This window comes from Cricetulus griseus (genome assembly GCF_003668045.3).
Source record: "Cricetulus griseus strain 17A/GY chromosome 1 unlocalized genomic scaffold, alternate assembly CriGri-PICRH-1.0 chr1_1, whole genome shotgun sequence".
Taxonomy (NCBI): domain Eukaryota; kingdom Metazoa; phylum Chordata; class Mammalia; order Rodentia; family Cricetidae; genus Cricetulus; species Cricetulus griseus.
The window spans coordinates 57,549,582-57,779,843 of record NW_023276807.1 but is presented as its reverse complement, the minus strand read 5'-3'; the positions used below and the strand labels follow the sequence as shown (position 1 = coordinate 57,779,843).

The 230,262-nt window shown below is 39.5% G+C and overlaps 3 protein-coding genes and 1 long non-coding RNA gene across 12 annotated transcripts; 2 read left to right on the top strand and 2 right to left on the bottom strand.

Moving 5' to 3' along the window:
* Positions 1–7,182: 7,182 nt before the first annotated feature.
* On the bottom strand, positions 7,183–85,793 carry Hook3 (hook microtubule tethering protein 3). The gene is made up of 22 exons (XM_027395373.2): positions 85,737–85,793; positions 76,860–76,945; positions 65,826–65,898; positions 62,009–62,059; positions 58,053–58,185; positions 52,224–52,291; positions 47,451–47,513; positions 46,042–46,125; positions 44,697–44,860; positions 41,097–41,237; positions 39,713–39,914; positions 36,867–36,977; positions 36,142–36,229; positions 32,773–32,842; positions 30,788–30,928; positions 27,606–27,693; positions 23,553–23,587; positions 19,558–19,640; positions 17,917–18,017; positions 14,632–14,736; positions 14,415–14,486; positions 7,183–10,400 (listed from the first exon to the last, which is right to left on the bottom strand). The coding sequence occupies exons 1-22, from the start codon at positions 85,791–85,793 to the stop codon at positions 10,260–10,262; spliced, it is 2,157 nt and encodes a 718-aa protein (XP_027251174.1). The 3' UTR covers positions 7,183–10,259.
* Positions 85,794–86,236: 443 nt separating this feature from the next.
* Rnf170 (ring finger protein 170) lies at positions 86,237–110,105 on the top strand. 7 transcript variants are annotated; one of them, XM_035452337.1, is made up of 9 exons: positions 86,237–86,376; positions 87,174–87,345; positions 90,784–90,863; positions 91,656–91,796; positions 93,588–93,663; positions 96,337–96,445; positions 102,538–102,611; positions 105,549–105,659; positions 107,496–110,105. In XM_035452337.1, exons 4-9 carry the CDS (start codon positions 91,663–91,665, stop codon positions 107,763–107,765), a joined length of 774 nt encoding a protein of 257 aa, XP_035308228.1. In that variant the 5' UTR covers positions 86,237–86,376; positions 87,174–87,345; positions 90,784–90,863; positions 91,656–91,662; the 3' UTR covers positions 107,766–110,105. The 7 variants fall into 7 exon arrangements, with proteins under 7 accessions (XP_035308228.1, XP_035308229.1, XP_035308222.1 ...); XM_035452338.1 differs by lacking the exon at positions 90,784–90,863 and having other exon boundaries at positions 91,656–91,722; XM_035452331.1 differs by lacking the exon at positions 90,784–90,863.
* A 7,566-nt stretch (positions 110,106–117,671) lies between these two features.
* Positions 117,672–119,269, bottom strand: LOC113833460. The gene is made up of 2 exons (XR_003481151.2): positions 119,132–119,269; positions 117,672–118,851 (listed from the first exon to the last, which is right to left on the bottom strand). It is a non-coding gene; the product is annotated as an uncharacterized LOC113833460 (long non-coding RNA).
* An 84-nt stretch (positions 119,270–119,353) lies between these two features.
* On the top strand, positions 119,354–125,199 carry Thap1 (THAP domain containing 1). Of its 3 annotated transcripts, none has more exons than XM_027395374.2 (3): positions 119,354–119,491; positions 121,455–121,650; positions 123,467–125,199. In XM_027395374.2, the coding sequence occupies exons 1-3, from the start codon at positions 119,421–119,423 to the stop codon at positions 123,833–123,835; spliced, it is 636 nt and encodes a 211-aa protein (XP_027251175.1). In that variant the 5' UTR covers positions 119,354–119,420; the 3' UTR covers positions 123,836–125,199. The 3 variants fall into 3 exon arrangements, with proteins under 3 accessions (XP_027251175.1, XP_035308230.1, XP_027251176.1); XM_027395375.2 differs by lacking the exon at positions 119,354–119,491 and adding an exon at positions 119,671–120,072; XM_035452339.1 differs by lacking the exon at positions 121,455–121,650 and having other exon boundaries at positions 119,403–119,491; positions 123,467–123,692.
* The last annotated feature ends 105,063 nt before the right edge of the window (positions 125,200–230,262 follow it).

The following is a 230,262-nucleotide window of genomic DNA, read 5'->3' as shown; positions in this document are numbered from 1 at the left end:
TAAAAGATGGGTGTTATAAACAGTAGGCATCTCTCAAAATGAGAGATCTGCAACAAATCTGGAAATTATTTTTCAGAATACAAAGTATTATGAGTTACAGAATCTATAAATGTCAAAATTAGGGATGACAATATTTTAGTGTATTTGAATTGTAACTAAAGCTGTTAAAAAACAAAGTAAATTGTTATGAAAATTAAGTGCCATATTACTGATTAGCATCTGTGTACAGTCATTTCCTACATTTGTACTAAAATGTTACTTACTTAGAGCATACTGAAAATTATCCTTAACCAATGAGTACTTGTAGAATACATACGCTCCCAAGAAAACAATAAAGCAAACACACACATATCATTTGCTTATCTGTTTCCGAAACACAGTAATAATTTCATAACTTGTTTGGAAACTGACAATACTGTTCTGATTCTGTTGCCTGATTATGAAAGTTTAAAAAGGTGAGCATCGTGACCTCTTAGCAGGAAAAGGTGTCACCAAGTGTTAGTCTGCCTCCAAAGAATTACAACTAATGTTAGGAGTGGTGGTGAACCTTTAATCCTAGCACTCAGGAGGTGAGGCAGGTGGATCTCTGTGAGTCCCAGGCCAGCCAAGGCTAAAAAGTGAAACCCTGTCTCGAGGAAGAAAGAAAGAAAGAAAGAAAGAAAGAAAGAAAGAAAGAAAGAAAGAAAGAAAGAAAGAAAGAAAGAAAAGAAAGAGAGAAGAGAAAAGAAAAGAAAGTGAGATTACTGAAGTAATCTACTATGCAAGGCCTTAGGTTGGGTCACCATTACCAACTCCAGAAAAAATGAAAAGCAAATAAAAACCAACCAACACAACCACATAAATTAAAATAACTCCCTTAGTTTGATGTGAAAAATTCAGATATATCAACACAATCCTTTAAGCTAGATTAGGAACTTTAGTATAGTGAAGAAAAACCAGCATGTATTTCCAACTAGGTCTTCATCACCTAGACACAGTCTGTAAAAGCAAATGTTTGGTTCATGCAGAAAAAAACTGATTGAATTCATCTTCCAAGCAAGTAAGAGCAGGGAACCATGAAGAAAACCAGATTATTTGGCCTTACTTGTACCTTTGAAGTGGAAGACAGTCAAATATGAATTTAATGCAGAAAGAAAAGGTGACTTTCATGAGATACTGAGACATAAACAGGTTTAAATAATATAAGGTTATGATGCTTGCTAATTTTGAGAAGAAGTTAAACATTTATTATCAGTTTCTGATTGATGATGACTAATATAATCAGTTTTAAAAAGTATAAAAGGAAGAAATGCCTGAAGATACTAAGAAATGATTCATAAAATGCTTTAATTATATCAGCTGATAAAGCATTGATAATTTGTGTTGGAAAAAATATATTAAAAAAACTCACAATATGGGGTTTTGATTTTTCCAAGGCCCAAAGGATGGTACAAAATTTTTCTAAGAAAGAAACACTTTTCAATTGTTAAGCCCTTTAGCAACGGCTCCTTAGTTGACTTTTAAGTTGACTGACTGCCTCTGTTTTTTTTTTTTTTCCTGTTCTGTCTACTGCACATGTGTGAATACTGAACAACTGAAACATTACTAGAGTACTAAAGTTGACACAGAATCTCACCGAGTAACCATGAATGGTCCTAACCTTGTGGAAATCCTCTTAGCTCAGCTTTTCAAGTGCCAGAATTACAGCTATAAGCTACTTGGGAATTAAAATTGCCACACATGACAGGTGGTATTGCCTTGATCTATAATCTACTCTTATGTACATTAAGAAGCTAGTAGATGTTAGGACACTTAGAAATTTAATCCACTAAACACTTACATAGAATATATTTAAAACACTGTATATTGCTTTTTTTTTTTTTTTGAGATAGACTGGTTTTGAATTTTCTGTTGCTTCATCTGATGTCAAACTTGTGATCCTGCTGCCTTAGCCTGGTGTTGGGATTATGCCTGTGTGCCACCATCCTGGCTTTCTAAGCTTTTACTCTGGAAAGGAAAAAGAAAATGTACCTATTTCCCTAAAGCTGAATGTAGACGTCTCTATTTCAGAGTTGCTTTCTTCTAGGTGATAAACTTAGGCAAACTTCATCAGTAGAAACTACTATGGCAACCTGCTACTGGAGCTAGGTCCCCTAGCCCCAAATGCACAATTTTTTTTTTTACAATATTAAAACAAATCTATCCTTTAAAACAAGGCAAAACCAAAAGAAGTACATGTTTTAATGAGCCAAATTCCCCATTCACTGGCAGTAATCAGGATTAACTGTCAAGAGCCTCGATATTTTGGTGTTTAACATTCATGTTACAAATGGGAGAGTTCTGGGTCTAAAAAACTCATTCACCAGCACAAGATGAAACCTTTGCAAGACAAATTTACAAAAAAAGAAAGCCATGATTTAAAAAAAAAAAAAAAAACCTCTCACAGTACAACTAATATTTCTGTAGCATCTGGCATCGAGAGAGAGAGAGAGAGAGAGAGAGAGAGAGAGAGAGAGAGAGAGAGAGAGAGAGAGAGTTTCCCTTGCAATGGGGGGAAAATTTAGGAACAGTCTACAGGTTTTTATTTTAAGAGACAACCCCTCAAAAGGTAAGAAAATCTCATTAAACAGAAAGTTGTTGTTTTATTAATGAGAACGCAGTTTCAAACATGTTTGTACCCGAGGACTTGGTTTACCTGGCATGGAATTCAGTGGCAGAGCACTGGCCCTCGAGTACATGGGGCCCAGCACAAAAACCAAAAGCCAGCTTCACAGTGTTGTTATAAAATAGTGTGACCAGTTGCCCAACCCAGGTATAAGTGTATTTCCAGATTTTGATTCATACCACTGAGGTGTTAACAGGAAATGCCAAAGTAAAGCAGAAGAGGAAAGGAAGAATTATTTAGTATTAGTAAAGTGCTGGAGATTTTGGAGTGAAGTATAAACAACCTAGACTGATGAGGATGAGAGATAACAGTAAGATGCCTGTCTCTAATAAAACAGACTATAAAAAGGACATACAGTAATCACTGTCTACAGGCTCCTGAGTGCATCAAGAACAAACATGGGTTCTTTCCACTGCTCTGACAACACAGCTGCTAAACTCATCCCTGTCAGGTGAGTCTGATAGACAGTCTGTCATTGTGCTCGCTGTCCTCAGCATGGGTTAGGATTTGCCGTTTTTCTCATTCGCTTGTTCTTCTCACCATATGTAATTCTTTTAAGCTGATATAATTCAGGTTTTAACAGCCCTATGATAGAGAAGTTTTGAGATAACAGGCACCGACAATTTCATCTTCAGACCTAAACACCTGCCTGTGAATCTGTGGTAAATGTATCAGATTCATAAAGGCTTACTTTGAATAAGTTTTTAAAAATCCACTTTGTCTTCATTTACAGATTTTGTGAAGGTACAATGTATAATTAAGGGGGACATAAAATTAAGACAATGGTTTGTAAACTATATAAAGTATGATATGGATGCCTGTTGGGAAGGTGGTGATAATTTTATCAAAGATTTTTTTTCTCATCTCATCAGATGAAAGTTCCTTTAACATCCTAAATTCACTGTGTCAGACTTAATAATAACTTAATAGTTATCAAAATCCCTTCCACTAACATGCAGATTATGAGCTTAGTTAATAGTCACCTAAAGACAATTAGAAATTAGTTTTGGTCTACTGTTTTATCAGATAAATGTGTAATAGTGATAGAATATTTTGTTGACTATAACTTAAGGGACATCTAATAAGATACTGTTGGAGTATGTATCTTTCCCTAAATATTTGTTAATTGGGCTCCTTCTTATGCCAATATTCACCCTACTCTTTAAAATGGATTTCTCTTAATAGACAGCTGTTACTTTCTTCAATTTCTATTTTCACTTATACACTACATTCAGACTTAACCTTATAGTACACTACTAAAACTATAAGAAAATAGAATACTGAAAAGAGACATATAAAGCAAATCTTGGTATGTCTAGTTTTAAATAAGCATGTATATATACACACAGAGAGAAATATATACATATGTAAGATTTATATACACATATATAAATCATATGTATTTATGGACCCCCACAATTTCTAAACTTCATATACAAGCCTCTCATTTCTCAAACCAATGTCCCTGTTGTAATTGGAAGAATCCACATATTTTCATATTTTAAAACATTAGAGAATTTATGGTTTCCTACTCATGATAACGTCAGACTGATGAAAAGCTCTCTCTCTCTCTCTCTCTCTCTCTCTCTCTCTCTCTCTCTCTCTCTCTCCCCTTTCTCTTTTTTAAGACAGGGTTTCTCTGTGTAGTTCTGGCTGTCCTGGAACTCACTTTGTAGACTAATTTGAGGCTGGCCTCAAATTCAGAGAGCCTCCTGTCTCTGCCTCCCAAGTGCTGGGATTAATGGCGTGCGCCACTAAACCTGACTTGAAAAGCTATTTAAAAATAATCAGTATACACTTTCCATGACATAATTAATGACTTAAAAGCAAGAAATGCCATTACATTTGGGTTGTCTTTCATTTTATAAACATGACACTAAAAAAAATTGTGTGAGATGCATTGAGACTAGCCTTCTTCTTACCCGCCCCCCAAAGAAATACATAGGATATTCAAATCAGCTTAAAAGAATAAGTTCTGAAACCTTTCTCTAAATAAACATAATAAAATTGGGTTGACAAAAGAAACAAAAAAGCCAGGCATATGTTACACACCTTTAATCCCAGCACTCAGGAGGCAGAGGCAGGCAGATCTGTGAGTTCAAGGCCAGCCTGGTCTACAATAATGAGTCTCAGGACAGTCAGGACTATGTAGAAAGACCCTGTCTCAAAATACAAAACAAAAAAATAAACAAAAAAGGGTTGGATCACTTTTAATTCTGACAGCACTATAGTTAACAAAGTTACCTTTACTGGCTAGAAAACCCCTTTAAGTTATGAAAAGGAAAACAGAGCATGATAATTTTTATAGATTCAGATATCCCACTTTATTTATGCATTTATGTATTTATTCATTCATTAAGCAGTAATAGGGACTGAATGTAGGGTCTTGAGTATGATAGGTAACAGGCCTGGATTCCCATTCTATTTTGTTTGGCACAGACTTTGTTTTGTGAAACAAGGTCTCATTGTATATCCCAGGCTAGCTTCCAACTTGCTTTTTTTTTTTCCCCCAGCCTCAGGTTCCCAAGTTCTGGTATTACCGTAGATAGCACACAGGTTTCACTGCTAAATACAAAGTTGAGTCAGGCTGATGGCTATCTAAAGGGGGAAAAGTATCTTCATTATATGAAGATAAAAAGTCCAAACAACTGGAGCTGGAGAGATGGCTCAGTGACTAAGAATGTGGGCTGCTCTTGCAGAAGACCCAAGTTCCACACAGGACAGCTCACAACCACCTATAACTCCAGTTCCAAGGGAACTGATGTTCTCTTCTGGCCTCCATGAGCACTTGCACATATCCTGCCCAAATCCCTCTCCCCCAATTAAAAAAAAAAACATTAAATCTAAAAACAATGGTTCAACTATTCTTCCATGGTTTAATGAACAGAAAACCAAAGGCATTTAGTACTAACGTGATTCCACCTTAGCAAAAAAGATGCTACATATGTCTCTCACTGTGGGGTCAAATTATGTTCTTAACTCAAGTGGATGGAAACTAGCTAGGTTTCTATGAGATACAGACTGTGGATATTCAGGTACCATACTTCCCAACTGGACATAACATTTGTGTACTATGATGAGATCTGAACAAATGAAGATTAAATGTGGAGAGTAAAGAAGATACTTTAAAATTTGTTTTTGATTAAAGATAACTCATACTGAAAGATTTTAAAGCTTAAAATATGGTTACTATTAGAATAGATCAATGCTTATATGAGAGCAAGAGATTCTATAAAAGAACTATATACATTTTTTTCTTTGAAGACAGAATCTCATGTAGCCCAAACTGGCCTCACACTCTCTACAGGTATAAACATCCAGCTTCAATTATGCTAGAGATTGAATCCAGTACTTTAAGTATATTAAGCAAGTACTATACCAACTAAGCTACATCTTAGTCCTCAAAAACAGTTCCCCTTTACTTAAAAAGACTAAAAGAACTTCTGTTGAAAAGGTGGGTAAAATTGCTCACTGAGCACATCTTTCTTTTCATTAAGACCTAACTTGTCTTAGACTTAATCCCTCACTTTCATATATTTGTATAGCATGAGTCTGTAACAACTAATGAAATTAGATTGGTAGTTTTGACTGATAACATTTTTTAGCTTGACTTGTCAGGCAGTGGTGTAGACGCCTTTAATCCCAGCACTCAGGAGGCAGAGGTAGGTGGATCTCTGAGTTTGAGGCCAGCCTGGTCTATATAGTGAGTTCCAGGACAGCAGGGGCTACAAAGAGAAACCCTGTCTCAAAAAACAAAACAAAACATAACCATTTATCTTGACTTTGTACAACTGGGCTCTAATTATATTAACTGAACTACTTCCAAGAAAATTGAACAATATTACCCATATTATAATATAATCATCACATTAAGCTAATTTTACATGGGTAACAAAAAATAATTCAATCCTGATCAAGTTTGAATATGAATCAATTATTTAGGGACTTATTTTTATTATTGTTAGGTAATTAAACAAAAGAAAACTATGACCCAATTTAAATTTTCTTTTTAGAGCTGGGTGGTGGTGGCATACACCTTCAATCCCAGCACTCAAGAGGTAGAGGCAGGCGGGTCTCTTGTGAGTTTGAGGCCAGCCTGTTCTACAGAGTGGGTTCCAGGACAACCAAGGGTACATAGAGAAACCCTGTCTCGAAAACCCTTTTTCTTTTCATAGATTTGCTTTATGTGTATGAGGTTTTGCCTGCATGCAGGCATGTACACACATATGTGCCTGTGGAGGTCAGAAGATGGTGTAAGATTCCCTGGAACTAGAGGCAGAGATGGCTGGTTATGAGCTTCTGTGTCAACTGTGGGAACTGAACTAGTGTTCTCTGGAAGAACAATAATTGCTCTTAAATGCTGAGTCAATTCTTCAGCCCCAGTTTTTAAAAATTATTTTAAGGTATGTGCAAGTATATTAGTTATTTTCATTTCAGATGCAATAAACTATTATATTTACTGGGTTGTTTTCCCATTTTAATCTTAAATGTGTAATGTGGAACATACATGGTCATTGTTTTTAGTAGTTTGCTTTTGCTTTTTTTTTTTTTTTTTTGGTAAACCCTGGTTAGACCACATAGAAAATAAGCTGGTCAGAAGCTAGTGACGGCTTCTCTCAACCTGACACAATGACACTGTCCCACTGTCCTCATTCTCTTGCTAATGCCAGGGAAAGCTACACTGAATAAGCCTAGGAGGTTTCAGGAAAGGATCATAAAAGAGTATGAAGACACAGCCCAGCATTACTGATCTCTTAATTTCCAGGGAGACCACACATCATCATCAGAGTACCTGAAACATTCCTGATCACTACAGGAGAAACTGTAATCCCCTAAATCCTGACCTAAACCACACAATGGAAAAGCTGCCACTGCTATATTTAGGTTCATTCCTGGTTTTATGATGCCTAAAGTATATGTTCTGATGCTGTTTCTTACGGAAAGCATGCTTTATTTTATTTTGAAATACCATGAGATATTTCCTCCATTTACTGAATGAATCCACCAAACATTAAAGATACAGCAAACAACAGTGAAAGTTATAAACACTGAAATTAGCACACAGCAGATGCTGAAGAAAATCAGAAGCTAAACTTCCTTCTAAAAGCTTGAGGCATTTCCAAAACACCTAGAGAAAGTGTCTGGGTAGGTGGGTGTGCACAGAGAGGGCAGATAAATAGAAAATGAAAATCAAAACATTGAGATGTTTTACTTCATAGGTAAAATCTAATTGAAGAGTAGCTTCCAGAGTGTCTTGTTTTCACATTCACTTTATTCTACAAATAGAACTTCTCAACAATCAATATTTTATTACGAGTGGGGATCATAGACTAATTTGTTTTAAAAAATGCTTGAACCTTAAATATTCTGTGATCTAAAGGTGAAGTTAGAACTACTTTAAGCTGTGTGAGATTGGAGGTAAGAGAACAATCTTTGGGAGTAGCTTGTTCCCTTATCATCTGGGCCCCAGGAATCTCATGAGCTGAGGTCGTCAGGCTTGGCATTGGCAGCAAGTACTCTTCCAGCTGAGCCATTTTGCTGGCCTCAATTTTAAATTTTTATTTTCAAACTTGATATATCATGTAGGTGTGGTGGCACACACCATAATCTAAGCCTCTTGGAAGGCAGAGGCAGGAGGATGGTTCTGAGTCAAAGGATTTGAGGCAACTCTGGGTAACATACCTAGATTGTCTTGAAATAAAAACAAAAGCAGAACTGAAAGATCAGGTTTGTTTGCCCTGAAACCCCACAGTGCACTGTCCTCACACAGCTCTCTCCATTATTTCTAAACTCTTACCGCTTTATGGTCTTGCTAGGCCAATGCCTCATACGATGCTTAGACATTTGCATGAATAGTTTGTAAAGAAATGTTGCACAATGCGTGATGTCATTTCTCTATGTTCTAATACCTTTCTTCAACAATGGTTTCTCAAGAAAAACAAAAACATTCTAAAAGCTGAGTATGGTGGTTCATGCCTATAATCCAAGAGGATCATATGCTCAAGGCAGGCTGGGTTACATAAAGACTTTGTCTGACAAACACAAAACAAAACATACAGGACAAATTTCTAGGTCCACTTTCTTATAAAAGAGGAGGGAGTTAAAATGAAGCACTTGTATATAGTTTCTGAAAGTTCTTAATCACATCAAACTTGAATTAAAGTTATTTGTTTTGTATACAGAACTAAATAATACCAGCACTTCCAAATAGCAAGTATATAAATAAACATCTTCTACTTAGATGACTTACCTAAAAACAAAATAACCTTCTGAACTAATTTCAAATTTATTTTTTTTTTATGAAAAATGTGGTTTGGAACAAGAAAAAGGCTGGAGAAAACCTTAAATATAATTTGGGATCAAATACATAAATCAATATGGAAAAAGACAAAAGGTATGTCATTTTCAAATAAATGATAGTTTAAAATTATATAATACCTTATATAGACAAAGTGCTTCACAGTGATTGCTTAACAGGCATTCATCTATGTAAATAAATGTGGCATACAATGTAAGCAATTTGAACAGTCAAATATCCAAGAAAAATCTCTCCAGTTACCAATTCCTGGACATGTAGGGAGAGTTAAGAAACACTGTAAATAGATCTGTCATAACATTACACACAGAAAGGCATGTACTGATCTTAACGAATGTTATTAAGACATTAGCTATAAAGATTAATTGAGAAAAGGAAAGGCTCACAGAATATATAAAACATATGAGGCATAAGTTAAAGAACTACCCCCAAAGATAAGGCTACCTATATGAAAAATAAATCTTTTACATGTGGAGAGCAATTAAAAGTGCGTGGCTAGAATCTGATTCTTCTAACTACTAAGACATTCCAAAGGAAGAAAAAAAATCCTGTCAAATTTTTATCCTCCATAATGTCTACCCAAACATCTTTACCAATTTCATTTCTGCCATCAAACATGACAGCAGGAAATAATGACATTCCACATACTTATGCTTTTAAAATGGATTCCAAATCTTAGAATAAGTTTAATTTCTAGGAAAATAACATGAAAACTCTTGTCTTCCCTCCGAGCCATCTTGCCAGGTGCCAAATGATTTGACTAGTGCCTCTGCCAACATATTTGTCTTTGCAAAAGCGCACTAGATACCACTTTGTATAGTACAGTAAATATTTAAGTTATCTGAAGTGCATTTGAAAAACAATTGAAAACACAGATTAATACACCATAAAAAGATTAATTCCCTTTAAACAAAGACATTCTTATAAAGTATGGTAACACAGTAGGCACGATAAAGAATATAAATTGTGTATCAATTATTGGCAGAAAATCGATTCTTTACAAAGCCCACACAAATGGGGAAGAAGACATTTTCATACAAAGAAAAGTATTACACTATTATACAACACTTTTAATTGTACATTTACAAATTTTTGGCACATTAAAAGAAACTGAAAAGACCATAAAGTAAAGGACAAAGAAACTGAAAGATACAAGAGAGACAGAGAGAGAAATCCTCATGTGAGAAACACTAAGTATTAACATAGGAGAGAAATAAAATAAGCTGGCTGAATTTCCTGAAATGTTGTTATATGTAACAGAAGTATGTTTTTTAAAAATCCCTAATGGGTGAGACCTCTCTACCTTGCTGTGGCTGGTTGGACATGGCCTGGATAGGATCTTCTTGTGCTGGTTGCTTGTCTTTGCCTTGCTAGAAAGGACTGCCCTGAACCTGTGCTAGCTAGTCTATCTTCAGCCGCCTTTTTATGTAGAGTCATTCCCTGTAACATTAAAAGAGAAACAAAAGTAGTCAGTGAAAACATGGGATATTCTTACAAAAATAAATGTCATCATGCAGAATTTACTATATTAAATAGCAAAGTACAATTTATTAAGAAGATTAATTCTACTCATTATGGCTAAAATTTTATGAAATCCTTTTCATTCCAATAATTAAGTACAGATCTTCCTTTGGAAAAATTGAGGCTTAATTTTACAAAGTTACAAGAATTAAAATAAGAGATAATAAAGAACAATTTTTAGAATATGCCACCCATACTTTCCTTTCAAATCAAACAGCGATTTTTTCAAGAAAAGTGCAAACGATTGGTAGCAGTTGATTCACACACATTGTGGAAATCAGAGAACTAATCAGAAAGGAAAAACTCAAATGTACTTATTTCTTACGACAGAAAGCCATACTAGGTATAATACATACCACAACGTTGTTTTTCTTTACTTCAAGGCAGACTTGTATCCTCAAACAAACTAAGAAAAGTTTCTGACAACCCACAACAGAGGACACAACAAGAAGGGGATCTCCCCTTAAAAGCAAAAAAGTCACTTATTACCTCTGAAGAGGGGCAAAAGTCACCAGGCTACACCTAAACAGGGAGGAAACCTGTAGGGTACTTTCAGAATTTGGAAAAATAGTGAGTGACAGTATCAGCACCACTTTACTAAAATCAGAAGACTACATAAAGAGACTGGGATGGGCCAGTTTTAGTATTCTTTTAATAAGACAATGACCTAATCTAGTAAGAGGAACTGAGACTGCTGGTTAATCATACCAGTAACAGGGTAAACTGATGTGGAGAGGTAGAGGCTGACTAAGAAGAAATAAGGAACAGAAGACAGGAGAGGGGAAAGTCAATCTTCCTACTACCAATAAGCATCTAGAAAAACATTGGCTACAGCTTTGCATTCTGATATAGCCTCAGTCTTTCTTATGCACCTAAGAACACAACCCATTTTCCTCAATGGGAAATCCTAGAATATGTTTCTTTTCTGTGTGTTTGTTTAGACAGGGTTTCTCTGTGTAACAGTCCTGGATGTTCTAAAACTCTCTTTGTAGACCATGCTGGCCTCAAACTCATGGAGATCCACCTGCCTTTTTCCTGAGTGCTGGGATAAAAGGCCTGTGCCTCCATCACCCAGCTGTTTTATTTTCTTTAAGGCAGAGTCTTACTATGTAGCTCTGCTAGCCTAGAACTAGGTCATCCAAGCAGACCTTGAACTGGGATTACTTACTTTCTAGTCTCAGGTATGTCCTCAGGGGGTGGGGTGACAGTGTGTGTGTGTGTGTGTGTGTGTGTGTGTGTGTGTACATGAAATATATAGATGGGATGCCTATATCACAATTTTTGTGGTGGTCAGAGTACAACTTCATGAAGTTGGCTCTCTCCTTCAATTTTACATAGGTTCTAAGGATTGAATTCAGAGCGCCAGGCTTGAGCAGCATGCACAATTACCTGCTAAGTCATCTTGCCAACGCTTAGAGTATTTTTTTTTTTTAACTCACCTTTAACTTAACAGAAACATTTGAAGGTTTGAATAAAACTAGCAAATATCCACTGAAAAACTTTAATATATATAAAATGAAATTACATTTTATTTAAACAATTCTAATTTTTCAAGCAGTTGACTGTGCTGTGTTCTAGGGCTTTACCACTGAGCTACACTTTTCAAGTACTTTTAAGATGTCAGTGGCCAGCACAAAACTATTTCTTGACTCCCATTTAAGATGTCTGAGATGCTAAACTTTCTGAATAGAAGCATGATGGTCCTATTAGTTACCTTTTGAGTGTAGAACTTTCGTGTGTCTATTTTGAATGACCCTTTCACTCCGAAAAATTAAAAATTAGTACTGTCCTCTAGTTCCATGTCACAGAATAAATAAATCTGGTTCCATAAGAAGCAATATGTGAAATTGCTAACAGAGACCAAAGTATAGGTGGAGACTGGGAACATTGAGCTTCCAGGAAGACAGAACAGTGGGGTTAGGGTTAATGCCCAGAGAAATCCCTTAGTGGAATTTGTTTTCTCTACTTTTAAATTTAATTTTCAAGAAAATTTTATTTGTTAATAATACTCTCATTTTAGAGTCCATGAGCTCCTACAAATTCGGGTCAACTGTCTGTGCGGGTTTCCCCATCATGATCTTGACGTCCCCTTGTTCATTTAATCCCTCTTCCTTCTCTTCAGCTGGACTCCCATAGCTGGTGCTTGGCTATGGGTCTGTGCATCTGCTTTTCTATGATGACAGTTAGGGTAGTCACCAATCTGATTACAGGGGAAGGCCATTTAGGCACCCTCTCTATTATTGCTAGGGGACTTAACAGCCTGGAAATGGCTCCCTCTATTGAGATATCTCACAGACTCTAGACTGACAGCTGGGGAGCCTGCATGGGACAGAACTAGGCCCTCTGCATGTGGGCGATAGTTTTGTAGCCTGGTCTGTTTGTGGGACCCCTGACAGTGGGACCAGGATCTATTCCTGTAGCATGAGCTGGCTTTTTGAAATCTATTCCATATGGGCTTTGCTTAGTCTTGATGTGGGCTGGAGGGTGGGGGACTTTGGTCCTGCCTCAACTGAATGTGTCAGGCTTGTTGACTCCCCTTACCCTTTCTGAGGAGTAGATGAGTAGGGGTGGGTGAGAGGAGGGGAGGGAGAACTGTGGTTGGTATGTAAAATGAAATTAAAAATTCTTATTCAAGATCATTTCCCTTTTAAAAGAAAAATTACAGTAAGTTCTTAAACTTTAACCAGCACACTGGTGTACTGTAGACACAAAACATCATCAAACAAACAAACAAACAAACATACATACATACATACATACATACATTTTTATTTTTTTATAGTTTTTCGAGACAGGGTTTCTCTGTGGCTTTGGAGGCTGTCCTGGAACTAGCTCTTGTAGACCAGGCTGGTCTTGAACACAGAGAGATCCACCTGCCTCTGCTCCCAGTGCTGGGATTAAAGGCGTGCGCCACCATAGCCCGGCAAAACATGTATTTTTAGTAAAGATCAAATCACATTTTAAGGTTGGAGAACTAACCTTTAAGAGATAGTACCAACTGTAACACTAAAACAAAAACAATTTTTTTTTTTTTTTCCTGAGACAGGGTTTCTCTCTGTGTAGCTTTGTAGACCAGGCTGGCCTCAAACTCAAAGATCCACCTGCGTCTGCCTCCCGAGTGCTGGGATTAAAGGTGTGGGCCACCATTGCCTGGCTCAAAAACAGTATTTTTATGCCAACAGGAGAGCTATAAGACAAAAGGGAAAAACTGAAAGAACAGCCCAATTTCCTATATCAAAAACTAACATTTGAGCTGGTGAGATGGCTCTGTAAGTAAAGCAAGCCTAGTGACTTGTGTTCAATCCCTGGAATCCACACAGCTTCCCATCATGTATACACATGCACAATAAATAATTTTTTAAAACCCTAAAATTTCAAAGCAGTAGAAATGGTTTCATTGGAATGAACACAAAGAAAAGAACAAAGGTTCTAGAAGAGCTTCATCCAGTATAATTCACAACTGTGCATGAGCCAACGAGCAGTTAGCTCCTTCTCTTACAGATATCTAGTTTCTTTGCATGTGTACTGAAATATTTCATTTCAAAACTTTCAGTGGTCCAAGTCTGAAACTGAACATTTCCAAATCCCATGAGACAAACTACCTATAAAGAAAATCTCATCGTGCAAAGGTACCAAAACAACCCACAAAGTTAAGAGCTACTGCATCTGGTTAGGCATTACCATGTCTGCTTTCCCTACAACAAATGACTCCAAGGAATAAAACTAAACTGTTTTTCCTATCTTTTGAGGATGACGGTTTCACAATACTTTAGCCTTGTGTATGGTGCTTTTCAGTTTTAAGATCAACATAGAGGCTTTGTTAGTATATGTTAGGAGAGAAATTACTTCAGATTCTTTTGGCAGAATTACTTCTACAGTAAAGGCAATATGACATATAACTTTGCATTATATTCTGGAAGACTTTTCTCTTACCATATTGTACCAGGCACTAACAATGTATTTCTCCTCCATGTCTCTTTGACTCTTCGTTTTCTCATATTCTTTCTGAAGCAAAACCACATGTAAAGATTCCAATGAATTCAATGTAAGGAAATATTTACAATTAACTGTCGAACCCTTGTATAATATAGCAAGGTTTTCTGAAAAACCTAAAAACCTCAGTATTTTATTGCACAGTGTACTAACTGACCTCTAATGAGTGGAACAGTCGATCCCGTTCCTGCAGTTGGTTTTTAAGAGCTTGTATTTCTGGTGCAGCTCCTTGATTCTGTTTAGGGTCTAATGTACGAATAACCTGCAAAAGTAAAAGAAAAACTTAAGCATACATATAAGTTCACACATATAACCTAAACAACAACAACAACAACAACAACAAAAGTCCAAAAAACTCAAATCTCAATCCCTCATACTTAAAGACTGTAGCATCCAAGAAAGCAGTCTTACAATGAAAATCAAGCTGAGGATACAACCCAGTGGTACAATGCATACCTAACATGTATGGGGCCCTAGGTTCAGTCCCCAGTACTGCAGGAGAGGGTCAGGGAATACAGTGGCTGAACAACACATGCAGCTATAGCTATTGCTATCTTAGCATGCATAAAGCTGTGTCTGATTCCTAGCGACCCCTACCCCAATCAAATAAACCAGAAAAGGGAAATAACACTCAAAAGCTATTAAGGACATTTACAAAAGGTAAATATATGAAGTAAATTCACCTAACTTTTCCATGATATAGACAGAAGAATCAATTCAGGATTAGTGAGCATTGCTAAACACATGCTATTCACAGCTCTTTTCTGTTTTATTTCAGTTAGCCCTGGACACGTAAACAGAAAAGCACATAAGGGTGAATCCTAATAGGCTGTCTCTTCTTCTGTTAGTAGCATGGTTGAAGCATACACATGGGATGCATTTCTACATGACTTCCCAAGTGCTGGATTAAAGGTGTGCGCCACCAACGCCCGGCTTTGTGTCACCAATGCCCAGCTTCCTACATCCTTCTTTTATTCTTTTCTCTCTTGTATGTATGTATGTATACATAATGCTGAACAGAGAGACCAATTGGTCTAAAGCTACTGTCCACATGAGCTAGGTGGAAGAGGAACAGAAAAGCTTTCCTAAGGGGTATCCAAGTATGAGTGTGTATAAATGACTGATCGGTGTGTGCAAAGACTAGCAACTGTGGCTCCCTCCTTCCAGATATTTACAATCTGAGACTGCTCACCTCCAGAGATCTCCTACCAAGACTAGCTAACCCTCCTCCTGGGCTGAAGTAAAAGTGATGAGGTTCTGGGTTGCAGCAGTTATAAATTCCCACCTGATCTCAACTTCACTGTGTGTGTCTGTGATTCTCTTGCCAACCCTAGCCAGGGTTCCAGGACCCAAGGAGCACATGATGCAATGGTGCAGCCAGGGGTAACTCTCAGGGGTCTTTCATCACTCTCCACCTTATTTTTTGAGATAGTGTCCCTTACTGAACCTGGAATTTACCATGTTGGCTAGACTGACTGGCTAGTAAGCCTGAGATTGTCCTGTCTCTCATCTACCCACCTGCTGGGTTATAGATGTGTGCAGCCATGCCCAGTTTTATGTGACTGCTGGGGATCTGAAATGAGATAGATCCTCATGCTTGTACATCAAGCACTTTATCCACTGAGATATCTGCTCAGCTCTCATAACACTGACTTTTACCCCCAATTCTGCATTATCCAATTTGCTTTTAAAAAAGATTAATTTTATGTATATAGGTGTTTTGTTTATGTATGTAGAAACATCAGGGAAGGGAATCAGATACAATGAGACTATGGATCCGATGGGACCCCAGTTATAGATAGTTGCTGCTGTGCCATCTCTCCAGCCCCCTCCAACCCCAATGTGATAGGGGATGTCCTTCTGTATGCTGTCAATATATGTTTCTCTTACTAGTTGATGAATAAATGCTGATTGGCCAGTAGCCAGGCAGGGTTACCAGACTGGGAGAATGCTAGGAAGAGGAAGGCAGAGAGGAGCCACCAGAGGGACACCAAGTAGCTGCTGAGGGAGCAAGAGGACCAGGCATCACCACTAAGCCAAGATAAAGTGGAGACACATAGTTTAATAGAAATGGGTTAATAATTAAGAGAAATCTAGCCAATAAGAAGACTGAGCCATCAGCCAAACAGTTTATAATTAATATAAGCCTCAGTGTGTTTATTTGGGACTGAAGGGCATCAGGACCAGCCAGGCAGAAACTCCCATCATCACCAATCCATTATTTAACTTTTCAAACAACTTCATATTGTTCCCCACAAAGTGTGAGGAAAGATCTAGAGGACACTTTGATTCAGGTTAATTACTGATAACAGTAATATTCCATCAGGAGGCATCAAGTCTTGGCTGTAGCATTGTGCATTGTTAATATCTTTTTTTTTAATTAAAGTTTATTTTAAAGATTTATTTATTTATTTTGGCCAGGTATGGTGGAGCTCGTCTTTAATTGCAGCACCTGGGAGGCTCAGGCAGGCCAATCTCTGTGAGTTCTGAGACCAGCTTGGTCTCCACAGTGAATTCTAGGACAGCCAGAGGTATTACAGAGAAATGCTGTCTTGAAAAACAAAAACAAAATAAGATTTATTTATTTTGAGTGGTTTGATTCTCAGCAGGCTGTGTACTATGTGACTGTATGCATCATATGACCATGAAGATGAGAAGATAACTAGGAAGTAGAGTTACAGACAATTGTGAGCCACCATGTGGGCTGTCTGTAGTAACGTGCTCTGAACCACTCAGGCATCTCTCTAGCCCCTTAACTTTTTGTAAAATTAAAGATTTATTCATTTATATGAGTATGTGGGTTTCTCCAGCATATATGCATGTGAATCACTTGCATGCCTGGTGCCCACTGGAGCTAGAGATGCCACTACAGCCCCTGAAACTGGAGTTACTGATGGCTGTAATCTGCTATGTGGGTGCTGAGAACTGAACCTGGGTTCTGCACAAGTACCAAATGCTTTCAATTGCTGAGCCATCTCTCTAACTTCTTAAAAACTTTTAAAATCATTCTATAATTTAGTGGGTTTTATCATTACATTTTCATACATATATGTCATTCATCATACTCTGTTCTTGGTCAATTGAGATTGTTAAATTGTTGCTGCCAGGTCTGACGAGTGCCACCCCCAGAACCCTAATGTTCCTGTCTGTTCATTCAGATATCTCATTATGTCTTTTCTTCTTTCATGTGTTGTTAACTCTAATTACTGGCTACACAGTGGTGGCTGCCACTTATTTCTTATATAAGATACATTTTCTTCTTGCTAATCAATTTCTGGAGTGACCTATTTTGATTATTACTTACTAGAGATCTCTTTCTGCTTAGGAGATTTCTTTGCTAATTCTCTGTGTAAGAACATAATTTTATGTGGATATTCGACTTTCAGGCTAGAGAAAAACATCTCTGGAAAATACAGTGAGATAGTTACAAGTTCATACTCACACTTTTGGCTTTCTCTAAGTATTTTTTATAGCGTTCTTCCATTTGCTTCATTTCTTCTTCTTTCTTCCGTAAAGCTTCTTGTAATTCTTCAATCCTTAAAGCTGCAAAAAGATGTTAATAAAAAAAATTAGATTTTCGGGGTGAGGGGAGGGGGCAGGAGGAAGAACTGTGGTTGGTATATAAAGTGAAATAAAAAAATTTAAAAATTATATTTTAATAACATTATATTTTAAATTATTTATTAAGAAATAAATGGTAGTCCTGAGATATTGTTTGGTCTATTCTTATATATAATTTTTTATTTAAAAATAATTTGTATTTTTATTTTACTAAAAGTTTCTCTTAATAAGCAAACAAAGATGCTGCTATTAAACCACATAAAGTAAAATGCATATATTGATGGTTGAATGAATAAATAAACACACTCATACCATATACTCTTTTAAAGTCTAAATTCTAATATATGTCACAGTATTGAGACTTAATGTTAAATGAAAAGAAAGACATTATGCTTAGTGAAATAAACTAGACAGGAAAGTACAAATATGATTCTATTTGTATGAGTTTCCTAGCACAGGGAAGCTCAGAGACAGAGGGTAAAGTAGAGTGGGGGGGATATTAGTAGTTGAGAGGGATGAGAAGATTTTACAGGTGAGTAGTAGTGAGGTTGCACAATAATGTATTTATTTCTACTGTACTGTATTCTTAAAATGGTTACCTGTTGCTGTGAGTATTTTGCTATGACTTAAAATTCATCTTACTTCCATAAAAACAAAGACAACTGCATGTACAAATAGATAGAGGTATTTGTCTAGGACTAACTTATGAGCAATTACATTGAAAGTATCTAGCATATAATGTCTATTACAATCCACAGTTAAAGATTTCATAAATAAAATTAGTACTTTAAGGAAAAAGGCAAATTATTTAAAAATTATTATCACAAAATGTGTGTGTGTGTGTGTGTGTGTGTGTGTGTGTGTGTGTGTGTGTGTGTGTGTGTGTGTGTATCTGTTTGTCTCTGTGTATGTGCACTTGAGTGCAGGTCCCACAGGACCAGAGGCATGGTGATCTCCTAATGCTAAAATTATAGGCAGTTCTAAACCAAACTTTGGTCCCCTGCACGAGCAGCAAGAGCTCTTAGCTGTAGAGCCATCTCTCCAACATCTGACATTTTTTTTTTTTCCTTTTGGTTTTTCAAGACAGGGTTTCTCTGTGGCTTTGGAGGCTGTCCTGGAACTAGCTCTTGTAGACCAGGCTGGTCTCTTCTGGCCTCCATGGGCACCTACACACATTTGGCATATACTTACATAGCCACATACATGTGTACATAACTAAAAAATATATAAAAATAAGTTGTTGTTTTAAGAATTTGTTGGGGCCAGGTGGTGGTAGCGCATGCCTTTAATCCCAGCACTCAGGAGGCAGAGACAGGTGGATATCTGTGACTTTGAGGCCAGCTGGTCTACAGAGAGAGTTCCAGGACAGCCAAGGCTGTTTCACGGAGAAACCCTGTCTTGAAAAACCAACAAAGCAACCAACCAACCAACCAAACAAACAAACAAACAAAAAAAACAAGTTACAAAAATTAATTATCTATAGAACAGTGTACAGCTAATGATATTGTTAGGAAAAACTCACAGCTGTTGTTAAATCTTGGCTCAAGATCTTCAATAATGGCTCTCTTTTTCTGTAATTCGTTGTTGGCTTCATGCAGCTTCTCTCTGCCAACAAAATAGATGACTGTATCATCACTTCTGCTTTTCTTTCCTGTGCTGGATATCCAATTTAGTGCCTCATACATGCTACACAAGTTCTCCACCTCTGAGTACATGCTCAGCCCTTGTTTCTGTATTCTTTTTTTCATTTTGAACTAAAAATTAATTATATTTGGAATACACTTGCACACACAAGTACTATGAAACAAAGGTAAATGGATTACAATTTTAAAAAGGCAAAACCCATTTGTTTTGGTTTGAAATAAAAATTTCTTTTACATAAAATATATATGAGGATCTTCATGTTTTATAGAATATGGACATTGTAGAAATTAAGCTTCAATCTCTGAAAAGCTTTTTCAATGCAAAATCTTGTCACCAAAGGCAAATTGATAAAAACAAAGACTAGCAGAAAGAGCATTACAGATCATACAGATACATGCAACCATATGAATAGACCTCACAAAATAATGCATAACAAAGAAGTCAGGAGTTTATGATTTTGTTTATGACAAATACAGCATTGAAACTAACAAAAGGTGATGAAGATTGCACTGTGGCTAATATAGAAATGTATTCAATCAACTGGGAGGAGGAAGGATGAATTCTATTAAATGTTGACTAAGATTACCTATATATGGAGGTAAGTATTCACAACCTATATTAAGAACTTAGGATATGTACATTACTATATAAAAGTTATATTCCAATATAAAAAAGAATAAATAGAAACAAGTTTTTCTCTTGTGAAAGTTTTGTAATAATGTGATGTATAATTCTTACTTTAAATTATTCAGTGTGGAATTATGTAATATGTGTAAGACAGATGGCTAAAAACATACCAATAATAACTGAGCATTTTGTTATGTCTACTTCTGATTTTTTTTTCAAAGCATTATACTGTAATAGGTTCCTCCTTGCCTTTTTTGGACACAGGGTCCTACTGTGTAACTCTGGTAGACCTGGACCTCACTCTGTAGACGAAGCTGGCCTTGAACTCAGAGACCCACCTATCTCTGCCTCCCAAGTGCTGGGAATAAACGTGTGTACTACCACTCCTGGATCTTTTTCTCTTTCGGTAAATTATTTTTGAAGGTCTATCACGTATACAGTAAACAAAATAACTAGGCACAGTGACCTGTCAAAAGGTTAAAAACCAAAAATCATTCCAAAACCATAGAAGTCACACATTTTCCCGGGGTAATCAATGTTCAAATTTTTAAGTGTTCTCCTGATTCATATGGTGGTTGCTGCCTTTGTCTTATTCCTAAGCAACACATTACCATGTCTAGCATTTTACTTACTACATTAATCATTAAATATAGGTCTCCTAAGGTTTATAATTATACATTGACAGTATTATCTCTGGAAATTTCAGATATACACAGTAAAATTAATATATTACAGAGTATATATTTGTACTTTGTTTGATATGAAGAGGTTACTGAGAAATACTGTCAACAGTCAGTGAGGATTACTATTGCTTAACAACTTAAGCAATATTTCTTATTACTGTTTTAATTTTTAAACCTAATTTGATGTGTTTAAAAATGGTCTCTAGTGCAGTTTTAAATCTGTATGTGAGGCTGAGAAGAGTAGCGGTTCTGTGGTGAGTTGGACTGTCTTCCAAAAGGAAAGTTCTAACCTCTAGTACTATGATTGTGACACTATTTAGAAACTGGATCTTTGTAGATACAGTTAACAAGAGACTCTACTGGACCAGGGTACTTGCTGAGCCCATTACTGTTGTCCTCAAATGGAGGCTCACATTCCTCCTTAATTGTGGTTTTGCTTCCTGTGGCTCCAGTTGCTTTTGCTCAATTGGAGTCAACCATTACATGAAAATACCAGACAGAAGTTTGAAGCCAAACAATGTACCAAGGTGTGTGATAATACTTCATGTGGTCCTGTTGTGTCCTGACTAACATGTGAATTATCCCTCTGTCCTGCATATCCATGCTGTGTAGGTTATCTACCACTTGCCACTTACTAACCAGTTTGTTATTAGAACAACTGCTTTAGGATAGTGTTATAATTATTCTATTTTATTATTGATTTTTTTTTTCTGGTTTTTCGAGACAGGGTTTCTCTGTGGCTTTGGAGGCTGTCCTGGAACTAGCTCTTGTAGACCAGACTGGTCTCAAACTCACAGAGAACTACCTGCCTCTGCCTCCCGAGTGCTGGGATTAAATGCATGCGCCACCAACACCCAGCTTATTATTGAACTATTATCAGAGGAATTTGTCTATAGAAAAAACCCAGAAAATGTAGAGTTCAGAACTATTAGTGATTTGATTTCAGGCATTTACTGAGCATCTTGGAAGAAGTCCCTTGAAGATGACAGAAGTACTATACAGAAATAATGCCAAGTGGAAACAGGCTACCAAAGGAACACCAGGGATTGCCAACAGCTGGAACATGCTTCTGCTCCTCCTCTAGGAAACAAATTTGTGAAGAACTGGACTTCAAATTTGTTGGCTCTATAACTGTGAGAGAATAAATTTTTCTGTTCTCTTCCCCAATTATTTTGCGCTACATTGATTATAACAGACAGAAGAACCATCTTCACTAAAAGATCCTATCTAATGAAGATTTTTAGCATGTAAACAACTGAACACTTAACAATGGTTAAAGAGTAGATTTATGAATCTAAAGTATTCAGTTTTTGTCAGAGAGGAAAATACAAAAGTACAAGACTTGGTACTACGATTTCATTCTGGGTAACCTTACAAAGGTTGGAAAGTAGCATTGTTCTAGAACACTAAGAATCTGTCTTATTAGACTTTCTAGAAATCTCAGTGGCTGGGAGTCTATCACATCTAACATATTAGAAAAATTCAATTAACTTGTCAAACTTTCAAAAAGATACTTGGAGTATCTTTCCAATATAGGAGGAAAAGTTAAATTTGTCTCTGGTGCTCAGAATGCTTATTTTAAGATGACATTTCAGCAGCAACTAATTCATACCCACCCCACACTTAATGCCAGCAAGTATGAGAAATATCACTACATATCCCAACATAGTTAACTTCAGCTAAATATGGAGGATTTTTTCAGGAGAAATCAAAGTTAATGTTTAAGGTTTTTATTTCATCTTTTAAGTTAAAAAGTCTTACTAAGATGACTGTAATTCAAATGCTTATTTGAAAATATGCTATGGACAAGCACTCCACTTTAATAAAACATTTACTTGTTGATATAGCTATCAACATACACCTAAGGCTCAGAGAACATGGAGAAATGAGGGTGCAAAGATTGTAAGAGCCAGAGGACAAGGACATCTGCTTTAAGATAGTGTCGTCTTAAAAATAAACAACAACAACAACAAAAAAGACATGAAGTAGTGGGGTAAGGAGAAGGTGTTAGGGGAAAGAGTGGGGTTTGTGAATACAATTAAAATACATCATATGAAATTCTCAAAGAACTAATAAAACTATGTATTTTTAAAAAAGTTTATTTATAGAAGAATGGCTGCCTGGCAAACTGCAGCCTGTCAGGGGCAGGCAGTGGAGTACCTATTCGCATTTGTTAAGCTCTACTGCAGCACAGTCCAAACTAGTTTTAATATTGTCTACAGCTGCTTTTGGAGCTGAGTGGCTGCAACAGAGGCTGTGGTTTTTGATGCAGCATCTCATACTCCTTTCTAAGAAGGAGTCTCATGCTATTGTCCAAATTGGTCTGAAACGAAGAGAAATTCTCTTGCCTCAGTCTCTGGGTTGCAGGTATGAGTCATCATGCCCTGCTCACAATCACTGAATTGATGTGCGGGATTTGGGTAGAAATGGCCCTGAAGACAGAACAAGTGGTACTTTGCTGTTTCTTCAAAGACCACTTATGCCACTGCCTGCACCTTTGTACTCACAACATAAAGTGCTTTTGTTTTGTAATGTGAAGAGCCTCAACAAGTTGTCTACTTACAGATGTTCTTCAAGCTTCTTTTTTAGAAGAACTGACTGAAATGGAAAATAAAAAATTAGCTCATTCAACATTTTAACTAACAGATTATTTTGTAAAAATGAAAGAATATATAGTAAATAACTTGGGGTAAGCTCTCAGTAATTTCTTTGGTCACAGAGCTCAAAACCGAATATACTTCAGTTTATTCCTCTTCAATAAGAGAAGAGAACAGCCCAGAAGTGAGAGCACTCATTAAGAAACACACAGAAACTATATAAATTCTCAATTTAAACACAGGGAAATGAATTTCAAAGCTCCTTATATAGAAACCCAAATACCCCTAAAGTTAGTATCTAATTAGTACCTTAACAATAACAGATTTTTCTTACACTGCTTTCTTTGCATATAAAGTCCCAGATTCATTGCCCTATTTAGCTGATGACAAGTAATATATTTGATGGCATGGAAAATGTAAAGAGTAAAATGTTAAGATGCTGAGAATGAAGTTGAACTGGGTAATTTTTTAAAGGTTTTAGCCTCCTGAAAAGCAGGAAGTTAAAACTTATGTAAAATAAGTAGTAAAGACACTTAACAAAGGGCCACCAAGTTTCAGTTTAACACTTACATGGGTAAAAACTAATAATGGATTTTGAATTATGTGATAAATGACACTCAAAATCAATTAATGTAGGCTTATAAAACAAATTACTTGATAGCTTAACAATAGCAACGAAGAGAGGGAAAATCTCTCCATTTTTTAGCTGCCCTGTTTAATGATGATCACCATATATATTAACTCATGTCTACCTACTTCCTGACATTTAGAAATAGCCTGGAACTCACCATGTATAGAGCCCAGTCTGCCCTTGAACTCACGACCCTCCTCCTAACTGCAGAAGGTCTGGGATTTCAGGTGTGTACTCCAAGGCTGTGTTATAATTGTTTGAATAAACTCAAGCCTGATGATACACACCTGAAGCCCAAGCACATTTAGTGCCTTAAGAAACACACTAAAGCCGGGCGTTGGTGGCGCACGCCTTTAATCCCAGCACTCGGGAGGCAGTGGCAGGTGGGTCTCTGTGAGTTCAAGGCCAGCCTGGTCTCCAGAGCAAGTGCCAGGACAGGCTCCAAAGCTACACAGAGAAACCCTGTCACGAAAAACAAAAACAAAACAAAACAAAACAACAACAATAAAAATAACCACACTAAAAATTATTAAGTCCAGTATGGCAGAGACCCCAACCTCTGAACAGCCTCCCTTTCCATATGTTCTATGGTGCAGTGCCTCTCCAAATAGAAGACTAAAATGATAAAAATATGTGGCTGGAGGAGACTAGATTATGAAAGGAAGCTTGTATTAAAGCCAATTATAATCAATGAACTAATTATAAGTGACAGAGCAGAAGTGAGACAAAGGGAGAGCACATCTCCATTAAGATTTGGATATACTTTAAGAATTTTAATTGTAAAGAGCATATACTTACAAAGCAAGTATTAGAATATTCAGTTTTCACATGAGTCCTACTTTAAAATTTCAGTATCACTGACTATAGTATCAGATAAAGTATACAATTTAAAAACTGCTAAGTATGTGGAAATGAATAGGAAACCATACTTACAATAGCCTTGAGCAGAAACCATGCCAAGAGACAGAGAGGACATATTAGTATGAAGCAAACACAGCAGCCAAGAGAAGGAACGATTTAGTAATTCATGAACAGAAGTAAAAGATATGCAATTTTTTTCAGAACTGTACATTTTTTCTTTCTTCTATGGCCTCCTCATCCTGTCTCGTTCTCTGATGTTTTATATACTGTGGCTAGCTCAAATTATCCATATGACTGGATATAACAATGCATTTCTGCTTCCATGCTAAAAACAAATGACATAAAAATAATAATAAAAATGTGCAAACCATCATGCTCTGACTTAAGGTTATAAGAAAAGACTGTTTTGATAACAGAAAAGTTAGCAATTAAGTGTTCTTCTGCAGAGAGGATGAATCCAGTCTAGAGGTTGCTCTATGCATCACACTCCTGAGATACCACATTATAGATTATTGAGGAGAAAAATAAAGGAAAAACATCAAAAATCTGATGGGGTAAAAGAACTATATATCCTAAACTAAACTAATTATTTCCTCTAAGGAATCTGGAGTCTTCAAAACAGAAAAATTTCCACCTGAATCTTGTCTGCAGAGAAGAACACGGAAGGAAATTTTTCTTAGATTAGAGCTAGACATCTTATTACTACTTAGGCGGTTAAAAGGTGACCAGTTTATCCAAGTATTTGATAGGGCTGGCATCTTACCTCTGACATAAAATCCCCTACAAAGCAATTGCCCATAATATGTTTAATTAGATTTATCACAGTGATAACTAAATAGGCTGTCCAAATCAGTTTTAAAAAACAACTCCTTAATGTTTTAATTAAGCAAGAGAACCACACACAATGATCCTTATTGCATTACTACATTTAGTTAGCTGGACCACTCACCATGCTTACCTATTGTGTACCACCCCCTCTTTCCCTTTCTACCAAAACAATCCACAACAGTCACCTCAAAGTTTTTAAGACCCAAATGAACGTTATATTTATTTTGGTTAAAGGAATCTAGAGATGTCAATGAGTTAAGAAATACTACATCCTATGGCTCATCTCTAAGACACTGTTAAGGAGACTATTATTTCAGTGTGCTAATTTCATTTCTTTGAGAGTTACCATTTACATATGTTTTGTTTGATTGTTTTTAAATCATGGCATTGGGCTAAGGGTATGGCTCAGTGGTAGAACACTTGATTTGAAACCCAGAGCCACAAAATTTTTAAAAAGAAAAATAAAAAAGAAAGACTTGGCATTTTAACTAGCTCCATCTTAATAAAGGTGCATGGTTGTTAAAAATGACAGTAGTTGTAAACTGAGCTGGGAAACTAAAACAATTACCAACTCACTAAGAAATAAAGTAAACCATGAATTAGAAGGACACACTGGCAATCTAAACAAGATATATGTGTAGAGAAATTTCTAAAACTAAGTTTGAGGCCTCAAGGGCTTTTATATTTAATATTCTCAAGATTTAAAAATAATTTACCTAACTCTCTGTCCTTTTCACCTTTCCTATGTTAATAAGGCTGGAGGAGATTTTTCCAATTGACTGCATCAATGAAAGCAATCAAGAAAGTTTACCCGAAATGTCTGAGATTATAGAAAACTGCACTGGTGACAGAAAACAAAAGACTTATTAACATTTAATTTCCCTATTCTTTACACTGTTCTTAGGCATTTTTGCGTTTTAGTTTTATTGTGTATGCTTTATTCAAAATAAAGGATTTGCCAATTATAACTTGTTTAATTACTGTTGCCAGAGATGTCTAGTAGGCATTCTAAGTACTGTGAAAGGTCGTTAGTGGACTGACATAATTTAAGTCATTATCCTAAGCTCAGCACAGGCACCATCTTCTAGTGAAAATGTGCTAATAGCAGAGGAGAGCTGTGACAGAGATATGCAGAATGCTAAAAGAATATGCAAAAGTCAGTGTGGATTCAGAAACTCAGAGATGATAGGATACTAGAGATGGCATTATTTTCTTAAATACCAACTTTATATTAAAATTTTCTTCTTGGCAATGTCTTTACATGTTTTGGTTTGGCCTGAGGGGGGAAATCTTTTACTTCACTATGACTTGAACACATTTAAGATGTAGAGCTTCTTGTAATATGTTGCCTGATAAACACAAGTAAACTTGGCAAATCAATTAAAACAGGGCTTTTAAATAAGGAATGTTAGTGAAAAGGAAAACAGTATTTCTTCTCTATAACCAGTATAATGCTAAACTACTAAATATCCTCAAATAAAAAAATTGAAGATGTGCTGGAGAGATGGTTCACTGGTCGACATTTATCACCAGGTCTAATGAATCCAGGCCTCTTTAACCTCTATAACTGTGTAGTACATATGCACACAAGCATGAGCCTCCACAACTCACACATAAATTTGTTTTAGAAAGTATCAAAAGTATAGGTTTTCTTAATTGTGAACCTTTCAGAGCATGGTTAGTACATATCAAAACTTACATCTTCTGCTTTTGAGCCTTGATCCTGCAAAGATTTCTGCAGTTCTTCTACTTGTGACTGTACTTCTAGAAGTCTTTGATTCACCAGCCTGCAAAGCAAATGCACATTAATTCTCCACATATACCTCTTCCCCTTGGCTGATTTCACCGAAAGCATTAGTGGTAAACTCAGAACTCAGGTTGTAGTAGGGTTGCGTAATTGCAATAGCACATTCACAGTTTCATAAGTAAAGATTACTTTGCATATTACTTTTTATATTTAAATTTTCACTTTGGGGCTGGACATGTAGCTCAGTTGGTAGAGCGCATGCCTAAATGCATCAAGCACTAGGCTCCCTCCCCAATACTGTATAAGCCAGATATAGTGGCACATGCCTGCAATTCCCTACACTTGGGGGTGGAGGTAAGAAAGTCAGAAACTTAAGATCATCCTTAGTCACACAGCTTGAGATCAGCATGGTATACATTATGAGCCTGTGTCAAAACAAAATAAAACAACAGCACAACCTCACTTTTGCTTTCCCTCTCTCCTTCCCTACTTTTCAAAAATCTACAATACCACTGTACACTTTGAGAGCCAAAAGACCTGGGATTAATTTTTAAATCTTCTAACTGAAAATTATTAAATATTCTTTGGCTTCAGCTTCCTCAGTTTTAAGATAGAGCTAGTATTACTGTTATAAGGGTTACAAAAGGCAATTTTAATAGACTGGCTGGCAGATTAACATACTAATTATTTGCTACATAATATCTCAGAGTTCCAAATATCTTTGCTAGGAAGGAAGAAAACAAATTATTTCTGTAGATAACATGATGGGGAGGTCCTTCTGTGTATATGTTTGTCTTATTGGTTTATAAATACTGTTGGCCAATAGGGAAGCAAGTTAGGCGGGACTAGGAGTCGAGGAGGACTCCTAGTGATCCAGGCAGAAAGTGACATAGTAGGCTCAAAATATAAGCAGGGACAAGCAGGAAATCGCATGCTTCTCTGGAGCTGCCATGTGAGCCCTACAAGAAAGGATGCATGCCGCTGGCATCCTCGATCACATAAGTCTTATAAAATATATAGACTAGTAGTTATGGTTAATAATTAAGACAGAGATAGCAGATAAGAAATCCTAGTAATTGACCAGAAGCACTGTAATTAATATAAAACTCTGTGTGTTATTTCGGGTGCCCATGTGGCGGCGGGGCTTGGGCGGCTTGGCAGTAAGATTTATTGTTACAATACTATACAAAGAAAATTCTAAAGATTCTATCAAAAAAAAAAACCTTTTAAAACTGATTTTAAAAAATCAGCTAGCTAGCAGGATACAAAATCAATATACAAAAAAATAGTAGTCCCCCCTTTTTTTCCCTAGACAGGGTCTCACTATGCTGGCCTGGAACTCTTCCTGTATATCAAGCTGGTTTGAACTCTCAGAGAGCTGCCTGCCTCTGCCTTCCGATGAAAGGGATTAAAGCAGTGAACCACGGAGCCCTGCCAGTAGTAGCTACTCTATATACCAATAGTGAACTTTCTCAGAAAGAACCCAGATAAGCAATTCCAACAACCACTGCCACAAAACCCCCACAAACCAAAAACCAAACAACAACAATAAACTCAAACCAAAACCAAAAAATTTCTAGGAATAAACCTAGCCAAAAATGTGGCAGACCTCTAGTGTGAAATTACTAGACAGAAACTGGAGAGGATTAACAGAGGACAGAAAGAGCTTCCATTTGATGGGCTGGGGGAATTAATGTTGCTAAAGTTTCCAAACTGCAGACTCAATGGCATTCCCATCAAAATTCCGATGACATTCATTATCCATACAAATAAAAAGACTTATGCTGGTGGCATCACTCGCTTGATTTTAAAACCATTGGAGAGTCCTAACAACAAAAATATAGTATTGAGGTAAAACTAGACCTAGCTAACGATGGGTAAGAGGTTTCAGAAATGCATGTTCAGTCAATCAATTCTTCACAAAACTTCAAAATACCTAGGAACAAAGACAACTTTTTAAACTAATGGTTCCAGAAAAATAAGTATGTGCATGTGGAAGAATGAAACTAGATTCATACCTTTTACCTTGTGTGTGCATAAATCAATTCAAAAAGACCTTAAGATGTAAAACTTTGAAGATATTATAAGATAACATGATGAGATCATTAGCATAGGCAATAATTTCCTCAACAGGAATCCAACAGTTCAGGAAACAAAAATAAAGGACTGACAAGTTCAAGTGTATCAAATAAAAAAATAGTGAATAGAGAGCCTACAGAATGAGATACTGTCAGCTATTCTTCATACAGCAAGAATTAATGTGAAGTGATTATAAAGAAATAAAAAAAGAACGAAAATCAAGTAACCAAATCATTAAAAACCAGAAAGTCCCTAAATAACAAATGTAGGCAAATAGTTTATTTTAAAAGGTAATTATTCATTCATTTTATTTTTATGGGTGTTCTGTCTGAATGTATGTCTGTGCATCACATGTATACAGTGCCTGCAGAGGTCCAAAGAGGGTATGAGCCACCATGTGGGTTCTGAAATCAAACCCAGATCCTCTGGAATGACAGTCAGTGCTCTTAACTACTCTGTCATCTTTCCGGCCCAAATACTGGCAAAGATATAAAAAAACATAATGGATATAAACTAGCAAAACAGCTATGTAAATCAGTAAAATAAAAATAGAAAAGATAATCTTTATTCAACCCTTCCATGCCATTCCTATATACATACACAAGAGTCAAAGTCAGTATACAACTAACACACTTGAATATGTATGTTTATCATAGCACTATTTACAAAGCTAAGTAGTGCTAACAGCATAGGTGCCCACTGATAGATGAATGGATAAAGAAAATGTTGAATAAATACACATTTTATTCAATCATGAAAAATAATGAAATTTTGTCATCTGTTGGATGGAATTGGTGAACATCATGCTAAATTTTTGAAAAAAGGTATCCATAGAAAAAAAGTATGTTTTCTCTCATATTTGGAACTAAGGAGAGTGGGAAGGAGAGGATTTGGAGGGAGGAAAAAGAAATGTTGTAATTATAATTTTTAAAAAAAATGAAAAAATACACTAGCATATAATCATTTTCAAATAAATCTCAAGCCTTTCTTTAAAAATATCAAAATCAAGGCACAGAGGGAGAAGCTGCAGCTGCCACTCCACCTATGCACACTACCTGTTCTCTGTCTCCAGTTCATTCTTGCGTAGGTTTGCATCATCTAGAAGGCTCTGCAATAAGGCAATTTTCTCGTTGTCTGAACCCTCTTGATTGATTTTTAACATCTTATTTTCATGCTGAAGACGAATAAGTTTCTCCCTGAATGAGAGAAATAAAAGCTGGTTATCTAGTTAAGATACCACATGAATCATGACCCAACTATATAAAGTTGGAGTATCAATACACAGGATACAAATGAAAGACTATGAGTCTACTAGTTCAGCACCTTTATAAGTGCAAATGATATCACCTTTAGGAACTTAACTCCTAGAATGTACAGTCTGAAGAAACAGTTTCTGTGTTTCATAACAAAGGATGAAGAAAATTCCAAACACTGTCTTCCTTCTTATTTAAACTATGAACATGACTCTGTAACTGTATAGTGAAAAGTGACTGTTGTTGAAACACAATCTTCTAATTCTGTATATATATACATACAGACAAATATTTGTTTTTCAAAAGAAAAGAATCAAACAGTACATTTTGTACTGGTACTTGCTAGCTACACTTAGAATTAATTACACAATAAATTCTATCTCAAAAATTTAAATGTATAGTACTAAAAGATATGAATCAATCATTACTTATTTAGATGACACATTTCAAGCTTTTAATATTTTGACAATGAGTAGTTTCATAAAATGCCTTTGTGAGTGTTGTTGGCTGTTTCCTTAAGGTCATTTATCAGAAAAGCAAATTTTCAGTTAAAAGATGGGCACATTTCTACACAGAAGACATATTTTCCAATTTGTTCTAAAGACATTTTTCCTCCACTTTTTACCTTGTTTGAGGCTTCTAGTTCCTCCAAAATCCTAACATGAGTGAAAAATATCAAATATTAACTCACTGTCTCTGACATATGCTGTAAAGTTTTCATCACTGTTCATAACTTCATTTTCTTATTAGTTCTTTAGGATATAGAGCAGATTTAAGTTGTATCTAATCACATGCAGAAAAACCATAGGTGTGGGTTATTCTTGCTCCTTTTCTGCTTAAAAAAACCTTTACCAACAGGCTTCCTTAACTGCTTTTGGGGTAAAGGATATAGTCATTTATAATAATCATAAAGAGTAAGTATGCATTCATTCAACTAATTTCATTTGTTCCTAGATGGTGAAAAGTAAAAGGTACATAAGGAGCTGGCGGGATGGCTGACAGCCCAAGTCTGATTCCAGGGTTCCAAAGTGGAGAGAACCAACTCCCAAGTTGTCCACTAACCTCTACACATGAGCTGTGGCTGGGGTGAGTGCTCGTGCATACATACATATACACAAAACAGACAGACAGACAGACAGACAGACAGACAGACAGACAGACACACACACACACACACACACACACACACACAGTGATGAGATGGGATATGATGGACAACACAGATAAAGACAATGACAAATAGTCCCAAAAGGTAAAAGCAATGTTTAAGATTAATCATTACCTTCCCAATACGTTCCCCTCCTCTCATTTTCATTCATATACATAATGCTAAGCAATGTACTGAAGGAAATGAAATCTCTATGATGCTGTCTCCATAGACAGGTGAGGAATACTGAGGGAAGAGTAGTTACAGACGAGAAGAGTTCCTCCATTTGTATCACTGTTCCTTTATCAGACCATTCCAAGTGGTTAATAGATAAATCTTAGTAATTAACTATTTATTAGATTGAGTACAACCTTTGTCTTGGGTATTTTCATGCTGTCTGCTAAGCCTCCAAAATGGGATATGTGAGTTTGCTTTTGTATGAAAGACAGTATGAAAAACTGTCTCCCTCAAGTGAAAATAATTTGACCTCTGGCTTCTAAAATGCTGAAAACATGGAAATGTAATACCAAGTTCAGAATGAAATGTCCATCAAAAAGTGGAGCTAGTTCTTTTTTACATGGGGGAGTAAGTTCTTTACAAGGACATTATGTGGAGTGACTGTCACTATCACCCTCCTTACCTGATTTCAGGTGTAATAATCTCTGCTGCGAGGCTGTCTGAGGACTCCTGGCTTCCCAAAGGCATTAACCCTACAAGTACACAGAGAAGTATACAAAGTTAAGGAAGGACAATTACCTCCTTTACTTAAAAGATACAGTTTCAGCAGGAAAGCACTGCCCTGAGTATGAATTGTAACAGCTAAAGAATTCACTAGTTCTTTTTTATTTTATTTTGGTGGTGGTTGTTTGTTTTGTGGTATTGGTACTTGAACCTGGCTCTGTGGATGCTAGGTAAAAATCACCAATTTTCTCAAGTAAAAGTTACAGTAGCCTTACAAAATTAATTTTTCATTCAAACAATTGCGAGTGTCTGACCTCATACCATTAAGCACATTTCAATGTTGTCTAACCATTACCACTATCTGTTTTCAACTATTTAATACCCAGTCAGAAATTCTATAACTATTAGACTATTCCACTCTTCCTGGCCCTAACTTTGGTAATCTCAGTTCTATTTTTCAAGTCTGTGTCAATCAGTTGTTTGTCTAGACATGTAAGCAGAATCATGTATTGGTCTTTTTTACTTAGTCAACACAATAGTTTGATGATTTGTCCACATCACAGCACTCTGCAGAACTTTCTTCCCTTTACTGCTAAATAATATTCCATTTTGTGCATTTATTGAATCTAATCTGTAGATGGATGTGCATTATTTCTACTTTTTGGTGACTGTGACTAATGCTATGTACATATAATGTGTATACACAGTAATGTTATACAATGATCTCATTGTATCCACTTTCAGTTCTTTTAGTGATGTACTTATGAGTGGAACTGATGAATCACGTTATTTTATGCTTAAACATTTTAAAAAGCCATCAAATTTATTTCCACAGCATTGCCCCAGCCCACCAGTAATGCATAATGGTTTCAATTTCTCCCAACTAATTCTAACCAATATCTATTTTCCTTTCTTTGGGGTCTTGGTGGTAGTGGGAAGAGCACTGGCCTCACTAATTAGTTTGTGGTAACTCTGATGTGCCTTTTTCTAGTGATCACTGAATAATATCACTATTTCATATATTTATTGACCAACTGTTTATCTTCTTTGGAGATGCATAGTTCTTTCTATTCAAATCCTTTATTCATGTGTGAAATGGGTTTTGTTTTTATTATTGTTCAATTTTATGAATTTTTCAGATAGCCTGATAATCTCTCTGTGTATATCATGTATTCATGTACATGTGTGTGAGCATATGCAGAAGACAGAAACTGACCTCGACTGTTTTCCTCAATCATCCTGCACTTTAGATATAGAATGTTTGTGTATCATGTGTGTTCCTGACACCCTAAGTGGCTAGAAGAGGGCACTGGATCCTCTGAAACTGGAGTTACAGATGGTTATGAGCAGTCCTGTGGTTAATGGAAATTGAACCCAAGTCCTCTGTACCAGCAGCCTGTGTTCTTAACCACTGAGTGGATCTCTCACTGAGTGGCAAGTCAACTCAGATACTCATACTTCCACATCAAGCACTTTTACCACTGAGCCATCTTCCTAGCCCCTGGATATTAATTCATTTCAGATATTTGCGAATACTTTCTTCCATTTTGTAGATTAACTCTACTCTACCTCTACTCTAGTGTTTCATTAACATTTTCAATGTTGATAAAGCACTCTTCATCTTTTATTTTGTTGCCTGTGTCTTTGGTACCAATTGCAGGGGATCATTGTCAAATTCAATGTCATCAAAATGTAAATTTTAAGATTAGGTCTTTGGGTCAGTTTCATTCTTCTGCATTTGGATGAAAAATATGCAATCCCTCCCACCCCACATTCCTACCTGCTCTAGCTAGAAATTTTAATACTATCCTGAAGAAAAGTGATGATAACAAATTCCTTTATTTTCTTCCTGGTCTTGGAGGGATGACTTTTAGTCTTTGACCACTGAGGTTTTTCCAAATGTTTCTTTATCGTGTTGAAGAAATCTTCTATTTCTGGCATACTGAGCTTTTAAAATTATGAGTAGGTGTTGGAATTTGTCAAATGCCTTTTTTTCTGTACAAACGGAAATGATGCTATTTTCCCTTCATTTTGTTCACATGGCTGACACTGAGCTCTGTGCCTATTCCTGAAGGAGTTCTACAATAGAATTCTTTTTTTTTTTTTTTTTTTTTTTTTTTTTTTGAGAAAGGGTTTCTGTGTAGCTTTTAGAGCCTATCCTGGCAATCCCTCTGGAGACCAGGCTGGCCTGGAACTCGAGATCCACCTGCCTCTGCCTCCCAAGTGCTGGGATTAAAGGCGTGTGCCACCAACTCCCGGCTTTACAGTAGAGTTCTTAACAGAAAAGGTATGCACCTTCCCCACTCTTGTTCAATACACTACAGCAAGTCTTAGCTAGTGAACTAAGATTCAGGAAGAAATAAAAGGAATACACATAGGAAGGGAACAAGTCCAAGTAACTGAAAAATCAATATTTGTTTAAGTGTGAAACTTGTATCAGCCATTATCAGTCACCTACTATGATTAAAGAATGAAGAGGGCAAATGATAAGCTAAGCATTAATCCCCTCATGTGAGAAAGAAGCCATATTATGTGTGTCATTTTTTTCCTTAAAGGTTTTCTTCTAAGAATTCCTAAATCTTTTTTGAAAGATTTATTTTTCTATTGTGTATATGACTGTTTTGCTTTCACATAAGTTAAGTGCACCATGTGCTGGCAGTGCAGAAGCCAGAAGGGGACGGTGGATTCCCTGGGACTTGGAGTTGCATGAACTGCAATATGGGTGCTGGGAACTGAACCGAGGTCTTCAGTAAGAGTAGCCAGTGCTCTGAACCAAGGAGCCTCTCCAGCCCCGGATTAAGTTTCTTTTTTCTTTTTAGTTTGGCTTTTTGAGACAGGGTTTCTCTGTGTAGCTCTGAAGCTTGTCCTGGAATTCACTTTGAAGACCAGGCTGGCCTCAAAATCATAGAGATCCACCTGCCTCTCCCTCCCAAGTGCTGGGATTAAAGTCCTACACTACCACAGCCCAGCTATAAGTTTCTGAATGATTTAAAATCCATTCTACTTTTTGCAGAAATCACCAACTTGCAAAGTTTGATATACTTTTAAAGAAATAATGAGCAATTTTTCAGAATAAAAGTGTCCAGGTTAACAGATGATTTTTGACTTATAAAACTCAAGAGATTACAAAATTGCTTTAAAGTTGCTAAGTAAACCCAACCCCTCAACCATAACCTGTTAAAATCTTGGTTAACAGTTCAAAAATTTCATTCAGTTTATTTTGTTTGGCCCATTTTTCACTTCCATCTGTTGGTGCAATCATCTTAAAGTGAAGCCAACACCTTTACTGGTATTTGAGCTAGACTCCTGGAGCTACAGGAATTTTTACCTTGAGTGGTGAGCTGCCCCTCCTGAGCCTGGACACAGCGAAGCTCTTCAATGGTTTCCTTCAGAGAATCCCTTTCTGTTCTTAACCTCTAAAGTAACATAAAAACAAAGGTTAGATCCACAGATTTACTAGGCAGTAGTTGAGGCCTTATCCAGGAAGAAGATAAAACAATAAACTTAGGCTTATTTCCAGTTTTGATTTTCTATAGAGCAGAAACAGATGAAGATGATTGTCTTTTTTTATTTTCTATTTTTACAATACCAAGTATTTATTATTATATGCCAATTCATGCTTAAGCATGAGACACAAAGCCATTTAGTCTATCCTTAACTATTTTCTTAACATTGTTTTCATTAAACAAAGATTCAGGATGAAGACTAAATTCAGGATGAAGACTCAAACTGTGAAAAGCAAAAATATGCTCAACAAAACAATGCAGCAGTGTCCTCCATACTAGTCACACAGAAAACAGAGGGCTACACACATAGGAAGTGAACAGTAATGACAAGTGAGACTAATGACAACAAATATATGTATGTTAACGAAATGAGAACTGAAATAAAACTAGTCCTATCTTTTATTTATTTATGAGAAACAAGGGAAAAATTGTGACTTAAAAGTAGAACAATTAAAAAAAAAAGAAGGAATTAATGCAGTCAAAACAAGTTAAATTCCCGTCTTAATGTTAGCACATCTGGAAAACAAAATGCTCAATACATACTCACATCTTTTTCTTTCTGAAGACCATCAACCTTTTCTTTTAGCCGCTTATATTCAAAATCTAACTTATCTGCTTTCTTTGATTCATCAGATAATCTATTTTGCAGTTCTACAACCTGAAACAAAATATAAAAATGATATAAAAATCTCAATTTTTATAATTTGAAAACAACTGATCATCAAGGTGGTGGGATATAACTCAATGGCAGAACACATGCTTATTAGCGTGCACAAAGCCCTAAATTCAGTCCCCAGCATGCCCCTCAAACTAAACAAAATTGAAAAAAAAAACATCATTTTCTTCTATGGGTTTATGAAAACTCTATTCCTACCATACTTAACTAAATGTTATACAACCCATCAGTCTAATAGAAAGGAGAAAACTAGGAGTTAAAATCTGTATAGGACTCCTAAACTGGAGTCATCTAGAACAGTGATGTCAATTATTGGAGAATCTATAGGAGCTTTCATTTCTAGCAAAAATATTGAGAGGGAAAGAAGCAGGAAGGAAAGAAAGGAAGGAATGCTAGTGAGGGTAAAACTCACTTACATAGCTAATCTTCTAAGAGGCTAAAAACCCCAGGGAGAAGTGCATGCAGAATCTGTGGGTCATGTGAGGTGACAATTTCCAATAACAGGAACCTAGAGCTTTGAGTTTAACAGGAATCAAGTGGTTATTAAATAGTCCTGGTTGTCAAGAGTGAGGAGAAAAAACAACCAGTCTGGGAATAGAGGTGCACACTTTTAATCCCAGCACTCAAGAGGCAGCATTAGGCAGATCTCTGTGAGTTCCAGACACCAGGGCTACAAAGTGAAACTCTATCTCAGGAGAAAGGGAGAGAGGGAGGGAAGAAGGAAGGAAGATCCATCATCAGGCAAGATAAATGAGTGCTCTGAGTTTAAAAAGAAATACCTTGGAAATGTGTAAACCTGGCCAGTTGATATATAGATATGTGTTTTAATTTTCACTACTTGTTTTGTCTGGGGAATGCAAACACAGGCAACGGAAATGGTTCTGCTTGCTAATGCTGGAAAACATGGCTTGAGGAAACATATACTGACTTAAAAAACAAACAAACAAACACTCCAAATCAGGACCACCACAATTCCCAAAGGAACTAATGAATATGCAAGATTGAAATTATGAAGACAATGAGAAAAAGCTGTACTTAATCAGACAATATTACTAGTAATTATAGTCTTATAAATTCACCAAGAACTTCAGATTGAAATTGTGAAATAAAAAACATATTCTAGATTTTTCAAAAGAAAAAAAAAAAAGGAGTACATGCCTTTGATCCCAATACTCATTAGACACTGGCAGAAGGACTGCAAGTTCAAGTACAGGCTGTGTTGCATGGCAAGTCTAGTCAAGGTACACAGTAAGACCCTGTCTCAAAAATACCAAAGATGAGGAATATAGTTCAGTAGGAGAATGCTTGCCCAGTGTACACATGGTCCTGAGGTCCTTCTTTAGCACAGGAGAAGCAGGGGAAGAAGTACACATTTTATGAACGTGAGACCATGGCACACACAGAGAACTTGTAGAAAGAAAAATGTCATAAAAAAAAGAGCATTACGAATCTGATCATGAGCGTGGCGGTGGTGGCACATGCATTTAATTCCAGCACTCAGGAGGCAAAGGCAGGTGGATTTCTGTGAATTCAAGGCCAGCCTGGTTTACAAAGTGAGTTCCACATCAACAAAAAACAAACAAACAAAAGAATCTGATCATAAATAGGCACAGAGAATTGGGGTTCTATGCAGTTTATTATTATATTTATAGGCATAAATTTTCTCTTAATTCTAAATTAGGTATGCTAAAAATGTTCAGTGATTTTTTTCTTTAAATAATATTCTCCATTTCTTTCTGCTTTTTCCTCTAAATATATTACCACTCATTTCATATTGCATATGTTTTAAGAACAAGTATAAGTTTTTTGGCTATACTTATTTTGAGTAATTTCAATCCATGGTGAAGTTCAATATTTCAGGAATTTCCTTAAGTTCGCCATATAGTTGAAACTTTTATAATAGATTACTGAGAAGAGAATATATCCACCAAAGAGACTTGGAAGCCACTTATGATGTACAGGATTAAGACATTTGCTGAAGAGCCTGATGATCTGAGCTCATTACCCTGAACCCACATGGTGAAAGGAGAGAGCAGATTCTTGCAGGTTGTCCTAGAACCTCCATATGCATGTTGAGGCATACCTATATCCCCTGCAACCAAATAAATAAAATGTAATAAAAAATAAATATAAAAACAGCTAAGAATAGAAGGATTAAGAGGTGGCTTGTTGGAGGTGTGGACTTGTAGGATAAAGTGTGTCACTGGGGGTGGGTTTGGGGGTTTCAGAAGCTCAAGCCAGGCCCAGGGGCTCACTATCTCTTCATGCTGCCTGCAGATCTCAGCTACTTCTCTAGCACCATGTCTGCCTGTATGCCACCATGCTCCTCACCATGATGATAATGGACTAAACTTCTGAAACTGCAGGCAACACCCCAATTAAATGCTTTCTTTTACAAGAGTTGCCTTGGTAATGGTGTCTCTTCACAGTGATTAAGACAAATCACAAAAACAAAAGTTGATTTTGGCCAAAAAGCTTAGAAGTTATTGACGTTGGTGGCGCATGTCTTTAATCCCAGCACTTGGGAGACAGAGGCAGGCGGATCTCTGTGAGTTCGAGACCAGCCTGGTCTACAAGAGCTACTTCCAGGACAGCCTCCAAAGCCACAGAGAAACCCTGTCTTGAAAAACCAAAAAAAAAAAAAAAAAAAAAGCTGTGTGTTGTGATATGGCCCCTGCAGGGCAGTACCAAGAAGAATTCTGCTTGTGTACTCTTACCTGTCTCTTGTACGTCTCAAGCTGACCTCGGGCTGCATTAGCCTTTCTTAATTCTTCCTCCAGACTGACAGTGTTCTGCATGTACATAGTATTCTTTTCTTCTAAGAGTTTAACCTGTCGCCTCAAATCCCCAAGGTCTTCCAGCTTCTTTTTATAAGATTCGACTTGACCTTCTAGTTTAGATACTTTATCAGATGAGTGTCTAGAATGAGATGAGAAATTAGGCACAAACAACCCACAGATGTAAAGCTGTTTCAGACAATGTTAAAATAGGAGACAGATCAGGACTTAGCATGTATTAAATCATAAAACCTAAAGTGAATCCAGGTTTTGTTACAATAAGAAAAAAAAACATAACCTAAATTACAGAAAAATATGTCATTAAAAATGTCTAATAAAACGTTAAGGTCAAAAGGAGGGTAACCAGCAAAATCACACTTAGCAAAAAAGTAAAATAAATTGCGGAATGTCCAAATGATTTGGCAACTACTCTGTTAACAGTGAATCCCAGTTAAGGTTTCAGTAGAGAAATGGAGATAGAGAGTGGCAAATTTTAGAGGGCTGAGAAAAGCGTATGTTGTCTTTAAAAAAATATTACAGATACTTGTGTGGATGTGTAGGATTCAAGAGAAATGAATACTTGGTACAACACAGTCACTCTATAGGCAAGAATGCTTGAGAACATCAGAGTGAAGGTCTTAGTGCAGGAAGAAACAGAAGAAAGATGGGTGTGAATGCAGGGGGACATCGAGAGTTAATAGTGTACAGTTGCTTCCTCTTGGTAGGGATGGGGTGTGGTGGGTAGCAGACAGATGAGAAGAGTTATAAAAACATTTAACAGCTATGAGAGAAATGGGAGACAGGGCTATGTACTAGTGAGTAGTAGGCCAGGGGTAAGAGAAAAACATCTCTAATATGTGATAGGACTAAATTACAGAACTATATAATTTTCTCTCTACACTTTTAGTATTCTAAAAAACAAAAGAGGGAATATCAAAGAGGATGAGATTGTGAAAGAAATAGAATGGTGAGTAAGGCACCTACACAGAGAATACTTGACAGGAAGGAGAAAATGGCCAGCAAAGAAATAAAGCCAGAATTGAAGACAAAGACCAAGGGCATGGAGGGCTCAGAATTAAGTAAGAGCAGTAAGAAGTAAAAACTAGTGCTGGATAAGTGTGAAGGGATGGCCTAGGGTATTTAACATTTATCTGATACTTATTTGTCATATCAATTTATGTGTTATAAAGCCACTTACTTATTTACTTATTCACTGAAACTTTGAACACTTGTGTGCTCAGAGAAGTCAGAGTTTGTAACATCTGAGATGGACCTGTTCTGGGTAGCAATGAGTCTGATATTCCAGAGAAGGGAAACGGTTTACCTGAGAACGTCTATTTCATCCTTGAGAGATTGAGCTTCATCTGCCAAAGTGGTTAGTTCATCATTCTGCTGTCGAAGCTCAGAAATTTCCTTTTCTAACTCCTCACAGCGTATTCGATAATCATCTTTCGCTGCTTCTAGTCTGTAACCAAAACAAAATAGATAGAAGCACTATTCAGTGTGTTGTAATTCTACTTAGAAGAATAAAGAAAACAAAAAGACAAAGCATGTGAATGCACTCTTCTTGCCACACCCCTCACCTGTGTAGCCACAAGCTACCCTGTCACACCTGTCATGAAGACGGGTTTAATTGATTGCGTAAAGTATTCACAGCAGGGAACTAGAGGAAAGGTTCCCAAATTTTTAACTGAGAATATGTATCAAGAAAAGAAAAGCCATACTTAGGTCAATGTAAACTAATGTCAACATTTGTGGTGCCTATCACCCAGTCTTATTTCTGTTCAGACTACTCCCCAAACATGATTTAATACTATCCCCATATAATTAAACAGATTTGTTTAGTTGGCATACAACCTTCCTTTGATTACAAGGTCCTTCCTGTCTCCTGTTCAAAGTATTTCATGATATTGATTACTTACTTTCAATTTATAAATTTTATATAGTTCAACCGTATCTCATACGTTGTAGTTATTTCTTTTAGTGAACATTTTGGTATTTCTTTCTTTTAATCTTACATTTTCTTTCTTAAAGATTTATTTATTTATTATGTGTACAACATTCTGCCTCCATGTATTCCTGCATACCAGAAGAGGGCACCAAATCTCATTACAGATGGTTGTGAGCCACCATGTGGTTGCTGGAAATTGAACTCAACATCTCTGGAAGATCAGTCAGTGCTGTTAACCTTTGAGCCATCTCTCCAGCCCCTAATATTACATTTTCTAATTGCTGCTTGGGGGGCCAGCCTCCAAGCACAGGGTGGCACAGGACTCAAAGGGAAATCCACAGAGTAGGCATGTACTACTTTTCTATCTGAGGAAGTTAGGGAAAAAGAAACTTGTATTTTCTCTTGATGGTTTCCCTCTTTATTCTCTACTCCTTAGCGTTCCTACTGTGTTCTTTCATTGGCGGTTGATGAAAAAAAGGTACTCCAAGATGAAATTTTAAGGCCTATGTGACAAAAAGAAGGTCCAGCCTCTTCTGATAGGCTTAACTGGACTAGACTGGACCCTGAACAGCCATACAAAGACATATTTATTGATTGTTACATAAAATATTTCCTCATACCAAGGTCCCTAATCTTAACTTGCATGTCTTACTGAAGAGACCATCACATGCCTTCACCACTCTAGTCCCTAGTCATGTACAATACACAATATAACAGAAGAGCCGCAGGTATGACTGAGGCATCTTGTGACAAAAATCACTGGATGGCTGCAAAGCCCCTTCAGCAAAACAGTGATCCTGCTATATTCCTACAGAGCACAATTAAAATCATGTTTTTCATCTCCCTTACATGCTTAAAAACAAAATCACCCCAATAACCCATATACATTTACATCTAAGTAACTTGTTAAAGATTAACAGAACATGAACAAGCTGCATATAGTGGTTACAAAGAAAGAATCAATCATTTTACTACTGATCTTGAAAGTTAATCTTATAAAGAATCTTAAAGGAATCACAAACCTAAACTTCTATCCATAAAAAACAATCAGTCAGCTGTACTTTAGATATTTAGGATGCATACCCATTCATCAATGGTTTCTTCTATCAGAAGATTGAGGGTACAAGGAATTAATCATCACCTTTGATGATCTGCCAACCCTAGCAAGAAAATACTTCAAGTAGTAACAGTTGGACTGCTTAGTATTTTTGACCTCAGCTATGTGTCCTTGTGAACTTTAGATTGTTTCCTGGGGTTTTTCATCTTAAAGCTATTATCAAAACATCTGATCTAACCTGAAGTTATTACAAGGCTTTGTTTCTGCTAATGATGCACACCGAAACCTGTGATTTCGGCTTTCAGTGTTAAGATTAAAGAATTAGAGCCAGCCTAGCTCCTGAGATTAAATTGTTTCTCTTAATCATTAACTTGAGCTATGATCTATGATCTATGTAGCTCCTTAAGTCCTAACTGTGTAACAATTCTTTGTATTTACTTTTATTCATCAAAACTCTGTATAAGCTAACATCATTATTATGAATTAGATAGTACATCTTAGGGATGAATCATTATCATAATCCACAAGTAAAAATGCCCCAAATGAGATGTTTCCATGAGATAAACACATTATATTACAGGCAGTGGGGAATCTCCCCCATATCCATTCAGCCATGCCAGACACCAGAGAAAGACAGCAGCAGGCAACATGTAACGGCACAGCAGAAACAAAAGACATTCTGGGGTCTATGGTCTTGGGGCTTTGCCTAACCAAGACTGACCCATCAGGGAGTCTCCCCCTGGTAGGCTGACACCTTGAACTTCAACTGCTACCTGCTGCCCCTCTGAAATAGCCACTGGCATTTTCTGACAGATTATTAATGGTTTAAAATTTAACATTAAAGTTTTTTACTTCCCCTGACCCCATTTGGTACATGACAAAATATTGAAACTTAAACCCAATTTTATCTGCTATAATAATTTGTTTTACTAAGAATGATTTTAGATTTAGGAGTCAATTTCATATTTTCTTTTTTTTCAAATGTAATTTTTTTTGGGGGGGGGGTTTGAGACAGGGTTTCTCTGTGGCTTTGGAGGCTGTCCTGGAACTAGCCCTTGTAGACCAGGCTGGTCTCGAACTCACAGAGATCCACCTGCCTCTGCCTCCCTTGAGTGCTGGGATTAAAGGCGTGCGCCACCAATGCCCAGCTCAAATGTAAAATTAAAAATAATTTTATGTGTATAGATGCTTTGCCTGCATGTATGCCTGTATACCACTTGTTTAGCTGGTGCCTGTGGAGGCAAGAGGGCATTGAACCCTCTAGGTCTGAAGTTATAGATGGTTGTGGAGCAACATGTGGATGCTGGGAATCAAACACAGGTCCTCTGTTAAAAACTGAAAGTATTCTGGAGTGCTAAGCCATCTCTCCAGACCCTTCATTTCATATTTTCTGATTATTTCAACTTACCTTCATGCTTTACTAGCACTCTTCCTGCCTGTCTATCAATGCTGTGCTTGCCTTTGCTTCCCATAGAGTTCCTAGGCAGGCACTGGTAGGGTAGCTTTGGGGATGCAAGCTTGTGCTTGGTTTCTTCCCTTCACTCACTGTTATTTTGCAGCTGAAGCATCTGTGCCTTCAGAGTATATAGCATTGATGGAATTTTCCTAGGTGTGAAGGAATTTCATGATGTGTGTGAAGACTCTGAGAAGCTGTTTCATTATACAGCCACCTGGGTCTGCAGTTACCCACAAGTCCTAAAACTCTTAACTACGGGTGTGCATGTGTGTGTGATAGAGGATAACTTTTGGTCAGATTTGGTTCCCTTCTTTCACCATGTGGGTTCTTCAGCGTGAACTCAGGCAGTAAGGCTTTGGAAACAAGCACCTTTACTGGCTGAGTCATCCAGGCTCCTTCTATTTGCTTTAAAAGACTGTTTAAAATTTTAAAAAATAGATTGTAATGAGTGATCTTTTACCTGAATGTTTCCTCTTGAAGTTGCTCTAACTGAGTCTGAAGTTGCAAATGTCTTCTTCCTGCTGGACTATTGGGATCTTCTATAGAATCAGACTGATTGAGTCTTTCCATTAATATCTGATTTTCTGCCAGTAAACTACTTTTCTCCTCTTGTAGTGCTGCAACCTGTTGGAATTGGAAGGGCAATGATTATTCAACTCAAACTCTTGTGAATTATCATTATTAATTAAAGCATCTGCCTGATTATTTTTGCGATAGGTTCTTACTATGTATCCCTAGCTGACCTAGAACTCACTATATAGACCATTCTGGCCTCTGTCTGCTGAGTGCCACCTCACTTGGACAATCAATCTCCATTGAAAACATCTATATTATTTTTAATGTTATGCACACAAAGCAGCACGTAAGAGTAAGAATTTTAAAATTTCTATTTATTGTGAGATAGGATCTTGCTACATTGCTCAGGTATTTCAAATTCTTGGGCTCAAGTGATCCCTCTGCATCAGCCTCCCAGGCAGCTGGGATTATAGGTCTAGGCCACCACACCTGGCTTTACTTGATATTTGAAAAGAGACTTCACCAAGGATATACAGATGGTAAATAAGCACAAAGAAAGATACTAATCAATAGTCACCAAGTAAACGCAAACTGAAACCACAAAATTATCAATTCAACTCTCATGACAATGGATACAGTTTAAAAAGACTGAACCAACTATTGGCAAAGATGAAAACAAAGTCCCCTTGTGATCAGAATACAAACTATGAGGGCAGCCTGGTATATAAAGTAAGTTCTAGGACAGCCAGGACTACACAAAGAATACAAAATTCTTCAAACACTTTGGAAGAAATCGACCTCCTGGACCCACAGAAATAGCCAGATGTTGCCATGCATGCTTATAGCTCCAGTGCTGAGGGGCTGTGACAGGTAAATCCTGGAGCTTGCTGGCCAGTCAGAGAGCAGAGCAGCAGGACACTCAGAATTTTCGCCTAGCTTCTACAGGCACAGGTAAAGTACCACAGTGCCCTGTAATACACAAAAGGAAAAGGATGCCCACCCACTGAAAGTATGGAAGTGAGAGTTTACTGACACATGAAGAGTCAAGCACTCACATCACGTCTCTTCTTTTTCTTCTGGAAGTTTAATATTCATTTATAATGAGTTTAATTAAATTACAAAAAAGGGCAGGTAACATCTTTATATGCCATACTCTTCTAAATCAGAACCCTATTTGCTTGTTTTTCTTTGTTGTCTTATTAGGCTATATTATATTGAAACTGTACCATGTGACAATCCCGAGTACATTTGATGGTATTTGTGGTAGTATACACATAGAACCTCTTTACCTGCATATCCAATTCATGGCATCTTTGAGCAATTTCTTCCTTTGCTGACAAAGCTTCGTTTAGTTCTTCTGTAGTTTTCTTCAACTAGTTAGAAACAACAACAAAGCATAAGAAAGTTTCAATATAAAATGAAGACATTACATAGAGGTAACACAGAATTAAAACATTTTTACTTCTTGGGAGGTAGTATAGGGGAAATCAATACCCTCTCTGGTAAAGAAGAAAGTAAGCCAATTTTTTGTTTTGGGATTTATGCTGAGACAGGGTCTCACTATGCAGTTCTGGCTGGCCTTAAATTCCCTACATATTCCAGAAAGAATGGCCTCAAAATCAGGAGAGATCTGTCTGGCTCTGCCTCATGAGTACAGGGATTAAAAGTATGCCACCACACCTGGATTATTCTGATTCTTAACAAACATTTCCATGTCTGTTTCCTTATTATTATAAATTCTAAGTTAGCAAATTATGAAAACACTAATTAAAATAAAATTTTGTCTCCTTATTTCATATATATAAACCTCAGTCTAATAAAGATACAAAACCAAAAATGTAACCACAACAGCAAGGAAACAATATCACAAAGAGAAAGGTAAATTATAGCTTGGGTTAAAATTATATCATGTCCAAAGACTTTCTTATATAACACTTAGAAACCCTGAGCCAAAAATAAGAGAAAGCAAAAGATACGAAGTTCTGCTCATGCAGAATACTGTAAACCAAAAACTGACTATAACAGCATTTCATGCTTAAAAATACATTGCCAAGTTATTTTCTCAGCCAAGTGTGGCAGCTCACTCCTTTAATCCCAACACTTTAGGAGTCAGAGGCAGGTTGATCTCTTCGAGATTGACTCCAGCCTGGTCGATACAGCAAGTTATGAAACAAGAAGAAAATAATGGCTAGAAAACAGGGATTATTGCAAATTAAGGGAATTTGTTTTAAAATGAGATATGCAACGCTACTATATTTTTTCTGTACCACATTAATTCATTTCTCTGTGTGTGTGCATGTGTGCACACACATGCTCACCAGGGTGTGCATACCAAAATCAGGACAATCTAATGTATTGTGTTCTCTCCTTTTACCAAGTAGGTCCTGGAGGTTGAACTTATCACACTTGCCAGCAAGTGCCCTTCCCTGATGAGACAACTCACTGGCCCATGCAGTACTACTTTTACTACAAAGTCTAAGCTTAATTATAATTTGTAATATCAATTAGCAAAATAGCTTAAGTTCTTAAATGTAGGCAAAATATGAAATTTTTATCAATGTATTCTATAAGCAATTTCAACTGCATTCTTCACACTAATACCCAAAATTTATCTGCCTCAACTGTTTCATGAATACACAATTTTATATATATGTATATATATGTATATATATATATATATATATATGTATATATATACCTGGCGATCCAGATCAACATAGGCATCATTTCCAGCAGAGACAGGAGACTCTTTACTCATTAGCTGAAATTAAGATTAAAATGATTATGAGGCAAAAAGGCATTCTAGGTAATACAACAAAAAGAACACCCAGAAACTACTAAAACAACAACAAATTAAAACAAAAAGCAAGCAACTGTTTTCTGTAATTAATTCTTCTGACTGTTTTTCACTTCAAGTAATGTTTACACTTAAAATTAAACATGTGAAATCTGGTGCTCATTTTCTTTGAGAGCCCCAGCTGTAAGAATCAAGCATAAATTTAATCGTATCACTATGCTAGGAGCATGGATAGACATTCAAAAACAGTGACTTTTCAGTAAGAAGAGCAACAGCAAGTACGTCTTTCATTGTAAATAATAAATGTGGAAAGGGAGAGTTGTGTTCTTCAGTGGTGCGCCCACTGTTAAGCTGGCCATGCTCCACCCACACTCCTGCAAGCAATCCTAATTAACACAGTGGATCACAAAACAACAGCGGCAACAAAAACCCCCAAGTTTTGAAAACTGAAAAGGTTATTATTGGGAAGGAGTTCAGTAGGAGGAGAATGAGAGAGTGTAATGGTGGTAGGGTATCAAAAGGACCAAAATGTATTCATGTATAAAACCATCAAAGGATAAGACTGAGAGAAACTGTGAGGCTAGACATGTCTCTCAGTGGTACAGTGCTTGCTTAGCCTGTGCAAGGCCTGGAGCCACATGCACAGAATTCTATCAACAGCAGCAAAACAAAACTGGAAAATGAAATGCCCTTTTATGAAAATGCCATAATGAATCTCATTACTTTGTATGTCAACTTTTAAAAAGGAATAAATATGGGCATCAGTGTTACCCCAAATTAATGACAGTACATGTACCCCTCCCTGGGTATCTTAGACTCAAAGAGTGTTAGAGAGGCTGAGAGGCAAGAGCACAGAATTCTCATCATGATACTGTCAGAGCAGCCTCACATGCCCCAGGTCCTTATGCTCTGTGTGGAGGACAGAGGGAGAGGACAATTAGAAATAAACAGATATAATATTGTGAGATCTTTTGGTTTCAGCCTTTACCTTTACTCTTTTGAAAATACTAAAATTTACAGATTTTTTGAATAATAAAGAAAACTAGTACCCATGTAGAAGAAAAATACCCAAATAAAATAATAAATGTTATCTTATTGCCAAGAAACAATCACTTTGAAAAATTTGAGATACGTGGGAATTGGCTGCCTGTACTAGCCAGGCCCAAGCAGAGTTAAAAAAAAAAAAAAAAAAAAAAAGGCAAATACAGTAACATATGATAAAATCTGCAACAGAGGATGGGAGAGGGGGACTGTCTCGGTTTTCTTCCCCCTTCTTCTTTTTCTCCTATTTTCATTCTTATCCAACACAGCAGCTACTGCTCTAGGGAAAGCTAAACATCCCATTCTAAACATACCCTTCTCTTACTGCAGGTATTTTATCTGATTTTATGCAGACCTGCTCCTCAGCTTCACTGAGCTCCTGGTGCTGTCCTGCTTTACTCTTGCCAGATTTCTTGCTTATTATTCCTAGACTTCATAGTTTACAGGTTAATTCTCTTTCTCGTGCTAACATCATCATCTTTGGTGCCTTTCCATCCTTATATTAGGATTCATAGCTCTTGTTTTGTGAATATGTGTTTGTTTCTCCCTCTTTTTGTTAAGACATGGTTTCTTACGAACCCGATTGGCCTTGAATTCCGTATATAACTGAGGATGACTTTAGCTTCTTTTTAAAAGAATTATTTTATTTATTTTAAAAAAAGACTATATTATTTATGGTATACAGCATGTTTTGGTATACATACCGTGGAATAGTTAAATCAAGCTAATTAACATACCCATTTCCTAAAAAATTTTTTTGACAGAACACATTTAAATTGTTGACACATTAATTGTACAGCTGGGCTTCACTGTGCTATTTCCATACATGCATAAACTGTACATTGATAATTTCTATCTTTCTTGTATATTGCTCTCTTCCCTTCCTTCTCTTGACACCCTTCTCAGACTGTTAACTCTTCTACTCACAAGTTGTTAGGTTTTGGTTAAGATAGGATTTCATGTAGCCCAAGTTAGCCTTAAATTCAATATGCAGCCAAGGGTGACCTTGAACTCCTGCTCCTTCTGCCCTATCTCCTAAGGGCAGGGATTACAGGTGTGTGCCATCATGCCTGGCTTCTTTTTAGTTTCCACCCAGGGGAGAGAATATGTGATATTTGTCTTTAGCTTATTTTGCTTAACATGATGTCCTCAAGAACTGTTCAAGTTACCTTCTAACTCTTCTGTCTCCGCTCCCTGACTTTGGACATGTATGTATGTCCATCAATCTAACCAGAGCTGGGCGGTGGTGGCACACTCAAGGCAGAGGCAAGCAGATCTCTGTGAGTTCAAGACCAGCCTGGTCTACAAGAGCTAGTTCCAGGACAGGGTTCAAAGTTACACAGGGAAACCCTGTCTTGAAAAACCAAAAAACCAAACCAAACAAAAGAAAAAACAAAAACCAACCAAACAAAAAGATCAACCCAACCAAAGATCAATCTAACTACCTATTTTCTGCCCATATTCTGACTAGTTAAGTACTGAAAGAGAGGAAGCAAAATAAACAAACAAAAAACCCAAAACAAACAGAAAACAACCAAACCAAAACCAACAAAAGTAATATTATTGTAAATGTTTCTATAATCTCCACCAAACTTCAAATTTGCTTGAAAGTAATGCTTCCTAGCCAGGAAACTGTGTATCCTCTTTAGATTCTTTTAACTTTTTTGTCCCTACTACTTATTACTTGATACAAATGAGTGTTTGTCTGCATGTATATCTATGTACCACATGCATTACTGGTACTTAGGGAGACCAGGAGAAAAGGCTGTTGGACCCCATGGAACTAGAGTTACAGTTTTGAGCCACAATAGTAATGCTGGGAATCAAACTCAGGACCTGTGGAAGAGCAGTCAGTGCTCTTAACCACTGTGCTCTCCAGCCCCTTTCAATCCCTTTCTATTTCTCATTCTGATTAACTCTGTGATTCCATAAAATCCCATTTCCAGGTAAGAATTTTTCTATGGCCCAATCTACAAAACCAACAGCACCTCCTCCCCTTCTTCTTCACTGTTAACACACATAGGAAATTCTTCCCTTCCAAAGCTACTCTTGCTACCTGTGGTCTTCATTTAGTTTCTTAAAAGCTCCCCCAAAACCCTGTTCAATTTATTACCAGTCTTCTTGCTTATAAAAACCTTAGCCAGGCAGTGGTGGCACACACCTTTAATCCGAGTATTCAGGAAGCAGAGGCAGTTGGATCTCTGAGTTTGAGGCCAGCCTGGTCTACAGAGTGAGTTCCAGGACAGCTAGTGCCACACAGAGAAATCCTGTCTCATAAAACAAACAAACACACAAACAAACACCATTAACTTTGGTCTCCTTTTCCTGTGTGTACTTCCTACTAACATCTAAGTAATAAAAAAAACTTGAATAGATTGGTATCTCTTGGGGCTGAGATATAGTTCACTGACAGAGCATACTTGGCACCTGGGTTTGATCTCTGCTACCATATGCTACCACCACTCCCAACCCCCTAAATCACTAAAGTTCAAGTGATGCTTCTCTAAAAGAAATAACAGAAATGGCCAACAAAGGCATAAAAGGATGCTCATTATCACCAGTCACTATAGAAATAAACAAACAAACACAGTAACTATAAAGTGCTACTTTATATTTACCAGGAAAGTTATTCCAGAATTCCATTTCTGAATACTGATGCTCAACTCACAATGGGGTCACATGCCCAACCCCCCAGTTTCACAAGTTAAAAATGCACTGAACACACCTAGCCTCCTGAATAAACAGATCTGCAACATGGCCCACTCTAGAATATTAACTTTATGACCATGTAGCTGGATTTGGAAAAATGCAGCACACTGCTGCTGCTACAAAACATCATGTAGGTCTTTTTTTCTCTCCCTGGACTTCCTTCCCTCTCTCCAGGGTCTCATTTAGGCTGACCTTGAATTCCTGATCATTTTATCTCTATCTCCTGAGTGCTACAATTATAGACTTTCACCACAAACAAACTTTCAAACATGACCAGCAGGTCTTGTTTTCCATTTGCTTGTTGGATTCTACAATATTTTATACCTTCCTTAACTCTACTTTCCAATCACCTCACCTCATCCCTGAGTGACCTTATTTAATGTTCCCTTCAGATGGTTCTGCATTTCCCCCTTATAGTACTTTTGAAACTGTATGAATTCTTTTTGACCATTATCTCTCTAAAACTCAGAGAGTAAGACACATACTATATCAGAGAGAGTATCTTTTCACAACTGTATCCTTATTAGCTGCTACAGTCTCTGATGTACACTGGGTTTGAACTAAGTGTTTGCTAAATGAATAAAATCAATATGCACAAAATAGACACAAGGTACTTCAAAACTTAATTAGGATATAGGGTACACACTATAAAAATAGAAGTTTTCTGTTTGTTTGTTTTGTTTTCCAAGTCAAGGGTTTCTCTGTGTAGCCTTGGCTGTCCTGGAACTCATTCTGTAGGCCATGCTGGCCTCAAACTCACAGAGATCTGCCTGCTTCTGCCTCCCAAGTGCTGGGATTAAACACGTGCACCACCACTACCGGGCAAAAATAGAATTATTTTGTAAAATTGCTATTTCTCTTGTTTGAACTATTGTTTTTTCCTTTAGTTTGTCACAAACAAGTGCAAAGCTCTAATCAACGTACCTCTTGAATGGCTGTCATGACAACATGCTGAACAGATTCCTCCATCATCATAATGGCTTGAATGTACTCTGAAAACAAGAATAACCTGGAATGTCACTGTTCAAGTTAAGAGATGGTCAAGAGGTTGAAAGCTAATATTCTATAAACCCTTATAAGCAGTTTTCTGTGTTTTGATTCTCCCTCAGAATCCCCTATTCATGTCTACTCTGCTCAAAATATGTGCCACAGAGAAGCAAAGACTGAACACCAAAATGTTAACTTTTCCCAAAGATATTTTGTTCTTGCTTCACATATATTTGGTTGACACTGGGTCTTGTTAGCTGCCCTCCACTCACTTTGAATCCTAGGTTGGACTTGAACTTGTGATCTTCCTGCCTTAGTCTTTTAGAGTACTGGGATTATTGGGATATACTACTGTACTTGGCTCCTTTTACCATTACCTATAAAGCTGATGCTGTAGGTAAAGGTCAGGGAATGCAGCTTCAGCATGAGTGCACATCAGAATAAATCAGTGAAATAGCGAGACTCTAAGTCAGGGAGAAAAAGAACCACATCACTTTTTCTACATACACTCTGAAAGTTATCTTTTCTATTATTCGTTGTTATATGATAAAAGCACTCTGATTTTATTCTTATGTGACATCAAAACACTAAGTTATATAAATTCTTACCTTAATTTTATTTACTATACAAAGAAATAACTAAACTGAATTTAAGATAGACACTACTATATAATCCTGGGCTTTAAAATATTATCCTGCACCTTTATTTGCAAAGCAGAAATCATTCTCATTTTCACCCAGGCCAATACCAGAAGGGTCTCAGTAAAGTCACTCTAGAAGTAATATCTCTTTCCTTTGACAAAACCCTGTTAATAGTTTTCATTACTTCCAGATTCAACAGTGGATGACAGAAGAGGCTTAAGCATTAAAATAAATGAACATGACAGGCACCCTCAGAGTTGTAGTACAGAGGCTCTTACAAAATGTACAAACACTGTCATTAGACAAGTCTACTGGAATGCTGAGCATAACCCTCTCCCCAGCAGGTAACTTGGCTTTTGTTTTAAGTATTTTAAAAAACATCATGTGATATTATGACATCAAACACAAGAACTAGCACATCTAGGATGACTGTCAGCTCCTCAAAATTAAAGACTATGAATGAACATGGAAGAGAAGACAGTGGCATTGGTATGGGGGAGGGAAGCTTAATGGCAACTACTGGAGGTGAAGGAAGTAACAGTAAAAAGAGGTCAGGACATTAGTAGGTATGAGAGGGGAAGCGTTAGTTAAGAAGCGGTGTTGCCACGTCAAGGCCCTTCCCCGCGAACACCGTAAAGTGCTAAATGATAAAATGGTGATGACAGCTAAATTAATATGCACTACTTTAAAATTAAAAATACAATTATGTATGATTATTTGGTACATACCCATGAGGCAATGCTGGAGAATGAGGCAAACAATGTAAGGGAGCTTACCCTCAATTTTATCTGTTTAAAATTTTTTAGTATGATTTAATACAAATAGAAAGTTTAAAGGCAGAAGAAATATGTGTGCTTTTTTTTTCTTCTAGCACATTCACTACAAGTAAGAAATTTGGGGAATCTTGTAATATTTATAAGTCCCAACCTTCTAATCTATAAAAAGTATTTTTTTGTTGTTGTTGTTTTGTTATTGCATAGTAGAGTAGCAGAATGAAGGCAGATACCATGGGCTGGCAAGAAGGCTCAGTAAGGAAAGGTGCTGCTTGCTACCAAGTCTGGTTACTAGACTCTGATCCCAGGATCCAGAATGGATAGAAAGAACTGACTTTCACAACATATTTATTGACCTCCACACGCACATACTGTACCCCCCATAAATAAATGTTAAAAAAATCCTACTACCCACCCCAACAAACCCAAAACACAAGGTCAATGTTATTATCAATGTGCCTTCTACTACTAATCTGTCTTTTAAATTTATCATTATTTTATTTGCCCCAACTAGAGGTCAGCAAAGACAAATACAGTCATGCTCTCACCAACTGCTTTTAACTTTTCCAAACTGAAACAATGGCTAAACACAAAGCAAATACAGACACAGTTTCATTCAGTCTTCATAGCTAAGAGATTTTTGTGGATAAGGGCACAGGCAGAGAATATCTCATCTACAGGTAGATAGTAAGTTGCTGAAGCACTTCTGAGAGCCTCCTATTCTATCTTTCCACATTATACATTCAGTGACAATTAATGATTAACAATGAAAAAACTCACTTACATGATTCTTAGCTCTCTACTGTATTCCTGAAACCAGAGAATATCATAAATCTGGGTAGGTGAGAGATTAAAAATCTTGTTCAAATGGAACCTTCCTCCTTCCTGACTGGGTAGCTTATATAATGTTGGAATGTACTGTACAGAGCACTAAGGGATTTAAGTCACCAACTATTTTAACCAGTTGTGTGAACTCTGCTAATAATATCACTTGCCAGACAGAATGTGACCACTAGTGCAATAGTGGCCTGAGTGTTATGGGAGTAATCAACCAAGTTCTACTTGGATTTTGGGCCTGCTCCACAGGAGGAAATCATATTTGGTATGTGATTCTGGTCAAAAGCACATGGTTGGGAAGGTCCATAGTCCCTGGATGGGGTGAACTTACTTACTGTTGTTTTGCTATATGGAACTGATGTCAGACAGTCATCTAAATATTTATGCTTATACACACAGATTGGTGCTGTTCTCACTCTTGGTCAGAAAAGCTTCTGTTTTCAGTGGGCAATGATTAATACAGAGAGACTCATAACTGAATAAGTGCTAATGCGTGCTCAGTCCTAGAATGAGACCTCTGTCTCATGCCTCCAAGGCTCCAGGGGCACTGTGGAGGGGAGGGGGGGAAGAATGTACACACTAGAGGACAGGGAAGAGTGCTGTGAACTGCTAGTGCACCCATGAACCCATAACATTAATGGCTACCTGCACTAGATTGGGGCTATCAATGTTCCACCATTTAAAAAAGACTTTTAAAAGAAATACAGTTTAAGAAAAGAAAAGCAATTCTAAGAACGGGAGTGAGTTAGTGAGCTGAGGGAAAAGCCCCAAAGTCTATGATGACTATTAAACTACTAGAATATAGTATTCATTACTAGAATACAAAACCAGTACAAACTTGATTTGCATTATCAGATGTGGAGGAAATAAAAGTGAACAAGACAGGGTAGCTTTGAACAAAAACCCAAAAATAAACCCAACAACAACAACAAAACAAAGCCTCAGCTTCAATTTGAAATAATTACAAAATACTACTTATTATTCTGAAAAGCCCTTGACCCCTGTTCTCCAGCAAGACTTCTTTCAATTCTTTCTTTACTATGCAATTATAGTTTTGTGGGTTTCTAAGGTTCTGAAAGATAACTTGAGTTATGTATTACTTTGAGTTATTCTTAACCAGCTATCCTTCAGAGCTTTACTTAAATAACTTTCCTAACACCATGTCTAGACTCTCCCATTACATCTTACCTTCAGAGCATTTATCATTACTCTGTAAATACTTGTGCTATGTTTTTTTTCCCCTCCATTCAAGCTCTATGAAGGCAAACTTTATGTCTATTTTGCTTGGTACCCCAGTCCTCCTCCATAATATCAGTTCAAGAAATATTTGTGACATAAATATAATCTTCTTTGGACCTGGGAAGATGACCCACTGAGTAGGAGTGCTATGCCAGCATTAGGACCCAAGTTAAAATCTCTAGCACCCAAATAAAAGATGGGGATAACTGTACATGCCTGTAACCCCAGAACTGGGGGCAGACGGACAGAGTTTAAGACCTCTCTAGCCAGCCAGCCTAGCCAAAAGGGGGACTTAAGTTTGTAGGACACCTTGTCATAAAGAGTAAAGTGGAAGATGATAGAAGATGAAATCCAATATCCTTGTATGGCCTCTGTATGCAAATGCATGAGAGGCACACACATATGTACACACACACACACACACACACACACACACACACACACACACACACACACACAGAAAAACCCTCCCAAAGCAAAAGCAATGCATTCACTTTATGTATAGTAAATATGAATGAATTTTAAATAAGTGATCTTCATACAAATAAGTCACATTTTACAAAGGGATTTTAAAAACCCTACAAACAAAAAAAATCACATCATTACTTATGTATCAAAGCTGGTCTTACAAACTGGAATTGCTATACACATAAAAATACTGTACTTTTTCTAATATCTGCAATCTGAAGTTAACTTATTAAAAACTTGCTAACTTCTGTAAGTCTAATTAGTGTTTACTAGTTTACAGTTCATTTATTTATAGCATGAATATGACTCATCCCATAAATGCCACCTAGTAAGTGACATTTAAAAATTCACTTGCAATGGAAAATTAGTTTTCTCCAATGGCTCTCACTGGGTATAATAAACCACACTGAAGGACAAGTTCCATGCCTAGCACTATATGGTCAACATAAAACGAACTTAATGGTTCCTTTTGCCTCTCACTCCTTTGGTTGAACAAAATATTTTTTTCTCACTCCTCTTTTGTCTGTATATTATGGTTGATCATCTTGTGTTTTTATGGATTTCAGTTGTGTTTGTTTTATTTTTTATTTTATTTTTTTTCCTTTAAAGAGAGAGAGAAAGGAAGAGTTGTATGAATGGGGAGATGGGAAAGATATAGGAGGAGTTGGGAAGGGGAAATCATGATCAGAATATATTCTATGGAAAAGTTTTCCAATAAAATACATGGTGGCTTTGGCAGGTATGGTGGCACACGCCTATAATCCCAGCACTCAGCATTCGGAGGCAGGCAGATTTCTATGGGTATGAGGCCAACACGGCTTACATAGCAAGTTCCCGGCAAGACAGGGCCACACAGTGAAGATACTGTCTCAAAAAAATTGTGGCTATAAGAATTTATAATATATAAATGAAATGCAATGATTGTTTCAAAACGCTATATATAATATATATTTTAAAAATCACATTTCCATGAAATTAACATTGTTTGAAACATTACTATGTACAAGAGACTGTGTTATTTTACATTTTTGTTACTTAGACCCCTAATAATCTTGTGAGGTAGGTACTAAATGTTCATTTCCAAAGAAAATAAAATAAAGATTAGATTTGCCCAGTATATGTCTCCATAGGCTGTACGAATGCAACTATATTTGAACACAGAGTGACCGAACATTATAGCCTGTACTCTTATTCTGAAGCACAAAAATATTTCCTAAGCTATCATTTTGCAAACTAAATTAATAAATATTTTAATAATAATAAATACCACCATATCCAATGTAGTTAAAATGCATTAAGAAGAATGTATTCAGCTGGGTGGTGCTGGTACAGGCCTTAAATACCAGCACTCAGGAGGCAGAAGCAGGTGGATCTCTGTGAGTTTGAGGCCAGCCTGGTTTACAGAGCAAGTTCCAGAACAGGTGCCAAAGTTACAGAGAAACACTGTCTTGAAAAACAAACAAACAAACAAAAAACAAAAAGCAAATAAACAAACAAAAGAATATATTCAGGCTGGGGATGTAGCTCAATAGTATAGTAAATGCTTAGTATGAACAAAGCACCACTTCCACAGCCATCATAAAAAATGAACATAACAACATAAAAACTATTCAATTAGATAGTCAATTAGATACAGAAAGGGAAGGAATATGACCGTAATCAAAATTAGACTACCTTTTAGAACTCATTTAAGCTTGAAGGCAAATTACCAGCAAAGCTGTAGAACATGGGTAGCCATAGAAAGATGCCATTGATCTTGGTGCTTTATATATTAAATATATGTAATATATATTACTTTCATTAGTTACCTTGCTTCTGTTCACAGTTCACGGCACAGCCTAGAATGAGTTGGAGCATCCTTCCGAGCTCTGCTGCATCAGCATGCTCCCCAATAAGGTTCACATCAGGAAGGGTAAAATCATTAATCTGCTGTCCTAAAATCTGAATGGAGACAAAGAGATTATAATTGCATTCATATTTATAGCACCAAATAAAATATTTAATAGAGATCCATTTATTATCATCTGAATTCACTGTCAAGGCTCGAGTTGTTTTGCCAACTTCACTCCCAACCTCTATTCTTATTTCTCACACCTCAATTACAGCTATCATGTGATGGGGGAAGTGCTTCTGTGTATGTGTTTGTCTTACTGGATGATAAATAAAGTACTGTTTGGCCAATGAGGCAGCAAGTTAGGCAGGACTAGGAGTCGAAGAGAATTCTGGGAAATGTAGTAGAGAAGTAGTGATCCAGGCAGGAAGTGACATAGCAGGGAGACTCATATTTAAGGAAGGACAACCAGGAAGTACGCCTCTTTTCCCCTTGGTTCCTGCTCCAGTGGTGCTATGTGGATCCACCGGCAAGAGAGGGCACCAGCGGAAGGCATCCTCTATAAGATAAGTCTTATAAAATATGATAATTAAGACTGAGCTAACAGACGAGAAATCCTAGTCATTGGCCAAGCAGCATTGTACCTAATATAAGTCTCTGTATTATTTTGTCCATCCACGCAGCAGGCAGAACTCAAGCGGTTTACCGCCCACGTGGCGATAGGGCTTGAGGGGCTTTTGGCGGAAAGATTTATGGTAACAATCATGTATCCTGGCAATTTAGTACTTAACCTGATATATGGTATGTACGCTGAACAAAAATCCATATACTATTGATCCTCTGCTGATCTAAGAAAGTTTGGATGTTTGCTCTCTGATGAATTATAACCAGAATGGTCTAAACTAAAGAACATCCAAGACAGTTGTGATTAAAGAGGAATTCACACTACCACAAATGAGATTCCCCCTTTTACTTTGTCTCTAAAACTGTTGGTAGTGAGACATTTACAGGAATGGGAATGGAAGACCCCTTTAGTGGAGAATGTGTAAAGAAATGAGAATCTCTCTGTTGGATAGCCTGCCAGCGAAATCCCCTTAGAGGCAGGAGAAATAGACAAGTTGGGAAAGAACCAGCCTACTTCCATCCTTAGCACTACATAAACCAGGCATGGTGGTCATGGGTATCATCCCCGAATTTAGAAGAGGCAGAGAATCATAAGTTCAAGGCTACCCTTGGCTCTACAGGAATATACCATCAATTCAATTAAATTTAATTCTTCCCTGCACTCTCCAGCAGTAATTAAAAACAAGAAGGAGAAACTGTTCTGCAGTTCACGGAGACCTCAAAAACCAGAAGTTCTGTTTCTTGTCCTTGAGCCAGGGATGTACTTGGAGCCATCATAATTCTGTCCTGACCAGAGGCCCAAAATGTCAAAAAACATTCAGAGGCGCTGGTTTTTGTTCTGGTTCCTTGTTATCATTCTTCTAGGTTTATAAAGCAAACCAATGAGTACAGCTGCCTGGAAGCTATGAATGATCAGGTGCTTCTCTGATCCTTGAAGGTGTGCCAAAATTCCAGTCTAGCCACCAGGATGTGAAGGTGTTAATAAATACCTTGTGTGTGGGACAACTGGCCTGACAAGCTCACCTCCCATGCCTCAACCCAGTAAAGCCTTATTAATTCCTAATAAGACTGTCAGTTGTAATCCTTTCTTGCTTCCTTTCTCTTAAGTTATCTTCTCTAAAATGCCTTTCTAAAACTTAACCTGTTGTTTATGAAATTCATCTGTGAGTTCACACACAAAGGACACAGAAGCCACTAACCTGGGGTAGCTTTAGTGACCAGGCACAAAGATGTGCTCTTGGGAATAAAAAAAATATAATAGAAATTTCAATGGGCAAGCAAGAAAGGTATGCAGTTGTCTCAGGAGTAGATAAAACACATAAGCAGTCAAAAGAAAATTTGATTAAATAATTAAAGAAATCGGAGTAATTAAAGGATCAATCCAGGAGGCTCAAAGGCTCACTGGGACTTCTACAGAATAAACATTAAAAATGAAGTGGAAAAAACTTCCTAAAACTAAAACTAGTAGGTGTTCAGTTTTTAAGGATTTGCTAAGTGTTGGCCAAGCATAACAAAACAAAACCCATACTCAAAATGCACCTCAAATTGAAGCACATTTTCATGAACCTTTAGAAATAAATAAAAGAAAATCAACCCTAAATAAAGAAATTGACAAAAGGCAATGGGAATCCACATGAGAGATTTCAACAGCAAATCTAGAGGAAGCTCATGAACAATGCTACAATGGCTTCCAGTCACAGCCAAAAAAACTCTCAAGGAAGAAATAAATGTCAAGGCCTGAACTTTGGCACATACTTTTCTGAAGACCACACTGTTAAAACATGCTCATCAGTATAAAAGTAAACCAGGAGCTGGGCATTGTGGGCATGCCTTTAACACCAGCACTTAGAAGGCAGAGGCAGGTGATCTCTGTGAGTTTGATGTCAGCCTGGTCTACACAGCACATGACACCTTGTCTCAAAAGCAAAGTAAACCAGAAAAGAGAAATGTAAGCACACAGAGTCAGTAAAAGGAATGTGATAGAACAGAGGAAGAGGAATTCCCAGACTGAGTATGAAAGGCAATGACAGAACTGTTCTTGTTGATTCTAATTAAGAATGAAAACACTTATGCTTTATTGCAGAAATCTTAATACAGCAGGCACTAAGCCAGAACCCTCTGGGAATATTCGCAAAACAGAGGATATAGGTAACATGTTACTCTTCTAGAGTTTGAAAAAACCCTGAATTTTAAAATGGACCTCATCTAAAGATCTGAGTCAGACTATGGACCTTCATAAATGTTTCTGGAGGTACATTTATGTAGATGTCTACAAAAGTGTAGACTATATTGCATACACAGTCCTAATAAAAACATTTTTATGATTGAATACTATTTGCCTAATAAATATTTCATAACTTCCTTGTTGCAAGACATGTGGCTTATTTTCAATTTTGCATCCTATAAAATAACATGAAGGTGAACAGCTCTAAGTAGTTTTATTTTATTCTACTTTTTTTTTTTGAGACATGGGTCACTATGTTGCCCAGGATGGCTTCAAACTCCTGAGTAGCTAAGCCAAATAGTTTAAATTTTTTTTTTTCTGAATATAGAGTTACTGTGTCAGGGTTGGAGTGGCTCAGCCTCAGGAAGTTCAATGGCTACATACAGAGATAGAGGCCAGCCTGTCTACAGGGAATCCTGGTTTTTGTTTTTGTTTTTTAAATACTGTTACAAAACTTTTATAATAAACAAGTATTCTACCTTCATGAGGTATATGGAGCAAGGAAAAGACATATAAGGCAAATAAAGTAACTGCAGAAAAAAATACATAATTACAAACTACAGCCAGTGATAAAAAAGGAAAGAACACTCAATGATTAGGTTAAAGGGGGAACTTGGCAGTGAATATGTAGTAGGGACTCACTATGTGTAGTTGCAAAACAAATACCAATGCTGAATACTTCAGCCCTAGGTATATAATGTCTGTGTTCTGAAATATCTGAAGGATGAGGTGAGTTCACCTAGGGTCCAGGAGCTTGCTGATGAATAAAACCCAAGCAACAGGGCCAACCACAATAGTCCAAATGAGCTCTGAACTACCTTTACAAGCACAAAAAAGAGAAGAGAGTATAGTATAAAACAAAACTTAACATACTGTAATAGCCATGCACAAGTTACTCATAACAATGAGGATTACTGATGTTTTCACGCCGAAAAGATGACTGGTTATTTGAACTGACAACCTCAAAGCTACACAGGGGAAGATAGTTACTATTAATTTTGAAGTGTTTTTTCTTTACCTTGAGACTATAAAAAATTTAAACTATTCTGCAATATTTCCAAGTAGAATGAGAAAAAAGATCTTACCTCATGATTGTAATCCAAGATTCCTTTTAAAATTTTCTTTAAATTACTAATCTGTTTGAGAGAGAAAAAACTGGGTGAAAGGTAAGCACAGACCATAGTACAGAGTGACACTAAAAACTCAAGTGACTCACAGAAGTTCTCATCTGCCTTTGACCTTCCTCAGACAGTTAAATTTGCATTGGATTAAATATGCCATATTCTGCCAATCACCCTTGTGACCTGGCTGAATTTGTTCAATGTTAGTACTCAGTACGTTAGTTATGACTCTTCCATATAATGAAATACCTGGGATCAGATATGTTTTGGATTTAGGGTTGATGATGCTCAACCCAAAGCTAGAACAATATATCCTAGAACAAAAGACAATACAGCCTGAGATTATTGAATGAAAGAGACTGAATTTTTTAGTTACTACCTTCTGGTTTAAAACATTTTTAAAAGATATACTTGATGTGTATGAGTGTTTTGCTTGCATGCATGCATGTATGTATGCATGTATGTATGTATGTATGTATGTATGTATGCATGCATGCATGTATGTGCACCATGTGCATGCCTGTTGTTCTTCAAAGTCAGAAAAGGATACTGGATCTTAGAATGGGAGTTACAGATGGTTTTGAGCCATCATGAGGATTGCTGGTTCCCTAACCTAGGTCCTTGCAAAGTAACAAGTGTAATGAGTGCTCTTAACTGCTGAGCAATCTCTCCAGCTCCTGAAAACATTTATTTTTATGAGAGAAATAAACTGAAAAGTTGCTTATTTATTAAAAACAACAAAACAAGCAAGGTGTGCTTGCCTATGCTTGTTAATTCAAGAGATAAGGGCAGGAAACTGAATTTAAGGCAGATCTAGGCTATATAGTAAACTATCTAAAAAACAAAACCAAGCAAAACAAACAAACAAACAAACAAAAAACTAGTATCATAAATAAAATTAACATTTTCTATTTCTGGAAAAAATTGTATTTGGAAAATACATATTTCCTTTTTTGCTCTTCTAAGCTGTCATACAACACCTGAAAGTGGAACACTTTAAAACTGATACAGTATTAAAATAGTGGTTTTCCCCATGGCAAAATGCTACATTATCTTATTTTAACTAATGGCATCATACAGTTGAAGAATCAGTCCATAGCAAGGTTATAGTACCTGCCATAGAGAATAAGTGGTAGAGCTACAGTGTGAGCACAGGTTTCCTGATTCCAAAATCCAGCCATTAATAGGTTTTACTGACTTACAGTACAGCATATCGTGGTCAAGCAGTATGTCAAGTTACTACTAATCTTCAATTCCAAAGTATTTTGCTATAGACTTCCTAAATAACCCTTAATCTCACTGGAAATAGTAGATAAAAAAACAAACAACAATAAAAAACAAGTATTACATATCTGGTGGTTTGAAAGAAAATGGCCCTAATAGGGAGTGGCACTATTAGGAGGTATGGTTTTGTTGAAGAAGTGTGTCACTGTGGGGGTGGGCTTTGAGGTCTCCTTTGCTCAAGCTATAGGTAGCACACAGTTGCTGTTAGCATTTAGTACTAGCCTGTCCTTGTGATCCTGGATACAGGATATACCCTCAGCTGTAGCCACTAAGAGCACCACCTGTGCATATTCATGATGTTCCCTTTTAAAAGGGCCCGGCCCATCTCTCATCCTCTCTCTTTCCCTGTCTGTTCTTCTCTCTCCACTCCCTTCCCCCTCTACTCTCTCCTGCTGCTCCTGTCTCCAGAAGTCGGGCTCTCCCCTTCCCTTTCCCCTTTTTATGACCCCCCCCCAAAAAAAGCCCGCTGTTTGAACCCTGTTACATGGCTTCTTTAGGCTCTCCTGGCATCTCCTCCTGCCTGCAGGCAGTTTGAGGCAAGCCAGGACCCTGAAACCTCACTTCTAATGGATTGCTGGGTCCTTCCATCCAAAATAGTCATGATTGGTGAGCCATTCCACTTTAGGCTATTCCTACGGAGTGAGGACTCATCTCTTCTTGAGCAGGGTTTCTCACCTTTTGGCCTCCTTAAGTCCTGGTATCAGGCAACCATGGCTTCCCAGGTTCTGAGCCCTTGGCCCCCACCCTTTGCACGATGACTCACTGGGTGGCCTGTGCCAGTCTCTTTCTCAGACCCTCTGGTCCTTCAGCCCCAGCCCCTTGATTGACACATCACTGAGGCAGCTTGTGCTTTTCTCGCTCGATCCTTGCTTGATAAAAGCCATTGGGTCTTGTTCTGCCTTACTCATGTGGAATAAGCCTACCAAAAATCCACTTCCCAGCACTTTGTAATCACTTCATGCTGGGACCCTACCCACCTGCTTCACCTTCAATAGATCTGTTCTCTTCCACCTGCAACAAATCTGCTTTTTCATTTGCTGATGGCTTTGCCTTCCATTTAATACCAACAGTTGGGTCTCTGGTGGGGTTATCCACTACTGACCATTCCCCTGGATGTGAGGCTTCCTTTCTCTAGCACAGTTCTTTCTTTACCTTCTGGCTTTTCTCAAAGTCCTGGTACCAGGCAACTGTGTCTCTCTTGGATTCAGAGCCTTTGGCCCCCACCCTTTGAATGACAACTCACTGGATGGCCTGTGCCTGAATTCCTGGGACAATAGGAATTGCAGACCCATGGATCTTACTTCTCCCTCACTCATGGGAACTGTGTCATCATCTATACTTCCTTGCTCCCATTGGGATGTTTTTTGGAGACCCACTGACCATTCCTAATCAGCTATTGTTGCAGCTGTTGGCAATAGAGCCGGAAGGGCAAGACTACCAAACATGTCTGGGTGATGTTGTAATGATGGGAAAAGATCAGGTGCTTTAAGCCCTAGGGAGCTGGTTTGGATCCGCCAAGAACAGCATTTTGCCAGTCCAGGAGACACCTGATGGTCAGAAGAGCCTGAACAGTGAAGTGAAATAGCCAGCTACTCCAGGACATGGCTAGCACCCCAGCTTTCCCAGGTACCCCAAAGATGAGCAATGTCCCCCAGGTCAGCAGGAAGCAATCCTGAGAACACAGTGTCCTCATCCCTGCCTCACCCGATACCCCTTTCTAACTCACCTTTTTATAATAAAAGGGAGGAATGTTAATATTCAGGCATCTGTACTGGTCTGTCCTTGGGTTCTGACAGGATACACCCTCAGCTGCCGCCACTAAGAGCACCACCTGTGCATACTCACGATGTTCCCTTTTAAAAGGGCCATGCCCACCTCCCATCCTTCTCTTTCTGTCCCTCTCTCTACTCCCCCTCTATCCTAACTCTTCTCTGATGCTGATCTATCTCCAGAGGCTGGTCTCCCCTCTTCCCTTTCCCTTTTTATGGTCCCTCTGCTTGAGTGCCGCTTTTCCTAGATTATAACAGTTGCTTCCTGTTGCCTGTGCATCAAGATGAAGAACTGTCAGCCACCTATCTAGCACCATGTCTGCCTGCATGCTGCCTTGCTTCCCAACATGGACTAAACCTCTGAAACTGTAAGCCAGCCCCAATAATAGAGTTGCTGTGGTGGGGAAGGGCCCAGGCCCAGCACAGGAAGATTTGGTGGACTTTGCAGAGCCCCCCTTGAGGGCCCTACCCTGCCTGGGGAGTGGTGGGTGGATGGGGTGGGGGGTAGATTGGGGTGGGGAGGAGGGATGGGGGGGGGAGGGAGAGGGAGAAGGGACTTACATGTGAAACAAGCCTGTTCCCTAACTTGAACTAATAAAAAAAAATTAAAAAAAAAAAAAAGTTGCTGTGGTCATGGTGTCTCTTCACAGCAATAGAAACCCTAAGTAAGAAAATACACAACACAAATATTTAAAAGATTTAACAGGTGTAAATACAAAAAAAAATACCTTTAACCTCCAATTGTCTCCCACTTCAGTTTTGATTCTGTTTAGCCAATTATCATCAAAATATACAGGATCTCTGCAAGTAAAGAAAAACTGGATTAAGATCATGTAGCTACAGCCAGAGCTGTTACAGAGAAACCTTGTCTTGAAAAAAACAACAAAACAAACAAACAAAAGATCATGGAGGTATCATGCTTACTAAAATACCCAATTCCATCATATGTCATCATTTAAGTGAGCCATAAAAATATGTATATGCCACATGCCAGTCATTAAATAATCCATGAGACAAGGGGTAACAGCACATTTTCTAAAATCAGTTTGATTAGTTTTGGTAATAAATTAGTTATATAAAACATTAAAACATGGATATTTTATTTTAAACCAAAATGCACAATGTTAATATATTCTAAGAGTGATTTATAGTTGAATAAACAAAACTAGAATTGTTGATAGCATAAAACTAGCCAAAACCATTAAAAAGCAATGACATTATTTAAAAAAGACACACTATCTCAAAAAAGTCAAATGAGTCAAACAGGGTAGACCCTAAATATACACATCCTTATTTTTCCTAGGAAATCCTCCTATACTTTTATTTGGAAGAAAAACCAACCAACTAACCAACAACAACAACAAAAAGCAAAAAAACCTACCCAAACTTCTCAAAACTTACAAGTTTTTCAAACTGAAGCTATAAGAAATGATTTGTCCAAGACCTCATGGAACATCTGTTTGTCCTGGTTTAGCAAGTATTAAGTCCAAGATCTTCCCATACCACAACTGTATCTATTCAACCAAAATACAGAAAAGCGCTGGGACAGGGATGTTAGTGGGGGAGGGGAGTAATCTACATTTCAATTTTTACTGTAATTGAAATTGAATCAGTGATTTTATTCCAGTTAATTTTAAAACAAGTAACTGGCTACTTAGGATTAAAATTTTGTTACAAAACTAAATGCACTTATTTAGGTAATAAGCATATATAAAAGTTATAAATTCTAGCTATCAAAATAATTTTGAACCTACATTTAATCACTATATAACATTAACTTATCTATTTATCTTTCTAAAAATTCATTTTTATTATTTTAATAATGGGCATATATATGTTAATGAGTGTGCACAAAGAGGTAAGAAGAAGGTAGTAGATCCCCTGGAGCTAGAGTTATAGGCAATTGTGAACCATCTGATATGGTGCTGGGAACTGCACTTGGTCCTCTGGAAGAGTAGGAAGCACACTTAACTGCTGAGGTATCTCTCCAGCCTCCTAATTCATCCACTTTTTTTTTTCTTTAAACAGTGTTTCACTGTATAGCCTTGGCTGGCCTGGAAATTGCTATGCAGACCAGTCTATCCTCTAACTTAGAGAGATCCACCTGCCTCTTCCTCCTGGGTGCTGGAATTAAAGCCATGTACCACTACACCCAGCCATTTATCCACTTCAAAAAACTGATTAAGATATAGTTCACGTATCATATTATTCATTTAGAATATACAAATCACTTCAGAATACAATACTGACAGAGTTGCACAACCAACGGCATCATGTTAAAGTTTGTGTCTTCACAGGTGATGCAGATGACTCAGTGGTAAAAGCGTATGTTGGATAGCAGTGACAGCCTGAGCTTGGATCCCTAATACCCACATAAAAGCCAGGAACAGACACATGTGTCTAAACCAAGCATCAAGGGAGCAGGGTCCATGGGGGAAGGGGCTTGGGGGGGAGGGTGGAGACAGGTGGATCCCTTGGTTGAAACAGTAAGATCAAACAGAATAAAAAGTTATGAGAGTCCCTGTCTCAACCAAAGTATGAAAGCTATCAAGGTCAGACATCCAATGTCAACCTTTGCGTGACATCTACATGTTCATTCATGGAGCATGAGCACCCTCGCATTCAAGAGAGAGGGGGAGGAGAAAATAAGGTAAGCATTGTATCTACTAGCATCTTATTTTTTCCCACCTCTGGAAACTACTAATCTACTTTCTTTCTTTGTTCTTTGCCCTGAACATTTTAATGAACAAAACAGTAAACTATATCATCATTTATGTCTATTTCTCTGTTAGTATAATTCTAAGATTTTCCTGTAATGTTGCATGTATCAGAACTTGACTTCTTCTTGGATATATGGCCAAGCACCACATAGCATGTCCATCCATGATCAACCACAGTGAACCCACAATACTGTATGGTCTACTTTGTGTTAGCACAAAATGCATTTCTCATAAACTATCTCTATGATAAGTGACTACTACATTATGCTTATCCATTCACCAGCTTACAGATATTTGGGTAGTTTTACTTTTGAGCCATGTACCAGTTTTTATATGGACATGGTTCATTTGAGATGGAGTTGTTGAGTCACATAATTCTGTTTAATATAAAACTTGTCTGTGGTAGTTCATGCCTTCTTTTCACTTTAAAAACTGTGTGTGTGTGTGTGTGTGTGTGTGAGAGAGAGAGAGAGAGAGAGAGAGAGAGAGAGAGAGAGAGAGAGTAGGCAGGTAGGTAGGTAGATGTGCAGGTGACCATGGAAACCAGAAGAGGGAACTGAATCCTCAGGTGTTGGATATAGGTAGTAGTTTTACACTGCCTAACATGGGTTTTAGGAACTGAACCCTGGTCCTCCACAAGAACAGCAAGCACTGTTAACCAGTGAGCCATCCCACTAGTCATCCTTTGACTTTCCTTTTAATTTAATTTTTTTATTTTATTATGTGGGTCCTCTTTCCCTCTCAGCCTGTTGACCACTAGGTGGAGAGACAAGAGGCAGTAGTGGCCACAGAAAGCTTTGTAGGCAGCCCATGAGCATAAATGGAGGGAGACCTTTGGGAGACAGATTTCGGTGAATCAGCTCAAATTTATTCCAAAGTATAAGAAATATATAGGACTGGGGATCCTGGAGACAAACCATAATTTGCATTAAATGGAATGTTCCTATCATAGGCTCCTAGCACAAGTCTTAGTTATCATATGTGCAGCAAGGGAGCCTTCCAGGAGGCATCTATGTCAGGGTTCAAGCTAAAGATAAGTTAGGCATCTGGTTTAGAGACAGGCATCTAGTTTAAATAAAGTCAGAACTCCAGGCCTAGGGACATTCTCCAGAAAGGGCAGGTAGAGGCAGGAGGCTCTGCTGGAGGGAGGGAGCCCCATGTTGTTGAGCTATTGAGATAAGCTGCCACGCTATGGGGAGATTGAGACTTCTACCAGTCAGCATAAATCTTCCAACACTTTATGTGTGTGAATATTTGCTTCAATGTATGTAAGTACACCATGTGGATACCTGGAGCCTCAACAAGCTAGAAGAGGGTATTCAATCCCCCTGGGACTGCGGTTACAGATGGTTCTGAGCCATCATGTAGGTTCTGGGAACTGAAGCAGCTCCCCCCCTCCAAGATGGAGCCCATCTCTCCAGCCCCTCCTTTTCATTTTCTTGATTGCATATTGTATATACAAAGGCTTTTAAGTTTGATGAAGTTCAACTTATCTACATTGTACTTGTGATATTTTTATCTATGACACTTCTGCCAAGGTCACAAGATTTATTCCTTTAAATTTTTTTTCCATTTTGTAGTTTTAGCTCTTATATTTGGGTCTCTGATCCATTTATATGCAATAGAAGAGAGCTAACTTCATTAACTGGCATGTGGACATCCATACTCATCTATTTTTATTTTATATTTCATTTGGTGTTTCTACGCAAGGTTTTGCACACCAAGAGAAAACAGTTTAGGAGGGAAGAAGGAGAAGAAAGAAGAGGAGGAGGAGGAGGAGGAGGAGGAGGAGGAGGAGGAGGAGGAGGAGGAGGAGGAGGAGGAGGAAGAGGAGAGGCTAGAGAGATGGGCTTGATCTGGGGGGGGGCTGCTTCAGTTCCCAGAATCATCTGTAACCCCAGTTAGTACTTAAAAGATGGCTGAGCCTCTCAAATACTGGAATAAAAATCTACAATTCTTTCTTCTACTTTTCCCCCCACATCTACACACAATTTTGTCTCTGTGGACCAGCCTCTTCCTGTTTGTCCCAAAACAAAACTGTAAATGGCTATAGATATGTTCTAAGTCTTTTCAATTTCTAATTAAGACTGGCTGTTATTGGCTCATTATAAAACTCCAGCAAGCTTCAGCCAAAGTCTATTTTCATCCATGATCCTATTACATGTGGTTAAAAAGAGGATGGCTGTAAGTAGGACACATACATCACTTAGGGAAAGAAGCACTGCACCTGTCAGGGAGAGGTGAGCTCTCAGAGAAGTGGACTTCCAAGAACTGTGTAGACATGTCCCCCCTACAAGCATCCTCTTTGTTTAATATCTCTTAGAAAACAAAGGGATTCTACTATTACAGCAAAAAAATATTATATAGATCAATTCAGATGTTAGAAAAATTTAAATGTTATTTTTGACAGTTAAATCATCTGAAAGGTACAATTACTGGCAGTAAAGTAAATCTTTCATAGTCTGGTGTATGTGGTTGATTGCTAAAAGCCATAGGCACTGAACCAGAAAGTCCCTTTAAAAATGTTTTAATCTGGGCTGGAGAGATGGCTCAGATGTTAAGAGCACTGACTGTTCTTCCAGAAGTCCTGAGTTCAATTCCCAGCAACCACATGGTGGCTCACAACCATCCGTTATGGGATCTGGTGCCCTCTTCCGGTGTGCAGATATACATGGAAGCAGAATGTTGTATACTAATAAATAAATAAATAAAATCTTTAAAAAAATGCTTTAATCTACCGACTTTGCAAAAAAAAAAAAAAAGAAAGAAAGAAAAAGCTTTAAAACACTGTTTTGGTTTAGATAAAGTAGTTTCCAAAAAGGTTTGTGTGACCGTTTGGCCCCCAGGTTGTGGTACTATAAATAGGTAATTATATCATCAGGGTGCTGAGTTCATCAATTAATTATGGGGTATTAGGAGGACTGATTAAAGAATGAAGATAACTGGTTGCAAGTCTTTGAAGAGTATATTTCCTCTCTGGCTCTTCTGACTTTCTGCTTCCTGTGAAGTCAGCAACTTTGATCACCCATATCCTCCTGCAGCCACAATATTTTTCCTTACCACAGGTTTATAGCAGAAAAAGCAGACCATGAACTAAAACCTCTGGAAATGTGAACCAAAATAAGTCTTTCTCCTTTTATTTTACTTATTCATTGATTCAGGTTTTCCTTATGATTCAGGGTCTCATGTAGCCCAAGATGGCTTCAAACTCACTTATTTTAGAGCTTGAGGCCAGACTTGAACTTCTAATCCTCTCATTTCTGCCTCCTTAATACTGCAACCATGCAGGGACTAAATGTCCTAACCCCTGTCTATGCTGGAGGTCAAACCCAGTGCCTTGTGCATGCTGGGCAAGTACTTTACCAAGGAACTGTATTATATCTCAACCCTTCCTCCATTAAAATTGTTTCTTTCAGGTATCTGTCACAACAACTAACAGAAATCTAACTTAAAAATGTTACAGGTAAGAACTATCAGACTAAGAAAGGAAGCAATGTGCCCAAGTTCAATTGCAGTTAAGTAGCAGAGTAGAGAACACACACTTTTTGTTAAAACAAATAAGCAGAATTCAACACAAATGATTCTAGCAAACACTAACATTCAGTGGCTAGCTATTCATCTCAGTAAACTGTTACAAGTTGAAAAAAGAAAAACATCATTCATGGCACCCTCTATTTAGTTAGATCCTGACACTGTTATTCCACCCAATACCTCAAGTCTGACACACGGAATTTCCCAATACATTTTAGCAAAGTAGTTAGCACATATTTAGTAAGCTTCTAATCTATTACCTCAGCAAAACATACCAAGAATAGCAGTCTGAACATCAGGCATGGTGTCACAAAGCTATAATCCTAGCATTTAGGAGGCAGAAGGAAGGTGAGTTTGAGGCCAATCTGGGCTACATAGAGTAAATTTCAGGTAAATCTGAGCCATGTAGCAAGACTCTCAAAACACAATACTCACCTGCAACTTTCTTTCCTACTGTTTTTCCCTAAAGGGGCTCATAAATAGCAATAAACTTTGACTCTATATGCAATCCTCTGCAAGAGCCAGAGTTACATTTTACATTTTAAATACTATGCCATAGAGATCCATGAAAGAAATATGCCTCTGATCTGCAAGCCCCTTGCCCAAGGACAGATAGTTCCTGAAATGCTGAAGGCTGTTGTTTTTGGGGGATAACAGGCCACATGTTTCTCATTTCCCTAAACAAGCTTGTTTGACCCATCTGCACCAGATGTGCTTGATCACTTGTGGCCAGGATGTCCACTTGCCCCTGACTGGATGTAGGCTGGAACTTGCCCCAATTGAACCTAATGGGAAATACTTAAAACTGCTATAAAACCTGATTCGGGGACATTTCCTGGGAACCTGGGTATGGACCTGGCCAGAGCCCACCTGGCCAGTATGAATGTATTTGCTCTTTACAGCTTTCTAGAACTTTTTTTGTTTTGTTTTGTTTTTTTGTTTTTCGAGACAGGGTTTCTCTGTGTAGCTTTGGAGCCTGTCCTGGCACTTGCTCTGGAGACCAGGCTGGCCTCGAACTCACAGAGATCCTCCTGCTTCTGCCTCCCAAGTGCTGGGATTAAAGAAGGTGTGTGCCACCACTGCCTGGCTAATTTTACTTTTTGAAGTACTGTAAAACAGTAGAGCTAGCTAGCAGTGATACTTTGCATTTTATTTTAACTCTGCTTATGGGTTTCCTTTTCTAAATCTCAGAATATTCATTTCTTTTAAATGGTTTAATGTATACAAAGGAGGAATGTTACAGTAATAGCCCATAACTATTACTTAATGCTGAGGTTTTGAAAAAACAAAAAACTAGAATGCTTGCATGTAATTAAGATGCTTCAGATTACATAAAATACTGGGCTTAACATTTAAGGATCACAGAATTAAAAGAAAAAGCAAATCACTCCTTTGTATTCCATTACCTTAATAGGGTGCCATTGGGAGATGAAGTACTGGAGCTTCATCTTTCTTGCATAATGCTGATCATATTCATTAAAAGTGACTCACGTCTGGCCGATCGATGAATGATATGCTAAATCCATGTTTGTGGAAAGGGCTTTGTAGGGGTTCTTTCTTAAGTAATCCAGCACAACAGGCATGGAATGGAATAATTAAGATTCTGGCCTTTCTTAGGGAGAGTTCCTAGTCATAAGTCTCCAATGTGGAAATTAAAAAAAAAAAAATGTCCTTGTGATGGTTTGAATGAGAATGGTCCCCATAAGGCTTATTTGTTTGAGTGCTTGGTACCAATTGGTGAATGGTTTGGGAAGGACTAAGAGGTATGGCCTTGTTGGAGGACAGTGTCACTGAGGGTGAGCTTTGAGGTTTCAAAAGCCTACATCAGAGGCAGTCTCTGCCTCCAACTAGCAGCCAAGACTTAAACTCTCAGCTACTTCTCCAGAGCCATGTCTGCCTGCCTGCTGCCATGATCCCCACCATGATGGTCATTGATTCATCCTGTGAAATTGTTGCAAGCTCCCAATTAAGAGTTTTCTTTTATAAATTGCTTTGGCAATAACTAAGGTAGTCTTATGCAAATTATTACACAGCAAATTATTAGTATTCAAAAGTAACTGGGCTGGTGGAATGGCTCAAAGGGTAAAGACACTGCTGTGAAAACCTGATGCCCTAAACTTGATCCTAAGAACTCAGTCTATTTCTTTTCTTTCTTTTAAAGATTTATTTATTTGTTATGTGTACAGTGTTCCCCTGCATGTATCCCTGCAGGCCAGAAGAGGGCATCAGACTACATTACAGATGGTTGTGAGCCACCATGTGGTTGCTGGGAGTTGAACTCAGGACCTCTGGAAGAACAAGCAGTGCTCTTAACCCCTGAGCCATCTCTTCAGGCCATTAAGAAGAAAAGAACTGACTTCTAAAACTGTCCCCTGACTTCACATGCACATTGTGGCATGTATGCACCCACAAAACACATACAAACAGTAATAAATAAAACAATTTTAAAATATTTTTAAAAGGTAACCAATTTTTATCAGTTTTTTTCCTGGTGACCTCAATAAGCAACATCTCCAAGACTTTATATAAAAGTTGTTAGAATGATATCTGCTATTTTGGTGACATGCAGATCACAAACAATAACTCATCAGAGTATGCCAGTGCCAATTCAACATAACAATTAAGGTATCTATATAATTATTCTTTGCTATCTTGTCTAACTAAATACTCATCAGCCAGTAAGACAAGCCTTCCAACAGATGTTTTGGCAAGACTTGAGGACTCCTTCAAGGAGCACAAGTCAGAAAACCTACACTAGAAAATACAGACATATTTTATTTTGTTTAATTTAAATTAAGTCTACAAATTTTCTGAGGCTATCTTTACTGGAATCTGTAAAATAACTCATGATTCTAATAGAAACTGAAAAACTATTTTGTTCTTTAAATAATCCCTTAGGTAGGCTGGGCAGAGCTACGAATTCTGAACTTTGTGGTTTAGTTCTATATGTCTGGAGTTGGTGTGAAAACAGTTATTACAACAAGATGGAAAGAATGTCTCCTTGCCAAGCTAGTTCTTAGAATGTCAAACAACACAACAGTTTCCACTTTGGCGATCATAGGGTAGCATTAAAGACATTTATAAGGAAGATGTGGGTGTGTGATGTGCCAAAGAAAACAGTATGTTACTAATGTACCAGAGGCCGAAGACAGGTAAGACTTTGTTTTGTCTTTATACAAACCAATGTAAACACTAAGTTCAAAAGTTGCATTTTCAGTTTGATCATTTAATATACTCATACTTAAATTATTACACTAGAAGTAGTTTCTTATTATGTTATAAAGGTTAAATTTTACTTAAGGAGGTTTTTATATTTTTAACCCTTTAAAAAGAGCCAGTGAGTTGGCTCAATGAGTAAAAGTATTTGCTATAAAAACCTGACAACCAGAGTTCAATTCCCAGGCCCCATGGTGGAAGGAGAGAACAGAATCCCCAGAATTGCCCTCTGACCTCCACATGTGCTCTATGTCATGTATGTGGCACTCTACATGTGTGTGTGTGGGGGGGGTTGTGCGCACGTGATACGCTAAGTTATAGAACCAACCATGGGTAAAGAAAATGTGCTGTACATAAATTGATTATCCAGTATCAAATGGTCAGCCCTGAAAATATATATACAAGTAACATTATACAGACTGGACAAGTTATATTTATTAATATAGGTGGGAGTGTGCACATGCACGCGTGATACGCAGGAGCAAATGTAACAAAATTAATGAAAAAGATCAGGGAGACATATATGAGAAGGTTTGGAGGGAGAAAATGGAAGAGAAAAACGATGCCATTATATTATGACCTCAAACAAAAAAGAAAAAATTATACTTGTAACATCTGGAAAGAAGAAAATGTGATAATATATACACAATGGAATTGTTTTTCAGCATAAAGAATAATGAAGCCATATCATTTATAACAAAACGGATGCAACTACAGAAAATGAATTGAGTCAACATCAGAGAGGCAAATATGTCTCCTTTGCTTGGGTCCTAAACTTTACATTGGTAAAGTCATGTACATAGTGACATGGAAGAAAAGTAAAACTGTCTAGAGAATTAATGGAAAGGTGAGCAGTGACAGATTATAGGACAGAAAGATATGAGGGGAGAAAAATGTTCAGTATGTATGTAACATAGTACTACATTCAAGGAATATGCACAGTGAAAATTACAGGTAAAAATAGATAAATGGCAAATTCAGATTAGCAATTTATTTACTGCTCCTAAGCATTTGTACATAGTCACATCCAGAATCACAGATTTTGCCAGGTGTGGTGGCATAGATTTTAATCCCAGCACCCAGGGTAGAGGCAGATGGATCTCTGGAATTCAAGGCTAGCCTGGTTTACAGAGCCAGTTCCAGGATAGCCAGGGCTACACAGAGACACCCTGTCTTGAAAAGCAAAACAAAACAAACATAAAAAGAAACGGCAAGGAATGGTAATTCATACAGTTCAATAAAAATTATGTATCTTCTTAGTTGCTAAGATGCAAGAAAGAAAACAAGCTTCCTGGCTCTTCATAAACCGTCAAATACACACAAGATATATAGTTCAGAGAATAATACAAAAAGTTAAGGGAACAGAAAATTGCTATATCACACTGGTGATCAGGGAAGATCTCAGTGCTAAGACTGGAGTGGTATTCTACAAGAGACAGCATTCTCAGGTTGTCCTATAATGACAAATCTCGTTATCAACCAAAGTTGGAATAACAACCACTGCTCCAACTAAACTTGTAAGCAGTCTATACCTAAGTATATACCATCAAAATCTCATTGCTGCTTACTGTTCTCATTCCACACGCAACCCAAGTTCACACAAACATTCTGCTATAATTTAGATCTCAAATGATCCCCAAAGGTGCATGTAAAATTTTGGTTCCTGGCTTGTGACTGCTGAGATGGTGGATGGACCCTTTATGAAGTAAGGCCTACTTAAGAGGAAGCCAGATTACTGAGGAGTCACCCTTGAAGGAATTTCATAGGGCCTCTACAACATCCTGTTTTGCTGCTGCTGCTTTTAAAATATACTTTATTTCATCATATAAATGTTTCGTTAAATTTATGTATATGTACCATATTCATGCCTGGTACCAGAAGGCCAGAAGGCGGCACTGGATTCTCTGGAACTGGAGTTACCAATGGCTGTGAGCCACCATGTGGGAGCCAGGAACCAAAGCTGAGTCCTAGGCAAGAGCAAAAAGTGCTCTTAACCACTAAGCCGTCTCTCCAGTCCCTGATTTGCTTATTGACTGCTGTGAGGGAAGTTGCTTCTTCTGCCAATGGTCCCACAATAGTGCTGCCAATTCAGAGGCCCAAGAGCAATAGGACAATTGATCCAGGGCTGAAATACCCCACTATAAACCAAAAACAAAACTTTCATATGAATTGATCATCTTAGGTATTTTGTCAGTGATAGAAAACCAATTCTCACACTTAAAATTTTTTAATCCTTTTCAATCTAAGAAAGGATTATAATAAGACCATACATAAAGACAAGTAATTTATCCTTACATCTTTTGAAGAACCTGGGACATCACAACCCCACTTGTTAAATCTTCCACGGTCTGGCATGGTGTATCCACATTGAAGGTCTGGATCTGAAAGGAAAAAAGATCCAAAGGTTAACTACATTAAGATTTCTTAGGGTTTGTTTGTTTGTTTTGTTTTGTTGGTGTGTGTGTGTGTGTGTGTGTGTGTGTGTGCATGTTTATCTAATATTGGGGACTGAAATAAAAATTTTAATAGATAATCATCAATTTCTTCCCATATAGGCAAAAGACAAATTGTGGTAGATAGCAGCTGACTTCTCATCATACTACTCACAGATGGATAGTCTAGGATGATGATGACTGACTCAAGAATAATAAGGGCAAAATCAGTATGGAACAAAGAGATACTTGTTGGAGAGCAGAGTCAATTTCTTATTAATGTGAACTTTTGTGTTGCATCAATTACTGTAGCAATCATAACTACTTAGTGGAATAATTTCTTTAAATTTTTATTATTATGTATGTATGTGCATGTATGAGCACATACATACAATATACCCGTGGTGTTCACAGGACAACTTGTGGAAGCTAGTTCTTTTCCTTCTACCAGGTGGGTCCAAGGGAGTGAATGCAGATCAGGAGGCTTGGTGACAGTCACCTTTATCAACTGAGTTATCTCATCATTCAGAAATAAGTCTTAAGGGCTATGTAATGGACAATGGTAGAGAGGAAGGATACAAAGAACTAAGTCTTTGAGATAAACTTTAACCACTAACTTGAAGATGTGGAATCTCTTATTATGTAGAATAAATTTATTATTTAAGACTAGCCAGGTTGAGATTTCTGGCACTCAAAGGCAAAAATTTTTTAATATGGATATAAAATTCATGTTTATCATCATTAGGTTGGATACTCAATTCATTTCAATTTCAAATAAATACTGGACCACAACTAACTTTGTATTGGTTATGAGAAACTTAAGAAATGAACCCAAGAAGGGTCTAAGGGCACACAACTATAATCCCAGGATTTGAAAAGTAGTGGCAGAAGTTCAGGGGGTTCAAGGTTATCTGAGACCAAAAACGAAGTACAGCCAAGAGTTATCAACCAGCGGATAACCAGCAGTCCAACCCCGATTTAAAAGGAAGTAAATCACTGATGACAAACAGAAGAAAGGTGTCCTGATACAAACCTTTAAATTTGGTGGAAATATTGTGGTATGTATAGACAAAGATTTCCATCAAGAAGATGGTATGTTGTAGGAATGAAAAGAAGCCTGGTATGGATAGGTGGAAATTATAGGAAGAAATGGAACAGAGGGATATAAAATACGTGAAAGAACTAAAGAAAGAAGCATCATTAGGCAAGCCTTAGTAAGCCACATTGGGAATTACCTTAAGAGTAATGGTAGTTTGTAAGAAAAGGATTTCAAGCAAGAAAGTGAGATCTGAAGGAAATATTGGGAGAAAGGAGGCAAATAAGCCTGCTGTGGCAGTCTGTAACACTGCCGAGGCTAAACTAGATAGCAACAATGGAAATACTTCCAGAACACTCAGGTGACATTTCTTTTTGATTTACTGGTTTAGGAAAAAAATTGCCACGTTAAATGTATGCCCATTTTTAAGTTTTTTTAAAAATAAACATTGCCAAATAAACCATGAAGCAATAAACTGCTGCTAAAAATAGGTGAATATCTGCTTCTCTGTACCATACTATCTATAAAAGTCAGGGTCTCGTGTAGCCTAGGTTGCCCTCCAACTCATTATTTATCAGGAGTCATGGTGACCTTGAGCTCCTGATTCTTCTGCCTCTACTCCCAAGTGCTGAGAGAACTATTAACAGTATAGTTACAACTTCCTATGTTGTGTAGGGCAGGAGTCTTTCAGGTAATGATGGCTATGGTAGCAGAAGCTGAGGGATTTATGTCACAGGATCTCACAGAAAGTAGTTTTTAGTCAGACAAGAATCTGGGAGATAAGAAGGTCCTAACTTGAATACATACAGAATTTTGATTTTTAAAAAGTTAGCAAATAAGCCTGGCATGGTAGCATACACTTTTAGTTCTGGTTACTAAGAAGGCTGAGGCAAGAGGATTGATTCTAAATTCAATGTCAGTCCTTAAATACAGTGAGACATCATGAGGTTTGGGTAGGGACCAGAAAATGAATAAAAGGCATAAATGGAACAAATAAATATCATCTCAGGTCTGATTTTAAACTTTATTCTATTTACAACTGCCTCCACACTGGTAAGTTAAAAAAAAAAAAAAAAAAACAACTGTTTCCATTTTATAGGTGCTAAATTAATGGCCCATTTAAAAGCAATCTCTTTTTGTAGGTTTATACATAGAAAAAAAAAGAGATGAAACAGTGACAATCACAAATTACATCTTAATCACTTGGTACAACTGATTATGCTCAGTGAACACTGCTTTGGAATGTAATGAATCAATTCTAATCCTTAGTTTTACTACTAACTTATCATATAACCTGAATATTTTTACCTCATCTCTTTCTTTTAATATAACCTTTTTCCATATAAAGTTTGGGGGTATTGAGGTGTTCAGGCTTAGACACCTCTTTCAGACGACTTTAGGCTTTAGTTATATAGATACAGTTAGGATGGATGTGACAGCAGATTGTTGTATCTTCTTGTATTTCACCTTTATGATTGTTAATCATAGATACTTAATACTGTTAAGTTTTAATCCTCTTTTAGACTAAAAGGGGAATTGTAGGGGTCCTCCTGCCCATGTCCTAGTGGGTGTGGCCAGGTATATCTGGCGATGTGTTCAGGGTGACCCCTACAGGGTATTACTAATATTAACAGTCTGCAAAACTAGGTGTGTATGATTGTCATCTGGAAGTTTTCATTTTATAAACATTTCTTAGCTCCACCAAATGAATCATAACCCTGTATGATGTGTTTAGGAAGCTAGAATCCACCCCCCCCAAAGAATGTGTGGGTGTGTGGGTGTGCTCGTGTACTCAAACATGTGCACATGTTGCTGGAGGATTGAACCCAGAGTCTTGCACACGCTAGGTAAATACTACTGATCTATATCTCTACCTCTTTTAAAATTCTTAGATCTCTATGTGTGGAAGTGTTTTGCACACATGTATGTCTATGCACTCTGCCCACACAGTGCCCTCAGAGGCTATCATATCTCCTTAGAACTGGAGTTACAGACAGCTGTAAGCTGCTATGTAGGTGCTGGAAATTGAAGCTGGGTCCTCTAGAAGCACAGCCAGTACTCTTAAATGGTGAGCCATCTCTCCTGCCCTCTTTTAAATTTCCAAAATAGAATCTTGCTAATAGCCTTGAATTCACTCTGTAGTTTCTACCAACTTTCAACTTGCAATCCTTCTGTCTCAGCTTCCTGAGTAACTGAGATAATAGATTTGTGCAAATAAGCTAATCTCTGTTAATCTATTTTAACAAATGCATCAAATAATCCTTATGTACCTGGGCACTAGTTTTAGCATCTGGAACCCTCTAAGGTACTGCCAAAGTTAAGGAATGCAAGCTCTTCTCCCTCCTACCTCAAGCTGGGGATGGAACTCAGTCTTGTCAGTGCAAGGCAAGTGTTCTAATATTGAGTTGCATTCCTACTCAGGGTTACAAAATTGCTCCTGGTCAATCAGAAGAAACAACTCAACAAAACAAGTGGTTTCCTTTCCTTTTCCTTTTTTTTTTTTTTTTTTTTTTTTTTTTAACAGAGTTTCATGCATTTGAGTCTGGCTTGGAACTCACTATCAAAGACAAAGATGACCTTAAACTCCTCAATTCTCCTGCTTCCACCTCCTGATTGAGAGAATTAGAGATGGACTTCTGAGATTATGGGTATGCACCACCACATCTGGTTACACATTGCTAACCCAGGCTTTGTGCAAGCACTCTACAAACTGGGCTACATGCTCAGCCCAAAGGAAGGAATTTTAAAGAAGGAGTAATTTAACACAGTATGTGCCCCAGGACTCACAGCTAAATTTTCACTTTGATTTTTAAGATGGAGCTTCTAAACAACTGTTTTCTGTTTTAGCCCTTCAGGTGCATAGGTACTTAGGAGAGCTTGAGAATGTTCACCTCTGCTTTCAGAACTGACAGGGATCTCATCTCAATTATGAAATAAACTTATCATCCTATCAGGTCTGAGTTGTGACATTTCAGGATAGTAATACAGTAAAACAGAAAGATAACTGCATTGAATTATGTTAAAGCACAAATTCTACCTGGAAGGTCACAACCTTTCTTGTAATTTCAAGAAGCTTAGAACACATTCCAAGCCCCATCCCCACCCCCTGCAAAAGCATCAGAAGAGTAAAGCATGAGATCAGGTGAAATCAGCAATGTTAGGGAAGTGGTTCGACACCAGGAGTGATGTTTTTTCTTTTTGCCTTTTTTCTTTTTTTTGCTTCCTAGGAGAGTCTGGAATAGCAAGGTAAGTGCTATTATTTTGTAAACAGCAATGTTTCTATTAAATATCCTAAAATGCACACACCAGTGCCCCTAACAATTATTCAGTCCAAAATATCAAACAGCAGTAAGTTTAAAACCTGCTCTAGAGCAATGGTTCTCATATGTTGTCTTGAGGTTACTAACTACACATCACCTGGGAACATGACAGAAATGCAAATCTCAGATCCCGTCTCAGACCTAGAAATTCTAGCCCCACAGCCTCGTAAACTGGTTTGATAAAAGTTACAGGTGATGCTGATCAATGATAATGTATGAGAACCACTGCTGGAGGCTACTTAGACTTTTTTTTTTTTTTTTTGCCCCCAAGGGCTTTAAACCTTTGTACATTAGAAATGTCTTTATTCTAGAATCAGAGGATCAAATTTGTTCATAGGATAGAGTTAGGCAAAGGAGGGAAAACAGAATGGGAGGGATTCTAAATGCTAGTTCCATTTCATAGGCTCCCAAATAAGTAATATGAAAATAAGGACACATAAAGATTGGGGAATAAAGATTGGGGAATTTCACAGGCGTGAACCACAACTATGATTCTTTTCTCATTAGTTTCATGTCATTATCTGATAGCATTCTGGATTCTTTCTTTTAAAATATGTTTTAAGACTATAAGTGTGTGATTGTTTTGCCTGAATGTATGAATGTGTACCACAAGCATGCCTGGTGCCTGTGGAGGTCAGCAAAGGTCATCAGATCCCGTGAACTGGGGCTTTGGATGGTTGTGAACCACCGTGTGGGTGCTAGGAACCAAATCAGGGTCCTCTGTGAGTGCAACAAATGCTCTTAACTGTGAAGCTATCTCTCCAGCCCCTCTTGATTGTTTCTTGTGTTCCAATTTCTTGGGTAACTGGCTGGAATTATATAACTCAGTTGTACAGTACACAAACAAGGCCCCAGGTTTAATCCTCAGCATCATACAACAAATTAATTAAGACCTAGGAAAGTGCAATATTTTCATCATGATTCATGCAGAGTTCAAGAAGTTGGGCTTGGGTAGTGCCAAATTTGGTTACCCCTCTTTAAGCTGCTAGTCATGGGGGATCCTATGGATTTGTAAAACAATATAGGCTGTTGTCACTGCTCTTGGATACCCACCAAAACTTGGAAGTAAGACCCTATTACTAAAGACACTACATTCTTGAGCCATAGGACATAGAGAAATAAACTGGTATTGACCTTGAAGCTTAATCCCTACTGGATAGCTTTCATAGTGCTGCATGGTACTATGCAATCTGCTGGAAGAGAAAAATAATCAACAGTCTTACTCAGTTGTGAACTCTGCAAGCTACAAAGACAAATGGACTGGCAAAAATATGTCCACTGGTGCAATAGTGGCATCAGTGTTATGGGAGTAAGCAATTGCTTTCTGGTTGGATATAAGGCTCACTTCACAAACCAGAATCCATGCTTTGCATTGCTAACTGGGCCAAGAACAAATGGCTGGGTAGGTCATAGACTCTAGGAGAGAACTTGCTTTTATTTTGCCAAATTGACATAGTATCAAACTGCCCTCAAATACTTATCTTTATACTCACTGATTAGTGCAGCTCCCAACCCTCATCAGAGAGCTTATTTCTGTAGTAGAGGACAATTAATATGGAGACTCAACAACTGATCAGAGTGCAGAGAATAAGAAACTGTGGAGTGCTCAACCCTAAATGGGACATCTAAATCACTGCCCCTCCTAAGACTCAAGAGATCACTGCAGAAGAGGGGGCAGAAAGACTCTAAGGCCAGAAATTATGGAGAACTGCTGCAAAAAGGTGTTTTCTGGATATGAAAGGGATGGTGCACCTAAGAATCCACAATGGCTGTGCTGTGGCAATATGCCAAAGATCTGCACAAGATCAAGTTAGCCAAAATTCTAGAATGAATGGAGAAGAGGTCATGCTGCTGAGAAGCTTCTAGAGAAGGAAGAGTCAGTCTGTTTTCTTCATGGTGCAGTCCCTAGGTTATCCATGCTGCAGTCAATGGTCCTATACCCACATATATTCTGGCAACACTAAATGTATTCAATAGGTTAAAAAAAGAAAAAAAGAGTATATGAACTTGGGAAGGACAAGTAGTGGTGCAATACAGAGTTGAGGGGAGGAGTAAATCTGATCAAAACACAGTTATACATATATAAAATTCTCAAACAAAAGAAGAACCCAAATAATAGGAGAAATGACACCTCTAAATTATTCAATGCCTTCCATGAAAGGCTGTGATACAAGTGAGTATGCACACACCCACATACATATATAGTAAAAATTAAAAAAAAATAATTGTTAAAAAATAACAAGCTATTGAAGTGGCTCAGTGAGTAGGTGAGGGTGCTTACCACAGCAGTCTGGTGACTTGCAACCCCAGTTTGTTGCTTGAAAAAAACATGGAAGGTCACCAACTCCAAAAAGTTGATTCCTGACCTCCATATGCATATGGTAGCAATTGTGCCTATATGTGCACATCACAATCATATACAGGGTAGTAACTTTTAAAAAGAGACTGACAGACGTAATAGCACTTTTTTTTTTTTTTTTTTTTTCCCTATCAGGCAGGGATACATTTTGCTTCACGGGGTAGGAAGAGGAGATAAGGGGTAAGTTTTAAGCACACTATCCTTGCTATATATACTGACTGGTTTAAACCATTTTCCCATCTTTTTCATGCTGGGTGGTGTGGTGGTACAAGCCTTTATTCCCAGCATTCAGGAGGCAAAAGCAGGCAGATCTTTGTGAGTTCGAAACCAGTCTGGTTTACAAGTTCTTGGACAGCCAGGGCTACAAAGAGAAACCCTGTCTCAAACCCAACCAAACCAAAAACAAACATTTTCCATCTTTTAGAATCTTCCTGGTTTAAATAATAATTTGAAAGGTGGCTGAGGCTTAGCTACATTATAAAACCTATCACCATCTTCTACTTGTAAAGTTTATCTTTTTTCGCTTGAACTATGCATTATTTCAAACAACCTGACATTACAAGAATGATCTAATACAAAACCAAACCATAGAGCTCTGCATTGTATAAAGTTCATGTTTCAAAAGACAAAATCAGATTCATTACATACCAAGATTACAAAAAAATTCAAGCTGGGTGTAGTGATGCAAGTTTATAGTCCTAATACTCAGGAAGCTGAGGCAGGAAGATTGCTACAAATTCAAGATCATGTAGTTTAAGGCAATTTGGGCTACATAGTAAGATCCTACCTCAAACACACATACATCTTTAGGGTCTACCTTTATTACATTTAGTACAACCAACTCAACAGTTCTCAAACTTCTCAGAAGTGTCCCCGCACAAAACAGAGATGACTATCTTCCAGCGATTGGAACCTCTAACACAACACACTGTTCAAAAGAATTCCTTTTGGTATTTGCATTTTACCTTGAAAGTGAATAATAGGAGAAGTGAAGAGCTTAGTGGTAGAGCTTTCACTTAGCATGCAGGAGGTCCAATCACCACTTTCTCCCCCCCCAAAAAAAATAACACTCGTCATAGTAATACGTGTTCTTCTAAAAAGGGCAGTTAACAATTTTTAGCCATAAGTAATACGAATGTCCTCAGTGGGATACTGGATTTATCCCATGGCTCTGTATCCACTTCCAACCAGCGTATGGAAAAACAAACACAGGTTAACTACCCAGCTATTGGAAAGGGCTGTTTAAGCCATGACTATTGACATTAAAAATCCAACGTACTTTAAAATTCAATAACCTTAACCCTTATCGATTCCAAATTAATCTCACGTTGCTTTTAAAAAAATGTTTCAGTTCCACTACTAATTATTCCCTAAATCCCCCCTGCTTAATTTTTGTTTATCCTTGATTCCTTTTATAAGTACCATCGGATCGTTTACAACAGTCAAAAAAATGCATCTCGCATTTCAAATGTTTTGCCTCTGGGTGATTCTTCATGTTTTGTCTACCCCACTCTCCAATGTATTATTTTCCAATGGGTAGGGCTTCATCCCTCAAGGGGCTACCCTCCATCCTGGCTGAACGCTACAACAAAGGCGAGCAGCATCGTAACCAGGGGTCCCGAGTGCCTCTACCGGGCGCCCAGGCAGAACCGACGCTTTGGATGGCTGGGAGCTCGGGAACGAAGCGCCAGCGCCTCATCACTGCAAACAGTCCTAATTACAGTGTCGCCTGCACCCCATCATTAGCCCCCACCGGGCAGGTTTCCTCTCGGACAGCAGCCAACATCTCAGGCTGGACAAGTTCCTCCTGGACCCTGGGCCCAGCCTGCCTGAGCCCGGCCGCTCCCTGCTGACCCTGATCCGGCCGCGGGTGTAGACGCGGCCCGCACCGGCTCCTCAGCTCCGCCCGTCCCAAGCCCCGGATGTGACGGCAGGTCGCCCCGGGCGCTCGCCCCTCGGGACGAGCACCGGTGTCCGGGGAAAGGTTGCGGAGTTTTTCCACCGGCCCGCTGCCCCACCACGTACCCAAGTGAGCAGGCTCTCGCACAGCTCCACCCGCTCCACAGATTCCACGTTAAACATGTTCCTGAGGTGGCCGCAGCGCCTCCGCGACCAACCAGAAGCCGCGGCCGTTCAGCTCGGGGTTGAGTCCGAAGGCTCGGGCAGCCGACCGGCGTCAGGCGAACCTTCTCTTCCGTCCGGCCGCTCCCGAAGCGCGGACGCTGGCAGCGGCTCCGCACTGTCACCAGCCCCTCCTTCCCGTGCTCCGGGCCGCGCGCTTCCTGCGCGCACCCGGCGCCGCCCGCCCACGCCCTCCTGCGCCAGCCTAGCCTAGCGAGAGCCGAGGCCCAGGCGACACTGCGCACGCTCGCGCTCGCTCCGCCCCGCCCCTGGAGGCGCGCTCCCGACGCCCGACTCCTCCCGCCCCCTGCGCGTGGGCGCGCGCCCCAGCCCGGCCCTGCGGCGGCGGCGGCGGCGCGGCGGCAGCTGGTTTCTCTCCCGTCGGCTCCGTCTCCCTGGAGCTCCGCACTGCGCGTGCGCCGACGCCGGCGCTCTGGCTCTAGAAGCCCCTGGTGGCTGCCAGAGAGGAGTAGCTAGGCAGTCCCCGGATATGAACTCTGTTCTGTCACACGGACTGGCGCGGTAGTTCCCCTGCCGCCGAGAGGTACGCGCGCCCCCCCTCCCCGGCCGCGAGCCTTGCCAGGCCACGCCCCCGCAGAGGCCGGCGGAGGGCGCGCACGGCGGGACTCGGCACGGTGGGACTGCGGGGCAGCGCTCCTCGGCGCGAGGGTGGGCTCCGCGCGCCGCCTTCCTCCGGAAGCCTGCGCTCAGCCCCGAATCGCCGGAGCCGGCCCCGAGTCGCAGGGAGAAGGTGGAGCGGCTGACGTGGGCGCGTCTCGGTGGCTGGGGGCGGATTTGGCCGGGCTGAGGAGAGCCAGCGGTTCCTCCTCGGAGCCCCCCTCTCCCCCAAAACTTCACTTGAAGTGGGAGAGGGTGGACGCCAGTTCACCAGTGCGTAAGGACCCCGACTGTTCCTAAGGCCTGTTTCTTGTCGCGTTGGGAATTGGCTCCATTGTCCGGCTTTCGTCTTTTTTAGACAGACATTGTAGGTTTTCATCTACGTTTTTAAGTGGTGCGCAGAACAGTGCATAGGACGTAACATGTTTGAGGAGTGTTAATAAAATGAATTGCCAGGTTCTCAAGAGTTCCTCCGCCCGCACCATCTCTGCCTGGTTTTTGTGACAGGCACTTTATTGCTTTCCCCTTTATTTTTACCAAATGAGTATGCATGTAGTGTAGTCTTCCTTTGTCTGAGATTGAACTTTTATGAATGGACCCTTGTGGGTTTTGGCTTTTAATTAATAATATTACATTATTTGCAAATTCCCATGGTTGTCTAGCATTCCATTGTGTGAATACAACCTTATATCCATTCTACTTTTGATGTGCACTTTGTTCCAGTTTAGGGCGTCTCAGAAACAATGCTATAATAAACATTCTTCTACCTGGACCTTAATGCAAAGCTTTTGGCGTTTTCAAGACACCAAGATACAAGATACATGCTTTGGAGTCGTAGGACACCAAGATACAAGATACATGCTTTGGAGTCGTAGGAGAATTGTGGATTCAAAAGGTATGCTTGACTACCAGGTCATGTACATTTTGATTTGGAGTGCTTCAAAACTTAGCTTCCCAGGACACACTTCGCTTTGCTTTGCAGTTCCTGGAGCCTTCCCCATGCCCCATTAGAAGTTGGTTTTTCTCGAGGAGTGCTTAAAACTTCCAAACAACGTTGAATTTTTTAAATGATACTTTTATCGACTATTGCTTGAGGATCACATGGAATCGATCATTTTATAGATGGGAAAAATCTTGGGCTGAGGATGTAGTTAGTTTGTTACACTAGCAAACATCAGGGCTGTAGTTCAGTCGTTGGTACCAACAATAAACAAATCATAAATCTTAGCTGAAGTCTTCTCAAAGGTTTTCCTTGTAAGCTTCTTCCTACAGAAGCAGAAATACCTATAGGAATTCCAACTTTGAGTCTCCTCTGCTTATGGCTCTATCTGGGTGCCCCGGATCTTTTGTCAGACTAGAGTTCCCACATTCCATACTAAACTGTTTCTGTAGAACCTGTGTCACCTCTCTGATTACATCTTGTTGGGTAAGTAAATAGTCAGTGTATGTTACATTGACTTGGAACTTGTCTTTGCTTTGGAGACCGCAGGTGTTAGCCTTGAGGAAGGGACTATGGTATCTATAAAGTAACCGCAGGCGTTAGCCTTGCTGAAGGGACTGTGGTTAAGCTATACAGTAACCACCTTTACTCTAGCTGCTCAAGCTGTCAAGGCTTTGATAAGATTGATTTAGAGTATGTCTTTTCAAGTCTTTGTGTCCAAGGTGTTTTTATGCCTCATATATCGTTCCTACTTTATTATGTGCTTCTAATTACTTTTCAGGACAGGAATTGCATTAAAAGTTCCTTGAAAGTAATTACAGAAGACACGTGACCATCAAGTTGCTACATGAACCTGGGGGGTGGGGAATAACCAAACAATGTTAGGAAAAGACCCAAAATAGGTGTGTTGGTACTTTTTTGAGCTGTCCTTGTAGGCCTTACTCGGGTGGAGGCTAGTTCTCAACTATAGCAGTCTGAACTCAGGAAGGTGGTGTCATTCCATATGACAAATTTTGGATTTGATGGTGAGCACACATGTCAGAAACAGATGAACATGTTTGTGACTTTCCACAGTTAGACTGTGGAATCACAATAAATACACAAGGTTCAGTGACATCAGTTTGTCATACAATCCCACCTACCTTGATAATCTGGCTGAGGCAAAAGTGGGTTGTTTTATTCCAGTCTTAATTAGTAATAATTACTCTCAAATCACATATCACAAGGCACAAGTAACTATATGGTTTACAGTTAAAGAGGCTGCATCAGAGTTCAAAAAATTTCAAAAAATGGCTGAGAAAAACTGCACTGAACAGGCTGGGCAGCCAAGCTGAAACCCCAGGGACAATTAGGGAGTCCTGTGCTTCTTTGTCTTTGATGCTCACATCAATATCAGACCATAGGTAGTTGTAGGGCTATGTCATCCCAGTGTTAGGTATTGGATTGGCTTGTTTTTGTGTATCAACTTGACACAAGCTAGAGTCATCAGGGGAAGGAGCCTCAGCTGAGGGAATGCCTACTTGAGATCCAGCTATAAGGCATGTTCTTTAGTGATCAGTAGGGGAGGGCCCAGCCTTGGTAGGTGGTGCCATCCCTGGGCTGTTAGTTCTGGGTTCTGTAAGAAGGTGGGTTGAGCAAGCCATTGGGAGCAAGCCAGTAAGCAGCACTCCTCCATGGCCTCTGCATCAGCTCCTGCCTCCAGGATCCTTCCCTGTTTGAATTCCTGTCCTGACTTCCTTCAGTGATGAACAGAATGTTGAAATATAAGCCAAATAAACCCTTTCTTCCCCAAATTGCTTTTGGGTCATGGTGTTTTGTCTCATCAATAGAAACCCTAAGACAGTTGTCTATTTATTGGGTCCAGGTGAGAGGTACACTCTCCGTAGTCTATCATGTTGGATAAGTTCTTGTTCCTGGTTCCCAATATGATTTTAATAGGCCCTTGTGCCCTTACACTTTAAATTTATTCCAATATACTAATAGTATGTCTCCATCCTTTCTACTTCCAGGAATAAGTCATTTATTAGTCTGTGGTGGGTGGGTGGTACTTGTCAGATGGTTTATGGGTCCACCCAATGGCTTCAGTTATACAGTTTTCTCAAAATGGACTACTTAAATTATAGCATAGGAAAAATGTGAATAATGATAATAACTGTAATGCCTCAACTGATGTGCTTCGCTTGTGAGGCACTGCTTTCTCTCTCTCTCTCTCTCTCTCTCTCTCTCTCTCTCTCTCTCTCTCTCTCTCTCTCTCACACACACACACACACACACACACACACACACACACACACACACACACACATATATTTTTAAACAGGGTTTCTCTATATATTCTTGTCCTGGCACTCACTATTTAGACCAGACTGGCCCCTAAATCACAGAGTACTACTTGTCTCTACCTCCTGAGTGCTGGGATTAAAGGCGTGTGCCACCACACCTAACCTAAAATACATGATTTTTGAGATAGGTCTCATGTAGCCAAAGCTGCCCTCCAACTTCCTATGAAGCTAAGGATAACCTTGAACTTCTGAAGCTCTTGACTGTTCCTCCCCAGTGTGTTTATACAGTGTTAGTATTGGAACCCAGAGGTTTATGCATGCAGAACAACCATTCTACCAACTAAACTGCAATCCCAGTCTTCAGGACTTGAATCACAGCCACAGCTTGTCTAATTTAAAAAGAGAATACCTAGAAAAACTCTTAACTGTCTACCTGACACATTCTTAGATTATTTCAAATGCCCTCCTCCTCTAGCTTCAGCCAGAAGTTCATTTGGCTGTTTTTAAATGAAAATATTAAAAGTAGAGCGCACATCTTCCCTCTGTCTCCCCAACCCCCACCTTATAGCTTCACAGTGGGAATTTGAAACCTGTCCTTAAAAAGTTTCTGGTATATGTGGTATCAGGCTGGTACACTGTGTAAAGTTGATGAAGCCTACCCTTGATGCATTTCTTTGCTTAGGTTTCTTCCCCAAGAGGTAATTTACTGGCAGCTAATTTGGATCCATTTTCAAGGATGTGGGTTTTTCCACACTTAATATTTTCTTTTTAAGAGAGATTCACCAGATTAATGATTTTGGATAAAACTTTTTTTGAGACAGGGGTTTATGTATCCTAAGCTAATATCAGTCGTGTCTTGCTATGTTATCAAATAGGACTTTGAACTTTTTGATCTTCCCACCTCTGTGCTGGGGATCCTCCCCAGGTGCTGGGATTTCAGGTGAGAGTCAGTTTTTTTTAAGGTAGGCATTGAAACTGGTTTTATGAGTGCTAGGCAAGCACTCCATCCTCAGCCCTGGGTAAAACTTTTCAGTGCAATATTTTATATAAATGCAGAATTTTATTTATACTATTACATATCTAATTGAATATTTCCATTGTTTCCCTTTAGTTGTCATATAAGGCTTTGAGCATTACAGTTTTGTTCACTGGGGTGTCAGGAGAATTACCTGTGATTGACCTACAGTATAGGTGGGTTGTCTCCCATCTTATTTGTGTTGGGTGCTATCATTTTTCTCTACAATGGGAAGGAGTCTGATGTAAACTGGTCAGTTCCTTTCCTAACTTATGTGTGTGGAGCATGTGCTGGGTAATGCAGTACTGTAGAGGACCATGTTTGCTCTCCATGTGCTATGACAGAGGGATAAGGTCTACATGAAGACTTTAGTTGATATGCAGGAGTTAGAAGGAGCAACTGGGATAGGAGAATATCATTTCCTTTAAGGAACTAAGCCTGAACAGAGAAAGTGTTTTAATTTAATTTTAGTTTTGTTTCCATTTTTTTTTCTACCTTTGAGACTGAGGCTTTACCTTGTGGCCCAGGCTGTCCTGGAACTCATCATATAATCCAAACCGACTTTGAACTTGCAGTGATCCTCCAGCCTCTGTCTATTACACTCCATTTTATAAAGTCCTGGAGATCAAACCCAGAACTTTATGAATGGTAGTCGTGTATTTTACCAACTGAACTGCTTCTTCAACCCTCCAGGAAAGACATTTCTAAAAGTTTTACTTTAAATATATATATGGGTGGTAAAAAAAAAAAAGAGTAGTTTCCTTAAAGAAAATAGTATTTTTGTCTCCCCCAAATAGTAATTCTGGAAAGTTAAAAAAAAAAAATCATTAGCAAGGGAACCTTAACTGGAGTTGTACTAAATGGAACCTATGTTAAAGAGCATGCTGCAAGTATTAGATGTGTTGGAAGTAAGCCATACTTACATTGTTTTTATTGATGTATGTCACTGTCACTTCTTCATATTGTAGACCTGTAATGGCCAAATACTACAGTGAAGTTCCAAGTCTGCAACAGGATGATTCAGTTATAGAAGGAGTAAGTGATCAAGTGCTTGTGGCAGTGGTGGTCAGTTTTGCTTTGATTGCTACTCTCCTATATGCACTTTTCAGGTGAGACTAAAGGATAAATGATTTGAGGTACTACTCGGTAGCTCTCATTCTTCCAAGTAATAGCTGGTTTTGGTGACTAAAGTATGTTTATTTTCCATTAAGCTGTGAATGCTGCCATGTTTTTTTCCTGACTTACCTGGGAATATTAAATTCATAGTTTCCATTTTGATTAAATATTAATATTTCCTATGAGTCTGGTTTAAAAAATTTTATGCTTGAATCTACCAGCTAGTCAGTAGTATGGATAATACATGCAAAATAATTAGATAGAAAACGTGAACCAAAAAAAAAAAACCTACCTCATTACTAACACCAGTGCTCTCCTGGTCTAATCCCATTCTTTTATATTAGCTGCCAACTTCTTGCTTCTGATTTCCCATTGTATTTGTTAAGAAGTTAGTGGTATATGCCTGTCTTAGTTTGCTTTCTGTTGCTGTGCTAAAGACCATTACTAAAAGCAAATTGCGCGGGAAGAGATGGTCTCTTTCTTCTTGGAGCTCTCAGGTCACATGTCATTACTGAGAGAAATAAGGGTAGGATCTTGGCAGGAACTGAAGCAGAGTCCATGGAGGAGTACTGTGTATTGACTTGATCCTCATGGCTTTCTTAGCTGGTTTTCTTATACCAACCAGGACCATCTGCCCAGGGTTGGCTCAACCTCCAGTGAGTTGAACATCAATCATTTTATTTTCTCTGTTAAGATTCTCTCTTCCCAGATATATCTAGGTTTGTGTCAAGTTGACAAAACCAACCAGCACAGTTAGTTTTGGCATTTTTGCATTATATAATTTTAATTTCTGCTGTCTTCCCTTCTCCTTAAACATGAAAAATTAAGAGAAAGACCTAGTTAGATGTGGAAAAGTGTTCAGATGTATAATATGTAGAACTATCTAACTACTTATTTCAAAGGATCTTCACAAAAGAAATGTGTCAGTTGTTCTTTACATTATTAGGTTACAATAAATTCCCAAGATAATAGGCATCTGGATTTTATCATTTACTATTTAAACCTGAAATCAGCTGATGATCGTAGATTTGGGAGGAATCTTTAAGTCACAGAGTAACCTAGAATGCATAATCCTGGAATTGGAGTATAGTTGTATATCATTATGTTACACTTGTTACATTAAGTTACCAGTTCTTTTTCTAAGATTTTTTTAAGAAAAAATTATGTATTTATGTATATGAGTGCTCTATCTATATGTCTTCATGCCAGAAGAAGGTATCAGGTTCATTATAGATGGTTGTGAACCACCATGTGATTGTTGAGAATTGAACTCAGGGCCTCTGGAAGAGCAGCCAGTGCTCTTAACCACAACCATCTCTTCAGCCCTCATGTAGTTCTTTTTCTAAAATTAAAAGAAAAATATTTATTGGGCCAGGATGATGGGTCAGTGGGCAAATACATTTGCCATGCCTGATGACTTGAGTTCAGTTCCAGAACTTACATGGTAAAAGAGAAGTAACTCCTGTAAGTTATACTCTAGTCTTCACATGTGTGCCATAGCACACACCCATACACATAGACATGCATGTACACCTCACACAAAACAAATGAGTTTTAAAATGGTTAATTATTATTTATGGGGTTGGGGGATGCTTGCTATGGTGTGCATGTCAGAGAACAACTCTGTAGAGTTAGTTCTCTGCTTTCACCTTGACATGGGTTCTGGAGCTTGTTAGGTCTGCACAGCAAGTGCCTGTATCCACTTGTGGTCAAAAATTAATACTAACAACACAGATGGGTTAATCTGATAGTTTTTTCAGAATTTACTGCATTCTGTCCAACAGAAATGTACAGCAGAACATTCATCCAGAAAACCAAGAACTAGTCAGGGTGCTTCGAGAACAACTTCAAACAGAACAGGTATGGTTATGTAGTATATGTATTTATGTAAGGGAATGTTATAACTTCCTTTTATATGTAGTGGTGGTGAGACATTAGAAAATAACTTTTGAGAAACATCAACTTTTTTGTTTGTTTTTTTGTTTTCGAGACAGGGTTTCTCTGTGTAGTTTTAGAGCCTATCCTGGCACTCCCTTTGTAGACCAGGCTGGCCTCCAACAGAGAGATCCACCTGCCTCTGCCTCCTGAGTTCTGGGATTAAGGGTGTGTACCACCACCGCCTGCTCTGAGAAACGTCAACTTCTTTACTCCTTATATTACATTAATTGTTCTTCAGATTATATATTTTTAGATTAAGCACGTTTTGTCCCCCCCACCACCCCCAATAGGGTTTCTCTGTATAGCTGAGCCTGTCCTGGAACTCACTCTGTTGACCAGGCTGGTCTAGAACTCACAGAGATCCACCTGCCTCTGCCTTCTGAGTGCTGAGACTAAAGGCATGTGCTACCACTGTCCAGCTAACATTTTCTTCTTTTGTGGGGGTTGGAGGAACATTAAGACAGTTTCATGTATTCCTGTCTGGCCTGGAACTTACTGGGTAGCTGAGGATGATCTTAAACTCCTAATCTTCCTGTGTCCACCTCTGTCTTAGTTACTTTTCTATTATAATGAGACCAAGGCAATTTATAAAAAAAAAAAAAAAAGCATCTAATTGGGGGCTTGCTTACTGTTTCAGAAGGTTAGTTCATTATACCATGGTGGAGAGCATGGTGGCAGGCAGGCAGACAGTCATAACTCTGGAGCAGTAGCTGAGAGCTTACATCTTCTCCATAAATTGGAGGCAGAGTTCCACCTATCACTGCCTCCCAAGTGCTGGGATTAAAGGCATGCACCACCACCTAATTTATTTAAGTTTGTATTTACTAAATTTGACTTTTTGTGATAATTATTTTATTTAAAAAATTTAATACCTATTTATTGTAGGTGTATGTATTTTATGTGCACCATGCGTGTGCCTGGTGCCATGGAATTCAAAAGGGGGTGTTAGATCCCCTGGAACTTGATTGTAGATGGTTGTGAGCCATCATGTGGGTTCTGGAACTGAACATACAAACTGTAAGAATAGTTCATGTCCTTAACTCCTGAGCTAGCTCTCCAGTCCCTCGATGAAGCTGTACATTTTGTATTAGTGCTAGATAGTTTTCCAGGTCCTTGGGAACTACAGGGACTCCAGTAAGTTGAGCTTTTGCCCTCATGACTCTTTTATTTCAAAATGGTATTTGATGTGTGTTTCTTGTACTAGTAATCTCAACACTGACGTTGATCACAACAGTGATACAATCAAGGAATATGCATTGGTGTATTTGATTGACTTTGGGTTTTTGAGGCAAGGTCTCATGTACTCCACGCCTGGAACTTGTTAGGTCACCAAGGGTAACTTGGACTCCTTGTCTTCCTTCCTTCCTCCTACTTACAAACATGTACACTGAAAAGCATATTAACATTTGCTAGCATGACTTTGTGAAGGACCAAGTTCAGGTTACCAATAGTGTTAACATTAGCAAATCTGGAAGTTTAATTCTGTTCTTGTACAAGGTAGAACAGATATGCAACACTTATCAGAGGACAGCTGTTAAAAGAAAAGGATGTAAGAATTGAAGCCAGACACATACCTGCAATCCTAGCATTTGAGGACCTGGGGTAGACTGCTGTAAATTCCAGGTCTGCCAAGGCTACATAGCAAGACCCTGGCTCAAACAACCCAAAAAAGTTTTTTAAAGAGTTAAAAATTTTTAAATGAATAATAGTTTGATATTTCTTTTTCCTCTTTTGATGGTATTGAGGATCAAACCCAGTGTCTCATGCATGCTGAGTTACACTGAAGTCTGGTATTTCTTTTTATTTTTTTAATTTCTTTTTATTTTTTTATTCTTCTTCATATATTACATCCCAGCTGTAGTTTCCCTCCCTCTTCTACCCCAGTCTTCCCCCAGATCTGTTTCCCACCCCATCTGTACCTCCCCTTGAGAAAAGCAGGCCTCCCAGGGACATCAACCAAATGGCATAATAAGCTACAGTAAGACCAGGCTGGAGGAGGCAACCCAGTAGGAGGAAAAGAGTCAGAGACAACCCCTTGCTCTCACTGTTAGACACCCAACAAGACCACCAAGACACTCAGCTATAACATACATGCAGAGGACATACATCAGACCTCTATAGGCTCCTTGGTCTTTTCGAGTCTCCATGAGTCCTGGCCAGTTGATTCTGTGTGCCATGTTTTCATGGTGATCCTGACCCCTCTGGTTCATCCTATTCTTCCTTCTCCTCCTCAGGACTCCCTGAGCTCTACCTAATGTTTGGCGGTGGGATTCTGTATCTGTTTCCTATCAGTTGCTGGATGAAGTCTCTCTAGTTTCTTGATGACAGTTCTGCTATGAAGCCTGGTGTTCCTTATTCTCTAGTTTATATATTAGCTTGTGGAACTCAAAATAATGTATGCATTGCAATAAAGTGAAAGACAAACTTTGAGTCAATCTGTATTTTGTTTTCAAATTGTGTTTAGGAAGGAAGGTAGAGACCAAGTAGCTTATATAAAACAATATATGTTTCTCAGCTTCTCAGTCTTGCAAGACCTTAAACTATTGTGCATGTGGAATTTCTGTTCTGAGAGGTGTGTCTGTGTCCTCTCACCAGGATGTCCCTGCGCCTGCTCGACAGCAGTTCTATACTGAAATGTACTGTCCAATCTGCTTACATCAGGCCTCCTTTCCTGTAGAAACAAACTGTGGACATCTTTTTTGTGGTAAGCAAACAATATCTTACTTGGTTAAAGTGACTAGCTCAATACCTATGCGTGTACATAGGCTGGATTGATAATTTTCTTTTTCTTATCTTCTGTTTCCTGAGAAAAGTAGATTGCTTCTGATGTCCTGCTCTAATGCCATCCAATTATTAGTATATTATTTAGATGGTAAGCATACTCAGGTATGAGGGTGTAGATCATTTGGTAGAGTGCCTCCTACCATGCACATGATCCTCAAGGACTGTATAAACCAGGCATGGTGGTGCATGCCTGAATCCTGGTACTCAATGGAGGAAGGAGGATCAGAAGTTCAAAGTCATCCTCAGCTAGAGAGCGTGGGTTACTCGAGACCCAGTCTCAAAAAAAGTATGTACCCATACATGTGTGATAGTGTACACACAGAGACAGTCAGTACCAAATCATAACTTATTTTCCATTTAGTGTGTTTGCATTTGTGGGTTCCAAGCAATGTGTTTCTTGGAAGAATAGTTCAAGTTTACTAGTAGCACTATGGGTCAGTTTTATTTGTTCAAATATTCAAACTTCTCATGGCAATATTGTATCTCAAGACCTAAGCCACAAACCTCTACTACCTGTTTTTACTCTTTCTGTGTGACCTTAAGGAGTTGGAAACAGAAAAGGGGAAACCTAAAATGCATGCCAGCATAAAGATGGAGCATTTTCACATTCAGCGTCAATGAGAGGTAACTTCTATCCCCCATTGGCTTTCCTGGATCCCAGAAAGACTTAATAGAGAGTATCAAGATATCATTGTTTCTTACTGTGTCCATACAAGATTGGGATGTGTCCACTGTGTACTGGATGTGTAACACACTTAATCTCATCCAACCCCACAAATCAGAAACTGAGGCTCAGGGAAGGCAAGAAGTTTTTTAATGGGTAACCCAGCTGTCAAACAACCCAGATCTGTCTTTAAGCTCTGTGTTTAGTTCTGCTTTGATTACAGGAAGATGAACACTCTAAGAACTGCTCTTAAGTTAGATATGTCCAGTCATTAGGCCTATTCTTCAGTAATAGTATTTCTTTCTATTAGTCACAAGTTGAATAACAGTGTTTTTCTTTTTTTGTTTTACTCTTTGCACCTATAGATACTACATAAAAATGGCTAATGAGTAGAATATTAGAAGCAGTCTACCCATTAATATATACAATTAAGATAGGTGTTAATTATTCCCAATAATCTTCTGAATTTTTAGTTAAAGACTAATTTAAAATATAGCATATCATGATCCTTCATTAGTGTCCTCCCTTTTGTGTCTTTTGTTTGACTTCATAATAGAATTCTTACAGTTTTACTATTAATATTACTGTGTTTGTTAGAAATATTTGAAATCCCTACCTTGCAGTTCAGAGTTTTCCATGCATTGTGATTATTATACTTAATCTAGTTCTGTGTTCCTTCAACCATTAATTTCATACTCCTCAAGATTTGCTCTTAAATACTGCCCTGGCTGGCCTAGAACTTGCTATGTGGCTGGACTTGCTTCAAACCCAGAGATTCAACTTCCTCTACCTTCCAAATGCTGAGACTAAAAGCATGTGCCGTCAGATTGGTTTGGATTTTTTTAAGACAATATATTGCTTTGTACACCAGCCAGACACTGAGCTAACTGGCAATTCTCCTACCTCATTCTCTAAAATGTTGGGATACAGGTGTGCACCACCATGCCCAACTTCACTAAAGTTTTTAGCTCAAGTCCCTAACATATGATAGAACACTGGATTTTCTGTGGAATTTATTATTCACCTTTGCCAAGGGAAGACAGTTCTCCCAGGAACATTGCTCAGCCCTTCTCTGAGCTCTACTTATGATCTTCGGCTTTTCTTTGTTTTGGTTTAAGACTTTCTGTGTGCATCAGTTCAGGTGCCATGGTGTATGTAGAGACGTTAAAGGACAAATCCAGGTAAAATAGGGTTTCTGCATATGCTAAGCTAGCTGGCCTACAAGCTTCTGCATCTTCTGTCTCCACATCCCATCTCTAGAGCACCAAGATTACAGACATGTACCATTGCATCCAGCCGTACCTGGGTTCTAGGGATCTGAACTCAGGTCCTCAAGCTTGGATAGCAAGCACTTTGTTCACTGAGGTATCTGCCCAGCCATGTTTCAATCTTTTAATTGTCTTTTGGAAATGCTGAAGATTAGCAGGATAATAAGGATCGATGGAGGAAGGAAGCTAATGGCCGTCAGGAGAGAGAGACATCTTGCTGCTCTCAGGCCTGTGGTAGGCATTCCTGATCCATCTGACCTGCCTTCTGAATCTAGACAGGACCTTGATCATCCTCCCCGAAGGTGTTAGCTATCTGGGAGGCTTGGCAGGCAAAATGAATTTATTTGCCAACTCAGGCATAGCTGATTTACTGAGTGGATAATCCTGTCAATTGAAGGATGGCTGTATTGTGTTCTTGCTTTTACCTCTGGGTCTGAGGTAATAGGATAGATTGCTTCTGATATCCTGCTCTAGTTGTTAGGTACGGTTTTTTTTTTGAGATGGGTCTCATGTATCCTTGATTGGCTTCAAATGTGCTATGTAGCCCAGGATGACCTTGAACTTGTGAACCACATTACCTCCCAGGTGCTGAGATTCAGGCATGCATTACCATGTCTAGTATATTTGCTGAGGAGGATTGATAATCCAAGCCTTGTGCATACTAAGCTACCACTCCAACAACTGAACCATGTTACACACATTTGTTTATTTAGTGAATTCAAAAGTAAAGATCTTGTTATGCAATTTCTCAAAAAAAATTATCTGGTCAGTAGTTTAAGTATAAATTCCTCATGTGTCAAGAACTCTTAGTTCAGTAAATTTTTTTATGTAGCATACCACCTTTGCTCCACTACAGTAAATTAGAATAACAGCAGCAGCAGAATCATCTTATTTGCATCTGTAATCTACAGTATTTAACTCTGTCAGGCCTGTGGAATTTTGTTCTCATTTTGCAATTAAATAAATTCAGAGAGATTGTGACCCAGATGAAACTTCAGTCATCTCTTAAACCAGATGATACCTAAGTATCTTTTTCTGTGGAGGGAGAAAATTGAATAAAAAAAAATCAAGTATCTAGTAGCAGATGACCTGAAGCATTTTGTCTACTGAGTCATAGTTTTTCAGGGAAGCCAAGTGGTGTTACATAATTGGCAAAATAAGAACACCCACACCCTAGTTTGAGGAAAAGATACTTGAGATTAAATGAGTGTAATGTCTATCAAAGTAGGCTGAATTTTGGGGTGAAAAGGTCAGATAAAGCTAAGACATGGTATCAGATGAAAATAGTATCACTAATAGATTGATTTCTGTTTTCTTTCTGTGCCTATATACATGTGTATATATGCACCTATATATATATATATATATATATATATATATTTGTATGTGTACAGGTTCATGTATTTGTGTGGGCATGCATGCATTTTTGCATACACATTCTCACACACATATGTGTTGAGGTCAGAGTTGGTGCTGGTATTGTCAACAGTCTCAGTTTTTTGTTGTTGGTGGTAGTGAGTTTTTTGTTTGTTTGTTTGAGACAGGGTCTCTCTTTTAATGTAGCTCTGACAGTCTTGGAACTCACTGTGCAGACCAAGCTGGCCTCAAACTCAGAGAGATCCACCTGTCTCAGCTACCCTAGTGCTAAGATTAAAGGTATGTGCCACCACACCTGACTTATCTTAGTTTGGTCACCATCCTCCTGCCCACCCCCTACTTGGAGCTCAGTGATTGAGTTAGACTAGCTGAGCAACAAGCCCCGATGATCTACTCCTCATGCTAGAGTTACAAACACATGCCACTGTACCTGGCTTTTACATTGATGCTGCAGATCCAAACTCAGGTACTAATGCAGCTCCCTAACCTACTGGCCTTAGTTTTACATGGACTCTGGGGACAAGCACTTCAATAACTGAGCTATCTCTACAGCCCCAAGTTTTGCTTTCATACAGGTTTTGTGTGAAATTAGAATGCCCAAAGTATTTAATAAACTTTGTAATTAACACAGAACTCCATGAAGGTATAGGCATGAGATGATAGTTTAGCTTTTAAATTCATCTTGAAGTTGGTGAATTGGCTGTTCCCCAATTTGGTCATCGTCTGCTAATCCAAGTGGTTGCTAACCAGTATTCTCATAAACCATTCCTTTCTGCTTTAACTCTTGTTTATAAAGAATACAAGTGTCCTGTCACCTGTTTCCTACCTGGCTAAACCTTGGCTATCCTACAGAGTTCAGTTTCAGTGCTGTACTCAGGTTGCCATCTGTACATATCTACTCCTTTTTGTTTAACATTGCACAATTTTAGACTTACCTATCATCTAACTGGTTTGAGTACATCACTTTGTTTTCCACAGTTGAATTGCTATTGCCTTTCCTAAATTCTAGTCTACAGAGGTCAGAGTAAGGAACATGGACTGAGAATATAGCTTAGTAGAGTACTTGCCTAGCATACATGAAGCTGTTTGGCCCTTTAAAAGGATCAGACAGTAAAAATGTTCCTTTGTGTCACTGGAGTGAAGTTAAGTGTTTATCTACTGAGTGTACACTTTTGAAGTCTTCTTTCAGGCAGGGTTGCTATCTGTAGTTGTTTTGTTGTGCATGAATATCTGTGTGTGTGTGTGTTTGTGTGTGTGTTTGTGTGTGTGTGTGTGTGTGTGTGTGTGTGTGTGTGTTCATGTGTTCATGTGGGTGTGCATGTGTGTGGGGACTTAAAGAGGCATTGTCAACCTCAGGTGTTGGTCCTCCAGATAACTACTTTCTTTTCATTTGTGCGTGTGTGGGCAGTGTGCATGCATGTGGTGGTGTCTTCCTCAGTCACTCTCTACCTTATTTTTGAGATAGAGACTCTCACTCAACCTGGAGCTTGCTCATTTGACTAGACTGGCTGACCAGCAGGGTCCAGGAATGTTCATTTTGCCGCCTTTTCTGCTTTGGCATCACAGGCACAAACTGCAGAACCTGGATTTAAGCAATAACAAAAAATGAACATGAATAGTGGGATCAAAGTTCTCATACTTATCTACTCTGACTTTACATACTCAGCCAACTCCCCAGGCCTGACCTTTTCTCTTTTTTGAGAGGGGAGGTGGCCCTCTTACTGTTATGGAGCTTGCTAGGTAGGTTAGGCTGGTTGGCCAGTGAGCCCCAGGAGTCCGCCTGTTTCTGCCTTCCCAGTACTGGGATCCCATATGTGCCACAATGTCCAACTATTTTACATTGGTTCTTGGGAACTAACTGAGGTCCTCATGTTTGTACAGCAAAGACTTTACTGATTGAGCCATCTCCCCCATCCTCACGAATATCATCTAGTACAGTAAGTACTTCAAATATTAAACTAGGATACACATTTTATCAAGGAAGCCCAGTCTTTCAGTAATTTGGTTTTCAGTTTTTGGAGTGTCAGGGAGGAAAGGTCTCATGTAAGCTAGGCTGGTCTTGAACTTACTGTGTAGTTGAGGTTGATCTTAAACTCCTGACCCTCTCGCCTCAACCTCCTAAATGAAGGGATTATACATACTATGCCTCATTTAATTTGGCTTTCTAAACCCTTGTTGTTGAGACAGTGTTTTCTGGGTAGCCCACGGTAGTCTCTAACTTGAAATCCAGCTGTCTGTGCTTCCCAAGTGCTGGGATTATAGGTATGTGTCACCACACCTTGCTGGTTCAGTGAACTCCTAAAAAAAAGTATTTTTCAAATACATCAAATTTGGAACAAAAGTATCTGACAGTTTATCATATTCACCACCATGTTTATTTTACATAGGAAACCATTTTCTGTGAGGCCTCAGTAACTGAGGTGGTTAATATTTGCTTTTTATTGTATGAAAATGTCTGTTGTTTAATTAGTAATTGAAATAAAAATGTGTTTTAATGGCTGGAAATGATTGCAATTTTAATTTACCTGAAGATTTAATTTAGTTGGATGAAGTAAAAATTTTTTCAAGGAATATTTGATAAACAATGTAGATAAATAATGTAATAAAAGTGTTTTAAGGAAGGTAATGTTATTCAGTAGTTGAAACGTGACCAGCATATATGTAGTTTAAAGCTTCATTGCTGATATTTTCTTATTCCACTAGGTTCCTGCATAATTGCATACTGGAGATATGGGTCCTGGCTTGGTGCAATCAGTTGTCCAATCTGTAGACAAACGGTAGTGTTCTATATATATATATATATATATATAAAGTATAACTTATGTTATTTCAGTTCGTAAATATTAGCAGGTTTTCTTGTTTTATTTTATGAGCCTGAATATATGTGTTTGCAGCCTGTGTGTGCAAGAGCCCACAGAAGTCAGAAGAAGGTATTGGATTCTTGCAAATTGAACTTATGAGTGACTATGGTAATAATTGGTGCTGAGAACTGAACCTAGGCATTTGCAAGAGCTAAGTGTTCTTAACCACTGAGCCATCTCTCCTGCCCAGTATTACCAGTTTTAAAATTTAAATTGAGCTACTTTTTCAGCCAAACTACATTTTTACTTACTGTGTCTGTGACTTCACTAATTTTTTTAAAAATACATTTAAAAAAATTTTAAGGCATCATAAAAAAGGAATTATACTTGAAATCCTACAGTTGTAGTGAAAAACAAGTGATAAATGAGTTTGTCTCAATTCCTAAGCCTTTGTTGTATGACCAGCAAAGGAATAAATGCACTAGATAATTACATGGCAACATGTTATCTCCTTCGTACTGTTCTCTTTTGGAAAAATATGTTCTTCCTTTTAAAAATATATAAATATTTAACTTGTGCCATTTTCTTTGAACTTTAATAATGAAACAACACAGGTGTTCTTAAAGTGTGTGTATCCTTTGTTGTAGCTGTCATTTTCTTGTTACTGTTAGAGCAGGAGAGCCAAATTTTCTTCTTGTTTCCTTTTTATTTCTGTAGTCCTGAACTCTATCTCATTCACTTTTTACTTTTTATTACACAATTAGAAGAAAAGATGATTTTCCCCTCTTTCCATTGTTTCTGTGGCTAATTTGACGTGGGACGCAGGTAGTCAATTTGCTATAAGAGAAAGACAAAGACACACACACACACACACACACACACACACACACACACACACGAGGCCTGGCTTGAGCATATAAAACCCTAAAGCCTCCCTCAACACACCCTTCCTCCAGCAAAGGCCACGCCCCCAATCCCTGTCTTGTAGCACCACTCCCTAATGACCAGGCATTCAATCTATGTGCCTGTGGGGCCATTTCTATTCTAAGCACCACACACTATTCGGCCCCTCTTTTTTACTTACCCATGGCTTTCCTAGAGGCTGTGAATATTGTACTGAAAACTAGTTAGGGACTAATAAGGTGATGACGCTATCTTAGTCAGATAGCCATTGCTTCCATAACTGTAGTCATTCAACTGGAGGCAAGACAGTAGAAAGTGCTGGTCTACCTCCTGTTTCACTGGACAAAAGGCATGGAAATAAGGTGCAGGCTGCTGTCTCTGAAAAGAGCAGCACACTTCTCACTCTTCTGTATACATTGACTTATAAAGTACTCCTACCAGTATTTCAAGACTCTGATTCTTCAGGGTTACTAGGCATCCCAGGGAAAGTTGAATTTTGTTGTAATGCCACCTGCAATACCACAGACCAGCCTCCCTGTTTCTCTTAGAGATACTGAGGTCATTCATGGTGAGGCTGTGTCATTTTTTTTTCTTGTGTGCATAGCACTAATACAGTGCCTCCCTCACAATAGATTCTCAGTTACTGAAGGACTGTATTCATTCACTTGTTTGTTTTGAGACAGGCTCTCATTATGCAGCCCTGTCTGTCCTAGAACTCATTAGGTAAATCAGGATGGACTTGAACTCATAGAGATCCTCCTGCTTCTGCCTCCCTAGTGCTGGGATTTAAAGGCATGTGCCACCATTCCTGACAAGACTACATTTAAAAAATGAACAAACAAAAAAACAATTCACTTGTAAGAAGGAAAACACCATGAGGATTAAATCTCTAAAGAGTTGATTTTACTGTCCTGATACTTAAAGACTAATCTTGCTAGAGACTTAAAAATTATTGATTTGTTTCAGAGACTACATTTTTATTAACAAATCTATGAAGGAATGATGGCTGTGTCTACTGTTCATACCATTCAGTCACTCCTTCATTTAACTGTTTGGAAAATACCTTATCAGTGGTTTTCTTAACTGGAAGAAGGATAAAAATATCTAGACTGGTTCAAAACTAAACATGTTTTTTTAAAGATTTATTTATGTAATATGTATATGAGTGCTCCGTCTGAATGTACATCTGTCATGAAGTCAGAAGAGGGCATTGGATACCATTACAGATGGTTGTGAGCCACCATACAGTTGCTGGGAATTGAACTCAGGACCTTTGGAAGAGCACCATCTCTCCAGGCTAGTAAACATGTTTTTAGGCCCTCATATTTTATCTTATATTTATCAATGCTTGATTATTCTTTACATGTTGTTATGTTCTTAGCTATACTTATTTTTCAAGGTCCCTGTATTGTCCTGAGGCAACTGTGTGCCATCTTTTCCATGGCCATGAAAGTAGCAAAACTAATCTTTGTTAGTAACAGTACCAAGACTTATATCTGCTTATTTCAGAAGGAATTGGTGATTCAGAGGGTCAGGCCAGTATTATAATTTCTGTATTGTGATAGCACGGAAAGATATGTTAGATGTGAGTAAAAATGAGTCATTCAGAAATGCTCAATATTTTCTCTGAAAGTGATAGTTTTATATTTTTAATGTTTTAAAAATATTTTTAACTTTGTTATTGAAGGTTTTCCTATCATCCTTTTATCTTCAAATATATGTTTTTTTTTTTCCAAAGAACTACGGGTTTTAGCCCTTGATATGTGCAGGAAAGTATTAGAGTAAGTGCTTAGATGTGGAACTTATTTTATCTTGGAGGAATTAAAAATTGTATTTTGTATTACATTTTACTGTAAGGCAATAGTTATTTACTTGTTCCCCCATGTTGCCTTTATTCAAAGGAATGAATGAAATACACATTCAGAAGCTTTTCTCATTCTCTTGAACACACAGTGAAAAAGTAATAATAATGGTGCAGAAGGTGTAACAGCTTTTTCCTGTAACACACAGGTAACTCTACTCCTAACAGTATTTGGTGAAGACGATCAGTCTCAGGATGTTGTAAGATTGCGTCAAGATGTTAATGATTATAACCGGAGATTCTCAGGGCAGCCTAGATCTGTAAGTAATGTTATAGCAGGTGCAAAGCCAGAGACAGCCTTTATACTTCTTTTTGTAAATCAGATTTACAACCAGCTCTTGGACTATCCGAAGTCTTACTATGTGTTTTGGACCAAGTTTTAACCCTCATTGCCAGTTACTTGAGTTATAGCTTTCCCAGGGGCCACAGTTTTCTTTTTACTTTTGAGACAGAGTCTCACTATGTAGCCCTATCTTGTCTGAAACCAGATAGATAGATAGATAGATAGATAGATAGATAGATAGATAGATAGATAGATAGATAGATAGATAGCCTGGCCTTGAAATCACACAGGTCTACTTGCCTCTGCCTCCCAAGTACTGGGATTACAGGCATGTGCCACCATGCTCAGCTCCTTTCCTGTTTTTGACCGAGCATTAAAAAAAAAAAAAGCTTTATTTATGTATAGGTATGTGTGCTTACATATGTGTATGTGCACCACATGCATGTGGGTGTCTATGGAGACCTAAAGAGGGCATTAGTACCTCTGGAACTGGAATGGTGATTGTAAGCCACCCAGTGTGGGTGTTAGAAACCAAACCTAGGTCCTCTACAATAATAGCAAGTGCTCCTAACCTCTGAGCCATCTCTCTGATGTTATTTTATTTATTTATTTTACATATATCCTCTAGGGACATCTATGGAATGTGGTAGCCCTCTGCCCTGCATGAGTGTGTGTACATACCTTAATTTGTTTTTTAATACATAATACTTACCAAGGCCTGGTGGAGCAAACATGTAATCCCAGGTATTTGGGTGGCTGAGGCAGGAGGATCACAAATTGAAGGCGAGTCTTAGCAACTTGATGAGATGCTCTCTGAATTAAAAAAGTAAAAGGAGATCAAGGGATATATAGCTCAGGGTAGAACACTTGCCTACCAAGGCCCTAGGTTCAATCCCCAGTGTTATAAAAACTGTACATAGTCTGGATTTTTATTATTTATTATTACAAAGGTCTTTCTGTACAATATCTCTTTAGTTCTTATTAATTCATCTAGGTAATTAAAAACTCAATTATTGTTAAATTATCTCTAGCAGGTTAGAAAGTTGTAACCCAAGGTCACCTCATCTGATAATTTACTGATTTTGAATCCAACCCAGATATATCTTGATAGTAATCTGACACTGAACAAATCTCAGACTATAAGCCTGTATAATTTTTTTTTTTTTTTTTTTGAGACAGGGTCTCATTCTGTAGTTTAGGCTGGCCTTGAGCTATTGTTGATCCTCCTGCCTTCCAGCCCCTGATGCTGGGAAACACGGGTGTAAGCTACTGTTCCTGGCCTGTAGTTTCTTGACTTATTTTGTTAAATCTGTTTATTGATAACTTGAGTTTTGATGAGTTTAGGCTTAGAACCACTTATCTGAAATACTTGAGACCATAGTTTTCAGATTTCAGAGTATTCATATGGATTTTACAAATAAAACCTCTCAAATCTGAAAGTCATACAGTCATAAATTTGACATATTCTGAAATCCAAAATATTTTTGCACTGGAGTTTTAGACTTTAGAGCCTTTTATGTTTCAGAATACTTCAAAATTATGTAGCATTTGAAGTTTCGGAGTTTCAGATAAGGTGTACTCAATCTACAGCCCACATTTTAAGCATTTCGATACTTTTATTACTTTTTAGTTATCTATAATAAACCTGTTTTACAAGAACCTACTAACTAAAGTATTTTTTAGATAAAATGCATAATTGGAAAGTATGGTATTAATTCATCTTAGCTGAATTTGAGCATTGTACAAAAGTTGTATTACTTTTAAATTTGATATATTAGATGTTAAATCGTAGTACTTGTTTTTCCTCCTTCAGATTTTGGAAAGAATCATGGATCTCCCCACCTTGCTGAGACATGCATTCAGGGAAGTGTTTTCAGTTGGGGGTCTCTTCTGGATGTTCCGAATTAGGATAATGCTTTGTTTAATGGGAGCTTTTTTCTATCTAATATCACCTCTAGACTTTGTACCTGAAGCCTTGTTTGGAATTCTGGGCTTTCTAGACGACTTCTTTGTTATCTTTTTGTTGCTTATCTACATCTCTATTATGTATCGAGAAGTGATAACCCAAAGACTGACTAGATGAAAAAATTAGTTTACTAGAATATCTGAGCTTATATATTCATGAAAGAAACAAACAAAAGGATCCCTGGCAGTATCAATCACCCAGATATTACTTTACAAGCTTAAAACATTTGGTTATTGTTTGACAAATGCCTAACAATATACAACTGGAATTTTTACATACTGCAGGTTCTAATGATAAGATCAGATTTATAGTGATCTACGGTTTTATCTCAATTCTGTGTTGTCTGTAAAAAAAAAATATGAAACCAATTGAAAAGGGATACATTGTTTTCTTCTCCAAATTATTTAGCTTAATTAGATACATAGTTGGATATTGCTAAATGTACAAATCATCATCCTAGCAGGTACCCATACAATAATAGAGAACTTTGAAACTTGTCTAAGTATTTTTGTTAAAGTCAAATACTGTATGATTGGGAAAAGCCAGTGTCTCTGTGTTAGCCAAGCTTTGTGAACTTGGAGCAGCTCTGCTTTTTCATTTTTGTCCAATTCTTTGTGATAACTGAAAAGGAAAGAAACTTGAACTTCATGATTTGACTACATTATCAGGCTATGGAACACTTTAATCAATAGGAGAATTAACAAAGTGAAAAACATGCATCTCCTGGAGGCACTTTTGACATTCAGTTGTGACATTTAGCCATGAGTTTGGCCTTTTTTATAGGAACAAATATTAAAGTAACTTGTAGCCAGTTGTGGTGGCTTTATACTTGTAATTTCTGAATTCAGGAAGCTGAGGTGGGAGATTGCCATAAGTTCAAGGTCTGCCTAGGCTATGTAATGAGTTCTAGGTCAGCTTGAGCTTCAGAGTGAGGTCCTGCTCAAACCAAAAGCAGGGGAGTGGGTGAAAGTGCTTGCTGCCAACCCTTATAATCCAGGTTTGAACCTGGTTCTCACATAGTGGAAGGAGAGAACAGATTCTGCAAGTTGTCCTCTGACCTCCACATGTGCATGGTGGCCCATGTGTGCACAGGCTTGTGTGCATACACACACACACACACACACACACACACACACACACACACACACACACACGCACGCAGTAAATAAGATGCAATTAAAAAGAAAACATAAAAACATCTGTAAAGGGATTTTTTTTTTGTTTTGTTTTAGGAACCTAAGTAATATTGAAAGTACATAGCTTGATACATTTTTTGAGGAAACAGGATCTTCACTTCTATTGTTATTAGTCAGGGCCTTTGGGAAGGTACTAAGAACATTGTTTAGATTTTACAAAGTCAGAGTTTACAAAAGTTAATTCTTGTAGCAAAATGAAGACATTTGATTAGTTGTCTGTTTCCCTGAAGATGTAAGTGCTATATTGTAGGTGGCAGTTTTTGGCTCAAATTCATCATGTTTTGGGCAGAATGAGGAAATGTGTATGAGATAACTATATGATGAGGCTCACCTGTATTTTGATGGTCCTGACACAAGAGTGTAAGGACTGTGGTTCTCTGTCTGAGTACCATAGCATGAGGTCCTCACTCTAGCTGCTTACTGGTGAGCAGCTAGACAGGCGTGTGCAAGGTGATGCCCAGGGATCCTTTGTCATCTGAAATTACCATTGATGTCTTAGCATCAGCATGTGTATTTAGAGACAGGAAATAAAGCTCAAATCTGTCACATTCCCACATTAATCAGATTAGCTGCCAAATAATGAGATTCTGAATGAAATGTCAATTTATGTTTCCTAATTTAGACTTAACAGAGAGCTGTTGTCTCCCATTAAAAACAAAATACCAAAAATAGCACTTGGATAACATGATCAACACAGTTTCTCATAAATTTTCCTCTTATCCTTAGGGAATTTTGTAAGCAAGGTAGGGTGTTGTCAGCTTCCTGTTTCAGAGATGAAACCTTCATCCTGTGGATGGAAAATTGTTTTATTTCCTAACATAATGGAACTAGTGTAATTTAGGTAGACATGAAAGCTAGTGTGAGGAGAAGCAGGAGGGAAACTGGAATTCTTTGGAAGTCAGGTTTTCATAATACATTATTCCTTCACTGGAACAGTTTTGGTGCTTCTGAGCAGAAAACTCTAGAAGGAAGATTCATCAAAGGCTTCACCAATCTTGAGTGTATACTTCCAAGTCAAATAAGAGTGGCACACACCATAGAAAAACATGGCCGCTCGTCACTAACGTGGAAAGCTGTTGAGTAGCAGGAGCTTGTTATCAGACTGGAAAAAAAATTTCGACCTTTTAAAAATTCAATGTGTGATTTTCTGAAATGATTTTATGTGCTGGTGTTCTACTCCAGATGTCAGTTCTGTAATATTTGGGGTTATTACTAATACCTGGGAAGAGGTGTATTGTACAAAAGTTTGTAACATACAGAACCACTGTGTGATTGAAGTCTTACTAAACCAAAAGGGAACATACTGATATCTCAGAATCTTACACCTCGTATTCCCTCATCTTTACTGATCATCAATGATAAATGCAAAATCAATTTGAGAAAGTATTCAATCAAGTACAGTCAATCAGTGTTTTAAATGTCACAGTAATACTTCTGTATTCAGAGGTCATGTAAAGCAACAATTTGATGTTTTTTAAACAACACATAGTAACTGTCACGAAAGAGATGGTGCAAGCCCAGGAACAGACAACAATTTGAGCAGCTCTCCAAGGAATGAGAAGGGAAAACTTAGGTTAACAGCTTACTAGAGTAGGGGTTCAGCACCTCCCATCCTCAGTATTCTAGAGGACAGCAGACTGCTCCCGAGCCCCATGGCTGTGCAGATGCCTACCTCAGTTCATGCAGAAGACCAGGGGTTTCTTTCAAATTTTGTGATTTGGAGAGTTTGTTCAGCATTTATTCTTTGGAATAAAAATATTATACCTAAAAATTTTTCAGGGTTATGTTTCTCTTCTTTTGTTTACTTTAAAATTTACAACTCTTGAAAGACCACTGACATAACAGTCACAGTAGCTCCCTCCACACACAGGGTTTCTCTGTGTAGTTTTGGAGCCTATCTTGGCACTCGCTCTGGAGACCAGGCTGGCCTCGAACTCACAGAGATCCGCCTGCCTCTGCCTCCCAAGTTCTGGGATTAAAGGCATGCGCCACCAACGCCCGGCCACAGCTTTTAAATCATTTTGCATATTAATATTTTACTCATTACTATATTCCATACATTGTACACATTTGTTTTTGTGTATATTCATTCCTTTATAGATCTATGTCTAATATAATATCCACTTTATTATAATTTATTTACTCACTGTTAAGTTTGGCTACACATTTTTTGATTTATGCTTCAGCTCAACTCAGTATTTATAATGAACTACAGTAGGGTAGTTCTTGTTTTCATAGGGTAGAATGTGATGTTTTAACACATTTGTACATGATTAACTTAGGATATGAACATTGTCCATCAAATGAATCCAGAAAGTATAGACCTACTGTGAGCACAGAAGAGACCTGAGGCTGAAGAGATGGATCAGTGGTTAACAACACTGGCTGCTCTTCTAGAGGTCCCAGGTTCCACATGTTAACTCCAGCCCCAGGTATATGGCCTGTGTGGGTACACAGACATACATGCAGGGTAAACACCTATACACACAAAAATAATAAAAAGAATTAACAAATAAATTTTAAAAAAGTACAAGGGGCCACCTAGAGAAAAAAAGGGGTATATTATAAGTTAGAATCTTTTTTTGTTTTTGTGTTTTGTTTTGTTTTGTTTTTGTTTTTCGAGACAGGGTTTCTCTGTCTTTGGAGCCTATGCTGGCACTCCCTTTGTAGACCAGGCTGGCTTTGAACTTACAAATATCAGCCTGCCTCTGCCTCCCGAATGCTGGGACTAAAGGCGTGCACCACCAACACCTGACATAAGTTAGAATCTTGTAACGCTTGCTAGACAACAGTAGTATATATCTTTTCCTTCCAACATATAGCTCCATAGGCATCAATACATTTTTTTATTTTTTATTTTTCAAGCACATTTTTTCCTTGAGTGAAAAAAAAAAAAAGATTATCTGAAACATCATGAGACAAGTCTCTCTGTCTCAAAACTAGGATAGCTTTGAGCTCACATGCCTCTGCCTCCTATTCCAAGAGCTGGTATTAAAAGCATATACCACCACACCTAGTTTGAAACATCTCTTTTTGATAAAACACTCAAAATCTTTTCCTGATATTTGGTAAAACATGATTTTTTCCTTGTTACCCCCAGTCTCTAGCATCTAGTAACCACTTTATAGTGGTTTTCTTTATCATTAAGTAGTCATCCAATAGCATATAACATTTCAAATTAATTTTGTTGGGGTATTTTAGTTTTTGTTTGGTTTCTTTAAACATGTGTTTGTTGGGGCATGTGTGTGGAGATCATAGGACAATTTGGGAGAGTTAATTCTCCCCTTCTCCAGGGGAGTCCCAGGTGTCAAACTCAAGTTGTCAAGCTTGGCAGCAAGCACTCTTAGCCTTCTAAGCCATTTTACAGGCTCTTTGTTTTGAGACAGTCTCACGTACATCGGCTGGTCCTAAACTCCTATGTGAACAAGGATAACCTTAAATACCCTCTCTTCCTGCCATTACTGTGTGAGTGCTGAGATTACAAGTATGTACACCATGCCTAGTTTATAGTTTGCTGGGATTGAACTCAGGGCTTCCTGCATATTAGGTGGGAACGCTGACACCTAAGCTGTATCTCTAGACCATGTTTAGGTATTACATCTAGTGCTCCTAGAGGTCAGAGGACAACTTTCAGGAGTTGGTTCTGTTTTATTTCTGTGTTATTTTTATTATTTATTTGCTGGAGTTTTTTGCCTGGAGTGTTTTGCCTGCACACCCAGGGCACTAGGTCTCATTGTAGATGGTTGTGAACCACTGTGTGGTTGCTGGAAATTGAACTTGGGACCTCTAGAAGAACAGCCAGTGCTCTTTACCTCAGAGCCATCTCTCCAGCCTCATATATATGCCATCTTGCCAACTCTGTTTGGATTTTATTTTTCCTTTTTAAGGCAGAGTCTCCACCTTGGCTAGCTTTGATTTTATAGACAGAATTCCTGCCCCTGTCTCCTAAGTACTGGAATCAAAGGTGTGTGTACAACACCTGGCCTCTGTTTAGGTATTCTTAAATTTAAAAACAACCTCTTTTTTGTTTAAGAAAACAAATTATTTTGGCAGTCTGTTAACGCTGGATACAAATGGTTGAAGTTACCCTCACTATGGAGCCCTTTTAGCTTAAGTAAACCAGGCTGGTCTCAAACTTGTGGTGACCTTTCTGGGATTGCAGAGTGAATTGTTGTGTCCAGTTCTTCAGAATTGGCCTTGGCTGACCACTCAGTCCTCAGGCTAACATACCTTGCATGATTTTTTACCTACCCAATTTCAGTTTGTCTTTCTATTCAGAAAGTCTCTCCTCTTTTCTGGCTAACTCAACCTTGAGAACAGTTTAATCTTCAAAATGAAGACTTTAAAGACAACTGTTGATGCCTATGTATCATCAGACATAATACAAGATCCTGTGTATAACTTACCCACTTTCATCCAGTGGTAGCATCTAAAACTACAGTACAGTAAGTGATATTAACCAACCAGTATTAGAACCAAGATGTTGATTCTGGTGTAGTCAAGACTTCTATAAGAGTTTTATCACAAGGATTCTTCATACCCTTTTACACGCACACTCCCTTCACACGCACACTCTCCCCACCCCATAACCTTCTTTTGTTTTCTTTATATTTTTGGAGACGGGCTGAGTAGCCCTGGCTGTCCTGGAACTCACTTTTGTAGATCAGGCTGGCCTCAAATAAGATCTGCCTCCGAAGTGCTGGGATTAAAGGCATGAGCCACCACCACCTAGCCCCATAACCTTAACTGCAGGAAACTACTAATATGCTCTCCTTACTATAATTTTGTCATTTTCAAGAATAGTAATTGGTCTAGTGGTGCACACATTTAATCCTATCATTCAGGAGGCAGAGGCAGGAGGATTTCTGAGTTCAAGGCCAGCCTGGTCTACATAGTGTGTTCTGAGACAGCCAGAGGTATAGTCCGGGAGTGGGAGACAACTGTAACAAAAATATAGAATTTGCAACCTTTTGAGTATTTTGGGCTTGCTTTTTCTTTTACTCGCATCATGTTTTGAGGAATTATCTAGGTTGTATGGGTACCAACAGTTCATTCTTTTATTAGTAGTAATGGTTACTTAACCATTAGTTCACTAAAGTAATCTGGATTGTTTAGGCTAAGTGGCAAGTTCCCTTAACTTGATAAGCCATCTTGCTGGCTCCAACAGATGTTTTAAGGTCACTAACATCTAATAATTTGGATGTTAATTGGCTTGTTTATTGTGCTTGGAATCAAATCCAAGGCCTTGTCTGTATTAGGTAAGCATTGAACCAACCCATTTAGTTTACTTTGCTTGAGACAGAGTCTTACTATGTATCCTTAGCTGGCCTGAAACTCGATGTGTGTACCAGACAGGTCTCAAATTCAGAGATCTGCCCACTTTTCTTTGCCTTCTGAGTGCCAGGATTAAAGGCACAAGTCACCACATCTGGCAACATTCTTAAAGTTACTCTAAACAAATATATAAAGAAAAAAGGTAAGTGTAGATTTAAACAAGTTTGTACTTTGTTATTTATTGCCTGGCTTTCTTTTGCGTATTTAAATGTATATTGGATAACACATTTTGATTTTGCATCTCCATGTCTGCAGTAACATCCTTTGCCCTACCCCAGTTCCAATGTACAGTGAATGTACTCTATACCTCTCCATTTTGTTAAACTATAGTCCACAAACCTGGGACTGAGCTGTGGAGAAGCAAGAGGTACTAAGGCTCTTAGACCAGTGGGTCAAGGCCCCTGGGTGTTAACTCTTCCACAGGTCACCTAAGACCATCAGAAATCATAAATATTTATATTAAAATTCATAACAGTAGCAAAATTACAAAATAACTTTTTGGTTGTGGGTCACAACATGAGGAACTGTATTAAAAGGTCGAAGCATTAGGAAGGTTGAGAACCACTGTTATTACACACTAAGACTTTAAGAAATCTTCAGTGTCAAGCCAATAAGCTTTGAGGCCTGCCAGCAGGGACCTAACCCATTTCATGGCATTAATATTGGCTGTAAGCATTCAATCTTTGACCTTAAGCAAACTTGGGTCTTACCAGCCACTGTCTGCATATATCCCATATCCCAAAATGAAAGTGGGTGCACCATGAGGAATCATGCCATCTAGTTGAGATTTGGTGGTACATGCTTATAATCCCACCACTCTGGAGGTTGGGCTATAAGAGTGAGCACCTTGCCTCAAAATACAAACTACTTATTATTCCAAGTTCCTTATAGTGCAGGCTTTGAGACTATTGGGACTATTGTCTTTTTTTCCTTTTTGAGAAAGTTTAGTCTTTCTGTCCTCAATCATACCATGTGGCATTGGATTGCTTGCCTCCAGTACTTAAGAGGTGGGATTTCAGGTCTGTATTATCATGTTTGGTTTTCTCAAAGTTGTCTTTTAGAGGATATATACCATGATGTAAAGGATTAAGGGACAGGAAAAAAAATGTGTCTATCCTGTTGCACTTGGGATCAGAGAACAAATTACAGCAGTCATTGTCTTCTGTCCTCTAGTATGGGATCTGGAGAATGAAGTAAGGTCATTAGGCTAGGTGGCAAGTGTCTTAACTTACTGGCTCCATCAGATGTCTTAAGGTCACTGACACCTAATAATTTGGATGTTAATTAGCTTATTTATTATGCTTGCAATCAAACCTAGGGCCTTGTTTATACTAGGCAAGCATTGGACTACATCCCCAACCCAAGTAGTTTAAAAAAACAATTTAAAGGAAAAAATAGCTAATATGCAGAAAAATAGAAACCTTTGGCAGCTGCACCCCAGAAAGAATAGGGCTTATGCAAAGCTACACACATGTGGCCTTCTTATAAAATACTAACACTATAAACTGTCCGTTAAGATATCTCATCAGTGGCCAGTATAAAATGCCTGCCTTACCTTTTTCCTTTTCCTTATTTTTAGTGGTATAGTGTTGGAGATCAAGGCCAAGGCCTGTGCAGTTAGGCAAGTACTCTACCTTGGAGCCTAGGCCGACATCTGGCATGTAACGACTTTTGTTTATGTGGTTTGGAATGCAAGCCAGGGTCATTTGTTAGGCAAAATGGCCATTAAAACCAAAGTGGCTATGGTCAGTCATGCTGGATCCTTAAAATATAGCATTATACGTGTGTGTGTGTGTGTGTGTGTGTGTGTGTGTGTGTGTGTGTGTGTAAAGTGAGCACTAATTTTCTGGGGATTCAAAACCTATTTGTTAAAGCTCCCCCCACCCCCTTAAATTTAGTACCACAGCTTTCCCACACACATTGAAAGTATGGTCTAGAAAGCCTGAATGCTATATCAAAAATAGAGACTAGAGAGATGGCTCAGTCATCAAGAGTGATTACTGCTCTTGTAGAGGATACAGGTTCCTATCATCTACAGTGGTTCCCAATGGTTTCACCCATTCCAAGTAGCTGATGCCGCTTTCTGGCCTCCTTAGGTTCCTGCATGCACATGTACACAAAAACTCATGCACGTGCACACACCCCCACCCACCCACCCCACTAGGGTACTTTAGCACAAGTTAAAAATGCCAACATGTATGGATTCTGGTAATGGCCTGCTTATTGCTGTATCCTCACATGGGTCAGAGAGATCTCTCCTGTCTCTTTTCAAGGACCCTAATCTCATTCATTAGGACTCTCCCCATGGTCTTACCTTCTGTATCATCTCTACCTGCCACAGTAGAGGTTAGGCTTCAGTGTGGGGGCCTGGGGGAAGCACAGTTCATAGCAGTTTTGTAGAAATACAGACGGCTGTTTTCCTCTTGTAAATAACTGTAGATATCATTGTATGTCTACAATAACTGACATAACATGCTTTATTAAAGTATATTTCAAGTGCAGTGTTTTATGTATTCTTATTCTTCCAGCATTTTTTGTTTTGTTTTGTTTTGTTTAGACAAGGTTTCTCTGTGTAGCCCTGGCTGTGCTCTGTAGACCAGGCTGGCCTCAAACTCAAAAGAGATTTCATCTGCCTCTGCCTTCTCAGTGCTGGGATTAAAGGTGTGTTCCACCATTGTCTGGCATAATTTCATACATGTGTCTCACTATGTAGCCTGGCCTCAACCTCACAGTCCCTTTGTAGGGATGCTAGACCACGACTACCATGGATTAAAAATTAGTAATGTCGGGAATTGGCTTTTCATTTTTCCTTAAATGGTATTCTATCAGTAAATGAAGTTCTTGGCCTCTCAAGATGTTACAGTTAGAATTAGCACTCTTGTTCCTATTTATTCTCTTTCCCTTAAATGGCCAGATATTACAGCCAAGGTTTAACCTTTGATATTTATTAAAAACTCAATGACATGACCAAGTGAGTATATATTGTTCCTTTAAGAGCAGGCTTGCACTTTTTGTATAGCCCATATATTTTTATTGTTTGTTTTTTTCGAGACAGGGTTTCTCTGTAGCCTTGGAGCCTGAATTCACTTTGTAGACCAGGGATTAAAGGCTTGCATCCCCCCTCCATTTATAGCCCTTATTTATTAAACCCTTTAACTGTCAGGAGTTGGTGGTACAGGCCTTTAATCCCAGCACCCAGGAGGCAGAGGCAGGAGGATCTCTGTGAGGTCAGGGCCAGCCTGGTCTACAGAGCGAATTCAGGACAGGTGCCAAGGCTTCAGAGAAACCCTGTCTCAAAAAAACAAACAAACAAAAAAACCAAACAACACACACACAAACTAAATAAATTCTTTCACTAAATATAACAAACACCAACAATTGTATAAACTATGTTATCACTGGGGGCTTGGTCTGGGCTCACCTCAGCTCCCTATCCCTTTCATCTTTGCTTCCCCTCCCCCCAGAAAAGAAAACTGAGATGAGACACACAGAGTAGAAGATTAAAAGATTGGTGCTTTATTGCAGAGTACTTTTTACAGAATAGTGCAGTTTCAAGAGGTTAAGAGTGCACAGTGGCCAAAGGGACCATTGCACTGGTCTATAGTTCAGATAATATTTATTCAATTTCTAAACCAAAAGGTTTCAGAGGTCTTTGTCTTGTGTAGGCAGTTGACAGGCCTGCTGGTGTGACTCTTACATGACAGTAGGGATACAGCTTCATTCTTCATTAGAAAGCTAAGTACTATACAGTCATTAAGATTTAAGGCTCCTGGAGCCAGGTTGACTTAATGACATTACTAACCTACAGGCAGACCAGCATGTCATACCAGCTCTCAGGGCTAGAGACAAGACTTGAGTCCCATTCTTCTGGCCAGTAATTGATCTTGCAGGTCCAGTCTTTTTGTTATTAAGGGGAGTGTCCAGCTCGTTTTATCAGGCCTATTAGTAGCTAGCCATACAGCACCATCAATGAGTTACAAACTGGCCACCACCCTGTTAATTGCATCTTTCCTCTGAAATAACCACTCCTGACTATAGTTTCATTTACCCATTTCTGAAACATAAGGTTAGCACTACCAACTGAGCTACATGGCCAGCCTATAGCTTCATTATTTTGATTGCTACTGATTGTGGACTATGCCACATTTATTCATTGAACTGTTGATGGACATTTGTTTTATTTTCACCAACCTTTTCAGAATGATGGGACCTGGATGTGATGGTGCAGGTCTTTAACTGGGAGGCACTGGTGGATCATTTTTGAATTCAAGGCTAGCCTGATCTATATGACAAGTTCCAGATCATCCGGTTAGAATGTCATCTTTTTTTCTTAAAGGATTTATTTGTTATGTATATAATGTTCTGTCTGCATGTATGACTACATGCCAGAAGAGAGCACCGGTTCTCATTATAGATGGCTGTGAACCACCATGTGGTTGCTGGGAATTTGAACTCAGGACCTCTGGAAAAGCAGCCAATGCTCTTAACCTCTGAGCCATCTCATTACAGCAGCTCGCAATTTTCAGCACAGCGCCGGACACGGCACGACGGTAACAACATTCTTAAGTGCTTCTGCCTCTGAGAAGGAATGCACGTTTGTCCTTGTTCTCCATCAGAAGACGACCACCTGGAATCTGGGTTTGTGCAAATTACACCTCCGAAGCCGCCCCCCCCTTTTTAAAAAAAAAATTACGTGTTACTAGGAACTAGAGCTTTCCCACGTTTCCTTTAGGCTTCCGAATCCAACAGGCCATGTTTACCAAGCTGCAGCAGAAAGCGACGGGCAAATTAACCACAACGACCACTACAGCCCGGACTTCTCGAGTGTGGCTCCCAAACAAACGCCCTTTCTTCCGGCCCAAGCGCGGCGGACCCACCCACTTCCGCACTGGTGACCACGCCCCAGAGCCTCGCCTGGCCTCAGCCAATGGTCGGCTTCCTTGGGAACGTTACCTTCGGCTAATCAGAGACAACGAGCGAACTCCTCGCGAGAGGTGAGGTTGAAGCTGCCTCCGCCATCTTGAAGATGGGAGACGGGCGAAAGCTGTGGTCTTTCTGCTAAAGCAAACAACACAACGGACAGAGTTGTCACCCCCACAGTGAGGTAATCGCCACTGTGTAACTGCTGACCAAAGCCACCGAAAGCAGCGAGCGTGTCAAAGCCGCCCGAGCGCAGCGACACTGAGACCTCCCCCCCTTCACCTGCCTCCCGGGCAGAGGGGAAGTGTGGAGGGCCGGAAGGATGGTGCAGTCCTGTTCCGCCTACGGCTGCAAGAACCGATACGATAAGGACAAGCCTGTCTCTTTCCACAAGTAGGTAACCGGCATGCTCGGCGGTGGGCCGGCCGGCCGGCCGACTGGCCGGGGCGAGGGGCCCGCGGCCGGGTGGAGGCGGAGCCCGGCGCGTGTCCGCGCGAGACCTGGGAAGGCGGGGGGCCGGGGCCGGGGGCGGGGACCCGTGGCTGCGCGTCGCCCCCGTGGGCTCCGCTCGGCTCGGCTCGGCTCTGCTGAGGCTCCGAGCGCGCCTTCTCTGCTCTGCTGGGTTTCCGGCGTGCGAGTGACGCCTACAGGTCCCTCGCAGCCCTCACAATCTCGTCCCAAGGGATCATCAACGTGATAGAGAAACACTTAGGAGTTAGACAGTTTTCCGACCTTGCTGTAGTTGGGAGAAGGGATAACACAACCGGCCGGCATGTCAGGGAGGACTTGTAGACCCAGTTTCAAGGAACCAACCTTTAAGGGTCTTTGGGTTTCAGAGGAAGTTCTTGGTACTGCCAAGATGAACCCCAGCCTTTCATCACACAGTAATAGCAACGTGGACGATAACACGCTTTATTCAGTAGCAAAGGATCTAATTCCAGCCCTTGCCATCGATGTCTTGGCTGGCTCATGTGGTAGGTACCACAAACAAGAATCCTGGGGTGAAAAATACTTTCTTGAAAGAAGAAAACTGCAGAATTAACGTTACTAATGATAATTATTAACAGTGATAATGGTCCACAAAATGTGATGTTTTTAAGCAGCCAAATTCATTATTATATTTTACATTAGGTTTTTGAAAGAATTCCTGGCTGTATGCAAACGATAGCTAAGAGATCAGATTCACTGGTAAATTATACAAGTTATCCATAGCAAAACAATTACAGAAGCAAATTTCAAAATGTTCTTTCAGGGTTTTGTTTGTTTTGGTTTGTAACAAAAGAATGTTTGGTAGAAAGTGAGATAAGTGTGCTGATGTTTTCTGTCTGGGAAGAGGATAGAATATTTCCTAATACTACTACTTGATTGATTGGAATTTCTGAAATTTCATACATCTTCATCCTGTAGGAATAAATAGATCAGGAAATAGTGGGGGGATATACATTCAACTTGCCACCACCCTTCCCTATGCTTAAATTAGGGTGGCAAGTGGGGGAATGTTAAAATAAGTTTAAGATGACACACATCAAAAATACTATTTCAGCTGCTGGATGTTGAAAAATAAAAGGACTAACACGAATCTTATCCATTATTTAAAAGAACAATAAATGGCAAAAATCTTGACAGACCTCGAAGAATTTGGGCTCCTAGGCTGGGAGACTAGATACTAAGATTTCTAACAACTCCCCACTGGTATGTACTTCTTTCTAGAAATACGTCGTTTTCCAGCTTGTATCTACTGGTAGTGCAGAAAGCTTGCTGTGCAAAGAATAAGCACTAGCATGAAGATTGCTTAGGTCTTCATGAAAAAAAAAAAAAAAAAAAAAAAAAAAAGCATGATCGGGTCTGGTGCACCTTATGGGGTGGAATAATTATGAAGCATAAATTGAACATTCTTGGTCTTTTTCCAGTTCCAGTGTACCACCAAGTCTTTGACATGGAAAAGCATAGTGACAATAGATGTAAAGGGTCCTCATTACCTAGGCTGGGTTAAGTGATAAAATAAAAGATGTCCTTTATTTCTTAATCATTTGCCTATAATTCAGGCAGTCAGGATTTAGTCTATTTATATTTATTGGGCTGATTCAGGAAGAGCTAGAAGTCTATCTCAGGATACAGCCATATGTAGGATTTGTGTTTTACTGCAAAACACAAAAGTGCTAGTAAAAATGTGAGTAGAATTGCATTGCACACTGTCTGTTTTACTTGCATTGTCAGTGTCTTCGTTATGAAAAGATGAGCATTAATCAGTGAGATAGTAACAGGATCCAGTTTTCAGTCAGATTCTCTTGGCTGGGTGGTTTTGTTTATTTTTTTTTTCTTAGTAAAGTCAGAGAACTGAATTTTGTCTTCTTAGGTTTCCTCTGACTCGCCCCGGTCTTTGTAAACAGTGGGAGGCAGCTGTTAGAAGAAAAAACTTCAAGCCTACTAAATACAGCAGTATTTGTTCAGAGCACTTTACCCCAGACTGCTTTAAGAGAGAGTGCAACAACAAATTACTGAAGGAGAATGCTGTACCCACAATATTTCTTTGTATTGAGCCACATGACAAGGTACTTCGGGTTTTAAATATTGGGTTATTGTTTTTCTTTCCCTTTCTTATCCTCGTTTTCTTTTCTCCTCTCCATTCTCCTCCCCTCACGTCCCTTGTGTGAGGTAGGGGCTTACCTAGTCCAGGCTGCTTGAGCTTTATACAGCTGGGTCGGAATTGGAACTCCCCATCTTCCTTCCTCTGCCTTCCAAATTCTAGGATCTTGAGCACTGATTTTGGGCTGTACACTAATAACCATAAAATCTATGAAACTAATGTGTTCATGGTGGAAATTTTGGAAAAATCAGGAAAGGGTTAAGAAAACACATGTATTTGAAACATATCATTTTACAACAACCACTATTGGGACTCAGTGGTCAAGAGTGTGTCTTACTCTTCTAGAGGACCCTAGTTTAATTCCCAGCACCCACATCAAGTGGCTCACAATTTCTGGAACTCCAGCTCCAGGGGATCACATGTCTCTGGCCTCTTCTTGCAGCTCCACCTCCACCCCACAGCAAACACACACACACACACACACACACACACACACACACACACACACACACACACACACACACACACACACACGATTATAAAGAAAAAAAAACCACTAAGTAACAATAATATACTTTTAAAAAATTTAGAATTCTATGAATTTTAATATCTCACACTTAAAAACTCATTCTAGTTTTGTAAGTTAAAAACAGTTCTGTGTCTTTACATGTTGATAAGTTTTGTTTTTCATTATTAATGACAGTTTATTTTCAAATTATTTTTCTCTTGTTTTAGGTGTTTAGTATTTACTTACATCTAACTAAATCACTTTCTCAGTTTCACAAATCTCACTTTAACTGCAAATAGAAAATTTGAATTGGAACTGAAAATGGCTTGTGGTGTCACATACCTGCAGTCTGATCACTGGGGAGAACAAACCAAGAGGATTGCCACAAGTGTGAAGCTAGCTTGGTATAAACATAGTAATTTCCAGGCCAACCTGGATTATACAGTAAGCACACTGCTTCCCCCCCACACCAAAAAAAAAAAAAAACCAAAACAAACAAAACCCACCCCAAACTTATGGCAGGTGGAGTTACATGTTACTTGTTGTCCTAGAACTTGGGAGGTATAGGAGGATCTGAAGTGTGAGGCCAACCTAGGCTACACAACAAGACCCTGTTCTTTTTTTTTTTTAATCATTTTTTATTTGAATTAGAAACAAGATTGATTTACATGACAATCCCAGTTCCCTTCTCCCTCAATCCTCCCCACCACTCCCCACCCCTCCCCCCACCTCCAACTAAAACCCTACCTATCACATCCCCCTTCTTCTATTCTTCACCTGACTCAACCTTTCTGCTCCCTCATGACCTCTGCATCCTTCCTCTTCCCTTCTCATTCTCCTGCCCCCCCTCTTCCCATGCTCTCAATTTGCTCAGGGGATCTTGACCCTTTCCCCTTCTCTAGGGGACCATGTATGTCTCTCTTAGGGTCCTCCTTGTTTACTAGCATCTCTGGCAGTGTGGATTGTAGGCTGGTAATCCTTTACTTTATATAAGACCCTGTTCTTAAAAATCCACATACAAGCCAAAACCTAGTGTTGAAATTTTTAGCCTGGAAGATATAGTTTTAATGATAAAAAGTTTTGTGTTGAGGTCCTGGCAACCTGGATTCCATGCCAATGTTGTCAAAACCATCTCCAAGAAAACCTATTTTCTCTTTCTCGTTTTTTTTTTTCTGTACCATGAAGTGACAAAAAAGTCCAATGCTAAAACTCTACAGATGTTTGGAGGCCATTAGTTACTAAACTCACATATGCTTTTATGTTGCTATTTTAGAAGGAAGATCTGGAACCCCAAGAACAGCTTCCCTCTCCTCCTTCACCCCCTACTTCCCAGGTCGATGCTGCTATTGGGCTGCTAATGCCTCCCCTCCAGACCCCTGATAACCTGTCGGTGTTCTGTGACCACAATTACACTGTGGAGGACACAATGCACCAAAGGAAGCGGATTCACCAGCTGGAGCAGCAGGTCGAAAAGCTCAGGAAGAAACTCAAGACCGCCCAGCAGCGGTGCCGCAGGCAGGAGAGACAGCTGGAGAAGCTAAAGGAAGCAGTGCACTTCCAGAGAGAGAGAGATGATGCGTCAGAAAGGGGCTATGTGATTCTCCCACATGACTGCTTTGAAATTGTTGAAGTACCAGCCTGAGAAAATGAGATGTACTAGTGGGACAAGACTACATGCTCTCTTGTAGCTGACACACAGGATTTCATTTGAAAAAACAGTACTTGATTACTTGTATAAAAAAAAAAAAATCAGAATATTTTTTTAAAATAAATTAGTTATATACTGTAAAATTGTAATTTTTTTGTTTGTAATTTCAGGGTTTTTACACTTTAACAAAATATTTTAAAAAATCCTTAGACCGCCAATATAATGTTGTATATTGGTTTCAAGATGGTGGATTGTTTTTCATTTGAGTATTTATAGAAATAATGTAAAAATGAAAAGTAGAGAGGATAATGGTGCAGTAAAGATGATTTAAGTTTAAAAGTTAAAATTAATGCCCTTTATTGAGAGAACTTATAATTTAAATCAGAAGTATAAATGAGATCATAGGACAGCCTCTCAGAATATAGAGATGTACATACACATTTGTATTTATAGTCAGAGCTTCATTTATTTTTCTCAATCACTTGTCAAAATAAACTGTCAAGTCAATATTTGAGGAAAATAATATTTTGCTGTCTTCAGAAGAGAAAAGTCATTCCATATTTAATCAATAACTTCATAAAGTAGATTTTTAGAAGTGGGTCCTTCTTGTCCATAGCTTTGTAAAATTGGAAGTGTATCTTGGGGAATGAAGGCCTCAAAGTGAAGGATTGTTACCAGTGTAGTGAAAATTGGGCTGGGGAGGCGGTTCCCTGGGTGAAGGTGCTTGTCGTGCAAGCCTGGTCCCCTGACAACCTGAGTTTAACACCTGGGATCCACATAAGGGTGGAAAGAGAGAGCCAACTCCACAGAGCTGTCTTCAGACCTCCATATATGCTGTGGCATATCTGCACACTCATAAACAAAATTGGGATCTGGTTCCTGATACGCTCTCATCATCCCCTAGCTTAAGGCATCTAATTCTACAGCCGTAGTTTATCTGCATTCAGATCTCTAATATGATTTTAGTAGAGTTTGGTTTGCATCAGAATATGGTAGTTTTCCCCTTAACTGTTTGATTTTGGTCAAGACACTGCATAAAAAATATTTTTTCACCTAAGTTAGAAATTACATCTAATTTACTTTAAGTGACTTATGTTTGAAAATAATGTGCTGTGTTTATGTCCTTAAATGTTGAGATTTAAATATTGTAGTTTCTGTTCACAATGTGAATTGTGTTCTGACTTTGTGAGAAAGCTTACATTCTTTTGAAATGAAAATATGTTCTAAGTAGACAAATACTGATAAAAGAATTCTCTATTTAGGTTTAGGAGAACCATATTTTACATTTCAGAGTACACTCTCTGTAGTTGAGTAGCAGACCTTTTAAGACAGTATTAAAGACATGCTATTCAAGCATCTTTTGTGGATCTGCTTATTTCTTATTTACTGCCATGCTGAGAATAGGTAGCACTTTTAATTCATGGACATTTGATAGTTTTATGAACATCTCTTTTTTTGGTACTGAAGATTGAACATGCCCTTTAGCAGGCTAAGCAAACACCCTGCCCCCAAGCTATATCCCGATCTCTCCATTCTCTATTATTATTATTATTATTATTATTATTATTATTATTATTATTTGAGACAGGGTCTCATTATGCAGCTTTGGCTATCCTGGCTGTCCTAGAACTCATTATGTAGACCAGGCTGGCCTCAAACTTACAGAAAACTATCTGCCTTTGTTTCCATAGTGCTAGGATTTAAGGTGTTTATTTACCACCAAGCTTGGCCCCCTATTATTAATTTTCTAAAGATATATTTTATATGACTGGAGATCTGGCTCAGAGGTTAAGAACACATAAAACTTTGAAGCCCTAAGTTTGGTTCTCAGCAACAACATGGCAGCTCAGAACCTGCTGTAACTGGTTTCTGGTGACCTGATGCCCTCTTCTGGCCTCATTGCAGACCAGGTTGATCTCATACTGGCAGAGATCTGCCTACCTCTGCCTCTGCTTCCCAAGTGCTGGGATTAGAGGCATTCTCATCATGCCACCATGTCTGATCCAAGCTCTTTTGTTTTTCTGTTTTTGAAACACAGTTTGGCTTTGTATCTCTGGCTAGATTTGAATTATGTACATGGGCTGTCAATAAATGCATAGTAATCCTGTCTCAACTTCCCAAATGCTGGGGTTACAAGTGTATATCATTATTCTCCATGTGAACCCGTAGTTTAAAAAGTGCAAAATGATTGGATTATTTACATAGTATATTAACTTTGTTTAGAATCAACTAAGGAATGGGAGCATCTTCATTGTGTATTCATGAAACCCAACTTCGTGGTAGACAAAAGAAACAGCTCTTACAACAAAGAAATAAAAGCTAAATTTGAGTCACTGCAGCCCAGGAACATGAATTTAGATCTCTTCAAATACCATGTAACAGTGAGGTAGCAATTTTCATGAACTTTGTAGCAACAGAACAAAGAAAGCCATAAATCAAGATACTTTTCAAATACTTTGGGCATTTCTGGTAGGTGGGTTAGAGTAAGAACTGAGACTGAGGCTTGTGGTGGTTTGAAAGAAAGTGACCCCCAAAGGGACTGGCACTATTAGGAGGTATGACCTTGTTGGAGGAAATGTGTCACTGTAGGGGTAAACTTTGAAATCTCCTGCTCAAACTTCCCACAGTGAGATTATCACTTGACTTCTGTTGCCTGTGAGCTGTAGCACTCTGCTCCAGCACCATGTCTGCCTGCACGCCCTGTGCTCCCTGTCATGATAATGGACTGTACCTCTGAAACTGTAAGTGAACCTCGCCAATTAAATGTTTTTTTTGTTCATTTGTTTTTCATGAGTTGCCATGGTCATGGCATCTCTTCACAACAATAAAAACCCAAACTAAAACAGAAATTGGTACCAGGGACTGGGGTATTGCTGTGACAGGCCTGATTATGCTTTTGTTTGGAGTAATATGGACTTTGGTACTTTGGGTTGGGAAAGCAGTGGAATGCTTTAAGTACTACATAATGGTGTATACTAGCAGGCCCATGTTGCACAGTGGTGCTAATCATGATTTGAAATGTCAGGAGCTGGCTCAAGAGGTTCAAAGAATTTTAATATGTTGCCTAGAATTGTTCTTGTAATATTTTAGTGAAGAGAGTGGCTGCCTTTTGCCCTTATCCAAAGAGTCTACCTGAGGCTAAATTGAAGAGTTTTGGGTTAATTCTGTTGGCAAAGGAAATCTCAAAACAGCCTAGTTTAGGTTCTGTCATGTTATTACGATTAACTCTAGTATTAAAGTGAAAAGGATCAGGGGCTGGAGAGATGACTCAGAGGTTAAGAGCAGTGGCTGCTCTTCCAGAGGTTCTGAGTTCAATTCCCAGCAACCACATGGTGGCTCACAAACATCTGTAATGAGATCTGGTGCCCTCTTTTGGCCTGCAGGCAGAACACTGTATACATAATAAATAAATCTTTAAAAAAAATGAAAAGGATCAAGCTGAACAAGGAAAAATAACAAGATGTAAAATTTGAAGAGAACTGGAACACCAGGAAGTGAAATAGAACTAAATCCTGTATTCAAGGAGATAAGCAGATTAAGAAATGGAGTAAAGGGAGTAGTGACCTCAGGGGCAAGATCCCACCCAGCTAAATTTCTAATTTGTGAAAAGGAATTAAACGTTTAGAGACAGGTGTGATGGTAAACACCTTTAATCCCAGCACTGGCAGAGGCTTGTGGATCTCTGAGTTTGAGGCCAGCCTGGTCTACAGAGCAAGTTCCAAAACAGCCATGCTTAGGCAGTGAAGGAAATAATTGAAAACAGAAAGCTGGTGAAGATGAGCTTGAAAGATCTCTGAGTTCAAGGCCAGCCTGGTCTACAGAGCAAGTTCCAAAACAGCCAAGCTTAGTAAAGGAAACCATCATGTCAGAAAGTTGAAGATGTAATTCAATGAGGGAGCCGTGTTCCAGTTCAAGCAAGCAGCAGAACTTGGCAGCTTTTGCCATGTGGTTCTGTCTTTAGAATTAAGGACAGAAGAAAGGGGCTATGGAATTTGCCTCTGAGACTAAGGAAAGCTGCTGAAGCCAGGCATGTATCAGGGGTGTCCCTGAATGGAGGCCTAGAGAAGCCATTATGTGGAGCTGTGAAGTTGAATCCTGGATTGCCTTTGGAGACCTCAAGATGTTGGAGATGCCAGAGCTATGAGATACCTGTTGAGAAAAGCGGCTAACAGGGAGTGGAACCAGCCCAAGAGAAAGAAGTGTGTTGCAGTCAACAAAGCTGAAAGGAGTTGGAGATCTGAACAGTGCTTTGATGTCAGATACGGAGATGAGATTTTGGAGTTTGCCCAGCTGGTTTGATTTTCAGTCTTGCTTTGATCTACTGTTTCCTCACTATGGTCCTTTCCCTATGTTTTGGAATGGTAATGTATATCTTGTGCCATTATATGTTGGAAGTATGTAATCTGCTTTTTTAATTTTACAGGGGATTACAGTTAAAAGATTGCATGAATCTAAAAAGAGACTTTGAATTTTGGACTTTTAAACATTGTTGAGACTGTGATAGACTATGGGGACTTTAGAAGTTGGACTAAATGTATTTTGCATTACGATATTGTTACAAGCTTATGGGGGCCAAGGAGTGGAATGTTGTAGTTTGAACCTAAATGGCCCCTATAAGCCTGCAGGGAGTGGCACTGTTAGACCCCTGGAAAACTCAAGTACCCGGGGTCCCAGGCCACGTTCGCGGTCACCTCAATCACCAGGCGGATTCAAGAGCTTGCTGCAAACTGCACGAGGCTTTATTGTAATTTAACGAGCTAACCCCATGTTAGCTTGGGTCTTTCACCCACCCGCCATGGTGGATGGCTAGAAAAGACGGCTCCTAGGGCCTCCCAAGAGATCTTATAGGACAGCATAAGGGGAGTGTCTAGGGGCACGCACAGGCTCACGATTGGTGTGCCTCCAGGCTTGGAGGGCTTGCCCTGTGTTGATTGGCCAACTGGTTGTTATGGCCCATAAGCCCTCCCAGGGTGGTTGCTATGCTTTGTGCGTCATTGCTGTGCACTTGTCCGTAAAGCACACCCAGAGTCATAAAGCATAGCACCACCAGCTAACTTCTGATTGGTTCCTTGTCACAAGGCAGGGATCTGACTTTCTAGTGTCTAGGACAAGGTCATAGAAGCACCTGTTCTGCCGTTATGGCTGCCAAAAGGGAGCAGGTCCCTTCAGCATTATATGGAGATATGGCTTTGTTGGAGTAGGTATAGCCTTGTTAGAGGAAGTGTGTCACTGTTACTTGGGGGGGGGGGGCAGGCTTTAAGATCTCCTTTGCTCAAGTTTCACTCAGTGTGACACTCAGACCACTTCTTGTTGCCTGCATGATGACCCTCAGCTCCTTCTCCAGCACCATGCCTGCCTTCATGCCACCATGTCTCGCCATGATGATGATGAGGGGCTGAACTTCTGAAGTGTAAGTGAGCCACCCCAATTAAATGTTTGTAGTAGGAGTTTGAAATACAGTAGTGTTGAGAGCTATGCATGAAGGGACCAGCTTCCCTTTTGGCAGCCATAACAGCCAAACACGTATTTGCCATAAAACTTGCCTTGGTCACTTAGAGGTCAGATACCTGCCTTGTGACAAGGAACCAATCAGAAGGTAGTTAGTCACTAGAAAGTCAGATGCCTGCCTCGTGACAAGGAACCAATCAGAAGTTGTGGTGGTGGTGCTATGCTTTACAACCCTGGGTGTGCTTTACGGACAAGTGCACAGCAATGACGCACAAAGCATAGCAACCACCCTGGGAGGGCCTATGGGCCATAACAACCAGTTGGCCAATCAACACAGGGCAAGCCCTCCAAGCCTGGAGGCACACCAATCGTGAGCCTGTGCGTACCCCTAGACACTCCCCTTACGCTGCCCTATAAGATCTCTTGGGAGGCCCTAGGAGCCGTCTTTTCTAGCCATCCACCATGGCGGGTGGGTGAAAGACCCAAGCTAACATGGGGTTAGCTCGTTAAATTACAATAAAGCCTCGTGCAGTTTGCAGCAAGCTCTTGAATCCGCCTGGTGATTGGGGTGACCGCAGTCATGGCCTGGGACCCTGGGTACCTGAGTTTTCCGGGGCTCTAACATGCATACTGTGGAGGCCCAGCTTAAGAGATTGTTACTTTAGCAACTGGGCTAGAGAACATTTGTGTGATTAGTTCAGAAAAAAAAAAAATGTGGCTGCTTTCTAACCATATTCTAAGAAGTTTCTCAAGGCTATATTTAAAAGTAATGAATTTTCTTTGGCAGAGGAGAATTTAAGACAGCCTAATAATGACTCTGTCATGTGGTTAGTAGTAGTAACCATTGTGCAGGTTTACAATGAAAAAGCACAAGTGGGGTGAAACAAATACAAAATGTACAATTATACAGTTTGGGGAGAAAAAGGACACCAACAAACTTAATATTACTATGAAGGCTTGTATTGGAAGAGAGCCTGTAATTGTTAAGGAGATTAGTGTCATTAAGGAGAGTCCAGATCTGCCATAGAATAAATGGAAGGGGTACCTTCAAGGCAAGACCCCACCCAGATAAGCTTCCAACTTGTAAAAGAGAGAATAAGCTTGTTTGCTTTTTTTGGCTCCTGGAGGGCAACTTCAACCATAGCTAATGTGGTTTAAGGGGCCAGGGTCTATCCAAACTTGGAAATATTCTTTACATGATGCTGGCTTTAAAGTAATGAAAGTAAGAAGTTGTGGAATCTTCCTCCGTGACTTCAGAGAGCAACTCAAAGAAAACAAAACAAAACAAAAACTAAATAAACTCTTTTACTAAATATAATAAACATCAATAATTGTATAAAATATTTTATCACTGGGGGCTTGGTCTGGGCTCACCTCAGCTCCCTATCCCTTTCATCTTTGCTTCCCCTCCCCCCAGAAAAGAAAACTGAGATGAGACACACAGAGTAGAAGATTAAAAGATTGGTGCTTTATTGCAGAGTACTTTTTACAGAGTAGTGCAATTTCAAGAGGTTAGGAGTGCACAAAGGCCAAAGGGACCATTGCACTGGTCTATAGTTCAGATAATATTTATTCAATTTCTAAACCAAAAGGTTTCAGAGGTCTTTGTCTTGTGTAGGCAGTTGACAGGCCTGCTGGTGTGACTCTTACATGACAGTAGGGATACAGCGTCATTCTTCATCAGAAAACTAAGTACTATATAGTCATTAAGATTTAAGGCTCCTGGAGCCAGGTTGACTTAATGACATTACTAACCTACAGGCAGACCAGCATGTCATACCAGCTCTCAGGGCTAGAGACAAGACTTGAGTCCCATTCTTCTGGCCAGTAATTGGTCTTGCAGGTCCAGTCTTTTTGTATGTGCTGTATGGCTAGATATTGATAGGCTTGATAAAACTGGAGCTGGATCCTTCTTATTATTTTATCCACAAAGATCTTGAAGGATTTTTGTTGTTGTTGATGTTGTTGTTGTTTTTTGAGACATGTGTCTCTGTGTAACAGTCCTGGCTATCCTGGAACTCACTTTGCTGACCAGACTGGCCTTGAACTCACCAGGTGCCTCTGCCTCCCAAGTGCCACCACCAACCAGAGAGCTTGAAGGATTTATGCAAAATAGATGTATTATACAAAATCATCATGTTTCTTTCTCTGGTTATTTGTATTACAAGTAACATGAGCAAAAACTATCCAAGAAATGCTTTGAAATTCCAAAAAGGTTAAAAAAAAAAGTTTTGGATTTAGAAAAAAAGGTTTTTATTTTTCTCATTGCCATAGGCATCACAAGGCCAGGAGCAGCTACTTTTCACTTCTACACATCTTTGTTGTCTCCTTTGTGAGCCTTGATTTCTTTTTGCAAGGGCACCAGTCTATTTGGATTAGGTACCCATGGTACAGGTGGCATTTTAACTTAATCTTAAATTAGAGGCTGTGGATTTGTACTTCTATGAATTGAGAGTGGGCACACAATCAGGCCCAGATGCAGCCCATTATGGCAGAGAAGGAAGGGAAGATTTACAGAAGCCAAACAACTTGTCAAGTTCACACACCTAGCCTCAGAACGCTTGAAAAATAAACAGTTTGCCACTAAATACAGCCCAGTGACTAGAAGAGTCCAGGAGGACAGAAATGGACACTTAAGGAATTACAAAGGAAAACAAGATGCAAGCAGAATGAAGGACTGTTGCTTTCAGACGTTTCTGTGCAGCTGCCTCCTGAAAGAGTGAAATGGGATCCTCACCATTGGCTCAAACAGTGTTTGATGATCGTCTTGTTCTTTGTTGCACTGCCTGCACCTAATGAGTATTAATTAGTCAACAGTAAATGGACTATCTCTGATCCCCAATTTTGGAAGTTCTAGATGTTAGGATTTGGGCAAAAGAGGGATGACTGCTGCTGGGCTCAGTAAAGCAGACAAGATCTGGATGTTTTCATTCATGGTCTCCTGCTGTTCCCTGCTGGCTGGAAGTGGGAATACTCAGGATTCCTCAGTGTTCTAGAAAGCACAGCTCTGCTGGGGGAAAAAAGAAGCATTTGCTGGAACCCTACTGCATTGTCAATCCTACCTTGTCCACAAAAAGATTTTACACTGGGGCATATTGTGACGACACTTAAACTTGCCCATCATAATAAAAAAATAAAAGAAAACAGATAAAAGAGAAACACACTTGTTTACAGCTATCACATTTTTCAAAAGTAACATTTCCTATGACCCAAGAATAAACTAGAATACAAGTCTTGATGGTTTAAAACCATAGTGGTTTGCTCATAATTCCATGCTTCCAAAAACTGTAAACCTTTTATGTGTTTGTAAGAATTGTGTTCAGCTTTTAAAAACTACGATTTCCTATTCGACAACCTAGGGATCCTCCCATTTGGTTTCACTGCTTTTGAAAAAACAATAATCTTCATCTTCACAAAAATTACTTGTTTATGCCTTTAGAAATTTCATTTTGCTAGAGACATTTTGGGAGAAAATGATCAAAAGCAAGCCTGGAATTCCCTTGTATTAAGAAGTGATCAGTAAGCCCCAGAAGAACCCATCATTTCCACAAAGAAGCCCTAGAAACCCTGGCTCATTTGTCATGTAGGATGTGTATGATGTGGACTTCTGCATCCTTCGGTCGGGGCATTACTTCCTGACCCTGGGGGGAGCACCCAAACCCCCTGATGCTGTCCTGGAGCAAACATCTGAAATGCACACATGGTGGTCTCTGTTTGATAGATCTCACCTTGCTCTTAGGGTTCAATATTGACTCCTTTCCAGCTTTGCTGGGTCAAGGGATGGGACCCATGCCAGCCCCTCTAAATCTGTCTTGGGTCATCTTTTTTCCTCCTCCTCCTCCTTCCTCTTCCTCCTCTTTTTCTTCTTCTACTTCTTTCTGAGTGAGAAGTTTTGTTAGAAAGGGGGGAGGGGAAAGGAAAAAGAAAAGAGGTAAAGAAACACAGAGAAACAGAGAGAGGACAGAAGGGAAGAGGGAGACAGGAGCAGAAAGAGGAGAGCAGAAAGAGCAGTAAGAGCCATCGTTCCTTCTTGAAACTATTTACACTTTAATTCTTTGGCAATCTTTCTGTGGCCATGTTATAACTGAAAATTCAGGTATCCGGGCTCCCAGGCCATGACCGCGGTCACCCCAATCACCAGGCGGATTCTAGAGCTTGCTGCAAACTGCACGAGGCTTTATTGTAATTTAACGAGCTAACCCCATGTTAGCTCGGGTCTTTCACCCACCCGCCATGGTGGATGGCTAGCAAAAGACGGCTCCTAGGGCCTCCCAAGAGATCTTATAGGACAGCATAAGGGGAGTGTCTAGGGGTACGCACAGGCTCACGATTGGTGTGCCTCCAGGCTTGGAGGGCTTGCCCTGTGTTGATTGGCCAACAGGTTGTTATGGCCCATAGGCCCCCCCAGGGTGGTTGCTATGCTTTGTGCGTCATTGCTGTGCACTTGTCCGTAAAGCCACACCCAGGGTTGTAAAGCATAGCGCCACCAGCTAACTTCTGATTGGTTCCTTGTCACGAGACAGGCACCTGACTTTCCAGTGACTAAGACAAGGTCATAGAGCACGTGTTCGGCTTTTATGGCTGCCAAAAGGGAAGCCGATCCCTTCAATAACATTGCTCTTTTCAGAAGGGTTCTTGCAGCCCATGGTGGCTGTGCTTATCTATCTGTTGTTCCCTTTATTTACCTCACTGTTAAGTGTCATCAGTATTTGATGAGTCCATCTTGTTCTTTGATGTATTTTGTCTTGACCCATGATGTCTCAGCCTTAATCCATGAGATTCTACCTGAGTGGGGGTGCGTGGACTTGGAAACTCCTAGCAACTCAATGTCGATAAAGATCAAACACAGGCATCTTGCCATCTTTAGAGAGCTCTCAGTTCCATGTTGTAGAACTAGAGTCATTTCTTTATTTGCCATCATTTCTGCTGTTTCTTAACCATCCTGCCATGACCACGAGGGAACCATATATCTCTCTTCGTTTTCCTCTCTCCTCTTGTCCCTGCCCCTAACTCCTGTCCTCCCTAGTTACTCTCACACCTGCACCTCTGCCTATTCAGATGCTTAGGCCCACAGAGATGCAAATAGGAGGCATATTACCCTGAGGCCATGGTAAACAATAGTAGCCCTACTGGCATTAACAATACAATAGTGGGCCGGAGCTCTCCGAGTTCCTGTTTAGTGAAACCCAAGGCTGGATCTCAAAATATTCCATAGCATAAATATTTTGGTCCCCCACAGTATTTTCAATACCTAATGAGTATTAATTAGTGAACTATTGAGCATTCACTAATTAGACTGAGCGGAAGGAAGTGTAAGGCGGAATGACACCAAAGTACTTGAACACGAGGTCATTGTATGGAGTTTGTACCTAAAATAGAAGGGAATACAGTCTGCGATTATTGTATGGGAATGGACAGGGCCTAGGCGGCATCAGATGCACTCTGAGCTGAGTGTTCCTCTTGGACTCACACTAGCCATCTACATCTCATCTCAGCTACTGTCTGCCTGCATGCGGCCATGCTCCCACCTTGACGATAATGGACTAAACCTCTGAAACTGTAAGCCAACCCAATTAAATGCTTTCCTTTATAAGAGTCTCTGTGGTCGTGGTGTCTTTTCACAGCAATAGAACCTCTAACAAAGACAACCTAATTACATGTTTATATAGAATAACTTAGTTTTTAAACTTTTTAAGAGTATAAATAGAATACAAACTTAAATTCTTCAAGATTATGTTTTAAGATCATGCTCTTGGGTGTGGTGGTAGTTTCTTTCATTGCTCTATGCTACAATATTCCATTGTAAGAATATACCTCAATTTCTTCAATACTTCTAATGCTGGTGTCAATTGTCATCATATTTTAGCTGTTTAAAAAAGAAACTGTTGTGGAAACTGTTGTGTTGTGGAAAGGCTTGCATATGTATATTAGTATGTAGCAATAAAATTCAAGGTAATAAAGATTAAGTATCTCGATGTAGCACAGCTTTCAGTTCTGGATGGTTCTACTAGTCTGCCTTCCCACCAGACCCAGAACTGCTATTGTCCTGTGTCTTTACTAACACTCTGAAATGTAACTTCAAAATATCAGCCTTTGTAATTTTAGTTATTCTTATGGGTAGTAGTTTACGCAATAGTGGTATCTTATTATGATTTTAATACAATTTTAAGCCTTACTACTAAGCTTCTTTTCATGTTTGTAATCCATTTAGATTCCCCAATACAAAATGGTTATTAAATTATCTTGTCCATAAAAAAATTATCTTGTTCATTATTTCCCTGAATTGTTTGTCTTTTTCTTATTCACAGGAGACAATATGTAATATGAAACTTTGCCAGCTGTATAAATGGTCTGATTGCTTAACACAGAAAAATCAATTCAAAATTTCATGGTAGTTTCCATTAAATTTACCTACTGGCTTAATCTTTATTTATTTATTTTTCTTGCACCTTTGATCAATCTTTCCAATGAGTGCAAAAAAAAAAAAAAAAAGTAAAATCTTTTCTTTAAATGCTGGTCTGCCAGTAAACAAAGTATTAATTATAATTTAATGTATGTTTTACATTCTTTTAATTCTTGAAGAAGAGTTTCATGGGTATAGAATATACGCTGATGGTAGTAGTATCTAAGAAGCAGCAAGGTATTAATTACTCCATTACTTTCTGATTTTGTTTTTGTTATTAAGAATGCAGTAGCATTGTTTTCTTAAAGAGCTGTCTTAAAGAGAAATCAATGACAAGCCAACCATGAAAATTATTTCCTAATGACTAGTTTTCATAGGAAGTGCTATACAGGCCCATGGGGTAGAACAGACATCAATGGGGTGCTAGCTGGACCTTAAATGTTACACGGACTTGCTAGGCAAGATTTTTCCCATTACTGCAATAGTGGCATGACTGTTATGGAGTAACTAACTGATTTCTGATTGGATTTGAGGCCTGCACCATAGGAAACAGTTTCATGCCTGGTACTGTAATTCTTGTCAAAAGCTCATTGCTGGGAAGTCATAGCTCTAGGGTAGAACTTGCTATTGTTATTTTATTCATTTATCATGTTGTCAAATTGCCTTCTAAATTTTATACTTGTCGCCATATATGAGCTACTCTCAACCTTGGCCTGAGAAGTTTCTTTTTGCAATGAGCAGCAAGTAATACAGAGATGTATAAATGTTCAAAGTGCCATGCATAAGAGACAGAATGCCCAATCCCAAATGGGGCATCTTTATCAATACCTTCTACTCCCAACTAAGACTCAGGGGACATCAGGGAAGATGAGTTGGAAAGGATATAAGAGCTGGAGGATGGGGATAAGTGTGGTAAAAATGCTGTCTTACAGACATGACATGGCCATTACACTCAGGAATTCATAGCAGGTATGATGACCTACACAAGAACAAGTCAGCCAAAATTCTGGCACAGGATAGGGAGGTGCTCTTCCAGAATCGATTCTTATTTAGATACTATTGGCAGTTGGTAGCTGTTAGGGGAGGATCATTCTTTTCTGAGGGTGTGGTTTTGAGGTACGACCGTTTTCCCATGCTCCAGGGGATGGCCCCATACCTATGTACATATTGGCAGTACTAATTGTACCTGATGGGTTATTTCTAAAAAAAGAAAGAAAAGGATGTGGAGTTGGGAGGGAGACATGGTGAGGGACATATGGAAGAGCTGGAGGGAGAAAATAGGGTTGGATATGATTATATTTAATTTTATAAGTGTACAAAATTCTAAAAAAAGAACTGTCTTCTTAGTAGGGCGTTTGATTTAGGATGCTACATTTTTACCATGATATGCATGTGTTTGAATTCCATTAATTAGTTATATTTAGGATTTAGGAATCTTTCCTAGTGTCTAGATTTTGATGTCTTTTACTATTCCTGAAAGATTCTGTAATTTTTTTCAAATATTTACAATGTCACAGACTTGATCTATGGGTATGATAGTTACTTGTATTTTTCTGTTCCAATATTTCTGATTATTTCTTTTAGAATGACTTCTTTTAGTTATTTGTTTTTAAATTCTGCATTGCATTCAGGATAATTTGTTTTGACCTAGGTCCTAGATTACCAATTCTCATCTTAATCCTGTATTTGATCAACACCCCTAAGACCATAAATTGAGTTTTAAACTTCAGTTATTATATAATTCTAGAATATATTTTTGTTCTTTGCCATATCTTGTGTTTTTATAACTCCTTGTACCTCGCATCACTGGTTTTCATTGTACTTTCTTTCAGCTGGATATGACATATCTTATTTTCCTTTTATGACTTGTTATCTTAGATTTTGTTTTGATTCTTGTATTATAAAATTATTTGTAGGAATGATTAGTAACCTAGAAAGATGTTACCTCCATCCATATTCTCACCTTGCATGTTTCCATATATCTGTGAAGTATTTATTAATACAATATGACATTCAAATTCAGTTCAAGACTTGAAGGTCTCTGTGGTACTGTTAGGTCACAAACTCTGGGTGACAGATGAAAGTCAATCCGATTTTACCCTTCTATGGTGCTTGTAAAACTTTGTTATGCTAGCTCATGGTTTACAACAGTTATCAACCCCTTCCTCATAGGCTTAGCAGAAAACCACACTATTAAGTCCCCCTTGCCATGTGAGATAATCACCGTTTAGCTCTGTTTAGGTGATTTTTTTGAATTACTAAATGACTTGCAGGGGGGATGTTGACTTAACTCTTGAGATACTGATTTCTACTAGATTTTGTCCTGACAATTCTTCATCGATTATACCCTGATGATTTATTAGGAGACTTTGAAATGTCAGCCAGCTTCCCTATATATCCTTGGGAAAACATAGGCTAAAGTTACTTAGTTATTATCCCCCCAATCAAAGCCTACTGCACTACACATACTTCATGTATGCAGTTATGTGCAAGTTCCCACTTGTTCATATGTGCAGGTGGTCATGTGCCATAATGAATTCGAGAGATGAGGGAAGGTTTCACCTAGGAGTTCTAAGTAATTCAAAATATTTCAATTGTTTGTTTTTTTTAAAGAGAGAAAGAAAGGGCGTGGAGTTGGGTGGGATCTGGGAGAATTTGGAGGGTGAAAATGTAGGAACAGTTTTGGCTTCTGGTGAGGGCCTCTTGGCAGGTGGCATCTCAGTGCAGAGATATAGGTGCAAGAGATTATATGCTAAGACAGGGATCCAGGATCAGAGCTAGTCTTTAATTTTTTTGGGGGGGCGTTTTCGAGACAGGGTTTCTCTGTGTAGCTTTGGAGCCTATCTTGGCACTCGCTCTATATACCAGGCTGGCCTCGAACTCTCAGAGATCCGCCTGCCTCTGCCTCCAGAGTGCTGGGATTAAAGGCGTACACCACCAACGGCCGGCCCCAGTCTTTAATTTTTTATTTTTCTGATACTGAGGTAGGTCCACCCACAGTTTGGGAGAACTCAAACTCAAGGAACCGACTAGAGTTGTATGAGAACTGTGGTTATCTTTTCCCAGGGTGGTGCCATCAGTAGCTTAATCACATCCCACTGGACTCCACCTTTAAGGTCCTTCTCTGGGGCAAAATGCTTCTCCATATTACAGTCTGGTTCAATCTGGTGTTTCCTGTAGTGGTTTTTGAGGTCACTTGATGGTGAGTTTTTTCAAAGTGTTACAATGAGAACCAAGATTTAAGCACACAAATATTTGGGGTATAGGTTTTAACAACATTCAAAATGCTGTACTTATTTTCGTTTTCTCTGAAAGACTAAGAAAATTTTCAGCAAGGAAAGAATCTACTCCTCTATAATTTCCTAAAATCACTACTGCCTGTAGGATTTGTCAACTGTGTATTTGAGTCTAAAAGGTATCGTTGTTAACATGGTTTCAAGTCATTTTCATATCCTATAAAAATGTGAGTTTCTCTTGAGGCAACAGATGAGGCTGACTAAATAGGAGAAAAGTATCATTACAGGAGGTGTCAATAAGAAAAAAAATAAGATATACTAAAAAACAATCTCACTGCATAGATCATTATACAATATGACATTTAGCATGGCTTCATGTCTTCTACATATACCCATGAAACACCACTAACTTTTTGTTTGTTTGTTTTCTTGAGACAGAGTCTCACTATGTAGCTCTAGCTGTATTTGATCTCACTATGTAGATAAGACTGGCCTCAAACTCACAGAGATCCACGTGCCTCTGCCTCTTGAGTGTTGGCATCAAAAGTGTGCACCACTATACTGGACTTCCACAAATAACTTTTTCTATCAGCCACTTTGCAAAATGTAAATGTTTTATCAAATGAATACATCCCATTTTCAGTTGACTTCTAAGTGTGACTTTATTATAAATAAATTATTAAAGGAAGAATGTAGTTTAACATAGATATGGATTGATTTTGTATTAAAATAGTTATTTCCTTCATATTTGTAGGTATGACAAATGTTGCCCACTTCTGTGATATATATTTTTATAGTATCTAGTATCTATGCAATGTATCAGAACTTTAAATTTGTACACAGATCTCTAAGCTTCAATGTAGTCACCACACTCCTTAGAAGTTCTTGTGCCTGTTACAAAATTACTTCTTCCTGTCACATACTGACCTATCAGGCTCCACAAATCCAACCCTGTCATCCTCATCCAGGAGATCCTTAATACAGCACTGGATTTTAAATAGCAGGCAGTTGCTCCTTCTGCTGGCTTCACAGTGGAGTTCAGCACACACAAGACAAGGCTCCAGCCTACCCCTTTGGTTACTCTATCTGTGAGTTCAGAGCCCACACAAGCCTCTACCCAAACAGACCCATCACTCTTTGAGTTCAGAGACCACTACACAAGGCTCAGGTGACCTGAGCTGTGACTTCAACACCCATATGACAGGGATCCAGCCCAACCGGGTTGCCATGTGGTGAGTCCAGTCCTTTCTCCAAGGCTTTCCCTCTGCCCCTGAATCTCCATGAATCATATCTACAGTTGAATTTCATGCAGGTTTGGCTCTGGGAATTTCTCCCTTGACTACTGAAAAACAAAAACAGACCAGAACAAGATTAGCACACTTCGTATTTTATTTTATTTACTGGTTTACTTTTGGTTACTGTTAGTTGGTTTGTTTGAATGTATATAGATGTATATAGTAGTTTTCATTATATACTACTTTAAACATGTTCTGTTGTGTCTGTCTTTTTTTCTAACATTTTGTTTTTAAATTTCTCTTTCTGATTTTTAAGAAAATCACTTGTAACTGAATAGTTTGTTCACTGTGTTTTAACCTTTAACACAAAATCATGCCTCCATGATGACATGCCATTTTTTTTTACATCTACAAAACTTCTTTTCTACATTTCCACATCTAAAATATTCCCATTGCTACTTACCTCTCGTGCTTTCTTACCACTTCCCATCTCCTTCTGCACCCTCTCTTTCCTCATACCTTCTTCATTTTGTGATTTAAATACTGATACCCTTTGATCTAAAAATCTATGAGTCATAGCTTCTCCAACCAGCACCCAGTGTCATGTCTGAGACGTAATAGGGCGCAAGTGTAATACAAAAGTGTCTCCTACTGCAAAGCAAAACCAGGACTGATGAGACATAAGGGAGAACATGCTTGTTCTCGAAGTATCTCTGGGCAATATGATTCCTTCAGGAAGACTCACAGAAAATGAGACAGATAACCAACTGAAGTTGGAAGAAAGGGGCGGGGGTTACAATGGAAAGATATATTCCCTCTAATGAAGGCACAACACATAGTTGAAACCAAAGAATAAGAGACAACGACCTACCACAATCCCATTCCCAACCTCACAACTCCCCTATGGCCAGACTATGTAGTAGATCCCAGACAGCAGAGCAATGAACTACAGTCTATGTAAGTAAGACCTGGACAAGATAGTTTCCAAAGTGAACAAAACAGCAAATCCGAGGAGAAAGTCCAAAGTATGGAGGATAGATTCAGCAAGGAAACTGAAACACTGAAAAAGAACTCCAAAGGAACAGAAATAAAATAACCAATCAAATAAGAAAAATCATATAAGGCCATGAAAAATAGCACATCTCAGGGCCCAAGGACAAGGTGGAGACAATAACATACTCAGGTACATAAAAAGGAAAAGAAATCAAGGATCATGACCAATACCTCCAGGAAGTCTGGGATACATTCAAGAGACAAAACTCAAGAATCCACGAGGTGTATCTAAGAAGGGGCCTGAGATAAAATCAAAAGGAATAGAAAGATTATTTAATGAAATTATAGCAAAAAATTTCCCAAACCTGGAGAAAGAGCAAGAGGTACCCAGAACCCCAAACAAACATGACCAGAGAAGAATCTGCCCATCGCATTATAAAGTAAAGATGTCAAAAATAAAAATTAAAAAAAAAGTATTAACAGCTCTAAGTGTCTTGGGATGAAGAGATGGCTCAGGATTACTTAAGCAAGCTTGCTGTTCCTGCAGGGGGCCTGAGTTTGATTCCCAGTACCCATGTCAGATGGTTTCTAACCACCTGTAAGTCCAACTCCAGGGCATCTGATTCTCTCTTCCAGCTTTTATAGTCACTACATTCACATGTATTCCCTATATACACATAATTTAAAAGGCAGCTTTATTTCTTCATGTAAAGAAGAGCCAAGGGAAAATATCACTCACATCAAAAAAGCAGGGATGTCACAATAACTTTGGATCTTTCACCAGCAGCTCTAAAAGCAAGAAAATAGTAGATTCTACCAGAAAACTTAGATTTAATAAACACTTGAAGTCAAGTTGTAGGATACGAAATCAACACACATACAAAACCCAGTAGCTTTCATATATACTGGTAACAAATTTGCTGACAAATAAGCAAAAAGTAATTCCCATTCTCAAGAGTTAAAAAAACTCAATCAAACCACAAACAAGAAAATAAAACACTATCAAGAAATAAACCTCACAAAGAATGTGAAAGACTGCTACAAGAAAACTCTAAGACACACACACACACACACACACAGAAAATACCAGATGATGGAGAGACCTTGCACTGGCAGAATTAATATTATGAAAAGATTATATTGCCAGAAGTAATCTGCAGATTCAGTGCAATTTCTATAAAAATTCTAACGACATTTCTCCAAAACTAGAAAAAAAAAAACAAAAAACAATACATTGATCCAAAAGAGGCAGGCAGTTCTCTGTGAATCTGAGGCCAGCCCTGCCTACAGAGCAAGTGCCAGGACAGCTAAGGGCTGTTACACAGAAAAACCCTGTCTCAGGAAAAAAAAGAAAAAGCTCACAGGGAAAAGACTATTAAAAATGATGTTGAAAAATTGGATATCCACCAGCAGAAGAATGAAATGAGATTAATATCTTTTTCTGCATAAAATCAATTAAAAGTGGATCAAAGACCTTATTAAGTTAAAACCCGAAACCCTGAAACCACTAGCAGAAAATGGAATACACTTCAAGTCACAGGTATAGAAAAGGACTTTCCTAATAGGATTCCATTAGGGTGGGGAAAAAGTTCCAAGAATCAACAAATGGGATTGCATGAAACTAAAAGCTTTTGCATAGCAAAGGAGCTTAACAGGTGAGGGTACAGACTGCATGCAGAATGGGAGAAAAACCTTTGCTAGCTATACTTAAGCAGAGGATTTTTATCTAGAATCTATTTGGAGCTGCAAAAATTAAACACCAAAAACCCAAACTGCCAACTGGTAAATGGGCTAATCAATAGACAGTAGACAGTCTGCCCTTCTCACCCCCAAGGTACTATGTACCCTGACCTAGAACTTGCTTTTGTAGGACCATGGTTGCCTTGAACTCACAGAAATCTGCCTGCCTCTGCCTCCTGAGTTCTGGAAGGAAAGGACAGTGTTCTTCAAGGAAGAAATACAAATGGCCAGAAAAAGTGGTGGGAGGGAGAGAGGACAGAGTTTTAGACAGAGTAAACGGAATGCAATATATATATATATATATATATATATATATATATGAATAAAGTTGTCAAAGAAACATTTAATAAAAATTATAATAAGAATTAAAAGTTATAGAATTTGCAAGAAACAGGTTTATTACTTATCATTATTAGATACTAAATTAGGAAAAATTAGGTGACTATTTAAATCTTACATTACTGATTATGATAATAGTAATGATTTTAAAAAAACGTAGGTCTTCTGATATTATGACCATTTTCAGAAGATAATAAAAGTGATAAAAACATGTTGAATAATTTATAAAAACAGAACAAGTGTTTTAAGGGATACTAAAAAGGACTCTTATTACTGCAAACTAGTATAAATTTGTGGCCTATTCATACTTTGGCTGGAAATATGCATATATGTAATATATTGATATGCAATTATTGTGTTTTGGGAAAATTAGCAATGATGTATTACAAGTAAATAGTGTTATTTTAATTTAACATGAGAAGCTAGTTCATTCTAAAAGGGGGCTATTATGCTTGAATTAAAAAGGACATAGTCTATATAATTAATATAAACAACTTACATACAGAAATCTTTTAAGAAATAAATGCTATAATAAGTAAGAAAGGATGTGAAACTTTTCCTTTTTAGTTTTTCCAGACAGGGTTTCTCTGTAGCGTTGGAGCTTGTCCTGGAACTCGCTCTGTAGAGTGGGCTGGCCTCGAACTCACAGAGATCCACCTGCCTCTGCCTCCCGAGTGCTAGGATTAAAGGAGTGCACCACCACCGCCTGGCTGGATGAGAAATTTTATGACGTTTCTGATCTGATTATTTTCTTAAAATAAATTCCTATGTATATTCGGAAAGGTTCAACATCCTTAGCCATCAGGGAAATGCAAATTTAAACCATTTTGAGGTTGAACTTATCCCAGTGAGAATGACTGTTATCTATCTCTCGAACAAACGATAACAAGTGAAGTGAGGATGGGAGGAGAGAGGGCTTTTACTCGATGCTGGGTTGAATATAAACTAAATCGGGTCATGATAGAATCCAGTATGAAGCATCTTCAAAAAATAAAGTAAATAGAACTATGGGATCCAACTATACTACTGTTAACACGGAGGCATTTGTGTACCCATGTTTATTGCTGCTCTGTTGACAACAACAAGGAAATGCAATTGGCCTAGATGTCTAACAGAAGACCAGACAATGGGAAAGTGGCTTGTATCTGTAATTTTACTCAGCTGTGAAGAAAAAGGAAATAATAAACTTTGGAGAACGATGAATTTGTAAAATATTTATTCTCATATTACTATTTTTTTTTTTCGAGACAGGGTTTCTCTGTGTAGCTTTGGAGTCTATCCTGGCACTCGCTCTGGAGACCAGGCTGGCCTCGAACTCACAGAGATCCATCTGCCTCTGCCTCCCGAGGGCTGGGATTAAAGGCGTGCGCCACCAACGCCCGGCTATTCTTATATTACTATTAAATTATTAGGAAATATGTGTTATTCTGAGTCTGAGGTGACAGAGGCAGAAAGACAAAAATTGCATGCTTTCTCTCACATGTAGATCCTAATTTTCAGTGTTTGTATGTATGCACACAAATAGGTGGGAGTGGGTGTAGGCTACAAAAGTATGCATGAGGACAAGAGAGGAGAACAAGAATGCAGAGAAAGGGGGTGTCCACACATAGGCCATGAAAGTGGAGAGAAGGCTACTGTGATGGGGGCGGTCACCATGTGAGAACTGAGAACCGGGGAGGCTTCGGGGCATAGAAACAACATAAACGAATTTTGTTTGAAAAAGTTCCACAATGTAACTCAATTCTTTGTGTGCTAATAAAAACTAAAAAAAAAAAACCAAACAAACCCACCAATCCTCCTAAAAATGAAAGTTCAGAAAAATAATTAACAATGAAAACGTCATGAATATTATTTTCTAATAAAGTAATCCATAATTCTGTGCTAAACAAAAGCTATTAGTTAAATACCAAGAATATTAAGAGCGATAGCAAGGCATCAGTGTGCACTCATTTCGACTTGCCAGACGATGGCAGCACAGTTCCATGAGATGTCCCCAGCTCCCCACCTTCCTCTGGTTAGTGAGGGAGATTGGTTTATGAATTTGACCTTGGAGAGCTAGTCATAGCCTATTAATGACCCAAAGAAACATCTTTCTGAAAGAACTGCTTAGCCTTGTAGATTTAAAGAAAATGTGTTTAGGAATGCTTCAACTAATGACAAAATAAGACCCCGAAATCTTTGGATCAGCAAAGGTCTGTGATAAAATGTGCCACAGTTTTGGAACCAGATGAATGGCACTCCCCCCGACTCCCTACTTCCTTTAGATAATTATCTCTTTATTGAGATCTTAAAAATTTCTTGTTTCTGCCAATTTCTCCATCCTTAATATACTCACTGTGAATTTTGAAGACTTGCTTGCTGCCATGGTTAGCTGTGGCTTAAGAAAGCTGTGTGTCACCTGTGAGGGCACTGTGGAATCATCTCCAAGAAAGGAAGTCATTATTTCTATGGCATGTCCCAATTCTGGGTTCTCCTTCTCTGGTTGTTTCTACTTTCTAATGTAGAACCACTGGATGGCTCTCTACAAAGTTCTCATTGTGTTTTACAGGGATAGATGATAACGAGGTGAACATTTTCTACACTGCCCAGTCCCTTAGATATGTGACTTCAGTCCACTAACTTTTCTCAGAACAGTTCATGTTTCTCTGGAATGCTGGTAAGATTCATGTCTTAAAGGGCTAGATAAAAATATTAGTTCAAAAGACTATTCAAGTAGATCGTAACAATGGAAAAAGCATTGTAAGTTTTCCTGGCCAGTAATAATATGCATTTTCTTATGTGTGTGTTAATTATATTATTCAGTGAAACACGAATACACAAAGAATCTCATCAAATAGAGATAAATTAGGAATGGAAAGAGAAATGCAGTGGGTGATATTACTCTCAGCTTCTCTTAGATGATGGTTTGGGGCTTCAGAACACGAACGGCATGCTGTAGGTCAATACTCAAAGTAGGAAGAACAATTTTCTTTCTGGCCTTCTGGATGAAATTAGATAAATTATCAGGCAGTCAACTGTCTGATATAGTCAATGGCTATTTCACCATTGACGTTTCTAGTGCCTAAGATTTTAGAATAGTGGTCCATAAATATACATGTATGTAATAGGTAGGTGAATATTGATTCTACTTAAATTATTTTTATTAATTTTTTTCCCAGTCTGATCACAGTTTCTCTTCCCTCCCTCCTCTCCTTCCAGTCCTTCCCCCAATTTCCTCAACCCCCATTTACTCCTCCTCCTTTCTCTTCAGAAAAGGACAGGCCTCCTATGTATTTCAGCCAGCCATGACATATCAAGTTGCAGTAAGACTAAGCACCTCCTCTCCTATTAAGGCTGGGCAAGGCAACCCAGTAGGAGGAAAGGTCCCCAAAGCAGGAAAACAGTCAAGAGATAGCCCTTGTTCCCATCGTTAGGAGTTACACAACTGTAACACATATACACAGAGGGCCTAGGTCAGTTCCAAGCAAGCTCTGGTTGTTGGTTCAGTCTGTGAGCCCCACTGAGCCCACGTTAGTTGATTATGTGGGTTTTCTGGTACTGTCCTTGACCCTTCTGGCTTCTACAATCCTTCTTCCCCCTCTTCCACAGGATTCCCCAAGTTCTGCCTAATATTTGACAGTGGGTCTCTGCATCTGTTTCCATCAGTTTCTGGGCAAAGCCTTTCTGATGACAATTGGGCTAGGCTAGTAGAACATCAATTCTACTTTTTATCTTGGTCTTTTTCGTTATTGTTTCCTCAGCTCCTAGAAGTAATGGTTCTTCTCCAGGATATGTGATGCCACTTTTAGGTGGTTCCTAATAATTGGTGGAGCAGATTCTGGATTATCTGAACAATATGGTCATGATTGCAGTCATCTGAACCACTGATAAGATTCCTCAAGAAAAAGAAAACTATCAATGTGGCACTCTCTATGAGACATGTCTTAGCATGCAATCCTACCGTGTACCCAGGAAACTAAATGTTTGTTTGCTACATTTTAAAGAAGTCATAAGAAATGACTTCTTAAAGTCATAAGAAACAGGGAAAGAAAGATATTCAGAACAGTGGCATAGGAGGTCTTCCTATTTTTAGTCACTCACAGATCTTGGATCTACTCCTTTTTTGATGTCTAGTGCTGCATTCAGAAGTCCACTGTGAAATCTTACCAAGTTATGCCAAGATAGTATAATGTACTCAGAGTGTTAGGCAAGAACCCATTCCAATATTTATGACCTAAAACATGAGAATAATTATTTGTGTACTTTCAGCTATACAGACAGATGAGTGAACAGATAGAAAAAATGAATTAATAAAATGAGACCAAGCTACTTTACAATGAAATCAGAGTTCTTTCACTTGTTTATCTTTTACCATCTCAAGGAAGGGGTTTTGCCTATTCATTCCACGCTTTTCCTCCTAAGTATCTGAGGTTGCACTGAGTCAGGGGCAAGGGTAACTGCACACTTGTATCTTCTTTATCTCCCCTATTTGGTATGGGAAATACTTTGGGACTTTCGTTTCTTTTTTTCTTTTAAGGCAATTTAGAATGATAAAACTTTAAAGTTAAATGGCATGCAAAGAGACCATCTCCGCCAGTGTCTCTGGTCTTCAGGCAGTCCCCATAGAACAAAAACTGTCACTGTCACCAGTCCCATACAATCTACTCTTTTCAAAGACTTACACATCTGTGCACACAATCATGCTGATAACATTACAGCTTCCCAAATTATGAAAGTTATCATGTTTTTTATATTTATTTTTTATATATTTGCATTACAAACAAGATTGAATTACATGACCATCCCAGTTCCCTTCTCCCTCCCTTCCTCCTCTACCACCCCCCAACTAAAATCCTACCTGTTATATGTCCTTTTTTCTATTCTACACCTGACTCAAAATTTCTGCTTCCTCATGACCTCTGCATCCTTCCTTTTCTTCCCTTCTCACTCTTGTAGCTTCCTCCCCACTCTTCCCATGTTCTCAATTTGCTCAGGGGATGGTGACCCTTTCCCCTTCTCCAGGGGACAAAGTTTGTCTCTTTTAGGGTCTTCTTTGATTACTAGTATCTCTGACAGTGTGGATTGTAGGATGGTAATCCTTTACTCTATGTCTAAAATCCACATATGAGTGAGTACATATCATGTTTGTCTTTTTGTGATTGGGTTACCTCACTCAGAATGGTTTCTTCGCGTTCCATCTATTTTCCTGCAAATTTCAAGATTCCATTTTTTTTTTTTCTGCTGAGTAGTAGTACTCCATTGTGTAAATGTACTGCATTTTCTCTATCCATTCTTCGGTTGAGGGGCATCTAAGCTGCTTCCAGTTTCTGGCTATTACAAATAATGCTGCTATGAACGTGGTTGAAAAGATGTCCTTGTTGTATGAGAAAGTTATCATGTTTTTAGTAGATGTTTTATTAAATATGGCAGGAGGGCATCAAAGCTTTAAAAATATTCACACCAGCAGTTACCTTGCCTATTCATCCCCCAACCCTGCCCTTTTCTTTCTTGCTGGGCAGAGAGCAAGGTATGGAGAAGAGCAATGTCTTCCCAAAAATTCTGTTGTACGTAAGCTGGTCTGGGCATGTAACTTTCACATTCCAGAACTCGGATTTTATCACGTGTACTAAACTGGCTAGACTTTAAAGAGACTGACAGTTGGTAACACTAATAGACAACTCTCAGATTTTACTTTAGATATCCCTTTCCTAACCCCTCATCCCCACCCCCACCCCCAGGGCAAGAGGCAACTGTGAAATAAGGACACATCAGTCATCCGAAAACCTGGATGCAAGTGAAGTCTCCTGGGGATTATAGGCAGGGAGCAATCTTCCTCCAAATATGGCTCTCAGAACACCTGCTGATGCAATTACCACTGAGTAAGCCAATAAGTAAGTCACCTACCCAAAGAAATATGTTTTGGCTCAGTTGGTATTTTTCATGGATTAAAATGGTTCAGAAAGAATTACATCAAAAGAATGAGTTTTTAAGATGCTGTGTTGGCTCTTGCTGTGTGCTCTTATACCAAATTCAGTGACAGGTAGGTTTAAAGGCACACCACACATGAACACATCACTCCATTCTAAATGGTCTGTGTACATAAAGAGTGCTTGAAGAAAAAAAAAAAAAAAGGCATGTCTCCTGTCTCTAGCTGAGTGGGCAGGGGGAGAGCAGTAGCAGTGACAATTATACTTCGACCGTCTCCATTTCTTGGTAACTTCCATGTAGCCAATCTCCCTACCTTTGATCATCCACTAAACAGGTTCAGGAAAACAGATAATGCAAGTAAGGTCTTTGGAGTGAATGAAAAGCATGTTACTTCTAAAACATCGTCCAAAATGTGTCTTTAAAAATCAAAATACCGATGGGCATTGGTGCTCCACACCTTTAATCCCAGCACTTGGGAGGCAGAGGCAGGTAGATCTCTGAGTTTGAGGCCAGCCTCGTCTACAGAGCAAGTGCCAGGACAGGCCTCAAAGCTGCACAGAGAAACCCTGTCTCAAAAAAGCCCAAAATAAAAATATTTAAAAAATCAAAATACCAAGTATCTTGCTTCCTGAGTTGAAACGGGATTCCTGGGTTAAACTGAGTTTCAGGAAGAATTGGTATGACTGAGTAAGGGCACATAGCACAGTAAGAAGCAATGGCTCACATCATCTCTTTTGCCCATGTTACAGCAGCTTCATCTGATCACTTAACTTACTAATTTTAAACAAATTTGCATTTATCCTGATAATTATCTTTTAAAGTCATTGTATGATCCCCCCATTTTGTAGAAGATAAAATAGTTTGCATACTACTGCAATATTTGGAAAGCTCCAAAACTTTTATGATGCATCCCATGTGAGAGCAAGAATATCCAAGCCAAGATTAGTCATAAAAGAAACTTGGGAGAGAAGATAAAAGTAGACACCAGCGATGGGGATCCTGGATTTCAGTATGACCAGTGTTTGCAAAAGGGATTCTAGGCTTGTGCAGTCATGCTTAGAATCCGCAAACTGCTCCAAATCTCACCCCAAAATAGGGAGAATCCTCAGAGGTTGCTGTCGGATAAGATGAGAAAGGTGATGGATTTACAAGGTACAGAAGTAACTCAGAGACAGTTCTTGTCGCATTCCAGCTGGATTTGAAATACTGGCATTTTAATTCTACAGCAGGAAATCAAAGGATTTGCTATTATTCACCCTCTTAGAACTAGTCTATAGCTAAGGATTCCCAGTTTCTCTCTAGACAAGGGCCAGTAAATGACTCGGATAATAGGAACAAAATCCCTCATGAAGACACAGTGTGCTAACCACCAAGGCTGCCATACTCATGCAAGGGTAGTGTTCATGGAAATTAAAAACAGTTGAGGGATGCTCGCTCCTTCATGCTCTCAAGAGCATGTGTAAGATCCTTTACCCCGGGAACTTCATCACCCGATCTGAACCTCAGAACCACAAAAATCCATGGTTCCCTGCGAATCACTTAGCAACAATATTTTTTACTAAAATATTTACTTTTAATTCCTATTTAGACCAATGGGCTTGAGCTTTAACAAAACAAATTCATTATGTCTTTCTTCCCATATCAGCAAGCTAAGAAAACATACCTCTTTGCATCTTTGCTTAGATCATTTATACTACTGATCAAAAAGTTACTCCATGACAATGTTAGTTCAGGTCACCTTTCATGTGTGATTAATTAGTGATAATTGCCAACTTGACAGAATTTAGAATTACCAGGAGATGGGCATCTGGGCATGCCAGTGGGGGATTATCTTGATTAGGTCAATTGAGGATAGACGGTCCACTCTTTGTGGGTGGCACCATTCCCTGACAATATAGGCCAGTAGTTCTGAGCCAGTGGATCTTGACCCCATTGGGAGTTGTATATCAGATATCCTGAGTGTCAGATATTTATATTATGATTTGTAACAGTAGCAAAACTACAGTTATGAAGTAGCAATGAAAATAATTTTATGGTGGGGGTCACCACAACATGAGGGGCTGTAATAAAGGTCTGAAGCATTAGGAAGGTTGAGAACCACTGGTATAAATGGAAAAGGCAGCAGGCATTGCTTTCTTCTCACGGAGGATGTACTGTAACCAGCTGCTTCAAGCTAATGAACCTTTGATTTCCCCACCATGATGGACTGGATCCTTAGCTGTGAGCTAAAGTAACCCTTTTCTCCCTTAAATTGCATTATTTGTCACAATATTTTACCACTGCACCAGGAAAAGAAACCAAGACACATACATTCTAGAAATGAAACTTGGGGATACATTTTAGCTATCCAGTCTATTCTCTGTTTCCAATATATTGGTCTTCCTATTGTCTAAATTATTGCGTCTACAAAATGAGGCTGATTCATTATTTCTCTCCTGTTCTCTTTTCTCTATAGCTGTTTTGTATAGTAAAACTTGTATTAACCAGAAAGCCAGCTGGGAGGGTGACCTGCTTAGTTGATTTTAAGTAACAGGCCATTCTAAACATTTTATTACCCTACATTTAAGGAAAACAACTCTAATAAATTGTAACATTTTAGTGTACTAAGTATGACATACTAAGAATGATTGAGATGTGATTGAACATAAACCACTTGCTGACATTAAACAATGTAATGAATACTTTGCAGATTTTAAAAAATGATCCAATGTCATTAAATATTCAAAGCACTTTGCTAGTATAGCCATTATGCAAACACAGTATGAAAGTTTCTAAACATAGATTACACCGGTGCCTAGCTCAATCGTCATCAGAGAGACTTCCTCTGGCAGCTGATGGGAGAAGATGCAGAGACCCGCAGCCAAACATTAGGTAGAGCTTGGGGGCCCCTCAAAGAAGAGGGGGAGTGGGGACAGTGGGAGCCAGAGGGGTCAAGGACACCAGGAGAACAGGCCAAATCAACTAACTACACAGGGCTCATAGTGGCTCACCGAGACTGAAGCAGCAACCACTGAACCTGCATTGGTCTGTGCCAGGTCCTCTGTATACATGCTGTGGTTGTATAGCTTGGGGTTTTCATGGGACTCCTAACATGGTGTGTGTGGGGGGTGTCACTGACTCCTTTGCCAGCTCTTGGGACTCTCTTCCTCCTATTGGCTTTCTTTGTCCAGCCTCCATATGAGGGTTTGTGCCTAGTCTTATTGTAATTTGTTAGGTCATGTTCAGTTGATATTCCTGAGAGGACTCCTCTTTTCTGAAAGGAAATGGCGGAACAGTGGGTCTGAGAGAGAGGGGAGTGGTAGGGAACTGGGAGAAGTGGAGGGAGGAGAGGCTGTGGCCAGGATATATTGCATGAGAGAAGAATAAATAAAAGGAAAAATGAAAAATAAATCACATATGATCTAGTAATCCCACTTTTGAATATTTGTCCCACAGCAATGAAATTAGCATCTCAAAAAAGATTTCTGATTTCCCTGTTCACTGAGGTAAGGCATCAAGTTCCAAGATTTGGACCTCAGCAGACTGTCTGTCAGAAGATGGGGCTGAAAGATGGCTCAGTGGCAAAGAGCCTTACTGCTCTTCCAAAGGACCTGAGCTTGGTTCCCAGCACTGGTGTCAGGCAGCTCACTACTGCCTGTAACTTCAGTTCCAAGGGATATGGCACTCACTCAGACATACACATAAGCAAAATAATTTTTTAAAAAGATGAGAAGGTAAGGAAAATATGTATCTAAATATATGCACAGTAGAACATAATTTACTCTTTAAAAAGCAGGCAATCTTGCCATTTGTGGGAAAAGAGAGAATCTGGAGGACATCTGTTAAATGAAGAAGCCAGACACAGAGAAACAAATGCTGCATATGTGAAATCAAAACAGAACTCACAGAAACACATAGAAGGTGTTTGCAAGAGGCTGGACTGTGGCAGAAATGGGAGGAGTATTGATCAAAGGGTACAGAACCATAAACAAACACTTTGATTCTTACATGGTATAAGCTATCCGCTAAAATTGTTATTATTATTTTTTGTAACAATTGTTTTTTATTTACATACTGGGGATGGTACACAGAGCCTCAGACATGCTAGACAGAGACCTTACCGTGACCACATTCCTAACCCTTTTTAATCTTTTAAATAGCAAATTTAAATTATTATTTTTTGAGGACAGGGTCTCATGTCATCCAAGTTGGCCTCAAAGTCATTGTGTAGCCTGAGAGTGACTTTGAACTCTTGATCCCCCTGCTTCCTCCTCTAGAGTGCTGGGATTACATGTGTGCACTCTCACACCCAGTTTGTGCAGTACTATGATTGAACCCAGGGCTTTATGCACGCTAGACAAGCACCCTATCAACTGAGCTGTACCCATGGCCTTGATAATTCTCCCATTAAAAGGGGAGGCTTTATTCTGAGTCAAGGTTTCACTAGATTTCTCACACTGGCTCTGGTGGTTTGCATGAGAATGACCCCTGTAGACTCATGTTTGAATACTTGGTCCCCAGCTGGTGAAACGGTTTGGGAAAAATTAGAAAGTGTGACCTTGTTGGAGTCACTGGGGTTGGATTTTGAGGTTTCAGTAGAGTCCCAGTGCTCTCTCTTTGCCTCACCGTTGTGGACGAAGATGTGAGCTCTCGGGCTATTCTTTTGTCCTGCCATCATGTTCCAATCCTCTGAAAACCATAAGCCAAATAAGCAGCTTCTCTTATGATTTGCCTTGGTCATGGAATTTTGTCACAGCATTAGGAAGGTAATTAAGACACTAGCCTTCAAATTTGGATCCTTCTGCCCCAGCCTCCTAAATACCTAGGATTATAGGATTGTATGACCAAGCTTGAGGTAGTAATCAGATTTATGACCAGGAAAAGCATATGAAATTATTAGCTAGATTCATAATAAATGTACAGTCTTCCAAGGACCTTTACTTCATCCTGTTTCTGGTATGATTTCACTATTTCTTTTATTACATGAAGAAACATACTGTTTAACGGAAGATCTTGGATTTACAGGATGCATTAACAGATACCTTCTGCCTAACTGGGGCCAGTGTCACATGCCATAGGTAACAGAAGTATGTGTCTTCTAAGAAGAAAGTAAAATCCTGTCCTTTCTCAGCTTCCACTGCAGGTCTTCTGAGAAGGTGGGAGAGACTGGCAACCTCAAGTCCTGCCAACAGTGTGCAAACCATGTTGTGCTGAGGCTGGTGTTCACACACCCAAAGCAACCGTGCTACTTTTTATAGTTTTGCTGACAGTGAGCTCAACACTCTAAAGTTGTGATCTTCAGGAAGCCATTGGGTTTCCAGTAAGTTCAGAATCTACCTTCTCCTATTCTTAGTGCCTGTAGCTCAGCAGACAGCCCTGGTTCATTGTGCCCTTTGTGTCTTTCTTTTCTCATAGAATAAGCAACATTATAAATAGCAATTAGGCTCTCAGGCGTGCACGCAGACAACTTGATAGATGCTACTTAAATATATATTTGTTTATAAATGAATAAATAAGCACAAGCTCTATTCAACTTATGTTGATGTCTTTAAATCAAGGTAAGCATATTCTCTTTTTGGGGAGATAAAATTAGTCTTATGCCAAAATTTTACAGTAAGTAAAGATGCAACTCCCGTGTTTCTGGCTCTACTTCTTTAATTTCTTTATTGTGGCCTTTTTAAGTGAGCTTGGGAGAATTCTATTTTTTTAAAAAAATCTGTTTATGAATCTTTGTTGTTCTCTACCTCTTTGATATCAAAATTCATTTACTCAGTGAAAGATAACTTCATTAGACAAGGGCAAGAAAATATATAGAGTCAACTAGTTAATACTATATTGTAACTGGTCAGGAAAATCATGGCCACACTAAACCATCCAGCCTTTTTTTTTTTAAAGTAGGTGTTTGTAAACTCAATAGAAACTGAAAGTTTTCTAGTTAGTGAAACAAGGAGTGATGGAATTTTTTAAACAGTATCTTTAAATAGACCTGGGCTTGGAGATGAAACCAGTGTGTGTGTGTGTGTGTGTGTGTGTGTGTGTATGGAGTTAAAATAGGATCTTGCCATGCATTTAGGCTGACCTCAAAACTCATGTTCCTCCTGCCTCAGCCTCCCAAGGGCTGCAATTACAGATGTGTACCACCTATGCCCAGCAAGAAACCATTTAAAAAAAAAAAGGAACCTGTGTTTTGTTTAAGCATCACCAGTCTTTCCCTGAAAATATTCTTCTGCTCTTGCATAAAACACTCTTGTAGACCACGCTGAATCTAAACTCTTTCTCTTGTAGCTTCTCTTCCCACCATGCCTTACAAATGAGATTACATTTATAACACTGACTTCATCTTCATACTCTCTATGCACCTTTAGAGTCTACCGATCACACATGCCTCTCCCTCCTTCCTACTCTGCCCTTTTCCAGTGCCCAACCCTTCTCACCTCACTCACAGTCTAAGTGGCAGGATGGGTCCCTGTCTGTCCTGGGTCCTGTAGAGATGACTAACTGTATTAGTCCAGGTGGAAATCATGGGAAACCAGGTGGGAATCACTGGTTCAAGGATAGGGACAGGACTTGGGAAGCTCTAGAAGGGAAATAAAGCCGGATAGGTAAATGCTGTGGACTTCTCATCCTGGGTCCTGGCCTCTGTGTGGTACCCCACCATTATCTTCCTGAGGGGATCATGCTCCCTGGGAACCTTATCTATCAGAATCTACTATGTGAACCTTTGTTTGAAAAAGGAAATAGAAAACACTAACTCTTCCCTGGACAGGGTTTCTTTCATCATGGATGAAGGAGGGATTTTCTCTAAGGAGCAAAAACCCCCAGTGATGGAGTTTGAGTGCTCAACCAGAAAAGGAATCATGCTTTTCAGCAATAACCAATAAATCCCTCTTGCGCTCAGGTGTTGGTGGTCTACGCCTTTAATCCCAGCACTTGGGAGGCAGAGGCAGGTGGATCTCTATGAGTTCAAGGCCAGCCTGGTCTACAGAGGGGGTTCCAGGTTAGCCAGGACTGTTGTAAAGAGAATCCTTGTCTCAAAAAACAAAACAAAACAAACAAAATCCCTCTTGTGTATATCTAAAATAACCCCTCGGAATCTGTTGTGTACCATTGTAGCTTGTCAGGTTAGAGAGTATGAAAGGAGGAACCAACGAAGTCCTGTGGCTTTCCTGGGGTTCTAAAAGTGGGTTACCTAGATATGGTTTGTGTGTGGTTTCCAGGTTGTGAGACCATTAGAAAGTTACTTCCTGTCCTGTGAATCAGATTCCTCACCTGTAAAGTAAGTAGTATTAACCATGGGGATGTGGCTGAGGGGATGGATTGCAAAGCTTCTAGAAGATTTTCTAGTGTACAGTGAACACACAAATGGTTCCAATGATGGCTATCCAGAAGACAGGGTTGTCTCACAAAATAATCAGATCTATTGGTTTAGAGAGTCAGGCTTCTGCTGAAATTGCAAACAACATTCTGCACTTCCTCAGACACCAACAGCATGATTAGGGAAGGCAGCTTGGAGTTAGATGTCATGGCATTTAAAATGGGGTGGTGTGTGTGTGTGTGTGTGTGTGTGTGTGTGTGTGTGTGTGTGTGTGTGTAAAAGCTATATCACAACTTCCCAGCAGTAACAGGAGGGGTAAGATCCAGTCCCCACCCAAGATGCAGTGGCTTTGCCACTGGGAGTGGTCATGAGAATTTAAGAATTCCCATTCTATGTTCAACTTATATACTTGGCTCATGAAAACCACTCTGCCTTTGGCAGTAGAGGCTGATGTCAGAGCCATAACCTTTTTTTTTTTTTTTTTTTTTTTTGGCCTGAGCATCAAGTACAAAAGATGCCTACCCAATATATTATTGACTTCTGTGAATTTTTTTCATATTTCATAAACTTAATGAGAGCAAATGAGCTTTGAGTCTATAACCATGCCCAGATAATTGTGAAAATCTGTCTTGACAGGTGTCTTAGAGTTACTATTGCTATGACAAAAACACCATGACCAAAAATTGAGTTGGAAAGGAAAGGGTTTATTTGGCTTACACTTTTACATTGTATTCCATCATTGAAGGAAGTCAGTATAGAAACTCAAATAGGATAGGAACCTGGAGGTAGGAGCTGATGCAAATGCCATGAAGGGGTGCTGCTTACTGGCTTGCTTTTCATGGGTTGCTTAGCCTGCTTTCTTGTAGAACTCAGGTATGGCGACAACCACAATGGGCGACAACCCCATCAATCACTAATTAAAAAAAAATGTCTTTCAGGCTTGCCTACAAGCAATTCTTTCTTCTTCTTCTCTTTTTAAATATATTTGAATTACAAACAAGATTGAATTACATGACGATCCCAGTTCCTTTCTCCCTCCCTTCCTCCTCTACCACCCCCCCAACTAAAATCCTACCTGTCATATGTCCTTTCTTCTAATCTACACCTGACTCAAAATTTCTGTACAAGCAGTTCTTATGGAGGCATTTTCTTAATTGAGATTCCTTCAGGCCGGGTGTTGGTGGCGCACACCTTTAATCCCAGCACTCGGGAGGCAGAGGCAGGCGGATCTCTGTGAGTTCAAGGCCAGCCTGGTCTCCAGAGCGAGTGCCAGGACAGCCTCCAAAGCTACACAGAGAAACCCTGTCTCAAAAAACCACCCCCCACCCCCACCACCACCAACAACAAAAAATTGAGATTCCTTTCTCTCAGATGACATTAGCTTGTATCAAATAGACATAAAACTAGCCAACACAAAAGGCTAGGGTCTAGGAAAAGAAACCCTTAACAACCATTTCCCATATACCTTCCCTCTCTGGGCCTCCAGCCTGTTGCAGAACTGGCTGATGGGTAAACATGACACAGGGGAAGCTTCAGGGTTGCTGAGTAGCACCACGACCAGCAGCTGTCTCCAGTACATGCACAGTTATCAGGACAATAAAATATTATTCATTGCTTCTACCTCACAGCCAATTAGGTCAGCAGTAAATATTGGAATTGCTTGGTAAACATGTTGGAAGATTGTGCTGACTTGTTAATATAAGTGAAAATGTAATTAGATTTATAACACTTTGTTTTCAAGCCATAATTTATAACAACAACAACAACAACAACAGAGAAACGTCTTTCTCAACCTGCTGAAAAACCATTATTAAAATGCACATGAAAAGTCAATTAGGCCAGAGGGATGTATTTAAGAGGAGGGAGCTTTCATGCCCCCAGGATTACACCATGGGGATTACATATTTCTTATTTATTTTTTCTTTCAGATCTTTGCTACTGCCAATGAAAAGGAACATTTATTTTTTATTTTATTTTTTTAACTTATGCTGCTTCAAATAATCATAAGAAGTAAACTAAAAACCTGGCTCCCTGGCAACCTGCTTTGTTCTCCTCCAAGCCCCAGATAAAAGCAAATCTTTCCATATTTACAAACTTGTTTCTTTTAAAGCAACAGTCAATAATCCTTCAGACATGAGAATCAAGTTTTTAAAAGTAAATACTGTCCTGCCTGTCTTTTGCTTTGAGGCAGTAGATTTGTGTGAGAAATTCTCTAGGGATAGTTCTTTGTAACAGTGAGAAGTAACTCCTCATTTTCCTTTTAAGCCCTGGAGCTTTTTCTCTACTTCAAGGTCCTTAGGTGGGACAGAACTCTACTTTCAGATGGGGCATCAGGTGACGTGATAGCCATGTCCCACCCTGTACCCTCCTTGGGTCTTGGTAGTTTCTTGGTTGGAGCCTTGATGTTTGATGAGGCTCTGCCCTCTACTGGTGAGGGATTCTAATCCTACTTCTCTCTCTTTTTTTAAGATTTTATTTATTTATTTATTTATTTATTTATTTATTTATTTATTATGTATACAGTTGTCTGCCTGCATGCCAACAGAAGGCACTAGATCTCATTCAAGGTGGTTGTGAGCCACCATGTGGTTGCCGGGAATTGAACTCAGGACCTCTGGAAGAATAGTCACTGCTCCTAACTGCTGAGCCATCTCTCCAGCCCCCTACTTCTCTTAATGCAGCCAACCCATGCCTTTGCTTTAGCCTCCCTCTTAAAGAATACACATAGGATTATTATGCCTGATTTGTGTTTAAGGTGCCAGAAAGTGGGGGGAAGGCAAGGGAAAATAAATCATGAAGTAGTATACATGTGTGACAGAAACTGTCACTTTCCATCCCAAACTTCTCTTAGAATATTCAGTTAAGATAAAGAGAATTTTTAACATAGTTTTTGTTTTTAAAGGAAGCATTGGTGCATAAACTACAGATAAATTTCTCTGGAGGAAGATTGTGGGATTTCCATATAAAAAGCAATGAGCAAAGTAAATCACATACGTGTGTGTGTGTGTGTGTGTGTGTGTGTGTGTGTGTGTGTGTGTGATTTACTTTATAGGTTTATACTTCATGCATTCCAGTATATAATATATTACATATAATAAGTACATACAGAAATTTTATGAGAAGCAAAAATGGGGAAAGACAAATCTTACAGACATGGATTCCAGGAATTGCCTTAGCTCAGAGGACAGACTGCCTTTGTAATAGAAAGTAATTTCAAGCTGGGTTTTCAAGAGGAGAATGTCCAGTTTTAATGTATTTATTAGGTGTCATTGTTATGATCAGTACATCTGTGTTTGCATTTTATTATGAATAAAGAGCAAATGAAAAAGTTCCAGTTCCTCAGCAAGGGGTGTGGTTCAGTGGCAGCACTTGCCTAGACGTTAGGAGGCCTTCAGTCCAATCCCCAGTATTGCAGAAAGAAAGTAATGTCCTACTTTATAAGAAAGTGTTTCATGAAGTGTATTTTCATACATGTTAGCTAGCTTTGCTTCAACAGAAACATTCTGCTTAATTTTACAGTCAGGCAAGTCTGTTGCCTGGTGTTCACACTGTTTGGGTATAAATCTGAATTCTCTGTGACATTCCTAAATACCCACAGTTTCAGTCTCCCCCACTCCCTCCACAGCCTAGTTGTAGCTGCCAGGCCACGGGTAAATTCTTCTATTTTTTTTTTTTTCTCACTTGACTTCTGTTTTACTCGGCTAACAAACGCTTTTATGGATCATCATTAAAAACTACTTTTTAGACACACACACACACACACACACACACACACACACACAGAGAGAGAGAGAGAGAGAGAGAGAGAGAGAGAGAGAGAGAGAGAGAGAGAGAGAGAGAATGCTTAAAGGCAAAAAAAACACATGGGAAGTCTTTGCAGGTCAAATGCTTTCTGCTAGGCCTGGAACCCAGTCTTCCTGGAAGTAGTCTTCACCTCACTTTACCAGTGTTTAGATGTTTGGTAGCTCTTAGGGCCAGAATACCCAGTATACTAGCATAAGCAACCCAAGGGAGGAGTATTATTTTATCTTGTTCTGAAGCATTGTTTCACGGTCCTTGGTTCTGTGAATTCTAGGTCCACTGAGAGTCAGGACCACAGTAGTGGGAGCATGCAGCAAGTTTCTCAGCTCATGGTGGATAGGAAACAGAGGCAGAAAGATAAAGAGAGTCATTGGGAGAAGAAATTCAGCCTCCAAGGGCATGCCTCCCATTACCCATTTCCTTCAACTCAAGTTCCCAGAATCTCCAGAAAGAGTTTTATGAGCTGGGCACCAAGCCTTTAATACATGAGCTGTTAAATCTACATCATATTGTTACCCAAAGTAGCCATTTTCCATACCCATCCTTAACTCACCAGGCCAGAATCTGAGGAGGAAGGTAAAAATAAATATACATACATACATACATACATACATACATACATACATACATACATAAGAGGATGGGGGTATGGAAGAGAGGGATGGCTAGTGACTGGGTTAAACTAAGAGTATGAAAAAGCAGTATGAGCCGGGTGGTGGTGGCACACGCCTTTAATCCCAGCACTCGGGAGGCAGAGGCAGGCGGATCTCTGTGAGTTCAAGACCAGCTTGGTCTACAAGACCTAGTTCTAGGACAGCCTCCAAAGCCACAGAGAAACCCTGTCTTGAAAAAGCCAAAAAAAAAAAAAAGCCTTATGGACACTCACTAGTTAGTAAGCTAATTTCAAAATCCAACTTTAAAGAATTAAAAATAAGAGTTTGAATTGAAATATTCTGCATAGATTAACAATGCTGCTCCCAGAAGACATGGTTATTAAGTGAAAATTCCAATGGGAGGCATAAGACACCTTTCTACAAGTTCTTATTCAGAGAGACCCAGAAGTCTCTGGGACAGTGGTTCTCAACCTAATGCTGTGACCCTTTAATACAGTTCCTTATGTCATGGTGCCCCCTCCTGTAAATTTGATATTTTCATTGCTACTTCATAACTGTAATTTTGCTACCATTATGAATCATAATATAAATATTTGTGAGGACAGAAATTTGTTAAAGTGGCAGGGACCCACAAATTGAGAACAGCTGCTCTAGAACAACATAGGCTGTTGGCATTTCCCTTGGTGACCCTCGATAACTACACAGTAAGACCCTATTGAAGTGTGAAGATACCACGTTCTTTGGCTTCAGGACAGAGAGATGTTAGTTTCAAATGGATGGGGAAATTCTCTCCCTGTGGTCTAGCTTTTACAGTGCCAGAAGGTGTTGGGGAATATTTGTTTACACCGTGAAGATGTGTCTTTGCCAAGGTGCCTTCCAATTGGCTTAATAAAGAGCTGAATGGCCAATAGCTAGGCAGGAAGAAATTAGGTGGGACTTCCAGGGACAGAGAGGACTCTGGGAAGAAGAAAGGTGGAGTCACCCGCCAGACATAGAGGGAAAGTTAAAAAGCTACATGGTAGAACGTAGATTAAATGATATGAGTTAATTTAAATTATAAGAGCTAGTTAGGGACAAGCCTAAACTAAGGCTAAGCTTTCATAATTAATAAGAAGTCTTCATGTCATTATTTGGGAATGATCTGGCAGCCCAAAGAAAAATCTGACTACAAGAAGGTACTATGGCCGGGTGTTGGTAGCGCTCGCCTTTAATCCCAGCACTCAGGAGGCAGAGGCAGGCGGTCTCTGAGTTTGAGGCCAGCCTGGTCTCTTAGAGTGAGTGCCAGGATAGGCTCCAAAGCTGCACAGAGAAACCCTCTCGAAAAACAAAACAAAACAAAACAAAACAAAACAAAAACAAAAAAAAGAAAGAAGGTACTATGAAGGCTACTGGGTAGAAAACATGGCAGTGGTCTTACTGAAGGCTGGATCTGGATGCTTCAATATCAACCTCATAGGCAAGATACGATGACTGGTGGCATGACTTGGGGGTAACTAACCACTTTCTCAATGGATTTTAAGCCTGTTCCATGCCGGACACGGTAACCTTGATCAAAATCACATGACTGCAGAGGTCATCGGCCCTAGGGTAGAACCTGCTACTGTTATTTTACTAAATGGTTATGCTTTCAAACTGATTTCTAAATATTTATTTTGATATCCATAGATCTGGGCTGCTGTCAACCTTGGTTTCTTTTGCAGTGGGTAGCAGCCAGCAGAGAGATATATTATCAGTCAAAGTGCTGAGAATAACACCGAGTACTCACTCCCAAGTGGAACACCTTTATCAAGCCCCATCCCTACCCCAAGGCTCAGGGAACGTTGTGGAAGAGGAGGTGGAAGGAATCTAAGAGCTGGAGGAAAGGAAGGGATGCTGTGAAATGCTATCTTCTGCACATGGCAATGCTATTGCCCTCAGGAACTCATAACAACTGTGGTTATCTGCACACAACTGTCACATGACCAAGCCAGTCAATATTCCAGCACAAATGTGATAGATGATCTCCAGGCCCATCCTACACCAAGCAGCTATTGGCAGGGGATAGTTGCTAGGGGAGGGGCGCTCATTCTTCATTGAGGATATGACAACTGGTAGGTTTCTCATGTTCTAGAGGATGATGTACCCAGTCACCTATGGGCATCACTAACTGGACTTGGCGGGTTATAAAGTAGAAAGAAATGAAGTAGGAAGAAGAGTGTGATGCAGGGATGTGTGGGGAACTGAAGGGTAGATAAGATCATATTTCATTGTATGTTGTGTGAGTCACAAAATTCATGGGACAGAGGGTGGTCTTCAAATTGTATTGTAACTCCTAATCTAACAGGCCTCTTGGCTGTCTTGTTTTCACCCTGAGAGTCACAGCACCATGGCTAGCTGTGGATGACAGGAGAAGTGATGTAGAAACAAGTGAGGAGAGGAAGAAATGGAGAAGTAGGAACATTATGTAAGGACTTCCTGGACCCCAAAGGAGGTACACTAATGAAATACTTTCCTATCTACTTGTGATGGTTGATTTTTCAATGTCAACTTGCCAGTTTAGAATCACCTGAGCAAGGAGTTTACATCAATTGCCCATCTGTGGGCAATTGTCTTGTCTTGACTCACTTAATTGATGTGGGAAGATCCAAATGTGGGTGGTGACTTCCTGTAATAGCCTGGATAGAAAAGGACAAGGAATAAGGAAGACTATTCATCTTAGCTTTCCCTCTCACTGCTGTGTTAAATTACCTTGTTGCTGCTGCCTTTAATCTCAGCACTAGGGAGGCAGAGGCAGGTGGGTCTCTGTGAGTTTGAGGCCAGCCTGCTCTACAGGGCGAGTTCTAGGACAGCCAGGGCTATACAGAGAAACATTGTGTTGAAAACAAAACAAAATGAAACAAAAATAGAATCAGGTTTTCTAGGCTTCCAACATGGGCTAAGGACCAATGGCCCTCTAGGAATCTTCCAGTCTCTTGGTGCCGGATGGACTGAGCAGTTACTGGTTTCTTTGTCTCTCAGTTGTTGCTAGACTATTTCCACCATATTGTAAAATGATTTAATGGGTCATTTTTAATTAATGCATCTATTTACCTATCTATAATTGCTTTATCAATTCTCTTCCCCTAGAGGACATGACTGATACATAGACCTAGCTGTACTAACTGTACTCAGAAACACTCTAACACAGGAAGAAAAGGGTAAAACTAAACAGTAAAAACACAGTAAGCAAAGCATGGTCTATGAACTGCTAATGTCTGGGGTAGAAGCCTGAGTGGCTACATGAGATCCTATCTCAAAAAACGAAAAAGACTACCTAAGTATCTAAGTAACATCCAGAAACAATTATAAAACGTTAACTCCTTTTAAACAAGACATGCCTTTCATGTGGTCTTTTAGGGCACTGAGTTAGTCTTGGAATATAAACACTTAACTTATTAATACCCAATTAGTTCCATATAAGAACAAAGCCTTGACTGTAAATACCAGAGGTCTTCTAATAAGAAATTACAGAACAGAAAATCTGGAAGGGAGAAAGCCATGCTAGCCTTCAAGTGACACCAGAACCAGGCATTGGACGCTGTATACATGAGTCTGTGGCTCTCTTAGCTCTCCATTGCCCCGGGATCCAGTGAGCTTTAATGTTGGTCTAATTTTTTTTACACCAATGTTGCTTTACCTCTGTGCATCATGTCTTAGCTCACCATGTGTGGCTGGCTTCCCAGCATCCCAGTTTTCCATTATAAGGAAGGAGTGTTTGATTGACTCTAGTGTGAATCAGATTTCCCTAAATTGCCCAATCCAATTGTCTCCAGGAAGTGGAGTTACTGGGAACACCTTTGACCACCAAGTGGGGGGATGGGCAGATTGAGAAGAAATGAGAAGTTCTGACATCGGCTTAGTGGGCACCCCTAAGGATTTATGACACAGATGTAAGGACCATAACCAAAACAAACAGTACTGTTAACCATCAGCATGTGAATTAGGAGAAACACACAAGTATATATATCACATCCCTACAGGGTATGTACTACACAGTGACACAGGGAACAAACATAGTGCCCATGAAACAGTCATCTAAGCTGAAGAGGTTTATATATGATATGCAAGAGGAGTGAGTCATCAGTTAACTGTAGAATGGATCAAATAAATGAGTACATGATGTATTTTTGTGGGATGTTTGAGAAGAGCCTTGATGGCATTGTACTTGCATGGATTTGTTAATGAGAAAGTTGTACAAGGATTGAGTCTGGTGTTGTGATAGAGATCATAAAGGTGGTAAAATTAGCAAGGAAGGCTTTCTGCACGTGGCAGAGCTTGAGCTGCATTTGGAAAATTAGAAATTAAAGCAAGCCCGATTGAAGGAAAACACATATTGGCTTCCTCTCAGCTGAAATTTATCTGGCAATTGGTAAATCATCAAGGCTCTACCCAAGCCACTCTCTCAGGTCTTCTGGAAGACCCGTACAGAGTGGGCAACTGTAAAGGCTGGTTTATGGCTCAAATATTTGTTGCAGTTTTAATATGTCTTGGAAAATGAGATGTTGTTCAGTGTGGCCCTCAATCAAATACTTGTGTAAAAGCAAGGCAAACCTAACAGTACGTGCTCACACTCCAGTGTTCAGTGACTCTGGCAGGATGCACTGCAGGCTTGGAGAACGCATGAGAGTGAATATACAGAAGCCTGGGGAAAGGTCATTGGTATTTTTGGAGCAATAAATCAAGTATGGAAAGATTTGCATTTTGGCTGTAAAACATGCAGCCCTGGATTAGAGAGAGAGAATACTTTGAAGTAATATTTCTCTGCTGACTTGTTTTATTAGCTTCCTTTAAACATGTTACATTATTGCTTATAGAATTTCATTTACTCGGATTGGCAGCTTGATAAATATGTCTATTGGCGATGATTTGGATTGCTCTGGGCATTAATATTATTAAATCCTGTCACAAGGAAATGTCTGAAAGATGACTTACTGTAAAGATTGCAGCATGGAATAAATCATCCAGTGGTATTTGTTACCATTTATGGCCTCTTGGAGCTGAGTCAATCCCTTTTTATGTTGCATTATTTTTCAAGTTTTTATAGCTTTACATTATATATTGCTGTCAGAAATGAACAGATGGGGTGTCGAACACAAGCTCTCTGCATAATTCCCACTCTCCAGTTATTGGTATGAAGGGCAAGAGTAAGGCTGCATGTTCTGGAGCTAGAAAGGAGAGACGATAAGATGGGAAGCTGCTCTGAGGAGAGAGGTCCCTTTTGTTAGTGTTTTGGCCAATTTCATCAGCTGGTTGGAATCCCTGACTCACTAGTTTGGGTTTCAAGTATGATATGGGGTGGTATCAGAGCAAAGTATAGAGAATGAGTGTCTTTGGAGTGCTTAGTCACAAATGGGACATCTAATGGTACCCCACTCCAAAGGCTCAGGGACCACCATGGAAGAGGGGGCAGAAAGCTTACAAGAGCCAAAGGTCGGGGAGGACTGGAGTGAAATCTGTCTCCTGGACATGGTAACACCCCTTCATGGAATAGTTCGTAGCAGCTGTGGTTGCCTGCACAAGACCAGCATATGATCAGGCCAGGCAACACTCCAGCCTGGAGCTCTGTGTCGGAATGAGCACCCCCCCCAACTTACATGTTATTGACAGATTTGATGGCTTCTAGGGGAAGTAAAATCAGTTTTCTTTAAGGGTGTGGTTCTTAGTAGTTTGATCATGCTCCAGTGGATTGTTCCACACCCATGAGTATATACAAATTGGAGTCAATATGCAATGATAATGTTAATAATAATAATAAATGCCGGGCGTTGGTGGTGTATGCCTTTAATCCCAGCACTTGGGAGGCAGAGGCAGGCAGATCTCTGTGAGTTCGAGGCCAGCCTGGTCTCCAGAGCGAGTGCCAGGATAGGCTCCAAAGCTACACAGAGAAACCCTGTCTCGAAAAACCAAAAAAAAAAAAAAAAAAAAAAAACTCAAAAAACAAAAAACAAAAAAACAATAAACACATAAAGTTGAGAGGGCTTGGGGAGGTCAGAATGGATCTGGGAGGAGTTGGAGAACTAGTAGGGAGTGAATATGAGTAAATGCATCAAATGGAACTCTCAGAGAATTAATAAATATATTTTCTTTTTTTAAAGATTTTATTAATTTGTTATGTATAAAACATTCTGCTTCCATGTATATCTGCACACCAGAAGAGGGCACCAGATCTCATTACAGATGGTTGTGAGCCACCATGTGGTTGCTGGGAGTAGAACTCAGGACTTCTGGAAGAGCAGTCAGTGCTTTTAACCTCTGAGCCATCTCTCCAGCCCCAATAAACGAATTTTCTTAAATGAATTAATTCATCAGTAAAAATTCTCTGTGGCCATTTGGTCTGCACTGAAACAACAGATGCCTAATGCAATTTAAATGCTACTTGCTGTCCTGATATTAGGAACAAAACCTGAGGAATTTGAAGAATCAAAAAAAAAAAAAAAAAAAAAAAAAAAAAAAAAAAAAAAACCAAAAAAACAAAAAACCCAAAAAAACCAAAAAAACATGGATAAAGGGAGACCCAGAGATGAAGTAGCAGTTTTTGAGTGAGCAGTAAGTCTTCTGGCATTCTGTGGGGACAGGACACAAAGGACAGCATGCCTAAAAATTTTCACTGTGACTCTTGCCATCAATCTTAAAGGAACAAAATGAACCCACGTAGGTGACTGGCACCTATCACAGAAGGAACCGAGTGCCCACAAGGCCTGTATCCTCTATAGAACTCTGCCCTGGAGAGGCTTAAGCCATCCCTGTGTGTGAAGCAGCTGCCTAAATGTCTCAGTAGCCCCTCTTGAAGCTCTTGAGGTTTTGTGACCACTGAAGATTTAACACAGCTAGCCAATGTTTTAGAGAAGTGGACGTGTGAATTTACCTTCCTTTGTTACTACAGCACTCAATGTGAGGAGCATTGCTAAAAAGTCTCCTTACTTCGGGAACAGATCCACCAAATTCGTTGTGTGCTATCTTGGGATTTTGACTGAGTTACTTAATGATTTCCCATCATTATAAAATATGGAGCAAAGTGTTTTTTTTTCTTTTCCTCTTGTGTACCTCATGATGTTGCTGTAACAAGTTAAAACACATAACCCATATTCAAACACACTAACACAATTAGAGTCTAGTGGTCCCTATGATCATTAAAGGTGAGTGATATGATCATCATATCACAACCAGAATCTCTCCTTTAGCTCTGTATTTACATGAGTTTTTCAGTTGCTGGTATCCATGTCCTCATCCCCTGACCTCTAAGTGTTGAATGCTCACTCTACCATCTCAGAACATTGTTACTAGTCAAAGAGTGATCATTGGATAATCGGAGCTTCTGTAGAGCCTCTCCCAAACCAGATCTCTTCTGTCCCACTGCACCCCTGAGCTCTTTGATCCCACTGCTTCCTCTGTGTCACCCCTGTGAAGACCGTCCATATAAGTTTTGTCTATTGATTTGTCACATGTGTATTGGTGAAGATGCCATCTGAATATGCTCACGGTGGAAGTCTCAATATGTGCCAGTCACACCTGAATTGTGGATGTGACTTCTGGATCAGATGCTGTGTTGTAGTAGTTCCCAACATGCCTTTCTGTCCCTAAATCAGAGAGGGCATACCTATAGATGGATGAGTTACAGATCACTGACAAGTTGATAAAGGTCATAGGTCAAGAAGACATATCTTCTGAGCTAGGATTTCTATACTCCAGTGAGAAACATTTGCTTCTTATTTTCTTTCTCATTCCAGTTTTGTTTCTGGAGGAACCTTTTTCTAAGCCCCAACTCAACCAAACTGACAGTGCCAAGTCTGGTAAGGCTGATGCAGAAACCACTAAATCTCAAATGTCACATCTATTACAAAATATGCATTTTTCCTTTCTTTTCTTCCTGTCTCTCCAACACCTCTCTTCTTCTTTTCTTCCTTTGTCTCTTAAATTGTGTATACCCTTGCTTTCCCAGAAATAGACTGAATGAGTCCAAGTTGTAGCCTCTTTTTGCATAATAATCACAACTTCTGCATTTCTATTTTGCAGTTCCATATCTCATATGTGGCTCTGATTCTGCAAGCCCAACAATTGGTGAAATTCCTTTTCTGTCCTTTGGGCACTTAGTGTAGACCTGTCGTCAGTGTTGTTCTGTCACTCAGGCTTACTGACATCCTCATTTGTGACCTACCACACTTTAAGTAAGAGAAGCATGGCCCTAAGCTTGCACTGGCTGTCTTATTAACAGGCAGCCAGCCACATACTCCCCCTGGGGCTGAACCCCGTTTGTGAAATTAGAGAGTAGATGAGTCGTAATCATCCACTGTGCCTTTGAACTTGAGGTTATCATTTGCCTCTATTCCAGCTGCCATATACCAAGAAAACCTCAGAGCAACCAGATTCTCTTTGTGCTGCTTCACTTTTTCTAGGAGAGAGTTCCTTGCTGATAATTGCTAAATATTTTCCTCAGACCAACTGCAGCAGAACACTGTAAGCAGAGTCGATAAATCCCTTCCTCATTTTATCCCTCATTTAAAAAGTTATCATGTGTTTCCTCAAACCATTCAATCTTTTATCTTTTATCTTAAAAACAGGGCTTGCATGGGTGGGAGGTTGCGTGTGGGGAGCAAGAAGAGATGTCTCTTTGATGCAAAGCAACCTGACATCGTAATAAAGTCCCCCAGTGATGTCCAATTAGAGCCACTCACCTCTTTATTAGTAATTCCACAATTCTGATACATAAAATAACTTGACCATTTTTTTTTTTTGGAATTTGTGTGACTAATGGACTGAGAGCTGATAGAATAAGGATAAGTTTCATAATTAGGTTTTGCCAAGAAATTGTGCAAACTGTCTATAATGTGGTCAGCTCCTGATTTTTAATGAGGGACTGAAGCCTCTGGCAGCGTTCACTTCATATTTTAATTACCTATGGTAATTTTGACAATTACACACATGTCATAAATCACATCATAATGACCCATGAAGAAAGCAGATTTAATTACTGTAAGGGGAGTTCTACAGTTAAGCAGGTAAGTGGCAAGTACCCAGCAAGATGGGAACCACATTTGAAACTAGAGCTGCCAAATTCTGCATTATAGAAGAGCCAGCCTCTGCAGCCCATGCTAGAGGACTTCACCAGGGAACGCCACTGACATCATCACTCCTGTCGTTACAAGAGATAATTGAACAAGCAGGAAATTATAGAACTTGCTTTTTTGGTGCATCAGAGAACTGAATGCTTACTTTGAAATACTGGGTCACAACTGAGGTCTACTTGCTGGAGGAGCCACTGACACTATACCCTGTTAGGGCTAGATAGGTGGGGATTTTAATGACTTACTGGTGGTTGAGTGAAGATGAGATGAAAGATGAGAAACTTCTGGGCTGCAACATTTGAGAAGTCCCCAGAAGATTTCACCAGGATCTGAATTATTTATTGCCTTTGTTTTGCTAAATGGACATGTAGACAAACTGCCTTCTAAATATCTATATTTATAAGCATAGACTAGTGGTGCTTGTGTGTGAGGGAACGCAGTAAAGAAACTGACATGGCTGCTCTGTGGTATGGTTAAGGGGGAGGTTTTATTGTGAATAAGAGAGACAAAATATCCAGGGGTTATCTGGAAGATTCCAGAACAGAGAGAAAAGAAAGCAGACTGGACATGGTCCTGGGGTTTCTTTGAGAGAAGAGAGAAGAGAGAGAGAGAGAGAGAGAGAGAGAGATAGAGAGAGAGAGAGAGAGAGAGAGAGAGTCAGAGACAGACAGAGTCTGGGTGGACAAATCATGTGAATTATAAGGGAGTGAGTAGCTGGAGGAATGAGGGGCCTGTGGTCTAAAGTGGCCTGTGAAATGTACAAGTACTTGTGAATACAGATTGAGGCTGGGATGGTCTTTGATATGCAACCACAGGTAGCCATATGACTCCTTTTGACAGATGGAAACTGGTTTTACAAGTTCCCAAGAGGAAAGACGGCTTTTAACTAACTGCCAGAAATCCTTCTGAATATAGGACTGCCTGAGAACTAATAGCTTTCAGCCTCTATCAGAGAGACTTCTGGTTGTATAGCATGATGGCTCATTCAGAGTCCTGTCAACGGCTGAGTCTTCAGTCCTAAACTGGATACCTAGAACACCCTCTCCATCCCTGCCACAAAGTCCAGGGAGCATCACAGAGGAGGGGCAGAAACACTGCAAGAGCTGGAAGATGGGGAGGAGAGCTGTGAAACAATGTCTCTTGGATTTGACATAGTTGTTGTAATCATGAACACATCACAAGAATAGAAGAAAGTATATGTGATAGGTAGGGTTTTAGTTGGGGGGGTGGTAGGGGAGGGAGGGAGGGAGAAGGGAACTGGGATTGTCATGTAAATCAATCAATCTTGTTTCTAATTTAAATAAAAAATGATAAAAGATGAACACATCACAGTTATAGCCAGCTACATAAAACCCGTGTGTGTGTGTGTGTGTGTGTGTGTGTGTGTGTGTGTGTGTGTGTGTGTGTGTGAAAAGTAGGAGAGGAATTAGTTGGAAGGAGGAAGAGGTTGGTGGGAGCAGGAAGGAGACAAGGGTGGGTAATAACGGTGTGAATATCATCACAATACATTGAGCACATGTGTGAAAAACAACAAAACATCATCAATAACAATGAAAACAAAAAGTCAAGAAAACCTTCTGGATTCCCTGTCATGCTAGGAGCATAGCTGTGGTGAAATATAGCCAGAGGATGTGCTCTGTGGCATCTCATTCTCTAGGAGCACTATCTTTGCAGGAGGGATGCATGGTCCTACTCTAGTCTCCTCTAGCCTCCTATCTCACCTCAGGTCTTGGGAAGGGAGCCATGGAAGTAATTAAAATACTCTTTGAGGGTCACAGCCTCAAAACACATGGCCACCAAAAAGTCACAAGAGTTAAAAAACATCATACTGCTACCACACCAATAGGATTTCAACATAAAACATTGAATTGGGTGGATGGGAGAGCTGCAAGGGTCAGACTAAGAAGGAACTCCTGGAGAAGCCCAATGAGATTAGAAGAGACAGAAACAGTGATGCTAGAAAATTCAGAGCCTCCTGAAGGTCCAGCTTCAACAAACAATGGTGAAGTAACTACTCACCGGAGCAACTGAAAGCCTCGAAATAAAGACCCATTACTTCGACATGTCATCAGAAGAGCAGAAACTGGGAAAGTACTTCCTAGCTACAAAAGCACACATGGATTGGTGTTGTTCTCTTTCAAGGTGGTGAGTTAAAAACACACATTGAGGATTGAAGGGCAATTCCTAAATCTTAAAAAAGAATGAGAGAAATATAAGCAATGTGTGGGAGCTGAAGATATATATATATATATATATATATATATATATGTATAATATATATATATATGAATTAAAACTGGAAAAAGAAAAAGAGGTTGGGAAGAGAAAGAAGTAGAAAACTGGTTAAAAATGTGGAAGACATCAATCTAGCTATACCAACAATAGACAACAATGAAAGTATATTTATAGTAGACACGAAGCAGGATGTAGCTATATGTCCTCTACAAAAAGGTCACTTTAAAAAAGATTATCTATCTATCTATCTATCTATCTATCTATCTATCTATCTATCTATCTATCTATGAATGTTTTGCCTATACGTATGCCAATCCCTGAAATTGCAGTTAGACAATTTTAAGTGGCTACATGGGTGTGGGAAATCCAACCTTGGTCTTCTAGAAGAGCATCAAATGCTCTTAACCTCTGAGCCATCTCTCCAGCTCTAAAAAAATATAAAGATTCAGATAGATTAAAAAAATCTAATAAACCCAAAACTATAGGAAAGATATACAATGGTAATACTAATCAAAAAGAAGGCTTTGGTATTCTGTTAATTTCTACATAAGGAATTTCAGACTCATAAAATTGTCCCAGAAAAAAGAATAATAAAGAACAGTTTTTCAAGAATACATAGCCATCTTAAAAATCAGAGCATCAAATATGCAGATTAAAATGAAGAAAGCCAGGAGGAAATGAAAATTTCACTGTTAATATGGAGGCTTCTGGCCTCTTTATTTGCTCAAGCTACAGGAAGTCAGGAAGGACAAGGTTGAGCTGGACACAGTGTTTGTCAACTTGACCTAATTGCTGTTTGTAGGGGACTCTGTCCAACAGCAGAGGAATACAGGTTCTTCTCATACGTCAAATGGACCACCTACACCGGCACTAAAATCTACATTAACAAACTTAAAAGGAATATGAGTCAGACAAAATGTGTTTTCAGAACATAATGGAGTTAAAATAGAAATCAATAACAAAATAAAGTGGTACAAGTCTCCAGATGTGTGGGAATTAAGTAACATACTCCTAAATAACACATGCATGGAAAAGTCTAAAAAGAAATAAATTTTTAAAAATGCTTGCTACTGTTAAGTGATTACAGCTAAGTCCCAGGATATGAGATTGCTCCACATTGATTGATTCCTACATAGGAGCTGTAAATAGAAAACACTAAAATTCAAAATTTGAAAAATATTATTGACATTAGCAATGAGTGGTGTGTAACATGATATGCTCTTGCCCCAGATTCCAGATAGCCACCTGATCACTAGGATACCCAACAGACACTAACCGAGTACTATGATACTCAGTATATGCAGTTGGTTACTAACTCATTTTTCACCTAATGACTTCTTCACTTTACGAGTTTACCAGAATGCAATCCCATTATAAGAAGCAACTGTCCTTACACTAATTTACAAACTATTTCAGAATTCTAGAAATGAATTATTCTTAAAGCTTTGCCTGAAACCTACATATGTATATGTCTGTAAACATCATTATTATTTTCATATATTTAAGTGGAAATAATCCTAGAAACGCAATAGGCAATTCTTGCTTATTTGTAGATGAATGCACTGCCTGTAATTTAACCTCTTCTAGATTACTCAATTACCCTCTATGAATGCCAGTAATTACATGGTGTTATACTACTTTAGCTAATTGGATTACAGAGAGGAATTTAGCCTTACATGAAATAAATAGTGTAATACTATGATTCCCCCTTCCTGTTGCTTTTTTTTTAATATAAAAGCTTTATTGTACAGCACAATACAGCACTCTCCTTCTAAAGTGTCCAGCTCACGGAGTTCTAGTGTATTCCCAGAGGCACGCACCATCATGACAACCTAAGTTCAGAATAAGTTCACCAGCTACAAAAGAAAATTTGACAATAAAAAACAATTACTTCCCAGTTCTTTCCCCCAGAACTCCTGGCAACCACCAATTTTTCTGTTTCCATGGGTGTGGGCTATTCTAATTTTATAAAATTGGAATCACACAATATGTGGTCTTTGTGCTTGGCTTCTTTTACTTGGTGTGCATTATGGCTTAAATGTAAATCGGCACCCACAGCCTCATGGGTTTGAACAGTAGGTCCCCAGCTGCTGTTGCTGTGGCCTGGCTAGCAGAAGCAGGTTTCTAGGGGTGGGCCTGAAGGGCACAACTGCTTCTGTGGTTCACACCAGTCCCCTGCTTCCTCAAGTTCTGCCTCAACAAACTCTTCCTGCCATGGAGTTGCGCCATTGTGCCTTTCCTACCAGGACAGATTAACCTGGAGCTGTCAGTCAAAATACATCATTCTTCCCTTAATTGCTTCAGCTAGGCATTCTGTTACAGCAAAGATACAAAAAATATACCATGTATGTTATACTGTAACAATTCTTCATTCCTTTTTGTGATTAAATAGTATTCATTGTATTGATCCACTCAATCTTTCTTAGCCATTTATCAGCTGGTAAATGTTTTGGTTGTTTAAGGTTTTTGTTTTTAAAAATATTTAGATGGTGCTTCAAACAAATACTTGTGTGCATGTTTTTGTGCAGATAGATTCTCAGATCTCTTAGGAATATAACTAAAGGATAGGACTGTTGTTTCTTATGATAACTCTATGTACACCATCTTTTTTTGAGATTATAGTATAATTGCAGAATTTCTCCCTTCCCTTTCCTCCCTCCAAACCCTCCCATATACCCCTCTCTGCTCTCTTTTAAGTTCCTTGCCTCTTTTTTCATTAATTGTTACTGCATGTATATATGTATACATATATTCCTAAATATAACCTACTCAGTTGGTATAATGTTACTTGTATGTGTGTTTTCAGGGCTGACCATTTGCAATGGACAACCAATTGGTGTGCACTTACTTGGGGAAGATCATCTCTCCAATCACAGCTTTCCTTAGTTGCCTATAGCTCTTTGTGTAGGGGAGAGGCTTATGGGCTTTCCCTCCACTCACTTAGGCCTACCTATTTACCATCTTTGTTGAGCTCACATTTGGGCATTCATGTTGGTGAGATTTTACCGGTGTAGCTTTAGGTATTACTAGGAGACATAATCTTACAACAAACTCCTGGATTCAGTGTCTGTTTCAATCTTTCTGGCACATCTTCTACAATGCTTTTAAAGACTTAGGGGCAGGAGCTGCTTTGTAGAAGTGTACACTGGGACTGGGTTCCATAATTCTGCATTTATTGGTTGTGGTTTTCTGTAGTTGTCTCTGTTGCAAAGAGAAGTTTCCTTGGTAAGGGGCTGAAGACTACACTTATCTGTGGGATAATGATGAACATTTAGGAAGTAGTTAGGAATTCTGGTGGTTAAGTAAATCAGTGATTATAGATATCCACCAATATCATGACTTTACTAGCACTGAGAAGTTAGATGGGATTCCAGTGCAAGGTGTGGTTTTCCTTTTGCTGAGTGGGTCTTAAGTCCAACTAGAGAGTTGCTGGTTACCACCCAAGTATGCTTGCCAGTATTGCACCCTTAGGGCCATGATACCATGCTGGTTGTCGATGTGGCTCACGGGTGCCACAGCTGGATAGGAATGTTGGCTGCCTCTCTCTTTTGGAAACTTGCATGGTGCCTTCTGACACCATGAAAGACAGTCATCAGGGAGTGGTTGTTTGGTTAAGCTTGTGTTCAGGGATCTCTGGGCCGTTTCTGAAGTACATGGTGTCTTAAGCAATAGGGAATTATTTACACTTCTGGGTGGCAAAACGAGGGCAACAGAAACGGACTATGTTTTGAGGTTCTCTTGGACCAACCATTCAAGAAGGGCTTCTCTTGTCTGCTATTGGGTGTTTCTTAGGTGCTCTTTGGCTTTTGGAGGGTGCACTGTCAGCCCAGATGAGAAAAGTTTGTTAAATTATGTATGTATATTTGTGCACAGAACTATGTTATAGGTTTTATTTTTATGGAAATATTTAATAGTATGATTCCTGGTGACTTTTTCAGAGATCCTGATTTTTTATTTTACTCATCTTCCTCCTTCTTCTGTGTTTATCTCCCTCCTCCGAGGAGCCCTCTCTTTCCCACTTCTCCTATCAGATCACTTATATCCTGTTATTCCTCTTTACCCTCGTCTTATCTTTTGCATTTACCTCATAACTTTTCCCTAAAAGACCCCCCATTTCCCTTTCAGATCATTTGTTTCCTGTTATTCCCATCTCTATTGCTCCCCAATCTCTTTTCCCTCAATGGTCCTATTTGACTTTCTTGATTTCAGTAGTCAATACAGTCTATGTACTCACATCTGAAGATTTGGAGTTAGGAGCCTTCAATGAGAAAGAACATGCGATGCTTGTCTTTTAGGTCTGGGTTACCTCACTCAGTATGATCTAGTTCCATCCATTTACCTACAAAGTTCCTGATTTCATTTTTCTTTACAGATGTATAGTATTCCACAGTGTATATGTATCACATTTTTAATTAACTGTTCATTAGTTTGTTTCCATTTCCTAGATATTATAAATAGGGTGCCAATGAACAAGGCTGAGCAAGTATCTGTGGAGAATGATGTCATGTCCTTTGGGAATATGCCAAGCAGTGGTATAGCTTGGCCATATGGTATATTTATTTTTAGTTTTTTTGAGAATTCTATGCACTTATTTTCACAATGGCTGCATTAGTTTGCAATCCCATCAACAGTGAATGAGGGTTCCCTCTCCCCTAAACCCCTCCAGAATTTATCAGTTGTTCCGTTGATCTTTGTTATTCTGACTGGGGTAAGATGAAGTCTCAAAGTTGTTTTGGCTTGCGTTTCCCTAGTTGCTAGGGATGATGAATATTTTTTGAGACACCTCTTAACCATTTATTTTTCTTCTTTTCAGAACTCTCTATTCAGATCCCAGGCTCATTTTTTGAATGGGTTATTCTTTTTTTTTTTTTTTGAGACAGAATCTCTCTATTATGCAGCTCTGGCTGTCCCAGCACTCACCATGTAGACCTTGCACTCACAGAGATCCACCTTCCTCTGGCTGTGTGTGTGCTGCCGTGCCTGGCTGATTCTTTGTTTCAAGTTCATTGAATATTCTGGTTATCAATATTATGCCAGATGTCCCCTCCCACTCTGTGAGCTTCCTCTTCACCTGGTTGGTTGTTTCTTTATCTGCGCACAGAATTTTGAGGAACCGCCAAATTATTTTCTAAACTGGTTGTGCTATTTTACAGCAATACAAGTGGTGCATGAAGGACCCAATACGTCTAAAATCCTAATGTTTGTGTATGTGGTGTGTATGCGTGTACTTGCTCCGTGTGTAATGTGTGTAGGCATGCCCTGTGCATATGGGCATGTGGAGGCCAGAGGTCAGCTTTGAGTGTTTTCCTCAGCACTCTCCATCTTACTTTCTAAAAAAATTACTTATTTTTTGAGGCTATGTAACTATATTGTTTCCCCTTCCCTTTCCTCCCTCCAAACTCCCCCTTATTGCTTCGCCTTTCAAAGTCATGGCCTCTTTTCTCTTTAATTGTTGGTGTGTGTGTGTGTGTGTGTGTGTGTGTGTGTGTGTGTGTGTGTGTGTGTTCTTAAACTCATAAATATAACCTGTTCGGTCTTGATAGACATATATATATATATATCAAGGGCTGACCATTTGGTATTGGAAATCCAATGGGTGAGCCCTTCCTTTGGGAAGACAATTTCCCTTGCTTTCAGAATTCCTTAGTTGCCTATGGTTCTTTGTGTAGGGTTGGGGCTGCCCGAGCTTTCCTCAGTCCAGTTTTGAGATAGGATCTTTTTTGAGGTAGGGTATCTTACTGAACCTGGGAATTACTAGGCTAGCATGGGAAACATGGATCCTTTCATATTTGCCTCCCTAGCTCTGTGATTGTAGATATGTGCTGCCATTCCTAGCTTTTTATGTGAGCACTGGGAATCCGAATTTAGGTTCTCATACTAATGAGATAACTAATGAGTTATCTCCATAGTCCAATCCCAGTACCTAAAAGTCCTTTATTTATTCTTTGATAATTTCATACATATACATAATGTATCTTGGTCCCATTTACCTTTATTCTGTCCCCAACTCCTCCCAAAAGTCTACCCCCACTTTTTCCTCCATGCCTTCTTTTAGTTTTATTTTTTTTTTTGCAACCTACTGGCTTCCATTATAACTATCTGTATGTCCATAATAGGTACAGGTCCATAACCTGTTGTAATGGCAACCCACCAGAGTCCATACTTCTAAAGAAAATAGGCTGTTCCTTTCCCAGGGGACCCTTCTCCATCCATGCTGTGATGTTGACTGACTTGCTCTTGTGAAGGCAGCTACAGCTGGTGTGCACTCATGAGTACAGCTTTCTCATCACTTCCTGAAAACACCATTTCATAGCAGTTATGGATAACCTTTCTATCCTTCTTTCACAATGTCCCCGAACCTTGGGGAGGGAGGGTGATATAGATGTCTCCTTTGAGGTTTTGACTTGTTATGAGTGTCTGTGACACTGCCATCCACAACAATTAAAAGCTTCTCTGATGATGGCTGAGAACTGTATTAATCTATGTTTATAACGACAAGTGTTAGGAGGCAGTTTGATGCTTGGTCCATTTAGAAAAAAACAACAAAGTTTTCCTTTGGCTTCTTGCCCAGGTGTGCAATGCCACACGTGAGTTCCTTTCTGTGAGTGGGCTGCAAATTTGATCAGAAAGCAGCCCATAGCATTCATGCCACTTTTATTTTATGCCATTTGGTTTTAGTCACCCAAGTGTAGGTGAAGTGATATTGCACTGGGACTTTAATTTTTCTCATAGCTAATTATGTGAGATTCTTTTATGTACTTATTGCTAATTTGTATGTTTTCTTTGGAGACATATCCATCCCATATTATATCTTATATCCCTTTAATTTGGGTATTCTTTTCTGTTCCTGACTTGTAGTTTATATATATCTGCCCACATTCCTTATGGGGCATATTATTGGCAAATATTTCCTCCTACTTCATGAATTGTCTTTTCATCTTATAGAGTCCTTTGAACTGCAAAGTTTTCATTTTTTTATTGAAAATAATGTTATCTTTTGACCAGGCGGTGGTGGCACACACCTTCAATCCCAGCACTCATGAGGCAGAGGCAGGTGTATCTCTGTGAGTTCAAGGCCAGCCTGGTCCACAGAGAGAGTTCCAGGACAAGTTCTGAAAAACCAATAAATAAATAAAAAGAAAAAGAAAATAAAGCTATTCCCATACAATATATTCTGATCATGATTTCCCCTTCCTCAGCTCCCAGATCTTCCCCACCTTCAAGCTTTCCAGCTCCATGCTTTCTCTCTTTCAAGAAAACAAATAGGCAAGTAAAAAAGACAAGAAGTAAGAATGAAAGAAAATGAACACACTAACAAAGAGAAAAAAAATAGAAGCTAAGAACAACATACAGGCACGCACTCACGTGCGCGCACACACACACACACACACACACACACACACACACACACACACACCATATTAACTCAAAGTTGGAAAGCACAAAGTACAAGTTAAAAAAAATCCCAGTCAAAGCAATAGGAGACAAAAAAAAATCTCCAAATATATCTCTGAGTTTGTCTTGTGTTGGCCATCTTACTCATGGGTATGGGGTCTGCTCTTTTTTTATTTTTATTAGTTCAAATTAGGAACAAGCTTGCTTCACATGTCAATCCCTTCTCCCTCTCCCTCCCCTCCCCACCAGCTCCCCACCAGCCCCCCAATCCATCCCCCTTACGCTTCCCAGGGAGGGTAAGGATCTCCATGGGGACGCCCCAAAGCCCACCACATCATCCTGGGCAGGGACTAGGCCCTCCCCCATGTGTCCAGGCCAAGAGTGCATCCCTTCACATGGGGTGAGCTCTCAAAGTCCCTTCTTACACCAGGGAAAAATACTAATCCACTACCAGGGGCCCCATAGAGTGCTGAGGCCTCCTCATTGACATTCATATTCAGGGGTCTGGATAAGTCCCATGATGGCCTCTCAGACAGCAGTCTGGGGTCCATGTGCTTCCCCTTGTTCAGGTCAGCTGTTTCTGTAGATTTCATCTGCCTGATCCTGACCCCTTTGATCTTCATTCATCAACTGGGTTCCAGAGTTCAGTTCAGTGTATAGCTGTGGGTGTCTGCCTCTGCTTCCATCAGCCACTGAATGAAGGCTCTAGGATGGCATATGAAGTAGTCATCAGTCTCATTATAGGGGAAGGGCATTTAGGGTAGCCTCTCCACTATTGCTTAGATTGCCAGTTGGTCTTATCCTTGTAGATCTCTGGAAATCTCCTCAGACCTATAATGGCTCCCTCTGTTATGGTATCTCTCATCCTCTTCTCAATTCTTCCCCCGACTCAATCTTTCTGCTCCTCCATTTCCTCCTCTCCCCCCTCTTCTCCTCTCATTCTGCCAGATCCCTCTCCCCTACCCTCATGCTCCCAATTAGCTCATGAGATCCTGCCCCTTCCCATTCTCTGGGGTCCATGCATTTTTTCTCTTAGAGTCCTTCTTGTTTCCTAGTTCCTTTGGTGATGAGGATTGTTGGCTGGTAATCCTTTGCTCTATGTCTAAAATCCATATATGAGTGAGTACATACCACGTTTGTCTTTTTGTGACTGGGTTACTTCACTCAGGATGGTTTCTTCTAGTTCCAACCATTTGCCTGGGAATTTCAAGATTCCATTGCTTTTTTTCTGCTGAGTAGTACTCCACTGTGTAAATTACCACATTTTCTCTATCCATTCTTCAGTAGAGCAGCATCTGGGTTGCTTCCAGGTTCTGGCTATTACAAACAATGCTGCTATGAACATGGTTGAACATATGTCTTTGTTGTATGAATGTACATTATTTGGGTATATGCCCAAGAGAGGAATTGCTGGATCTTGAGATAGACTGATTCCCATTTTCCTGAGAAACCGCCATTTCCAAAGTGGTACAACAGAAGGATGGATTCTGTCTTTGGATCCATTCTGTTAACCTGTATCTTTTTATAGGCAGGTTAAGACCATTGGCATTGAGGGATATTAATGTCCATTGATTGTTGGTTCTTGTTTGTTCTGGATTTATTGTTGGTGGTGTTATTATGTGTGGATTTCACCCTCCTTTTTCTTTTCGTGTTTGGTAAAGTTAGATTATCTATTGCCTATGTTTTTGTGAGTGTAGTTATCTTCGTTGGGTTGGAGTTTTCCTTCCAGAACTTTCTGTAGGGCTGGATTTGTGGATATGTGTTGTTTAAATCTGGTTTTGTCACGGAATATCTTGTTTTCTCCATCTATAATGATTGAAACCTTTGCTGGGTACAGTAGTCTGGGTTAGCATCCATGCTCCTTTAGTGTTTGTAGGACAGCTATCCAGGACCTTCTGGCTCTCAAAGTTTCCATTGTGAAGTCGGGTGTAATTCTGAAAGGTCTGCCTTTATATGTTACTTGGCCTTTTTCATTTGCTGCTCTTAATATTTTCGCTCTTGGCCTTTTTCATTTGCTGCTCTTAATATTTTCGCTCTATCTGTAAGTTTGGTGTTTTGATTATTATGTGGTGAAGGGACTTCTTTTTGTGGTCCAGTCTATTTGGCATTCTGTAAGCTTCTTGTACTTTCATAGGCGTATCCTTCTGTAGGTTGGGGAAGTTTTCTTCTATGATTTTGTTGAATATGTTTTCTGTACCTTTGAACTGTATTTCTTCACCTTCTTCTATACCTATTATTCTTAGGTTCGGCCTTTTCACGGTGTCCCATATTTCCTTGGTATTTTGGGTTAAGAATTTGTTGGACTTGAGATTTTCTTTGGTCGATGAATGTATATCCTCTAGCAAGTCTTCAACAACTGAGATTCTCTCTTCCATCTCTTGTATTCTATTGGTTATACTTACATCCTTAGATCCTGATCGTTTATCCAGCCTTTCTATTTCCAGCATCCCCTCATTCTGTGTTTTCTTTATTGTTTCTATTTCAGCTTTCATGACTTGAACTGTTTCGATTGCTTCCTTCACTTGTTTGGTTGTTTTTCTTGGCTTTCTTTAGATTCTTTAAGAGAATTACTTATTTCTTGAAATTTTTTGTTTGTTTTTTCTTCTATTTCTTTAAGAGATTTTCTTGTTTCTTCTTTAAGGGTCTCGAACATCTTCATGAAGTAGATTTTTAGGTCTGTTTCTTTTTCCTCTGTGTTGTGCTTTTCAGATCTTTCTAGTGTGGAGTCCCTAAATTCTGGTGGTGTCATATTGGTCTTTCTGTTGTTGAGTGTGTTATTTTTCTGTCTTCTTCCTATCTCTTATTCCAGTGGGTGCAGGTGGAGTCTCTCTATCTCCTCTTGTCTGTGGGCTGAGACTTCAATGTCTGCAGCTCTGGATGGTCTTACTTCTCCTGGTAGTCTCCTCACTCAGCAGAGGTCAGGGCAGAGGGGGAACGAAGAGTGAGGTGTTTCTGGGCTTAGGGAGGTTCTCTCTGTCTGGGCGGGTCCACTCTATGCAGGTCCAGAGAGATCCAGGGGGTGATGGTGGGAGTTGGGCAGGAGAAGAGGGTACACTCACCTCACCAGAGGTTGGGATGGCGGAGGGGGAAGCTGGGGTCTGCTCTTAAGTGTGGTTTGTATATCCAGTGAGACTCCATTGGAGAAACTAACTTTTTCTTTGTAAGTGGCTGCTAATTGGAGATAGAGTCTTGGTTGGGGATGGGCTCTCTTTTCTACTTCCCCATCTCAATCCTGGGACACTGTCTGGTTTGGATCTGTGCGGGCCCAGTGCATGATGCCAGTCTCTGGAACCACAAATCTTTTCATTTTGGTGACATCTAACCATGATTTTTAGTGTTATATCAAAACAGTATTAATGAACTATATTAACTCATGCTATTACTTTTGCTGATAATCTTTTTTTTTTTTTTTTTCTTCATGTGGTTGCAACTTCATGCCTCAGGTCCTTTAGTTTCAACGTGTTTAGACCACTCTGTAGCAGACATCTATGCTATTGGTTTGAATCTTATCAGCTCCCTCTGCTCATGTGTTTGAACATCTGCTCCCTACCCAGGGGTGCTGCTTTGAGAGAGTGTAGGGTCGGGATGTTGAGATGTGCCACTGGGGAGGGTCTGTGAGGATGGATGGTTCTGCTCTGCTTTTTGGTCTGCTTATTATATGTGAGAAACGACAGCCACATGCTCCCACTGCCACAGTCATCCCATTCCCCCTCCCCCCCACCCCCCAGGAAGAACGAACCGAACCCATTCACATTTACTTTCTTTCTTTGTCAGGAAAATGTTAAAGAGCCAGTCCACCAGCTTTTTCAAGCCGAAGCTTGACATTGCATATTGAAACAATTGTCCCACTTTGGAAGATTGCCAGTATCTGTGAGCAATAAGGAAACATTCTTACTTGATACTTAACTAGGCATGCACTACCATTAATGCAGTGATATGTTTAATTAATAATACTGAAAATCATTTTCTGTGCAAGATTCATTGGCAGTGTTAGCTTCCCAGTAGGCTGCTATTGCTCTACTCATATTTTGGACAAATAACAAGAGGATCAGCCGGGTGGTGGTGCATGCCTTTAATCCCAGCACTTGGGAGGCAGAGGCAGGTGGATCTCTATGAGTTCAAGGCCAGCCTGGTTTCCAGAGTGAGTTCCAGGATAGGCTCCAAAGCTACACAGAGAAACCCTGTCTCAAAAAACCAAACCAAACCAAACCAAAACAAAACAAAACAAAACAAAAAACCAAGAGGATCCACCTTAGGCTCAGTGTCTGATCTTGTCCCAGCACAACTCAAGAGTCACAGATGCAACTTGGATTGTGTTTAATGAAAACAGTTTTGTGGCTTGGGCAATTTGTGGGGCCGCTGGCAGTGGGACCAGGATTTATCCCCAGTGCTAGTTTTTTGGAGCCCATTCCCTATGGAGGGATACCTTTCTCAGCCTAGAGACAGCGGGGAGGGGCTTGGTCCTGCCTTAACTTGGTATGCCAGACTTTTTTTGAATCCCCAAAGAAGGCTTTACTGTTTCTGAGGAGTTGATGGGGGGGGGTGTTAGGTTGGGGAGAAGGTGGGGGGAGCAGAAGGAGGAAGGAGGAACTGTGGTTGGTATGTAAAGTGAAGAAAACCTTTTAAATAAAAATAAAAAAATATATACTATAAGTTAAAAAAAAAAAACCAAAGTGAGTGCTGGCCTTGGTGATGCCCATGTTTAATTCTAGAATTTGGGAGGCAGAGGGAGGCAGATAGAACTCTATGAACTTGAGGCTAGCCTGGTCTGCCTAGAGTTCCAGTTCAGCCAGGGCTACATAGTGAGACTCTGCCTCAAAAAAAGGAAAAGAAAAAGAAATCAGAAAACCAAAGTGTATACAGAGACTACAATTTTAAAGACTCAAAAAAAACAAAATGGTCTGTCTTATTTGTGCCTCTAGCAGCAAACTCAAAAGGTTGTGACAATAGGGGCACTGATGAGCTGTTTGTCAGGTTACATTCAGTTGCACTGAAAGTTGAGTTGATTCAATCTTAAAAAATATTACCGTTAGGATGCAAATGTAGCTTATTATTGTTTAAGTGTGTGCACTGGATTTCTTGTTTAACCATGGCAGCTTCTCCTCGCCTCTATCATTGAGAGCTTTGTCCTTCAACTTCTCCTCTTTCCTGACTGTCCTTCGAGATGCTCTTTGTAGTGATTTTTGTGCAGCTGTTTCAGTAGAAGTTGATATCAACTTGAAATTTCCCAACCTACTGCCAATGAATGACACGAAAGAACAAAAGGAGACCCATGACCTGTAGGCCTGAATGGAGTCCTGAATCAAATGAAGAAAATCCACTCCTAAAAGATGAAAATCCACCCAAAGTAAAGAAAACTAAGCCCACAGCTCAGCTTCTTCTTCCTCAGGGACCCCCTGGTTTTCCCCTGAAAGTCATCAAATAGATCTTAACAAACCCCCAAAGAATAATAAATTACCATAAGGATGTCATCTGGGGTTTGGAATGTGAAGCCAAAGTCAGATGGACTGTCAAGTGACAGGCTTCCTCCCTCTTTTTCCATTCAGTCATTTTTGACATCCTTACCCATTTTCCATCGTCCTATGCCTGACCTACATATTTGAGTTCTTTCCCCCAGTGATGTTTTAGTCTTACGACTTTTATGCATGCCACTTCAGTGCTGGACTCCAACAAGCCTTTGTGATACCCTCAGATGAGCCAAATGTCTGCATGCCAACAGACTGTTGGAATAAGCCTAAGGGTGCTGGGAACAACACAGGAAGGTGGCAGGCTCAGGTGGGTCTCCACAGGGCTCTGGTTTGGCTGTGCCACTGGCTACTTCTCATGCTTTTTCCTTTCCCAAATTCTTGACAGTATTGTTATTGTTATTTTGTTTTCAGAGTCTTTTATATGTCTTTGAATTGCTTTCTGGCGATTGTGCTGTCTTAATTAGAGTTACTATTCCTGTGATAAACATCATGAGAAAAGGCAACTTGGGGAGGAAAATGTTTATTTCAGCTTACAGTTTGTAGTTCATCATTCAGGGAAATCAGGACAGGAACCTGGAGGCAGGAGCTGACTCAGAGGCCATGGAGAAGAGGTGCCTACTGGCTTCCCCATCATGTCTTGCTCAGCCTGCTTTTTTTAAATAGCACCCACCAGCATGAGGGCGAAATTGCCCGAAGTGAGCCTAAAGCATTTTACTTGCAAAAGAACGTACTACAGAATTAAGCACCAGGAAGGCAAATCTTACTTATTTCTATATTAAGATCATTCTATACAGATGCTAGCTCATGCTAGTCTACAAAGGAGTTGATGTCTGAAAACATGGACAAGGCACTGACTGGACTGTTTGCCTCACCAAGCTGGTAAAGAAGATGGGTGCATAGTTCTGCCCATGGATTGATTGGTTATGTAGCATGGGGTGATTTTGTTCAAGCCATGAGATTTAGCATGAAAGGTCCAAGTCAAAACCTTACTATTCAACCTTATTAATGTTCCCATAGTATAGTCACTTAGGTTAGACAAAAAAGTAAAATGTGTGTCTGAATGTTTGGTAGTGAAGAATATTCTCATTGAATTACATACAGACTCATTTTCTCTCTACCCTTCCAGGTTGTCACAACTAAGTAAACATCATTGGAAAAGAAATAAATAACTTCCTAATCTCCCCTTCACCTCTTTAAGATAGGAAATGATGTACACAGAGGGCTCTTGTTAACGACAAGCCCAAGTTTCAAGAAATTGAGGTCTGAACCTGGGTGTGGTGAGGAAAGCTGTGCCCCCAGCACTAAGAAGAACAAGGCTGAAGGATGGTGAGGCCAGCCTGAGCTACATAGACAGCTTGTTTTCAAGCAAACAGACAAAACAAAACAAAACAAGGTGAGTGGGATGGTACACGTCTATATAAATATCCTAGCTCTTAGGCAGAAGGTTCATAGTTTTAGTCTAGCCTGGGCTACTGAGACAGGCACAAAACATACCAAACCAACCAAGCAAACAAAAACTCCACATATGCAAGACACTTAGAGAACCACACAAAGGAAAGCCGGGAACTCCAGTGCTGGGAATAGAATTCCAAATGAGAAGTGGGCGGAGCAGGATGCACTTCTGACTTCTGACCCCTCCCCCACTTTTCCTCATCTGTCCTTTAAAGAACAAAAAACATAGGAAAAAACCTAAGCAGGAGACCTCTCCCCAATTATTAAGGCTATCTCATTCTGGAACTCCCTTTACATCCTTGGTAAAAGTCCCCAGTTCTCAGCGTTCATCCCTAATAACACCCTAACTTTCAGCCACATCTTCTTGTTACAGAGTACCAATGTCAACCTTTCCCTGCCCCCACCAGTGACCTCTAATTCTAACATTTCATCTTCAATCAAGGCATGCAAGCAACATATGGAGTAGAAGGAGGCCTTCCCGCCATGAAGGATCCCAAGTGGCCTCTATGCCCATTATCCCCATTGCTCCCTGACAGGTCACGGTGCTAAGTAAAATGCTGCTACACTGGGGAGGCTTGTATTCAACTGCTTCCCTCCAGCGATGGCTTCCAGATGTGAGGAAACCTTTAAAACCAGTGGCCCTCAGCACATCATTATGTCCTTCCCATGTTTTCAAAAAATCCATAATCACTAGCACAGCCCTTTGTTTCCAGCCACAGGGAGTTCCCAGGAACTAAGCATTATGGATAAAAGGACTTCACACATCACCTCTTACTGTAAGAAAACTTAATCATAGTACTCACACAGAGTCAGTCAAGTTCCTCTGTTCCATCTATACCTTTTGATTTGGTGATCCCCATTCTGCACACTCACACCAGGAATATATAATGTATGCCACAGTTTCCAGTCTGATTTTTTTTTTTTTAGAGGGTGGCTTACGTTATTGATGGCAATTTTCCTGGGTCACTCTCTCACTGCGTTCCATAAGGAACACATTTGTGTCAAATTAATCTCTGACCCGGGCTTGAGCCCAGAATACCTTGGGAAATGTACCAACTGAATGAAAAGTAGGTGCATTCCAGATAGTACGTGCTTTTATTCCCCACTTCCACACCTCACAAGACAAAGTAAAGCAATAAAAGAAGTCCTTTGCCTCACATTTTCACTATGTCAATGATGTACGATAGGGTTGAAGCATTAAGAGCAGTGACTGAATTGCTCTGCCTCTGAGTCCACAGAACAAAATCTTTGTGTCCTAAAATTACTCCGTGAAAGAGAAATATTTTTTGCTTAGATGAGCCTGTCAGTTTATTCGTCATTCGATGTTTAGGGAGTGTTAGGGAATGTGCAAAGAACACCTGAAATATTATTACCTCATGCTGAGAAGAGTGCTGGGAGGGTTGTTGTCAGAGACTTCAAGCTCGCCCTGAGCCAAGGGCTCCTGCTTAGGGCACAGACCCTGGCCCTTGTCCAAGCTACCTGCTGCTTTGGGTCATGCCTCATTTGTCTTTACAGTCCCAAGTCCCAAATGCAAAATCCATAAGGCATAAAGAGGTGGAAATGAGACTCCATCTGGAGAATGGGTAAGGAAGAGAGAATTCGCCTTTTTACCTCTCTCCTTGATCTTCCTTCTGGTAACCATTTAAGCGGAGATGTCTGCATGCAGGTTTATACAGAAAACACTCTTTAAAGGAAGCTGTCAGTTTTTGCTCACCAGAAACAAAGCGAGACTTTACAGAGATGTTTCAGTTTGAACACAGACATGCGTCTATCTGATAGAGACATCATCTTATTCTTGTTCTCACTCCAGTTGGACTACTCTGTCCTTGGGTATAACATCTAAGCAAGAGGGTAGAAAATATGTCTTTGTGGCCCTTTTAAATAGTGAATGCTGGGGACCAGAAGTGGTATGTTTAGTGGATTCTATCTGGAAAGTGTCACACAGAACAGGGCTCCAGGCTGCTTTGATTTGCCATAGAACACAGTTTTGTTCTCCTATGAAGACTGAAATAAGGTTATACTGTATACATGGTCCCTTGAATTCTTCTATACTTCTTTTCTCAAATACCATTTAGAGGTGGATTTAAAAACCATTTGTGATGGCTAGTTTTATGTCAATTTGACACAAGCTAGAGTTATCTGAAAGGAAGGAACCTCAACTGAGAAAATGCCTTCGTAAGATTTTGCTATAAGGCATTTTCTTAATTAGTGATTGATGCGGAAGGACCCAACCCATTGTGGGTGGGGCCATCCCGGGGCTGGTGGTCCTGGATTCTACAAGAAAGCAGGCTGAATAAGCCATTATGAACAAGCCAATAATCATCACTCTATGGCTTCTGCATCAGCTCTTGCCTCCAGGTTATTTCCATGTTTCAGTTCCTGTCCTGGATTCTTTTAGTGCTGGACTATGATGTGGAAGTGTAAGCCAAATAAACCCTTTCCTCCCCAACTTACTGGTCATGGTGTTTTATAACGGCAATAGGAACTCTGTGCTCCCTTCCACTAAACGTCAGCAAAGTTCATCCATATCGAAGGAGCTGAAGCTTTTCTTGGCCATGATGTTTCAAGTGTTGTTTTGTTTTGTTTTGTTTTTCGAGACAGGGTTTCTCTGTATAGCTTTGGAGCCTATCCTGGCACTCACTCTGGAGACCAGGCTGGCCTCAAATCATAGAGATCCTCCTGCCTCTGCCTCCCAAGTGCTGGGATTAAAGGCTTGTCAAACACCCGTCGTTTCAAGAGTTTTTTTTTTTTTTTTTTTTTTTTTTTTTATCTCCCTATGGAGTTTACAAATTTACAGGAAGATAGACCAATATTTTTGGCAATCAAATAACCAGTTTTAACACTGAAAATCCCTTCTTCTGGGAAACCCCAGTCCCAAGTAAATCAGACTCCAAACAGCAGGTCACTTGTAGTTGGAACACAGGATTTTTTATTTCCTTCTTTTTAGAGGTTAGTCTCAAGACACTAATCAAGAAGGCTTGATGTGTTGGTGGTAACTAGGCTACTGTCAATTTAAGTCAGGTCTCCTGAGAATGTTTTGGCAAGTTTTCTCCCATTTTACCACTGAAGGGGATTTAGTGGGGACAATGGTCAAGGTCCAAGGGAGGGACAGAGTGTGGTTCATGCTGTCCTTTGTCCCATAACAAACAAGGTGGTAATTATAACTGACAGGAAATAAGCATTTCAAGTCAAATGTTGACTGGATAGTCATAGTGAAGATATCACACTCGGAGACATACAATTAATTCTCCAGCAGCATCAAACGCATCCTTGGGATTGAAGATTTTCCTTCCACTTTTGATGGGAACTTGACCATTACTTTCAAGGGACAATTGCAGTTTCCAAAGACTGAACCATCAAGATCACTGAACCACATACTTTCCCCTTTTCTAAACTCTTGGTCAAGGGGCTTGTCCTCCCTATGCTAAGATTTTATGGAATGTTATTTTGTCCAAGCCTTGGACAAAAACAAAACAACAACAACAAAAATAAAACCCATGTTGCTCTGCATTTAGGTCAGAATTCCATGCTGAGAACTTACAGGCTGCCTGCGGAGTTTAATGAAGTCTCAATGAAATGACCTTAAGCCAGTATTTCCTGATACAAGTGAAAATGAAACCTGCAGAAGAAGAAGGAGCCAGAGGTGCTTCTGGAGCTTTGTATTAGGGATTATGAACAGCACAGGGTTTCATTTCTCATCAGAACATCTTCAAGAAGATTCAGAGTCAAGACAGTAAACTTCGGGAGACAATGGTGGACATGGCACTGCTGAAAACCATGCTGTTTGCCTAGGTGAACTAACTGAAGGCATATCAAGGCCAAGTGCCTCAGAGATGCTCCTAGGCAGAAGTGCTCTGATGTTTCTTGGGCAATAAAAAGCACATTTGTGGTTAGGGTACCATTCCTATCTCCAAACCCAGCACGTTCTGCTAGATCATTGTCATCACATTTTTTCCCCCAGCCTTTCCTAAGGAAAACTTGACTTTTCAACCAAGACACTTTTACCTGTTGACATGAAGTAGTATTTTAAAACCTTGGTGGTGCTCCATAGTGCCTTTACCTTCAGTTGATCAGCCTTGTGTTCCATTCCTGGTTTCCAAGTTCTAACACTGTTCACACGGAGTGCTCTCATAGATGACGCTCTGGGAAGCGCATGCACACAACAGTTGTGTCATTTGCACAGCATATAGAAGAAATGAGCTCTTGTTGAGGACACTACTCTAAGCCATATCAGGGTTTGCTTCGGTGAGGGCAACAGATGGATGCCTTTATGATGAAGTGACTCTCAACAGACCTTTCTTTCATGCAGGTCTCCAACAGGTGCTTCCTCTAAGGCATATCTGTTTCCCATAACATCAGAATGAAGAGAGATGTAGCCCGTGACAGCTTGTATATATAGATCATATTCATTACGACAGAAGAATGTGCAGGGATTGATTTACTCTTCCAAGTCCAGTTAAAGTGTGCTTTGTAAAGGATCATCTTTGTTTTCCAAGGGCATTTCATTACCAGACCAAGAGTTTTTTGTTCAACTCAGGGAAGGACAGAGTGCAGAAGGAGAGGAAACTGGCAAAGATGAACAAAGGGCCAGAATGGAAGTTGTGGCCATCACTGGAGACTTGAGTGCTGAGGCAGAGTGGGCAGCTTCCTCCAAGGGTGTAAGACAGTTTCTAAAGTGTTTTCAAAGTGGTATATTTTGTAAATATGTATTTTGAAAACCCTGAGGGAAATCTCTAACAAGATCCTCCTTGAGAGAAAGGATTCTATGAACAAGACTGCTACTTCTGGGACTGCTAGGATGGATCAGCAATTAAAACACTTGCCATCTAAACCTGATGACTTAAGTTTGATCCCCACAGAACCCATGTGGAAACTGCTTGGAAGTGGGGATTTGATCTTCAATCCCAGCATTCCTATAGCCAGATTAGAGGGAGAGACAGGAAACTTCCCCACATGCTCACAGGTCAGCTAGCCTTTGGTATAAAGCATCACAGAAACTATAAGAGAGACCCTTAAAGACAGGATGGAAGGAGAGAATGAGTTTTTGAAAAGCATCCTCTGACATCCATGCACACGGTGGCATACACACATATGCAGTTCACTCTCTCATGGGAATTCTAGATTAAAATTTAAAGTGAAGTGTTCAAACACCATTCATGGTTTCTACCAAGTGATGACAGCATTACGATGGAAGCAGAAGTAAGTAATCTAAAGTAAACGGAGGTCTATCTCTTCCAAATATCTTCCTTCATCCATGATGTGTGTGTTTGACTGTGATGCAGTTTAGGAATTTTAGTTCCTGGCACCATTCAGACATGAACCTCTGACCTGGTACCTAAGACATATGATCATTGTCTCCAATTTATCTCCATTTTGACTCATGGCTCTAGTGAGTTTTATAGCTTGGTTTTGTTGTGTCAGTTCCCCATATCTTCTTGGACTGACACTTCATTTTTCCCGTTTAAGAATTTCTTATGACTCCCTGGACAGCAGTGGCATGTTTCACTGGTGCAAGTTAACTGTCTGTAGAAGGTGGCTCTGGTAGTTGGCCACGCCCCAACACTCTAGTGATATAAATCATCTCCCAGGGTCAAGAATGTGCTTCTTTTTTCTAGAGTTAAAAACAGCTGCTAGTTCTATTTGGAAGGGAAAATGTCATCTACACAAATAACATGTAATGAACACCTGACATTTGACAAAGACTGTGAGGGCAATGAGCTGGGATTTCAAACACTTCATGACAGTTGTTTCAAATGAGACAGTCCCGAAACTCTTGAGTTTTCTAGTGAGTCTAACAAATTTGAATGTACTAGCTAAATCATCTTCAAAGACCCTGAAATTGTCCTTTTTTTTTTAATAAACCTTTCTTTGTTTTGTGTGGGCCAACTACCCCTAAGCAGAAGGCCTGCCCTTGAGGGATTGATGTATCTATTTCATTCTATTGAAGAAAATGATCTTACCTTCTCACAGTAGCTATCAATTGGAAATGACTTCTTGGCCGGGGGTGGGACTTTGTGACCACTTCATCTTCTCTGTATTGGTATTTTGTTTGGCTTGAATCTGTGCAGGTCTTGTGTGTGCTGTCACAGCCTCTGAGTTCATATGTGTGTCAGCCCTGTTGTGTCTGGAGACACTGTTTCCTTGGAGTCATCTATCACCTTGGCTCTTACAAACTTTTTGCCTCCTTTTTCACATAGCTCCCTGAGACTTGAGGAGAGCTCAAGAGAGACTTGGGATGAGTGCTCCCTGTTTTGTTTTTCTTTTTTAACTGTTGTTTGTCTGTTTTGTTTTCTTCAGAGAGAGAAAGAATATGAAGCTGGGTGGATTGGGATTTGGGGAAGGATCTGAAAGGAACTGGGGAAGGGCAAAAAAATATGATCAAAATATATTGTATGAAAAATTTAAATAAAAGATATGAAAGTAAAAAATAAGCTTTTCTCTATTTTGTTAATTTTAAATGTTGAACTCTATATTATTCCCTTTGAGGAATAATATAATTTAGCATATTAACAACAGCAAAATAAATACTTCCCATGCCAGCCCTTAACAACTTGGGTGAATCCTTGTAGATGCTAGAGTTTTACCCTCTCACGGAGTCAGAATAACTCACTCACTGAAATACGAGCAGTCATGTTGTAGAAAATCTGTCCTAAACAGGTACTGATGCCTCATTCTCCAGAGTTAAAAGGGCAAGTACAAATTCAGTTGTTTTCCCTGTAAACACTTGCTGGAAAATGTAACTAACAAAAATGATTTTTACATGCTGTATGAGCCTACACAATTTTCTCATTTGACTTACAAATATTTTCTTGCTTCACACAACCATTGCGCAATGCACACACACACACAGGCACACACATACACACACACACACACACACACACACACACACACACACACACACTGCCCCTTCTCTCCCTTGTGACTTACTGCCCGTACTGTGAAAATGCAGTCTAATTTTTATAAAAGCATTATTAATCATTTGATCAGAGGCATAAGATTATCAGAGCTGTCACATCAACTGGAAGGCTATTAGGGATGAAAAATGGTTTCACCAATTGTGTCTTATTCTAAACTCTGCAACACAAACACCCATTGAGCAGGAAACCAACATGTTTTCAGTAGGAAGGTTTAGAAGTCGAGGGTAGACTGTCCACCCAAGAGATGAAGAAAAAGAAAGAACAGTCAATTCATTAGACCACATTTGTTAAGCATACAGGCAATTGCCACAGTAGACATCCTCCTTATATTAGTGGGTGTATAATACAATAAAAACTGATTCTTTTGTTAAATTTCGAGGGCCTTGTGGTTCTGTGTTACTGTTTTGAAATTTGTGTCTCCAGGAAAGAAATAGCCTGATTGCAAAACTCAAAGATCCTTTGGACTTTGTTTCGTTTTGTGGAAGAGTCAAGTAGGAGTATTACATTTAATTGGCTTTTAGCTAATAGCACACCCCTCCCCTGACAGGTACAGGACACCATCTTGCTATAGTTTATTGGAAAAATGGCTTTTCTAATTGGGTTCATAAGCGAAGTCTACCAATTACAAATAACAAACAATTATTTGTAATTGTTTAGTTATCCTCAACAGAGTAATTTTGGGGCTTTAGGTATGTTACCAAAAAACCAAACCAAAACAAAACAAAAACCATCAAGGCCTCATTATTTAAATTAAAAACAATCAGATTGTGGATGGAGGAATGGCTTACTGGTTAAGAGCACTATCTTCTCTTACAGAGGGTTCCTTTCCAGAGCCAACATGGTGGCTCACAACTATCTGTAACTACAGTTCCAGGGGATCCAGCACCTTCTTCTGGCCTCTGAGGATATTGCATGTACAGATGTACACATAAGCAAGATGCTAGTACACATGAAATAAAAATAAATGAATCTTTGAAAATAGATTAACTAGAGATAATTGTTTAATAGATTTAGTTAAGATTCATATCTCTCTGGTGGAAGTAGAAGCAGACACCCACAACAATCACTGAACTGAACTGGAATCCAGTTGCAGAGAAGGACGAGTGATGAGCAAAGGGGTCCAGACCAGGCTGGTGAAACCCACAGAAACAGCTGACCTGAACATCGGGGAGCTCTTGGTCCCTAGACTGATAGCTGGGTTACCAGCATGGGACTGATCCTCAGGAACATGGGTTTCAGTGAGGAAACCTCGGAAATCTACGGGACCTCCTGTAGTAGTTCAGTACTTATCCCTAGCATAGGTGTGGACTTTGGGAGCCCATTCCACATAGAGGGATACTCCCTGAGCCAAGACACCTGGGAGTGAGCCTAGGCCCTATCCCAAAGGACACGACAGATTCTGATGACACCCCATGGAAGGCCTCAACCTCCAGGGGTAGCAGAAAGGATATGTTATAGGTAGGGTTTCAGTTGAGGGGGGTGGTAGGGAAGGAGGGGAGGGAGAGGGAACTGGGATTAACATGTAAAACAATCTGGTTTCTAATTCAAACAAAAAACATCTGCAAAAAAGATTTATATCTCTCTAGGAAAACAAATAACTTTATTTGCCTCACAAGGTGTTCCCTTAGCAGGGATAGTTCTGCTGTCATCAACTCTAGCTATGGAGGGGTCAATATTATTTATTTCCTGTTAGAATTCTGTCAAGTCTTATATGGTAGAAGCTTGTCATCAACCTGGCAAAGATTGGCATAAAAGTGTTATATTCAAATCTTTATATATCTGAAATTTGGAGCACACTCATATGTGAAATCTAAATGAATATGCTTTATTCTCTACTGACTTCCAAGTGTTCTTTGAAAAGCCCAGAAGCTCAGTAAGGTTCAGAGTTGTTATCACCCGTTGAACAATTGTTGGAGTCAAGCACTCTACTTTCAATGTTATCAATTTCTGCAACAAAATTATTACTAGCTTAAAAATTTAAATGTTAAGAAGTTGAAGATCAAAATAAGGTAAGTAATGTGTTCAATTTCACAGCTAAGGATAGAGTCCAAATACAAGGTCAAGTCTTTGGATCCACGTTAAACTTCCATTCTATCCATTGCTGAAAGTGATTCCCATTTCCTGAAAGAAACTGTGGTGGTTTGAATAAAAATGGCCCCCATAGGACCACAGGGAGTGGCACTATTAGGAGGTATGGCCTTGTTAGAGTAGGTGTGGCCTTGTTGGAAGAAGTGTGGCATTGGGAATATGAATCCGTGCAGCCACTCTGGAAATCAGTGTGGAGACCTCTCAAAACCCAAAAATCGAACCGCTATAGGACTCAGCAATACTCTTGGTATGGCACCCCCTGTTGAATATCCATGTTGCTGCTCTATTCAAAATACTAACATCAGGAAATGTAGCCTGATGGTTAGTGGAAACAGTAGAATTTAAATCCAGACATTAAGGTGTTCAGACCTGCATGTTTTATGGGCTCTGTACAACTGAGAATTTTTCTGTGTTTGCCAGTCTGCTTCTCCCTTACTGGTTAAACCTAGCCTGGTACTGGCTGGGCCTTTGGGCTCTGACTTTCTTGTCTTTTCTGGTCACATCTTCCATGGAACACACAGCCACACGTGGGCCCTCACAAGGAGGATATGGAGAGGAGGGGCTCCATTTACCCTGTTGAAATGGACCTGTGGTTGGAATGTCACTTTTCCATCGTGACTGTGCTGAGAGGTGGGACCTAGAGGAAGTGATCAGGCATGAGGACTCTGACTCCATGAATGTGTTAATGCTGTTACCTTGAGAACGGTTCTAGCCTCTCAGGGAGTGGTTCCTACTGAAAGGGGAAATTGACCTCATGCTCTATCCTGTGTGTGCACACTTGCCAGGCCCCCATCCCCTACCACACTAAGATGCAGTAGGAAGACCTTCATAGATATGGCCCTTCCCTCTTGGATTTCCTAGACTGCAGAATTATGGGAAATGAATTTCTTTTTTTCATAAATTACCCTGTCTGTGGCATTCTGTTACAGAAGCAGAAGAACAGGTTAAGACAGAATACAGTGTGATTGTGTAGCATTCTAGCTGACATTTTATTTGCATTTGACTTCCATAGGCTTATACTCCATGCTATGCCACCATTTCCTGGATGAAAAGCCCATTGTATGTGCAGTGAACTGTACCAAAGCATTTGAATTTTTATGAAATAATACTGGCAGTGTTGTGTAAGGAATATTTTTCAAACTTCAAAAATTGCATTTGCTTTTTAAATATTCGCCATAAAGTTCCCTAATCTATACCCCTCCCTTCCATACACACTTCAGGCCATAAAATTGAAGGAAAGAAAATGACCAGAAATCTCCAGAGTTAGTGGATTTTAGGAATTACTGATCTTAGACTCCAAGCTTCCTGAAAATGAAATCTGCCCCATCCTCTTTCTCCACCACAGGAAAGAGACTTGTGTCGTAATACTTGCCATCTGGGAGGAGATAAGAGTCGGCTTAGTAAGGTCAGTTCAAATCGGGAAAGGGAGAGTAAGAGGTGATAGTGGAAAGCCTATAGAAAGGAGCTAAAGAATATATATTCCTCTATTCCCACTATTTGTCTCATCTGAATTTTCTGAATTGTTCTCTGGGAATGGTCTATGACATCAATTCACAATAAGATACTAACAATTATACAGGGCAAATGTACAGACGTCTGGAAACTAAGTTTTAAAGACAAGCTAGTGAGGAGGCTTTGGTTAAAAAACTTCATCACCCACAAAGACCCGCCACCATGAATCGCGATCTCAGACCGGCCCATCTGAGGATCCCTTCACAATGTGGAATTCTCTCCTCAGGGATCTGCATTCTATACTGGAGATCTGCATGCAGTCAACATAGAGCGGTGCTCTATGTGTGCTATCTTATTAGCCTCCCTGTCCAAGCCACTGAGCAGCCAGACTCTGGTGGACACTGAGACTATCATGGCCACCCTCAACATCCAATCCCTTTGGGTCAGCTACCCTACCCAGACGTCTTTGGCGCCAGGTCAGAACAACTCCTGTGGGGACGATCCTAGGGAGGGTGGGGTAAGGAAGTTAATTAAATCCCCCCCCAACGGTTGGTGGCGCACGTCTTTAATCCCAGGACTCGGGAGGCAGAGGCAGGCAGATCTCTGTGAGTTCGAGGTCAGCCTGGTTTCCAGAGTAAGTGCCAGGATAGGCTCCAAAGCTACACAGAGAAACCCTGTCTCGAACCTCCCCCCTTCCCCCCAAAAAATCCTCCCTGAGCAACTTTTCTATGAACAGGGAGGAGGAGAAGGAGGAAGAGGAGAGGGAGGTTTATCTTCTGAGGTTTTCCAAATTTGATAATACCATGGTAGGAATATCACCTACAGTCAGTTCCTGTGGAATTTTTGAATTTTGGATTTTTTTTTTAAATCCTGGGTTTTGTTAGTTACATGGTCCTTGGAGGGAGCATTGATAACCCAGTTAAGAAAATTTTATTTAAATTGCATATGTAATTTTATATACTGAGATATTACTAGTATGATTCCTTATGACTTTTCAGACACCATTACTATTATTTTACCCCTCCTTTCTCTCTCTGTTTCCCTAGTTAGAACCTCCTTTTACCCCATCTTCCCAACCAGACCTTGTATCCTGCTATTCCCTTCTCTATTGCTTGCCCACCCACCTACCTCAGCAATGGTCCCTTTTTACTTTCTTGGTTTCTGCAGTTACTGCAGGATGTCTGTTCACATCTGAAGATCTAGAGCTAGGAGCCTCTGATGAGAAAGAAAATGCAACATTTGTCTTTCTGGGTCTGAGTTATCTCACTCAATATGACCTTTCTGTTCCATCCACTTACCAGGCTAGTTTCTGGAGAAGAAACACACTCACACACACACACACACACACACACACACACACACACACACACACACACACACACACACACACACGCGCATTTACCTATATCTATATATTTTCAAGATGTTTTCAGTAGGTGAATTCCAGAAGATTATCTCCAAGGTCCCTTCAAACCTATAGACTAATGATCCCCTACAGTCCTTTTGGCTTCAGATTAGAAAAGCTTGTTGAGAGAGAAGTAGGTGAGAATCCCCTCCTCCCCCCCTCCATTTCTCTTAGCACTCCTTTAATGACCACTCATTAGACGCATAACCAGTATCTATTGAATTGAAGACATAGAATCACAGGTTGGACTCCCAAAGAGCTTCCACCTTTTGGCCACACTCAAAAGTATATCTGAGAGTAATTCCCAATGCAAAATCACGGCTTTCCTTCTCGACATCTAATGGGAAAATGCTTATATGTTGCCTTGTTTGTTGACAATAAGCCACTCAATCTCCTATAAAAGTGTTAGTATTGAGTATTCTATATCAAAAACAGATTTTTAATTCAAGAAATAAAAGCAAACCTTGATTGGACCTAGCCATCTCCATGGGGGATGGTTGATGTTTTGTACCAGGATCTGGAACTGGGCTTTCAGGCGACATGGTTGCTGACCATAGCTCATCAATTGTGAATGGCACTTGGAGGAATCAGATGTCACAGGCATGACCAAAATCTCTATGATTGTGACTGCAAATAAAAATGTCAGTGAGTCAAGTTGGGAAACCAAAACATATTCTCATTGACTCCTTGGAGTTTTTGATAGGGTGGGAAAAAGCAAAGTTCTTGGAATCAAGAGGTAAAGAGCCATCTAGAATTTGGAGACAAGGGCCAGCTACTTAACCTACCATCACTAAGTAGGTTAACCTAACTCAGCATCCAAGGAGTTGGGGAGTTCTTCAGGGTAGACCTAATGCAATGTACTTCATGAATATCTGAGGGCTGCTAATAGTTTAACTAAGGAAATGCCAGTTCTGTATCAGTTGAGAAAATCTGAAGATCCAAAAAACTTCTGTTTATTTTATAGGTAAGTCCTTAGCTTAGCAGTTAGGGTCACTCAAGTTCACATATGATTTTTATATGCACTTGTGTATATGTGTGTATGCATATATGTGTTAATGACTCTATAACTGGACAGAAAAGAGAACTTTAAAGGTAGGATCATCCATATTGGAATAAAAATGTTTACATAATATAAACCAAGGCTGAATTGATAATGCCATAATCTATCTAGCTAAATATGGGGATAGGCAACTCATTCTATTGTTTTTAAATTTCAATCTCCTTTGTAGGTAAAGAGTCACAAACCTACGATTTAATTGTGGTTTCTTTATAGCTCTCATTCCAGCCTCTCATTGATTCATTCATTCAATAAAGAGATGTTGATTTTCTTAGTTGTGTCAGGTCCCCTGCTACAGGCTAGAAGTTTTCCTTGAAGTAGCCACTGTCGGGTTTACTAGAAGAAGGAAGCGAGAAAAAGGAAAGGGCTGGCAAGAAGACCAGAGAAGGAATAGAGTGAGTATATGCAGGCACTTTCCCAGAGATAAACAGAAAAAAAATCATACAAATAAATCTTGGATTTGGTGATAGAAATTCCCAATCTTTGGATAAGTAATTTGGCTTTCTCAGTCATTTTTCTTCATCTTACAGTAATTATCCTCCTACACCATACAGAGGAACCCACCCCTGAGAACCAAAAGTCCAAAGAATAGTGCAATTCTCCCAGGCCACTAATACAGGACTACTTGGAAGGCAGTTTTCTTTTACTTTCTCTAGGTCTGTGGAATTCAGCTGGGGAAATTCCCCCATCACATGTCGTCTATCACTGTCTATAGACTGTCACAAATTGGAAGATGCTGTCTACATCTAGTTTGGTAAATATCAGAAGTTTTGGTAAGCATCGTTCGGTGCACAGGGCAGCCCCACATGATGCAGGACAATAGTAATGAGAGTGAGGAAATACGCCCCTAATGTCCTCATATCTAGTGAGCCTATGGTAGGACCAGAAGATCTTCCACGTCTTCACACCAGGATAAACTCATGAAAGTAGCCAAGTGGTGATGCCCCAAGCTGCCCCCTAGAAATATGTTCCAGGATGTTGGCATTGTGGGAACAGACGTGAGGACTCTCCAAAGATCCATAAGAGCACCAGTCCTCCTGGACATGTCTGTGGGAAGCTTGAAGGGTTTCCAGTAATTCTCTAATTACTACCCTGTCACATGGCAAAGGGAACAGGTTGGCAAACCTAGGTAGTGAACTAAATAATCTGTGGCATAATCTAAACATATAACGGTAATTAAGTCTGACAACTTAATTTGCTACTGAAATTTAAATGTACAGTAGCAATCTACAATTAAGCAATCTTTTGTAATAGCACCCTGCCACCCTGGAAGATTTCAGGTGCAACACTGTGTACTATTAGGTAGCAAAAATATTGACACTGGTAAAGCACATCCAGGCTATGATCTGACATTTATTCAAATTAACTATTGCTTTGCAAGGGAAGAGTGACTGTGTGGAAATTCAGTTGATGTCTTCTGTCAGCATCAACCTCTTCAGATACCTAGTGGTCCCTTCTGTTGATATGAGTGTTCCCATGCACAATTAGCACTGGACTTTGAAGGTCAGGTACTCTGGGTTCTTTCTCAGTTGGATCAGGATGGAAGGACTGCCCACAGAGAGGCTTCCCATTTGAGACTCTGGCCTCAGTATTTACTGAAATGATACACATCTCACCCTTTAATAGAGGGACATGTGTTACCCACAAAAAGGACTTGAGTTTTGAAGCAGGTGCTGGTTAGGACGAGAAGCCTTGTTGTCTTGGTGAAGATGTTTAAAGCTTTCCTCATCCTCTGGGGTGATTTCAGTGAACTCAGTTCAGAGGTGAGGTGGCCATCATGTCATTCTTCCTGCGTGATGATTTCTGTTGCTCACTGGTACTTAAGGGATAGCTTCCCAAAGTTCTTCAGACAATCTCACTTCCTCACTTTAAACTATGTAATGTTGACCCAATTCTAGGGAACATCATGTAGGACACTGCAGATCATAGGAAATTTGACTCCTTAACCCTGTTCATCCTGTATATGTTGGCTCATTCCTGCCTTGACTTTCTTACACTGCTCAGTGGATTGAATAGTTCTTTCTAATTCCTCCATTTCAATCAGCTGCTACCTTTAAGCTTGTCTTCTCACTTTGCCACATCAGTGACTACACTTTAGGAAAGCCTGAGGCATCCTAGGGAGAGGTTCTAAATGGTGTGTGTGTGTGCGTGTGTGTGTGTGTTTGTGTGTTTTCTGAGGAGCATAAAGAAGATATAAGTAAATGCTTCCATCCAGAGAGGATCTTGAGAGTTATTTGGAGGTCCTAGGAGAGAAACCCAGCAATTCATGTTCCCTTGACAAAACAGTGGTCCTCCTCTGTCGGGGAAGGCAGAGTTCTTTAACCAAACCTGTGGGTTCAGGAAGGATGCATATGGATCGGTGAGGGAGGTAAGAGATACCTCCCTAGCGAGCCGGATCAGCCAAATCAACGCAAGACAGGATATTGAAGAGCAGATGGCATCAGGAGCCAGAAATCAATTGCCATATCTCAAAGAACACTCATAGGAGAGTACCACCAAAACTCTTTTTTTCATTTTAATAAATTTTTATTTAAATTAAAAAAAATTCTTATTTTACAATCCATTCCCAGTTCCCTCTTCCTCCTGTTCTCCCATGTGCTCCACCAACACTCCCCAGCCCATATCTCTTCCACTCCTTGGGGAGGGTAAGGCCCCCATGGGGGATCATGAATGTCTGTAGCATCATTTAGTGCAGGGTCTAGGTCCACCCCCAGGTATCCAGGCTGAGAGAGTATCCCTCCACAGAAATGGGTTCCCAAAGTCCATTCCTGCACTAGGGAAATACTGATTCCACTGCCAGAGACTCCATAGAATGCCCACACCTCCCACCTGACACCCATGCCAAAGGGGCTGGTTCAGTCCTATGCTGGTTCCTCATCTGATATACTGGGGTCTGTGAGCTCCTTCTTGTTCAGGAGAGCAGTTTCTATAGGTTTACTCAGCATGGTATTGACTCATCACTCCTCCCTCTCTACAACTGGATTCCAGGAGTTTGGCTCAGTGCTTAGCTGTGAATATATACTTCTGCTTCCATTAGCCACCCAGTGAAGGTTCTGTGATGACATTTAAGGTAGACATCAATCTTATTATACGGGAAAGGCATTTAAGGTAGCCTCTAAACTATTGCTTAGATTCTTAGTTGGGGTCATCCTTGTGAATCCCTGGACATTTCCCTAGCACTATGTTTCTCTTCAAACCTACAATGACTTCCTTTATTAGAGTACCTCTTTTCATGCTCTACTTCTGTATTCTTCCCCTGACTCAATCTTGCTGATCCCTCATGTTCCCACCCCTCCCCTTCTCCCCTCCTGTTTCTCTTACTTCCCTAACCTCTCCCCACCTGCTCACAATTTACTCAGGAGATCTTGTCCCTTTTCTCTTCTCTAGGGGACCATGTATATCTCTCTTAGGGTCCTCCTTGTTTCCTTGCTTCTCTGAGGTGGTGGATTGTAGAATCCACCAAAATTCTTGACAGTTCCCTCTAAGTTCTATAAGCAAATTAATGTATTTTGAGACCCTAAAAGGCTAAGCTATTTATTACTCAAGCACTACCACTCTATGGAGTAATCTAAGGATGATGTCAATGACAATGAGTAAAAGTTTGCCTTTTTTGTAATGCATTTGAAGTAGCAATTAAAACAAGTACACGAATGATCACACACATGTACATGCACACACATGTGTGCATGCAATCTCAAAAGAAGACAATGAGGAGACCCAAATGCAGCTAACCCTCTGTACTATAGGTTCTGCATCTAAGGATCGACCCAACCACCAATGGGAAGTATTCCAGGGGGAAAAAAGTGCATTGATGCTAAATGTGTACAGACGTCTTTCATCATTGTTCTCTAAACTACCACATTATAGTTATTTACATAGCATTTACATTATAGGCAATAGAACCAATCTAAGATAATGTAAAGGGGAAGAACGTGCATAGTTTATATACAAAAATGTGGCATTTAATGACAGGCTTGATCATTCGAGAATTATAGTATCCATGGGAGCTTCTAGTGTCAATTACTGAAGATATTAAGGAAAAATCATCATTTTTCACCTAATACAGAAAAGGATTTGGGACAGGACCTTTAAGTACCTATGCTAAGATAAAGTGCCTGGTCACATGTTATTCTTGTACATCGCGATCAAGTCATTCATTTGCATCTATTATCTTTTATTCTTGCTGTTGTCTGCGACTACAGAAGGCATTTCACCTTACTTTAATGAATATGTTGGGAATATAAAATATCAATGAGTCTCCAGTCACACTTAACTGAGTAAGTTGTGTTTTAAGGGGGAAAATTCAAGGGAGAGATCTTTATGATGCATAATTGATGTCCCAAGGTTCTTTTTAGAATCCAAAGGCAAAGGCCTAAGGAACCCAAATGGGGCCCAGGGAGCTTAAGTGCTTGGCTAGATGTCATGCTGGGCTTTTACCCAACTGGTGACATCATCCAGTGGAGCCTACTCTATCTGGATTCTGAGGTGCAGAAATCATGTTTGCCTTCTCTAACTTCCTGGGTTCTAGGAGACGGAGGGAGGCCAGCAACCACCCCATTCTTACTCTAAGAAAATAGGCATGAAGACTAAGGATGCTATAGACATTACCAGTTCTGATTTATCCATTCATTGCTGGCTTTGGGGCTAACCTGCTCCTTTTCCTTGGACACAGAAGTTTCAGGACAAGGGTGAGGCATTCAGGGCTCAGACATTGAAGCTCTAGGATCCCATCTTGGGGTCCTTAAATTTTATGCCCCAGCCATCTCCCTTGCTTTATCTTAATTCCAGACCTGGGTGATGCACATCTAAAATGGCAATGCCTTTGGAGGAATGAAGAAGCTACTGTCTTTTACTAACATCTATGGAAAATGGGCACATATGAGACTTTCACAGATTTGGTGAGCTCTAGGCACAAGAAACATGGTGGGGGAAGACTGATAAGGTATAAGGATTTGGTAGGTGTTGGTGGAACATCATTGAACACACCAGGATTAACTATTTAGAAAGAGGGAAAAGGGGAACATACTATGGGAGAATTAACACAGATTGAACCAATTCAGTAAAGCTCTCTTGAGGTATAGTCCTGGGCATGTGGTTTGACCTGATTCAGTTATATAGGAAAATGCTCACTGGGCATTTTATGATTTTGGATATCAATGCCCAGTGAGACTTACATCAAAACAAACAAACAGGTTTGTTCATGCTAGAAACAAAGTGGTTTTCTGAGCAGTCAACCAGCAGGCCCCCACCACAGGAGCGGGGAGGGACAATGCAGTATTTAGGAAGGAATGCTGCATTGGATCCTGGGGCCAAGACTCCCAGATCCGGCTGTGATCACCTCAGACTCTTATTCCTAACCAGCACCTGTCAATCTACTTGTAACTGTCGGCTCCAAGTTTCATGTGTATTTAAATTTTTCTCTGTTTTGGAACCATTTGTAACTCCCGATGTGTCAATACACTTCATATGTGAACTGCAAGAAGACAGTAAATTAGAAAGCTCCCCAGGAGATGAGCCAGCTACTTGCTGGCACTCAGGTGACATCATACTAGATTCCTTAACACCCCATTTTATGCTCCACACACACTGGAACATGTCCTGGTGGGGAGTTGGTAGGAAGGCCAAGACCCCATTGCTGCTAGGAAAGCAAGCATTGTAGTTACAGATCCTGTACTGTCCTTCACCCTACTATTTCCCTATGATGACATCAGTGCTGACCACAGCTCTCCTCTCTGAGATCATTCCTGTGACTCTTCCTTAGACAGATTTCTAGGCTTTGTAAGCTTTGATATTGGGTCACATCAGTAGCACTTGGGCACACCTGCCATAAGAAGAGTAGTGACATCTCTCAGACTCCCACTGTTTTGATTTCTAGACCAAGTTTGCCTATGTAGTCCCTACTGGTCTGGAGCTCACTTTGTAGACCAGGAGACCAGGCTGGTCTGGAACTCATGGATACCTGCATGCTTGTCTTTGCTGGGACAGAGGGCGTGTGCTAAAATGTCAGGGACGTACCTATTGCAAGTAACAAGGTGGCTTTCAACCCCATACTTACCTGTTTCCAGAGACCTCACGACCACAATTCACTGCCTCCCTCCCAGGCCCCCAGAAGCCGATACCTTTCCAATGCAATGCTTCCTGGCTTTGCTTAGAAGAATTCATGTCTGCGTGTACAGGGCTTGCTAAGGGGGCAGGCAGAGAGGAGGCAAGGCTATGTCCTCCACCCCACTCTCCTCCATCAGAGTAACCCTGCTTTTCTCTGTGGCTTATCTGAGGCTCCTGCATAAGATTACACCAGAAGAGAGAATTCTATGGTTCAGGACTTGAAAACCTCCCTAGAAGTTAGAGCTGATGAGCTGCAGACATGCATAATGAGCATCTCATTTCCCTTAGTTTCAAGACAGCTTTCCAAATTCGAGTCAAGAGCCCCGTGTGGGCAATCACGCCGCTCCATTTGTACATTCCTTTTTGTTCCTTAGCATCCCTCCCTGAAGACGGTCTTTCAAATATTCTTCCAACTTGTTACCCAGCTTAGTGCACTGAGACCCAGCCTCCTTTGCTGCACAGTCCATGGCTATTTTAGAGCTCCAACATCTATTTCCCAGATGTTCACTAATAGGATAGCAAGGCTAAGAACAGATGCTTTAGACAGCCTCTCTCAGGAAAACAGGTCACTCACAGCAGTTTCTGAAAGACATTGAGAACCACAATCTTGACTCCAATTTTGAGGAAATATTTTTCCCCCACATACCATTGAAGCATCCTCTTCACTTTCACATATACTCAGAAACCATCATGCCTTCTGCCTCTGTCTTCCACTTGCTCCTAATAAATAAGGAGAATAAATGTGCAGGCCCAGAGGAGGCAGCAAAACCCACAACAATGAGCTCATGAGCTTGTCACTACTTAGAAAAGTCCTTATATTTTCAAATGCAGTTAAAAAAAGAACTCTGTCCTCTGATGTAAGTGTGATGTAATGAGTTTCCCCTCTAAATATCCAACTGATACAGTTGACACTACAATGCCTTCAAATATCCCTTGGTATATTGCCTAAACTCCTGCGCCAGCTGGAAGAATATGCCAGTAGTATAATGTAATTTGGAAACACTTTAAGTCTGCTGTCAGCTCAGTACTACTAGGCTTGGTTTCATGACAAAAGAGCTGGAGGAATAGAACTTTGGGAGCATTTCCTTTTGTTGTGAAGAACCTGAAATTTACAGACATTAAATGATATCCTCTTCTCTCTCCCTCTTTCTTTCCACTTCCTTCTCCCCCGCTCTCCACCTCTCTCTCTGTGAAGATCTGGCTGGCCTCAAATTCAGAGAGATTCTCCTGCCTCTGATTCCAGAGTGTTGGGACCAAAGGTGCATGCCACCATTCCTGGCTTTTTTCTTCCTTCCTTTCCTTCCTTCCTTCCTTCCTTCCTTCCTTCCTTCCTTCCTTCCTTCCTTTCTCTTTTTTTGAATGATATTTTCAAGGCCCCTTACTCAACTTGTTGCATCTTTTCTACCACACAGCTTCATTTTGAATTGGAAGAGTTTCCAGGAGGATACTTGATCTTAAACTTTCTGGGGTTCTCAGAAGCAGCAGCAGCAGCAGCAGCAGCAGCAAGCAGCAGCAGCAGCAGGTGGCTGCAATGTCAGTGTCTATACCATTGGGTGACACTCCAGATGGCAAGGCAACCCTCATGCTTCATTGCAGATTAAATCTATAACGCTTCTGGTTGCAACAGCTTCTAACATTGGAATCCAAATTTGAGTAAACATTATGTTAGAAAGTTAGTCCAAGTTTGGAAGTCCAAAAATAGTTCAAGCACATTTCAACTTGCATACTCTCTTGAGATGGAAAAAAAGAGAAGATAGGAGGGAAAAAAAGGAAAATTAAAAGGGAAAAGAAAGGAAGGGGGGTTGAGAAAGGCCCAAACGAAAGAGCTTTAAATAAGAGATGAACTCATGGAATAAGGGTGATCTCTAAATCCCATTTCCCTCCAATACAGTATCAGCACCCTTTTGATGTTGAAAATGAAATGATCTATTCAGAGGCTATAAGCCCCTTGGTTAAATATGTAAAGCACATGTTTCTAGAGTCTTCATCAGCAGGATAACCCTAGAATTTACACCTTTTCTTTCATCAGTGGAAAATTATTCTAATAGTATTATGTTTGATCACTCTTCACTCAGGCCATGTGTTCCTGGACAGATTGTAGCTCAACCTGGATTTGCATATTCCATTCCCTCCTGAGTGTCAAGGGACTGAGTCCTTAAACACCCTGCTGTGGTAGTGAGAAGAACAGAGGAGAAATGCCAGGAGGAGATTTTTCCAGTTGAGGGGGAGTCATCTTTTCACCTGAAAAGTTAATATGAATTTTCTCTTAATCAACATAAATTATTTTATTTCTTAGGTTGACTTGTCCCAATTACCTACATTTTACTAGCAATGTTTAATTGGTAACCTTTTATCTCCCCACCACAGTCAATATTCTTAAACAGCTTCCATTCATATATCAATGAGCATGGAATGTGAAGCAGGCAGAGTTCATCTTCTAAAGGAGCATGTAATTAAAAAACAAACAAACAAACAAACAAACAAACCACCTTGCTCCATCGGTTCAGATAATCACCAATGTCAGGACTATTAGGGGTGTTCTTTAAACTCTGGTTCCCACTCCCATATACAAGCTCAGATCCATAGAATGTGGGATCCAGAAATCTCTCTTTAGGATGACTCCTGATGATACAGAATCTTGGGTACCAACTCCTGATTATGCAGGTGCTTGGGGACCAATTCCTGATGATGCAGATGCATGGGATCCAACCTGTAAAGAGAAGAACATTTAGTAATGGGTGAGGCAGTGACAGTAAAGATTGGGGGCAGTGGATGGCAGGATCTGACTTCTGACTTTGGTTCTGGCAGCATCATGAACAATGGATTGCAAACAAGAAAAGGACCAAGCCAGGAAAAACAAAACAAAAACAAACAAGAAACCAGGAAAGAGGAATCTGAAACAATTTAGGGCTTGTAGACTGAGTCCTTGAACTCAGGAGTAGGGATCATGATTGGCTCAAAATTCTAGAGTAATAAATAGTATTCTTATTTCTTTGAAAACACAACTATTGTTTTTTGTAGGTAGTAAGTATATAAAGTATATAGTTTTTTCACTTTTACTGGAGTAGAATTGCAACTTACATAAGACAAAGAACGGAAACTTAAAAATATATATCCAATACATTTGAGAAAACCCACAACTGGAATGGTTTAAAGCCATTTACGCCCCCCCCCCACCCCATATTCATGCCTACCTACACTGAGTGTGGAGAAAGGCGTATATGAAGGCACCTTGGACTACTTAGATTTACACTTGTTTTAAGAAAAGATTGTGCTCGATTTCTCAGAAAATTAAGGATCAACCTACCTCAAAGCCCACAATGCCACTGTTGGGCATATACCCAAAGGAGGCACACTCACACCACAAGGATATTTGCTCAACTATGTTCATAGCAACATTATTTGTAATAGGTAGATCTTGGAAACAACCTAGATGCCCTTCAACTGAATAATGGATAAAGAAAATGTGGTGTATTTACACAATGGAGTACTACTAAGTGGTAAGAAACAATGACATCCTAAAATTCGCAGGCAAATGGATAGAACTAAAAAGAAACAAACAAACAAACAAACAAAAAACCCAAAACCATTCTGAGTGAGGTAACTCAAAACCAGAAAGACAAATATGTGTACTCACTCATAAGTGGATACCAGACATAAAGCAAAAGATACCCAGCCTACAATCCATAATCCCAGAGAAACTTGAACCCTTTTCCATAAGCAGATTGAAGCAGATGCAGAAACTAAGCAGATACACAACTAAACAGTGGGCCAAGCTCCTGGAGTACAATGGAAGTGAGGGAGGAGCAATAATATGAACAAAGGAGTCAAGACCATGATGGGGAAACCCACAGAATCCGCTGACCTGAGCTAGTGAGAGATCACTGACTCAGGTCTGACAAATGGGGAACCTGTATAAGACCAAACTAGACTCCCTTAATATAGGTAACAATGGTGTGACTGGGACAATATATGAGGCCACTGGCAGTGGGTCCAAGATCTAACACTAATGAACAAACTGACTTAGTGGAGCTCATTCTATATGGAGAGATACCTTGCTCAGCCTAGACACAGGGATGTGGGGGGTGGAGAGGTGCCTTGAACCTGCCTCAAGTAGATAATGCTAAAGACTTAGTAGACTTCCTGTGAGAGGCCTTACCCTCTCTGAGGAGCAGATGGAAGGTGAGGGGGGGAGTGAAGGGAGTGGGAGGTGAGGAGGGAGGGGGAACTTGGATTCTAATGTAAAAATAAATTAATAAAATTATGTAAAAGAAAAGACTTGGCTCTAAGATCCACATGTCCTCTTGTGGCTTCATCTGGATGTTGAATATTCTAAAGCTCTGAATAGTTTATTTGAATAAACTAAATTTGTTTATTTAGTACCAGAATGATGGGAAACTGAAAAAAGACCTAAGTCACCCTCCATGAGAATAGCCTCCAGGGAAAATCAACAGTAAGTTATATGAAATACACATATATTTCAAAAGTGTACATTGACAATATTTAGGGCATTGTGGCCTGACATATTCCTCTGATCATGTGTGGAGGAAAGGAACCCTTGGAGGAGGGGTGTTGTGAAGTAGGAAGGAAGAAAGGGAAGGAAACAGATTTTTTATCAAGAGAGAAGGGAGAAACATACAGGTATGGTTCCAGGTGAGAGATGTACTGGTGGAGAATTTACTTAGTATAGCATCGAAGTGTATACCCAGTGCAAAGAGAGGAGACGAGAGGAGGACACAGTGCAGAGAGGAGATGGGAGGAGTCATACAGTGCAGAGAGGAGAGGGGAGGAGTCATACAGTGCAGAGAGCAGAGGGGAGGAGTCATACAGTGCAGAGAGGAGAGGGGAGGAGTCATACAGTGCAGAGAGGAGAGGAGAGGACTCATACAGTGCAGAGAGGAGAGGGGAGGAGTCATAGAGTACACAGAGGAGATGGGAGGGTGATGCAGAGAAGAGGTAAAATTCAGATGAGCTTCTGTGTGGTGTGAAAGCAGGGTTGTCATGGATACAGGGAACAATGGTAGACTGTAGAGTCAAAGGATGAGGACTGGAAATCCTGATGAATAGAGAGGAGATGTACCCAGAGTAAGAGAGCAGGAGAGAGAGAATGGTGGGAGGTTGTGTGTAGAGACTCATTTACTGAAGCTTAAGATTTCTGACATGGGACATAGGAAGTGGTAACACTCAGGATGTTCCTGGAAAGTGGTTTGGAGATGGAGAATCTTTGGGTAGCAGGTGTCAGAGAAGTGAGCCTAGGTGACACAGCTGTACAGCACAGTCACACTGTAGCAATGAACAGTGGTGATGAAGCCTGAGTTAGGAAGAAATGCTGCCCAGGTGCTGAAGACCTAAATGAACATGGAGGTCTATAGGTGACACTGATATAATTGAGGTTAAATGTCTCTTAAAAATTCACCCCAACAGCTCTTGGGAAAAGCCACTCGCCACTAATTATGATAGCCTGAGTTTGATGCTTGGGTCCAACAGTGGAAGGAGAGGATAAGCTCCTGTAAGTTGTCCTCTGATCTCCCCATGTTGGACATTGCATATGTACATGTATACACACACTAAATAAATAAGGCAATAATACAATAGAAGCAACAACTCAGCCATGGTGGGTGAGGCTCAGGGTTTTGGGGTCAGCACTAAGAAACATAAATGATTCTGAGATAAAATAGTCCCCTACTTTGCCTGTCTGAACTTTAACCTCTGTCACCAATGCCCCTGGGAGACCTGGAATACTTGTGGGTTTTGGACGAATATGCAGCTTATATTTGGAGGAGTTCAGTGAAGTAAATGGTATTTTTGCTTTTAAGCAGAATTTAGAGTAGAACATAGATTACAGAAGACAGTGGGCTAATAATGAGTAGTCCCTGCATGGAGGCTGAGCATGTATGAAGAACAATGGTTAGAAGAGAAGAGGGACCTTTGGAGACAGCGGTGAAGAGGAGCCGGGTGAAAATGATGGGTGGTGATTCACCTCAGTTTCACTCATGGGTATTGATTAACTTACACCTATTGACATTTAGTGTGAAGTATCATCTTGTTAAGGCTCCCTGCTTCTCCAGAAAGTCTTTCCATGTAGGCTCAGTCAGTGGGTGATTTTTTTAAAAAGATTTATTAATATTGTATGCTTACAGTTGGTTTCAAATTGAATTTGCTTTGTTTGTGATGCTGTTGTTCTTTGAGTAGGATATATTCAAGTGGGAAATTTGGCAGCATAACTATTAGTTTAGGGTAGATCTAAAACTGGGTGGAGACATCTGGAATATTATATACACATGAGTGCACACTTCATGAATTCTACCCTTCAGTTTTTTGGCTAACAGGAATTTGCCCCCACAAATTAATGAGTCTGGGTCTTGCACATGTGAAGCAAGGGCTCTATGCCTGATCACCCTCCCCTTCCTGCAGCCTAGCTTGTTAAGCACACATTACTGTAGGGATTGAAATCATCAGTGTCGTGCATATTGCAAGAAGAAAAACCTGGGGCCAGAAAGGTCACTAGAAATACACTTGCTCCAGACCACAACCTTAGCTCTGCCCCATTAATAGTATGAAAACCAAAAGGGTCAGAGAACAGAGATGTCATAGCCAAGGCTAAAAATTGTTACAGGAGCTGGGAGAAAAGTCAGTCTCTTAATTCCCCCAATCTAGAACCTCTTCTAATGTGCCAGAGATCTTTACCATTAATTAGAAACCAACGAAGTGAAGAAAGACCAAAGTATTTTTCCATGCTGACTCAGCAAAATCACATGTTTATTTTGACCATGTGGCCTGTAGCCACACCACTCCAGCTAAAGAGTCTGGGAATTCATCTTTGCATTTTCTTCTAAGTGGTTAGCCACTGAATTTAGGCTGCTGAACTCTGGAAGCTTGCATTTTATACCATTCCTCTCAGCACATCTTCTACAAATAGGAAGATGTTTCTTCACCTTAGATGATGGATGAAATTACAAATGTAGAACCACCAGGACCAGAGGGGCATCCAGAAACAAACTATCATCACACAATTGGCACAAGGGGAGGGACCGTCTCAGCATTCCTACCCATCAGTCCCTCCTTCAGAGTAAACCTCTGTTGAAGATTTTGAACAAGGAAAAATGGAAGCATGCCAAAATTGTTCCCAGTGCTTAGTAGTTGACCAGAAATGTAAGCCATATTGTTTGGTCAAACCAAACATTTAACCTTGCCCTACTGGGGTCTGGTGTGGTAAAGGAAAGCCCATTTGTCTGTTTCCTTGAGTAAAAAATGGGTTAGTTTGAAATGCATTAAAGGAGTCTTCCATATAGACCCAGGCTGCTCTCAACTTTGACCAAAAAACTTCTGTGGGCAGCAGAAACTTCTAAATGGTCAAGTGCTGAGACTACGTGACTATGAGTGCTCAGCCCTAATTGGTTTATATTTATCAATGCCTCTCCCACCAACAACCATGGTTCAGGGAACATCTAAGAAGAGGAGGTAGAAAGAATGTAAGAGCTGGAGGAGGGAGACAGGTGCTATGAAATGCTGCCTCTAGACATGACTTGGATATTGCACCAATGAACTGATACCAGATGTACAAGACTGTGAAAGGAATTCAGTAGCTTATAGACAAAATTCAATAATTTTTGACTTTTAAAAATTTTCAAAATTAGGGGGTTGGATCGATGTCTCAGCAGTTAAGAATAATGTCTGGCCCTTCCAGAGGATCCAGGTTCAATTCCTCACACTCACATGGCAGCTCACAACTGCCTGTAACTCCAGCTCCAGGGGATTTGATATTCAGGAGATTTGAAACCCTCACACAGACATACTTACAGGCAAAATACCAATGTATACAAAATAAGAACAAATAATAAAAACCCCAAATAATTCAAAACTGAACAAAATGGGATGAAGGTCAGAAGACCTGAGCATCACTTAGGCTGTCTTTTAGAGATGCTTCATCCTGGGCAAGCTTTTCAATATTCTACTGTTCACTTTATTCTCTGTGGGAGGAGGCCACTGAACAAAGAGTTGGAACATGTCTTCCAACTTTGTTTATTTTACTCTAGCCACTGTAGATCAGGCACTGTGCTAGATACTGAGGATGGGGCTGCGACCAACACAATGTGCTTGCTCCACCAAACACACACTTGAGTTGGAGAAAGAAGAAAATAAGATGAAGCCAGTGTGGTTATGGCTTAAGCATGGGGGACAAGGTCAGGAAGACTGGACCTGATTAGGGAAGGTGCTATAGCTGGGTGTGATGGAGCACACATTTAATTCTAGCACTTGGAAGACAGGTCCATCACAAGTTCAAGGACAGCCTGGGCTACACAGTGGGTTCCAAACTAGCCCGAGCTACATATTGAGATCCTCATGCAAACATATACTCAAACAAATGGTGACATGACAGACTCTGAGAAACAGGTATCATTTTAGTCTAACTGCAACAAAAAACTACTAAGTAACAGAGTGAGTAATAGGATTTGTGGTCCTCAATGGAGTCAAATTGAAAACCCTGATATTAACCCACATACCTACGAACACCTGGTTTTTGACAAAGAAGCTAAAGATATACAATGGAATAAAGAAAGCATCTTCAACAAATGGCACTGGAATAACTGGATGCTGGCACATAGAAGACTGCAAATAGCTCCATGTCTATTGCCATGCACAAAACTTAAGTTCAAATGGATCAAAGACCTCAACATAAATCCAGCCACACTGAACCTATTAGAAGAGAAAGTGGGAAGTACTCTTGAATGAATTGGTACAGGAGACTGCTTCCTGAACATAACACCAGTAGCACAGATACTGAGATCGACAATTAATAAATGGGACCTCCTGAAACTGAGAAGCTTCTGTAAAGCAAAGGACACAGTCAGCAAGACAAAACGGCAGCCCACAGAACAGGAAAAGATATTCACCAACCCCACATCTGACAGAGGGCTGGTCTCCAAAATTTACAAAGAACTCAAGAAGTTAGTTGCCAAAACACCAAATAATCCAATTAAAAAGTGGGATACAGAACTAAATAGACAATTCTCAATAGAGGAATCTAAAATCTGAAAGACACATAAGAAAGTGCTCAACATCCTAAGCCATCAGGGAAATGCAAATCAAAACAACACTGAGATACCATCTTACTCCTGTCAGAATGGCTAAAATCAAAAACACCAATGACAGTTTATGTTGGAGAGGATGTGGAGAAAGGGGAACACTCCTCCACTGCTGGTGGGAGTGCCAACTGGTACAGCCACTTTGGAAATCAGTATGGCGATTCCTCAGGAAAATGGGATTCAGTCTACCACAAGATCCAGCAATTCCACTCTTAGGCATATACCCCAAAGAAGCACATTCATATAACAAGGACATCTGTTCAACTATGTTCATAGTAGCATTATTTGTAATAGCCAGAAACTGGAAGCAACCTAGATGCCCCTCTACCAAGTAATGGATAGAGAAAATGTGGTACATTTACACAATGGAGTACTACTCAGCAGGAAAAAAAAACAATGGAATCTTGAAATTAGAGACAAATGGATGAACTAGAAGAAACCATTCTGAGTGAGGTAACCCTGTCACAAAAAGACAAACATGGTATGTACCTACACATATATGGATTTTAGAGCAAAGGATTACCAGCCTACTCCACTCTGCCAGAGAAACTAGGAAACAAGGAAGACTCCAAGAGAGATATACATGTTCCCCAGAAGAAAGGGGAAGGAACAAGATCTCCTGAGCAAATTGGGAGCATGGGGGGAGGAGAGAAGGAACTAGGAGAATGAGAAGGGGAGAAGAGGAGGAGTGAGGAGGACATGAGGGAGCAGAAAGGTTGAGTCGGGGGAAGAATAGAGGAGAGCAAGATAAGAGATACCCTAAGGGAAGGAGCCATTAGCTGGGTGTTGGTGGCACATGCCTTTAATCCCAGCACTCGGGAAACAGAGGCAGGAGGATCTCTGTGAGTTCGAAGCCAGCCTGGTCTCCAGAGAGAGTGCCAGGATAGGCTCCAAAGCTACACAGAGAAACCCTGTCTCGAAAAGAAAAAGAGAGAGAGGGGGGGAGCCATTATAGGTTTAAAGAGAAATCAGGCACTAGGGAAATGTCCAGAGATCTACAAGGATAACACCAACTTAACAATCTAAGCAACAGAGGAGGGGCTACCTTAAATGCCCTCCCCTGATAATGAGATTGACAATTAATATGCTATCCTAGAACCTTCATCCAGCAGCTGATCCAAGTAGAAGCAGACACCCACAGCTAAGTACTGAACTGAACTGGAATCCAGTTGCAGAGAGGGAGGAGTGATGACCAAAGGGGTCAAGACCACCAGGCTGGTGAAACCCACAGAAACAGCTGACCTGAACAAGGGGGAGCTCATGGTCCCCAGATTGATAGCTGGGAAACCAGCATGGGACTGATCCAGACCCCATGAATATGTGTCAGTGAGGAGGCCTCAGAAATCTACGGGGCCTCTTGTGGTAGATCAGTATTTATCCCTAGCATAAGAATGGACTTTGGGAGCCCATTCCACATAGACGGATACTCCCTGAGCCTAGACACACGGTGGAGGGCCTAGGCACTATTCCAAAGGATATGACAGACTCTGAAGACCCCCCCCCCATGGAAGGCCTCACCCTCCCTGGGGAGCAGAAAGGGTATGGGATAGGTAGGGTGTTAGTGGGGGGCAGAGAGGAGGGAGGGAGAGGGAACTGGGATTGACATGTAAAACAATCTTGTTTCTAATTTAAATAAAAAATGGAAAATAAATAAAAAATGTTGACAAAAAAAAAAAAAAAAGAAAAGGATTTGTGGTCCTAGAGATTGCTCTGGCATTTATGGCCTCAGCATTATGACTAATTGAATTCTTGTTTCTGCAAACACTCCAGAATGCTAAGTAAACTATAAAGCAAGACTTTAGAAAGAACAGTAATAAAAATGATGGGAACTCTCTGCTAGAAGCAAAAATGATGTTATGACCAGGGATGATGAATGATATTGGTAAGTAGTTTGTAGTAGATATCAAGTATCCAAGATGAAAAGTAGCCATTGAGTGGAGGGACCAGTCCATGAGGAAATAGTAATGGAATCTTTTCATTAAAAGCAAAAACATTTATCTTAGCTTAAGCATCCAGGTACACTAAACTGCCTATAATGAGAAGTTGGATCCCCAAGTTTACATCAAGTGCAGATGTAGTGTCCAAGTGTTCACTGTCTATATTAGTGGTTGAAAACTTAGTTAAATATGCAAGGAGGAAAATGTGATATAGACCAGTGACATTTTAATTAAAATGATAGTAATTTTGTTTGTCTGTTTGTGTGTGCTTATGTGCATGCATGCAGAGGTCAAAGGACAACTTTGAGGAGTGAGTTCACCAGTTCTACTTTATATGGGTACTGAAGATTGATCCTGGATCATCAGGCTGGTGTAGCAAGCACATTTGTATACTGAGCCACCTTACCAGTCCTAGACCAATGACATTTTGATGTGACAAATGAATGATCCTTTGCAAGAAAGAGTGCTACAATTTATGGCACACAGGTCTCCATCAGGACCCTAACATATACAAAATCACCACACAGAAATCAGTAGTCTTTTTATAAATAAATGATAAAACATGCTGACCCCACAGAGAAAGAAATCAGGGCAGCAGTGTCATTCCCTGAAGTCTAACCACACCTTGGAGAAGACAAAGCCAAAGAAGGTGAAAGACTTCTACAATGAAAAATTTCAAACACCAATGAAAGAAATAGAGGAGGTACTACAAAATGGAGAGACTGTTCATGCTTATGGAATAGAAGAATTAATATTGTGAAAATCACCACCCACCAAAAGCAATCTACAGACTCAATGAGACCCCAGCAAAAATACGCATGTTATTCTTCAAAGAAATAATAATAAAAAAACAATTGTAAGATTCATATGGAAGCACAAAAGAACACAGATAGCCAAAACAATCCTCAGCAAAAAGTATACTCCTGGAGGCATGACTATACCTGATTTCAAGTCTTGTCACAGAACCATTGTAATAAAAACAGTATGGCTCTGGCACAAAACCAGACATGTAGATCAATTGAGCAGAATAAATGACTCATATATATATATATATATATATATATATATATATATATATATATATAAGTCCTCCTAACTGTAATCACCAGACTTTTGGTAAGGATGCCAAAAATATACTCTGGACAAAGGGTAGTATTGTCAATACACAGTGCTGGGAAAACTGGATATCTACATGTAAAATAATGAAATTAAATCATTAATTTTCCCCCAAATCAGCTCTGTTTGGATCAAGAATCTCACTGTGAGATCCAAAACCTCTGAAAGTACTAGAGAAAACAGATGAATGGGTGATATATATATATATATATATATATATATATATATATATATATATAAAGGAATTTTATTTAACTGTACAAAGCATGATGAAATTGTAACATTTACAGGAAAATTATTGGGACAGAAAAATATATGGAGTAAAGTAACACAGGTTTAGAAAGACAAACACCATACTTTCTCAGATGTGTGTCCTAGTTTTGAAGTTTTAGAACTTTTTAAAAAATTTTATGTGAGAGTTAACAGAAGCCAGGAAACAAGAAAGGAGCCATGGAAGGAGGTAAAATATACAATATGAATGCAGATGAGACTAGTAGGTGAAAGGTTTAAGATGGGATGAGGGCAGAATGATGGGGGAGGAAAGAAATGTGGGAGAGAGGGGTCATCAAAAATAAAAATGTATGAAAAAAACAGATGAAAATATACTATTTTATAAGCTAACCAATACATAATTTATTCTTAAAAAGTCATAAACTGCTGTCATAACCAAAGGGTTATCCCATGAAAAAAATCTCAGTGCCATGTGTGAGTCATCTCCCAATGAATTGTTGGTCAATAAGACCTGAGAGGTGCCCCCAAACAACACAGATTATTGGCATTTCTCTTGGATGCCTACCAAAACTAGATAAGACCTATCACTGAAGATGCTAGATGCAGGACAGAAAGAACTCAAGCTGGAACTTGATGGGGAAAGTCCTTCTGTGTATGTTTATCTTATTGGTTGTTGAATAAAGTACTGTTGGCCAATAGGGAAGCAAGTTAGGTGGGACTAGGAGTTGAGGCTGATTCTGGGAAATGTAGTAAAGAGTAGTCTTGTGATCCAGGCAGGAAGTTGCATAGCAGGCAGACTCAGAATATAAGCAGGGACAAGCAGGAAATCGCTCTCTTCCTCTTCCCCCCCTCCTCTCTTTTCTGGAGTTGTGATGTGAGCCTGGCAAGAGAGGACACATGCCGCCAGCATCCTCCATCAGGTAAGTCTTTATAAAATGTATAGATTAGTAAATATGGTTGATAATTAAGACTGAACTAGCAAGTAAGAAATCCTAGTCATTGGCCAGCAGCATTGCAATTAATATAAGACTCTGTGTGTTATTTCGGGCACATGGTGGCGGGGCTCGGGTGGTGTGGTGGAGACACAGTTACAGGAACTGAATTGAAAACTTCTCTCCTATTGACTAGAATTCCTGTTGCTCAAAGGTGCCAGCAGGGTTCTGGGAGAAAAAGCTCACCAATGTTCTTATTCAGCTATGGATCCCACATTGTATAATATGGACTTGTCAGGCAAGATTTGGCTTCTGGTGTAATAGTGACATAGCCATTATGGGGCAGGCCAATTGCTTTCTGGTTGGAGTCAAGGTTGGTTCTATAGGGGGGAATTCATGCCTGGTACTACAAACCTGGTCAAAAGCCCATGGCTGGGGAGGCACAGGCCCCAGTAGTGAATCTACTATAATTGTTTTATTAAATGGACATGTTGTCAAAATTTCTTTCAAATACTTATGTTTATACCCATAGATTGTGCTGCTCTCTGCTTTTGTCAGAGAAGTGTCCTTTTGCAGTGGGTAATAATCATGCAAACTCATTGATCAAAGTTCTGAGAATAATGACTGTTGAGTGTGAGATGTCTATATATGTTAATCTCACCAGAAATCAAGTAAAGTCATTATCCAAATTCTTTTTAGTAGAATGAAGCAAGATTTGTTTTCTGGCAGACAGGGCAGTCTCCCTAAAGTGATATTTTAAAGAACAGCATCAAATACAGTAGAAGGTAAGGTTTATATTAGGCCCCAATCTGCAAGAGTAGGAGGTTTCCAAGGGTTTTTGGTATGTGGGAATTTGGCAGACCATCTCAAAATTACTTAGCAAAACAGCTTATCAGGGTATAGGGTGTAGAACATGTCAAATTCCAGGAAACAGGTCAAGGCATGGTCAAAGTCAAATTTACAGAAAACAGGAATAAACTGATTTTGATTTATAATAACATGGCTTCTAATATTAAGACCGAGTCAGGCTGTTCCAACATCCTCCCCCACCCCTTGTTTTACAAATCCCTTTTAAATCCTTGATTGGGAATGGTCATTTTAGTCTGTCATATGGACTAGTCATGCCAGCTGAGGGCATTTTAGTAAATTTTATCTGGAGGAAGACAAAATTTCTATTATGATTAGGGTCTCTTTATGTCTGATTGGTTAGCAAGAAGAATAAAATTTTCATAAAGTCATTCTCTTTGTTTTACATAGAGCAGATCAAATGCCCTATTGTATTATAGAACTACTTCAGGGACTGAATTTATCTGTTGGTAGATCTTGGTCTATTTGTTTTTTACAGGTACTTTTTTAATAATGAGGGATCCTGGTATGCCAAATGCCATCATTTTGTTCCTTTTGCCTAGGAGTTTCCTTTGGACCTCACATTCCAGACTTTGTTGAGGACAAGGGGCAACATGTTCTCTTCTGCAACTGATTCTCAGCTGAAATTAGAGTATCATTGTCAAGGCCCAGGAAGGCTGGGATGTTAGTCAAAGGCCAGTAAGTGGATTTAGGTAATGGGGTATTCTTCAGGAGTATCTGGTTTGCTGAACCAGCTGAAGAGACAGGGAGCAATTATGTCAGCTGGACTGGTTCATATCAGCTTTCAGCAAGTTCAGGGCTCACGAGTATTGTAGGACTCCCTGGGTCTGGCATAGTGTAGATCGTCTTTGGAGCAAGTAGTAGTCCACAGCTGATTCCTGGATGCTGTCTGTCAGCCAAGTGGAAATCTTCTGGAACAGATATAAACTAGGAACAGAAGTTAAAGTTAAGAAACTTAAGGGGAAATCTTACATTTGGAGCTTCCCCTTTAGGAATAGGCAGTAGCTTACTTAGGTTGTTGATTGACTTATCTGGAGTCCATTTAACCTGTGATAAGTGGATTCAAGTTTCGAGTCCTGAACCTTACATGAATCTTTAAGCTTACAAATAAGAAAAATTTTGGATGTATTAGTATAACCAATGTTTGTAATCTGTATTGAAATCCATATTGTAGAAAAATAAGCTAACAGGTGTCTGTGAAACAGCTGGAGTAGACTCATGCCTTCAAGTCATAGCAAAAGCTATGACTTTGGGTTTAAAAGCATGGGCATTCTTTTCTCTGTCCAGAGGGAAGGCTATATATACAGACTGGACAGAGATGTTTTAGCATGATGAGAAACACATTTAAGTCTATACTTAGAAGACCATCAAAGAAAATTTGAAATCTTGAGCCTGTGACTGATAATAGCAGCCAGTGCTCTACCAGCTTGTCAGAACTCCATTGATCAATGTTAAAACTCTGAACTTTTGAAATCTTAGTATAACAATAGCATAGAAGGGGAAGAAATCTGAAACATTTTTATTTTAAATTATTTTTATACATTTATAACTTGTATTTATATATTTTAAATCATTTTTGGACCCTTATACTTATTTAAGCTTTTATATCCTCAGATGTTTATAACAAGTGGGTTTGCAAATCAAGTTCTTTTAAATAAACAAATAGTAGAAAGTTACATCTGAAACCTGTTTATCCTTTAATACGATGCCTGTTAGCAAGGCTCTGAAGATTGCCTTTCTCACCAGGAGACTTAATGGCTCTAGAAAAGCAAGGCCTGGTTTTTATATGTGAAATGTGTCGACCAGAGAGCTGCTGTTAAACTGATCATCAGAAGTTGGCCATCAGAGATCTGAGAAGGATCAATTTCAGCAGGAAGTAGAAACCAAATGGCCTCTGTATTGATTAAAATGACAGACACTTAACCTGCTATCTGGACAATTACCTTAGGCTCTTGTGGTAGTCTCATGGCTTTGTTGGGGTCAGAGGTTGTAGGTCTTTAGTTGTTACTAAAGTTGTTATATCTTTAGCTGCAGCACAGGACAGCATAGGCCGTCAGCTGCCAGATCCAGATGGCCTCAGAGATTTTCCTGTGAATAAGGAACTTGGGAAAATTGGCCTACCTTGACTTAGGCAGAGTAGGGCAGTCAACCTAATGGTGTCCACAGTTTGTGCAGGGCTCTGGCAGCAGGCAAGGCCTGGAGCAGTTTTGCTCAGAGGTAGTGTCACCACAATCCATGTCTGTGCCCATCTGTCTTCTTTGCAGACCTTGGTGTTGCTGCTAGGAACTGGCAGGTTTTTTGGAACTGGAAGTTTTGTCTGTCACAGGAAGTTTTTCCATTAAATATATTTTTTTTCACAGCAAACATTTTAAATGTTCTGTTCAGTAGATCTCTGAAGTTTTGAGGGCCATATATTAACCCAAGTTTTAAATATGCTTTACTAGTTTTTAGTTATTTGTTTTAATCTTACCCTTGAAAGCATATTCAGGAGGCTAAATAAAGTCTATTCTTGTAAACAAATTCCCTTTGTACTTAGTATGACTAGAAGTATAGTTTTGAACACATTAATGAATTTGATTATTTATGACTTGCATGTCTAAATCATCTTTAACAATCCACAAATTAGTAGCTTTTCATAAGATTAGGATTTGTAATTTTTTTTTGAGATGGGGTTTCTTTGTGTGTATTCCTGGAACTCACTCTGTAGACCAGGCTGTTCTTGAACTCACAGAGACCTACCTACCTCTGCCTCCCCAGTGCTGGGGTCTTGGGCTGCATTTTCATTAATAGCCTTTCCTGGGTTCTCTTCAGGAATTCCAGTCCTGCCATATAGTACTAAGGTTTAGCTGCTTTCCATGATCCATTTATGCTTTAAAAACTAGCATCATCTAGGTGATTCTTATATTACAAAGTATGGCTACCAGCACGAGGTATATATATTTTTTATATATATAAACACATGGAGGTACAGCTTTAATGTTTTATTAAACAAGTATAGTTTAGTATGGACAGATGCAGCTGAACTGGTTAGTTAAACAATTATAGGAGCTAGGTGTTGGGCCAGTCCTTGGGGGTTGGTTTCTGTCCACACACTTGGGAATCTTTGTTATATAGTCCAACTGTTTAGTTCCACTGGGGACAGAACTTTCAGCTAGGAGATATTCTTTTGATAGAGGGTAACAAAATTATGTGGCTTGCCTGACATGGGACAGAAAAATTTAAACAAACTTGCTTGAATTTAGAGGCAGGGGAAGCAGTAGCCAATTCCAGAGTCAGCTTTTTAATAAAGTAGAACAGCATAAGACAGTAGTATTTCAATATTATCCACATGGAGCAACCTGAGACCAGAGAAGACTCAGAAATTTGGAGTCCTGGTTATCAAAGTGGCCAATGTGGCCAAAGCAGCCTTCAGTCTTCTTCCAGTCCTCCACAGGATATGCTCCCTCATTCCCCCCTAAAAAACAAAACAAAACAAAACAAAAAAACACCATTGCTCCACCCCAACCTTCTTGGGCCACTTTATTTTCTGTGTTAGAGAGTACTCCCAGCCATCCACCCACCTGCCTATTGCATTTTTTTTGTTGATTTTTTTGTTTGTTTGTTTAGATGTGGGCTTTATCCAAGTCAACATGTAGCAGCCAACTTAGGACTGGTTGGAAAGTTTTCAGGCTTTTGGGTGGCTTAGGCAGGGCAGGCTGGGGATTTAAAGGGATAGAGACAGAAAAGAAATGAAATCAATAAACATAGAACATTGAACGTTCAAAAGGTCAGAAGAGACAGGTCAAAACTAAAACATGAGGTGCCCACTATCATTCATACATTTAACTGGGCTTGACTGATTTCTGTCTCGACTCCCAGTACCCAAGAACCAACCAGTCAGGCAGAGTGACTTTTCCATAGTTCCCTGGGTAGGAAGCAAATAAAACACACACACAAAAAAACACAGGGCACCCAGAACCAGGCACTAAAAACAAAAAACAGAAAAACAAACAAAACAACAAAACAAAACCAAAAAACCCCTAGACTAAACCAAACCAAGTGGATCATCTTACTAGTGCCCTGGACAGAAGTTTGTGGACTTCATTGGGTACTTCTCTGCCCATAGAAGGGATCCCATCAAAAACAGGTGTTACAGAAGGAAACACCTTACTATGACTTACTGATGGAGGCCTCCTCAGACAGGGGCTAGCTGGTTCTTTTTAGTGCTGCAGTTCACTCAAAAAATTCCAAACTGAAAGCAATATCTTGGAGACTTGGAACATCTTCAAGGTGAATACCTTCTAGGCAGCATTCGGGTCCCAGAGTCCCTTAGTGAAGGTCCAGCTTCAGAATTTGGGTGGGCGACCTTAATCTTGCTGAGGCCTCCAAATGCTAATCCCACTAAATTAGAGTAAAGACCACTATCCAAATTCTATTAGTTGAATTAGACAAGCTTTATTTTCTGTCAGACAAGGATAACTCCCTAAAGTGGGGCTTGAACATGGGAGAAGGTGGGGTTTATATTAGCCCCCAAACTGCAAGGCTATGGGATTTCCAAAAGCTTTTGGTTATGTGGGGACTTGGCAGAGCATCTCAAAATTATTTGGCAGATCATCTTATCAGGGTGGAGGTAGGTATAAGGTCTGGAACATGTCAGAATAGGAATGAACTTATTTTGATCTTGTAATAAGATGGCTTTTAATTGTAAGGTGGAGTCAGGCTGGTTCACCATACAACCCTCTCCAAAGCCCAGGGACTGTCACAGAAGAGAAGGTTGAAAGAGTGTTAAGAGTTAGAAGAGGCAGCACTGTGAAATGCTGTAGTCTAGATATGACACACACATTGCAATCATGAATCCATAGAGGCTGTGATTATCTGCACAAGATCAAACCCATCAATATGGATAGGGGAGGAGTTACTGGCAGTTAATGGGTTCCCTTGATGGGTCTTAGGGAGGGATTAATTTTCCTATATGATGTAGCTGCTAGTACGTTGCTCAAACTCCTATAAATATTTTCCTATCCATGCTCATACAAGAACGCTAATTAAACTAGTGGATCTTCCCTAAAAAGAATGAATATATGAAAGTAGAAGGGGGACTAGTTGAATAAAGAAGGGGTTCAACAGGAGAGGTGTCTTAGTCAGGGTTTCTATTGCTGTGCAGAGATACATGACCCCAGCAACTCTTGCAAAGGAAAACATTTAACTGGGGCCTGCTTACAGTTTCAGAGGTTTAGTTCATTATCGCCATGGTGAGAAGCATGGCAGCGTGCAGGCAGACATGGTGCTGGAGAAGTAGCTGAGAGTTCTGCATCTTGATCTGCAGGCAACGGGAAAGGAACTGTGTCCTACACTGTGTAGCTTGAGTATATATCAGAACTCAAAACCTGCCCACACAGTGACACACTTACTCCAACAAGGCCACATCTCTTAATAGTGCCACTGCCTATAGGCCAAGCATTCAAACCCACTAGTCTATGGGGGCCACACCTATTCAAACCACCCTAAGAGGGATAAAGACAAAAGAGAGCAAAAGGGGTAAGTCTGATCAAAATATACCATATATTTGTATGGAGTTATTAAAAATCTTTCCTATTGTATACATGTATGAAATTGCTAAAAAATACAGATAAATATGGTCTAATTAATTATAAACCCAAGCTGTGTACCATCAAACTGTGAAGGAGTTCAGGGAAATGGGTGTGTGCTTTTCTAGGAGAGCAATAACCTGTGCTCAGATTATAAGGATGTTTCTTCCAAGCAACAGCCACAAAAGACCTGTAAAGGTTACATTCCTTCAGCTTCTGATTTGCATGCCTAAGGAGTTCTGGCAAGAGAAGGAAACCAAGGGCTGCTGGGCTGAGGGGGAGGGTAGGAGGGAGAAAAGGCCTTAACGCTAATTAGGTTTGAAAGACAGCAGGATGGGCCCAGCCATGGCATGCAGAGAAGACAGGAACCCTAGCAGCTGATGCTAAGTTCAGACTAAACTCACTGCAAGTCCCCGGGGAGAGTCACAAGGTAAACCTGATAGTCCCTGTCATTTACAATCATTATCAGGCAGGCTGCTTCTGTAATTTTACTGGGGAGCCAATTAACAGCTCCCTGAAGCTTGGGGGGAGGATTTCCCAGCTCTTGGCTTGTTTTGAAAAGAGAAAATAAGGGCACTCTCAGCTCTCAAGTGCTGTCTGCAGACACTGTCTCTTCTAAAGACACAACGACTTCATACAAGGTGGTCACTTCTCAGGTCAGGCAAACGGCTGAAGTCAATTTCTGTCTTAATTTACTCTTTCTCTAGTAACCTAAATTAGCTTTTAGATAGGTCAGTGAGTCTTGTTTCCTTTTGTTCTAAGCTGTGGTGATGCTGACCCGGCCTTTTACCCTGTGTCTATTCAAGAAAATGCCTGTGCTGTGCATCACCTTGTGAAGAAGTTGGGTAGGCCAGTTCATGAACGAAGGAGACAGACAAGGATGACCACTTGTGTTGATTTCCTAACTTCATGGTTCCCTTCAGTATCCTTTCTCTTGCCTTCCTATCACAGTGAAATAAAAAAATGTATAAATTTTATTTTATGTGTTTGGGTATTTTAGCCTGGATGCATGTCTTATGTCTGTACAACTTGCAGGTAAATGAGAGTTTATTTCTAGTGATTTTTACCAGCACTTAAGTAGGTGGTTTCTATTAGCAAGCACCAGCCATCTTCCTGTCTCTTTTGTCAACAATGCTGAGGTTACAGGTGCAGGCAGCCATGTCTGATTTAGTTATTTATTATTATTATTATTATTATTATTATTATTATTATTATTATTATTATTTTTAATGTGGGCACTAGGGATTTGAACTCGGGTCCTCATGATTGTGCAGCAATCTCTCTCACCCACTGAACCATCTATCTAGCCCAGGAACTTTTTCTTAATGGTATGTTTCTAAGACTAATTTATGGTGGTATATACTTCTGTTTCACTCATGTCCATTGCTCTATGGCATTCCATTAGATAAAGTTAGCACAATAAGACTATTTTTATGTGAATGGGCATTTTGGTTTGCTCATATTTTAAGCATGTATGTATGATAGGATACATGTATGAAATAGTATAAGGATGCAAATACAGGAATAAAAAAGTAATTGTGAAGTTATTGACTATGTACTGGCTATTACTGTTCATTCTCCCCAATCCCCAGTGCATGCTTTTAAATTCTCTCTGGGTTACTGATGTTTCAATAATTTCATTATTGCATCTCTTTGCTTATTTTTCTTCACGTTTTTATAGCTAGTGATTCACTGGGCTTCTTGAATAAGTGGGTTTAGAAAAGTCTTCCAGTTTATAAAAATTCATTTTTGTCAATTTCTCGCCCCCTACCCCACTTCATGGATGCTTATTATATATGCTTTAAGCTGATGGAGGTTTCATTAAGTCTGGTATGGCTCTTTGTTCATGTGGCCATTTTCTACTCCCCTTCAGTTTTTAATGGTTTTCAGTACATCAAATTATTTGGTACTGGAGAGATGACTCATCAGTTAAGAGTACTGAAGCTCTTCCAGAGGACCAGGGCCCAAAAGGCAGCTCACAACCACCTGACACTCCATTTCCAGGTGATCTGACCCCTGTTCTGCTCTGTGGACATATAAAATAAAAACAATTACAAAAACTAAAAAAAAAAAAATACATACACTAATTCCTGTATAGTCCATGACTTTTGATGGGATGATAATTAGTACATTTAAAATTTTAATTACTCATTGTCTTCTGCTAGCTCAGACCAGTGATTTGCATATATTAATTAACCTTGGGAACTTCCAAAATCACCTATTAGTTACGTTAATATTTTTCAGATTTCTTGGACTTTTTTACATAGGTATTTATGTCATCCATGAAGAAAAGTTATTCTACTTTCTCTCTACTTTTTGCTATACCCCTTTTCTCCTGAGGGGAATGGCTAGAGTCTCTAATCAGCTCACAAAACCAGTAGTGCTGTCTGGCTTTCAATTACAGTCCTCTGAAGAATTGGTTCATTGTCTTCTGAGTGTCATAGCTTCTGATAGGGAGACTTCTGTAATCCTTGTGTTTGTTCGATCTGCAGCCTGTGCTGTTTTTCTCTCTGGCTACCTTCATAAAAAAACCAGAAAACAGCAACAACAACAAAAAACCAAAACCCAAAACCACCACCAACAACAAAAAAACCGCAACTGATTTTCTGTGGTTTTACTATGGTGTGTGTGTGTGTGTGTGTGTGTGTGTGTGTGTGTGTGTGTGTGTGTGTGTAGGTATGTGTGTACAGATAAAGGTGTGTATGTGTATGTGTGTGTGTACTCTACTTATTTTTCTCCAGAATTTTTGCATGCTGTCATTCACTACAAATTTAAACTTCTTGTCCATTACTTTGTCAATATTTCTTTTGTTCTACTTCCTCTTTGTCTTCCATCTTGGGTCCAATAGTAATACATGTTTTAATAATACTTAATATTACAGTTACAATAATAATTAATAATTCAACCACCTGTGATTCCCACATTCCTTCTATAAAATGGCACTTGTATATTACCTACTCACATCCTCTGTCTACTTCAAATGATCTCTAGATAATTATAACACTCAGCACAGCAAGTCTGAGTGTGTTCACTGCAGATGCAATTAGTATTTTCATCCTGTAGTTAGTTGAGTCTGTGGGTGTAGAACAGATATGGACAGTCAACTGTTTTCATAAGCCATCAAGCCGCACTGCCATTCAAGTGCATAGTAACCTATGTCAGATCTGGTCCTTAGGTGCTTACTAGTCATTTAGAACAGTTGTTCTCAACCTTTGGGCCATGACCCCCACAGGGGTTGCATATCAGATATTTACACTATAAATCATAACAGTAGCAAAATTACAGTTGTGAAGTAACAACAATATAATTATTATTATTATTTTTTTTTTTTGGTTTTTTGAGACAGGGTTTCTCTGTGTAACTTTGGAGCCTATCCTGGCACTCGCTCTGGAGACCAGAATCCAGAGCCTCGAACTCACAGAGATCTGCCTGCCTCTGCTTCCCGAGTGCTGGGATTAAAGGCATGCGCCACCAACGCCCAGCTTCAACAATATAATTTTATGGTTGAGGGGTCACCCCAACATGAGGTACTGTGTTAAAGGGTTGCAGCGTTAGGAAGGTTGAAAACCACTGCTTTAGAGCAAAGTTACCATTATTTGACAAGGAAGATGGAGGTGACTGAAGGGTTTTCTAGCATTCCTACACTTTCCAGAGGACATTTTTGCTCTGTCACTTGGCTAAGATTATATTGAGCCCAAGCATCTTCAAATGAAAATGATGACTAGTTGATAGCTTAATTCCTTACTGTCTTTTCACAACTCACATTGCTCTTTCTGTTGCCATAAAAACACTTCTCTTCCATGTTATTCAAGGAAGAGGTGGATTTTCTCACCTTGGTTCACTTAATCTCTCAGTAGAATTTCACATACACAATCACTGTACTCTGAAAACCCATTCTTCGTGTTCACACTATGGCGCCCAGTTGTTTATTTTCTTTCTTTTCATCACTTAGAGCTCCTGGGTACATTGGAATACTCTGTTATCCAGTCTTTGGTTTTTTAATATTCCAGGGCTCAGCTAAAGTTGTTTATTTTTCTCCATGCTTATTGTTTTTCCTTGGCCATCTCACCCAAGGCTACACGCTTGGATGTGTTCTAGATGTAGATGACTCCATAATTAATCTCTAGACTGAGTTCCATGTGTCTAATGACTCTCATACTGTGAAACCAAGAAAGAACAATGGATTCCACATTCCTTTGTCCCAGCTCTCTTCTATCTCATGGAAGATGCTCCCCTCCTTTTTGTGCCCAGTTGTGACTCATCGACAGAAAGTGACTTAATTGCTCCTTTACTGAGCTCTGTATCTAGGTCATTAGTTAGTCTGGTCAGTTTGCCTCTAAAGCTTATCCTTGTATTATATGTCATTTACTTATGGCCCTTTGCTTAATCAACATCAGTTTGTTCACTCTGGTTCATCACGTCACACACAACCGGATTCTTTTCCTGACCTTTTGACAGGTCTTGTTTTAAGTTAGTTTATTGTGAGTGAGATTTTGTAAAGGGATCCACCCTATATGCTACTATATTCCTTTTGGTTGCTGTTGCTCTGGTATTCTCCATGCACAGAATAGCACAGATATTGACTTTTAAATAGGTACTAGTTGAATAAAGAATACATGTGAACTTTTATAGGAGAGAAGTCTTTTAATAGTTTTACAAAATCTCTCTTAACTGAGCCACATATAAATTTATAAATTCTTTATCAGAATGTGTCCTGCAGTTTTGAACCATAGCCATGAACAAAAGCAGCTCCGAATAACAGCAGCTCATTATTTTATCAAAGATAACTACATTTAAATATCTTCATGAGCGACACTCTAATAAGAGACTCGGAAGAAATCTCTGTAGCCTCCTGCAGAGGAATTAACGCTCTAAGAAGTTTAAAAATATTAATGTTGTCCTTTGAGAAGATTCTCCAGAAAGTAGGTCCCTTCTTAATCCGTGCCTGTAGAGCAGGTCTTTAAAAGTTGAGTATAGATAATGGAATTTACTACTTAAAGTTACTCCAGCATTTCCTG

What these genes read in the sequence shown, in the direction of transcription:
- Hook3 (XM_027395373.2), bottom strand. Translation starts at nt 85,793, where the DNA reads ATGTTTAACGTGGAATCTGTGGAGCGGGTGGAGCTGTGCGAGAGCCTG. An exon ending in TTGAGACGTACAAGAGACAG is followed by an intron (nt 36,978 to 39,712) that starts GTAAGAGTACAC and finishes ATTTTGTTTCAG; the next exon opens with GTTGTAGAACTGCAAAATAG. An exon ending in AAGAAGCTTGAAGAACATCT is followed by an intron (nt 19,641 to 23,552) that starts GTAAGTAGACAA and finishes TTTTGTTGGCAG; the next exon opens with AGAGAAGCTGCATGAAGCCA.
- Rnf170 (XM_035452331.1), top strand. Translation starts at nt 91,663, where the DNA reads ATGGCCAAATACTACAGTGAAGTTCCAAGTCTGCAACAGGATGATTCA. An exon ending in CTGTGGACATCTTTTTTGTG is followed by an intron (nt 96,446 to 102,537) that starts GTAAGCAAACAA and finishes TTATTCCACTAG; the next exon opens with GTTCCTGCATAATTGCATAC. An exon ending in TCTCAGGGCAGCCTAGATCT is followed by an intron (nt 105,660 to 107,495) that starts GTAAGTAATGTT and finishes TTCCTCCTTCAG; the next exon opens with ATTTTGGAAAGAATCATGGA.
- Thap1 (XM_027395374.2), top strand. Translation starts at nt 119,421, where the DNA reads ATGGTGCAGTCCTGTTCCGCCTACGGCTGCAAGAACCGATACGATAAG. An exon ending in AAGCCTGTCTCTTTCCACAA is followed by an intron (nt 119,492 to 121,454) that starts GTAGGTAACCGG and finishes TTGTCTTCTTAG; the next exon opens with GTTTCCTCTGACTCGCCCCG. An exon ending in GTATTGAGCCACATGACAAG is followed by an intron (nt 121,651 to 123,466) that starts GTACTTCGGGTT and finishes TTGCTATTTTAG; the next exon opens with AAGGAAGATCTGGAACCCCA.